The sequence below is a fragment of the Crinia signifera genome, chromosome 9 (assembly GCF_055691185.1).
Source record: "Crinia signifera chromosome 9, ASM5569118v1, whole genome shotgun sequence".
NCBI classification, from domain to species: domain Eukaryota; kingdom Metazoa; phylum Chordata; class Amphibia; order Anura; family Myobatrachidae; genus Crinia; species Crinia signifera.
Window position 1 is genome coordinate 119,612,632 of NC_139225.1, and position 288,358 is coordinate 119,900,989.

General features: G+C 44.8%; 2 protein-coding genes across 8 annotated transcripts; one reads left to right on the plus strand and one right to left on the minus strand.

Annotated features, from left to right (window-relative positions):
• Nucleotides 1-43,892: 43,892 nt before the first annotated feature.
• On the minus strand, nucleotides 43,893-75,121 carry LOC146035898 (UAP56-interacting factor-like). Of its 2 annotated transcripts, XM_083159597.1 has the most exons (10): nucleotides 74,811-75,121; nucleotides 65,092-65,165; nucleotides 55,981-56,118; nucleotides 54,884-55,026; nucleotides 51,310-51,407; nucleotides 50,844-50,922; nucleotides 48,186-48,235; nucleotides 47,876-47,950; nucleotides 47,608-47,728; nucleotides 43,893-44,564 (listed from the first exon to the last, which is right to left on the minus strand). In XM_083159597.1, exons 2-10 carry the CDS (start codon nucleotides 65,144-65,146, stop codon nucleotides 44,466-44,468), a joined length of 858 nt encoding a protein of 285 aa, XP_083015723.1. In that variant the 5' UTR covers nucleotides 65,147-65,165; nucleotides 74,811-75,121; the 3' UTR covers nucleotides 43,893-44,465. The 2 variants fall into 2 exon arrangements, with proteins under 2 accessions (XP_083015723.1, XP_083015722.1); XM_083159596.1 differs by lacking the exon at nucleotides 65,092-65,165 and having other exon boundaries at nucleotides 74,811-75,120.
• A 17,956-nt stretch (nucleotides 75,122-93,077) lies between these two features.
• LRCH2 (leucine rich repeats and calponin homology domain containing 2) lies at nucleotides 93,078-233,442 on the plus strand. 6 transcript variants are annotated; one of them, XM_083159598.1, is made up of 22 exons: nucleotides 93,078-93,474; nucleotides 129,014-129,158; nucleotides 131,951-132,077; nucleotides 132,185-132,290; nucleotides 133,861-133,997; nucleotides 135,778-135,911; nucleotides 140,381-140,468; nucleotides 142,659-142,767; nucleotides 143,684-143,787; nucleotides 143,886-143,953; nucleotides 145,976-146,086; nucleotides 147,490-147,567; nucleotides 158,740-158,808; nucleotides 161,199-161,244; nucleotides 164,036-164,146; nucleotides 182,048-182,092; nucleotides 185,821-185,871; nucleotides 199,159-199,216; nucleotides 200,482-200,594; nucleotides 202,206-202,343; nucleotides 226,616-226,693; nucleotides 227,194-233,441. In XM_083159598.1, exons 1-22 carry the CDS (start codon nucleotides 93,147-93,149, stop codon nucleotides 227,311-227,313), a joined length of 2,364 nt encoding a protein of 787 aa, XP_083015724.1. In that variant the 5' UTR covers nucleotides 93,078-93,146; the 3' UTR covers nucleotides 227,314-233,441. The 6 variants fall into 6 exon arrangements, with proteins under 6 accessions (XP_083015724.1, XP_083015726.1, XP_083015727.1 ...); XM_083159600.1 differs by lacking the exon at nucleotides 158,740-158,808 and having other exon boundaries at nucleotides 227,194-233,442; XM_083159601.1 differs by lacking the exon at nucleotides 147,490-147,567.
• Nucleotides 233,443-288,358: the final 54,916 nt, after the last annotated feature.

Sequence of the window (288,358 nt, forward strand, 5' to 3'; positions counted from 1 at the left end):
TTGATGTGCCATTTTTTACATGGGATAAATCGCATGCGATTTATCCCATGTAAAAAAAAAAACCCGGGGAGCTGCGGGGCAGTGAGGAGTAGTGGGGGCGGGCAGCGGCGGCGGGGGCGGGCAGCGGCGGCCAGCGGTGGTGGGGGCAGGCGGCGGGTGCGGTGAGCGCTGCTGACCTGGCCGGGCAGTGTACTTACACATAGCAGCAGCGGGGACGGGACGCGTAGTGGTGGCTATTAGATTTTTAAAATATTTGTCAAATGACCGGCCGCTCTCTGATTGGCCGGAGAGCTCTCAGCCAATCAGAGAGCGGCCGGTCATTTGACAAGTATTTTAAAAATATAATAGCCGCCACTGCGCTGCCCGTCCCCGCTGCTGCTATGTATGAATGGGCAGCCTGTGATTGGCTGAGCGCTCTCTCAGCCAATTGCTGACTGGCTGAGAGAGCGCTCAGCCAATCACAGGCCGCCCATTCATTGTATGGGCTTTTTTTTTTATTCCGTACTGACAGCTCCCGCCGGCTCCCCCTGCCCTGCTCTATGCCGCCTGTGTCCCCCGCAGCGCCCCCAGCCCCCCCTGCTCCCTCTACCTCCGCGCCGCCCCACTAGGTCCCAAGTCGGGTGGTCGGACGTGCAGCAGGTTCGACCACCCGACGCAGATCCGATGCGCACGGGACCGCGCATCGGATCTGAGGGGACATCAAAACTAGCCGATTTTGGTCCGATTTCGGACAGATCCGACTGATCTGGCTGAAATCTGACCAAAATCGGCTAGTGTATGGGGGCCTTAAAGCACATGCAATCTGCTCCCAATCCCAATCGATCTGATGTGCAGCACATCAGATCAGAGGACCAATCCTCCAATCTCCTGGGGCTGGGAGATTGTGTGATTGTATGATTGTGTACACACGATTGTACATACAATCCAATCTTACAATGAATTGAGATTGTATGATTGGGTACAATATCTTTCTGATGTATGGCCACCTTAAGTTGTACAGGTTGATACAAGCAATAGGTCGACATGTAAAAAGTAGACATGAAAAAGATCGACATAAGTTTTACATTTTGTTTTTGTTTGTTTTTTTGTTTTTTCAAAGGTGTTTTTTCATACTTAACCATCTGAGCGGATATAGAGTTAGATTAAAATAGTGTGCCGAGTGCGGCGAGGCCCCGTGCCGGAAGCAAGGTGAGTAAAGCGAGTCATTCGAGGGAATGCGGTACACTTATACGGTGTTCATGCCGAAATATACACTAAAACCGTAAAAAATGCATGTCGACCTTTTTCACGTCAACCTTTTGCATGTCAACCTATTGCTTGTGTTGATCTTTTGACCATGTTGACCTAAGGTATGTTGACCTTTAGCATGTGTCGACCTATGGCTTATCAACCAATAGTGGTCAACCTATTGACTATCAAAATTATTAGTGTTGACCCTATGACCCATACCAAGCAACATCACCCACAGAAAGGATTTATTTTATAGACAATCAGGGCCGGTTTAGGGGAGTGGCGGCACAACTACACGCATGTTATGGCCGGTTTTGAAGCATGTTTCTCATGCAGTAATCGCCGCACAGGTACCTCCCCCTCCTTTCATGATCACCTCACAGCAGAACCCACTTAATTAATCACCTCTCAGCACTCTATCCCCTCTCCCTTTTCGATAAACACCTGACTGCAAACATTGCTCACTGCCAACAAAATGACCTTATCAGACGTTTCCTTGTCCTAGACCAGTGGTAGCCAACCCTAGCCTACGAGAGCTACCAACAGTTCACATTTTCCAGACAACCTAGCTGCTGCACAGCTGCACTCATTAATCACTGACACATTTTAAAATATACACAGATGGAGCTAATTAGCTCACTTGTGATTCTGTGAGGAGACCTGCATTACATGCACTGTTGGTAGCTCTCGAGGACTAGGGTTGGCTACCCCAGTCCTAGACTCCTCACCTTTCATTGCTCTCAGAATCCTTCCTAGGATGGGCCTGCTCAGCCTCCGTGATTCCTGGGAATGTCACAAAAAGTTCTGCAGGTTGTTGGGAATTGTAGTCTAAAACACATACACATATTATGCTGTTTACACAGCGCCATTCACAGAGCTAAACTACAACTCCCAGCAGCTCCTGTGGTACTATTTTTGAAGGATTCTGGAGTGAGGGCCTCTTGATCTGTGCAGGGAAGCAAGTTCCATAGTGTCATAGCCGCATGGTTAAAGCTTGACCCCTAGATGAATTAACTGAGATTCTAGGTACTGCTAAAAGTCCTTCATCCATTTAAAATAATTGAGTTGGACAGTATGGACACAGAAACTGCTGCCAGGTACCTTGGGCCCTGGTCATGAAGGGCTTTAAAATTCAGTAAGCCAATCTTGAAGACGACTCACCATCTTACAGGCAGCTAGTGGAGGGAGTAAAGAATGGGTGGCTTCATTTGACAAGATCTGTAAGCAGTGCAACTTTCTTGCTGGGAGACAAAGGTAGAGGGCATTGCATTAGGCTAATTGAGATGATACAAATACATGTATGACTTTTGGCAGTTCTGCAGAGGGAATTAAATCATACTTTGCCTACTTTTGAAAACTAGTTTCAGGGAGATTATAGTTGGTAATAGAATTTTGCAAAGCGCCCCATTGAGGGGATGTGTCATGCTCCACCCAAAGGGCGTGTCTAGTTCCATTTATGGAGAGATTGTGAAAAGAGAATGTGAATGTGGTACCTAGAAGTGTGGGTGTGTACTGCAACATCTGAGAGGAATCTTTTAAAATGGCTTATATCCAAATGTAGATGAGCCCCAGTTAGTAAGAGCCATTGTACTCGCTTGGAATTGGCACTGATGATTCAATGTAATTGTATCTGTCTCTCATTACTTTTTTCCCAACAGTGTAACAGTGTAATGTGGGCTAGGTGGAATGAGGGAGATTGCTGGACTAATGAGGGAGAGAGGGAGATTGCTGCTATTTCAGGGAGTCTCCTGCAGAATGCAGAAGGGTATGCAACTATGCATTAAATACTTGATTCTGGCTATGTTCCTTAGATGAAAGGACTTTATTTTGGCTGTTATCTGTTTAAGTATATATGCCTACCCTTTAAAAAGCTGTGGGAGACTCAGGTTTTTGGGGTAATCCCCCACAGCCCTAGAAACTAGACGCTCCGTTGAAGGGCCAACATATTGCAACCTGGGTAGTCACCGGGAGCAGAGGCGTAACTAATATTGTGGCGCCCCCCCGCCAAAAAATTACCTTACTCCTCCGCATGCCGCCGGCCCCGCATTCAGTCCGGCACCGCAGATAGCCTCCGGGCTCCGTCTCCTGCAGTAATGAAAAATGACACTACAAAATGGCTGCCCCCGTACAGCAGACAGTTTTTTTAGGGATGTTAGAGGAGGAGGCGGCCTCCTCTAGCATCCTTAAAAACTGTCTGCTATTAGGGGGCAGCCATTTTGTTGTGTCATTTTTCATTACTGCAGGAGACGGAGCCCGGAGGCTATCTGCGGTGCCGGACTGAATGCGGGGCCGGCAGCATGCGGAGGGGTAAGGGGGGGTCTGACCAGGGTGCTCGGGCACTGGGGGCGCCCCGCTGGCGCTTGCTCCCCCAAGCAGCCGCGGTGGCTGCCTTACGGTAGCTACGCCTCTGACCGGGAGATGTTAATAAAGGATGGAATGATCATTGTTGTGTCCACCATTAGCATACATGATGTTGCTAGTTATAGCGTTAGCACATCAAAGCTGAACACCTTGCCAGCGACCATGGGCACCCCAATATTCGACATTCGCTGATGTGAGCAATATGTTGGTCTGATTCACCGGATTGGGCCACACATTGCTCAGTGTGTAGTTTAACATCATCTGCTGATGGCATTATAAGGGAAGGGCAATGGATGATAGAGATGATTATCTTCTTATCCCCCACTGTGGCTATGCCGTTATTCCTTCAAGTAACAGTATGTATGGTCAGGCCAAAAAATAAAAACAGAGCATAGTGAAAGCTATTTATCTAGGGGCGGATTGGCCCACCGGGAAACCGTGTCCAGATACGGCCGCTCGGAGTTACAGAGTTGCATCTCTGTGTCAGGATTATCTTTCAATAGTCATTTCACGGACGTGCACAGAGCTGGTAACAAAGACTGATTCTTCCTGCACTTACTGCACATGTCTGAACTTGAGATTCTGTGCGTGCCCACATTCTGCCAGTACTGAAAGACTGATGCGCTTCGTCTGGCCCCAGAAGATGTTTTGGCAAGGGCTTAATATTTTTTAGATGGCAAAAAGCCTTCATATACAGTATAATAGGCTCAGTTACTCAAGATATCAGATTGGATTGACATGCAGATCAACGGCCTAATTCAGACTGGATAGCAAAGCACATTTTTTTTTTCTAATGGACAAAAACCATGTTGCACAGCAGGTGGGGCAGATGTAACAAGTGATGAGGGAGTTTTTCTTTGCACTCCCACTAAAGGTTCAGTTTCCACCCCCAGGCACCTACTTCCTGTCAATCACGTTGCGAATGGCATGCGTATGGAAATAGGATTTCATTGCAGGATGGACTTGAGCATGTGTACTGCAAACCGCATGCATGCGCAGTGTATTGATAATCATCCGCATTGCGAAATCGCAGCTGTGTGAACAGGTCAGAATCAGGGCCCTGAATCACAAGTGAAATAAATAGCTCCACCTGTGATTTTTCAAAATGTGTAAGTGAGTAATGAGTGCACCTGAGGACTGAGGGGGTTATTCTTATTGCTTTGCTCCCCCGCTTGTTCGCATGGGGGAACACTGTTTAGCGCCTGTGCATGTGCAGACACTTAGTGCGAGCGGGAAGGCGAACTGCTTGTTCACAGTCCCATTCGCACTGTCCAGTGCGGGCGGGGGGCTTCAGGCGGCGGCGTCGGGCTTCGCCCATGGGAACAGAAAATAATTTTATGATACTCTGCACTGCTGAGAATAAATTCTTACATAGGTCTGCTTATTAAGAAAGATTCCGGACACACTGTTTAACTTTGTAACAATTTTATAATATTATTAAAAATGTATCACACAAATGCAATTAAATACACATAAAGATGGAGCCGGGCTCCCTCTTGCTGGCGAATCACCAGACTGTCACCGCTGGTGATCCGCCAGCAGCCCGGCTCTCCATCTGACTGAGGCGCGCGTGCCTCTCACGCACACGTGCGTCTCAGTTTCCGTGCGGCGGCGCGAGGGGAACCTGTCCGTCTCCGCTTCACCTTTATGTACTCACAGTGAGCGTTCTAGTTCTTAGATTGCTGCAGGCGGTATCCAGTCGCTGTTTGTATAGATTTCACCGCGGCTGTTTGAAGTTGTGACGGAAAGCCGGTAATTCTATACGCCGGGTAGATCCGGAGTGCACAGCCGCACTCTACGGGCAAATGTACCGTCTGTGCTGCTTTCTACCTTGGATGGATAATTGTCAGGCACATTCAGCGTGACTTGTAGAAGCCGAATAGGATAGTCTAGAGACTACAATACCCTCTACGCCCATGGGAACGCCCAGCATTTCATGGGTGTTCCCATGCTAATGCATCCATGACGCACATGCGGGGGCGGGCAGCTGAAGACAGTGGTTGTCAGCTGCCCGTCCGCTTCCCGCACAGGGTGCTCGCAGATGTAAGGCGCTAGAGAGGTGTCTTACATCTGTGAGCGCTGTAGAAATCACTTGACGGTTGGCGACTATCAAATGATTTACTCCCCGCACACAAGCTGGGAAGGGATGTTTATGCTAAACATCCATTCACATGTGTGAGGGGGGTGGGCGTACGTGCAGGCAGTTGGCGGCCTTTGGTGGACTCGCAAAGTTTGAGAACCTATGCTCTAGAACTTTGTAGGTTGAACGGGTTGTGTCATCAGCTTCTAATTGACTATCCCTCGTGGACTATTAGAAGCCATAGATCCCCACGCGACCAGTGCTGCTTGGATAATGCTACCTTAACTCCCAACACAAGGAAATAAGCCAATAATGTACAGAAAGCTTGGTTCATGTTGGCAATTGGACACGACTGCATTCTGAATCTTTTGTAGTTCGTGTGGAAAAGTGTGTAAAGGGGTGTACACATGGACACAGACAATTTTGACTAAGCAGATTTTGACTAGACGATTTAGCCATAGGCCAATTACATAGCTTAGACCAAATTGCCATGCCTGCACTGCATATCCTGCCGGGCACTAGCGATGCCACGAGGATGCACATTGCTATATCCCACAAGGGAAAAGCCCTGTACACACGAGGCGATTCTGGCTTACCTAATAGGCGATTAATCTCACCGTGTGTCCATGGTTTAAGTCTCCTGGAGGCCATCTTCGGCTGCTTACAGCTATCCACTACAAACAATGGGGCAGGTGTAGTAAGCCTGATGAAGTGATGATAAAGTGGAAGCTGATAACACACCAGCCTATTAGCTACTAACTGTCATTTTCAAATCCAGTTTATGACATGACAGTAAGAGGCTGATTGGCTGATGCATTATCACCTTCCACTTTATCACTTCTGTACGCTTAATCCATCTGCCCCATTATATTGCATAGTATGTACCATGACAGAGGATTTGTCATGCTTTGTAGTGCACCAGCGCCTAGCCGCTACCAATATCAATAATTAAGAACTACTAATAAAGCTTGTGAGGTACCAAAGAACTGCAGTCAGTGCTGGCTCCTGATGTGGGGCTGAAGCCAGTGCCCGGGGCACTTTAGACAGGGGGGCCCCCTTGCACTTGTCATTACTGGCTGCAAACTTCATGGGGAATATTACACTGTCAAAACACAGAGTAAAGGCAGTATAAACTTGGTCAATGGGTAACTTCAGGGGATATGGATATATATATTTATATATATATATATATATATATATATACACATACATACATACATGCCACATGAAAAGCCTGTGTTTGTCCCTCTGCACCTTACTCTGTAGGAGACCTCACAGTCCCAGTGCTGCTTCTGATTAAAAAAGCCCTCCCATGACTAGGCTGCTGCTGTTATCCATGGGCCTGAGAAGCATGCAATGAGCTCCACCAATCAGAGCTCAGCACAAAGCTCTCAGCCTCTGCCCTCTGGTGCAAAGTGTCATGGGACTTAGTCAACTCCCAGTAATGCACTGCACACTTGGCTCCCAATGCTCAGCACCATTAATCATTGTCCCATTGGCAGATAGGTGAAGCTGCAGCACTACCCCACTCCCATGCACAAAACCTTTAGCTAAAAAAAAAATATATATATATATTTTTTTTAAAAAATACATGCCAACCACAGGGGGCCCCTAGCTAGAGGGGGGCCCAGGGGCACTGACCCCTTGTGCCCCCATTATAATCCGGCCCTGGCTGAAGCACAGTCCAAAGTAAAAGTGTGTCACACCAACTGCCACAGAGTCCCGGACGGTGATATTTGGCAGTGTTTGGGGAGGCAGCTGGTGTGGCTCCCCTGTTTGTATTTTGGACTGTGCTGCAGACCCACATCAGGAACTGCCACTGATTGCAACCATGATGACTAGGAAACCGGACATGGACTTCAGTCTGGAGAATGTCTGGTCGGCATTCCACTACCTTCTCTATGAAACTGTTGATGCAGTGTACATTGATGGAGGAGGTTGTATATAAGTATATAAGTACTTGTATAGTACACATGGGTGTGGATCATTTGGTCGACACTGTCTTGGTCAATATTCAAAAGGTCCTCCACTATTGGTCAACAGGGAGAAAGTCAACACAGGAAAAAGGTGTATGTATGTGCATACGTGCATTAGGTCAAATGGTGAAACATGCTCACCCACACAAGCAAAAGGACATCATGCGAAAGGTTTGCTTGGGATAAGGTCTACATGCTTTTTGGTGTCTATGTCAACATAGGTCACCATGGACACCGTTTTAGTGTACCAATGGCATGTCTTGCTTTGGACACGTTGCCTCCAGGGGTGGATTTAGGGGTCAGGCCGACCCTAGGCACAATATTTTTGGCCGCCCCCTATTAGGCGTGTGGTGTGATGACGTCACACCAATTAGTCTGGAATAGACCTGGAGGGTGGAACAACACACTGGGCTCCAGCGTGGTGCTCAGCAGCTCAGCTGTCCCCACTCATGCACGCCCATTCTATCCACAGTAGCCAATAGGCTGTGTGCATACTACTGTATATCCAATAGGCAGCAGTGATCCAGTAAGCCTCGGGGACGCGGAACCGTGATTCATGTGACTCATGTGTTTTATTATGTCAGCGGCAGCGCTGCTCTTCCCTCGCCACTGCCCACTCAGCCATCAAACTGACAGCTGCCGCCCTTAATAGGTGATGCCTCATCATCATGAAAAACTCATGGCGATCTCTTCTTTATGTTGACTTTTCGACCACGTGTACCTTTTTTTATGTGTCGACCAATAGTAGCTGACCAAGACACTGTCTACCTAATGACTGCATACCAGTACCCATGCACGTGTTCCAACCATTAATATAACAAACACCCTTAGCTTTCATCCTATTGTAATGTCAGTGAGAAAAGTCATGTTCTAGAGTTGATCTTATTTCAAAGTCAGCAAGTAGGAAATGAAATTGACTATAACCTGATATCATGGAAACCACTGTTGTTAAATAACAGTAAATGCTGCAAAGAACAAGATAGATGTTTGTGTGGCTGTTGAATTATTTGTGTTGTGGCTTTGTAATTACTTTTCTGCAGCAAAATCTGTATCTGAGTCACACGGAATGAGAAAAGTCATCAACAAGTCACCAAAGAGATAAATGGATTTAGCTAAACTTGCAACTATTATTAAAAATAAAAGACATGATTCACCATGAATAGAAAAATAATTTTAGAGGACATCAGAGAGACATTTTCACTTACTACTTTTAGTTCTGTGCTAGATTTATCTTGTGGGCTATGTACAGTTACAGTATCTGCAATAAGGATAGAAAGGGCTTGACCACGGGTGTATTGGGGATGCACTTATAATCACGGTGGTCGGGATGCCGGCTGAAGGATAGGTATGCCAGGGCGGGTTAGACCAGGGGAGGGGGCTGGTCTTAGGTTTAGGCACTAGGGTGGAAATTATGGTTAGGCTGTGGTTAGCGAGGGTTAGGTTGTTCTGTGGTGTGTACGGGGGTTAGGATTAGACACAATTGGGGATGGATAGGGTCAGACTGCGGGGGTAGGGTTAGTTTTTTAAGGTGGGAAGGAGGGTTAGGATTAAGCACAAGTGGGGACGGTTAGGCAGGGCCGGATTAAGCCTTCGGGGGCCCGGGTCACTTTAGACAGGGGGCCCCCCTCCCACTTGTCATTATTGGCTGCAAACTGCATGGGAGAATATTACACTGTCAAAAGACAGAGTAAAGGCAGTATAAACTTGGTCAATGGGTAAATGCAGGGGGGGGTAATATAAACATATATATATATATATATATATATATATATATATATATATATATATATATATATATATATATATAATACGACATGAAAAGCCTGTGTTTGTTCCTCTGTACCTTTCTCTGTAGGAGCCCTGACAGGTTCAGCGCTGCATCTAATTAAAAACCCTCCCATGATGATGTTGCTGCTTTGCTCCATGGTCCTGAGAAGCATATGATGAGCTCCACCAAGCAGAGCTCACTCAGCCTCTGACCGCTTGTGCAGTCTCATGGGACTTCGTCAACTCCCAGTAATGCACTGCACACTTGTGCACCCGATGCTCAGCACCATTAATCATTGTCACATTGGCAAATAGGCGAAGCTGCAGCACTACCCCACTCCCATGCACAAAACCTTTAGATAAAAAAAAAATAATAATTTAAAATACTTGCCAACCACATGGGGCCCCTAGATAGAGGAATCAAATGATGTTGGCCCACACTCTACCCTGCAAATGGATGTTTATGCAAAACATCCATTCACTGTGCGCCGGGATATTCACAAGGCGTGGGGGATCGGGCATTTGAACACCCGGTGGGCAGCATTAGAAGGCTCGCTAAGCAGCAAAATACCGCTGTTTAGCGAGCCAATCAGAATAACCCCCCATGTCTTTACCCATTTACATGCTTTGTTGTTTTGCTAAAAAAAGCTGAATCAGGCCATTGCAATTGTCATAATTTGAGCCACCTGTCAAAAAGAGGGAGTTTTCTGGACAACCAGACCCCCCCCCCCCCCCTGCATTCACCTATGCACCGATGGAGACTTAAAAAATGTATAACTAGCGGAAATGGGGTGGGGTGTGGAAGGAGCACTAACAGTGTGGCTGTGGAGCCCACCAAGTGCTAGTTATGCCCTGGATACCAATATCTTGTTGATGACTGTCTTGATGACGGTTTTCATTGTTCTATCTTCAGCTTGTGCAACGGCAATTACTTCTAACCGAAAGTGTACGTGTCATGTGCCAGGCTGGAGTTTGTACAATTGATTACAGTGAGATGAGAACATACTTTGGTGCCAATAAAAATATGCTTTGCAAGACTGATGGTTTTTCTGCTGATAAAATGGGGAAGAATGCCTGAAAAACAAAACTGCAGGTCAGTGTGATCCATTATCACCAACACCCCACATTGTAACTAACTAAGCTTGACAGTGTTTATTGTCATTTCAGTGTGAGTTATTTTTATTTCTACAGTATATAAACAGAGAAAATATATTTAGAATATAAAAAAGAATATAAAACTTCCTTAGCAATTACTCTTAATTTAGAGATGTGTGGTTAAGTTAAAATGAAATAAGAACACACTCACACTTATGGGTTCAAAGAGGAACTGAGTTCCGCCTCAGGCATGTTGTCAGTTTGGAAGTCCAAATTACATGATTTGAGCGGTTTTGATACATTTTTATAAAAAATTTTTAATCAGTTGTTTATAAATTTTTATTTCTTTTAAAGGAATCCAAAACGTAACCAAATCTGACCCAAAATGGTGTTCTACGCACATTTAGACTTTTTCTGAAATGTTCCGTTGATACAAATACACAGAGCATTTCTTATATATTTAGCCAGATCTGTCACTCATCCCCTGTGTATATAACGTTCCCGCCCAGTGGGATACACAAACCCGCCCCCCCTAAGGAAAAGACCCCACCCCCTTGACATCACCTCCCCCCGCCCAGCCAGGGCTACAGTACACGCCCACCATTTCTCCACAGCCACCATACACCATTACTCCCGCACCCCCTGCCAGCACCCTCCCCCCAGACACCCGCGCCCCCCCCCCCCCTCCCGCGATTCGTGGGCCCCCCGCGACTCCCCCTCCCGCGATTAGCGGGCCCCCCCGCAACTCCCCCCCCTCCTGCGATTCGTGGGACCCCCCTCCCGCGATACTATCGATGGCAGGGTGCAAAATTACCATCAATGCCAACCATAAATGGCATTTGCCAATGCCCATTCCTACTCTGCAACAGCCAAAAACCTCATGCCGACACACCTCTATCACTGCCCTGCCTCCTGTTCTCCTGCCCCGTAACTTCCGCCAGTGGGGACCCGCTCACCCTGTGTTGCCCACATTCCCTATCATGCTTTACCACCCAGCCTCCTGCTCTCATGCACCCTAACTCCCACCCAGTAGGAAGAGACACTGACTCTGGGCCACTGGCCTGTACTCCTGTGCTGCCACGCTGGAACCTCACCCACTGGCAGAAGCTGCACAGTGTCCAGCACCCCCCTCTTTAGTCCCCCGTATGCCCACACACCCCTATCACTACCCAGCTTCCTGCTCTCCTGAACCGTAACTTCCACCACTGGGGAATCACTGACGCTGTGTTCCCCCCTTACCCCTATCATGCCTCATAGCCCAGCCTCCTGCTCTCATGCACCCTAACTCCCACCCAGTAGGAGGAGACACTGACTCATGGTCACCATCCTGTACTCCTATGCTGCCACGCTGGACCCTCACCCACTGGCAGAAGCTGCACAGTGTCCCCCACCCTCCTCTTTAGTCCCCCTTATGCCCACACACCCCTATTACTACCCAGCCTCCTGTTTTCCTGTGTCATGACCTCCGCCAGTGGGGAGCCGCTGACCCCAAAACACCATAATATACTATTGCACACACACACACACACACACACACCTAAACAACCGCTTTTTAATAAAAAAAAAAAAATACACACCCCCTTCCAAATCATATGCTCTCTATTTAACACATTTCACCTATAACTCAAGTTGCCATACAGGGCATATTTCATACAATTCTAACCATCTTTCTCACAATACAAATATTCACAAATTAAGGGGGCGCAGGCTTTTACGACAGTGTGAAGAGCGCCCGTAGGGCACCATGAATCACCTAGTATATAGTAAAATACATGTGTCCCAATTATATTGCAAAAATAATTATTTTTGTTTTTTAATTGTACCTGGCTGATTATTAAATTCCTACAGTAGCATGTCTCATTAAACCGATGACACTGTTTTAAATTTAGAAGCACTTGCCTGATATTTCACTGACTTTGCGACTCCAATTCTTGTTCTTTGTTTAAAGACTTCTTTGTTTGAAGAACTTTCTTGTACTGTAGCTACATATGAACATTCTCTGTGCTGATCTCATCCCACCAATCCTTATCAACTGAAGTCTCCTATTGCCACTATTTCTTGCCATCACCAACAAAATGACTGTAACAATTGTATTCTGATAAATTGTCATGATAATCATCCCCACTCTGAATGACTGCTTTTGTACTTTATAAAACTCTACCCATTACTCGTGCTCCATTCTATTGCTCTGTGTTCGTCTTTGAACTATCACTAATATCTTCAGAAGCAGAGCTGTGCATTATACTTCAATATCAGGTAACTGTACACCTTTGGCGACTAATGTGTTCTCAAATACAGACTATTCTCAAATAGGGAATTTATTCTCATACAGTTGAAAGAGTAACAGTTTTGCTTCATGATGGTTCAATGCACAAAAACTTGGTTTAGGTGCACAAAATGATTAAAAATGATGTATGACGTACAAGCTAATGTATATATATAAGGTGTCTAGAATGCATAAATGCATTCTGTGTTTAGACTTGTTTCCATCCCCAAGATATCCCATTATGGGTGGGATATACTAAGAAAAAAATGCGGTAAAAACCCCTGTTTTCTGTGTTTCTGCCTCATTTTCAAATTCACTAAAGCCCCTCACAGGGGAAAACACTGCTGCCACAACCCCATAGAAGCCTATGGGCAGGGCCGGTGCAATAACATTGGGCACCCTAGGCATATAAAGCCAAATTCGCCCCCCTCCCTTGGCGCCCAGGAGGGGGGGAGGGTTGGGCAGGCAGCGGGCAACGCGCTCCCAGGGGGTGGAGGTGCGGGCGCTACCCGCAAATTGCTGCTGTGGCTGACCAGCGGGGGGGGGGGCTAGGGTTCGCCAGCCGCCTTTTACCGCTGGCCAGGGGGGGCAGGCAGCGAGCACCGCACTCCATGGGGGGTGCGAACGCAGATTGCCGCTGTCCGGGGAGGGGGGGCCAGCGGCTGCGGCAACCAAGCAGGGTAGGGGCAGTGGCGGGTGCCACCCGCAGATTAACTCCAGGGGCCTCCCGCCGAACAGGAGCTGCCGCTGACCAGGGGAAGGGGGGGGGAGCGGCAACCAAGCAGGGTGGGGGGCATCTGAGCAGATTAATTCCAGGAGGGGGCGGGGTACGCTCACCTGCTCCTTCCTGGCCTGGTACTTTCCTTCCGGGAGGCGCTGCTGCTGCTCGCATTTTGGAAGGCTGCAGGCAGCTCACTACCGCCCTCCAGTGGCTGGCGCCCTAGGAAAATGCCTAAAGCTGCCTAGTGGTGGCGCCAGCCCTGCCTATGGGCTTCTCTTTGCAGCGCTGCTGTGTGGGGGATCCAGCCAACTTCTCTGTGCAGGCGCAGTTGAACTTCCCCGTTAGAAACGAAGAAATCCAGGCAGCTGTGGGAATCGCAAAGGGCAGCTCTTATTAGGAGAGCTGCCCTTTGTGTTGCTCATTGCATATGTTAGTAGTAGTACATACACGATAAGCATCGGCCTGATGGGCGGCGGCATGTACCGCCGCTGCTTGGTACATCTTGCCCTATGGCACTGTATGCAAATATTCAACAATACAAAAATATCAGATATTCAAAGTACTTCTGGTCCCAATCATTTTAAATATGTGAGACTCAAAATTGTATATCTAGTGTGTAGGCCTTTGTTTTTGTTTTTTACTATTGTGTATTTCTTTGTTAATACAGTAATTGTGTTTTCATATTTATGTCTATGTTATTGTGTCCAGCTATCAATAGTACAGTTTGTTTCATTTTCTTTGTGTTCATTAGTCCAAAGTAATTAGTTAAAGCAGTGATTCCAAAAATGTGTGCCTTGGCATTCTGGGATGCCTAACGTCTCTTGCTGCAGTTCCTCAGCTTGGTGGCCCAGGACCAAAGCAAATCAAAACCAAATAATTTAGAATAGATCCAATCTGTGGCCGCAATGGTAACAGGCCGCTGGTTAGCTGAGAATGGCTTTTCCTCTTACTTTCCAAATGGCCGCTTGATGTCATATGACGTCAGCCGCCTGCACCAAGCAGGCAGGGGCGTGCCTGCGTTCCCATCGGGCTCGCCCAGCGTTTCTATGGATTTCTTTTTGTCGGCACGCCCATGAAACTCTCGGCGGGCCTGTCGGAATGCCCCCTGCTTGTCACTCAGGCAGCGAGCGCAACGGTGAATGAAAAATTTACATGAGACTTATCACATGTAAAAGAACTCCTGGGGCAGAACAGTGGCAGTGATTGTATACTTGGCCCCTGCCAGGCGCATCCATCTGGTAAAGAGTAACCGCTCCATCCTCCTCGTCCCAACTACATGGGGTTACAAAATTTCATGAGGTGCTTCTTCCGTTACAGAACAAACCAAAGTTTTTAGAACACTGCACATCAATGAATAAAAATAATGATGGTTTAATACAATAATATAGAAGTGCATGTCCCAAAAATACAGTATGGGTTCATTGTCATATCCCTTTAAGAACAAATTGCAGAATTACTTCATCCTTCTTATGTCTTATTATGACACCTGAATAAATGAAATGAAAATTATAATATGAAAGACTCTGTCTAAGCATTCCAATGAAAGGAATTGATTCCTCTGGCACCTCCGCTTGCTCTGAATGTCTATATCCTTCATATGAATTATTTATGGCACTCTAGATGTCTACTGTAATCTTTAAGACTTTGAAAAAGTCACCGAAACCTTATGCAGAGATCAAACATTAACAGAACTTTACAGACCTGACTTCTTAATGATCCTGATTACTCAAGCAATTGATGTGAAACAATCAGTAAAAGAGCAATTAATAAATTGATTAAATGTCAATTATGAAACGTATACATATTTGCTATCTGTTATTTGCCTGTTTGTTTGCCCACTATCCATTCGGGCACTGTTGGACAGATTTGGACTATACCAAGGCAAGGTGGCTTGATTGGGTCCAGATTAGGTTCACGGCCACTAAGACCCCCAATCCCGACCCTGTGGGCCCAAAAGGGGAAATATTGAGGAAACATACCTGACATTGTATTGATGATTTACCTGGGCCAGCTGATGAGTCCTTCCAGTGGAACCAGTGGTGCTTCCAGGGGTAAATATTGCGAACCTCCCCTCCAAAACCTAACCCTCTCATTAGTGCCAAACCTTACCTTTCCCCCTATTGCTTAACCTTAATCTCTTCCAACAACCTAACCCTAACATTCCGGATCTAGACATTTTGACTGCCTCTCCAGGTCGCAATAGTTTGCCCACATCTTTATATAAGATGGGTCCAAGTGCTGAATTGTTCCTTTGCTCTGTAGTTACTCTGCTTATTATGGTGGTGTTATCTCAGCCTTGTTTGATTTATCATTTGGGTTATAGAAAAGATATTTAGACTGTATCTAATTGTTCCGCCCTACTCTAGTATTGGGAATATGATAGGGTGCCAGTTTACCAAACTAGGATGAGTTAATCTTATCACAGTATCTCAGGATGGTGTCATAATAACAGAGCAGCCATCCAAGAGGAAAAACATTTGAGAATACTTGCCTCTTCCTGCTTCCGTCCCTGCAGGCTGATGATCTACGTCCCCCGGACTCTCTCATGATAAAGAGACACTGCACCATGAAAGTGCCATTGATTAGTGCTGCATAAAAAAACCTATCTTTATAATCATGGGTGGTGGTTGGTCATTGGCTTCCACCAAGCTTCTCAGATGTATGCCACCAATAAGACGGCCTCCCCCGTCTCAGCGACTATTTGTGTACTATGTAGAGTAAGGACAAGAAGCCTTAAGGTGCCCATACACGGTGCGATTGCACTGTGCGATGTGATGCGCGCTCCCGTAGGCATCTCATCGCACAGTACAAAAATTATGTGCGGAAAATACTTTTTGTACTGTCTTCTGATCGCATCGCACGCAAATCGCATGCGATCCGATGTAATGCAATAAAGTTCAAAATGCACTGGAAAAATCTCACCGTGTATGGGCACCTTTAGACAGAGCATTACGCTTTATGTGAGGGCTGATCAGAACATTGCACGGGGACCAGGTTCATGACACACATTGTGAGGGACAGCATGTGCAGAATGATAAGTTGCAGCGGTTCTTACTACTGTAGAACTTTGGAGAAGTGCCGCACATGGAAACCAAAACATTCTTAATCAAGCACTTAATATAGGGAGTCTTAGGTGGGCATGCATGTGCCCACCTATGATACCCCACAATAGAAAATGAGTAGAAAGAAAACTGAGAGGAAGAAGGGTACAATTAAGGAAGGGTATAAACTATTTTCTGCATATCGCCAGGCTGCACTTGCTTAATTATTTTCCAGCAGAATCACTGACAGATTGAGCCAGACGTAATAAACCTTGAAATGTGATCAAGTGTAGAGTGATAAAATACCAGCCAATCAGCACCTATCTGCCATGCTATAGGCTGTGTTTGAAAAACATCAGTTAGGAGCTGGTTGGTACTTCATCTCTTGACTTGGTCAGTTTTTAAGTCTTAGTACGGGAGTCTGGGTGTGAGAAGCTTCGATAGTAAATAAAATAAAATAGATGGAGCGCTTATTACTAATAAATATAGCCAATGGGACTGTATGCCAGCTGCTATTGAGTGGAGAACTAACTTTTACTCATTAAGGTCTCCCTACATACAAAAGAAATGTAAAATATTTCAGAAATATACAAATATTTGTTATATATATATATATATATATATATATATATATATATATATATATATATATATATATATATATATATATATATATAGAAGAGCATAGGCGGCACTTGGGCGTCTTGGAGAAGAAAAAGACCACACACAGGTTCAAGATCTTTCGAGATTTAATCTCGTCATCCTGATGACGAGATTAAATCTCGAAAGATCTTGAACCTGTGTGTGGTCTTTTTCTTCTCCAAGACGCCCAAGTGCCGCCTATGCTCTTCTATATACATGCCAGCCTGGAAACAGCCTGTTGCTGAGGAAGGCACGGGGTGCTATTGCTGTCTATTAAAGCAGTGGAGTGCCGGCTTTCTCTTCTGTATATATATATATATATATATATATATATATATATATATAACTATGTCAGACCTTGTGTAAATTAATCATGTATTATTTTTATGATCTGACAAGCAGTTGTTTACTTTTCAGATTGTGCTAATTACATGTAAATGACCATGGACAGAATCATGAGGAATATATTTTATTGCAAATAGGTTTATAAGCAGCTCGAATAGTACTTACCGGTATATGGTATTTTGAGTAAGAAACACGTAGGGGGGTATTTAATTAGCTGTGCTCATTTTTGTCCAAATAAATATAGCTTGATTTTTGACCAAGAACTATCCAATTAAAGACTGTTTTTATTGGCCATAAAGGGTCTATCATTGTGCAATAACACATGAGACCCAGGGAAAATTCCCTATCCATGTGTTATTGTGAGTCTCAGGGATGCTCATCCTGGCTTATGCTTTGCATGCCCGAGGCATCCGAAGCATAATCCCTAATAAGTGTCCGTTATCGGGGCTGATTGGATAGTGGTAAATTCCTGCTGCTAACAGGATACTAATGCTTGCATCAGCAGATAAACTTCTTAGTTTGATAATGAGACAAAAATGAGTGTAAAAATGTAATAACATATTGCAAATACTAATCAGAAAGGTTGTGTAATGCCCCTTAAGCGGAGCACCATATTGTGAGTTCCAGGAAATAGTTTAGCTAATAGATAGTACCTCTTTGGGGGTAGGGGAAATAAGTTAGTGGTGGTTTAAGTGGAATGAAATAGGGCCCTGATGATTTCTGGGAAAACAACTGAGCTGCAGGAAGTAGGCTAGGTACAGGGTTTGTATAAAAAGTATTGAGACCAAATTCGGGAAAAAAATATTTATTGAAGATATCGCTACAAACAATTAAAATTCTTCAAAATAAGACCCTTGTGCTTCGGCGCACTTCTGCCAATGAGTTGTCCAGGCTTGGAAGGCGCCCTGGAAGTCCTTTTCCTTTTCAAAGCAGCTTTGACCTCTGCTACAGTCCCATCGCGGTGTCCTTTGAGGGCTGTCTTCACTGAGGGGAACCGGAAGAAGTCCGCCGGGGCCAGATCGGGACTGTAGGGGGGCTGGGGAAGTGTTCCGATGCCGTTCTGGGACAGATAGTCATTGAATATGAAGCAGATGTGCTTTGTGCATTTTCATGATGCATCTTCCAATTGGTGGCAATACTCTTTCATGATCTTGGCCAACGTCTCCATAGCCGATTTTCCGAGCCCCATACAGAATTTAATGGCGTATCGTTGTTCGATAGAACATTGTATTTTTAAGCTTAAGCCGAGCCTAGGGACAGAGGTCCACTTAAACCATGATACTACCACACAGAAGCTTGTAGGAGACTAACGCTCGGTGCGTATTGAAGCGGACAACCCCCTCCATCAAATCCACCTGGAGCATGCGCGCTGTGACGTACAGTCACGTCAGATTAAAAAGGTCTAATTTATATTTATACAAACCCTGTAATACTGTATGTGTGCTTGGTATAATGAGAGACTATGGGCCTTATTCTAGTTCACGCTTTCTGACAAAATCCTTCTTAGATGGACAAAACCATGTGCACCGCAGGGGGGCAGATGTTACTTGTGCAGAGAGAGTTAGATTTGGGTGAGTTATTTTGTTTCTGTGCAGGGTAAATATTAGCTGCTCTATTTTTACACTGCAATATAAATCTCACTTTGAAGTAAAATCCCACCCAAATCTAATTCTCTCTGCACAAGTTACATCTGCCCCCCTGCAGTGCACATGGTTTTGTCCATCTAAGAAGGATTTTGTCAGAAAGAGTGAACTAGAATAAGGCCATATGTGACCAACCCAGGTGGCCATGGATACACCCTATGAACAAAGTCTGATCAAGCATGAATACTATATGGACCGAGTTCAAGCCTATTGAAGGCTTGAACTAACTATGTCAAATGAATGGAGATTCAGCCCTTGCACAACATTAATGAGGCACTGTCATCTTTTTACTGCCACTACTAAGCTTGTGCTGATGATGTGTCTTATAAATCAGTGGACTGTATAAAGAGTCTGGCACTCGTTTGTTCCAATAGCTACAATGGAACTGTGATGGTACATTCCACATTCTTACCCATAGAGGGCTCCACTAGCTTGGTGGTGCCCTGTGTAGGCAATAGGTGCAATGGCAATGGGCTCTTACCTACAGTACACTTGTTGAAAGGAGGCAACAGTTATATGTATAATAAGAATTAAAGGGCAGTGTTTTCTGTTGAGCACTTTCTGATCATTATACTGATTTACATAACCTTTAGCACAGGGGTGGAACTTGTGGTCCAGGTGCAAAAATTTAATTTGGGCAGGGAGAGGCAGAGGGTGGCAGGGGAAAAGAGTGGGTGACAGTAATAGGGTGACAGGATCAGCAATGGGCCCTTTAATCCTCAGGGGCCCCAGTGCACTGCACCTGCTGCACCAATGGTAGTTCCTCCTTCGCTTTAGCGTACTGTGGGCCTGATTCAGACCTGTTCACTAGGCTGCGTATACAACACTGGGTGTTCTCCTGCCGTATCCCTGGCCGGCGCCCACTTCCCCCTTCCCGGAGCAAAGGGCTTGGTGAGAGTAAAACGTACCGAAGCAGTTTGCTCCCGGGGGTTGAACAGGCACATAATCGCGCATGCGCAAATACCGTACATCGGGGATGACTACGAATTCGGACCAAAGCAGTTCTAAATGGGTTAAATGCGTCATGTGATGGAAGCTTGGCCAGGCGGATTTATATTTTGCATTTTTGGGATCATGGTTATACACTTGATTTTCTTTGCCCTTATAAAGCCGTAACTGTTTCAGTTGTAGGAATTATTTTTAACTTTCGAGACCTCAGCTAAAATCCCTTTTGGTACGCAGGATATGATTGTGGGTGTATTTCTGTATGAGGTTGCTCTGTTCTTGTTTTTCAATGATATCAGCATAATTCTAAAATGTTTCTGTTATCACTTCACAATCCTGTCTTTCTGTCAGTGCCAGTGAAAACACAGCTATCCCCGGCCATTAGAGTAGAGGATAAACATAACAGGGCTTTCCATACGGGAGGCTGCAGGTTTAAAGCTAGAGCTCTCCGTGAAGCTTGCATAGGTGGCTTGCGAAGTGTGCTTGCTCCAGTGCTCATCACTGCTACCTGACTGTATTCCTGGTTGGAGACATAAGGGGTGATTCAGGTTTACTCGCTAGCTAGCTATTTAGCGAGTTCGGTCTGGGGACCGATGTTGCGGGTCCGCGCATGCATATGGCCATCAATACGCATGTGAAGACCTGCTGTGCGAAAGCCTTCAGCGAGTTTCACACTGGACCGTATTTTGATTGACTCGCAAGGCTTGCGAGTCCATCAGACGCTGACCTCCACCCGCAGTGCCGGCCGCCCCCACCTTGCACGCAGCACCCCCCCCCCCCCCCCCCGCACGGCTGCAAATTAATGATTTACATAATCATCCATATATATAGACGCTCTAAACTGCAGGCTCTCTGTGCAAGGACAGGGCGGGCAGCTGAGATCCCGTGATGTCAGCTACCCGCCCCTCGCATGTCCGTCATGGCCTCATTAGCCTGAGAACGCCCAGCGTTCTCATGGTAACGCCCATGAAATGCTAGGTGTTCCCATATGCTAATGAGGCTGCCCGGCATCCCCCGCCGTTCTCTGCCCCCTGCTTGGTGTGTAGGGTGCGTGCACCCAGCAAACTGAAAGTTTGCCGTGGGTGCATGCATCCTGTGTCTGCAGATGCAAAACATCGGTCCTCTGTGCGAATGCACGGAGGACCGGAGGGATCTGAATAAGGTGTGATTAACAGACAGCCAATCAGCTCCTACCTGCCATGTCACAGACTTTGTTCGAAAAATGTCAGGCCGGAGCTGATTGGCTGGCTGTTTATTGCTCTCCAGTCACTTTTGAAGCTTAGTGCATCTGGCCCTCACTGAGGTGTTCACACAGAGTGGGGTGGGCAGGAGGCTGTCACATAGGAATGCCCACAAAATGATGCATGTCAACATGAGAGACTGATCAAGAGGTACGGGACAAAAAAAGGTTGGAAATTACGTGTCCTGTTGACACTAGGGGGGAATTTTAATAAGAGCGAATGGGCACAAATGGTCATTTTCATACCCATTTGATGTGTATTTCAATTTTTCAATTTACTAAACCACAAATGTATACAAATCATATTTTTACCGTTCATATTTTTTTGAATTTCTAAAAAATATGAACGAATACACCATTGATAGAATACGGCTGTAAGGTCCAATTCATTTCAATGGTATCGACAAATGTACAGTACTAATGATTTGTACTGGTGAATATGAATCACTAGTAAATACGAATGTCAAATACTGTAGAACATCTTTTCCATTCGTATTTCAGTGAAGCCTGCATGGATCAGTCAGATCCGTGCAGGCTTCTCAATATACAAAAAAGAATAAATAAAAAAATAACCAGCTATAACCACGCTCAAAGAACCAGTCCTGGTTTTAGAAATTCAGGGGCCAAAAAAGTTGGGCTTCCCTGGTATTTCTAAAACCAGCACAAGGCTCAAGGGCTGTTCCTGGTTCCCAAAATAAGGGGGACAAAATTAATAGGGGTCCCCCGTATTTTTACAACTAGCACCAGGCCCAAATAGCCAGCAGGGTAATGCCATTAAAGGGCTGCTGGTACTGGTGCCTAACACACCTGAGACTGCGCCCAAGAGAGCCATGAGTTGCCGAGGAATGCAAGTTCAGGATGCAGCCGCCAACACTAGCTGCTCTGCAGGGTATGCAAAGCAGGGAGGCGCTGTGCTGAAGAGACACTTTCCCTGCTCTGCATCCCTCCTGGTGTAGCGTGTTACTGCCAGCAGCTGCATGACAGGCAGCAATGCCCGCAACATGGTCTGTGTTAGGGCCCTTCCCTCTTTTTCTCCTCCCTGCTTCTCTGCAGCTTTGCCCACCCTTGTTCCCTCTCCTACCCTCCCCCTCCTTTATACTAGCAGCAGCATGGGAGCCTAGACAATTCCAATGCTCTTCTGCTGAGCATGGTGCACATGTGCACTGGAGGAGCCAGCAGGCATGAGCAGAGAAGCAGCCCTTCAGCTAGCCACACCAACACAGTGTCACTGTTAGGTATGTGATGTGTGCTGGGGAAGGGGGGTGGGGTGGTTGTGACATGTATATGTGTGCTGGGGAGGAGGGGTGACATCTAAATGTGTGCTGGGAAGGGTGGGGTGACATTTAAAAGTGTGCTGGGGAGGTGGGTGACATGTAAATTGTGTGCTGGGGGGTGATATGTAAATGTGTGCTGGGGAGGGTGACATGTTAATTTGTACTGGAGCAAGTGACATATTAATGCGTGCTGGGGAGGTACACGTTAATATGTCCTGGATGGGTCGAAATGACATGTTTATGTGTGCTGGGATGAGAGGGTTAGTACCATATCAGAAATAGTGTTCACGTTTTGCTGTTTTAGCCTGATTTTAAAAGGGCAAAATATGCTCTTTCCCTCTAGCAGCACTGTGCTAGAACAGCCTTCCCGCCCATCCCCGGGCGCTGTGAATAGATGGCGCGCACATCTCAGGATGCCAGTGTTCAGTTTACCAGTGCCAGCATCCCGACTTCGACAAGTACCCTGATGCCGCAACACTGACAGCCTGATCGCTGAGTATATGGGAATCGGTGAATCTGTGGAAGGGGTGGGGGTTAGGTTTAGCCACTATCTGGGAGGGTTACTGTAAGGCAACGGGGTGGGGGGTTAGGGTTAGGCTGCTGGAAAGGATGAGTAGGCTTACAGGGGTAGGGGGAAAGAGTTAGGTTACTCACGGAGTTCCTGCCAGGATTCTGGGGTCAGTCCTCTGACAACCGGAAAAATCGTATATATATTCTCTCTCTCTCTATGTATATATTTTTCTTAAAAAACAAAAAAACATTTGGAAATTGCCCTTTGTTATTTTGGTAGAATATCCACAGATCCTCCATAGCCATTGCAGCCACAGGCCACACAAAGGCCCTTATTCTAGTTGACTCGGACGGATGTGTATTTTGGACGGCCAGCGAGTGTTCTTAGCCCCGCCTACCGTACGGATCGCTCACACCGTCCGAATGCGGTAAGACGCCGTGCGAATGAACCGCGAGTGGATATTTCATGATGGACCGAGCGGTCAGGCAGCCCCGAGTGCTCCAGACCACTCGGACATTTTTCCGTGTGAAAGCAGGGATATGGGCGGGCAGCTGACATCCGGCTATGTCAGCTGTTCACCCCCCACACGTGCGCCACGGCCAGATTACCATACGTACGCCCAACGTTTTCATGGGAACGCCCATGAAACGCGGGACATACGCATATGGTAATGAGCCCAAACATCCCTTCACGCCCCTCTCCACCCCCTGCTCGGATGGTTCCGACCGATCCTTTTCTGTACTGAATTCACGTTGTGTTAGGAAGTGCGAGGCGTTCGCAAATGCGCAGAAACGCCTCTGCACATGCGCAAACACAATACAATGGCTGTCCGAACGAACGCGCAGCTGTCCGACTCAATCAGAATATGGGCCAAGATGTAGTAAAATGAGGTACGATTTGTACTGATCACATTTAACTGTTCTAAAAAGATCCCATAATACTATACTCTTATTTCTTAATATTTGATCATTTCAGGAATTTTGTCCATGATATTGACAAAAGGAACACAACCTCACTATTTTCTGTACATTATGACTAACATAGCCACATCTACTAAAAGGGGCAATGATCAGTGATTTATTACATCTGTAGTAATGTACGCGTCGTAATGTCTGTGTGGTTCCTGTGAGTGCTAACATGCTTGCAATGTCCCTATAGGTCCCTACTATGCATTGAAGTCAGATGTTGTCAGCAGTTGTGCCAGCGGAGTGCACTATGTAAGTGATACCCTAACAGGTGCGGCATACAGTGTGCAGTATACAATGGTTCATTGTTCCACACCTGTTACTGAAGTATGTACCGCTTGCCCCACAGAACCTAATATCTTGTACTTCTACCACATAATAACTGAGCATGTTCTGCTGGAGGCGTTTAATGATGACACTCAGCCAAATATAGATTTTTCTTTTTAACTTTAAAAAAATTATGAGCCTGCTGAATTTCTCCTGACTGCCAGGAAAGCATTGCAGCCTACCCCCTTACCCTGAACATCTGTATTAGTATAGTGTGTATTATGAAAATATTATTACTTCATTCAGCACAGTGTTATAGTCAGTGAATAAGCAAGCTCATGGCCACATGCACATAGGTATAGTTAGGAACAGTTAGGAACAGGCAGGAGAGATCATAACAGACAGCACAGTGGGATTCAGGAGCAGGTCCATGTCACAGGCCCAAGGTGGGATTCAGGTGACATGGAGGCGTCAGAAGCTCAAGGTGGGACTTCAGCATCAGGTAATTGTCAAAGATCCTAGGTGTGATTTGGGCAGCAGTAAGTGCAATCCCACCTTGGGGCTGTGGCACTTACCTGCCACCCCAAACCCACTTTTGACATCTACAGATGGAGCCATCCTCCTCCAGCTGTCTCTGGATAGCCATGGTGAGCCATGGCAATCCAAGGCCTATTGTAATTAGCTGCAATACAACACATAGAACAATACAGTAGGGGATTAGCAGTCATTTTATTACTTACTTAATCCTATTAAAGGGCTAGATGAAGATGACTTAATCTGTAACATCTACTTGCCGCCCGAAACCTACCTTGTCCCTGTGGCACCTACCTGCCACCCAAATCCAATAATTGGGACTTTTGTACCTACCTTCTGCCAAAAACAAAACAAAAAACTTGAGCCTTTGACACATCTGTCACCCGAATCACATGTTGGGCCTTTGATACCTACCTGCAACCTCAATCCCACCTTGGATAGTGGCACCTACCTGCCACATGAATCCCACATTGGGCTTTTGATACCTATCTGCCACCTGAATCCCAGCTTGGGCCTGTGGCACCTACCTCTTGCATAAAACACACATTGGGCCTTTGACACTTATTTGCTGTCCAAATCCCACTTTGGGGTTTTGACACCCTCCTGTCATCTGAATAAGACCATGGACCTTTGATACCTACTGTATCTGCTGCCCAAATTGCAACATGAGCCTTTAACATCTACCTGCCACACAAATCTCCACTTGATTTTGGCGACAGGAAGGGTGTTGAAGAAACAAGGTGGGATTTGGAACTTTGAAACCTTTTACTCCAACCTTGAGCTTTTGACGCCTACATCCTACCCAAATATCAACTTAGACCTTTTGAACCTACCTGCTGCCCAAATCCCACCATAAACCTATGGTACCTATCTGCCACCTGAATCTCATCTTAGTCCTTTGACAGCTACCCCTGACAGGTTGAGATTTCGGTTGGCAGGTGGGTGTCATAGACCCAAGGTGGGATTCAGGCAGACGTCAAAGGCCCAAATTCCACCTTGGACCATTGATACATATCTGCCACAAATCCCACCTTGTGATACACACACAAATGCTGCCCATGAACACACGAGGCCTTCACCATAGACCAGTGGTCTCCAACCTTTTTTGGGTCGGGAGCTACTCGCGACAAAATAAACCGCCCGAAGAGCTACTAAAGTAAAAAAAATTAAAAAATCTGCATAATATCCCAAAAAATGCCCTTTACACATAATGCCACAAACTGTAATGACCCTGACACATCATGCCACACACTGCAATGCCCCAAAACATACCTCCCAACACTGGAGGTAGAGGAGAAGAGTCATCTGCGCGTGCCGAAGGCACGCGCCAAAAATTAGAAGGTTCAGCTACTACCGTGGAACTCCTGCGAGGCTACATCCCCCATTTATTCCACACACACACACACGATGCCCATTATACATATGCCCAACAACGTGATACTCCGTTATACAAATGCCCCGCACCGTGATGCACCATTATACATATGCCACACCGTGATACTCCATTATATATATGCCACACACCGTGATGCACCATTATACATATGCCACACCATGATACTCCATTATACATATGCCACACACCGTGATGCACCATTATACATATGCCACACACCGTGATACTCCATTATACATATGCCACACACCGTGATGCCGATTATGCCTATGACCCACAATGTGAAGCTCCTTTATACATATGCCACACACCTTGATGCTCATTAAACATGTGCCACACAAATGATGCCCATTACACATATTGCACACAATGTCCCACAGTAAGGCTTCTAATAAGAAAATGTAAATTACCTGCTTGCTGTCAGGGGTTCATTTTTGTTGCCAGGGGTTAATGCTCATTGACAAGGGGGTCACTGCTTGCCCCCTCCACTATGCCCGTCTTCACATGGGCATAATAAATTAGTCATTGCTGCTGGCTGCTGGTGCGTTCGGAGCTCAGCTCCATCATCACCCTGCTGGCTTATGGAGTCCGTCCGTTCTTCCTCCCACACCATGCTAGAAGTCATATTTGACTTCTAGCCTATGACTGGGAACACAGAGCTGCGCTGCTGCAGCGTTACCCAGAAGTGCCGGGAGCGCTTAGCGCGGTGCTCCCTGTCAGACGCTAGAGGTCAAATATGACTTCTAGCGCCTGCTGTCTCCTCTGGTCCCCGTAACAAGGAGGACTACAGCGGGGGAAGGTGACGGTGGCTGTAGCGGGGCAAGGCGGCGGCTATAGCGGCGGCTATAGCGGCGGCTATAGCGGCGGCTATAGCGGCGGCTATAGCGCCGCAAGCCAGCGGCAACAGCGGACGGGCGGACCGGGCAGGCAGCAGTGGTCGAGCCACCCGTTTCGCTCAGGCGAGCTACCGGTAGCTCGCGAGCGACGGGTTGGCGACCACTGCCATAGACCCTCAGAATACAGGCAAAAATAGAAAGTTGGTTACACAACAGGGCTTAAGGGTTAATACAAAGGAGAGTATATAAGAACACTTTCCGTTCCTGATAACTCTGCAGTGGCAGGAAAATCATATATAGAGCTTTGTTCTGTCACTGAGTGGAGGTTCATCCAGTCCCAGTCATAGCCATTATTTAGTTTACTTGTGTGGAGCCAGGAATCTTTGCCATGCAGTCCCCCTGGCAGGGCAGGGAGGTGTCAAAGGCCCAAAGTGGGATTCAGGTGGCAGATAGGTGTCAATGGCCCAAATCCCACCTTTTGAATGAGGCACTTCCTTTCCACCTGAATCCCACCTTGAGCCTATGACACCTACCCGCTGTCCAAAACCCACCTTTGGCCTGTCGCACCTGTCTGCCACCCAAGTCCCACCTTGGGCCTTTGATGCCTACCTACCTGGACTCCATCAACAAGTATATGTCAAAGTGGCAGATAAGATTTGCACAGCAGGTAGATTCCACCGGCCTAAGGTGGGATACAGGTGGCAGGTAGACCTTTAACACCTATCTGCCTCATGAATCCCACCTTGGGCTTGTGTCACCTATTTGCCATACCAATCCAACCTTTGGCCTGTGACACTTACCTTCCGCCTATATCCTACCTTGAACATTTGACACCTGACTGCCGGCTTCGCTCCTTACAACTTTGAAGCCTGCCCACCAACTGAATCCAATGGTTGGTGGTTAACAGCTACCTTCTGCTTGATTCTCAAATTGAGCCTGTGATACCTACCTATGACCTGCCTTTCACCCTGGGCAATGACACCTGCCTGTCGCCCACCGTGTACCATGTGCTAACGACAACTTCCTGCCACCCGCTTCTCACCATGGGCTTATGACACCTGCCAGCCGCCCGCCTCTCATTTTAGGCCAACACCACCTTATTTCCACCCACCTTTCACCATGGGCCAAGGATATTTGCCTGCTATCCACCTCTTACCTTATGACTGTGACACCTGTCTGCTGCCTGAACCCCACATTGGGCCTGTGACACTTGCCCTTCACATGAATACTACCTTCCACCCAAATCCCACCTTAGGTCCAGGGCCGGACTGGCCATCTGGCACTTCTGGCAAATGCCAGAAGGGCCGATGGCCAGGTGGGTCGAATTTGTCCTGCGCGAGTGGGCACTTAATTAGCATAATTGCATCATGACGCGGCTGAGCGGTGCGGGAGGGGGTAGTGTTGAGCCGCGCTGCTCCGGTGTCGCCGACTCAGAGGGAGGAGGAGGCAGGGCTTGTCGCAGTGTCAGGCAATGCCCCCCCCCCTCCTGACAGTCCGGCATCCCGTCCAGCTCTCCACTTCCCCCAGCCCTCTGTGTCCTTCTGACTGGACTGAGGTCTCAGGTGAGAGGGTGTCAGTTCCAGTGTTTGGGACAGTGTATACTGTGTGTGCATATATGAGGCTATGTTTGTGTGCATACTGTATGGGGCTTTTTTGCATATTTGGACTCCCTGAAGCGGAGATGGGCAGGGATCTGCAGCGCAGCTGTCCAGAGACTGGGACTCGCGTGCGTGTGAGACGCACGTGCATCTCAGTTCAGTATAGCCCCATCCGCCGGCGCTCGCCAGAGGGGAGACTCTGGCGAGCCCCGGCCAAGGATGACTGGCGCTCCATCTGTATGCCTTGCTAATACTTGACATCTGATGCCTATGAATTTGAGTCAATTTCCAGCCTCTAATCACAACTGAATACATAACAAGCATTTTATGTTATATGTTGTACGTCTTGTTATGTCTATATTAATGCATTGTAAATGAAGTGCACTTCTTATGCTATGCTTATGAAATTTTCTTTTTTTAAATACATTTTATATTATTAGAAAAATTGTACATATTAATTATTGTGCTGAGCACAGCTGCGCGCCTTGACAGTGCATGCAAGCTTGGCGGCATGCTCTGTAGTTTTTTCTTTTTGGTTTGAGATTGAGGTACACAACCTCTGACAAGGGGCGGCAACGGTGCTCAGATATTGGGTATCTTTTAAATTACATAGAACCGGTGCTCCTAGTAACCTTGGGGTTACAGATTTTCAGTTTATTGATAAAGTATTGGTAATGCATCACCTTAAAAATGCATCTTGAATACATTTACTAATCTTTTATTTATTTAACAGCTGCGTATTTTACTTTCTGAATGTTGGCTACTGACTTTAATCTGCCCCTGTCTCAGCTGGCACATTGTGATTGAACTCATCTAAGAAATGATCAATGGGCTTTCTTCAGCGTTCCACAGATAACATATTCCAATAGTGTCATAAGACTGCCACCTGGTGGCAATAATGTAGAATGGTAAGACAAAACGTAGATGGTTTCAACACAACACATTGATTTTTTTAAAAATCATATTAAAAATAAATGTGAGTTTTTGAAGACTTTTTTGATTGCACTTGTATTAATATATCAAACATGTGTTGCAGATTATGAGGAGCTGTATTATACATAGACAATAATGTTGTGTACAAATAAGGGATTACATAGGGCATTGCTATTAAGTAAGCGCTATACTGTACAGAGAAGCTCTCACACATCACCAGTAGCCCACTGGCTGTGCAGCCTAGATGCAAAACCAGACACAGGACCACCATCTTTTGTGTTGCAGCAGCTGCGTGACGTCGCACAACCGTGGGTCATATGGGTCCGAATTCTGGTTCACTTGCAAAAGCAAATTCTCTCTCTCTAATGGACAAAACCATGTGCACTGCAGGTGGGGCAGATGTAACCTGTGCAGAGAGTGTTTCATTTGGGTGGGGTGTGTACTTCAAACTGATATATATAAACTGATATCTATAAAGCAGCCAGTATTTACTCTGCACAGAAACAAAATAACTCTCTCTGCACATGTTACATCTGCTCCACCTGCAGTGTACATGGTTCTGTCCCTTAAGAGAGAGAATTGATTTTGCAAGTGAACCAGAATCAGTCCCATGGTCTGGACATTCAGCTGCCTTATATTTTTCACAATGCACACACGCATGCTCTGGCTTTCACGTATGTTCTGGTATTTGGCCACCCAGGAGTTAAACTTATAATTGTTATAAATTATTATCTAGTAATGTACATGACTTAGGATACTGGTAACAATAACAGATAGACCTGTAGGCAGGGCTGGATTTAGGGGTCGGGTCGCCCCTAGACACAACATTTTTGGCCTCTCGGGTACACACTACACCGCAATAGATGCCACTCCTAGCACAGTATAGTATCAGATTAAAGACAGAAGGAACTCAGCAGGCACTACATAAGGTACTGATCCCTGAGAACGGGTGTGGTATGGGACTCAGACAGTCGGGATCCCGACAGTCATTATCCCGATGTCGGGATCCCGACTGGCCAGAGTCAGACAGCGTGGCGAGTGCAAAAAAGCCCCTTGCGGGCTCGCTGCGCTCGCCACGCTGCGGGCACGGTGGCTCGCTACGCTATTCTACGCTATTCTATTCTATTCTCCCTCTATGGGGGTCGTGGACCCCCACGAGGGAAAATAGCGGGTGGCCGTCGGGCACCCGGCTGTCAGCGTTTTTACAGTCGGGATCCCGACGTCGGGTAAATGATTGTCGGGATCCCGACTGTCGGGAACCCGTCCGGCACCCCTGAGAACAGTCTGACACCTGCAGATAGTATAAACTAGATTTATGGTACAGTTAGTGGTACTTGCTCACCGTGGTCTGAGCTACAGTCCCTAGGGAGTAAATCATCTGTACAGAAAATGATGGCTATTTCGGATGGATTGCTTGCACCCAGCCATAGGTGCCGATTTATGTTTTTGCTGGTGGGTGCTCAAGCCAAAAATATAGGGGAGTGGCTTCAAGGGGAAGGGGTGTGGCCACAAAATAATACCAATACGCAGCAAGTTACGGCAACAGAGTTCCCCTTTTTACACATAACTTGTGGACCTGCAGCTGTTCCTCTATGATAACGTACCCCCATGCACAGGAATGCCGGGGAGATGCTTCTGTCAGCTCAGTTAATGGCGCTGTGCAGCATCTTTTATGCGGCAGCCACCGGGTCACTAAAGAGTGGACAGAATACACTCTTCCCGGCATACTGTTTGCCAGGCGGCAGTGCCGGCGATACGGGTGCTGTAGCTGCAAATTAGCAAGTTAATATGGCGGCCTAGCACCGTGACGCGGGCCCGTGGGTGCTCATCAATTTCTGTGGGTGCTCGGGCCCTTGAGCACCCACAGAATCGGCACCTATGCCCAGCATGCAATTGGTGTAAGTGCAGATAATGAATGTGATTGGTGGCATAGGATTCCGCTTACACATGCACAATCCCCAACATTTTATTTATTTACAGTTTCTTATATAGCGCAGCAGATTCCGTTGCACTTTACAAATGTTGACAACACAGAAAAAACAAACTGGGTAAAACAGACAGACATAGAGGTTGGAGGGCCCTGCTGCAAGCTTACAATCTATAGGAAGTTCCTTGCAGTAGTATAAAGCAGTATATCATCTGCAGCTGCCTGCCACTATAGCCACTTTGCATGTAATTATAGGATTGGGAACACGGGCAAGCAAGGAATATGGCTGAGTTGACCTTGCAGCCACACTGTAATACTATGGATGGTAAGGTTTCTTAAAGCTTTGCATGCATAACATTCCCTTTTGTTTCTGCTGTTCCCTTTGCACCTTTTGGAATAATGTTTGTGTCAGGCCCTGCGGGTTTTGTGAGTCTATCTGCAGATCCGGAGATAGCGGGCTAGCTGGTGGAGGGAAGGAAGCAGGCCGTATGCAAGTCCTTCGCATAAACGGCTTGGCTGAGGATCTGGGGTGACGAGGCTAGGCCGAGGGCAGTTAAAGAAGACTGAAGGCCCAGTGGTGGAAAAGCAAATATAATTCAGCTGGAACAGCGGAAGGCCAGGCGCTGGAAGCACAGAGTAGATGCACCCAGGAGCACAGGTGCCGGAAGCACAGAGTGGATGCAGCAGGAGCACAGGTGCCGGAAGAACGGAGTGGATGCAGCAGGAGCACAGGTGCCGGAAGCACGGAGTGGATACAGCAGGAGCACAGGTACCGGAAGCACGGAGTGGATGCAGCAGGAACACAGGTGCCGGAAGCACGGAGTTCATGCAGCAGGAGCACACGTGCCGGAAGCACGGCGTGGATATAGCAGTAGTGTGGATGCAGCAGGAGCACAAGTGCAGGTGACTGAAGATCAGCGGTGCAGGTGGTCACAGGTAGCTGGAGCACACAGGTGCAGTTGACTGAAGCCCAGCGGTGCAGGTGGCTGGAACACACAGTTACAAGTGACTGAAGCCCAGCGGTGCAGGTGGTCACAGGTGCAGATGGTTGGAGCACACAGGTGCAGGTGACTGAAGCACAGCAGAGCAGGTGCAGGTGGTCACAGGTGCAGGTGGCTGGAGCACACAGGTGCAAGTGACTGAAGCACAGCAGAGCAGGTGACTGGAGCACACTGGTGCAGGTGACTGAAGCACACAGAATCAGAAGTTTCTAAAGCACAGGGGTCACTGAAAGTGGCTGAGAATGCTCTGGAACTTCTGGAGCACAGGTCGCAGGATACTCCCTAGGGAACAGGTGGCGAAGCACTGGCGCCAGCCTGTTCCCAGGTGAGGGGCTTTATCCCCTGGCCTTGCTCCTGATTGGAAGAGCAGTTAAATCCAATTCAGTCATTGGATGGCTACAACAAGATGGCGGCGCCCAACGGGGGACAGGAACTACTCCTGTATGGTGGCCGGGAACACAAGCTGGGAGCCGCAGAGCAGGAAGGGACAGACGCGCCCAGCCGGACGGGGCAGCAGCACCCCCCTGGCTAGTGATGGGCAAAACGGGTCACTAACGAGAGCTGGGATCCAGCAGATCAGTCAGTGAAAAGATCCATATCTTTTAAACGGATCAATGGTTCGCTTTGAAAGAAGGGGTAATTGATAATAACGAAGCATAATTTGTTTTACAATTATTTATTGCCATTTTTTTTTACTTTTTTTTTAAAAACAGTGAGCTGAACAAATAAGAACATCCATAACAGAGTAAAACACTGATCGCCATCGATGGCGTCTGCACCGATGGCCATCCCTAGCAGCAGCAGCCGTGTTATTCTTTCTTTTACTTGCAGTAGCAGCACTGAACTCAGTCTCCTGAGTTAGTACATCTCAGCTGCCACAGGTGGCAGTGCTGAGCTCAGGCAAATGCATTGTAATGAAAGTAAAAGAACGACGGGTTCACCTTTTTGGGATCGGCGGCTCCCTCAGTCTTTTATGGGATCCGTTGAAAAGACCCGCTTCGTTCGCGAACGACCCATCTCTACCCCCGGCCGTTACCAGTGTGGAGGGAGCAGAGACCCTGCTGCCGGACCCGGACTGGTAAGCACCGCCGCCATCCGGCGGCCGTGACAGTTTGCTCATTGTAACTTAAGGACAATATCTAGTATAGTTACAGTATAGTTTCCACAGGCCAGCTACTCCACATCAGTGGTTTTATAGACTGCACAACAGGTACAGTATATGTAAACATTTTATGGCCAACAAGACTGAAGCTGTGAAATGTCTGTATTGAATCAGTAATGCCACCCATTGATCTCCCAGCCAGGCTCTGCACAGTCCATAAGACGGTTTCCACAAATGTACAGCGCCATCAGTTCCTGTGATTACATTCTGCCATGCATATAAAAGGTCAGGTATATGAGCAATTCAATTCTCAAAGAAAGTTGGTGAACTAAACACAACATGCTGGTAATGACAGAAGTAAATAATGACAATTTTGTCGGTGAGCAAGTAGATACAATTGTAATATTGTCATCATCATTTAATGAACATACAGTATAATGGTATTCTCACCTACAGTATGTGTAGTTCACAGGATGCAATACCAAGCTGGAACTATTCTCATTCTATGTCATTTGAGGTACTTGAAGTAAAAATGGTCTTTATCAATGCCAAGTTTGGGAAACCAAGGGTCTTCGTATGTGTCCATCTCAACCCTACCAACCAGCTGCATAGATATTTTACATGTGGAAACATCAATTTTAGCAATATAAAAAGAGACCATAAGACACATTTTGAGTTTGTATTGGGAACAAAATGTGATCAAAGGTCTTTAAAATAGTCTGCAGCAACTCAGACAGTGCCACATATTTGGCTCTTGTGGTGGTGTCTGGGTGGCTGACTACGAGGGCAGTTACGGTGATTGAGAGGCGTAAGGTTTTCCTTTTGAAGAAGCCCATAGTGAGATATTAGTTACTTTGCTGTTGATTAAAAATAGCTTGCTGTTAGGAGCTACAGGTGACAGTATGTGTCTTGTTTTTGACTTGACCCTATTGTGGGTGCTGACATCCCTAGTGTTACCATTTGAGGCCTGCTTCTGTAGTCACATGCTTTCAAGTCATCTGAGAACCAGACTTGGCATAGATTCTCATTGGTGCCAGCTGCCTTACATGCCCATCTCTCTCAGGTATACATTGCTGCAAGTGTTTTAACGCTCATGCTAGTATTCAGATCTCATGCTTGTGACCCCCAACTTTCCCTTGTCTGCCATGTGGAATGGCCTTCTGCTTGGGACATCTCATTGGCCTTTATGCAGCTGCGATTGACCATCTGTGAGTGCACATTTGTACTTCCTTTCCTACCATGTAGTTCTTCAGCATGTCCACCTCTGCTGGCATTGAGCTTGACTGTTCTACAAATGGCACCTGTTCTGAACCTGTTACCAAGTGTACCCTGCGTGTCCAATTGCCATTGCTACTACCAACATTCTCCTCTTGCTCTAAATGTTAGGATGGACTTTCTGCTTTGCACAGATTACCTTTATTGCTGGCTATGCCAAGGACACAACTTCAGAACAGGGGAAATTCTGCGCTGAATTTTTCAGTTAACCTTTGGCTGAATTCACAATACACAGATCCAATAATATTTAAAAGTATAATACTTTTATTTTTGATATTTAACAAAAGAAAAAACACAATAAAATATATATATATAAATGAAATACACAGTTAGGTGGCCACCTTATTTCAAATGTAATACACTTAATAACACATGAATATTGCTAAAAAAATTATATATAAATAATCATATAACCATACAGTATGTATTATTTTATAGATGTTCAATTTGTTAAAATAATATATATATATATTATATTAGTAGACTGCTTTTGGGTATGGCATAAAACCTGTAATGAGAATATCTCGTGCGCTTTTCAATATATTGTGGTCCCAGAAAGGAGAATATCACAATCTGGATTTCTTGTAATATATTTTATAGAATGGTTGGTCCGGACTCCACTGGCCATTTGTATTGTAGAATGATGTCCACAGCAGTGTCCTGTCGTTATGCTGTTTGCTTGGGAGTACACTGGGCGAAGTAAGGGTATTGGGGAGGCACCACGTCTCCCACCCGTGGTGTACTCACTCTCCCTTCAGTCGGATCCGATATGTAATGCCGGCGGTCGGAATCCCGGCGGTCGAAATCCCGACATGGGGGGGACATGGAGCGCCCCCCCCTTGCGGGCTCGCCACGCAGCGGGCCCGGTGCCTCACTACGCTCGGCACGCTATTTTATTCTCCCTCTATGGGTGTCGTGGATACCCACGGAGGGATAAAGTTTCGGGATTTCGGCGGTCGGGATTCCAGTGTCGGGATTCCGACCGCCGGGATCCCGACCGCCGGCAAATTGACTGCATCCCCTTCAGTCGAATGGCGGTGGATTTGTCCGCAGCTGTGGATGAGCAGGGTCTGTGGTGTGTCTGACGGCAGTTGAATTTTGCGCCTCTCACTCGGATGTCTCCGACCAAGTACCTCCCACTCGTGCGGTGCTCTAATCGACAGCTGAGGGTGGACACAATGATGGATGGAAGTGGCGGCAGATGGAATCAGCGGCTCTCACGCGCAGTGCCGCTATACTCGATAGTCTCAAGCCTGTAAGGTGGACGCTGATGTCTCCTGGGTCTCTCACCTGTGTGTAGGTGACCTTTCTCAGGGTTATTGAACAGGTGTGTCCGATCTCCTTGCTGGATCTAACCAAGTGACGGGGCTATTTGGAATATGTCTGACAAAAGTGGTATATGCCCTTTGGTCCTTGGGTGTATGGCAGCAGTTTACCAATAGCAGTGGATGGTGCTGGATAGGTCCTCTCTAGAGAACGCTAGTGTCCTTGGCTATGCCAAGGAGCAGCTACTGAGGTACCGATCTGAGGTACCGTACTAGGCCCAGCATGCAACAGAATGTTGGAGTGTTACTGCTGCATTATGTTCTCTCCTGCATCACAACTACATAGTCAGCTGAGATCCTTCTGTGCCACTTTTCTACTGTGGTACCTGCAGTTCAACCTGTTATTGTTACCAGTATTCTAATCCATGTACATTTATATATACTGTAACCAATTTAAGTGTAACACATGGATGGCCAAACAGGGCCGGCTTTTCGTATGGGCTTAATGGGCACTTGCCCAAGGGCCCCAGGTGTATAAGGGCCCTAGGCTGATAGCTGAGGATCCCCTATTTCCAGGGATACCAGAATTTTGAAAATCGGCCCTGGGGAACTGGAGATATCCAACTTCAAAGCAGCAGTCCACATCCGACCTGTTAATTGCAATTCCCAGTCATATTTCTCAGGTTTTCTCTGACTTAGAGTTTTTCTGAGAGTATATTCCAAAAGCTGGGACTCTCCCCTTCCTGTCGACACTAGCGGCTTGTCTTTATCATGCCCAGAAACAGAGATATCAGCCTTCCAGCAGCCGGTCCCTGCTCCAGCTCCAACTGTCTGGTGTACAGTTTTATATTTTTGTCAGTGGATTGCTCTGGCTCCTGATCTCTGATCCCCAAGTTCCCAGCACCTCCTGTAAATTGGGACTTTTTGGGGGTTTTTTTATACTATTGAAGGCTAAGAAATCTATTTCCAGATAATGGCGATATCTGCAGTCAAACAAGCTGCCCTTCCACTGGAAAATTACGAATATTCACTCCATTATCCAGCCCTCCCCTATGTACAAAACACCCCCTACCTCCCTGGAAGTCATTTACAAGGGACCCTTCATTGAGCTCAGTGCCCCCTTCCACACGTTAGTGTTCTCCCTCCCACCACTTGTGCAGTAAAGGAGTAATTAGCAGAAGTTACTGCTCCAGGTTCTACATGTTGAGTGGAAGATAGAGCACCCCCTGCCACTCGTGGGACATCAAAGCTGCTGCTGATAGTACCCCCACCCCTAGGAGGGGAGAATGGGTAAGGGCCCCAGTGCATTGCTTTGCCCAGGGGCCCACACTGCTGTTAAGATGGCCCTGTGGCCAAATACCAGCAAATCCAGAACATTTGTACGGGAAAGTGGGTTGATATAGGTCAAACTTTGTACATTCAGATGGTTGGTGAGGGAAGCGGCATGTGATTGGCAGGATGAGCACTGTGGGGGGAGTGGCTGTTCGGGTGGTGCTGCCAGTTTGTGAACCACCGGCTCACATAGGAATTTTTCATGGTAGCCAGTGCCTGCAGCTCAGCCCGGAAATATTCCGGGTATACCACTGAAGGGGTTAAGGGTCACATGGGCCTGGTGCTAAAAATATTCAAGGGCCTATACTGAGGAGGAGAGGAGCTGTGGCCAGTACTATGTGGGCATATACATCCTCTACACTCCAATGTCTCCTTAAAGACATAAAAATGGTAATATATATATATATATATATATATATATATATTTTTTTTTTTTACAAAACTAGAAATACAACTTTAAATACTAATGAATTATGGCTGACATTGTGTCCAGATAGGCAGCCATAATAATGGGCCTAATTTTTATTTGGAAGCCTGGAGCTGTAACTGCATATGCCCCATTGTTAAGCTGGCCCTTATGCCCACGCCTCCAACCTTCCTAAAAGTGTGGTCGGCCTACACTAGTGATACCAGTAAATACATTTTTGGTTTCTAGACCAGATTGCGCGGTTGTCAGAGCCTGTTATGTGTCCGATACATAATGGGATTATATCGCTCTGATCTCTACTCATGGTGATGAGACGAAGGAAGCGGCTCTATAAGCTGCTAATGCTAATAATGTGCAAGTGGCCGATTTCAGCACCATTATTTTCCTCCTCATTTACCTCATCACCGCTAACTGGATTTCCTCCATGACTCCAGAAAATACCAAAAGCAGAAGTTAAAACCCTCTTAAGCTGGATTGCTTGAATTTTTGTCAATGACCCTTCTTAACAGTCGTGTTTTGGAACTGTAGCGTTACCAAACTACTTTTCTGTTTCAGCATTATTTCATTACTATTTACATGTTTATGTGAGTCCACAAAATATATATTTTTTTTTTAATAAAAAGTATTGAAACTGAACAAGTGATCATTATGAAATGTTGACGAATAACAGATTAATCATCATATTTACCCTTTGAGTGCCAACATTGCTGTGATCGATCCTCAAAATATCAGCTAAAAATGCCCAAATTGCCCACAGCGACTGTTCATGCAGCATAAATACAAACACAGCCCATTCATTGAAGTTTATTTAAATATTGCACCCAATATGTAAACTGCTTGCAGCAGCTTATCATGTGCCGTTCTTCAGTGATACACAGGCAGAAGGATGTCCGACCACTCACGGAAAACATATGCAACGGACCTATATTCCCGAAAACGCCTGTCACCCTCGGCCCGCCCCTGTTAACGCCCTGCCTATCAATTAGGCAAAGACGTTCGTTGTTCTACCCTCTGATGGCATATTCCATGCAGATGGCTAGACCGCATTGAATCTGCAGAAACCATGCGTCCTAAAGTACATTGTGTAGATATACTATTGCATGCAATGTGGGTCACACAAGATATTGATTTAATTTACATTTGTCTTCTGTTTGTGCTTTTTCTTAATTGATCAAAATAAATTATTAACACTTGTATTCTTGAAAGCATTGTTATTTTGCAGCATTTTTTACACACCACTCTAAATCTTTTGCAATGTATAGTTATATAGAGTGGGCAGTGTACTGTAAGTTGCGCATGACACAAGTATGTATGCAATCAAATGCTTGAGGTCTCCTTGGTAATAGTGTGTCCCTGACAAATCAGCCACTCTGTAGGATCGTACTGCATAGTCAGGGCCGGCGCTACCCACTCAGCAGCTCCTGCAAAGCAGGGAGGCGCCATGCTGAAAAGGCGCTGTCTCCCTGCCTGCTCTGCTAAAGCTGCCTCAGCCCTCACTGTCACTGCCTCCTGCACGCTGGCCGTGGGCGGGTGGCAGTATAAAGATTTGCTCCTTGCACCTCGAGTGCACACAGCCTGCATGCCAACCACAGTGCCTGTCTGACAGCGGGCAGCAGTATGGAGAAGCTGAGCAGCTCCCTGCACCGCGCACACACTGTCCTCCTCCTGCGACCTGCCCCCTCTTCCTCACGGACACTTGCGTGACATGTCATGTCCGGATCCGCCCCCTACGCCTGTCAGCTGTCAATCAATGACGAACAGGCAGCAGCGCCGCCTCCCCTTCTTTCCCTCTTCTCAGTGTTCTGTGCCAGTGCCACTGCCAGTCCTCAACACTCCGCCCCCTCTATCTCCTCCCCTCTTCTTCCATCTGCTCCTTTTCTCCCCTCCTTTCCCCCTCGGTCATGAGAGGGGTGTATTGGCGTCCTCAGCGTCCTGCCTATGCAGATAGAAGAGGAGGGACTGCACAAGAGTTAAACAGAAAAATAATGGTGAGTCTTTTATTATACATGTTTATAACAAATTTTTTAATAATTGTAGAATTTGTTTTTATATTAATTTAGACACTTTTTATATAATGGGCTGGGTTATGTGCCCAAAGGTGTCCATACATGCTGCAATAGCACCGTGCGATGCGCGCACATACTTTTTGTACTGCTTTCGGATCGCATCGCACACACATTGCATGCATGCCGTGCGATGCGATCTAGCCCATAACGTATGCGATTCTCGCAGCATGTATGGGCACCTTTAGTGCCTGCAACATTTTGCAGACACAGTACTGAGATGGTGTATGCATACATGTACATGCAACTGAGATCCTCCATAGGTTTGCATGTTGCATACGCTCCCACAATCGGACTGCAGCTTGTTGCAATGGCAATGTGAAAAGGCGCAAAATTTATGGTTTGCAGGAGGGCGCCGGACACCCTAGCACCGGCCCTGTGCATAGTGTGCACCCAGCCTATGTTAAGATATATGCATGAAGCAGTGATCAGGATGGAGAAGTGAGCCAGTGGAGATCTTGCCCATGGCAACCAATCAGCTGGTCTGTATAATATTATATTATGCAAAATATAGCTGTAACTTCATTGACGATTGGTTGCCATGGGCAACTTCTCCTCTGGATCACTGTCCTCCCTTATCACTGCTTCATACATTTATCTCAAAGTATTTGCATGTACCAAATAGATGTAGTAACTGGGTCTTAATTAGCATGCATCTGTAGTTCAAGCAAATTCGTAACAAATGTCTCAGATGAATAGTTTGGTAAATTAAATAATCCACATTTACAATTCACAGAACATAATTAGCAGGATCCCCCCAGCTGTAAATAAATGCATGAGATATTCCCACAGTGCGGCTTATGCCAGTGGCCACATGGAACCTGATCACTGATCTCAGCTGTTATGCAAAACAAAAATGTGTCTGACACAAGACTATCGGTATGAAACTAATCCAGGCCCCGCACACAGCAGCAGAGCAGACATTGCATTCTATTACTGTTCTATGTAGAAATGTGACTCAGGTAAGACTGATCTCACTATGCATGCTAACGGACTCATTTCATGGTTACCGTTACATTACTTGGGGGGAGAGAAGTTCTGCCTTTCCTTCATAGGCCTGTATTTGGCATAACAACATCTGTGTCAGACTCACCCCTGTCTGCCCCGCCCCTTCAGAATGTAAGCTCTCACAAGCAGGGCCCTCTCTCCTCGTGTGCTCACTCTCACTTACACCATTTTCTATTCCATATTCATTACAACAGCACCTAGTGTAGCTCTCCCTTTCTGCCACCCTGATGATTTCAGTGTCCTGTATCCTGATGCAGTAATGATTATATACCATGCATTTGTTCTACATTATCTTGTATTGTAAGTCATTGACATCCATAGCTGAATCAGTCTATGTTCCTCTACCTGTCATAAAAATAGCCTGCCATAGATGAATTACTGTACAAGCACTGACAATGATTTAGGGACAGATCTAATAAGTTTTAAAAACCGATAAAACGGAGAGTGATAAACAACCAGCCAATCAGATCCTAACTGTTATATTTCAAATCAAGCCTGTAGCATGACAGGTAGGAGCTGATTGGCTGGTTGTTAATCACTCTCCATTTTATCACTTTTCAAGCTTAGTACATCTGGCTCTCAATGCCCATACACACTAAAATAATCCCGCCGATGCTAATATTGGCACCGTCTGGGGGGGGGGGGGCGGCATCAGCATGCACACGCTTGTCAATGCTGCTCACAAGGGAGTGGCCGTGGCGGGGGAGCGACGGCCATACTGCCGCTGCAGCATGGCCTTCATTAACGATGACCTCCCTCATTCGGACATGCTGGACGAGGGAGGGGGCATTAACGATGTTTACAATATCGTTCATAAAGCCCTATGTGAACGATGTTGTGACCAATATCTTTAAGTAAGTATGGGCCTTTAGAGTGATGGAACCTATAAAATCTGCCAAATGCAACACAGTGGGGTAGATATATTCTCTGTACGCTTTGCTACTGTATTTTTCGAGTCCCTCTTCTCCTGCAAAAACATGGAGAAGCGGACTGCCATATAATCCAAGTGTATGAAGCCAGTAGCTGTGTATCGGTCACCGTTAAATTACTTGGGTGGAGATAAGTTCCTTTATTCCATTATCAGCGCTGATGCCACGGTTCTGCACAAAACTCTGCACACCACACCACACCCCCCCCCAACCCCACCCCCCATATCCCCAGCCAGCTGTGCTGGGCATGCACGAGATCTCCTGGGCAACCCGGAGATGGCAGCAGCGTTCCTGTTGTGGCGAACAACTTTTACTAGCGATAGTGCAGGAAATGCACTTAGCACAATTTCATAAATCTACCTCATTGTTTCATAGCATGCAAAAGTATGATTATTATTGGACACTATTATTCTACTATATACCATCCTCCATCTTCTGTGGAACCACAGGTAGGGTAAAACTAAGCGCCTGATTTAGAGAGGTTTGTAGTTTTGCAAATCCTCACAAAACTACAACCCCTTGTGGTCGGCTGCGGGGGAGGGCCGCTAAGCACAGGGCCAGGCTGCCCCACACGCCGGGTTCTTCCCCGTAACATTTAGCAGGCACATCGCTAAATTGAGAGAGCGAGTTCCAGAGAATGAGGGCACCTTTCAAAAGATCCACAGGTGGTTTGGAAAACATGAAGTGCTAGGGGTCCTCAAGAATGGAGTTCACCTCCACATATGTACAAGGAGATAAGCCATTTCCTTGTGACATGTGCGCCTGTCTCTCCCAGCCTGTGGGCTCCACCCTTTGAGTTGGAGGAGCTCAGCGAGCAGTACTGTGTTACAGATAATAACTAAGCATATGCGCAGTTGCTGATAGTACTGTAGCACATAGAGGCTTTTGAATTTTTGATGTATAAAAATGTCAAATTGTTTAACTATGTCTGTACTCAGCCTTTCATTGGTAAAATAAGAATTAATATTCAATTAGTATTAAAGTTACATAATTTACATAAAGTTTATAATACAAAATGCTGTAATAACCCTTCATATTGCAAACCCGGGTCCGACCCTGTCCGGCGTTTTTTATATTAAACCCAAGTCGCCCATCTTACAGAGGGTGACCGGGTTTAACTCTTCTTATAACCCAGGTCGAATTGGAGGATTTCCCGACCAGAGTTATAAGATGAATTCACACCTCACCTCGACTCGGGTTGGTGACATAATGCCATGGCAATAACCCGGGTTGAGATGTGAAAGTTGTTTTTTTCTAGCTCTCACATCTGTCCTATGTAAAACGGGTGGCAACCAATACCCCTTTCACATTGCAAATGCAGGGTCGGACCTGGGAAGTGGACACTGTTCCGTCCCAAGAGCGACCCAGCATTTGCGAGGTGAAGCTCCCACAGCAACCTGGCAATAAGCCAGGTCGTTGACGACATTGGGAGGGCGGAGCATCCCCGGGGGCGGGGAGGAGGCAGCACTTTGAGTTGATGTTGCCTCCTCCCTATAGTGTGAATGGGACCCGGGTTACCTGTTCACACTGCCCAGCAACCCGGGTCTGACCCGGTTAAACCCCTTTTTTTGAACCCAGGTCGGGTTGCAGGGTCGGGGATTTTTCAAAAGGCCCTTTCACACCGCACAGTGACCTGGGTCGACCTGGCAACAACCTGGGGTTATTTGTGCGGTGTGAAAGGGGTATAATTGAAATCCAGGTAGTACGGGAATTATTTTGGCTCATTACCCCTGCCCATTGCTAATAGCCCTGGATACATCCCTTTCACGTCCTTTCCCAAGTTCTACAATACTATAACACTTTATTATGAGGCCCAAACAGGTTTTATTTTTGATACAGTTTGCTGGGCAGCTGTACGTCTTTATCTCACAGTGGTGACTGCGCACAAGTACAACAGTGAGTATGTATATTGTATATTCATATAACCACTTCTTGGATACATTTAATAGAACTTTTTGCATACAGTGACGCTTAACAAACACAGCGCACCAAAGAACTGCAAATCCAACTGCAGTAACAATTAACCCCTCTTTGTACTATAAAGTTTCCATATTAAATTTGTAACTATGCATATCCCACCAGTATCATTGACATCACCATTTAAAGACAACAGACACCTTTTCCATTTGTCCTCCATCTAATAGAATTCTAAATTGTATAAGACATAGTAAAGCTGCTTGCAAAGCTTAATCGATTCACGAAAGGAGCCATTTTTTTCTTTTCTGCACCCATAATTCCTTTAAGGGATGGAGCAGTTACAAAAACTCCAATGATGTCCTTTGTGTTTGGTTGATGAGCCCATGAATAGCAGTAATAACAAAACGAAATCTGAACGAATTGTTCCTATAATTATATCGGAGTTTGAACCCACAATGCATTGCACTGAAAAGTGACATATTTTTTATCCGACATAAGACTGTCCAGCTTCAACGTTGCTGCATTCCTGTCTTCCTTGCAAACGTAGCTGACATTAAGACAGCATGACGGTCCGACCCCGGCCTCTTGCTGGTGCGTACTGTTGTCCTTTAATGTTGATGGAAGAAAATCTCTCGTTCAGTGTGACATTAGTCTGCAAAACACATCAGCAATGTGTTACTAAGGTTTTACAGCAATGCGATGTGAAGGCTCCCATTATTAGAACACAACCAACTTGTCACATAATGTAAGCATCTAAAAGGCCCCCATACACTAGCGAGATTTGGTCCGATTGACCAGATTCTGATGGATTGGGGCGATAAATCGGACCAAATCTCATGTTTTGACATCTCGTCCGACCCAATGCGTGATCCCGTGCACATCAGATCAAGGTCGGACGGGCCGCACATAAGATAAATACTGTATGTCGTTTTTTTTTCACCAGCCATAGTGGGGGTTAATGCTTGTCACTACTGCATTAACACACACACACAGAAACCTGGAATTTTGTCACAGTTTCGGGGGGTATTCAATCGGGGATTCCAATCGTCGGAACGTTCCGGAAGTTGTAATCCTGGTCCGTTTTCCTTAGATCCAACAGTAACTCAACAGTCAGAATTCGATGTTCCAACTGTCTGAAAGTCTGTGGATCGGCGAAAATGGGCGTGGATTGTCGAAAAACATCCGTGAATTGGACAATCCCCGTTTCTGACAAAACAGATCAGACTTAAAAGACAGTTGAATCGGAAACCCTTCAAAGCTGTCAATAACAGCAGCATTGAAGAGGCGACGGGTGATATTTACCCTGTCGGGATATATCGGCACAGACTGAATACCCCTCAAGCCGATTGTGACAAATCGGGAGTCTAAATGAATACTGTAGCTTCAGGCATTAAAGTCCAAGGCTACTTCTAAATTCCACTCAAAGTACTTGGGTAATTGCATCACCCCTTTCGATTGCAAAAAAAAAAAAAAAAGAATACTAATAATATTATTATGTTGCTGTCAACATATGGACACATTCTGTTATGCTGGGTGACTGGATCAATTTCAAATGTAGCCACATGTGTGTGGTGAAAATGGACAGATATGGTGCCCAGCCTAGCAGATTTGAATGGGGGAGGGATGCTGAAAATTGTCTGAATAATGCCCCTTTCACATTGCACCTAATTACCGGGTTTATGCCGGTTTGACCTGGTAATTGGTGCGATGTGAAAAGGGTTACCCGTTACAGCAAACTGGGAGCGACACGGCAACAGGAAGGGTTCTTATCGGTTCATTGCCGTGCTGCTTTGGGGTGTGAATGGGTTAATCGGGTCGAGTGACCCGTTAACACTATGGAGGAGGCAGTGCTTGAAACAGCGCCAGCTCTAAGCGCTGCCTCCTCCCCCGATGACGCAAAGACGATCTGTCGCGCCCCCGGATGACGTTCAGAGAACCGGCAATATTGCCGGTTCGTTGATGCAATGTGAACAGACCGCACATGCAGGGTCGCTCCGGGACTGAACCATTTCAAAGTCCCGGTGCGACCCTGCATTTGCGGTCTGAGGGCGGGAGGTTGTAACATCCGCAGCCCTGTTTGCCCCCTTCTCTGGCCACCGCATTATTAATAAAGGCATATGCTGTAACATATGCGGTTATTAACACAAGGGACAGCTCTTGCGATAAGAGCTGTCCCTTGCGATGCAGCGCCGGTGCTGGACTTCCGGGTCTGTGACCCGGGAGTCCATCTGCGCATGTTCAGAGTGACACGCCGGCCGCTGGGCATGCTGGGAGGGATCCGTGACGGATCCCTCAAACAGCGCTGCGGTAAGAAGCCCATAGGCTTCTGCAGGGGGGTTAGAGCATCCAGAAATGCGGTAAAAACCCAGATAACGGGTTTTTTACCGCATTTCTGTCTTAGAGAATCGCCCACTCAAAGCGCTATGAAGGTAGTCACACCAGGTATATATCCGTAGACCAGATTTTCAGGTACATTTGAATATTGTATCAGGACCGTTTGCAGTCCAATATTTTTTTTAATTTTTTATATTGAAACAGTCAGGTTTAAGTGTTTAAATGAATTGTCATTTCTTTTTATTCAAAAATAATCTACATTGAATGCTGAACGATGTTAATGTTCCTATTTTAAAGTGGCTCACCATTGGATCTGCTACTAGCGCTAGGGATGTTGAGCCTGACTAGATGTTGGACCTGAAAGGGTTAAGGGTATTCAGGGACAGGCATCAATATTACTATAGATTGCCATTATCTGCATTACAAACGCTACAGTTTGATAACTAGGGTCAGTAAGATTCTTTTAGGAAACACTATTAAAATGACAGAACGTTTTACTAAGTTAATCGCAAAATAACTTGTTTATAGTAGCACTTTGTAGAGCCACCTAGTGCAGTGAAACAGAACATCGCTCACACATACATATCCAAGGTTTCATCTTCTAAACTACTGTATGATTTCAGGTTTGTTCTAGTGGAACCAATCCCATAGCGCAAACCGGTTCCATTTGTACATGTAATGTAAGATGCATCTTTTGCTGAATGAGGGCCCTGCTTGTGGTATTACCATTCTGGTACTTCCCACCGCCAATGTAGCACAATGGTGGGACGCCGGGACACTTCTCCGTGGCTCATAGGGATTATACGCTGGGGTGAGGACATGGACATCAGACCACAAGCACTGTACAAGCCGAGGAGAGGAACTACATTTCTGTTGGATGGTTCAGTATCTTACAAACAGTATAGGTCATAGGGTTGACTATAACAAGGTCGACTCTCGCTTTGCTCGCCATGCTTTGGACACGGTGCCTTGCTACGCCTATTGTATGTGTTGACCTTGTCGATCTAAGATATGTCAACCTTTTTCATGTGTCAACTTATGGTCCATTGACCTATTGACCATCGACCTATTTATGGTCGACCTGCCGACTACATCCCCTTACAAACTTGGGCAACTATATTATAATGACTATAACATAAATATATGAATGCAGAAATGTTTAGACTCCAAATAGATTTCTGGGAAGACTGGTTAGATTACCCGTCTCATCAACATATTCAGCCAAGTCCTATACCCTTACAGAAAATGACAGTAACAGTCCATTAGGGAGCAATGCAGTGTACAGTATCTGTGTATACAAATAAGGAACCAACGGAAGATACAGGATTAGGAACGCCCTTGGTAAACGGTTAATGACTCACATGGTTGGCCATAGCTCGGAAGTTGAATCTCAGAGGTACGCCTTTAGGAGGAGGATCTGTGGGCTGCCCTGCTGGTTTCCTCGGCCTTCCTACTGGTCGCTTCATTCTTGTTTTAGGGGCTCTGTCATATGGGAACCAGAATATTAACCAATAAGGAAAGCCAGAGAACATGCAACAACAGCCATGAGCACCCATGCAGCAAGCGCAAGACTACAGAATGGAGAAGTACAGTATGACTAGCAAGCAAAAGCAATGCAATTACACTCACTGTGAGACAGGACTTGCTTTGGGGTTAGGAACAGAAACAGTTAAAGTCGATCCAAAACCTTCATTGTTTTGCCACCTGTTAATGAAAGATAGAGGTGAATACAGATTCCAAACTTTACATCAGGCATGTCCAACCTGCGGCCCTCCAAGTGTTGTGAAACTACAAATACCAGCATGCCTTGCCACAGTCTTCCTATTAGGGAATGCTAAAACTATGACAAGGCATGCTGGGATGTGTAGTTTCACAACAGCTGGAGGGCCGAAGGTTGGACATGCCTGGTTTACACAAACTACTGACACAAACTACTGACCTTGCATTTAGCGGTCTTTTCCCACGATTCAATGTGACCTGCGTTGTTAACTGGCAGCAGAAAAGAAATATGGTTAATGTTTATATAGCAGGATGTCTCGTATCACTGTATCGCTAGCAGACCCTACCCATTTTACTATGTAGCCGTTATCCTTTGCTTTCCCTATTATGATATAGGTTCTGTAAGCCTTACTCACTCCAGTGAGTGGAAAAGTTACTGCCTTCCATAAGAGCCCGAAACTCATCTCCCAGCATACGCGTACGCTGTGCTGCTCATGTTCCAATTGGATATTCATGCTCACTCCAATAATGGGGCCAAGCAGACACGTGGAGGAGAGGAATAGCAGCAAAAAGTGCACTGACTCAATTCCAACATGCACCTATTAGAACAGTATTCAATGATGTCGACAATGTTATATATAAAAAAAAAAAACACAATCTTGTACACTAAAAAGGAGACTTCTATCTACAGTATAGTGTGTTAAGCACATTCTCAGCACAGGATACTTACGGATGATCGGCAGTCAGGATGTTGGCATCCTAGAGGAGGTAATACTTATCCTTCCCCTGCCCCCCCCCCCCCTCCGCAGCCTGACCTTATCCCCGCTAATGCTAACCCCTGCATTCCGCCTCCTAAACGCCCCTTCTCTGCAGCCTGACCCTGCCCCCCTGTCAGGGCCGTATTTGTCACTAGGCCCGTGAGGCAGGTGCCTAGGGGTGGCACCCTTTTAGTGGGGGGTAGCTGTCAAGCCTCTGCCAGTGACAATCCTCTGCAGTCTGCACCATTTGAAGTTTTTTTTTTTAAATATAGTGCTGCGGACGCCAGATAGTCCCGTGCTCTCCCCTTCAACACAACTGAAGCGAACAGTCCCACTATCCCATGCTCCCCTCGCGGGGGCTGGTGAGAGAAAGACCCTCAGCTCTGCCACTATATGGAGACCAGCCCCCCCTCCAGTGCTGCCGCAGTCCCACGCTCACCCTGCTGCAGTTCTATCCCCGTCAATGGCACCTACTCAGTCCCGCGATCCTCCCCTCCAGCAGAGCTGTTGCAGTCAAGCTTCCGCTGCCACCGCTACATGCTCCCCTCCCCAGCGCTGGTGAGGGGGAGCTACCAGAGCCAGTGAGCCGCGGTCGAGTTGTACTACCGCCGGCGGCACAACCTCCGTCCCATGCTCCTTACCGCACTGATGAGAGCCTGAGGCTGAGCTTGCCAATGAAGACCGAGCGGACCCTGTGTTAGCCAAGACACCTGCTGCCATGGCTTTCAGGTACTCAGTGCCACAGTGGGGAAGTGAGGGGAGGCACAGTGCAGCCTGTACTGGTGGTGGGTGGGGGGAGTGGTGGACATTAGGAGGAATAAGGTGTTGTCCGAAGCCTTTCATAACCCTGCCCTCTTTATCCTTCCTCCTCTCTGTCTCCCCCAGCCCCCCCTCTTTCCCTCTACGTCCCCCCTCCCCCCATCTCTCTCTCTCTCTCTCCCCCAGCCCCCCTCATGTCTAATAGGTGGCGGCAAAAATGTTTGTGCCTATGGGCGGCCAGACCCCTAAATCCGCCCCTGTAAGTGCCTAAACCTAACCGCTCCATCCCCACAGCTAACCCTAAGTTCCCACACTAGTGCCTAAACCTAAATCCCCCTTCCCTGGCCAGACCCTAACCCGCCCCACATATGCACCAATTTGGATGCCAGCTGTCAGTATTACAGTGTCAGCATCCTGAATCTTTCAAAATTCCAGGGCCAGTCTTCTGAAGGTAGTTGGGATGCCAGCGTCGGTATACTGAATACCGGGATGCTGGCTGCACCCCCCGCAGCACAGTCATATAGATTATTCACCTCCATAATAAAAATGGTCCTCTGTATACGCTTAAGCAGGCCTGGTCAACCAGCATGCATTGCCACCGTTTGGCTATTATGGAATGCTAGAACTGTGGCAAAGCATGTTGGGATGTGTAGTATCACAACAAACGGAGAGCCATAGGTTGACCTTGCCTGCATTAAGCATCAAACACAATATGGATAAAATGTGTGCGCTCTAGGGGTGTCCATTGTTTTACTGTGTATGGACCATGTAAGGATGCAATGAATAAAACTAAGGGGGTTAATCTGGTTGACTCGCTCAGATGCAAATTTGCACCCTTGTTTTACATAAACATCCATTCGCAGGCCGGGGGCAAACTCCCACATCTTTCGATAGTTGGCAACCATCGAAAGCTGTGGTGCATGCATGCATACATAAAGTGACTCTCAGCTCGCATACCTATGCGTGCATTCGGGAGGAACTGGGCGGGCAGCTGACACCCGGTGATGTCAGCTGCATGTCCTAACCATACAGCAGGTAGAGCGCCGATATTAAGACGGTGCTAAGGAGAACTCACATGAGAGATCGCCCATTATTCTGTGCTCTGAAGAAGATATCCATGTGGATGTGTATGTGGTATATTTAACAGTTTTAAAGGAGGCTGATCTTATGGAACACGAGCACTGTGAACACATTGGTTTCAACTATTGCGTTTTAGGTCTTGCGGATTCCTATAATATCAAACAGTACCTACTAATCCTGAATTTGTTGGTATGGTCAATATTCTTGGTCCCTGAATGTGGTGTGGTATATCATTAAGTGGGAGCTGCAACACATTCCATTAACGATCAACTCAAACTTACTTTTCGGTTACGATTGAGTGCATCTGTTCCTCGCTGTCCAACATTTGACTGTTGTTTTCTGTTCCGTATGTTATTCCTGCTGTAACAGTATTAATAAGTTATAGTTAGTAATGTAGATCACAAAGCATTGCTTGCAGAAGGAAAACATGGTTTAAAAAAGGATATCTGGCTGCAGTGCAAATACATCCACAGCCCCCACCCCAAATTTAGTACACCCCCCCCCCCCTATGTACTGTATCCCTCTACATATACTGTACCTCTGCATCCATTCCATTTATACCTCCACAGCCCCTCCCATGTAGTGCATTCCTCCATATATACCTCCACAGCCCCGATGTAGTGCATTGCTCCATGTACGTACACTGTTACACACATGCTCAGACTATTTATCAGTCCCATGGTGTTAAATACTGACCAATATGTAGAATGGGTTCTTTTATATACAGAATACATCATTTGCGTTTACCTCTTTGTTAATACATGCACCGGAATAGTTCTTGTCCTGTAATTTTTTGTGTTCTGTTGGCCTCTCGGAGACTGTTGTTGCCTCCTTTTCTCAGAATTCTGTAAAAAGATGAAATGTTGGGCAGCAAAGTAGTATTTAGGCCAGGGAACGCAGTTATTTTCCATAGTTGTAGACAATGCACACTGATTCATTATTGGAACAATCGTTATACAGTAGGTACTATAGGTTTATTGTAAATACAACTGAGAATGCCATATCCAACACAGAGATTATAGGAGGGGATGGGGGGGGGGGGGGGGGGGTGGAGTAATAACTATGATAAGAAGTGTCCAGAAGTGATTTACCAGGACCATTAAAGATGGCGGTGCACAAGCCCAAATGTATAGAAGCGGTCTTCAGTCAATCTTAAATGCCAAGTCAGTCTCGCTGTGAGATATCCTTGCAAGTTACCCTACATGTCAGTCAGAGCAATAGTCACTGGTGAGAACCCAGCCCAGTGAGGCAAGTGTTGAGTTACAGTAGCAACATGTATGATAATAATTCCATCGCCTACACTCCAGAACTAAAAATATCAGTCATTGAGATGTTCAGTGTGCAGCTTGGTGGGGGTCTCAATAGCAGCACACAGAGAGAGAGAGTCCGTAAGTCAATAGCAGCACACAGCTAATCCCTTATCCAAAATAGGGAACAATGTATTTCTTACTTACCTAGTACTAACCCCTACCATTACCTGAATGGGATTACTAAACTAATTGAGCATCTACCACTATATTATTTTAGAAACGTTAAGCTAAAGCAAACTCTGCTTCTGTGTGATTATTATCCGTGAGTGCCGCTACTATAGTGAATTTCTATGCTGTTGATCTAAGAAGGCACCGGAGCCATTACCCACGTGGAGGGAGTGCCGATATTGCTGGAGAACAGTTTCACATAGTAAACATTATAGGTTTATATATTGTTAATAGGTGCTACAAAGGGGTTTGTGTACCAGGGTGCAGTTGTAAAGGTTTAGTAATAAACAAATAAAGGTCTGAACACACTGGGCGATTACGGCCAGTGTGTATGGACAGCGATGACCACGGTGGGGTGGGGGGGGGGGGGAGCCTCTTAGTACATACACACTGAGTGGCTTTCCCCCTAGAGCTATGTAAAGCCATCCTCAAAGCCACTCATCTGCTGGTAATAGCGGTGATGTTGCGGGGGCGCGCACTCATGCTCACCGCTCATCGCCGGGACATACACACTGGGCGGCTTTGAGCTGAAAGCCACTCAAACTTGCTGTTTTGAGTGGCTTTCAGCTCAAACTCGCCCAGTGTGTACGGGCTGCCGATGAGTGGTGAGCATGAGTGCGCCACAAATCTCCCCTGCATCTGGTGAGTATTGGAGTATTTATTTATTTTCTTCTCGGGGGTGGTTGATGGTGGTGGCGGCGTCGGGAGGGAGGGGGTTGGATGTTGGCGGCGGCCGGTCCGGGCTGGGGTTTTGGTGCGGTGGTGGCAGTGCCTCTCCATGCACAGCCACCACCACATGTCACTGCTGTGTTCTACAAACCTATTAGATAAATATCCTCATTACTAATGGTGCAATTAAATAAAAACTAAAATAAATTGAAATTGAATTCTCTAACACTGTATCTTGAAAAATGTATTTTGTAGGGTTAGATGTAGGAAATGCCAAAATGGGGGAGTAGGGGTATCAGCGACTATGGCCCTTATTCAGATCTGATTGCAGTACAAATGTGTTTGAAAAATGGGCAAAACCATGTGATAATTGCGGCCATAACACATCTACCCCCACATTCCTAATGCACCGGGTCTATTCGGGAGGAATTTAATTAACCGCAGCAAATTTCCAATTAGAAGAGAGAAAATTAGTTTTCTATAAAAATTACAGCATCTTTTTCCTCACACCACCTGAGCAAGTCTGATTTTTTTTTTCTCAAAATCCTTTTTTTTAGGAAAAATTACCAGCAATTCCTCTGGCACTCAGATGAAAACCCCACCCTCCCCTCAAGTACTAACTAAGCAATTTGAAATTTACAATTAGCTGAATAAAGCTGTGTACACACGGGGGCGATAGGGGCTGAAATCGCTGGAAATATGGTCGCAGGCGACCATATTGCCAGTGATGGGAGTGTGCCCCAGCGATAAATCGCCGGGTGCGCGCTCCCGTTTTCAGCCCCCTTCTAATCGCTGGTTGCAGGAGCTTGCTCCTGATACCAGCTGATTACCTCTGCGGCACCGCCGGCAGAGGCTCCCTTTCATCAATGACCATCTCTGGTCGCTGATGAAAAGGAGAAACTGAGCAATATATTGCTCAGCCATATATTGCTCAGCAATATATGGCTGAGCAATATATCTCCCCCGTGTGTACGGGGCTTTAGTTTGCAATTATTCACCTTTCAAAGCAGTGTCTAAAGCCCCGTACACACAGGGGAGATATATTGCTCAGCCATATATGGCTGAGCAATATATTGCTCTGTGCCTCCTGTTCAGGAGCATGTTCATGCGACCAGCGATCACTACAGGGGTAAAAATGTGAGCGCGCACCCGACGATATATCGCCTGTGCACACTCCCATCGCGGGCAATATGGTCGCTCAGTGACCATATTTCCCGCAATATTACACAAAATCGCCCCCGTGTGTATGCACCTTAAAGGTGCGTACACACGGGGGAGATATATTGCTCATTGTCTCCTTTTCATCAGCGACCAGAGATGGTCGCTGATGAAAGGGGACCTCTGCTGGAGGTGCCGCAGAGGTAATAAGCTGGTCACGATTAGAATGGGGCTGAAAATGGGAGCACGCACCCGGCGATTTATCCCATCACTGGCAATATGATCACCAGCGATTTCAGCAAACAGCGCTGCCGTGTGTACATGGCTTTATTCATTGTCAAGAGCCAAAACATCTGCAGCAGAAGTGAGTATTTAGTGGGTGGGTGAGTGTGTGTAAATGCCTGTGAGAGTCTGTGTGTGTGTGTCCCTCGCCATTATCACCACTAGAGGAAGCAGCTGGGAGAAATATATTCCAAGCGTTCCTCTGGACTCCCAGCAGCCCACCTCCCCAGTGGGAAGTTGGAGGGGAGACCACAGGGAGTCAGAGATCACCTCAGAGCAGAAAAACCTGTAACCATTTTTTAACCCTTTGAGTGCCAACAGCTCTCTGGGAGATGTGCAAGATGTCCGCTAAAAATGCCAGCGTCGCTCACATTTGTTATATAAAGTCAAATATAAAATGATTATATTTCCTACATAAGGTAAATATCACAAGTGATAATGGTGAACAAAAACGTTTGGTTGCGGTATGTGTGCACATGTATGTATATATGCGTATGTATGCAGGATTAAAAAAATAATAATTTGGTTGCCAATATTCACATGGATACCATGGGTATTGGGAGCACGCATGAGGTTTTTTACCTCGATAAACTTTACTTCCACTCAAATTCTACGACCCCAGTGGCTGCAATTGTTACTGCATTGAACCCAGGGCACGTCATTTATAGATTAAATGATTTATGAATCATGTTGAAACATATAGTATGTGTGTTGAAAACAAGTGGAAGTCTTACCAATGTTCTTACACTTAGCCGATTGAGGGGACCATTCAGCGATGCAGCAGCTCTCCGGCGCGTGACTGGTCCAATAGAATTGTTTCTGGCACCAACACCAGGAAATCTTTGCTGTTTAAAACTAGGATTAGGCCTCCCAGGTCCTAGAAAATAGAGCATATAATTTCTATTGTAAAATAATATAGAATGGTTATAAATTAATATCCTCATAGGAGATGGTAAGGAATATTGGCAGTGGCGTAACTATAGTCCCGCAGCCCCCACGATGGCGGGGAGGCGCTAGGCAGGTGTGGGCGCCTGGGGGGTCTGCGGGACTATAGTTACCACCTGGTCCCGGCTCCTGCCCTCCCCCTCCTTACCCCATTGCCGCCGGCGCCGCTGCCTCTAACCCGTCACGCAGATCTGTGTCGGGTGATGGGCGGTCCCCGGCTCCGGCTGCAGTGCTAATATAATAAGAGACACTCGGAAAATGGCTTCCCCCATAATGCTGTATGTCATTTTCCGAGAGATCTGCGTGTCGGGTTAGAGGCAGAAGCGCCGGAGGCAATGGGGACGGGTAAGGAGGGGGTTAATATTTCGGGGGGCGGGGGTGCCCGAAATGTCCGGCGGGGGGGCGCAAAAAAAGTAGTTACGCCTCTGAATATTGGGGCAGATGTATTAAGCCTTAACAAGAGATAAACGCAAGGGTGATAAAGAAAACGTCCAGCCAATCACCTCCTAACTGCCATGTTACAGGCTGTGTTTGAAAAAAGTCAGTAAGGAGCTGATTGGCTGGACATTTATCTCTCTATTACCCTTGCATTTACCTCTTGTTAAGGCTTAATACATCTGCCCCATTTCTTGGAAGGTTCTGTTAATTTCATACACTGCCCTATTTGGGCATAGAATATTAGATATTATGCCCAAACAAAATACAGCATGTACGACATTCTAATTATCAACATTTGTCATGTCAACAGTAATATTTACCTTGTTCCTATTATAGTCCTGAATAATGTCACTGTGAACATGATGAAATTCTAACCAGAAATATCAGCATTCTGGGCCATTTAACACTACTTACCTAAGTACATGCCGAGAGAATGTTTGAGACTAACCTTGTTGATTTCTTGGTGGACCTCTAAAAAATGTCTTCTTATTTCGGAAATTGGTGCTCCAGGTTCTGCCAGTTGGTCCTCTTTGGGCCAGTGAGGATTGAAGATCTGAATCTTCCTTTTGAAGCTTTATGATATCATCTGAAGGATAGAATGGAACTGTAACCATGTGGCATAGGAACAATTACCATGCACAGAAGGAATACATTTCTGCACCCACTGGGATCTGCCAGGATGGTTCTAGGCAGTTCAAGCTACATGACATTGTAAAACCAAGCTCCAATAATGCAATAGTACCAAAGACAGTGAGAACACGATGGCCACAGTCAGGCTATGTCTGTTTGCATTGCGAATATTTACAGTAAAATTAGAAATGTTGGGCTTGGTTCCGGTTCATAGGTCAATAGTTTCTAGGACGACAACAATAGTCCAGCCACTAGTTGACATGCAATAAGTCAATATGGACCAAAGGTCATCCATGTTGTCATAAAGGGAGAATATAACAGTGTGAAGAGTGTAGCACTGCACTGAGCCTGAAGCAATCCTAGCGCAGTGCGCCATGTGAGGGGACGCAGTACCCTAATTGGGGGTCCATGTCGATATATGTCAAAACCCACCCAAAAAACTTAAAATTTGTGTCAACCTATTGTCTCTTGACCAATATTGGTCGACCTATTGACCTAATGATCCATACCTGATGGGCTATAGTATTCTATGGTGTTGTGTGCTGCGCATTATAGAGCATTATGGCAGCACAGTGCAAAGAATTGAACCATTTCCAGTTTGCACAGGTATTTCTGTGGGTGAAATGAAGGCATACGCCTCAATGTGTGTAGGGTAGATTAAATGGGCACAAGTTCTAAATGAGTTCTTTGCCATGCATCATAAATTAAGTCCAGTTTATTTAGTAATCTCTGTACATAAGCATGTCCACAACTATACACTATAGTATGCAAAATGTGGACATCCCTTTAAGCACAGTGACTATTAAATCTATGTATTATATATTTCTGTGCGACAACATACAATGTATTTAAAGTAGGGATGTGCACCGGCCACTTTTCGGGTTTTGGGTTTTGGGTTCTGAGTACATTGAGGTTTTGGGTTCTAATGGGTTTTGGCAAAACACCTCCTAACTGTTTTGTGTTTGGATTTTTTGGGTTTTGGGTTCTGATTTTTTGTTAAAAAAAGCATAAAAACTGCTAAAATCGCAGAATTTTGTTTTTTATTGTTTGCTCCTACGCTATATTAACCTCAATAACATTCATTTCCACTCATTTCCAGTCTATTCTGAACAGCTCACACCTTTTTTAGGGCAAAAGGTTGCACCGAGGTAGCTGGATAACTATGATAAGCCACACAAGTGTGTGGCACAAACACTAGACTGATATGGCACACTTAGCATCCCCTCTATGCTGATACTGCACACCTAGCATCACCCCTGGACTGATATGGCACAGGTAGCATCACCCCTGGACTGATATGGCACAGGTAGCATCACCCCTGGACTGATACGGCACATTTAGCATCACCCCTGGACTGATATGGCACACTTAGCATCCCCCCTAGTCTGATACGGCACACCTAGCATCACCCCTGGACTGATATGGCACGCTTAGCATCACCCCTGGACTAATACAGCACACTTGGCAGCACCCCATGAATTATACGGCAGACTTGGCTCACCCCAGGAATTATTTGGGAGACTTGGCTCGCCCCTGGACTGATATGGCACACTTAGCATCACCCCTGGACTGATACGGCACACATGGCGGCAGGCATGGAATTATACGGCAGACAAATTCCTGCAGTAAAAATAAAAATTTGTATTCTTTTAATTATAAAAAAGAGCAGCATACCTTATTTAGCAACACCCCATGAATTATACAGCACTCTTGGCTTACCCCTGGACTACAGCACATTTAACAGCCCTTGCAGTAAACAAAACAAAAAAAACTTATTTTTATTTTCATTAAAAAAAGGGCAGCTTCCCTGGTCTGATATGGGACACATGGGGCACCCCTGGAATTATACGGCACATATCCGGGCACCCCAGGACTGATACAGGACACATGGGGGCACCCATGGAATTATATGGCACACATGCGGGCACCCCTGGACTGATACAGGACACAAGGGGGCACCCATAGAATTATACGGCACACATGTGGGCACCCCTGGACAAATACAGCACACATGTGGGCACCCCTGGATGGATACAGTACACATGCGGGCACCCCTGGACTGATACAGCACAAATGTGGGCACCCCTGGACAAATACAGCACACATGTGGGCACCCCTGGATGGATACAGTACACATGCGGGCACCCCTGGACTGACACAGCACAAATGTGGGCACCCCTGGACAAATACAGCACACATGTGGGCACCCCTGGACTTATACTGTGCACTGGCAGCAGTCATTTAAAACATTTTTTTTTTGCTTAATTAAAATAATGTAGCCCCCTCTGTAGCACTAGCAGCAGCCCCCTATGCATAAATCATCTCCCCCCCCCAACATTTCATCCCCCCAGCATGTTTCCCCAGCAGCTCAGCTCAGCAGACACCACGAACACATCCGTGCTGTCTGAAATCACCAGCCTGTTTGAAAATGGCGCCGACCGCCGGGAACTATATATCCCCAGGTCTCGCGAGAATCCGACAGCGGGAAGATGACGTCCGGCCTCGTTTTGAACTCAGAAAAATGGCGGCGACCATCGAACTCCCGGGATCCGGCCTCGGATCAGGTAAGTCCGTGGAGGTTCGGATCGCTAGGATCCGAACCCGCTCATCTCTAATTTAAAGGAAATGCATACTTACTAATTAACAATAGTACTTGATTACATGTGAAGCTGTCCATCCACAGCTTCTAGTCCCAGGAATGGGTGATGCCACCGCCAGAGTCGGCCTTAGGCATAGGCAAACTAAGCCAATGCCTGGGGCATTTAGAAAACCTATGGGCACACAGCTCATACACCTGACCTAGCAGGTGTGCCAGTGTGGGCAGCGTAGACTTTGGGGGCAGCTGCAGGCACTAACAAATATGACCACCTGCCCTGGAGGAGGTTTGCTGTACATTTCCAGCCCCAGCAGCTCCTCTTCCCATGGGCTTTTGCAGAGTCCAGCAGAATGAGGTTGCACCGACTGACTTCCTGCAGCCAGCCCAGGCTTCAATATCTTTAGACTTCAGGCTGGGTGAGCGCTGTGCAGGTGTGGGGGGTGTTTGGGTTATAATAATGTGCAGCATTTGTGTAAACAGCATTACCTTGGGCCATTATATGTTATAGGGTATTAGTAATGTGTGGAACAATATCTAAGATGCATTAATGTGTGGCATTATGTGTTTAAGTGTCACTATTAATGTGTGTCATGTATATAAAGGGCACTACTGTGTGGTGTAACATGTATAAAGTGCAATACTGTGTGGTGCAGTGTGGTCAAATGTGAATGGGAAGAATGCAATGTGAATAAGGAGCAATACGGTGTAGTGTGGTGTAATGTGAATAAGAGCAATGGGTCAGGGGTGGAACTAGCTACAGTGCTAGGGAGCACCAATCAAAAATCTTGTCTAGGGCATTAACTTAGCTAGAACTGGCTCTGGCCACCACCATCCTGCTATGCTAAGCAGCAAGGGCAGGATGTACAAGAGGAGAGCAGGGGACCCACTTAAGGCACTGCACATCCCTACTTTTCCTAAATTATCAAAATATGACTATTTGCTATTTTATTAGTGACATATGTCAGAATAAATTTGCCGTAAAAAAAGGGATATTTTACAGTGAATCAAGCTACAAACACTCAGGTACCAGAGAATTATATTAATATTTTTGATTTTAACATTTCAGAAGGTAAAAATCAAATTACTTCAGCGAAACGCCCAGAAAAGTGCATCTATTCAATGTGCATGGATGGGACGAACATTCAATACACTTTGATTTATACTGTCATTCTTAATAATGTTGTGGGAGTGGTAGTAGTGTGAAGGCAGCGAGTGCATAATGAATAGGTGTCCTTGTTATTTCCCCCATCATGATGACAGTAGTGCAATTATCTGCATACTGGAAGCTGACAGGTTTCTTTTCAAAATGACCATTAGCCAGTGAAAGCCAATGCAGATTCTCCTTACAGCAACTGCTCCTGTCGCACAAGCCCTGTGACATGAGGGAGGGCTGCTGAACAGAGAGACATACATGCACAGTCTTGCAAAAGTATTCAACCCCCCTAAAGAGTCAACAGGTTTGTCTGCATTACAAATGACTGGAAAAAAACAAAACATGTCAGTGAAGGGCCGTACACACTGGTCAATTTTTTAGCTAAAAGCAGCTCAGTTTCGTCATTAGAGCTGCTCTTAGCTCAAAGTCCGCCCAGTGTGTACAGGGCAGTGCTGATGAACCATCCCGCATCATCGACTCTCATTTGCTGGTATTACAAGCAGATGAGCGAAGGGGTGAACGGCTTTCCATAGTGTCCTGCTATGCAAAGCCATTCACCCCCTGTGAAAAAAAATCGCCGGCTAGGGGGGAAATCACTCAGTATCTATGCACCAAAAGATTTTCAGGCCAGTGATTTTCACATCACTGTTGTCCATACATGCTGGGCAAAAATCGCCCAGTCTGTATGGACCTTTAATACTTTTATTGTAACCTGTAAACTCTTAAAGTAAACATTCAGCCACATAAATAATTTTTCTGCCGATTTTGTTTGTGTAATCATCTAACTGCATACTAGCACACAGTAGAGACACACTGGGCCTAATTCAGACCTGATCACAGGACAGATTTGTTCTAAAAATGGGCAAAACCATGCTGCAATGTAGGGGGGCAGATGTAACATGTGCAGAGAGTTAGATTTGGGTGAGTTATTTTGTTTCTGTACAGGGAAAATGCTGCCTGTTTTATTCTTAAGGTCCGCACACACTGAAGGATATGTGGCACTGCCGATGTTGTTAACGAAATCAGTGGTTCCGCAAAAATGGAGGAACCACGGGTGAACGCTGAACAATATTGTTAACGACAAGCATGTAGTCACTGACGATATTGCCAGATTGGACTCCATGTTCAAATGATCGGTCATATCGTTCAGAAAAATCATATAGTGTGTACCCAGCTTTACACTGCAATTTAGATTTCAGTTTGAACACATCATACTTCAATCTAACTCTCTCTGCACATGTTACATCTGCCCGACCTGCAGTGCAGCACATTTGTCCTGCAATCAGGTCTGAATTAGGCCCGCTGTTCTTTGATAACAGCTTTAAAACTCTGCCGCTGTAATGCCCCATACACACCATACAATATGCCACACTGCTGGTAACGATATCGGCCATTCTATCAACATTTGGGAAGAAGAAAAAAAACCATGCCCGTGTACTCTGAGCCTCTTCGTGTCACTGGGTCCTAGGCAAGCTCATAGGTTGGCCGATGGACTATCCGGCTATGTTCCCTAAGGGCTATTTCACACTATCCGGCTCAGCCTGGACCTCAAAATGACGGACAGACAAAAGCCTTGGTGGACTCCATAATCATTAGTGAGAGATTACAGGTCCTTTCACACGGCCCGTCCGCCAGGGTAGCAGCCGGATCTATCCACTGAAAAGGACGTAGCCATCCCGTCCTAACATGTCTGTGTGTGCAAAAGGAGATGGGTTCTTTCAAACACACCGGTTTTCAGTATGCAGGTTCAGCAACCCCAGCCTTCAATTTGACATCATATATAAAACCCGGTAATATGTGCGGTCTGAAAGGTACAGAGTGAATTTACCGTTTCCAAAAATCCAGTATTTGGAAATGGTAAAAAAAAGCAGGGTCCTACCCATTTCAGACCAGTTTTTTTGGTGTCTGAAACGGTACCCAGGCAGCAGTGAGCACTATTGGTCCCGCTCTGTGCATACAGTATCGAATGAGCTGGACCCAGCGCAGTGCATTATTAATGAGTGGGTCGGGGACCCGCTTATTAAATATGCGCTGTGCTCATATGCACGGAGGCAGTGCCAGACGGAGGCATTTCCAAACCCACCCCCTCCCCACACTGAGGCATCCTCTCTCCGCTACCACCCCAACTGAGGCATCCTATCACCCGCCCACCTGGGCAGCGCAGGGTAGGTATCTGGTGTATGTGAGATCAGCGGCGGGGTCCCTGCGGCGGATGGGAGCTACTGGTTCAGAAACGTTTTTAGAAACGTTTAAAAATACCGGGTCCATGCCTTTTTTTTGCAGACTGAAAGCAGCATTAATGTGACCACCATGGCAGAAACAGATGATATATTTAAATATTTTAGGTACTTGTGTAGTTTCACGGCACAAGCATGGAGCCGTGCTACTTCCAGTTTGTATGCTCGGCAAACTATCAAAAATAAACTAAGTTAACTCAATGCCAACATGGATAGTTCATACCCCCACTATCCGTGTTGGCATGGAGTTGATTTTAGATAGCTCGGCGAGCGTAGCGAGCCACCGAGCCCGCAGCGTGGGCGAGCAAAGCGAGCCCCGCAAGGGGACTCAGACGCACGGCGCCATGAAACTACACAAGTACCATATTTTTTATTGTTTTTTTTATTATTTCATTTTATACTTTTTTTTTTTATAAACACACCATCAAATCCAGCTAATAAATGGTGCACGTGAAAGGCACTACTGTCCGGCTTTTTGCCGTCAGGTCAAAATCAGAGTGTTCGAAATAGCATTAACAGTGAGAGGCAGCCAGACTGCACAATGCACATCACTGCGACCTTTATTTATTTATTTACAGTTTCTTATATAGCGCAGCATATTCCGTTGCGCTTTACAATTGGAAACAACAGTGATTAAACAAACTGGGTAGATACAAACCGACATGGAGGTAGGAGGGCCCTGCTCGCAAGTTTACAATCTATAGGGATTTTCCTTATTCTAATGAATTAAGGGCCAAATGTACAGTTATAGCGTGTGAGAATCAGAAAGTGAGAGATTTTGGGAGAGTTTTCCCATTTTTTTAAAGCGGCAATCAGTTACATGGCAAAATCAACCTGGTTTTGCTGTGTAAATGATTGCCGCTTTAAAAAAATGGGAAAACTCTTCAAAAATCTCTCACTTTCTAAAACTCTCACCCTATTACAATTGGCCCTAAATGTCACTTCTTTCTATCCCCTAAGGACCTAATGATGATTTACACAAAGGAATTTGGAGTTCTGCGTTATACTGTATGTACTGCAACAACAATAATAATGATGATAGTCTCTTGAATGACAGATGGACTAGAAATTCATTCCACAAGATAAAAGCTTTTACAGAGTGTGGAACAATGTATCCAGCATTTCCTTTGGAAAATAATACTACACTTAGTGCATATTATATTGCTGAGAACTGATAAGAGGACGGGAGGCTGGGCCCTTACAATGAGTGCCTGTCACAGACATAGCCATGGCTGCTTTACTCATCAGCCGCTATCCTGATTGTCTTTGTTAAAGAATTGTGCTTCCCGTTCCCCCCTCACTCTCTAGCCCCCCCTCTTCTTTGGAACTAAATCGCTGCCTCAAGGGTGAATATAATCGGAGTCCTCTTATGAAGTACAGAGACGACCTAGATGCGGTCACTGGTTCTGGACAAGTTGCAATGCTAAGTGACATCAGAAACAATGCAGATCAACAATGCACCCAATACCCACATGCATCACTGTACTCTACATCTATCAGTAGTCAGAGCATACATCTGGGCTTCACAGGTACTGTATAACATACTGTAGCAGCCATATACTGTAGAGCAGATATCACAGTGGGGATTATACCGCCACTTATTTGGGGTCTGCACAGTTCGGCTGTTCCGTACCTAATCCTGTCATCTTTGCTGATGTCATTTCATGAGATTTCTTTGAGTCTTTGATGGGTTTAGATTAAAGGGACACTCTGCCCACACACATTTGTTGTATCAGTTGAATGTACCATACACTGGAAGCAGCAGCTCTACTTGATTATACCACTTTCACATCGCCGACACGTTTTAAAAACCGGTATTTTAAAACGGTAATTAAAACGGGTCAGAGCCTTAACATTGCCGCAGATTACCGTTTTAAATACCGGTTTATACCCCTTTCACATCGCACTTTTAAAATGGTAAATTGCCGTTTTTTTTCCCTTTTTAAAACGTTTAAGCCTGCACTGTGAATGCATAGCATTGTACACATTCACATTGCACAAAAAACGGCAAGGAACCGTGTAGGACTCTGCTTTTTACACGGTTCGAAATGCCAGTTAACTTTAAACGGTAAATCGGCTGTGGTGCATTCACAGTGCAGGCTTAAACGTTTTAAAAAGGGAAAAAAACGTCAATTTACCGTTTTAAAAGTGCGATGTGAAAGGGGTATGTTAGATTTTCACAGAATGACATGTAACAGCTGTCACTGATTCCATAATTAGCAAAGGAAGGATTGAACATACCAGGCCATGAAATGTAGACATTGGAAGGATTGAAGGTACCAGGCCATGAAATATAGACATTGCCATACAACCAGGCTGAGAGTGTAACTGTGCACACAGAACCCCTAACAATAATGCTACAAGTGCAGTGTGGCGTTGTATTCCCCTACACACACTGTAACTACAGATATAAAGCTTAGCAGTGGCAGAACTAGTTACCATGCTCTGGTACAAAGGATCAGCGATCAAGTCTGAATCAGGCCCCATGTATGGATGAACTGCCCGTGTGCAAATCAGTGTGCAAAAAGGTGGACAATGGGCCTTATTCTAGTTCACTCTTTCTGACAAAATCCTTCTTAGATGGACAAAACCATGCGCACTGCAGGTGGGGCAGATGTAACTTGTGCAGAGAGAATTCGATTTGGGTGGGGTTTTACTTCAAAGTGAGATCTATATTGCAGTGTAAAAATAAAGCAGCCAGTATTTACCCTGCACAGAAACAAAATAACCAACCCAAATGTAATTCTCTCTGCACATTTTACATCTGCCCCCCTGCAGTGCACATGGTTTTGTCCATCTAAGAAGGAATTTATCAGAAAGAGTGAACTAGAATAAGACCCAATATCTCCCTGGCAATGTAGAAAATTATGAACTTTACATAAAATTCAGGCTCGGAGTCCCTCTGCACGGCAAGGGAAGCTCATTTACATACGCACACTCCACCTTTTATTCCAATGATCTTGCTGCTTTGCGATTTCATCTCTACAGAATGAGGCATACCAGTGTACCATTGTATACTAAAAATAAAGCAAAAACAGGCATTTATAAATAATAAAAGATATGTTTATGGAAAACTATTCCAAAAATGTACATTGAAAGTGCATCTATTTCCAGGAGTAAGAAGACCTCCCAAAACACAAATAAATAAATCAATAAATCAATAAAATGGGTTTGCAATAAGTTTCTCAATGCACAAAAAGTATTATATTTACAAACAAAGTGAACATTATATTTTCACCAGAGGAGTCCATGCAAAGTTGCACGTGCTATTACCACTTGGGCCTTTATTCTGGTTCAGTCGCAGAGGCAAATTCCTTCTCAAATGGACAAAACCATGCACACTCCAGGGGGGGGGGGTTAGATTTCGGTGGGGTTTACTTCAAAGGGAGATCTATATTGCAGTGTAAAAATAAAGGAGTCAGTATTTTTCCTGCACAGAAACAAAATCGTATGTGCCTGATGTGTAGGACCCAATGCACAATCCCGGTTTGGTTGATGCTGTGGCTTGCAGCCAATCACATGAGAGCAAGGGGGATATCAGCAAGGCTCCCAGAATCCCAAATTGCCTTGAACAACTTGTCTATTCCCCATGATACACTCCAGAGTCAGCGGCCAAGGCTCCTAGGCTCAAGCTAATCCTTATTCCAGCGTTACCTGTGTCCATCTGCTGCTGTTACCTGCTACCTGGTTAACTCTCCACCTGCCAGTTTCTCTTCAAGCTATTACCATCTCCAGCATTCCACCTGAAGAAGTCTGTGCTCAGTCCAGGATATCCTTAGCAGAGGTCACCATTGGCTTCCAGGCCAAAGTGTACCATCGGTTCCCAGACATATTGTTTTCCCATCGAATCTAGTCAGTCAAATACAGCATAGGTTTCCAGACCGCTAACATCACTCCTGGCTCCAGGCCGAAGAACTCCATTATCAGTTCCCAGACCAATAGTCATTATCATTGGTTCCTTAACAGACAGTGCTCCCCATTGGCTCCCAGGCCAACATACCTCCCTGGCTCCCAGGCCAGATCCCTTCCTTGGATGCCAGACTGACCCCTGTTAAACACCAGTACTCAAGCTACCTGTCACCATTGGTTCCCAGTGCACAGCACAAAAAGTGTAGCCCGTTCTTCTTGTACTAGATCACATCACATCTAGTACAAAAAGTACGCTGCTTGCTTGCAGCAGCATTGGGTGTTGTATCAGTCGCCAGTGACGATGCACTGCTGCATGACTGGTACGGAAGTTGCATAACCAGTCTTAGCCACAAAAACAGCCATCATCTGCTTGGTCATGCTGCACTTATGTTTGAACTCTGTGTTGACAGATCTCAAAATGGAGTCCATTGGGTCGACTGTTTAGTCTTGCGGTTGAAACTGTAGTTTCAGGATTCATTGCCATGGATGATCTCCCAGACAGAGTTTGAGCAACCACTGTCAAACCTGGCCAGCATGTTGTGGCACCATGCCACCCGAGCCTCTTTTGGATCTCATGTGAGCTGGTGGCAACTGACATACAGAAATAGGAATAAAAGAACAGAGTTTTTGAAGGGGACCCTTGCGCCTGCCGCTGCCTATGATAAATAATCAGTAGTATGGCACACCACTCATACAAAGGTAAAGTTACAAGAACAAAGTTACTGACAATTCCTGGGCGCTGGCAGATTCTCTTTTTCCAAATTTTCTCAATTTACCCAAAAGAGAAATAGAAAACACAATAGTGTAGATCATTGAGGATTTCCTAGCCCTTGGCACAGTCAAGCATTATAGCAGGTCAGTGAGGATTTACTTAGCCAATCATTACAGGTCAGTGAGGATTTTCTAGACCGTGGCACATTCAAGCATTATAGTAGGTCAGTAAGGATTTTCCTAGCCCTTGGCACAGTCAAGCATTATAGCAGGTCAGTGAGGATTTACTTAGCGCAGGCACAGTCCACAATTATAGCACATACGGAAGAATTTCTTTGGCCCATCATTGCAACAGGTCAGTGAGAATCTCCTTAACCCTTGCACAGAGTCCAGCATTATGCAGCGGTAGTGGTTTAGTAAGGATTTCTGTAGACCTGCCAAAGTCCATCTCAGGGTTGGTTTCCTCAGAACGGACACAACACAGCCCTTTTACATAACAGCTGAATAAGCAATTGGGAGAAGAAAAAAAAAGATTGAAATTGCAACCGCAGCAGAATACCGTAATATGAATAAGGACTCTGGGGCAAATTCAGTTGTTTATTGTGCCCATAGTTCTGGTGTATAGTGACTGGGAGCAATTCCACTATATAATAACATGATAACATAGTTATTTAGGTTGGAAAAAAAAGACGTTAGTACATCGAGTTTAACCTATCTAATTGTCTATTAGACTAGCGAATAACTATGGCCCTTATTCTGATCGGTGCGGCCGGATCCAAATATGCGGCCAGGACCGTGCGTGCGAAACCCCGCCTTCCATACGGATCGGCAACTCTGTCCGTACGCGGTAAGAAGCTGGCCGAACGGACCGCACGTGTATTTTTCATGGAATACGCCTCCTCCATCTCAGGGAACCTCCCCCATCATTCGATGGTCGCAGACCATCGAATGCAGGACCGAGTGGTCCACCAGCTCCCACAACCTCAGACCACACGGACATTTTTCCGTGCAAAAGCAGAGATCTGGGCGGGCAGCTGACATCCGGCGATGTCATATGTCCGCCCCCTACACGTGCGTCACGGCCGCATTACCATACGTACGCCCAGCGTTTGCATGGGAACGCCCATGAAACGCGGGGCGTATGCATATGGTAATGAGCCCAAATAGCCCTTCACGCCCCTCTCCACCCCCTGTTCGGAGTGTTCACATTTCATGCGAAATTTGGCCGTACGCCCCGTTTGCACATGCGCAGAGACGCCTCTGCACATGCGCAGACACAAAACATCGGCGGTACGAACGCACGCGGATATTACCGCACCAACCAGAATAAGGGCCTATATCATTCCCTTTGTGTCCATAAATGCATCCAGTTTTATTTTAAACTCCTTTACTGTGTTTGCGGTTACCACATTTTCCGGCAAAGAGTTCCAGTACTTAACCGCTCTCACGGTGAAGATATCTCTTCTCAATTCCATATGGAATTTTGTCTCTTTAATTCTTAGTGCATGCCCACATGTACTAAGTACATTCTTGTTACTGAATAAGTAATCTCCAAGCTCCTTATGATCTCCCTCCTGTATTTGAACATACTAACCATATCACCTCTCTGTCTTCGTTTTTCAAGTGAATACATCAGGGTTGCCGACTTTATAATTCTCCTCTACGGGAGAAGCCCGGAGAGGAGAGATCCAGCAGCCGCTCAGGGGGTGGGGCCTAAGTGTGACATCACTAAGCCCCGCCCCCATGATGGCAAACTGCCGAATTCATGGATCTCCGTAGAGGGGGCGGGGCTAAAATGACATGTTTGTGTCATTTTAGCTCCGCCCCCTCCTCTGAGACCCGAGGATTGCAGCATTTTAATGACGCAATCCGGGGCGCAGGGGGGGGGGTCCCCCTGAATCCAGGAGGGTTTCCCACCCTTCCGGGGGGCCGGGAGGGGGTCCCGATTTTCGGGAGACTCCCGGCCATTCCGAGAGAGTCGGCAACCCTGGAATACATATTCAGCCTGGTTAGCCTATCTTTATATTCTATTCACTCAAGACCCCTTATTAATTTAGTTGCCCTTCTCTGATCCATTTCCAGTTCATTTATATCTTTTTTAGAGTGAGGCGCCCAGAACTGGACACAGTACTCTAAATGAGGCATTTGATACATTATTTTGTATTTTTATTTCCATTCTCAATGTTACAATGTTAATAAATAATGATGTCATTGCTCCCACTCCCCCTACTTGTTATTTTTGTTATTTATTTTATCTCTATTATGCCCCTTTCCCACTGCAGCCTTGAAACGGTATTTTGCCGATTTTTGAGGGCAAAATACCGTTTAAGGCTGCAGTGGGAAAGCGCCAGAGTTGAAATACCGTTTAAAGTTAAACGGTATTTCAACCCGTTTTCAGAGCAGGGTTTTAGCCGGTAATCTACCGTTTAAGAGGCAATGGGAATGCCTCTTAAACGGTTTTACCAGCAGATGCAGCGAGGATGGCTCATATTTGAGCCATCATCGCTGAATCTGTATACAGCAGCCGGGCTGAAAGATGCGCGGCTTTCAGTCCAGCTGTCTGCTCCCTCCCTTGCCACCCCCCCTCCCCGCCCGCAGCGTCATATACTCACCGCTGCTCACCGGCGCCGTCCCGCTGTCGCTCACCGGCGCCGTCCCGCTGTCGCTCACCGGCGCCGTCCCGCTGTCAATCACCGCCCGGCAGTCCTGCTCCACCCCTCCCGGCCTGCTCACCACGCCCCCCGCCACGGAGACCTGCTCGCCCCCCCCCCCCCCCCCCCCCGCGCTGAACACGGAGCCACTGGCACAGGCCAGCAATGTATATATTATTGGTACCACTGCACACCAATGATTATTTATCAGCCAGTAATATATACATTGCTGGCACAGGCCAGCAATGTATATATTATTGGTACCACTGCACACCAATGATTATTTATCAGCCAGTAATATATACATTGCTGGCACAGGCCAGCAATGTATATATTACTAGCACCACTGCACACCAATGCTGTAAAAACGTTTTGAAGAGCTAAAACGTTTTACCTGCAATGGGAATGGGACTTAAATGGCATTTCAAACTGTAATCTGCTGCAGTGGGAATGCTAAATACCATTTAAGATTACCTGTAACTTAAAACGGTTCTGCAGTGGACAAGCAGCATTATTGGTTTGTATCTTTTTTCGAAAATCAATAAACATAACAAGGTACACACACACACACATACCCACGGTAAAACCAAGTACACACTGGTAGATATACAGCATCTGCAGACGGGCAGCATGTTCTCCATACACACTAACCAATCTGTCGCGACTGACATCACAACTGGGTGGACACATTTGCATTGTACTGTCAATCACCGCCGGCTCCTATCGCGGCTGTATGGGCGGTCGATAGATCACACACAGACCGATGCACTGATATTAGATCAGAGGTATATAGATATAGATCTTTAGATTAGAGGTATATATCTGTGAACAACACCTAGCGAACAGGTCTGCGCCACCCCGCTGAACGCACGGCACATCCCCCGTTGCCAGCGCTGCCTACAGACGAGGGGATGTGTCAGAGAACAAATCCCCTTGTATGCGGCCGAATGGAAGAGAAATCGTTCGATGGTTGCCGACCATCGAATGATTTCTCTCCTCTTCGGAAATAAGTCAGTGAGAACTGACTTATTTCGGCTGGAGATGGCCGAAAGGGGACGGGTGTTAACATCTTGTGATGCCAACTGCCCGCCCCAAACAGGCATCAGTCAGCATTCGTTCCCAGGGGAACGTGCAGTGAGAACAAGGCCCCTGACACTGGCAATTATAGATTTATCCAGCCTGCTGGCTATTAATTGCTGGGGTGGTATCGATGCTCAGGGCCGGACATCGCTATGCCCCCACACACACAGTAATGTAGGGGAATATTCTAATACCTATTTTCGCAAGTGGGTCGCTCCCAGGATTTTGTACCCTGGTGCGACCCAGCTTACAAATGCTTTCCCATTAGAAGCCCGACCCAGCATAAAGCCAGGTGGGTGATGTCCACGGGAGGCGGGGCCGGGTGGCTATGGGAGATGAGAGCATCTCCCAGCTGCTGCTTTGTATTGCAGTGAACGGGGCCCAGGTCACATGGGCCTGGATTACCAGTTTCCACTGCCCCTGCTCCTGGGTCCAACCCCGGCATCTACAGGGGTTGGAGTCCATATTTTGCCTGGGGACTCGTTTCCAAGCGCATCAACCCGGGTTATTTCTGCTAATGGAAAAGGGGTATGAGCGATCTGCCTGGGGATTGCTACGTGTATAGGCTCCTTCAGCACCTGAAATGCTGATTCACTCATTGTCATCCCAATGTGACACATTGTATGTAGCAAGCCCAATATTTTAGAACTAAACACATGTATCTGTAAATAATATATCAGAGCTTTTCATCTCCCTGAAGATGACTTAATATATGCTCTAGTTACATGGAAACCTCATTAAACAGTAACACAATGAATACAAAATACCCCAGTGCAGACATGACATTACTTTCCCAGGGATTGCTTTGATCAGAAATGAAGGCATTCAATACAAGCATCGCCTTCGCTCGCACATAAGACAGGAAATAGTTCTGCATATTACTGATAACAGAGACACAACCTGAAGGAATGGACAATAACAATTATCTATTTGCTTTTTTTTTTTTTTTTTCAAATATGTATATTCTAAAAGTCGACACACAAAAAAGGTCAAAACGCTCTAGATCAACATGAGTTTTATGATCTTTTTGGTGTCTGTTAACAAATGTCAACATGAAAATTGTATAAGTGCTTTCAGGCTTTCTGAGCGATATTGTGGACAATATTGCCTAGTGTGTACACTCCTTGTCGTTAACGACCCCCTCCCTTGTCCAGTATGTCCGGACAAGGAAGGTGACCAGGACCTTTAGGTACCCATACCCTTATCTGATTTGGGACTATTTCACCCTGTCCCGAAAGATCGAGCCGAGAAATCAGACTATCGGATGTATTTGACATCCCCTCCATCATGTACATACAGTACCAGATTTATATGGATGAAAGTTGGTCTTGTGCAGGAGTGTCCAAACCGGTGCTTGCGATCTACCAACGGTCCACGTTTTCCAAATCACCTAGCTGGTGCACAGCTGTAGTCATTACCAACTGTCACATTTTCATACATGCTGCATTCATTCCTACTATAGATCCACAGGTTGCCTGAGGTACATGAACTGTTGATGGACCTTGAGGACAGGTTTGGCGGGTATGCAGTCATTAGATCTACAGTCTTAAGGTCGACGGTAAAAAAAAGTCGACATGATGTTTATTAAACTGAGCCGACATGTTCCGACAAGTGGTGTTTCATACCCTACCATCCACTACGATGTGGTGGTAGTGTATAATAGTGTGCCGAGTGCAGCAAGGAACTGTGCCCAAAGCATGGTGAGTGTAGCGAGCCATACGAGGGGACGCAGTACACTTAGACGGTGTACATATCAACCTATGTCGACATAGACACCAAAAAAACTCATGTGGACATTTTCCATGTCGACCTAGACATCTAATATACCATGGGGGTTATTCATATTCACCTGGAGGACCGATGCCGCACGTCTGCGCAGACAAAGGGTGGGTGCACCCGCTGCGAACATTCTGCTCGCTGGGGTGAGCGGGAGGCAGAGAAGAGCGGGGGGGCCCGGGCAGCCCCATCACCATATGCGTTCTCATGATAATGAGGCGGTGACGTGGGTGCGGGGGGCAGGCAGCTGACATCTCCGGATGCCAGCTACCTGCCCATATCCGTCCCAGCGTACACGCATATGGAATTGACTTGAAAGTCAGTACCTTCCACATCTTTCAGTGGTCGGCGACCATCGAAAGATATGGGAGGTTACCCACATCATACGAATGGATGTTTATACTAAACATCCATTCACAGCCTGTGCGGGCAAACATGCGCTGCGAGGGGTAGGCTGCCGGACATTCACCGGGTGGGGTTTGGTGGACTCACAAGGCTGCGAATTCGCAGCCTTGCGAATCACCCAGAATAACCCCCTATAACAGTTTGACCACCCTTTGTCTAGTGTATGACCAGTATTACCATACTATCCCACCTGTACAGTGCAATGGAATATGCTGCACTATATAAGAAACTGGAAATAAATGAATACCAGATCACTCATGAAATACACAGGTTCTGTGGTTGATTAAAACCAGATGAAATACAGACATCCAGCCACAGAACCTGTATAATTCATGAGTTTCCCGATTTAAAGGAGTAGTATGGTAAGCCTAGGTCTGAGCATCTCATCATTACAATTACGCAGAAGACCACGTGCAAGCCCATGGAGAGTTACCAGCCCTGGATAGTCTGGGATGACTCATATCTTGCTAAAAATAATGTCCCTCATTGTGACTGGGCACTGCCAAGAAGCGATCCTCATACTACTCATATAGTGACTGGCTGCACTATATATATAACCCCAGATATCAATAACATAGATTATGTCCAGGTGCTATGCTGCGGCTGTGAGTTACTTACCCTTTATTAATAGAACACCTACATAGTATGCAGCACTTACAGCGAATACTCAGTCATTTGCATTACTCTTTGTTTATTGGAGCTTACAGCCTAATTCTCTACCTCATGAAGAATAACACTGACATTAAACTTGTCAAAAGACAAAAAAACAGATCAGTATTTTGGGAACACCTGGGGGAAATCCTCACACAGAACATACAAACTCAACACACTGCCATGGTCAGAATCAAATTCATGGCTTCTAGCAACAATGTAACTATCTGAAGCTAAGTAAAGAACTGAAAATTCTGCAATTTGGTACCGCTGAGCATCTGGACAGCTGCTATATGGCATAAAGGACAAGCCGGTCCGACCTTCCCTGAATTACCCCACTGCTTAGATCTGGGTCCATTTACAATGCTGCTATGGGGGCATATTATGGATAGCTACGCTCTAGGCTCCAAGCACTGTGAGGCATCAATTATTTATTTATTATTAACAGTTTCTTATATATCGCATACAGATTCCGCATCGCTTTACAAAGCATAGTTATGGGCAAAAACACATAACGAATAGGGATGGCCATCAACGATTCGAAATCATCAATGGTTCATGGCCGATGTCGAATACTTTAGCCATCGATGGGGGAGAACCAGATGGTTTCCCTCCATCGATGTAACAGCAAAACGAAGTTTTGCTTTTTTTTTTTTAAGTGCCGGGACACGGAGCATAGCTCCACCCCCCGACACCCGCAAAGTCCCGCCCTCGTGTTTTGATTGGCCCACAGGTCAATCAAACAAACACAATGGATGACCATCGATATGTAAAAATATCGATGGTCATTCATAGCATAGTTTAGCACTATCGATGGCCAGTTGCAGAATTGCCATCGATGACAACCATCGATGGCCATCCCTAATAACGAATTACAGCACAAGGCAGTTTAGGACAAGTACATTGTTAATACGGATAGTTGCATCAGGGAAAAGGACACTAAAGTAATCATCAGGGTGGCAGAGGTTTATATATTCTAAAGGTGCCCATACACGTACCAATTACCCGGTACTTTTTGTGCTAAAATAGTATCGCATCGCATGCACAACAATGCTATTTTAGCAGAAAAAGTACCGGGTAATCAGTATGTGTATGGGCACCTTTAGAAATAATATACTTGCCTACCTGACCCTCTCCATGTGGGACACAATGCTCTGTTTCTAGACTTCCCTGGTTATGTATGAATGATTGCCATCACCTGTTTTAAACAGGTTAATTGATAAGAAAGGTGTGTCACCACAGGTGCTGACAATCATAAATTAAGAGGAAAGTCCAGGAAGAGAGCATTTTGTCCCTCCTGGAGAGGGTCATGTTGGGAGGTATGCACTTGTACCCTCCCCAACATGCCCCTTCCCCAGACCACAACTGTATAAGAGGCGCTGCCACCATGGGGATCGGAGGCTTTCGATTATGGCATGACAGTGACTGATCATAACCGTCCTGCACAGCATGGGGACAGAGTGCACGGCGCTGACCTACCCAAGGACATGTCAATCTTCTTACTGGCCGGCTGCTGGAGCTCTGCGTTCGCCTGGTCCACGTCCATGGCCTCTGTGAGCTCCGGGGGAGGAGAGGAAGCTCTGCAGCCGAAGCCCGAGCTCTGTCCGCCCTCTCCTGGCTGGCGTGTCAGGCGCATGTCCCCGGCCACAGCCATGTACGGAGGCTGCCTGCCATATAGGGACATGGCCCGGGCAGAGCACGGGCTGAGAGCTGGCCGCCTGCTGTGAGCAGAGGACACCCACATACACTCACTGGGTCTGGGCCACTTACAACTTGCTGACCTGTCCTACGGGGTTACAGTTACTCAGGGTGCTATCAACGGCCGCTAGAGGGCGCAATAAAACATTTCACTTTGAAAACTGTATTTTTTGTTTTGAGCCCGACAACCTGGGTGGGGTAAATCAGTTGTCGAGCTACAAGTACCACTGGGATATCTTGTCAGTGACACTCGATATTGGGTTATAAAGCTGAAGACACGCTTGACAATATTTTACATTATTTTGCCAATTCTGGCGTCAAAATCTAATGATGTCTGGCAAGTATGCTCATATCGCAGGCGATGGTATGCGTGCTCCCGCTCGTCATCAGCGACATCCTCCATCGCCCATACATGCTGGACAATGAAGGAAATCGCTGCGGAATGCCAGGCCCCGGTAATATAAGGGGCATGACCACACACCCTAAAAAAAATTTGAAAAATACTAGTGTAACCGCCTTGGGGTGTGATCAATGTGATTGTATTGATTTATTCTTGCAGACAGAGGAGAGGAAGCCCAAGTATGTGCTAGCTGCTGGGGAGACCCTGGCTTCTACATGGCCCCAGTGGGCCTAGGTAATGCTGCTTTCAGACCGCATCTCTGGCTTTGACCCTGTATTTGGAAACGTTTCCAAAAACGGGTCTGCCAGATAAAACCCCTTTCACACCGCAGCACTTAAACGGTATATTACCGTTTAAGTGCCGATTTTTTGACACTGGCAGACCCGTTTTTGGAAACTTTCCAAATACAGGGTCAAAGCCAGTGCAGCCTTCAGCCCTCCCCTCCGTGCAGCTCCCCCCCCCCTCGCGCGTGTCGGCCGAGAGCGTGTCGACGCCCCCCGCGCATGTCGACGCCCCCCCGCGCATGTCGATGCCCCCCCGCGCATGTCGACGCCCCCCGCGCGTGTCGACCCCCCCCCCCCCGCGCGTGTCGGCGCCCCCCCCCCCCCCGTGTCGACTTACCCCGTGCCGGTATCTCCGTTGTGGATCCCGGCACTGCAGCTCAGTATGCTCGGAAAGCACTTATGAAAAAAGTGTCTTCCAGAAAATGGCTGCCCCATAGGAAACCCAGTTTAAAAAAACTGTCTTTCGTATGGGGGCAGCCATTTTCTGAAAGACACTTTTTTCATAAGTGCTTTCCGAGCATACTGAGCTGCAGTGCCGGGAACCACAACGGAGATACCGGCACGGGGTAAGTCGACACGGGGGGGCGCCGACACGCCGGGGGGCGTCGACACGCGCGGGGGGTGTCGACACGCGCGCGGGGGGCTCCAGTGCTGTGAATACTTAATGAGCGCTCATTAAGTATTCACTGTGCTGAATTTAGGACCCAGCTCATTGGCTGGGTCCTAAATACCGTTTCAGAACCGATTTTGAGCCTAAAATACCGGTTCTGAAACGGGTAGGACCCTGCATTTTAACCGGTTAGATAAAACGTTTTTTTCTAACCGGTTAAGTGGTCCTGCACCTTTCAGACCGCACACATTACCGTTTTAAAACGGTAAAAAAACGGCAATATACCGTTTTTAAAGTGCGGTCTGAAAGGGGCATAATTAGAAACCCCCCTCTTGGTGGCACTACAGCCAGCCCAGCCCACTAGTGATATGCCTACTTTTGAAAACTGTTTTCAGGGAGATTTTAGCTGGCAGTAGAATGTGCCGCCGCGCTGAGAGTGCTTGACATGACCCCCCCAAAAAAAAGGTGTCTTAAGGGCCCCTTACACTTGTGAGATTTTGTGAGATTTCATCCAATTTGAGTCAATTTATCTGACGAGATCTGATGTGCCGTCTGACAAAATCTTATGTGCCTGATGTGTAGGACACAATCCACAATCCTGTGCCATTGAGTATAACCAAGAGATTGGAAGAGATTGAACCTCCTGCACATAGGATAAATCTCGAGTCAATCAGGTTCAATTTGTTGAGACAATAAGTTGACAAGTGTAAGGGGGCCTTTACTCCCCACCTATAGGTGTACCTATTGCACTAAGGGTTGTGTCCTTCACAGGCAGGTGAACACTCTGGGTTACTCTGGGCCTGATTCAGAGATGGATGTTGCTTTACCTCCTGTTGCTGGAATCACAGTTCGGATAATATTTTCTGCCTTCCCATTGTGAACTAGTATTAAGAATAATGTGTAATATGTGAGAAACTCCCACTTTCTGCACCCCCCTACATGCTGACACCCCACTCAGTGGTTCTAGGCAGTCCACCGACACTGACCCATAGTGTACACCTATGGCAGCCACAGTGTGAACATGGGACCAGGAGAAGCAGCTTGTGTATGTGTCTGATACCAGTGGTCGCTTGCAGAAGCATGCCCACAATGCTCCCATAAGGGGGTGGATTCATTTCAGGCCACCTGCTACCATAGCTGTTCTTCTAGAGTTCTGATTCTCAAGAGGGATGGGAAAAAGAGAGAGAGGGAGAGAGAGGATGGAGAAAGACAGAGAGAGAGGAGGGAGACAGAGGGCCTTATTTTGGTTCATTCTTTCTGACAAAATCCTTCTTAGATGGGCAAAACCATGTGCACTGCAGGTGGGGCAGATGTAACATGTGCAGAGAGAATTAGATTTGGGTGGGGTTTTACTTCAAAGTGAGATCTATATTGCAGTGTAAAAATAAAGCAGTCAGTATTTTCCCTGCACAGAAACAAAATTACTCACCCAAATCTAATTCTCTCTGCACATGTTACATCTGCCCCCCTGCAGTGCACATGGTTTTGTCCATCTAAGAAGGATTTTGTCAGAAAGAATTAACCAAAATAAGGCCCAGAGTGTGGAGGGCAGAAGGAGGTAGAGAGAGGGAAGGGGAAGAGAGAGAGAGAGAGAGAAAGCGAGTGAAAGGGGAAGAAAAAAGAGAGAGGAGGAGAGAAAGAGGGGAGAAAAAGACTGGAGAGAGAGAGAGACAGCGCACATGTCAGGGAGAAAGAGAGACAGTGCGCCAGGGACACAGAGATAAAGAGCGTGTTTATGTCCGAGACAGAGTGCCAGAGAGAGAGACAGCGCACCAGGGACAGAGAGAGAGACAGGGCGTCAGGGACAGAGAGAGAGAGACAGGGCATCAGGGACAGAAAGAGAGAGACAGCGCGCCAGGGACAGAGAGAAAGACAGGGCACCAGGGACAGAGAGCGAGACAGCGCGCCAGGGAAAGTCAGCTCACCAGGGACAGAGAGAGAGACAGTGTGCCAGCGACAGAGTCAGTGCACCAGGGACAACGAGAGAGACAGCGCACTAGGGACAACGAGAGAGAGACAGTGTGCCAGGGATAGAGAGAGAGACTGCACACCGGGGACAGGGAGAGAGAGACTGTGCACTATGGACACAGAGAGAGAGACAGCATGCCAGGGACAGAGAAAGAGACGCCAAGGACACAGAGACAGAGAAAGCATGTGCGTGCCAGAGAGAGAGACACCCACACAGAGAGACAGCGTGCTAGGGACTGAGGGGTAGATTTATTAAGCTTGGTGAAGTGAATAAGTATCTGGTTTTTATCACCGGCCAATCAGCTCCTACCTGTCATTTTTCAAACCAAGCCTGTAACTTTACAGTTAGGAGCTAATTGGCCGGTGATAAAAAAAAACAGACAATTTATCACTTCACCGAGCTTAATAAATTTGCCCTTGTGAGAGAGATAGACAGGGTGCCAGGGACAGAGAGAGAGACAGCACACAAGGGACAGAGAGAGCGTAAGCTTGTCAGTGAGATAGACAGCATGCCAGCAAGGCCCTAATACGGTACAGGCACCCTTTTATACCTTTGTGACCTGTATTTTTTTCATTTACGGAAAATCTGCACCATGAGATTTTTTCTGTCTTATATTTGAGGTGTAAATTCGAAGTAAAGACTTCAAAGGAGGAAAAGGATTTTTCACCATAAACAAGACTTTACCTGTTTTGTTCATCCACCCCAATAGGAAGCGTGGGTTCCTACTTTCTTAATTCTTGTTTGGCCTATTCTGTAGTAGGTGATACTACAAGGTATCCAGCAGCATCTAAGTGGAAGCGCAGATTTTTATTTCCTTTTTTTTACAGCATGCCAGGGATAGTGAGAGAGAGACAGTGTGCCAGTGAGATAGACAGTGTGCCAGTGAGATAGACAGCATGCCAGGGATAGAGAGATAGAGAGACAGTGTGCCAGTGAGATAGACTGTGCCAGGGAGAGAGACAGTGTGTCAGGGATAAAGAGAGACAGTCTGCCATGGATAGAGAGAGAAAGAGAGATAGACAGTGTGCCAGGGATAAAGAGAAACAGTGTGCCAGGGATAGAGAGAGAAAGAGAGAGACAGTGTGCCAGGGAGAGAGAGACAGTGTGCCAGGGATAAAGAGAGACAGAGACAGTGTGCCAGGGATAAAGAGAGACAGAGTGCTAGGGATAGACAGAGACAGTGTGCCAGGGATAGGGAGAGAGACTGCACACCGGAGGGAGAGGTGGTAGAGAAAGAGTGGGATGTACAGAGCAACATATTGAAGATAATGTGACAAGAAGCAGAGCCGGCCCTAGCCTAAATGACGCCCTAGGCAAGATTTTGGCTGGTGCCCCCTAGCACCGCCACTAGTTCCGTCTCTGACATAGCAGTCATCATTTTGAGCTCCTACCCGCAATATTTTAAATAGAAACAGTGCACACATTTGGTGCGCAGCCCAAACAGGGGTGTGATCTTGCTGGGAAGGGGCATGGCCACACAATTTTACCCCCAATTCAAATTATGCCACACAGTAGTGCAACTTTATTCACATTATATCATGCGATGGTGTCCCTTATTCACGTTACATCACACTGTAGTACCACTTTACCTGATATACATTACTCACACTATTCACATTATACCCTTAGAAAAAAATCCTGAGAAAATATTGTATTTTAACCACCTCCATGGCCACACTGCAACCCAGCACAAAGCAATGTGTGCTGGGCAGAGGAGAAGAGCTGCAACTGCTGCTGTCACTTAAGAGGAGGGGGCCCGGGGCCCCCACTGGGCCATCCCATCAGATTTTGACCTGGGTAATTTGTACCCCCTACCCCTTTCTCTCGGCACCCCTGATAATACCACACAGTAATGCCCCTTACACATGACACACATTATTAATGTCCTTCTAACCATAATGCCCCTTACACATTATGCCAACCTTTATTAATGCCCTTCATACACATAATGACACACATAATGCCCCTTACACATATGTTGCACATTATTAATGCCCTTATACACATGACACACATAATGCCTGTTACACATATGTCGCACATTATTAATGCATTTATACATGACACACATAATGCCCCTTACACATATGCCGAACACTATTGCACAACCAACCCACCCGCAGACAGCACTCGTACAGCCGCTAACACTGTGACCTCTGCCTCTGCTTGGATACAGATGTTTCCTCATACATCTTGTCTCAATAGGCCATGCAGCTCCTGGCCAGTTCTGCTAACGTTGGGTGCCTTTTTTGCTGAAAATTTGTCTTTTTTGCATTGTTATGACCAGCACCCACAAGGAGCTTCCGATGATTAAAATGATATGCGGCATGCCTATATTCTGTGTGCGACTGTGGCTGTACCTGCATACGGAATGCTATGTTACAGTGATTTCCATGAATACACTATTTCTTATGCAGATACAGCCTCACTCACACACAGAATATAGGCATGCTGCATATCATTTTAATCAGCAGAAGCTACTGATGCCCCTAGGCATTCCAAATGCCCTAGGCAATTGCCTAGTTTGCCTATGCCTAAGGCCGGCCCTGACAAGAAGAGTGTTTCAAACCTCCACCTGCGCGTACCTTATATTATATTAGATCCTTTAAATCAATAAGATTCCCTTCAATATAGCTTAGTATATCATAGATCCATATGTAAAAGAAAAGTTGCAATAATAGTGTAACACAGTTTTAATTGATTCAAAACAACATACAATGGAAAAAATGCCTATTACATAAAAAAAACTGTTTGACAGATAAGAAGATTTTGGCACACAGGCACAAAAGTCCCCCCCTTTGAGGTAATATTGAAGATAATGTACTTACTTGTACACCACTACTGTGCTGGCTATACTGGTGAGACCCACCTACCTGCCACTGCAGACGCTGCCACCGGCTGTTCCACGCGTCTCACTGCCACTGGCCCCCTCCACATCCCTGCTGCTGCCAGTATTGCCACCGGCTGGTCCGTCCGTCTCACTGCCGTTGACCCCCACTGCATCACAGCTACTGCCTACTGCTGCCAATACTGCCACCGGCTGGACTGCCCATGGCGTCTCTGCCGCTCTGCACTACCAAACCACTCCTATATGCCGAGGCTACCCCTCTCATAAATCTGCGGTTGTTAGCATCAGTGTCAAACGCAGGATTTTCAGAAGGGGGTTTCCAGAGGGGCGGAGCAAAGCATGGAGATGGACCCTTAGGTGACCCAGTATATGCCGGGTCAGTTAAAGTATATATATATATAATATATACATACATACATACAGGGGCGTCAACAGCAGAGTAGAGCCCTGAGCATAGCAATGTATTGGGGTACCTACCGATCCTCCAGCGGTAGGGGTGGGGGAAGCTTTGATGTCCCCCCGGGTGGCAGGGGGTATTGTATCAACCGCTCAGCATGTAGGGCCTGCAATTACCCCTTTACTGCACAGATGGTGGGAGAAGGGAGCATTGGGCTGAATAAAGGGGTCCTGATACATAACTTCTAGGGTGGTAGAGGATGTTTAATACACAGAGGAGGGGTGTATAGTGGAGTGGGCTTATTATTCATAATTTTTTGGTGGGAGGACAGCTTGCTTGACTGCAGATATCTTTCTGGGGGGAAAAGGGGGTTTGGCTTGCACTGACTGATGTTATTGTATGATTTTAATGCCAGCTATTATTTAAATACAGGTATAAATACCTACTTCATTTCTATGCTGGTGGTGCTCCCCGGAGTTATGGGTGACCATAAATTTTGTGGGAAGAAAAAAGATAACTCTTTTTTTGGGGGCACTGCTTTTAATGTTGATAAAAAAAGATTAATTATGCGTATACTGATAAGATGGGTGGGGGGGTACTTCAAATGGCCGGACAGCAATTTTGGGTGAGGCCCTAGACTGATAGATCTGTGGGGGGACACTAGGTTGGACGTAGGAGAGAGGAAACTAGATGTATATAGTGTGTAGTATTAAGAGATTAATTTGACCATGTGGTGGATTCGCGCATACCTGGGTTTATTGGCCCAAGTTTGCCTAATGACTCCTGGTATATATATGTCATAACTAGAGACAGGATTATATGCATTTGCATATTTGCATATGCATTTGCATATTTTGCCCATTCTCACTGGTTATTGCATATTTTACCTAAAATCTAGTGATGGTGCATATTTTAGGCCCTGCCCCCTTTCCACCCGCGAGTCACAGCACTGCTTTGCCCTGCTGCTGCTGGCCAGGTAGTGGTAGAGTGTGCAGGCTGGGGCAATATGTGCGCTGTGTGGGGAACCTTGGATGTACGATATGTCTGACACTGCTCTAGGCTGCCAATCCATGTTGCTAAAAGTCAGTCGGGGCGGATGCCATTACGAAGCTCCTGAACCTATGCCTGCTCCTGGCCTGGGACTTTACACCAAGAGACAGACTTCTGCAGCAGAGGAGGTGGGCGGAAGGGTTGTGACATCAAGCATTGCGGAGGAAATGCCGTGTCACAGTGAGTATGTGGCGCAGGGAGGAAGCCTTCCACTGCGCCGCCCTCACACGCTATGCTGACATTTGATCCATCAGCACTGGAGATGAGGGTCCGTGTAGTTGATGCAACAAGAGCTTTGGACGCTGCAATCTGCTGTAGCAGCCAGGAAGAAAAAAAATCCTGTGTATAGCGCTAGACATTTGCAGATGCTGTGGGCCTATTTTTGAGGTTTATTTGCAATTAATTTTATGCTGATTTTTAAATAAATAAGTTAAAAATTACTTTTTTTATTGTTTAATGTAGCATATTTTAACACTTTTCATGCATATTTTAAGTATTTTTCATGCATATTTGCATGCATATTTCAAGCTTTTTATGTTGCATATAATCCTGTCTCTAGTCATAACACTCTGGCCATGTACTGCCACTATATGCACAATAGTAAAAATAAGAATGAAAATCAAAATTGAAAATGAAAATGAGAATGAAAATGAAAATGAATATTTGTATCAGCTGTTAATTGGTCAATTTATCCATGTACTGTGTTTCATAGAACCACAGGGGCAGTTGACCGTTTGTGCTGAGTTTTTCTGATTTTTTTATATATTTTAAATATGCTCAGTGATACATGTGCTATGTGCACCAAAGAAGGTTTGCGTGAAAATTGCAAAAAAGAGTACAAAAAAAGGTTACTAAAAAACTCTGGTGAACAAGCCCACAGACAGGCGAAACGCGCGTCCAGCTAGGTGGACTGACGGCCACTGAGGAGACCCCTGTGCTATATAGCACTGAATATTCATATAAAGGACGGATAAGTACTTGGGAGGTTGGGATTATATGTATAGACAATTGTGTCAGTAGCTTCCCATTTAATTCAAAGGAAGCACTACCCACCATTCCCTTAACCCATATCCATTTATAGGTATGTATAGCTATGTGCATATACTGCTGCATGTGAATTACACAGATGAGATACATCGTTATTGCTATTGAGATCATAAGAATATAACCGTATCTGTGATGGACATTTGGAAACATCTGTTACTTATAGTGCATTTATTAAGAGAGAATTGAGGATAATTTAATGTGTATGCGTACATATCTGAGAAGAGTTATACAATTTGACAGGAATAGAGAGAGTCACTTATTTTGAGGAGCCACAAAAGGGCTCTTAATGCATGCATAGCGAATAATTAACTGCGGCAATACAGCGGATTGAGTGCTAAATATCTGCAGTAAATGTGTCTATGTGCAGCTTTGAGCCCGATATTGCTGCATAAAAATATATACTCAAGAGTGCAATAGGTGTGGCTCATCAACTCTGTGATACCTGTCACTATAACCTATCACTATAACTTACCTACTCTCATTAAGGGACTCTCATTGCGACCTGCCAGTGAGTGACCTCCTGCACTGGTTTTCCAACAGGGGCGATCCAAGGGCTAGGCCCCAAAAGCAGATCCCGGTATCTTTCTTCAATTGCCCCGTCAATTAGTGGCCCCTCAACCTGTACACCGCTTAACCCGTTCACTGCCAGTTGGCACACGGGCAAGCAAGGAACAGGTGGGACCCTAAGGGAGCATACTATCCTCACTATTCTTCCTCGCTATACAGCACCTAATTAACTACGCAGTACATGCAATATCTAACCTAAGATTAATGGGGTTCTCTGTCAGTGGTCTAAACCACCAAATATTAACATCATCGCCATTGTTTTAAGAGTTTTTTAGTAACCTTTTTTTGTACTCTTTTTTGCAATTTTCACGCAAACCTTCTTTGGTGCACATAGCACATGTATCACTGAGCATATTTAAAATATATAAAAAAATCAGAAAAACTCAGCACAAACGGTCAACTGCCCCTGTGGTTCTATGAAACACAGTACATGGATAAATTGACCAATTAACAGCTGATACAAATATTCATTTTCATTTTCATTCTCATTTTCATTTTCAATTTTGATTTTCATTCTTATTTTTACTATTGTGCATATAGTGGCAGTACATGGCCAGAGTGTTATGACATATATATACCAGGAGTCATTAGGCAAACTTGGGCCAATAAACCCAGGTATGCGCGAATCCACCACATGGTCAAATTAATCTCTTAATACTACACACTATATACATCTAGTTTCCTCTCTCCTACGTCCAACCTAGTGTCCCCCCACAGATCTATCAGTCTAGGGCCTCACCCAAAATTGCTGTCCGGCCATTTGAAGTACCCCCCCACCCATCTTATCAGTATACGCATAATTAATCTTTTTTTATCAACATTAAAAGCAGTGCCCCCAAAAAAAGAGTTATCTTTTTTCTTCCCACAAAATTGACTGCAGATATCTGCAGTTCTCAGAAATAGATTTCTAAGATTTTAATGGAATTAAAAACTAGAGAATCCCACCTACCAAGTGGTATTGGGGACTAGGTGATCAGAGTTCAGGAGGCAGAGCAATCTGCCAACGAGTATATAAAACTACATACCAGGTGTGTGGAGCTGGAGCAGTAACCAGCTGCTGGAAGGCTGATATCTCTGGTTCTGGGAACAGTAGATACAAGTTCTAGTGTCCATCAAAGGGGGAGAGTCCCAGATTTTGGAATATACCCTCAGAAAAACTCTACGTCTGACAGAACCTGAAATATCTGACTGGGAAGAGCAATTGACAGGCTTGGATGGGGACCGCTGCTTTGAAGTCAGATATCTCCGGTTCCCAAGGGCCGATTTTAAAAATTCTTGTACCCATGGAAAGAGGGGACCCTCAGCTTTCAGCCTTGGGCCCTTAGACTCCTGGGGGGGTTTCTGGGTACTCAGAAACTCCCCCTGCGTGCGCTACTGCGCATAGCTTGATGGCAATGTCCTGACAATTCGAGTTCAGGCACCGCCCCCCCCGGCATTCCGGAATTGCACATGCGCAGTGCACATTTTTGGAGAGCCGTGCAGTAAAACCGTTAGAACCCGGAGCATTTACGGGGCAGCAGGAGGCTCTTTCAAAAACCGCGAGGCTCCTGCTGAATGCGGGAGGGTAGGCAACCCTGGATCAACATCAGTCTGCTGCAGCATTACACCACACTTGAGTAGGGTCATTTTGAGATGTGTTCCAAACCCACTACTTGTAAACTAGATGGAAACATTGTGATCACTATGTGTAGGTAATTTAATAACATTATGGCGATGTACCATAAAGCATCTTTATAATGGGCTTGTGGTATGGCTGATGTAATGTAGGCTTCACCCACATGTCATTAAGTAAATTATGTTTAAATGATATTTATGTCTATAGACCTAAAGCTATGTATCACCTTCAATATATATTTAATGAAATAATCCACATCTGTAAATGCATGATGCTTGCTTAGCCAGGTGCTTGCTTAGTTTAAGTGAGTGGTCTTGAACCGACACTTTAATGATTTGGTCTACCTATCTTGGCTGATTGTTTGACAAAAAAATTGTCTGGGGAACATGTCGTGCAAAGATGCATTAATTGTCCCTCGGGAATGTTAGCTCTCCGTGGTTTTGTTGTGCAGGTGTAACACTTATTGTGTGTCAATTTAGTGTAATTCTATTTAGTGTAATTGGAGGTCACAGTCTGTGAAACTAACCGTGTCCAAAAAACGTATATGTGCATGGTCATAGTGGCCGGCTGACAGGAAGACCAAATGAATTGTGATCAAAGATTGTGCGGATAGCGAGTCCCCATTCCAATAGAAATGACCCAGCAACATCTCCATGTCACCGGCTGCCTCTACCCATCAACCTCTACCTCTCCATCACACCTGCCCTGGCATCGATTGCCTCTCCCCATCACCCTCTACATCACACTTGCCCTTTTATCCACTTCCTCTACCCATCACCCTCCACCTCACACTTCCCTTCTATTTGCCTCTCCCCCATACTTCTTTCCTCTCTATCTCACCATTTCCCTTTCACCTTCTGCCTCTCTCTATCACCCTTGTCCTGTCATCCACTGCCTCTCGCCATCTCATCCATTGCCTCTCCCCTTACCTCTGTGTCACCCTTTTCCTCTCACCTCCTGGGCGAAATTTATAGGGTGCGATTTTTAGGCATGTTTAAAAATCGCACCAAATCGCACTTTTTAATATCGCACTATTTGGCAGATTTTTGAATATTTAATGAGATGCGAATTTGTGGCAAAATAGCGCGATAAAGTGCGATATAGTGCGATTTTCAGTCATGAAAATCAGCACATTTTCAGAAATGTGCGATTTTGGTTAAAAAAAAAAAGTAAAAAAAAACTTTGTGGGGTCCCCCCTCCAGTGCAAAGAGCCGGTCCTGGTTTCATAAAATCATGGGGCAGAACAAATAGAGGTCCCCTGGATTTTAGAAAACCAGCACCAGGCTCAAGGGCCGGTCCTGGTTCCCAAAATATGGGGAACAAAATTACTAGGGGTCCCCCGTATTTCAAGAATCAGCACCGGGCCCAACCAGCCAGCAGGGTAATGCCACGAGGGGGGGGGGGACTTTTTATACAAGTCCCCCCGGCCAAAGCATTCATCCCCCTGACCGGTCAGCATGGGCAGAGGTCCTGGGGACCCCCCCAAAGAAGGGGTCCCCCCCTCCAGAACTTACCTGCCCATGCTGAAGCCCAGGGCTGTCCTCGATGCCCCTGGGCTGTGGGCATCGAGCTGATTCTGTGTAAAAAATAGAAGAAAAACTATTCTCTTATACCGTGGAACTATGAGTCCCAGCAAGCCTCCCCCACATGCTGGGACTTGGAGAACCACAAGTCCCAGCATGCGGGGCATTAAAGGGCCCACTGGCACTTGTAGTTCCACAGTAAAAGAAATAAGAGTATGGCCTATCAAATACAGAGTATGGCCTATCAAATACATAGGAACACAATAATGAATCAAGTGTGACAGCTTTAAAGAGTAGGCAACTCATACTTGCCGACTTTTCATCTCCCCTTTGTGGGAGACCAGGGAGAGGACAGCTAATTAGGGGGCGTGGGAGCTCTCAAATGTCATTTGGATAGCTCCACCCATGGCCCGCCCCATTTACAGCACAAAATGGGGCGTGACCATGGGCGGAGCTATATAAATTACATTTTGAGATAGTACTGTAGAACTTTTTAAAGGAACCCTATTATAGAAAAAATAGTGGGGAGCAGAGGGAGAGAAGCAGGAGGGAGGCACGAAGCAGCTAGCCGATATCTTACCATCTCATCTGCGGCGCTCCCTCTGCTGATCCTGCTCCCATAGCTACCCCCTGCTGCGCTGCCGCTGTAGCCACTGCCGACAGATCGTGCGACGTCTGCTGCGGCACTTCGTGACTTGCGCAGGGATCTCACACATTCCCAGGAGGAAAGAAAAAACAGGATACTCCCGCTAAATGCGGGAGGGTCGGCAACCCTGAGGCAACTTTATGTCTAGACATACAGTAAAGTTGCCTACACATGCACTGCAGCTGCTGCACATGCTCACTGATTCCCTTACTGAATGAGGGCCATTGGTAGTGTATTGTAAAACATGAATGTACTCTGAGTAGGAGTCTGGGGGAGTGGTAACAGCAGAAAATTAGACCTTTTATACACTGGATACAGTATGGAATACAGTATTAATATTTAACAGTACAGATAGTCTATAGTGTAGGCTGTTTCAAACATTTAAATAAGATAAGTGGTGAGGAAAAGGTTAAACATACCATAATAAGTAAATAAATACATAGACATGCTAGAACCAGTAGTGCACTTTCTAAGCTCACATTCTCCCACCTCATGTTAAGGCTCCTGTCTCTTCCTCCTGGCAGCTGCTCTCTTGTCCAGAGCAATGTTTGAGGGCTCAGATCCACACATACTGTACAGTAAATGCAGTAAAAGTGGTAGAAGCAGCTTGTACACTGGGCATGTGCAGCAGCTCTGCTCTGTCCCTTACACTGATGTGGTGGCAGCTCTATTGATCATATTCTGTATATACCAGTGCTATTGTTGTCATAATTTAAGGCACTTGCCAAGAGGAGGGGGGTTTCTGTGCAAGCAGAAACCCCCCTACATTTACCTATGCTGCCTTATTATGGCTTTGGGGTTTCTATGTTGCCTATAATCTTCTAATGTGCACAATAATGTGTTACCTTGTTCAAAATATTTACACAAAAACAAAGAACATAATCTGCATCACTAGTCATAGCAAGAAATATATATATATTCGGATTGATTCAGAGGCAGACCCAGTTGCATTTCCAATTGCATTTTTTCATGCAGCAGATCTGCAAAATATGGTAATGAGGCTGTTATTTGTACAGAAATGCTCATTTCTGTAGAAATACTGCTACTTGCATACAAATGGACACAATATCAGACCTCTGAAGCCAGCAACTATGGTACACAGTTGCTAGCTAAGATACAGTTGCACGATTTTACCTTCCACAAATCCTTACTGTCAATTAAAATGCATCCAAGTTACCACAGTGACCACGTCACAAGACCATTAGCAATAACATGAACACTGAGACTATTTTTTGCACAGGTGTCTAAATGTGACAAATAGTGAGTGATACTATATAGAGGAGAGGTATATAGCAGGGTTGCCGACTTTAAAAAAATCCTCTCCGGGAGAAGCCCGGAGAGGAATCTTGCATTACGCGTTTTGGGGGCGGGGCTTAACTGTGACGTCATTAAGCCCCGCCCCCATTATGACAAATAGCCGAAATAACTGTTATCCATGGAGGGGGCGGGGCTAAAACGTCACGATTGTGCCGTTTTAGCTCCGCCCCCTCCCCTGAGACCCGCGGATTGCGGCATATAAATGCCGCGATCGGGGGGCTCAGTGGGGGTCCCCTTGATTCCGGGAGGGTTGCCCACCCTTCCGGGGGCCGAGAGGAAGGACCCGATTTTCGGGAGACTCCCGCAAATTCCGGGAGGGTCGGCAACCCTGGTATATACTGTAGGTGTGACAGAGAGAGAGGGATGATATATAGTGGAGAGGAGTATATGTGTCAGTGGCGCACGCAGGGGGGGGGATTCTGGGTACCCAGAACCCCCCCATACAGACCAAAAAGTGTTTTAAAGGCCTTTAAAACCACTGCCGTGGCCCGCGATTAAGCCCCGCCCCTGGGATTTAGCCCCATACCTTTTCAAACACCCGCGAATAGCATATATAGTTACATAGTTACATAGTAGGTAAGGCTGATAAAAGACTTGCGGCCATCTAGTTCAACCTGGTATAGATATCCATTGCTGATTTGGTAGGTTCTGGTATTTTACAGACAAATTATATTTCTTATTTGTACCCATGGATGTTTTTCTCCAGTAAATGTTTGTCCAACTTTGCCTTGAACGCATTTAATGAGCCAGCCGTTACCACCTCTCTGGGAAGAGAGTTCCAGAGTTTGACTGTTCTGACAGGTTGTGAAGAAAATAGATAACCTGCCAAAAGAACACAGAGCTACTGCTGTGATTCCTGCATGCCTCTGTCCTGTCCTCCACTCCAAGTACTGGACGCTGCTGCTGCTGCCCACTATATATTAGTGCTGGGAAGAATAACATGCTATTATCACACCAACGGTGCAGCACTATAACGGCGATAAAAAAATGTTTTATGTGTTAACTAGCTGGGGTGGAGCGGCGCCGCTGAGGAGCAGAGTCTCTAACATAGAAGACATGCTAGAGGTACTCCTGCAACTCTAGTGTCTGTCACACTGACAGACTCTAGAGGCGCTGGAGGACCTCTAGCGGCAGTCTCCTTTGCGGCAGGGGACATTTTTGGAGGGGCACAGGGTCTCTAATGCCGTCAGAGACTCTGCGTCTCACAGTGCTGCTCCTCCCCACAATAAAAAAATTGAACTCCACCTGGGCAACGAGCATTTACCTCCCCCTGGCAATGAGCATTTACCTCCCACTGGACAATGAGCATGAAAACTCCCTATGGCAATACGCATGGCACCCCTGGCAAAGAGAATGTAATCCCCTTGGCAACATGATGTAATCCCCCCTGGCAACAACAATGGAATCCCCTATGGCAAGGAGCATGTAATCCCCCTAGGCAACAAGCATGTAATCCCTTCTGGCAACAAGCATGCAACGAGCATGTAGGTAAGAGGAACCAACAATGCAATTAATCGCAGAAATATCATGTGATTAATCGTGTTTAAAAATTGGATTCGGTGCCCAGCACTATGTATATAATTTTTGTATCTATTTACACTTGTTTAATGGACCAGGTATATACCGATTCACCTCAGTCTCAACCCCATGCATCTCTCCACCTCTCTCTGAAACCCCCCCTTGCAAATCCTGCGTTTTCCCCTGCGGTGTGAGAAATATTACAATGTATAGAGTAGAGGTGTATCTTTAGAATGTAAGCTCTCAGGAGCAGGGCCCTTTCTCTTCATGTTCTTTTCTGAGAATATACATATATATCTCTGCAACCCTAATAATTGCTAGAGTCCTGTCCCTTGAATGCAACTGTCTTTATTTACCATGTACTTGTCCTAATTGTTTTTGCTCATTTATGAGTACCCTTTCGGCATCATATATATAAACGATAATAATAATATACAGTAGGTGTAACAGAGTGAGATGCTATATAGTAAACAGGTGTACCATAGGGAGAATCATTGACCATTGATGATTTTAAATCATCAATGGTTTGTGGCCGATGTCAAATGCTTTTGCCATTGATGTGGGAGTACCAGATAGTTTCCCTACATCAATGGCAAAGGAGAAACGATGTTTCCTATTTTTTTCTCAAGGTGCCAGGATCACAGAGTATAGCTCCGCCCCGACACCGGAAGCCCCACCCCTGAGTTCTGATTGGCCCACGGGCGATTCAGTCAAATATAATGGATGACCATCGATAGTTAAAACTATCGATGGTTATCCATCAAATAGTTTGCCACTATCGATGACTGGGTGCAGAATCGGAACAGGGAGTGAGCGATGTTATATACTGTATAAGGATCGTGGGTACTTGTTTCCTAGCACGGCCACAATCGCATTGATCTTGTGCCCTTAATAAAGGTATGCGATGGCCCCCGACGCGATGGACCCGATTTCCCATTGAAATGCATTGAAAAGTTAAAAAATCGCGTCGGTCGTGTCGCATGCGGCTAAATAAGCATTAAATGGTCCCGACGCGATGGCCCCGATTTCCCATAGGGAACAATGTTAAATGTCTCAATTTACCCAAATCAACAGGGAACAATGTGAAATGGTCCAGAAACCCCCCAAAACACCCCAGAACAGTGAAATGTCCCCCCAAAATTAGTTAACGCCACCCCACGATCAACGTGAACCCGAAGCGTGGCGAGCGCAGCGAGCCCGCGAGGGGCGGCGGTACGCGTCCTCCGACCTTTTCATACCCCCACTATCCACGTTGGCGTGGAGTTGAGAATAGAATAGTGTGGCGAGCGCAGCGAGCCACCGAGCCCGAAGCGTGGCGAGCGCAGCGAGCCCCGCGAGGGGACGCGGATACCTTCACAAGTAAACGCGTCCCCTCGCGGGCTTCACAGGTGTCCGCGTCGCCTGTGAAGCCTGCGAGGGGACGCGTATAACTGTCGCGTACCGCCGCCCCTCGCGGCCTCGCTGCGCTCGCCACGCTTCGGGTTCACGTTGATCGTGGGGTGGCGTTAACTAATTTTGGGGGGCCATTTCACTGTTCTGGGGTGTTTTTGGACCATTTCACATTGTTCCCTGTTCATTTGTGTAAATTGAGGCATTTAACATTGTTCCCTATGGGAAGTCGGGGGCATCGCGTCGGGACCATCGCATGCGATTTTTTAGCACGCATGCGATGCGACCGGTGAAATTTTTTACCTGCGATGCCCCCGATTAGAATCGGTGTGGCCGTGCTAGGAAACAAGTACCGGATCGTGTACAAGATTGTGCGTGGGAACTGATGTTACAGCAAAAGGTGTAGCTACCATACATGCAGGGAGTGCAGCTGCTATGGGGCCCAGAGCAGAGATGGGCCCACCCACCTTGTCAAAGTGTGTAATACATTGTTCACCACTGGCCCTTATAAACTTTTGCAATGGGGTCTACAATATATCTAATTACACAACTGTTTACACTTACAGTATATAATGGGAAGTGTACAGGTGAGTGTGACACAGAGTGAGTGAAGTTATATAATGTATAAGGATTCTGTATCAGAGTATGATGTAACAGTATGTAGTGGGCAGAGGTGTACAGGTTTGTAAGTGTGACTGATGATGTGTACTATAGTGTAAGTGGATAGGGCTGTATGGGTGACAAACTGATCAGTGCAGTGTTCAGCACAGACAGCAGTGCCCCTCCCTCCGTCCCGAGTGTTGGTACACCCCCCCCCCCCTTGCTTCGCTCATGGTACAGCCCCTGTAGCAGCGGTAGCGGAGATTGCGCATGCGCACTGAGCCGAGCACTTGCTGCTATAACGGTGTCACTGGCACTGGGCTATTCCTGGGCAGCAATGGCGGCGAGTCAGACGGCGGCGGCCGTGGTGGGGGGCACCGGTGGGCAGGGTGGAGGCGGTACCGGGCAGGCAGGAGGTGGTCTCGGCGGAGGAGCAGGAGGCGTCCTCAGCACGGTGCCCGGTCTGTTTCCCGGCTCGGTGTCCGTGTTCCCCAGCTTCCCCAATGGACCGCACTGGAGCACAGGAACCCTGCACCAGCACACCGTGCGCAGCCTGGACCGGGCCCTGGAGGAGGCGGTGTGCTCCGGCATCCTGAACCTGAGCGGCCGCAGGCTGAGGGACTTCCCGGGCAGCGGCTATGATCTGACGGACACCACACAAGCAGGTGGGGCCATTGTCAGCGATCTGCTCTGCAGGAGGTGCTCAGTCCCGGGCATGTCATTGTCATAAACCATCACCACCAGCATCCCGGGGCATGCCACTGTCAAACGTCAACACCGCCAGCACCCGAGGCATGCACCTTTCATACACTACCATCACCATCATCATACCGGGACATACCACTGTCATATGCCACCACTATCAGCATACCGGGGCATGCCACTGTCCTACATCAACACCAATACCATCCCCGGGCATGCCACTGTCCTACATCAACACCACCAGCATCCCGGGGCATGCCATTGTCAAACGTCAACACCGCCAGCACCCGGGGCATGCACCTGTCATACTCTACCATCACCATCATCATCCCGGGACATACCACTGTCAAATGCCACCACTACCAGCATACCGGGGAATGCCACTGTCCTACATCAACACCAATAGCATCCCCGGGCATGCCACTGTCCTACATCAACACCACCAGCATCCCAGGGCATGCCATTGTCAAACGTCAACACCGCCAGCACCCGGGGCATGCCCCTGTCATACACTACCATCACCATCATCATCCTGGGACATGCCACAATCATACACCACCACTACCACCATGCCGGGACATGTTCCTGTCATACACCACCAGCATTCAGGGGCATGCCACTGTAATACACTACCACCACCACCTCCTTCATCCTGGGACATGCTATGGTCATACACCACCATCCTGGGGCATGCCACTGTCATACACCACCACCATCCTGGGCATGCCACTGTTACATAGTTGTGTATATCCTCTAACATATGCCAGTGGTACTAAGCAACATTCACCTCTGTTGTGACTCCCCTCTCATGGGTAGCAATGTCAAGCATTGTAACCCGATTCCCCATCAATCCTTATCCAGCAGTGTCTGACCCCCATCTCCTCTCGTAGGGAACTCCATCCAGCACTTGGTGACCCTATTCATCGCTCAGTAAGCCGCATCTCATGTGCAGCTCCCTTTAGTTGGCTGTGTTCCATTATCATGCATAGGTTTCCTCAGCCAGCGTTCAGAGACCTTCCTCATGGGGAACCCCATCCAGCACTTTTAATCCTCCCACTAGCAAGCAACCCCATCCAGCTGTTGGTAAGGTAACTTCGCTTTCCTTGAGAATCCATTTATGCTACGCTACGGTCCATATTTTTAGTACTCTTTCTCAAGAACCCCATCCAGGTGCAGTCAGTGTTATTGGGTACCCGTATTTCTCCGAACTCGTTGATAGGTGTTTCTTCACCCAGAAAGCTTTTCAGCTACAATAGTCCTCTTGCTGTAGGTGAACCTTATGCAGTATTCTTCTAGAAACCTTGTGCATTATAATAATTTGTAGCCTTGCAACACAACCCAAGGTAGCAGTGTAACATTCACCTTCGCCCAGTGTATTGATGTGTCAGTGGCCTATTCATTTCAGGTTTCTTGGATGAGTACAGTTGAGTGCTTATAGTATTCAAGAAAAACTATTTGGAACGTAAGACCCTGAAAGAGTTACACATTAGGAACTACTTTATTACTCTGGTTTGTTTCACCATTTTCTCTAGTCTTGGCTACAGTATACATCTGATTTACTAGTGCTATGTTCTTGTTGTGTATAAGTATGTGTCTAATAAGCAGAACGTTTCTGTGACAGTCATGTTTGTATAAAGAGCAATCATTAGTGACCACTTACACCCTATAGTAGCTAGACGAAGCTGCTGTTTCATGTGACCCTTTTATGCCATAACCATTCCAGTGCATGGAGCTCTCCTATTGCTGAAATCATTGCATTCACTGGACGTGTAGTGATATCTTCAGTCTCGGGAAACAGTTATTATGTAAAGATTTTTTTTAACAGAGGGTACATACTGCGGTTTCTTGTTCCAGGGATGCCCCTGCGTATACTGCACGTACAGGTATCCTGTCCCAGGGATGCCCCTGCGTATACTGCACGTACAGGTATCCTGTCCCAGGGATGCCCCTGCGTATACTGCACGTACAGGTAGCCTGTCCCAGGGAAGCCCCTGCGTATACTGCACGTACAGGTAGCCTGTCCCATGGAAGCCCCTGCGTGTATACTGCACGTACAGGTAGCCTGTCCCAGGGATGCCCCTGCGTATACTGCACGTACAGGTATCCTGTCCCAGGGATGCCCCTGCGTATACTGCACGTACAGGTAGCCTGTCCCAGGGAAGCCCCTGCGTGTATACTGCACGTACAGGTAACCTGTCCCAGGGATGCCCCTGCGTATACTGCACGTACAGGTAGCCTGTCCCAGTGATGCCCCTGCGTATACTGCACGTACAGGTAGCCTGTCCCAGGGAAGCCCCTGCGTGTATACTGCACGTACAGGTAGCCTGTCCCAGGGAAGCCCCTGCGTGTATACTGCACGTACAGGTAGCCTGTCCCAGGGAAGCCCCTGCGTGTATACTGCACGTACAGGTAGCCTGTCCCAGGGAAGCCCCTGCGTGTATACTGCACGTACAGGTAGCCTGTCCCAGGGAAGCCCCTGCGTGTATACTGCACGTACAGGTAGCCTGTCCCAGGGATGCCCCTGCGTATACTGTACGTACAGGTAGCCTGTCCCAGGGATGCCCCTGCGTATACTGCACGTACAGGTAGCCTGTCCCAGGGAAGCCCCTGCCTTTATACTGCACGTACAGGTAGTGTGTCCCAGGGAAGCCCCTGCCTGTATCCTGCACGTACAGGTAGCGTGTCCCAGGGAAGCCCCTGCATGTATCCTGCACGTACAGGTAGCGTGTCCCAGGGAAGCCCTGCATGTATACTGCACGTACATGTAGCCTGTCCCAGGGAAGCCCCTGCGTGTATACTGCACGTACAGGTAGTCTGTCCCAGGGAAGCCCCTGCGTGTATACTGCACGTACAGGTAGCCTGTCCCAGGGATGCCCCTACGTATACTGCACGTACAGGTAGCCTGTCCCAGGGAAGCCCCTGCGTGTATACTGCACGTACAGGTAGCCTGTCCCAGGGAAGCCCCTGCGTGTATACTGCACGTACAGGTAGCCTGTCTCAGGGAAGCCCCTGCGTGTATACTGCACGTACAGGTAGCCTGTCCCAGGGAAGCCCCTGCGTGTATACTGCACGTACAGGTAGCCTGTCCCAGGGAAGCCCCTGCGTGTATACTGCACGTACAGGTATCCTGTCCCAGGGAAGCCCCTGCGTGTATACTGCACGTACAGGTAGCCTGTCTCAGGGAAGCCCCTGCGTGTATACTGCACGTACAGGTAGCCTGTCCCAGGGAAGCCCCTGCGTGTATACTGCACGTACAGGTATCCTGTCCCAGGGATGCCCCTACATATACTGCACGTACAGGTAGTCTGTCCCAGGCATGCCCCTGCGTGTATAATGCACGTACAGGTAGTGTGTCCCAGGGAAGCCCCTGCGTGTATACTGCACGTACAGGTAGCCTGTCCCAGGGAAGTACCTGCACTTACGGCATGTACAAAAAGTCTGTACTAAGGAAGTCCCTGTGTGTATATGGTGTAATGTTTAGCAGGTGTCACAGAGAAGCCCTGCATGTGTGCACATTGGGCCTGATTTTGGTTCATTTGCATAAGCAAATTCTCTCTAATGGACAAAACCGGTAATTAGTACAATGTGAAAGGGGTTATCGGTTACAGCTAAACGGTAGCAACACTGCAATCCAAACCGGGTAAAAAGCAGAGTTTTTACCGGTTCGTTGCTGTGCAGTGTGAACGGGTTAATCAGGTCGAGCGACCCGTTTTCCGTTCACACTATGGAAGAGGCAGCGCTTGGAGCAGCGCCATCTCTAAAGGTGCCCACAGACGCATCAATGTTACTGTGCTATGCGTTTTTGACTGTACAATGGTTCTATACAATTTTTCTTCCAGCTTGCAATGTGCACTTGGATGCATGCGATGCGATGCAATGAACCCATGTTTGTACTGTTAATTTTCAGATGTAGTCTAAAAAGTATGTGCAGCACGTACTTTTTTGGACATACAATATCGGGCTCCCGGGAACGCGCATCGCGTCGCACAAGCCCATAAACACCACCCGATAATTGTACATAAGATGCGTTTTGTACTTAAAAAGTACAAAACGCATTCGATAATTGATGCGTCTGTGGGCACCTTAAGTGTTGCCTCCTCCCCACGATGACGCTCTGCCACACCCCCACATGATGTTAGTGAACTGTCAATATTGCTGGTTCGCTGCTGCAATCTGAACAAACCCCACATGCAGGGACGCATCGGGACTGAACCGTTTAAAAGTCCCGGTGCGACCCTGGATTTGCAGTCTGTATGATACAATCAGTCGTTTATACTTGGTGCGTTTTAACCTAGAAAAAAGCCATTGAAGTAAAGTGCGTGTGACTAGTAATATTATATATTTGCAGTACAATGTTGTTACATAGATCACATGTATGTGCCTGTTACTTACAGTAGGATTGTATAGTGCATTACTACCAGTAATACATTGCAGGAATATACATATATTGTCTGTAATAGTGTAGATTATTAGCACCACCTGTGTCCCTCTTCCACCTGCTAGACACATTTTCTCAGACTTTGTAATCCCAACACTTTACATCAATGTAATCTGCTTTTCTGGAGTGTTTTCTTAAGCATTAGCTAATCAGCATCTCCATGTGTGATCTGCTACATCCACCATAGGACATCACCAAGTGATCGCTGTATCCAGGGTACATGTGCTTCTGTTGTCCTGTACTTTTACTCCCCTTCTTAAAATTAAATCTGTATCTGGCTGTGCATCTGCACTCTGTTCCACGCTTGGTGTGTAGGTAGGTGGTGTGTTATTGCACTATCATCTGCCCCTATAATTCACTTTCAGCATTCAGGGTCAGAAAAGAAAGGGCCATTAGATTTCCTGCTGCTCAGGATAGTGATTGTCCTCTACACCTCAACTCTAGTGTATGTATGTATGATGTATTGGAGGATCCATATTTCAGCACACTTGTTTTTTATCTGTGTTCTCATTGGATCACTAGAAATGTGTGATCATAAATGCTGAGGACAAAGTCATTGTAAATGTTGACCTCCATATAGTATTTGTGATTTAGATGCTGAACAAAAATCAGACTTCCCTTACCTTTTAGTCATACATGTAACAATAATATTGCATTAAAAACTATAGCTTGGTTCTATTTCTGAATGTTGTTTCTGAATATAATATATGCAGTTCTGGGCAATTAAAACTATTCTTCCAATGAAAATAGTTTTTTTTTTTTGTAATCTGCTGTTATGGGTGGACTGGTGCACCGTATTGTTTGCGTGGGGAGTGATTGTTAGCTATTGGTATAATGCCGTCTTTCTTGTGTCCTGGCCTGTGAGCGGTGCTTTGTTGCTTGAGGCATGAACACATTTATGGGCTTTGTGATCACTTAGATGGAATCCCAATGAGGAGCATAATTCTCTAGCACTGCGTTCTGGGTTTTCACATACAGAATTTTTCCGTTTGTGGAAGAAACCTTTAAATGTTGTGTTTTTTTTTTTATTTATTTTTTAATCTATAGATTTTTTTTTTAAAATAAGAGATGTTAAGTATAGTTGTAATTTGCACACTTTCACATATTTTCATCTTGTAAGAAATTTAAAGGTACTTGTTTCCTAGCACGGCGCCAGCGACTTTAATTGCATCCATCGGGACCCAAATAATCGCGTTGATCGCATCACAACGTGATTTTTTACATTGGAACCAGTGTAAAATGGTCCCTGAGACCCGATTTTACATTGGCCCCAATGTAAAATGCCCCCCAGACCCCAATTTTCATTGTATACCCACCCTCATGGGTGAAATGCCCCCCCATTGTTAACGCCACCCCACGATCAACGCCAACCCGAAGCGTGGCGAGGGTGGCGGTACGCGTCTTCCGACCTTTTCATACCCCCACTATCCACGTCGGCGTGGAGTTTATTTTATATAGTGTGGCGAACCACTAAGCCCAAAGCGTGGCGAGCGGACGCGCATTACTTCACCGGGGCTCGCTGCGCTCGCCACACTATATAAAATCAACTCCATGCCGACGTGGATAGTGGGGGTATGAAAAGGTTGGAGGACGCGTACCGCCGCCCCTCGCGGGCTTGCTACGCTCGCCACGCTTCGGGTTGCCGTTAACAATGTGGGGGGGCAATCGGGCCGATTTAACATTGTTCCCTATGTAAAATCGCATCGGTCGCATCGCATGCCATTATAATGGCATGTGATGGACGCGATCAATGTGATTTTTTTTTTTTAATAGCCGGCTAATTTAACATTGCTCCCTATGTAATATCGCGTTGATCGCATCGCGTGCCATTATAATGGCATGCGATGGATGCGATCAACGCGATTTTTTCATTGCCACCAATAAAGGCTATAAATAGTCAAATATAGCGTCGGTCGCGTTCATCGCATACCTTAAGTTACCTTAACTTAAGGTATGCGATCACCCACGACGGGCGCCGCGCTAGGAAACAAGTACCATTTTAAATAATGGTTTTAGTTTTGGAGTGATCAATATGCAAGCATTTATCATATCATTTCTTTATTGAAGCCCCCATGAAAACCAAACCTTTTATATCCTATATGGATTTGTTAGCTTTAAAATGTGTAAAGACCCATAAACACTAGACAGGGTTCGCAAATACGCGCTATAGCGCGTATTTTACCCTAAAACGGCAACCGGGGACTCAGTTCTTCAAACTAAAGGAGTCCCCGAGGACGCGCTGAGCTGCGCCTGTGAGCCGCCGTTAGCCAATCACAGCAGCGGCAGCGCCGGGACCCAATCATTACACAGTGGCCGTCCGGGCCGGCAGCCAATCATTGCAAGTGCGCGCCATTCATTTACTAAAGCCGCGCGCCCTGCCATTTGTGAGAGCAGGACAGGTTCATGGTCAGTGTCTTTGCGGCTCTGCATCCTTCTGCCGCCCCCCCGTCCATTCTGCTGCTGAGAGCGGGGGACGGGATGCGATATGGCTGTAACAACTGACAGCCACTCTCGGCATAAGAGGTGAGCGGGCTGTCAGTGGGACTGGATGTGGCTGGAAGAGCTGACACGCTGCTCAACTCAAAGCAGCGTTTCAGCTCTTCCAGCCACATCCAGTCCCCCCGCCTCGCAGACAGCCCGCTCACCTACTCTTTCATCGTCTTGTATCAGCTTTACCAGCCCCCCCGGGGCAGCGAGCAACAAATGCGCCCCCACCCTTGTGGCAACCAGAATAACCCCCACAACCCTTGGCAACCAGAACAACCCCCCCCCCTGGCAACCAGAATAACACCCCCCCCCCCCCTGCGCCAACCAGAATGTAACCTTTACAAGCAGCATGTAACCCCTGCAAGGAGCATGTAACCCCTGGCAACAAGCATGTAGGTAAGCAGCACTTATTTGCTATAATACATACTGGGCATTACATTGTGTGCTATAATACATACTGGTCATATCGGTGTGTTCTATAATGTGTACTGGGGCATAACTGTGTGTGCTGTAATGTGTACTGGGCATAACTGTGTGTGCTATAATGTGTACTGGGCATTACGGTGTGTGCTATAATGTGTACTGGGCATAACTGTGTGTTCTATAATGTGTACTGGGCATTACGGTGTGTGCTATAATGTGTACTACTATGTGACCACACCACTTTCCCCAAAAAAACATGCCCTAAATTTTTAGCGCCTTCGGCGCGCACTGTCCATGTTTTCAGGTTTATATAGTTTCTAGTATACATGTATCTTTATGCGAGTGGGCCAACGGTGTGTGCTATAATGTGTACTGGGCATTATGGTGTGTGCTATAATGTGTACTGGGCATTATGGTGTGTGCTATAATGTGTACTGGGCATTACGGTGTGTGCTATAATGTGTACTGGGCATTACGGTGTGTGCTATAATGTGTACTACTATGTGACCACACCACTTTCCCCCCAAAAAAAACATGCCCTAAATTTTTAGCGCGCGCCTTCGGCGCGCACTGTCCATGTTTTCAGGTTTATATAGTTTCTAGTATACATGTACCTTTATGCGAGTGGGCCAACGGTGTGTGCTATAATGTGTACTGGGCATTACGGTGTGTGCTATAATGTGTACTGGGCATTACGGTGTGTGCTATAATGTGTACTACTATGTGATCACACCACTTCCCCCAAAAAAACATGCCCTAAATTTTTTGCGCGCGCCTTTGGCGCGCACTGTCCTTGTTTTCAGGTTTATATAGTTTCTAGTATACATGTACCTTTATGCAAGTGGGCCAATTGATACTTACCCCCCCAAACCACATGTGCCATGCTGCGGAGAAGGGGAGAGGAGGCTTTATTCCGTTAGGACCCAGAAAAGGTCCGGTAGGACCCCAATTTTTAGAAGTGAAGGGTCCCGGGACCCACTTTTTTGGGTGGTTTTCGCGAACACTGACTAGAGCAGGCATGTCCAAACTGTTTGCCCTCCAGCTGTGGTGAAACTATACATCCCAGAATGCCTTGCCATAATTTTAGCATTCCCCGATAACAAAACTGTGGCAGGGCATGATGGGACTTGTAGTTTCACAACAGCTGGAGGGCCATAGTTTGGACATACCTGGTCTAGAGGATATTGGGAAAGTTATTGCAAAAATAGGGACTTCTGAGTGATAGTGTTCACAATGTCTAGTTTGTGCACTCAGTATCTTTATCAATTAGTGCCCCCGTGCATCGTTAACAATGATTGATGTCTGCAGAACATGCAAGTTAATTTGGCTATATATAGCCAAACGTTATGCATGTTCAGCAGGACCTGGTGACCTCTCTGAACGATATAATTTACCGATACCGTTCAGTGTGTATGCATGATATCGGGGCCCTGCGGACGATAGTGTTAATTATTTCGACCCTAGCCCCTATCTTCTAGTGTGTATGCGGCTTAAAACACTGTGGCTCTAGTCCAGCGTTCGCCAACCCGTCGCTCGCGAGCGACGGGTAGCTCGCCGGGTGTTTTACAGTAGCTCGGGGCTCAGTGACCTCCTGCCGCGCAGCGCGTCCTTGCTTGGCGGCAGGAGGTCAGAAAGTGAGTTACTGTAATGCCGCGTTTCTGGACCTGGCGGCGGCAGTGACCTCCTGCCGCGTAGCGCTTCTTTGCTTGGTGGCAGTGTGCCCTCCTGTCCAGACGTCCCCAACATGCCGCACTTATCGACGCCACAGCCTCTGCTGAACTCCTGCGCCCCAGCCTCTGCTTAACTCCTGCGCCACAGCCTCTGCTGAACTCCGTTACGTAATTATTATTTTTTAAACCGTGTGTGCGCAACTGTTTACTGCTTGAGGAATAATGGGCATCATGTGTATGGCATATGTTTAGTGAGTCATTAAACATATGCCACACAAATAATGGCCATTACACATATGCCCCACACATTGATACTCATTAATTAATAATCATCAAGGTGTGTGGGGCATATGCCACACACATGATGCCACACACTTGATGCTCATTAATAATGAGCTTCATGCTGTGGGGCATTTGTATAATGGGCATCATGTGTGTGGCATCATGTGTGGGCATCATGTGTGTGGCATATGCCCCAGATACCTTGATGATTATTAATTAATGAGCATCACGGTGTGTGGCATATGTATAATGGGCATCACGGTGTGTGGCATATGTATAATGGGCATCACAGTGGGGCATATGTATAATGGGCATCACGGTGTGTGACATATGTATAATGGGCATCACGGTGTGGGGCATATGTGTATTGGGCATCACGGTGTGGGGCATATGTATAATGGGCATCACAGTGGGGCATATGTATAATGGAGCTTCACGGTGTGTGGCATTTGTATAACAGAGTATCACGTTGTTGGGCATATGCATAATGGGCATTGTGTGTGTGGCATATGCATAATGGAGCATCACGGTGTGGGGCATTTGTATAATGGAGAATCACGGTGTGTGGTATATGTATAATGAGCATCACGGTGTGTGGCATATGTATAATGAGCATCACGTGTGTGGCATATGTATAATGAGCATCACGGTGTGTGGCATATGTATAATGAGCATCACGGTGTGTGGCATATGTATAATGAGCATCACAGTGTGGGGCATTTGTATAATGGAGCATCACGGTGCGGGGCATATTTATAATGGGTATCACGGACTGCACTATTGGGGTCATGTGTATCTGGCACTGCACTATTGAGGGCATTTGTGTATCACACCCCCATTTTCCATGGCCGCACCCCATGTGGCTACAGCTCTTAGAGAGCTGACCATGCCCCCATAGCGCAAAAAATGGGGGATGTAGCCTCGCAGGAGTTCCACGGTAGTAGCTGAACCCTCTAATTTTTGGCGCGTGCCTTTGGCACGCGCGGATGTCTCTTCTCCTCTACCTACAGTGTTGGGAGGTATGTTTGTGACATATTGGACATTGCAGTGTGTGCCATATTATGTCTGGGGCATTGCAGTGTGTGGCCTAATGTGTCAGGGGCATTACGGTTTGTGGCATTATGTGTAAAGGGCATTTTTTTGATATTATGCAGATTTTTAAACATTTTTTACTTTAGTAGCTCTTCGGGCGGTTTATTTTGTCGCGAGTAGCTCCCGACCCAAAAAAGGTTGGAGACCACTGCTCTAGTCAATACATTTTCCCCTGTTTCTTTTTTTTGTGCTTAGTATTTGGTAGCTTGGGGGAGTAAGAAGCTGGTCATTTATTGTGTAAAGCTGTCTGTACACGGTGCAATCTGGTCGCTGAGCAATTTTGGCTTAAAATCGCTCAGCAATATATTGCTCCGTGTACCATTTTGATCATTGACCAGCGGTTTTGGCAGAAAATTGCAAGCTATTCTGTCTCTACCTCATTTTAAGTAAAAATTACTGATCGCTGGTGCACAGTGCATTGTACACCAGCGAACAGCAATTTTTTGCCATAATCAGAGACCATGAAGGGCTGGCAGTGGGAGCGCGCTCCCGGCGATTTATCTCCCACAGCACATGAAATCACTGGCAATATGGTCGCTCAGCGATATGTGCTGAAATCGCCCCCATGTGTACACGGATAAAGAACTTCTGGTTGGTTTAACGGAGAAGTCTAGCAAAGCGGGAAGCAAATGATTGATGTCCAAAGCTGCCATTCTGTCCAAACAGCACCACTGGTTGCTAAGTGTGTATGCACATGGACAATATTTTTGTTACGGAAATGCATCAAAGTCAGAAAATAATTTTACATGTATTTCAGTTTAAAGGTTAATTAACCAAATGCTACATTTTATTAAACGTAAAATAAAAAAAATATATAACTGGAAGTTTTGTAGAATTTTTTTTGTTTCTACTGTTTGTATGACTACTAAATAAACAAATGTATATTAACCCCTTCCTGACAGAGCCAGTTTTTGCGTTCCTGACAGAGCCCTTTTTTTCAAATCTGACATGTCTCACTTAAGTGGGGATAACTTTTTTTTGCTTTTACTTATCCCAGTGATTTTGAGATTGTTTTTTCGTGACACATTGTACTTCAAGTTAGTGGTAAATTTTCGTCGATACGGTCTGTGTTTTTTTGTGAAAAATACCAAAATATCGTGAAAAAATGGAAAATTTAGCGATTTGCAAAATGTTAAATTTTCTGCTTGTGAGACAAATAATCTTACCACTCAAAATAGTGAATAACTAACATAGACCATATGTCTACTTTATGTTGACATCATTATTTCAACTTCCTTTTAATTTTTTTGGACACTAGGAGGCTTACAATATGAATAGCAAATTCTCAATTTTTCAAGAAAATTTCAAACACTGATTTTTTTAGGGACCAGTTCAGTTCTGATGTGACTTTGAGGGACTTGTATGTGAGACACCCCCATAAATGATGCCATTTCAAAAACTGCACCCCTCACAGTATTCAAAACAGCATTTTGGAAGTTTGTTAACCCTTTAGGTGTTTCACAGGAATTAAAACAAAGTGTAGGTGAAATTTCAAAATTTCTTTTTTTTTGCAGATTTGCAATTTTAATACATTTTTCTAAGGAACACAGTACATTTTACTAGAGAAATGTGACTAAAAATTGATTCCCCCAATTCTTTTGTTTTCATAAATATCCTATATGTGGCCCTAGTGTGCACGGTGACCAAACCACAGGCTTCATAATAGAAGGAGCACCTACTTGATTTTGGAGCCTCCTTTTTATGAGATTATTTTTTAGGCACCATGTAGGTTTCTAGGCACCATAACATGCTAAAAGTTAGGAACCCCCCCACAAGTGACCCCATTTTGCAAACTACACCCCTCAGGGAATTCATCTAGGGGTATAGTGTACATTTCAAACCCGCAGGGGTTTCACCAATTGTGGTACAACTGGGCAGTGAAAATGAAAAATTATTTTTTTTACACAAAAATGCAGTTCTGGCTCCAAATTTGTCATTTTCAGAAGGTATGAAGGAGACAAAGCACCCCAAAATCTGTGCCCCAATTTCTCCCGAGTACGGCAATGCCTCACATGTGACCAAAAAATACCAGTTGGGTGCATGGCAGGACTCAAAAGGGAAGGAGTGATTTTTGGATTTTGCAGCTCAGATTCTGGTGGAATTTTGGTGGGTGCTATGTCGCATTAGCAAGACCCCCCAAGCACCAATACAGTGGAACCCCCCCACAAGTCACCCCATTTTGAAAACTACACCCCTCAGGGAATTCATCTAGGGGTATAGTGTACATTTCAAACCCCCAGGGGTTTCACCAATTTTGATACAAGTGGGCAGTGAAAATGAAAAATTACATTTTTTTACACAAAAATGCAGTTCTGGCTCAAAATTTTTCATTTTCAGAAGGTATGAAGGAGAAAAAGCACCCCAAAATCTGTGCCCCAATTTCTCCCGAGTACGGCAATGCCTCACATGTGACCAAAAAATACCAGTTGGGTGCATGGCAGGACTCAGAAGGGAAGGAGTGATTTTTGGATTTTGCAGCACAGATTCTGGTGGAATGAATGGTGGGTGCTATGTTGCACCAATACAGTGGAACCCCCCCACAAGTCACCCCATTTTGCAAACTACACCCCTCAGGGAATTCATCTAGGGGTATAGTGTACATTTCAAACCCCCAGGGGTTTCACCAATTTTGATACAAGTGGGCAGTGAAAATGAAAAATTACATTTTTTTACACAAAAATGCAGTTCTGGCTCACAATTTTTCATTTTCAGAAGGTATGAAGGAGAAAAAGCACCCCAAAATATGTGCCCCAATTTCTTCCGAGTACGGCAATGCCTCACATGTGACCAAAAAATACCAGTTGGGTGCATGGCAGGACTCAGAACGGAAGGAGTGATTTTTGGATTTTGCGGCTCAGATTCTGGTGGAATTTTGGTGGGTGCTATGTCGCATTAGCAAGACCCCCCAAGCACCAATACAGTGGAACCCCCCCACAAGTCACCCCATTTTGCAAACTACACCCCTCAGGGAATTCATCTAGGGGTATAGTGTACATTTAAAACCCCCAGGGGTTTCACCAATTTTGATACAAGTGGGCAGTGAAAAAGAAAAATTACATTTTTTACACAAAAATGCAGTTCTGGCTCAAAATTTTTCATTTTCAGAAGGTATGAAGGAGAAAAAGCACCCCAAAATCTGTGCCCCAATTTCTCCCGAGTACGGCAATGCCTCACATGTGACCAAAAAATACCAGTTGGGTGCATGGCAGGACTCAGAAGGGAAGGAGTGATTTTTGGATTTTGCAGCTCAGATTCTGGTGGAATTTTGGTGGGTGCTATGTCGCATTAGCAAGACCCCCCAAGCACCAATACAGTGGAACCCCCCCACAAGTCACCCCATTTTGCAAACTACACCCCTCAGGGAATTCATCTAGGGGTATAGTGTACATTTCAAACCCCCAGGGGTTTCACCAATTTTGATACAACTGGGCAGTGAAAATGAAAAATTACATTTTTTTACACAAAAATGCAGTTCTGGCTCAAAATTTTTCATTTTCAGAAGGTATGAAGGAGAAAAAGCACCCCAAAATCTGTGCCCCAATTTCTCCCGAGTACGGCAATGCCTCACATGTGACCAAAAAATACCAGTTGGGTGCATGGCAGGACTCAGAACGGAAGGAGTGATTTTTGGATTTTGCAGCACACATTCTGGTGGAATGAATGGTGGGTGCTATGTTGCACCAATACAGTGGAACCCCCCCACAAGTCACCCCATTTTGCAAAGTACACCCCTCAGGGAATTCATCTAGGGGTATAGTGTACATTTCAAACCCCCAGGGGTTTCACCAATTTTGATACAAGTGGGCAGTGAAAATGAAAAATTACATTTTTTTACACAAAAATGCAGTTCTGGCTCACAATTTTTCATTTTCAGAAGGTATGAAGGAGAAAAAGCACCCCAAAATATGTGCCCCAATTTCTTCCGAGTACGGCAATGCCTCACATGTGACCAAAAAATACCAGTTGGGTGCATGGCAGGACTCAGAACGGAAGGAGTGATTTTTGGATTTTGCGGCTCAGATTCTGGTGGAATTTTGGTGGGTGCTATGTCGCATTAGCAAGACCCCCCAAGCACCAATACAGTGGAACCCCCCCACAAGTCACCCCATTTTGCAAACTACACCCCTCAGGGAATTCATCTAGGGGTATAGTGTACATTTAAAACCCCCAGGGGTTTCACCAATTTTGATACAAGTGGGCAGTGAACATGAAAAATTACATTTTTTACACAAAAATGCAGTTCTGGCTCAAAATTTTTCATTTTCAGAAGATATGAAGGAGAAAAAGCACCCCAAAATCTGTGCCCCAATTTCTCCCGAGTACGGCAATGCCTCACATGTGACCAAAAAATACCAGTTGGGTGCATGGCAGGACTCAAAAGGGAAGGAGTGATTTTTGGATTTTGCAGCTCAGATTCTGGTGGAATTTTGGTGGGTGCTATGTCGCATTAGCAAGACCCCCCAAGCACCAATACAGTAGAACCCCCCCACAAGTGACCCCATTTTGCAAACTACACCCCTCAGGGAATTCATCTAGGGGTATAGTGTACATTTCAAACCCCCAGGGGTTTCACCAATTTTGATACAAGTGGGCAGTGAAAAAGAAAAATTACATTTTTTACACAAAAATGCAGTTCTGGCTCAAAATTTTTCATTTTCAGAAGGTATGAAGGAGAAAAAGCACCCCAAAATCTGTGCCCCAATTTCTCCCGAGTACGGCAATGCCTCACATGTGACCAAAAAATACCAGTTGGGTGCATGGCAGGACTCAGAAGGGAAGGAGTGATTTTTGGATTTTGCAGCACAGATTCTGGTGGAATGAATGGTGGGTGCTATGTTGCACCAATACAGTGGAACCCCCCCACAAGTCACCCCATTTTGCAAACTACACCCCTCAGGGAATTCATCTAGGGGTATAGTGTACATTTCAAACCCCCAGGGGTTTCACCAATTTTGATACAAGTGGGCAGTGAAAATGAAAAATTACATTTTTTTACACAAAAATGCAGTTCTGGCTCAAAATATTTCATTTTCAGAAGGTATGAAGGAGAAAAAGCACCCCAAAATCTGTGCCCCAATTTCTCCCGAGTACGGCAATGCCTCATGTGTGACCAAAAAGTGGCAGGACTCAGAAGGGAAGGAGTGATATTTGGAGTTTGCAGCACAAATTCTGGTGGAATGATGGTGGGTGCTATGTCGCATTAGCAAGACCCCCCAAGCACCAATACAGTGGACCCCCCCCACAAGTGACCCCATTTTGCAAACTACACCCCTCAGGGAATTCATCTAGGGGTATAGTGTACATTTCAAACCCCCAGGGGTTTCACCAATTTTGATAAAACTGGGCAGTGAACATGAAAAATTACATTTTTTTACACAAAAATGCAGTTCTGGCTCAAAATTTTTCATTTTCACAAGGAATGAAGGAGAAAAAGCACCCCAAAATCTGTGCCCCAATATCTCCCGAGTACGGCAATGCCTCACATGTGACCAAAAAATACCAGTTGGGTGCATGGCAGGACTCAGAAGGGAAGGAGTGATTTTTGGATTTTGCGGCTCAGATTCTGGTGGAATGAATGGTGGGTGCTATGTGGCATTAGCAAGACCCCCGAAGCACGGTGAAATGATGAACCTAATATTCCATAGATGTGTGGTATATTTTAAAACACTCCTTTATACATAGGCCGGGTTTGTCGGGGCAAGTGTCACACTGGAAAATAGTTTGCTTTCTTATTCCCTTTTTATAGCAAACTTTGCACCTTTTTTGTGTCCTGCCCTTTTTTCCAGTGGAGGGGATTTCATCAGGAAAATGCTGCCCTGGTACAATACGGGGGCCAGTACTAGAAGTACTGGGGCCCTCTGCCTGCTGGTTCCCAAATATTAGGCCCTTTATGACTTCCTCTTGAAAGTGCATAAATGTCCCCCTCTGGCCGGTAGAACGGAATAGCACGTAAGCGTTATACAGTGCCATCTGGATGATATACACGGCCACCTTCTTGTACCAGATTTTTGTTTTCCGCAGGGCACTGTACGGCTTCAGTACCTGATCAGAAAGATCCACTCCGCCCATGTACCTATTGTAATCCAGGATACAATTAGGTTTGGAGGTGTGGGTACTGGTACCTCGTACAGGGACGGAGGTGGTACTGTCTCCGTGAATTGTTGTCAGTATAAGGACATCCCTCTTGTCCTTATATTTGACCAACAACATATTTTCGGTGCATATTCCCCTGCTTTCACCCCTTCTCATTATTTGGGCAATGTGCGTTTTTGGGAGGCCTCTTTGGTTCTTGCGCACAGTACCGCAAGCTGCTGTACCTCTTGAACCAAGGGCCTTAAACAGGGGGATGCTAGTGTAAAAGTTATCCACATAGAGGTGATAACCTTTATCCAGGAAGGGGTGCACTAAATCCCAGACAATTTTCCCACTAACACCTACGAGGGAGGGGGGGCATTCTGGCGGTTGAATTCTTGAATCCTTCCCTTCATAAACCCTAAACCTGTGGGTGTACCCTGAGGTGCTTTCACACAGCTTATACATTTTTATGCCATACCTTGCCCTCTTACTGGGAAGGTACTGGCGGAATCTAACCCTTCCTTTAAAATGTATAAGGGACTCGTCGATACAAATAAATTTTTCAGGGATGTACACCTCTTCAAATTTGGCACTGAAATGATCAATGACCGGCCTGACTTTGAATAGCCGGTCAAAGGTGGGATCATCTCTGGGTGGGCACTGTGCATTATCGGTGTAATGTATAAATTTAAGAATTGTCTCAAATCGAGTCCGGGGCATGGCCATACGGTAAAATGGAGTACTGTACAGAACATCTGTACTCCAATATTGCCTAATTTCTGGCTTTTTTACTATGCCCATATGAAACACCAGACCCCAAAACGTCATCATCTCTACTGCATCTACAGGGGTCCACCTAGCAAATGATGACGTGGGGTTTTGAGCAATAAACTGCTGGGCATATAAATTAGTTTGGTCCACCATTAAATTTATAAAATCATCAGAGAAAAATAATTTGAAAAAGTCAATTTCTCTGAGACCTGTGGAATCAAATTGGATTCCTGGCATGGCCAAAAACTCAGGAACCTGGGGCTCAAAATTGTCTGGTGGTGGGGTCCATACTAGATCAATTATTGGGGGGGGAATCTCAGCTGATCTACGGGGGCGTCTTTGAGGGGGTCCCTCATCAGCAGAGGAGGAAGAGGAGCTTAAGGCAAATCCTTCAAATTCCCCGCTTGCATCACTGCCTGTGTCAGAGTCAGAAGCAAGCATGGCATATGCCTCCTCCACTGAATACATTCTCCTGGATGATTGGGAGGACATTTGGGAGGACATTTGGGAGGACATTTGGGATGCCATTTTTATTTTTGTGTTACCGGTAGTGAAATGTTTCAACACGTGTATAGTGTAGGGGGGGGCACAAACTTTATTTCAATCCGGGGGGTATGTAGTGTGTAGTGTGTATGTGGTGCAGAAAAAAAAAAAATGAAGGGGTTAAAAAAAAAAAAAAATGAAGGGGTTAAAAAAAAAAAAAAAAGGAAGGGGTTAAAAAAAAAAAAGGTCCTGCGCCAAAAATTGAGCACAGATGTTGGTCAGTAACGTCTGTCACTGAACAGCGCTCAAAGGCAACAGGAATTTGATCAAAAAAAAAAAAAAAATAGATCAACCCTGTGCCGAAAAAGATGATCAGTGATGTACGTCACTGATCAGCGCACAGCGGCCACAGGACACCCACAAAATCACAGTGTGTGTAAAAAAAAAAATTAAAAAAATACCCCACAGCACACACACAAAAAAAAAAGGTGATCAGTGATGCGACACTGATTACCAGTGAGGTGCAGCAGGTGCACAACCTTTGGTGCAACTGACAGGTATATATAAAAAAAAAAAAACCTCTGTACCCCCAAAAAAGTTGCTGATCACCTCAGATATAGTGATCAGCACAAAAGGCGGGGACAGCAGACACAAAATTTAGCACTCTCTATCACTATCTCTCTCTATCTCTCTATCTCTCACTATCTAACACTATCTAACACTCTATGACACTGCAGCAGCAGCACTCACAGGTATATCTATATATAAAAAAAAAACCTGCGCCCCCAAAAAGTTACTGATCAGTTAATTTATACTGATCAGCACAAAAGGAGGGGGCAGCAGTCAGTTATATAAAAAATATATAGCACAATCTGTCACTATCTCTCTCTATCTCTCTCTCTCTCTCTATCTCTATAACTATCACACTGCAGCAGCACAAAATATAGCACTCTGTCAGTAGGCCTCTCTCTCTATCTCTCTCTCTCTATCTCTCTCTCTCTCTATCTCTCTCTCTCTATCTATAACTATATCACACTGCAGCAGCACAAAATATAGCACTCTCTGACACTATCTCTCTCTCTATCTCTCTCTATCTCTCTCTATCTCTCTCTATCTCTCTCTATCTCTCTCTTTCTATCTCTCTCTATCTCTCTCTATCTATCTCTATCTATCTCTCTATCTATCTAGCTAATACTAATACAGTGCAGCAGCAGCACAATATCACAGTATGGCACAATTATTGCACAGGATCCAGGAAGCAATCAGCAGCGATCAGGTAAGTATTGCAGCAAGTATTTCTGGTCAGTATGGCGGCAGGGGGGTACGGTGACCGCACTGCACGCTTTCCAGACCGGAATGGCGTCTGCAGTGCAGTCACCGTTAGTTTAAATCTCCCTCCTTGGCTGTGATTGGTCCGTCGGTCCGACGGACCAATCACGGCCTTTGGGGGCGGGCGGGGTGAGGTGGGGTGACACCAGTGTCACCCTTACACCCCGCGGTGATTGGTGCTGTACTTTACAGCACCAATCACCTCTGATCCCGTGTCACCGGCGAACGTTATTCGCCGGTGACACAGGAAAACGCTGTGAATGGCTGTTCACACTGAACAGCCAATCACAGCGATCGCCGACGGGGGGGCGGCATCGCAGCCCCCCCGGGGCATGCACGGACATGTCTGCTGTCAGGGACAGCAGACATGTTGAAACTGTCACCGCGTCTATAGACGCGGTGACAGTTTAAATCCATGACGTACATTTACGCCATGTGTCGGGAAGTGCTTCCCGACCATGACGTAAATGTACGTCAAATGTCGGGAAGGGGTTAATGCTTGAATGAGAACAGACCAAAATGTGTTCAGCTAGGCATAGCATGGGACTGAGAAAAGCTGAAGTGTCTTGTGAAACTTTGGAAAATGTGGAAGTAAACTCCTCTCTCAAAAGGGCATTTTCAGCATTTGGCTACTTAAAAAAAAAAAAAAAAAAAAAAAAAAAAAAATAAAAAAAATGTAAATTTTTTTTTTTTTTTTTTTTAGTCCAGGTTAAGCATGTCAAGATGTGGCTCCCCTGTGACTGGTTTTTATTTGCTGATTCTAGGAGTCTTCCCCTCTCAGTGTGACTAATGAAGCTAATGCTTGGTTCTATGTTCTGTAACGTCTGTAACGGACAGATATAATTTTATGGTAAAATGTTAATTTTTATTGAATCCATTCCTACAAACCGGTAAATATTTCTTTTAGTCTGATCTTTATGAATGGAGCTTTCTTTAGGATTATAATTTGCTTAATTGGGCATAATGCGTGGTCATAGCTGCTTCTATAATTGACTTGCTAAGGAACAGCATAAAAATGTAAGCTTTCACTGTAATCCTTTTTGTACTTGATGTGGGTGATCGAGTACAAAGGTTTCCATTTTTAGAATCGCTCCAGTTCTACCAAAAATGGGATTATATTCACTGCAAAGAGCAAATGTTATGTTGCTGCCCATTCCTCACCATCTTAATATTCGCTGCCACAGGGCTCATTACATGGGGTAGATATAAGGTTATAAAGGGCAATCTTGCCTAGTGCCATTACCCACCTCAAGCAAGTAGGAACTCCAACTGTTTGTCGGGACTTTGTATTAAAAGAGGAGCAGCCATTTGTCCCCCCTATAAATATTATCCCAAAATGTTTTTTGTCCATTTAATGCTAAAATAACAGGGAGACTTTTTCATTTTCTTTAGACCAGTCTCTGCACCTGAGCTTTCCGCATTTGGAAAAAAAAGCAGTCATAGCTGAAGTAGACATCTGTCAGAAATGTTTGAGGACAACTGTATTTGCCTCTAAAATTCTTTACTGTGATTTTTTTTTCTCCTGCAGGGAAGCCCCCACACACCAGTAATAGATTGGGCCAATGGAGGTCAAGTTTGGGGAATTGGGAGTTTGTAATATGTTTCATTTACCCTGTTCTCCTGGAGTGCCAATCATCCATGGTCGGCTGTTTTAGTCAGGGGTTTATGCTGCCTGATGTATCTGCTCCATACAATACTTAAATATGAGAAACTAATCTTTACCATGTTTACCTCCCAAGTTGAGAATCAGAAGTTGATAAGAGTACCATGCTCCATTCCGCTTCTCCTCCTGATCAGAGCAAAAGATCAGTTGGAGTCTCCAGCGGGGCTTCAGATTCCTACTAGTTGAGTGAGCAGTGGCGCAACTATGGAGGGTGCAGGGGATGCAGCTGCTATGGGGCCCGGGCCCTTGGGGGCCCCATAGCACAGCAGGCATCCCCTGCACCCTTTTTCCTTATTAGTGCCGTTCGCTTGGGAGTGTCAGTGGTGCCTCTGCCCCCTCCCCCGCTAGCGACGATGCGCTACATATGAAGGTGAATGTGGTGGTCCGTCTGTTGCAGCCTTCCCCCCTCTCCCTTCTTTGATGCTGCCGGGGACTGACGTCACTATCTAGTGACCAGCCCCGGCGTGACACACGCTGTCTGTGCCTGGCCCTGGGAAACAGGAGACACGGAGCTGTCAGTGCAGGAAGACTCGGCACTGACAGCATGAATTATACTGGTAAGGGGGGGACAGGGTTAACTAGGGGTCGGAGGGGAGAGGATGTGAATAGGAGAAACACTGTGTGTGTGTGTGTGTGTGTGTGTCTCTCTGTATGTCTGTCTGTATGTATGTCTCTGTCTGTCTGTCTCTCTCTGTATGCCTCTCTGTCTGTCTGTCTCTCTCTCTGTATGTCTCTCTCTCTCTGTCTCTCTCTCTCTGTCTGTATGTCTCTCTCTGTCTCTCTGTCTGTGTATGTCTCTCTCTGTCTGTCTGTATGTCTCTCTCTGTATGTCTCTCTCTCTCTGTATGTCTCTCTGTCTGTATGTGTCTGTCTCTCTCTCTGTTTGTATGTCTCTCTCTGTCTGTCTGTCTGTATCTCTCTCTCTGTCTGTCTCTGTCTGTCTCTCTGTCTGTCTGTCTCTCTCTCTGTCTGTCTCTCTCTGTATCTGTCTCTCTCTGTGTCTCTCTCTGTGTCTCTCTCTCTCTCTCTCTCTGTCTCTCTCTCTTTCTCTCTCTCTCTGTATGTCTTTCTCTCTCTGTCTCTGTCTCTCTCTCTCTGTATGCAACACCCCCCCCCCCCCTTTACACCTCGGCCCCTTCCATATAATCTCTCTCTATCTCCCCCCCCCCCCCAAACACACACACCTGTCACCCTCTCCACCTGTGGTGGGGGGCCCTTTCAAAATTTTGCTATGGGGCCCAGAAGGTAGTAGTTACGCCTCTGGGTGGGAGCCTGATGCCTCACATGGGTTTTGTACTATAGTTGTTGATTAGGAGGGAGAGAGTAAAGTGCTGTAAGGTTGTATATCTGGGGTCACCTAAGAAGGGGCTCCAGCTTCAAGTTCAATACTGTGAACATTTCTACAGAAATCCACATTTCTCAGCTGGAGAAAACAACCACTGATCTTTGTGGGGCGGGTTTTGGACTAGCTGGTAGTGAGGTCATTAAACTTTTGAATAAGCGTTAACAATACAGTTGGACATATTGGAACTCGTTTTTCCAATAAGCAACCATATGCATTACCATATAAAATTGTGTACCTCATTGCCAAAAGTGTATGCACATCAGAACATCACTTAAGTATTTATTCCAACCATTTGCTTCATTAACTGCCTCCACACATCCGGAAAGGCTTTCCACTAAATTGTGGACCCTTACTTTTACAATTTGCATCCATTCTTCCATAAGAGAATTTATGAGATTGGAAACTGATGTTTAATTGATATGACTGACTTGCAGTCTGTATTCCAATTAATCCCAAAAGTGTTTAATAGAGTTGAGGACTTCTCAATCGTTGAGTTCTTCCTTACCTTTGATGGTGACAATCATTGGGAGGTGACTGATTCCGAGTAGTACAGCCTGATTGACACACTGTGGCAGTTTGAGAGCAGGACAAGAACGAACACTGCTCTTAAAAATTGGGGCCACCATTTTCTGGGAGTGCCACTGCCAGGTTCTGCATACTTCCTGGCATTGGTTATAAAGCTGTAATGGCCAATCTGAGTAAGGTTCTATCAGATGGGTGATGGTTCCAATGCTCTTCTGATCCTGAATGTTATGACTCAGCAGTGTATTACACATAAGTCAGCAGAAACAGTCACCTCCTGCTGGGTATCTGGACTTTAGGTAGGCCACTATTAAAAAACACGCATGGTCAACATTTTTACTAATTGAATATTTCATACTTTTACCATCCACGTGGACTATGATTGGTAAAAGTAAAGCATGCCGAGATAAAGAAGCGAAGCACCTTACCTGAAGCATGTTGTAAGAAGCAGAATACTAATAGAGGCTTTTGACCAAATAAACCATACACCACCTGCTTTATCCTCATTGTGCCGTGAGCTGCATCCATCCCTGAATCCTGGCTATGGTGATAAGAAAGCATCTTCCCAAATACCTAGTGGCCAAATTGGAAGCGCACTGTAATTGATATGTCAATGTATACAGTAGCAGTAAGATTTCTCTGTACCGTAAATAAGGCAACCCAAGCCAAACAATGAAAAACGGCCCCAGTGTCTTCTCCAGCAAACAACATTTACAGCATGCATTCAGACGGGAGTCTTAGGACACCGCCAAACCCTGATTAATCTGTCAGAGTGTAAAGTGGAGTTTATCCACTCCAGGTATACATTTTAAGGCTTGTTTCGTGAATATGTTCTGTCGGCTACAAAATTAAAATTAAAAGTTGCAATTCTTATGACCGTTTTACCATATACAATATACTTTTCACAACCGCAACCGATGTTACTTGGTGATCTGAGCACCATGTACTGGTACTTGGGAATAGAAACCCATTCCCAAAGGATTCTTGTGTGGACGTTGCTTTCAGAGTCGGTGTGGAACTGTGCAGCGATTGCCGCAGTTGGGGGACATTTGATTTTCACGCTGTAGCACTTGCTGGTCCGGTTCTATGTGTTTCTGTGCCATACTGTTTCTCTTAGACATTTCCACTCCACATTAACAGCTTATACTAATGTTAATAGGAAGGTAACTGCAACCTGGAGTAATAAATGGTTGATTGGGGAAATACAGCTCATATACAAGGTTTACTGCCTCGTATACTAGCTGGCCAGTGGCTTGCACAGAGTTAACACCAGCTTGTTGTTTCCCCAAGAACATGACTCCACCACCACCGAGCATTTACCCAATTTTTTGGGATGTACCTCTGGCCAGTATGGCAGTAGAGAGGCATCGATCCAGAGCCCCTGATGTCATACAACAGCCCTCCTCCAGTCCCCTCGCTAGATAAGGAATGCACACAAGTTTAGAAAATGTACAAATCCCACTTTTTTGTGTTTGTGTAAATATTCGGTACGCCTTATACTAATTTTTGGCATATTTGTTGTAGTTAATGCACCTAGGCATTATTATCAATGGAAGGCAGTGATCACACTTTCCACCTTATGGCAGCGAGGGACAGAGTCCTGCAGCACATCACCAATTGTATATTGGTCCCAGTTTGCATGCAGTAGGTCTTGCTACATTCTAGTAGACTGGGATACATGCAAATGTGAAATGCTGGTCTGCTGGTAAGCTCCCCCCATTATACCCTAGCATAGGTTTCTTTACAGTGTGCTGACTTCTGTAAGAAACCATTTGTCTAGAATACTAATGTATGACTTGTGGTTGGTTAATCTGCCATAATGATCTAATATTTTATTTTAAAGAATAAGAATTAAAGTGGAAACGGTTGAGCCTCCGGTTTGGAAAGTAAGGGCCCGTACACACTGGTTTTGAGCTGAAAGATGCTCAAAACACAAAGTTTGAACAGCTTGTACAGCCCAGCGATGAGTGGTGATGCGCGCTCCTGCATCACCACCGGGAAAGCCATTCATCTGCTTGTGTTACCAGTAGATGAGCGGCTTTGCATAGTCCCGCTCTATGCAAAGCCATCCGCCCCCTGCTGAAAGCGCTGGTCATGGGGAAAGCTGCTCAGGGTGTGTGCACTGAGCAGCTTCCCCCCTCCATACACGCTGGTCATAATTGCCGTGTGTATGACCTTAAGCGGCTACATCTCTTAATGAAAATCTCTTTGGTTTCCCGAGTAGTGAGTACGTTCAGTAGATGGAGCCTAGAATGCTAGCATTTACCATCCCGGGATGTTCTGTATACAGCCATTCCATATTTCCGGATACCCTAAGTCTGTCTACTCCTTAATGAATGAGTGTGAATAATACGCAAAGTTCAAGCTACGTTACAGCACTTAAGGAGCTTTAGATATTGACTGTGAATGCCAACATTTATAGCTGGAGCTCCTTCCTAACTGATTTATGATTTGGTACCAATATCTAGAGGGCCACAGGATGACCAGGGCTGCACTATATTGACAGAAGCATTTGGCCACTCCTGTTATAGAACCCGGGTGTTTCAATCAGACCTATTGCGACAGCTGTTTTAAGATAAAGCACCTAACTATTCAGTTTCCATTTGCAAACATTTGTGATACCAAATGGGTAATTGGGAAGAGCTCAGTGACTTTAAGCTTGGTACGGTGATAGGATGCCATCTTTGCAATAAGACCGTCTATTGCAAGTGATATTATTAGAAATTGGAAGTGTTTAGGAACAACAGCAATTCAGCCACAAAGAGGAAGACCACAACAAATTACGGGAGCGGGATGATCAGTGCAAGCCATACCACTGGCACAAAAACTGTGTGGCTAGAGCTTAACAGAACGCGCTTCCGTGGCCGAAGAGCTGCATGCAAGCCTCGCTTCACGAAGTCAAGTGCCAAAATAGGATGGAGTGGTGTAAAGCACACCATTACTGGATATGGGGTAGTGGAAACACATTATGTGAAGTGATAAATAAAGCTCGTCTGTTTGGCAGCCAAATGGGCACCTTTGGATTACTACATTATGCCAACTGAGAGTTTTGTAAACCATTATACACAGGGCGACCCGGGTTTAGTGTAAAAGCGCCAGACACGGAACGCAATACTTGGTCAACCCCGGCTTTGCGATGTGAAAGGGGTAATATAGGGCTTATTCAGACCTGATTGCTGATCTGCAAAGTTGCAGATGACTGCGAGTAGATAGCCGTCGCCCACACAAAGAAAACCTGCCCAGTGTAAATTTGTGAGACCGTTGTGAATGGATCGCTGATTGCAATCTATACGCAGTTCATGAAGCATCAAATGATTTTCCAGTCTGTGCAAAGGGGTGTAAAGCTGCATACACCCTATGTGATTTTGAGCTCAAAGTAGCTTCTTTTTCCCATTTTTGAGCTACTTTGAGTTCAAAATCAAGTAGTGTATGTATAGCTGGGTGATGAGCACTGATGCGCTCTCCTGTTAGATCTGGGGCTTTGCCTATAAACAATAGGCAAAGCCCTGCTCTGCTCAGATCCCTCAGCACACATTGCTGTGTGCATCGCGGGTGTACCGCGAAGTGTGCTGAGAGATTGTGCTTTTGCCCGTTGCTTAGCACAGGCTCCCACATTGTTCCGTGTGTACGGGGCTTAAGACGTTGCCTTCTCCTCATGCATATGCATTGGAGGAAACTTTCAAAGCTGATTGATGAAACTTCAGAAGACTCATTCCAATTTTGTTCTGAAATGTTAATTCTAATCTCGTCCTTCCCTTTTTTGGGGGGAAAATGATTTGTGTGTTGTGCTCCCTCCGAATCTCTACCATGTTGTGAAGCTTCTGGTTATTCTGTCTACTAATAAGACACAATTTACTCATAATAATCACAACTTATACATACAGTAATAGCCGGGTGCGGATTTATTAGATAGACCGTGTTTAGATACAGTCAGTAGGTCTACCCCCAAAAGGTCGACATTGGAAAAATGTTGGGTTAAAATGTCGATGTTGGAAAGGTCAATGACGACAGGGTGAAAAGGTAGGCATTCTTTTTTTTTGTTGTCAATGTCAACAACTGTCGACATAAACCACAAGTAATTTAACGCATACCTTCACATGGCTCATTGCGTTCGCCATGCCTTGGGCTCAGTGCCTTGCTGTGCATAGCAAACTCTATTATATTCTCGCTTTATGCTGACCTGGATGGTACATTAAGAACCAGATGGTTTAAGAAAAACAAATCTTGAAAAACTCATGCTGCTCAGCCATCTACCTCTTTTTTTTTTTAAAGTCGACATTTTGACCCTGTCCTAATAATACTTTAATATCTTAATGGAGGACAGGAGTGTATATGTTGCTTGCAATGCAGGTAATCCTGAATTTGAAGGAACACCACCGGCACATACGGATTCTGTCGCTGCTTTCAATACTTAAGGCCCATACACACTGGGCGACTTTGAGCTGAAAGTCGCTTCAAAACACCCGGTTTGAGCGGCTTTCAGCTCAAAGCCTCCCAGTGTGTATGGCCCGGCGATGAGCGCTGCTGCGCGCTCCCACAACAGCGCCGGGAAAGCTGTTCATCTGCTGGTTATACCAGCAGATGAGCGGCTTTCAGGACGGCTTTGCATAGCGCTGCGCTATGCAACGCCATCCCCCCCTCCATCGGCGCCAGGCAGGGGGAAAGCCGCTCAGTGTGTATGCACTGAGCGGCCTTCCCCGCAGCGATGACAGCAGTCACCGCTGTCCATATACGCTGGGCATAGTCGCCCAGTGTGTATGGGCCTTAAATCAGCAGCTGCTGTACTTGACTAATTAATTGTATACATAATAATTACAATTTTTTTTTGTGCTTTCCTCCTAAAGGATTCAAGGCCATTTGCAAAAAACTATGAACATTCAGTATTACAAAGGTTTAGATATACAGAAATCCAGAACATAATAGAGAAGTGGCAGCCATTTTCAGTTGTCAACGGCAGCAGTGATTTTTTTTTTTTTTTTTTTTTCTTCATTGTACCCACAAAGGTACCAGGCGAGAACATCGGAATAGGTCATTACAGGACACTGGACCTAATTCATACGTGATCGCAGGGCATATTTGTTTGTAATTGGACAAAACCATGTGTACTGCAAGTGGGTATGGGTCATAGGGTTGACCGTAATTGGGTCAATAGGTCCTCTATTGGTTGACACATGCAGTAAGTCGACATTTTTTTGGTGTCTGTCAACTTAAGTTGGGCATTGTGTAATTGTACCGCGTCCCCTGGCACGGCTCGTTTCAAGCACGGTGCATCTCTACGCACGGCACTCTATTATAATCTAACTCTATGCCCACTTGGATAGTAAAGTATGACAAACAACCTTTAAAAAAAAAAAAAAAGTGAAAAACACATGTTGACCTAATGCATGTCGGCCTTCTCGTGTGTCGCCTTTTGTTTCTGTGCAGGGAAAATACCAGCTGCTTTATTTTTAACACTGCAATTTAGATTTCAGTTTAAGCGTACATGGGTAATGCGAATGCCCCGCACATGCAGTCATTCAATAACCAACCAGATTGCGTTTTCCCAATTTAGGGATTCATGCTAAATTACGCCCATTGTTCGGTTTTTGCTGTTCATCAATTCCCCTCTTATCCTCGGGTGTTTGATTTTCTTTTAAATTTGAGAAAAACATTTTAAAATGTAATTTGTACGTGTCACATGTCCTTTTTTTTCAGTATTCTTAATATCTGGCCTGGCAGACATTATGGTGATTGAGCATATGCAAAAACACAGAGCAGCCGTGAAAGTACAGAGACGCAGAGCCGTCAGACACAGCAACTGTGAACTCCTTCCCAGTGCACAGGCACATCATTCCGTAATCATCAGCAGCATGGCCAGAACAGAAGCACGCTGCTCGAGTGCGGATTCACAGTCACAGCTAGCGACATGCCCCAAACACGGGCACAATGTGCGATTTTTGCCTAGACTTCTCCATAGACGCTCACAAACGTTGCCTGACTGTAAATCCCTACAATACAGAACAACAAAGGTTTGCAGCGCTGAAAATTCAAAATTCATAAAAAACCAGTTGGCAGTTGGATTGACTTCACAGTTTTATATAAGAAAAATGATCATAACAATTTAATAGGCCACATGGCCACACATATACATAAAATGTTGATAAAAAGCATGGGTATGGTAGCAGAATGGGGATGGACTGGGGTAACTGTCCGTTCCTATATTGCCTAGATTGGTGTTATTGGGACCGCCTTTAATGACCAGAGCAATAAATATAATTACCGTCCACTTTGCTCACTTGAGGGGGGGAATGGATCCTGATGGAATGGAATTTCCCTTGGTATGTCCAAAGTCCCTTCTGAATCGAGCGTGGAGTGGGGCTTGCCACTTGGTGTTGAAGAAATGCTGGTAATCGGGTCCTTTTTAGGCTGGTTCGGGCAGTTGATTTGGCAGAAAAATGGGGAATAGGTAGAGCCAGTGCTCCTGCTTCTGCATCCAAGAATAAGTGTCCACCTGACGCGTTTCGCTTGAAACAAGCTTTATCAAAGGTATAATGGTTATTGACTGTAAATCCCTCCATGCAAAGGCGAGCTGTGTGGCGCGTGTGTAGTGCAAGACAATAGACATGTCCCATTTACCAATAGTCCCTCCATTGCAAAAACATTGGCATGGCATCCGTCATCTCTACTTTTATAGGCTTCATAATGAAGGCTTGACGAATAGATTGTTGTCTAGAAGTAACCTTCAATTTTCCCATCCATTTGTTAGTAAATCAGGGGATCATATATCTGTCTTGGTAAAAGTACCGATGTCTTGCCAATATTGGATATTCTTTATTTTATTTTTGTGTGCAGATTAGTAGGGGCTGCGCTTTGTTGGCTGCTGAATTGTGAGTTATCAATGGAGTAAAAAGCTCCGCTCTGAAGTATAGTTCAGCATGCTAGCTTGTGATGTCGCAGGTCTGCGGTTCTTTACTGCTAAGGAATAAGCATCCTCCTTTCTGTCACATTGCCTGTTTGTGTTATACAAAAACAAACAACATTAATTGTAGCACTCTGGCACAAAGCTGTCATTTTACCAACTGTTTAGCGCACGGATATTACAGAGGATGTTTACCTCAGAAAATCATGTTTGTTTTCTCATAGCTTATGCACGTAACCTAGTTTCATCTGCGCTCCCTCTGTCCCATCCCAAAATGGATTATGGGAAAGGGCTTGTGTGTGTACCTGGGTAAACCATATATAAATAATATGAAATTATTTATTTATTAACCGTTTCTTATATAGCGCAGCATATTTCGTTGCGCTTTACAAATGAGACGGTGATACAACAAACTGGGTATTTACAGACAGTCAAAGGTATGAGGTATGAAATGCCCTCACACACATGGCTTAAAATGCATGTTTACAATATTTAGCAATCAAACCAATTTTATAATTGCATCATTTATTTATTTTTATCTATAAGGTTAATTGTCGTCATCTGTACGCAAAAGAGATTGGGGGAAATTTACTAAGATGTGTATTCTACTTCACATGTGATGTTGCTATGCGCAACCAATCAGCGGCTGCCCGGTCTTTTTCAATGGGATTTTTGAATATCCGCCGTACACCGGCCCTGCACCCAAACATTCTTCCCAAGAAAATGGACACTATGAGGGTTATTCTAGTTCACTCGCAAAGGCACAATCACTCTCTAATGGATAAAACCATGTGCACTGCAGGTGGGGCAGATGTAACATGTGCAGAGAGAATTAGATTTGGGTGAGTAATTGTGTCTGTGCAGGGTAAATACTGTCTTTATTTTTACACCGCAAAATAGATCTGTTTGAAGTACAAACCCCACCCAAATCTAATTCTCTCTGCACATGTTACATCTGCCCCACCGGCAGTGCACACGGTTTTGCCCATTAGAGAGTGATTGTGCCTTTCCGAGTGAAACAGAATAATCCCCTATGAGTATGCTAGGTCTTACTATGGATTATGCCTGATACAGGAATATAGACTATATAAAGGAAAAGGGCTCCAGACTTCTTGTAACTACCTTGCTGAGCTTTTATAGTTACATGAAAAATAGAAGGGATCTTCCAAATATATGCTAACAACCTCTGTTCTGATTAAATATAACAAATAATGTATTTATTATGTTTGCAGTAATGATTGCGTAGTGTACCTGCATGCAGCTATAAATCTCAGCACAACAAGAAGCTAAGGTGTGCGGTATAGAGCCTTGTTCCTGACGTAATACCAGAAAACTCTGCTCAATGCAGTGATCCACTGGTAATTCTCATTGTGTAACCAAGGCCGCTGTAACAGGGCTTTATTAATGTGTGCATCAGCCAGTGTGGGAGGCAGCTATATGGTGACATCCAATACAAGCACATTTGCCCTTCTTACATTGAAGTCTGTGTTTTGGACAGAAAGTAAATGTACTTTTGAAAGAACCGAACTTGGCTAGAAAATGTGTTCTAGCCAGATAATGATCACAGCAAGCACATGACAAGGAGATGTTTTGAGGAATGCCGTCCTCCGTGCACAGCACTCAGTAATGTCTTTACAGTCATCACCCCCCCCCCCCCCCCAGTTCCCATATCAAATTAGTCCAATGTTATTTAGGCAATTGGGCATTTTCCTTTGAATATATATGATGGGATTTTCATCCAGATGGATTATTCCCACACACTTCAGTTGCTCAGACTGACCAGCAGAATGTCTGTCTGTGTTTAAAATGCCTTTGTACTGGTCTCTCAGATTTAGATATAGGGCCAGGGTATACTCTGGGAACCCGGTACCCTGAGCTAATCATTTGGTACAGATGCCTAAATTGTGTTATTTTACACCGGTATATGGCCAATAGGTTGACATGGCTATCTTTGACACATGAAGTAGGTCGACGGAGTTGGAAGTGCGACACAAGCAAGGTCTACACTGTTTTTTCATGGTGGTTTTTGAAAAGACATGTACCGACACTGGGCATTTCATGCCCTACCACCCACTAGGGCGTGGAGGGAGAATAGAATGGTGTGCACCGAAGCAAGGCCAAGGCAGAAGTACACTTTGACACTTTTCATGTCGACTTTCAACATTCTGGGCAAAAAAAGTGTACAACTTTATGATGACCTTTTTGACTGTTGACCTTATTCTGTGGTTGGCCCAATGCATGTTGACTTAATATGGATCGACCCAATGACCCATACCCTTTACAAGGACCTAGAAACCTCAAAATATAGTATGTGACTGTAGATGAGAACCAGTCGCCCCATTTGATATTTTTCTTCTGAAATTCTCAGTAACAACTTTTGACCTAGGGGTGCAGTGAAAAATATTCTCATACTCTGCGGTGCCATGATTCAAAAAGTTGGGGAACCACTGTTCTATATGTGTTCAAGTCAGTGGTAGGTAACTTGTGTTTTTCTAGTCTCTCTCTCTCTCTCTCTCTCTCTCTCTCTCTCTCTCTCTCTCTCTCTCTCTCTCTCTCTCTCTCTCTCTCTCTCTCTCTCTCTCTCTCTCTCTCTCTCTCTCTCTCTCTCTCTCTCTCTCTCTCTCGTATAGCTCTGTCTCAGACTCTACAGACTGTGCATGTAGTTGCACTGGTACTGTTTATATTTATGCATGTAAAATTATCATAATTGCTGTAGTTTGGAAGTGTTGCTTTCTCACTCTACTGTAATGAATACTGATTTTACATTTATGAACTTTGTTCTAGATTCTCCCAGGTTGGTTGATACCTACCTTGTTATTGTCATGCAGTAAGTCAGTGATGCACTGTTGATGCTACTATTTTATTGACTAGAATTTGCAGACTGTATGCACTGATCAGCCTAACACTGGGTCACACCATGTTTACAGGGATCCCTTTTACTCTTACACATTCACATCTAATTAGCGCCCTATGAAGCTGCTCAGTAACTTCACTAATTGGTTCTTCCCTGTGTCCTCAAGGCATTCACACTTTCAGAAACATTGATCAAGCATTGTGTATGAATTGTTAAAGAGCCACTGCTGTTTCCGCTCAGTCTTCCCCTTTGTTCATCTCCGAGGTTTCATTCATGACTGTGGTCACTTTTGAGATCTCCAGACTTGTAGATTGTTTGTACATATGCCTATGGGGGTGCCTGGCTGTACCATAAGTGACCCCCCCCCCCCCAGAACCAATGTTAATATATTTTCAATTAACTGGAATCACTAGTATTCATTCTAACACCCATTGTCTTTTAAAACCCATACAGTTCCTATTCCATGCCAGGGGTGTCACTTTCTGCTGTGGTGCTTATAGTACAGGTCAGGTCTGCATATCGGTGCTGAAATACAGACCACATTGTGCTAGAAGCACCACAACCGAGAGTAACACTCCAGGCCAGGCAAGAGAAACCGCACAGGTTTTAAAAGATGCAAGTGCTAGAATGAACACTAATTAGCGTAAGGTTTGTGGGCACCAATTGGCATCTGGTAAATAAGGGTAATGGTAAATAAAAAAAGCATATAGTTGACATTCTTATTTATCTCTGTTGGAACACTTTTTAATTTTACTAGGTGGCGATGCTTCATATTGGGAGAGCAGTGCATCATGGTATTAAGAAGCAATCTATTAAAATTGCTGCTTATCAAGTGCTGGAACACCGCTCTGCTGAATGCCGCCCCCCCCCCCCCCTTCCGCCGTCTTATCCTCTTGGTATCATGCGATGGGATGTGTTCTCTAACAGAGCCCCACTTTTAGCGGGCGCATGACCAAAAATCACTTGATGGTCGCCAACCATCGAATGGTTTCTCCTGCCTTCGGAAATAGTATGGCGAGCCACCGAGCCCGAAGTGTGGCGAGCGGACGCGGATACCTTCACAGGTATCCGCGTCCCTTCGCGGGCTTCACAGGTATCCGCGTCCCCTCGCGGGGCTCGCTGCGCTCGCCACGCTTCGGGCTCGGTGGCTCGCTGCGCTCGCCACGCTATTCTATTCTCAACTCCACGCCGACGTGGATAGTGGGGGTATGAAAAGGTCGTAGGACGCGTACCGCCGCCCCTCGCGGGCTCGCTGCGCTCGCCACGCTTCGGGTTCACGTTGATCGTGGGGTGGCGTTAACAATTGTGGGGGCCATTTCACACTTCAGGGTGGCTATTTGGCCTCTGTGGGCCATTTAACATTGTTTCCTATGGAAAAATCGTGTCAATTAAAGCATTGAACAGTAAAATCGGGTCAATTGAGAAATTTAACATTGTTCCCTATGGGAAATCGCGGGCATCGCGTCGGTCGCGTCGCACCCGATTTTTTTTTAGTGCATTCAATGCCCGCGATGACTGCGATGGGCGCCGTGCTAGGTGGTAAAGAGTACCGTTTTTTTTGTACAGGTTTGCAAGAGCTGGTGTTCAGCTGGTTATACATCAGAACAACCAACTTGCGATCCGGATTGTGTCACGATTTCCCCGGCAGCTTCCCAGATATACGATAGATCTTATGTGTGTGTATTTCACATAAGATCTATCATAAGATCTGCAACTCCCAGCATACTGGTCGTTAGCAGCATCTTCAGATCTTACGTGTAGCACATAAGATCTGAGGATTGACGTCACGACCGGCGGTACAACGTATCATACCTACTCACAATGTGCACACAAAGAACACCCAATGCGTCACACGACCCTTCAAAATCGTGCGTTCCGGCCTGAAATCGTTCTGATGTGTGGCCTGCTTCACACATTCATCATTGCCCAAATACAATGGGAACAAGTTTAGAAATATCGATCAGTTTTGTGTTAAGACAACACTTAATGTGAGCTGTATAAAATCCTGGCTTTTTTATGTGATTGTTTCCGCTCAGTGATTCCTTGATCTGTCCCAGGATAGAAGGTTTTTCTGTTCTTGTAAGAACACGTCGCATTACATGACTGTTTGTTGTGCACCGCGTTACTGACACTGCTGTCCTAGTAGATTAGGGTTACACGTTCTCAGAATCCTTAAATAAACCCAGTCACCATGTATGTATACTCTGGATGAATAAGAACTAATTAGCGCATTATAAGAAAAGGAACTATAGACTAACCCAGATAAAGCCTGGCCAATAATTTCAGAAAATGCTTTGTTAGGAGAGTTTTTCTAGTCTTGCCTTTCCAGGGAGTGAAATAGAAGAGCTATGTTTTTATTAATAGTTATGTTATTTTGAATAAAGGAAGACTTACAGGCAAAAGCTATAAGTATAAAACTTCCCCTTGTCACCTTGATGTAAAATGACATGTTTTAGAAGGAAACGCCCAATAAAGAATGACCCAGTGGCAGCTCCAGAGAGAGAGAGATATCTATTCAATACTAGCGTTTTTTTATTTCCCCGCAGATGAAAATGTTTCGACCTGCTGAAAACCAGGTGGATTGACGGAATAGCTGCTGATCTACCTGCTTTCGACGTAAACACAGCCAAAACGGAAAGGTTTTGGCTGTGTTTCCATCAATCTCAATCCAACATAAAAAGATGCTGGATTGAGGCAGGGAGGATGGCGCCGGGTGAGAAGTAGCAGCTTACAGGGCACCGTCCTCCTGTCCACTGCTACCCGCACCCTCCCGTACCCACCCGCCGACTCCAGTACCCACCCTGCTCCATCCTGGCTCCCGCCACCAAGCTCACCCAGTCCCCGCGCAGGCTGGTTGAGCATCATTCAGACGTCAGATTTGGCCACTGCATTGAATAATTGATGCTGGATCCATTCCGGCAAAATAATTTTGTAACTGTTCCGTCATCAATTGAATGCATACCTGTATCTGACTTGTGTACTTCTGTTACTGCTTTATATCACCGTATTGTTTACTCTGCGACACCCTGCCTTGCCTCTTCAAAAAAGGGGTGTCTGAATTCACTATATTCTTTCAAATTTCTTAATTAATAAATGTACACACAATCTTCTACAAAGCTGTTTTCAAGTTATGTGAATTTAATGTGTATTTTTTTCTTTATTTTTTTTAGACCTGTCCAAAAACAGATTTACAGAGATCCCACACGATGTTTGCCTGTTTGCACCACTTGAAACCTTAAATTTATATCACAACTGCATAAAGTGCATTCCTGAGACAATTAAGCATCTTCAAATGTTAACCTATTTAAATATAAGGTATGTTTGAACTTTGTTTAGATCCCTTTTTGCGTGTGTATTAAAAAAAGATACTAGCAAGTCATTCATCTAAACAGAAATGTTTTTGTTTTTTTTTGCATATTTAGAACGATTTAATCAATGTTGGTCAGCATGTGACCTTTACCAAGAACAACAATCTTACACCAGGGCCATCAAATAGCAGCACCTGATGCATTGTGTGATAAGTGTATTGTAGTCTTTGCTGTGCCGTCCTTGTAGACCTACAGTAGTTTTTCAATGCTTTGACCTGTATTGTGTTTGCTGCCAGCAACAGCTGTACAATTATTTTAACATCCTGTCCCAAATAAGTGGAGAAGTTTGTTTGAGTCATGTCTTTTTAGAATGGAGTAGATTTGGTGAGGACAAAGCTATGGAGTATGATTTGAGGCATCCGATTCCCTGTACAAATGGTGCGATTTTGACTATATAGTCAAAATCACACAGCAAATAGAATCACACTGTGTTTAGTCGCACCCATCCGCGATTCAGTGCTGATGCGCAGCCCTGCAGCATCAGAATTAAAAGTAGAGAGAAACTGCAACACAGTCTCTTTCTAACATCTCTGAATGAGGACCATGCTGCTCAATGCAGCAGGCCACACTGTCCCTCCCTTCCTGTCAGCCTATGCCAGCACCCCACCAGGGTCGAATTGATATCCGAGGCCACAGAATCGGCCCATGTGTACACACCATCAGGCTGTTCTTGTTTTGACAAAACACACCTAAAAACATAAACCTGACAATGTAGTATCGATAGCAATGTAGAAAAAATACAAAAACACCATAGTAATATGTTTATACATTTGCTCTTACTGTATGTAATTGGTACTATATATAGGGTACTTGTGGAGTATCACGGCTCCCATCGTATGGCATCGTATGCCATATGTAGTGGCATACGATGGCATACGATGCGATGCGATGTTTTACCGATTTTTGAGCATTTTTGCGCAAAAATCGTATGCCATCGCATGGCATCGTATGCCATATGTAGTGGCATACGATGTCATACGATGCGATACGATGTTTTACCGATTTTTGAGCATTTTTGCTTAAAAATCGTATGCCATCGTATGCCATATGTAGTGGCATACGATGTCATACGATGCAATACGATGTTTTACCGATTTTTGAGCAAAAATGGTCAAAAATCGGTAAAACATCGGATAACATCGTATGCCATATGTAGTGGCATACGATGTCATACGATGCGATACGATGTTTTACCGATTTTTTGAGCAAAAATGGTGAAAAATCGGTAAAACATCGCATGGCATTGTATGCCATCGATGCGATACGATGTTTTACCGATTTTTGAGCCATTTTAGCTCAAAAATCGTATGCGATCGCATCGGATGCCATACAATGGCATCCGATGCGATGCGATGGCACCCGATTTTGCACTGAAATGCATCAGAATGCATTGAAATGTGTATTAAAGTAGTGAAATGCCCCCAAATGCCATTTTTCATAGTGCACCACCCCCACTATCAACGTCAACCCGAAGCGTGGCGAGCGCAGCGAGCCCGCGAGGGGCGGCGGTACGCGTCCTACGACCTTTTCATACCCCCACTATCCACGTCGGCGTGGAGCTGAGAATAGAATAGTGTGGCGAGCGCAGCGAGCCACCGAGCCCGAAGCGTGGCGAGCGCAGCGAGCCCCGCGATACCTGTAAAGCCCGCGAGGAGACGCGTATAGCTGTGAAGGTATCCGCGTCCCCTCGCGGGGCTCGCTGCGCTCGCCACGCTTCGGGCTCGGTGGCTCGCTGCGCTCGCCACACTATTCTATTCTCAACTCCACGCCGACGTGGATAGTGGGGGTATGAAAAGGTCGTAGGACGCGTACCGCCGCCCCTCGCGGGCTCGCTGCGCTCGCCACGCTTCAGGTTGACGTTGATAGTGGGGGTGGTGCACTATGAAAAATGGCATTTGGGGGCATTTCACTACTTTAATACACATTTCAATGCATTCTGATGCATTTCAGTGCAAAATCGGGTGCCATCGCATCGCATCGGATGCCATCGTATGGCATCCGATGCGATCGCATACGATGTTTGAGCTAAAATGGCTCAAAAATCGGTAAAACATCGTATTGCATCGATGGCATACGATGCCATGCGAGGTTTTACCGATTTTTCACCATTTTTGCTCAAAAATCGGTAAAACATCGTATCGCATCATATGACATCGTATGCCACTACATATGGCATACGATGTTATCCGATGTTTTACCGATTTTTCACCATTTTTGCTCAAAAATCAGTAAAACATCGTATCGCATCGTATGACATCGTATGCCACTACATATGGCATACGATGTTATCCGATGTTTTACCGATTTTTGACCATTTTTGCTCAAAAATCGGTAAAACATCGTATCGCATCGTATGATATCGTATGCCACTACATATGGCATACGATGTTATGCGATGGCATACGATTTTTGAGCTAAAATAGTCAAAAATCGGTAAAACATCGCATCGCATCGTATGCCATCGTATGCCACATGCGATGCGATGCGATGCGATTTTTAGCATACGATCTGCATACGATGCAGGTCGTGGGAGCCGTGATACTCCACAAGTACCATATATAGGGTTCTAGTTTTCTTTCAAATATAATGTAATTGATTTTAACAGTTTGACTGACTAGAGATTACTTCGTGTATGTGTGCTGGGGCATCTAGAACCACAGAACAGGAGCTGGCGTTGACTCTGTCTGATAATTAAATGTTCTTCATAACAACACTTGTTTCCTACTTCCTTTTTATCAGTCGAAATCTTCTTTCAACGTTGCCAAAATATCTCTTTGACTTGCCACTGAAAGTGTTGGTCGTTAGTAATAATAAACTGTTGTCAATTCCAGAGGAGGTTGGAAAATTAAGAGATTTAATGGAACTGGTAGGTAGATTTATTTTGCTATTTTTTGTTTTGGCATGAAACGGTTTTATTGGTATTTGTTGTGCCTTATGTTTCTTTCTTCATTTTTTTTTCTTTTCCATTTTTAGGATGTTAGCTGTAATGAAATACAAGTTCTTCCTTCACAAGTAGGAAAACTCCATTCACTAAGAGAAATTAATTTGAGAAGGAACAATCTCCATGTCTTGCCAGATGGTAAGTTTGCATATGTAGTAGGAGCGTTTGCCTCTGCACAGTGCAATTTTTAGTGGGTCAAAAATTATGAATGGGTTTGCAGCAATACATAAAGCATCAGAACCTAATTCAGACTTGATTGCAGGAAAAAAATGTTCTACAAATGTGAGTAATGCTGGCCATACATCAGAAAGATCGATCTTAAGATCGATTGCGCTCATGATTGTGTCCAATTTCCCTTAATTCCTCGGCAGACCTTGGTGATTTTTGGACATACAATGTGCACACAATCTGCATACAATCCCTCTTACAATCAATTGAGATTGTATGATTGGGTACAATATCTTTCTGATGTATGGCCACCTTAAGTTAGTTTAATTTATATAGCGCACTTTCTCCAACAGGACTCAAGGCGCTTTACAGACATTAAAAAACAATGCACATAATACAAATGGACAAAACCATGTGCACTGTAGGTGGGACAAATGTTCTATGTGCACTGTAGGTGGGACAAATGTTCTATGTGCAGAGAGAGTAATGGTGTGTACACACGGTCAATGGCCGTGCTATTCGTTCCCAAATCGCACAGCAAGCCATGAGATATGCATGCGATTTTGACTATGTAGTACAGATCTGTACTATATAGTCAATGCAGCCCTGTCTCTCTGGCTTCGATTTGTGCTGTGCGGGAGGTTAACAAACCCGTGCGATCTGCATGCGATCCCGATGCGATTTTGACTATATAGTCAAAATTGTATACTGAATTGTACCGTGTGTACACACCATTTGATTTGGGTGAGGAGTGTTCAAACTGAAATCAAACTTGCATTGAAAAAAAAAAAGCAGCCAGTATTTACACTGCACAGAAACATAATAACTCACCCAAATGTAACTCTCTCTGCACATGTTACATCTACCCCCATGCAGTGCAGCATAGTTTTGCCCAGTCTGAGAACAAGTTTGCCCTGTGATTAAGCCCGAAATGTCTCCATGTTGTCCTCCAATACTTGCTTGGGCCCCCATATCCTTCCTGCATTCTAGTCAGGTTTGTTTCTCCTATGTTGTAACACTTCTGTAATAATACAGTACCTGCTTATATTTGATGGATCTAACTTACTACTAATATAAAGGTTAATGTGCGGCCCTCCTATAGGATTGCGCAAGCGGCACCTGAAAGGTTTTAGGTTTAGACAAGTGGTGGGTTAGGGCTAGGGGAAAACATACTTAATGCAATGTGTCAGAATTATGGCTGTTGGTTTCCCGCTGACAGACTGATTCTTGAGATCCCTACTGTTCGCATCTGATACACCATACCCTAGAAGAGTGGTTTTTCAGGTCTTCACACAGAATCACAGGTGAAATAATTAGCTTCACCTGTGATCTTTTAAAATGTGTCGGTGAATAATGAGTGCACCTGGTGGTTGACCTGGAAAACGTGCACTTTTGGCGGTCCTTGAGGATCGAGGTTGAGAATCACTGCCCCAGAACATGTGTACTGTACATCATTAACCTTCATTTTACTACTTTAGCCATCAAAGCTCCTGTATAGTGCTTCCTAAAATACTTCCACCTTTTGCTTTTTCCCCTGTAGAGTTGTCGTTGCTTCCTTTGGTAAAACTGGATTTTTCATGTAACAAGATTACTGAGATTCCTATAAGTTATCGGAAGCTGCGTAACCTTGAAGCACTGGTACTGGATAACAATCCTATGCAGTTACCTCCAGCACAGGTAGGTGAGCAGGCGGAAATTGATTGTTTATAGAAGTCACTCCTTTACACACCAAAATGTGATTATTGTTATTCTACCTGCACATGTACAGAAACCAATGTTATTTTTATAAATGGGATCCTGCTACGTGCATATGAAACCTGTTGCACATTTAGTATACCACCAATGAAATACCTCTGCTGAACGATTCTGTTAAATCCAGGCATTTCCAAACTACTGTATGGCCTTCCAGCTGTTGTAAAACTACACATCCCAGCATGCCTTGCCCTAGTTTTAGCATTCCCTAATAGCAAAACTGTGGCAAGGCATGATGGGACCTGTCGTTTCACAACAGCTGGAGGGCCATAGTTTGGACTTGCCTGCGTTTCATTAATTGACTGGGGTCATCTGATGACTTTCTCCGCCTCTTCCACAAAAATAAGTAATTAACTTTATATTTTTTACATGTTGTTTTTTTTTTTTTCTGCCCGTACATTTTTGGTTTGAGTTTTTTATTTATCTGAAAATCCAACACATTGAAAATAATGTATTCCTAAAATAGCTTCCTATTTAAATGACACAATATCTTATTTATTTGTACATTATGAAATGGCGTATCTGTTCTTGAGCTGTATGGTCACACACATCCATTGTCATATTGGCCCTAACTGTACCACTGAACTAGTGTCTGCGTGTGGGGGCATTGATTCTGTCTGGTTTTGGTCCCTTTGTCAGGTTTTGTCAGGGGTAACTTTGGGGGAAAAGTCATTTTTATGAGACTTTTTATTGTGCTTTCATCTTATGCTTTGGTGAATAAATCTTTTACACGTACAAACAATTTTTAGTGTTCAAAGGTTCCTTTTAACCTAAGAAACTTTTACTCCATTTAAACCCACAAATATTCGATTCAGACTTTCAGGCCTGGGCTGCGCAGTAATCGAACGACCGCATGTACGAACTGTCCACCCAAAGGCAGCGAAGGCTAGCCTTTTGGGGGCTAGCAAGCAATTCGGGGGGGGGGGGGTGCCGCCGGAATTTTCTGACCATTCTTAAGATATCGCAGACCTCCCCCAGGCTGCTGGGAGGAGGGAGGGCCTCTGATGTCATCAATGGCCTCTGTCTTCTCACGACCTTCCCAGCGATGAGTGAGTCCTCCACTCAGCGCTGCAAGCAGGGGAAAAATCATTAGATGGTTAATGATTCTCCTCCTGTGTGCGCGGCTGTGTAGGCATTCGTGGCCGTGCACAGGGGAGTTGGGGGTGGCGGGTGTGGCCATGCATTCAGCATGACGGCGGCTACTTGTAGGCTGGGCTTTGAGCACTCTCAGCCCAGTGAGCAGGTCTGAATTTAGCCCAATAAGTAGTAAGCATTAGAGGTTTTAGTGGGTCGTTTGGTGTATGTGGGTATAGATCATTGGATAGACAACTAGGTTGACATGACTGAAGGTCAACATGGGGTTAGGTCGACAGGGTTATGTCGACACAAGCATTAGGTTGATGGGTTTTTTAATATTCATACTTTTTAAGTACGAATGTTTGTTACGTCTCACTACTTGATTCTGCTTGCAGCCTATAGAGGTGCGCTCAGAAATCTGCTGCTGCCATGGGAAGTGGGAGATGCCACTGGCACAGGCTCTTTGTGACCTTGGGAAGGTCATCCGGAACCTGCATCTCAGGCACCAAAGTTAAACTATTTTTGAATGCACAGGGAAGCAATACCTGTATTTGTATATAGAATGTGCGTATGCATTGATGCCTTCATTTACTAGTGTGTGTATCCCACATCCCTTTATTTGCTACAGATTTGCCTGAAGGGGAAGGTGCACATATTTAAGTTTCTGAATATCCATGCTTGCTGCAGGACAGAGAAGAAACCAGATTCTCTCGACTTGCCTTCATTAGTGAAAAGAATCCCTTCTCAGCCTCTCACAGACAGGTACTGTACGTCATCGTGTTTGCTGCTGTCATGTGCTCTTACATCACTGATACAGATCATGCTACATTTAGGGTGTTGGTATGTAATCAGCCCTTACATGTGGTTTTATATAGAGACTCTATGGATGCTTCTGTTTATAGTGCTTGTACACGCTTCTGCTATTCTAGTGTTCTTTAAAATACTTTTGGTGTTCATAAACCTCCTCTGCAGAAAATATGGCTTCTGGGACGGGCTGGCTGGTAACTTTTGGCCTGGGGGGCACACACAGGCAAGTGTGCCCCCCAAAATGTAAAATGGGCATCAAAATGTTGGAGGCATGGTTTGCTTAACGTGAGTATGGAGCAGCAACAAGGGGAAAGCAGCAACCTCTACACACACACGGCAGGAGAGAAGCTGCCCGTGAAAGTAGGAGGACTGAGGAGAGAGGAAGTGGATGATGAGGAGGTGAGGTCGTGACACAGGAGGGGAGGGGTCACCCGGGAGTGCAGTTACATTGGTGGCTGGTCCAAGGGGAGGGGGTGGCCACAACAATCCTGGTCGGCAGCTGTTTAAGCTCCTGGCTACTACAGACAGTACGCTAGGTCTGTGTTCCGACTGCTCACTGCAGCTGCTTCAGTCCTGAGCTGGTCAAGTGTCACTGATCTCAGAGAGGAGCCAGGTGCACATGTTTCACTGCCTCCTAGCCGCAAGTAAACACAAGCACCGCGCTCCTGCTTCGTCGGCAGCCCCATATGGTTACATTGTATTGGCCTGGGGGGGCAACTGGCACCCTGCCCCCCTGCCCAGCCCGCCACTGATTTGGGAAGTTCTTGAATAGGGGGAACCTGTAGGAGCGTGTTGGAAATTTGTGAAGTCGGGGGATTCGGTTAATCGTGGAATTTTTGTTTGAAATTTTATGACGATGTCTTTTTTAAGGGCAATTTGATTTTAAAGCACATTTTATTCCCCCCCGTATAATCTGCCTGCTATCGTGTGAAAACACAGAGGATCCGGGATATGTTCCCAGATATGTGCGATAGCTGCACTTAAGGTGACTGGATGACTGAATTACCCCAGGTATATATTAGATGTGGAATTTTCTCTGTCTAATTAAACTCCTCTCATAGGGGTTGATCCATCTTGTCCAATACTACACCAAAAACCTTTCCCATTCAAGAGTGCCACAACCATAGAAAACTATCTTTTTCCACATAGTCCACAAGATTAAAGTCCTCTTGTCATTTTCTAAAAAAATATGTTGGAGAGTCACCTAGGCACACATGGGTTAGATGTACCACTTAATTCCTACAAAGGTATGTTCATTTCTACATCGGAACTGCTTTACTCCGGTAGACCCTTCTATCATTACATTGGTTGGTACTTATGTAGTATCTGGGCTGCCGATTTCTAAATCGGGTCGAATCGGGCACATCGCATCGCATCGCATGCGACCATCGATGCGATGCGATGCGATGACCCGATTTTTCCATAGGAATCAATGTTAAAATGGACTGAGTCCATTTTAACATGGAATTCAATGGGAAAAAGGGGTCCTTTTCATACCCCTACTATCCAAGTGGGCATGGAGTTGGATATAAACCTGTGGCGAGCGTAGCGAGCCACCGAGCCCGAAGCGTGGCGAGCGTAGCGAGCCCCGCGAGGGGACACAGAATACCGGCCCCTCGCGGGGCTCGCTTCGCTCGCCACGCTTCGGGCTCGGTGGCTCGCTACGCTCGCCACAGGTTTATATCCAACTCCATGCCCACTTGGATAGTAGGGGTATGAAAAGGACCCCTTTTTCCCATTGAATTCCATGTTAAAATGGACTCAGTCCATTTTAACATTGATTCCTATGGAAAAATCGGGTCATCGCATCCGATGGTCGCATGCGATGCGATGCGATGCGATATCGCATCGCATCGCATCTGATTGTATGCCTTAACTTAAGGCATACAATCAAAAAATCGGCAGCCCAGATACTACATAAGTACCCATTGGTTATCTTTGGGGGTGATTCAGAGCTTGATGCAAAGTGTTTGACGCTACACCCAAAATGTAATTTCTCCTCGCGCATCCTAAGTGCACTACATGCATAAGTCCCAGTATTAACTGCCTGGGGACATAGATGGATATTGCATGGCATAAGAAGATGCCGCATCGGAATAGGATGCCCATCAGCTGCAGCATTAGCGACTTCGACTTTGTGGCAACTGAATCTACCTCTGAATAACCTCTATGTCTTTCCTCCTGTCATTTCCTAATATTCCTTTACATATGAATGGATATGTTGTTACCTCTCCGATCAATGCTAGCACTTGTATAACTATATAGGAATACTTAATACGAGTATTACAGAGCTAGAGTTGTGGGTTTTTTTTCGGTGTGCAAACTATAGACGTAATAGTCAGCAACTGATTAGTAGGGTGATCTGTACATCCCAATAAAAAAACACTCTAAACAAGAACCCCCATAGAGGGACAATAGAATAGGTGGCGAGCGCACTGGGGCTTAGAATAAAACTACCAGCTCATGTTCTCAGAGTTCACATATCTTCCAGATTGTATGAAACCATCTGCCTGGATCAGTATCTCCAAAGCATAGTTGTCTAAATAAGATGATGTAAGAGTATAAAGATGCTGATAAAATCGGATAACCGCAGAACTTCAAATAAGTCCAGACATGTTAGTCCCACAGCTGAGTGATGAGGTACTTGTGTAGATGTTCTGCGGAAAGCATGGAACATTCTGAAACATGTCCAGCAAAAATCCAGAATATATCATGAGCATCGGACACCTCAGCTGCACCGCAGTCTTATCTTTACTTATTTGGAAATGTGTTTTATTAGAACTGGTTCTCTAAGTTTTGTGGTGTGTGTGTGTGTGTGTGTGTGTGTGTGTGTTTGTGTAACTGATGTGTTGCATAACAATCTGTATTCCTACAATGCAACATAGTGTTTCAGGAAAATGATTGTGCAGGTCTTGTGGATATAGGCCATTATTCAGATCTGATCGCAGTACAAATTGTTCTCAAAATGGGCAAAACGCAAACCATTTGTGTGAGTTATTTTGTTTCTGTGCAGGGTAAATACTGACTGCATTATTTTTACGCTGCAATTTAGATTTCAGTTTCAACACACCCCACCCAAATGTAACTCTCTGCACATGTTACATCTGCCCCACCTGCAGTGCACATGGTTTGCCCATTTTAAGAGCACATTTGTACTGCGATCAGATCTGAATAAGGTTCATAGCCTCCTGTTCCCTTGTATAATTGTGTTAGTAAATTCTCCAATTATGCTGGCCACACATCAGACCAACTTTCCTCCAACCATCCAACTAGTTGGTTGGTTGGACCGAAAATCTGGTACTGTATTAGGGCAAATACCAATAAGCAATTTGCTCACAAACTCAGGAAAATGGACAAAAACATTCAGTGAAATAGTTTAAATAAAATAGGTCCAACTACAGTACATTGTCTGAGTGACAATTGTTGTCCATTTTCAGATTTGAGAAACAAATGACTTGATTACAAATTACATTTGCTCCTATCCAGTTCCAGGTTTTTATTCCATTCAACCAACTGATTGGTTGGTTGGAGGAAAGTTGGTCTGATGTGTGGCCAGCATTAGTGTATAGCAGGCTTTCCCAACCACGGTCCTCAAGGCACACCAACAGTGCAGGTTTTGTAGATATCCAGGCTTGAGCACAGGTGTATTAATTAGTACCTGAGTGATTCTGATTAAACCATCTGTGCTGAAGCCTGGATATCACTAAAACCTGCACTGTTGGTGTGCCTTGAGGACCGTGGTTGGGAAAGCCTGGTCTATAGCTTTCCTCACTAAGTTGAGAGTTCTTCTACTTGGGCTTTTGCTATGGGCAACCAATCAGAATCTACTTTAACAGCTTTTCCAAGCTGATTGGTTTCTCATTGCAACATCCCACCTGAAATAGAACTCCCATCTTAGTAAATTTTCCCCTAAGTGTGCTGATTGGTGGGGCTCCTGTCACTCATAGCGGTGTGTCAGACTGGCATTAGATGACAAATGTAATTTGCAAAAGGTGAGAATTGAAAAGAAGAAACCTTTTTTTGATCCTATGTTGTGCCTGTTGTTGGATGAAGAAGTGTTGCTGGATACACTCTAGAGTGTGCAGTTATATTGTGGGCAGAACCAAATTGTGCCATGTTCCAGGTCTGGGTGTAAGTCAATGGTAAATACCCTCCTTTAACTCTCATGGAGCTATAATTTAGGAAGATGGGATTTCTATTGAAGATGGGATATTGCCCATAGCAACTAATCAGATTCCAGTTCTAATTTGACACCTTCTAGAAGATAATAAATATAATTTGATTTGGTTGTTTGGGCAACATCCTGCCTTCAGTAGAACGCCTTTAGTAAATTTTGCCCCGTAGACGTTTCCAGAGAGTGGGATCTGTATTTCGGATTCACCCATACTACTATGTGATTCAATGCCATGTGGGTTTTGTTGCAGCATTGAAGATTTCTATCCAAGTAAAAACCATGGCCCTGACTCTGGGATCGGCAGCGACAATGGAGATAAACGTCTGTCAACGACTGAAGTGAGTTTCTAATATTCACTACATCAAGGACCACTAAATGTCATTGCATTATAATCTTATATAATACACAAATGTGGGTTTGGCTTCCTATACTGTTGCTGCAAACACTCCAACATCCCTACTCTGTGCTTCCGATCCCTTGTGACTCAGCATGTGCTGTGAGTCTGTGTGTGTGTGTGTGTGTGTGTGTGATTGTGCGTCTTATTCACAATTGTGTATCTGTATGAATCTATATACAAATCAGCAATGATACAGTAGCCAGGCTTCTTTTCATGCCAAGTTCCATTGTGCTTTGTATATGGGCTCCTACAGAGAAAAGTGTCGCTTATTTTTAATGAAGGATTGCAATAATTGGTATGCATGTCATTATTGTAATATTTTATTGGCAATGGTGCTACAGGAGACAGCGGGCCCTGGCATTCTGGCACTTGTAGTTATAGAACTGCCGGCATTTTGGGGCAGACTTGTTACTACTTTTACACAATGAACCCGACACTCACCGGCACCGGGGGTGTGGGGCGTAGCCCTGGCCTTTTCAGACCAGAACATGGGAGGAGGAACAGACCTATATGGGAAGGTTCCCCTCTTCCTGAAAAATTTAAGGCTTGGGCCTTAATTTGGGAGTAATTCACATGATGGCAATGTGACCAATGATGTGTCTTCCAGTTTTGGCATAATCCTTATAATATTATTAATAATAATCTTTATTTTTTTTTTTTTTTAACCCTAAGAAGTGCTACATAGATCATAATGATCTGTGAAGTGCTTCTTTTTGGATGGGTTTGCTGTCTGTTTAAACTGAAAGATCAAAACAGACACCATTTACACCGGCAAAAACTTCTGACATTAAAGTTAAAACCCGACTGATGATAAATACTTGGATTTTGCGGTCGGAAATGCAGTGGATGTAAATATAAATGTATACTGACACGTGATAATCCGGTGGTGGGTATACCAGCAGGTAAAAAAAGGGACTCCTGGCATCCCGATTTGGAGAATCCAGACAGGGGCTTTGTTAAGAAACCCTTAGTACCTACCCCCCCCCCCCCCTCCCCTTACCCTGCAGCCCTAACCCTATGCTTTACCCATTGGGGTTCAAGTTGTCTGTATTCTGGCATCGTCATCCTGATCCTTTTTGAGGTTCCGATACCGGTCTCCTGATGGAAGTCTGACTCTTTCCTGTACTTTGGTAGAAGTACATTTGCTAGATATTTTATGTACAATTACTGTGAAGCCACTTAAAAGCTATTTTACAACGGCAATGTTGCAGCAGCAACATGGCTGTCGCTCCCCCTGCCGTCGCTCACCTCGGAGGCAACATCTACAAGTGTGTATGTTTCTGAAGAATGGATCAACTTGGTGAATGTGATTATACACTTTTTTTTTTTCGGAATCTGTGTACAGATGTGGTCACATTTGTTTGTGTCCTTCCACTACCCCCAGCCCCACCCCATGTTTTTCTCTGAACTAATTTGTATTTGACAAAAGTAATACCCCTTTCACACTGCAGCTCTAAAATGGTACATTGGCAATTTTTTAGCCTTTTAAAACGGTTAGAGCTGCAGTGTGAAAGCACCAGTTTTAAATTACCGGTTCAAGAAAACCGGTAATTCAAAACTGGTAAAAAGAAGGAACCTACACGGTTCAGACCAGTTATGTGTGCAGTGTGAACGAGTCTGAACCGGTATATTGGATCCCACACTGGTGTCTCACCCCCTGGTACTAGGCAGCGGGTACCCCGCTCCCCCCTCCCCTGGTACTAAGCAGCGCACCCCCCGCTTCTTCCCCCTCCCCTGATACTTGGCAGCGTGCAGGGATCTGACAGTGGGGTCCAAGATGGGGAGGCAGCAGGATCCGTTAGGTGACTGGGCAGTGTGCGGCGGGTCCACTTTATGGGTATAAAAGTGTATATGCTTTTTTTTTTTTTTTTTAGGGGTGTTATCAGAATTTTACATCTTATTATAGTTGATTAGCAGCCCCATTGGTATTGTTCAGATTGAGCAGACAAATGATTTTGTGTCAGTGCTGCCATACTACTCACTTTGGCCAGTAAACTAGTAAGCCATTACTCACATGGGCAAACAATGAAATATTCGTCCTTTATGACATGAGTGTGCTCAGTATCCATCTTCATGTTAACGTGGATCTCCAGAAAGCTGTCAGTGACCCAGACTTCTGTCTTATCCACAGCCATCAGACGATGACACAATCAGCCTTCACTCTCAGGTATCTGAGTCAAGAGACCAAGCACTGAAAAATGACAATCACTTAGTAGGAAGTAAGCTGGACTCACACAAAGGTAACCGGTTACTCACTCCTGGGGATGATCGTTCTTCTGCTGACTTAATAATACTTCCTATAGATGCGTCCTGTCACACTATAGCGCAACTATGTGTGCTGGTGGTTTTATCACCTGTAAGAGGAAATGGCTACTGTAAGTGCTGCATTCATTCTCATTTTTAAAGGTTCATGTTTAGTAAAACACATGAGCACACATCATATTTGATGGTACGTTTGCAATAGGGACTGCACACACAGAAACGTAATGCTGCTATCATTCTATGATGCTGCACTTATTGTGACTGTCTCATTGGAATGAATTGTGCACATTATGAACGAGGCAATGTATTTTCTGCTAATGCATGAGAATAGGGCTATTTTTGTTTAATTCACTGAGTTTAATTTGAAGTTTGGTATATTGCTATGGCAGGGACAGCATTACCTCCACATGTGTCCAGGTGTTAGAACAGGAGTAGCAGCAGGAAAAGTGATGTGATCATGGTTGGGCTGATAAGCAGCACCTGTGCTCTCCTGATACAAGTGTTTCCATGCAGAGGGTCAATGTTCCTGATGGTGGAAAAGCCACCCAGGTGATAGGCTGGGGGTTTGGGCTATGGTAGGGACAACTGGAACACTGGAGTTTGAACTACAAAGTGACACTTCTATGCTGCAATGCTGTAACTGTGCTTGCCTATGCTGTTTACCTGGTATGCTGTCCACCTGCCACAAAATGAATTCACTGGATAAGATGCCGTCTTGGTATGTGATTCCTTGTCGCATATCTCTTGCAAGCACTAGAATACTTCTATCCTCCCCGACACATTGTTGTCAGTTGATATAGAACTAATAGTTAAAACTTTGCTGAGAGTGGCGTGTGACTTATTTTATGTGACAGCCTTGTGGATAATCCATTTCTTTTATTTCTTAACAAACAGGACATGATCAGGACATTTATGACTATGACCCCACTGCTGATGACACTGTCCTCTCTGATCACGGTGATGTCCAGCTTACTGGGCCCTTTGTTTCTTATATTAAGGTAACAGCCATACAAAAATATATATCAATGCTATATACATTGCAAATTGCATATGTGCAAACTCTGTATGTAAGTTCTGTGCCACCTGCTTCTTTAAGGAACGAGGAAAACTAAGCGATAAATCAGCGAAGGTGGAAGAGAATGAAGAATGGGAGGAAGAGCAAAGGTATTGCTGTTAGTTGTTCTTGGTTTCTTAAGGGCTTATTCACATCAAGAGGTAGCAAATGATGGTACTCGTTGATTGTAAAATCCATGTGTTTTTGAGACTAAAACACACGCACAGATGTAGCCGTGTTCATCATTTCTGTGATACGGCTGTTTCTGCACGTTTGGAGCACCAAAATCACACCAGCGGCGCAGAATCGCCACCCCGTGACATCGATGCTTAATGCTGCCCTATGAGCCACAGAAGCGAATTAGACGCACGCGACAACTGATTCACGCCAATGTCCACGTTTGTCTCACGTTGCGATTGGCGGGGAAGTCATGGGCATGGCAATATCTGTACTAAGATTTAATAATCAGTATAGGAAAACCCATCTTTTTATACATGTGCATGTATTGGGTGTGGTATGATTCACCAACAGTCGGGATCCCGACAATCATTATCCTGACGTCGGGATCCCGACTGCCTGGTCTCAGACAGCGTGGCCAGCGCAACAAAGCCCCTTGCGGGCTCGCTGCGCTCGCCACGCTGCAGGAACGGTGGCGAGCGTAGCTTGCCACCTATTCTATTCTCCCTCTATGGGGGTTCGTGGACCCCCACGAGCGAAAATAGCCGACGGCCGTCGGGAACCCGGCCGTCTGTGTTTTAACAGTCGGGATCCCGACATCGGGTTAATGACTGTCGGGATCCCGACTGTCGGGACCCCGTCCGGCACCCCATGCATTAGCCCTGAAACTCCATATTGATTTAGATATATAAAAAAAAAATAAGAAAAACAATTGACCTTACAAGCGTTATCACTACATCTCCCTAATTCTGAAGTCTAATGCTGGGTACACACCAAAACTATTTGGATTGGATGCAAATCGTGCAATCCGATCCCATCTGTATTCAGATGAATGGATCTTATACAGAACCTACCTGCAGCAGGTAGAATCGGATCCAACCAAACGATTTTGACCCAATTTGCATCAAATTGGTCTAAATTGGATCCAGATTGATGGGATTGTGCCCAAATTGTTTTGGTGTGTACCCAGCATTAAACGACAAGAGAAATATTAACCAATAGGAATAGGGTGGCCAATCCCGGGATCGGGATCGGCCGGATCCCGGGGTTTGGCCCCCAAAACGCCGGGATTTCAATCCCGGGATTGGAGTTTCCAATCCCGGGATTTCGGGATTAGACTGCGCATGCGCAATCTAATGCTGGGCAGCGTCTGAACTGGTGCTCAGCAGCTGCCCGGATTCTCCCATCCCTGGCAGCACGGCTCTGCGCAGCATGACCACGTCAGAGGTCACGCTGCACAGGCTGCCGGGCACCAAAAGACCAGACCGCCCGCCCTGCTGCTGCTGAGTGGACCAGGCAGAAGACCGCGGACCAGCCTGTTTGCCCGACTGGCGACCAGCCCAGTCTGCATCAACCCAGGTCGTCCCTCCCACCCTGGCTCCATCTCCCCGTCTTGACCACCTACTCCACGCATCTGTAATTAAATATGCGGGGTGGCCGAGGGAATCCCGGAATTCTGCATTTTTCAATCCCGAATTCCGGGATTGAAAAAATGTCCCGGGATTGGCATTCCTAAATAGTAATAAACAACCGAACTGAAAAAACAACCTATGAAATAAATGGTTGGAATAAGGCTGCTGTGATGTGTTAGTTTGGCATATGGTTATTCACTTGTATTGTTTTAAGATTAGCGTTCTCTGATATTAGTTTAGTTACCCTATTTGTAAGGAGATTCCCATTAAAAAATAACCAAGGTGGAAAGCATTGGCCATTCTGTACCTGTCTGCCCTGCATCCCACTTTATTTGCTGTAAGTGTTCTTCCCTTATCAGCAGGGCTGGTGTTACAGCATGTTCTCTATTGCAAAGAAGGCTTAACCCACCAGCAGAACATGTCCTAATTCGATTAAAACCAGTTTAAAGCAAATGCACTGCCTTCCCTTTCATGTACCTATGTTTGGCAGGACTGAAATACACTGTTTTCAATGCACTGACTGAGCTGTGCTTCTCACATCAGGCTACAGAAAGAGCAGCTGTTGGTGGAAGAGGAAGAAGATGACGAAATAAAGGAAGTGACAGATCTGCGGAAAATAGCAGCACAATTATTACAGCAGGAAAAGCACAACAGGTACAGTAATTGTGTGAGCGTCAGACCTAATAGCCACTTACCTCTATACAATCATTAAACATAGCATTTTGTTAGTAATTTGGCTTACAGTATAAATTGTGGGTATGGGATGCTGGCAGTAAGAATACCCTCGTACTGCGCTGAGTATGCGGTCAATTGTATCGACAGTCAAAAGGTTGACTACTATTGGTTGACAGTCAACGCAGGAAAAAGGTCGATATGGAAAAAGATCAACATGCGTTTTTTGTGGACTTGTACATACTTTACCATCCGATTGGGCACAGAGGGACAATATAGTGTGCCTGACCATTTCCCATGTCTACATTTTGTTTGTGTCCACCTTTTGACCATGTCGACCTAGTTCATTCCTACCTATTTCATGTGTCAACCTTTTGACATTCAACCAATAGTGGTCAATTTTTTTTTGACTGTCGACCTAGACCCTGTCCACTATATGACCCCCTCTGCACAGAAAGCCACCATCAAGTATAAGAAAGTAATTGTCCAATTTCTGTTTGTTGGGGCTAATTCAGGTCCGATTTGCCTAAAAGCACTCCAACCCGAATTAGCCCAAACACATGGAAATTCAACAGTAAATATCTCAGTCCTACACTGCTGACACTGTTCTAATGCTGCATAATGCAGTTTATCCATGAGGCTGTTCTAACATTAATCATGCCCCTTTACCAGCTTTATTATAAGTTGTAGTGCCTGCATGGTAATAATATAACGGTCATCTCACTGGCACCTGCATTCTTAAGGTGCCCATACACTAGTAAGATTTATCTGCAGATCTGGCCGGTTGGAACAAAAACATGGTTATGGATGAGTGACAGTTTGGCAGTTTTCCAGCATTTCCAAGCAAATGGTCAACTGTCATTTGCTCTCATCCATTACCAGGTTTTTGTTCCAAACAGACAGATCTGCAGATAAATCTGCGTGTGTATGGCCACCTTCAGTTAAGCATAGTCCGTATTGACAAAGGGACTACGTACCCCTGTATTAAATGTGTTGATGGCAGTTTACTGTAGCTAGGTTTCTTTGAACCGTTTCCATATTGATTTGAGCATTTGTCTCGCACACCTGTCACACGGATCTATATTAGCTTTGAGGAAAAAGCTGTTGGCTGTTATATACTTATTCTCTTATCTCGCTAACTGCAGATTACTGATACACGTCTGCCTTCTGTACTCTGTATTATCACCAGCATGTGTCTGTTGCATTATGCATGGAGTGCAATAACTCTGTATATAGGATTAACTCCTTAACGTGTCTGTTTTATTTATATCCTGTCTCTTCTCTTTCCTCTCTCACCGAACTAACAACTCTCCACTTTCCGGTCTATCTGTCATCTCTTTCTTCCATCTTTGGGTTTGGTTGGTTATCTTGATTCACGTCTACAGACGGAGACCTTTAAATTATAGAACGTCATTCAGTGAAAAGCTCTTCCAGAGGACGAGAGCCGCTGGGCGGGCTTCAAGGTATCCAGTTTCAGACCTTTATTCAGGATGTGTGGCCAGAATAAATAATCCTCATAGATACTACAGATGATGTTGCTGATGGTCTTCCCTTGAGAACATTTTTTGATTGGTCCATCGTGCTTGTATTACTAATATGCGTCACTGTGTCTCAGTCATCGTCCTACATCATTCAGTCCTTCCCGTCGTAGCATAAGCGTTTGGCTAGGGACAAGACCGGATATAAGGAGTTATCTGTCTCTTATGCATTAGAGTGCAGGAAAATACAGATGTTAGCACACATCTTGGCAATTTTGTTTATTCCATGGTTGCTGTTCTCTTAGGTGCCCACTAAACTCTTTTGTAATGAACAATTACACACTCTGCTTTATAAGGGGAAGAAATTCTGCACAGACAAACCATTTCGCCAAGTTTGGCTGCTCATTAAACGAAACATTTAGTTTTTATGAGTAACCTCATTTTGCAACGTTTCTTGTAAATTTAAATGAATAATCCCTTCACTTCACTTTTTCCTGTTTCTTTTTTTTCCTCTTTACTGTAAATGAGCGGAAAAGCTTCTAGTCCATTGGGGTTTGACCTTTTTCAGCCTGGAGCCCACATTGGGGCATAATTCAATTGTTTTATCACTATATATATCCTGTATACAGTGATAGGAGATTGGGGGTGATCGTTAATTGTTATTTCGATCACACACTTTGTCCCAAACAGTCCGGGTTTATTTGTGTAAGTGTAAACCCAAAATAAACGATTAAACAATTAACTTCCGCCTTATTTGCAGTGGTTATGAGATACACCCCCCCCCCCTTATTTTATTTATTTATTACCAGTTATTAATATAGCGCACACATATTCCACAGCGCTTTTACAGAGAATATTTGAACATTCACATCAGTCCCTGCCCCAGTACAATCTATATTCCCTACAACATGTACACTCACACACAGACATTATAGATTCATTTTTGTTAGGAGCTAATTAGTACAGGAAGGATATACAAACTCCGCACAGTTAGGGCCATGGTGGTAATCGAATTCAAGATCTCAGTGCTGTGAGGCAGTAATGCTAACCATTACACCGTCCATGCTGCCCTTAGTTATGCACGGTCTTAAATGGACTGTTTTTTTTCTTTAAACATATGTACATAAATAAGGTTAGTTTTAGTATGCAGAGCTCTTGATTGTAATTAGTATTGGGTACCCTGAAGGGTTCCATCACATCAGCGATTTTCATTGGTCATAGTGGGCCTTATTTTGGTTCATTCTTTCTGACAAAATCCTTCTTAGATGGACAAAACCATGTTCACTGCAGGGGGGGCAGATGTAACATGTGCAGAGAGAATTAGATTTGGGTGAGTAATTTTGTTTCTGTGCAGGGAAAATACTGGCTGCTTTATTTTTACACTGCAATATAGATCTCACTTTGAAGTAAAACCCCACCCAAATCTAATTCTCTCTGCATAAGTAACACCTGCCCCACCTGCAGTGCACATGGTTTTGCCCATCTAAGAAGGATTTTGTCAGAAAGAATGAACCAAAATAAGGCCCAGTATGCAGTGTGGTCTAAATCTATGGAGCATTTCTGCTCATTCTGTAAGACACAATCTCACAACATGCATTGGGATGCACATGGCATAGGGGTGACCAGTCTCGTGGGGTTTTTTGTGATGTGTGGTCAAACCACACCTCCTCCAAATGTGCTTTGCATCATTTGAATATTAACACTAGTAATCTTGCACCTATCTCACTGTTCAGTTTAGCAAATCTCCAATGAATCTGATTTAATACATACATTGTGGAATCTGCTTCCTGTCTGCTGACCACTGTGTGATTGCACATGCAGAGTGCATGGCACAGACATGACCATTTACCAGCCCGGGGTGCACCTGGTGGTATCCTTATCAATACTGGCATCTGTTAATAAACTCCCATGGATCAAACCCATACTGGCACAGAATATTCATTTAGTCAAAATGCTCTTTAAATAAATAAATATCCTTAAGCCCCGTACACACACGGGGAGAGATATTGCTCAGTTTCTCCTTTTCATCAGCGACCAGAGATGGTCGCCGATGAAAGGGAACCTCTGCCGGGGGAGCAGCAGCGGTAATCAGCTGGTCCTGCGACCAGCGATCATAAGGGGGCTAAAAACAGGAGTGCGCACCCGGCGATTTATCGCTGGGGCACACTCCCATCACTGGCAATTTCAGCCCCTATCGCCCCCGTGTGTACACAGCTTTAGTTATGTTGCTGAAGACTGAGATTGAAGTCCTTTTAAAAATGGAACTTTAGTAATCTATCATAGATACATAATGTGCTACCCCTACTGCGACACTACCCATTATTGTTGGTACAGTATTTGTATTAGTATGGTAAGTGAAATTACTGTAGCGTGTAATGCCTCCTGCTGCGGCGGATGCATTCATGCGCACAGTTGCATTCATCTGGTGTTAATTATGAACACAGACTCTTTCCAAAGAGAAATGGTTTCAATACAAACTCCTTTTACAGCAGTGTTCTGAAGCTCATTACATGTAAATACATTTTATGTTTAATTCTAAACATTTGATCCCGGTATTAAGTTCTGCTATCATTATGGATACATTTATTTTCACACGTTTAGGAGCATGCTCTCAGCCAGCTTAGGTAGCATAAATAAGAGCATGTCCTATCTTTTTCCATTCAGTAGCTATAAAAAGATTTTCGGAAGCCCCTGTATGCAGGCTCGCTGGAAGCCAGTCGGATTCTGTGATCAGTGTCAGTGTCTGGGCACAGCCTATCGGATCTTTTACCAGTCACATGGGTGGAGCGACAGCTTACTGTGGACATGTTATTGGTTACATTTATACCACTTTCAGGCAGGCAACTCGCAGATTGCCCTGCATTTTGAGTGCCACCTGCAGCGCACATGGTTTTGCCCATTTTGAGATAAAATTTGTACTGTGATCAGATCTGAATAAGGGCCTATGCTCCCAAATATAGCCCACACCCAGGCCTATCACCTGGGCAGCTATTCCACCATCAGGAACATTGACCCCCTGCCCTGGAAACACTTCTATCTGGAAAGCACAGGTGCTGCCAATCAGCCCAACCACAATGACATCAGTTTTCCAGCTGCTACTGTAAAACCTGGAACGGATCCTCCACGTTACCTTCATGTGGATGTATGCTGTCCCTGCCACAATATTAATTAACTCTAACTGTTATCCTGCATCATACTTTGACAGTCTATTGAGCTTTTTCCATACTAACATAAATGTATATTCGGGAATGAAAGCTCCGGGCACTTGATTTGCTAAAGGATTCTGTTTATTAGTTTTACATTGGAGAATCCCCACATCCTCCTGCTACCAGCTTTCGAGAACTAGAACATTTTCAGAGCTGATCTATTAAAACAGATTGCTGGCATTGAACAGTGAGTGTTATAAATACACAGCGGCTTGGTTCTGATCATTAGAATTTTGTTACTGGCTTATTACTGAAGCAATAGGAAATTATGTAACCATGGAGGGACTGCGGATTTAATCACTTTATTTTCGGGATTTGGACTCCTACTGCTCATGCTGTTCTTGGATAAATGGTAGACAATGGCCCTTATTCTGGTTCACTCGCAAAGGCAAATTCCTTCTCAAATGGACAAAACCATGTGCACTGCAGGTGGGGCAGATGTAACATGTGCAGAGAGAGTTAGATTTGGGTGAGTTATTTTGTTCTGTGCAGGGAAAATACTGACTGCTTTATTTTTACACTGTAATATAGATCTCACTTTGAAGTAAATCCCCACCCAAATCTAATTCTCTGCACATGTTACATCTGCCCCATCTGCAGTGCACATGGTTTTGTCCATTTGAGAAGGAATTTGCCTTTGCGAATGAACCAGCATAAGGGCCAATGTGTAGGTCGATCACTAATGGACGACTGAGTAGGTCAACACCTAAAAATGGTCGACATTTACAGGTAGACATGAACATGTTTGACATATGTAAAGGTCGAAAGTTTTTTTTTTCCGGTGCCTATGTCGACATGGACACCCTATAAGTGTACTGCGTCCCCTCGGGCATCATGGCTCGCTGCGCTTGGCACACTATTATATTCCCCCTCCATGTCCACAAGTATGGGTACAAAAAAAAAACCACGAAAAACTAATTTTGACCTTTTTCATTTGTCGACCATGTCAACCTTTGCTTGTGTCGACCTCTCATTGTGCACCAAGAGCATGTCAACCATTTTTAGGCGTCCACCTGTCAACCGGATACCGCTAATGCATGGTTATCACGCTATACACAATCTCACAGACCGTACTGGAAGAGGTCCTTTTGGATCCATCTCCTGGAATGTGTGCAAAATGTAGCCCATAGGTTACAATGGGTAATGCAGTCTAAAGTTTGGCATTTCAGAGCTTTGTAAATGTAGTCTCTGAAAGCCCCATAAAATCCTACTCTGGCTGCTTTTGTGATAGAAAACCAGGGACTGCAGAAGGTGTCCGATCCATACAAGAGGTTCTTAATATTTTTGAGTAACCCCAAAAACTGCTATTTTCTCCTTCATACTTCATGGCAGCCATTACATTGGGTTCATCCCTCTCTCCTCTCCAATTAGACAGGTAGTTTTTTCCCCAGGATCCAGCCCCTCCTCTTCCTTCTCTTATATAATCTGACACCTCCCCATTGACCATAGTCTTTTTCCTGTCTCCTTCTGTCTGTGACAGGTAGTTAGTTAGTTTTATTTCTTTATTTTCCAAAAAACGCCCGGTAGGCTGGTGATGCTGCCGGGGGCCTGGGTGGTCAGGCTGGCGGTGCCTTAAGCCTATATGTGTGTCCGGGGCCGGTGGCAAGGACTTTGAGCCTGCGGCTGGTTCTCAGCCATACGGCGATTCTCCCCCCCCCCCCCCCTCGGCAGGGTGAGTAGTGTTGTTGGACTAGGTATTGTTACCTGTGGTCCTCGGCGCCATTCCGGCAAACATGCTCCCCGGCGGCTCCGGTGCTCTGCTCGCGGTGAGTACGCTGGCATCACTTCTGTCGGATGCACGCGGCGTGCGGGTCACGGGCGCGTGCGTTCCAAATACCGGAAGTACGCGTCCGTCAATAGGAGACGCGAGGCTTCCGGCAGGGGGGAGGAGACGCCGTGACTGCTCGTGCAGCAGCCAGCTAAAGCGCCTGATCGGTGTTACAGGCGCTGGATTGCTTACCTGTTGGTCGGGCTTGCAGGTGAATTTGAGCATGGAGGATGCCTCTCCAGAACCGCTGCCCAGGTAAGTCCTCTTTTTGAGGACAGTTGTATTTATTTTGTTAGTCAGATAGTTAGTATACTTTCTTTTCTTTATAGTGTGCCTCCAGTACCCCAAAAAAAAAAAAAAAAAAAAAGGAAAGGTTGCTAAAACGAAGAGTACTAAAGTCTGTCCAGGCTGTGATAAAACCTTTGTTGGGGAATGAATATATCAGCATAGTTATAAGAATTTTGTTTCTAGGATGAATATACTGGGAATAAGAGGTCCAGTACACAGATTAGTCTGGATAGAGATGATGGTTATGAATCTATGCATGATTATATGGATAAGGATATGTCTGACGGATCGTCAGCAGAGTCAGGCGAAGTGCTGGAGGATGAACGCCTTTATAGAACGTCAATTATAAGCAACCTGTGAAGTCTGAATTGATTCTTTATTTGAACACAGATCAAAAAAGGGAAGGTCCTTCCCGGTGTATAAAGTTGTGAAAGACTTTTTAACTAAGGAATGGCTTAGTGTGGATAAAGAGTAGGCTCAATAAAGAGAATACAGAAAATGTTTCCTATTGAAGACAAGGAATTTATTAAATGGTGTAACATTCCTAAAATTGATACAGCGGTGTCAGAACTGACTACCCGTACTACTATTCCCCTTCAGGATGGGGCATCACTTAAGGACGCGATGGATAAGAGGGTGGAAAGTGCATTTAAGAGGTTGCATATTCCTCCTCGGTCTCGCTAAAGTCGGGAGTAGCCATGCCTCACTCTCCCGGGCACTCAGGATCTGGTGTTCGGCCTTGCAAAAAGATCTGCAAGAGAGTCTCCCGTGATCAAATCATGAGTCTAACCCAGATACAGCTTGCGGTGGACTATATGTGTGAAGCCTCTTTAGATAGTTAGACTTTGCGGCAAAGTCTCTATCCTCAGGGGTTGTGGCTCGTAGGGCCTTATGGCTTAAATCATGGGCGGCAGATTCCCATTCAAAAATACAAACTGGCAACGCTGCCTTATGAAGGTGCCTTTCTTTTCGGCAGTCGCTTGGATCAGATGATTCAAAGGATGTCAGGCGGTAAATCGGTGAGATTACCACAAGACAGAAGAGGGCGTTTTTCCTCATTTTCTACAGGACAAGCCTATAGACAAGCCAGGTCATACAGACCGGGTGGATCGGTCAGAGACAGATACGCTCTAGGGACATCCAGGGCGTTTTTTCGCCAATAAAAAAAAAAAAAAAAAAGGTGAAAATTCTGGAGCCGTGCAGAAACGGTGACGGTGGTCCCGTGGTGGAGCAGGTGCCGGTAGCAGGGAGGCTATTGGCATTTGCTCACATCTGGGAACAGACCGTTCGAGACAGATGGGTTCTGGAGGTGGTCAAGACTGGCTATCATCTAGAATTCATGTCAAAACCAAGAGTAGCAAAGTTTTGTGTTTCAGAGCTCCCAGTTTCGAAGTTAGAAAGGGAAGCTCTAACATTAAGTTTAAAAGGGCTCATCACTTCGGGAGCAGTGGTGAAGGTGCCAGACGGAGAGAAAGGGTCCAGTTTTTATTCCCGTCTGTTCATTGTCAGCAAAAGTTCTGGAGGTTACAGAACTATATTAGATTTAAGAAGGTTAAATTGGCGCATAAAAAAAGAGAAAATTTCATATGGAGACCTCAAGGTCTATTCTGATGGGTATAAGAAAGAACGACTATATGGTCTCCATCGACTTAAGAGACGCCTATTTCCATATTCCCATTTTCCCAGACGACAGGAAATATCTAAGATTCTGCGTGGGTCACGGTCATTACCAATTCACTTGTCTGCCCTTCGGCCTCACCTCATCGCCTCGAGTCTTTACCAAGGTGTTAGTGGTATTGATAGAAGTGCTGAGAAAAAAGAAGATCATGATATGGGCATATCTCGACGATCTTTTTGATTGTGGCACAATCAGAGGAAGAGGTAATGGCAGCAAGAGATTCACCATTCAGTTTCTTCAAGAACACGGGTGGCTAGTAGACTGAGAGGAAAGCTGTTTAAAACCAACGCAAAATCTTCAGTTTTTAGGAGTACTAATAGACACCGCTTGGTTTCAGATGTCCCTTTCCGAAAAGAGGTGCGAGAAAATCCAACGATTGATTTCTATGATATACGAAGAAAATCGCATACCGCTAAGGTCAGCAATGAGCCTTTTGGGTATGATGGCCTCTACGGTGGACATAGTCTCATGGGCGAGATGGAGGATGAGGCCTCTACAGTGGTTCCTTCTAGATTATACAAGAAGGCAAGTACCTCTGGAAAGAAGAATAAGAATTTCAGATTCAGTAAAAAAAAAAAAAAAAAAAAAAAGAATTCACTGGTATGGTGGGAAGCCGATCAACTAAAGCCAAGAAAGTCTTCACTAGCAAGTCCCCAATACAAGGTGATTACCACAGACGCCAGTGCCGTGGGTTGGGGTGCTCACGGTCTGGGCAAAACATGTCAAGGTCGGTGGTCTCCCCGCGAGTCAGCTCCAATCACAAAGAATTAAGAGCCGTATGGAAGGCGATGAGGTTCTTCAACGAAGATATTAAGGGTGCACACCTACGTATTTTTTCGGACAACGCTACAACCGTCTCTTACGTCAATAGACAAGGAGGTACACGGAGTCATGTGCTGTTGGGAGAAGTGCAAAGCATCATGTGTTGGGCCGAAGAAAATCTGCAGTCAGTGTCAGCGTTGCATATGCCAGGGGAAAGCAATCAGCTTGCGGATTATCTAAGCCGCACAAGTATAGTCCCAGGCGAGTGGGAACTGAAGGAATCCGTTTTCCAAAAGATAGTGGAGCAGTTCGGCCAGCCAGAGGTGGATCTCATGGCTTCAGCAGTCAACAAGAAGCTTCCACAGTTTTACTCTCGGTACCCGACTTGGGAGTCAAGTGGAGTGGACGCCCTGTCTCAGAGATGGGAATTCCGCCTGGGGTACGTTTTCCTCCAATTTTCCCTCATTCACAGGACATTGTGGAAGATCAGAACGGAGGGGGCCCAAGTCATAGTCGTATTACCCTGCTGGCCAAGGAGGGCTTGGTTCCCCATGTTGGAAAGAATGGCGATTGCAGATCCAGTATTCCTTCCAGTGACACAGGATTTGCTCAGGTAGGGCCCAGTCAATTGTCAAGAGCCTCACAAGTTGAATTTAGCGGCCTGGAAAGTGAGAGGCAACAGTTGAGAAGCAAAAATTTATCCTCAGAAGTAATCGAAGTATTTCTCCAAGCAAGGAAGAAGGTATCATCAAAGGTTTACTACAGAGTATGGCGAGTATTTGCGAGCCGGTCGGAAGGCAAATTCGATTTCCCTAAAGCAAGTATACCCCAAGTTTTACAGTTTCTCTGTGATGGTCTTAATAAAGGGCTTTCGGTTGCTACACTCAAGGTTCAGATCTCTGCGTTGAGTGTGCTACTAGACAAGAAACTTGCAGAGCATAGTTTGATAAGAAGATTTTGACAAGCTATTAAGAGGATGCGGCCTAGGGTTAGGTCAATAGCCCCCAGTGGGATCTTAATTTAGTTCTAAATGGACTTATGGAGGCTCCGTTTGAGCCATTGGACAGAGTTAATTTGAGATTCCTGACGTAGAAAATGTTATTTTTGGTAGCGATAACGTCAGCAAAGAGAGTATTTGGAAATTTTTCCGGATCGGGTGGTACTGAGGACCAGACCATCCTTCCTACCCAAGGTGGTTTTCCTCATTTAATTTGAGTCAAGAGATTATTTTGGCCTTGTTTTTTCCAAAATCCTCTGAAAAAAAAAAAAAAAAAAGAGGAAAAATTACATACGTTAGATGTCTTGAGGGCTATCAAGATATATCTGCACAGAACGGCTGGGTTCAGGAAGTCAGAAGCATTGTTCGCGATTCCCCAGGGGGCGAAGAAAGGATTAGCTCCATCGAAGCAATCAATTTCAAGGTGGCTGAGAGAAGTAATTGCATTTACCTACAAGAAAGTGGATCGTGTGGTACCGGAAAGCATTAAGGCTCACTCAACAAGGGCAATGGCGGTTTCATGGGCGAGAGAGGCCTAAGTTTCAGCCAAGGAGATTTGTCAAGCAGCCACTTGGTCTTCTTTACATACCTTCTCCAGGCATTATGCGTTGGATGTCTCAAGTCCTAATTTCGTATGCGAGATTCTTAAACAAGTTTTGGCTTGAGGTATAATATAAGCCCACCCTACTGCTTTGGTACATCCCAATGTAATGGCTGCCATGAAGTATGAAGGAGAAAGCAAGGATTATACTCACGATAATACCTTTTCTTCGGAATACTTCATGGCAGCCCAAAAATTTTTTGGCCCTCCCTATTTGTGTTTTTTCCCTAGGATCAGGACGGAGACAGTCAAAGACTATGGTCAATGGGGAGGTGTCAGATTATATAAGAGAAGGAAGAGGAGGGGCTGGATCCTGGGGAAAAAACTACCTGTCTAATTGGAGAGGAGAGAGGGATGAACCCAATGTAATGGCTGCCATGAAGTATTCCGAAGAAAAGGTATTATCGTGAGTATAATCCTTGCTTTCCTTTTCCATATACCACTTTTTTTTTTTTGTACTATATATATAGTATGTGATTTAAAGATGCTGTCTGGAATAATAGTCCTAACTTAATTGGAAAATAAATTTTTCTCCTCCGAAACCTACTTTCGGGTTTGTACTTGGATATGACAGATCTGCCTCTGTCTCTGATGCATTTTTATTTACAAAGCAGGGTACTTGTGTATTTTGGCGGCGCCCCCGATGTCCGTCGTACGACGAACAGATCGCATCGCATCGCATGCCATGCACCCGATGGCATACGATGCGACGCGATTTTGACCCCCTATACGACCAAAAATCGTATAAGCACCCTAAAGGGTGCTTTTGAGCACCCAAATGGGTGCTTACAATGTTAAATGCACCCCCACGCCACCCCCCCCCCCACTATAAACATTAACCCGAAGCGTGGCGAGCGCAGGGAGCCCGCGAGGGGCGGCGGTACGCGTCCTACGACCTTTTCATACCCCCACTATCCACGTCGGCGTGGAGTTGAGAATAGAATAGTGTGGCGAGCCACCGAGCCCGAAGCGTGGCGAGGGCACGCGGATACCTTCACAGGTAAACGCGTCCCTTCGCGGGCTTCACAGGTATCCGCGTCCCCTCGCGGGGCTCGCTGCGCTCGCCACGCTTCGGGCTCGGTGGCACGCTGCGCTCGCCACACTATTCTATTCTCAACTCCACGCCGACGTGGATAGTGGGGGTATGAAAAGGTCGTAGGACGCGTACCGCCGCCCCTCGCGGGCGCGCTGCGCTCGCCACGCTTCGGGTTCACGTTTATAGTGGGGGGGCATTTAACATTGTAAGCACCCATTTGGGTGCTTAACATTGTATAAGCACCCATTAGGGTGCTTATACAATGTTGCATCGTATGGTATTGTATGCCATGTACAATGGCATACAATTTCAAAATTGTATGCCATCGTGCACTATCGTACGATATCGCGTCGCATCGCATACCATCGTATGCGTTATGGTAGGCGATGCGATGGGCGCCGCCAAAATACACAAGTACCCAAAGCAGTAATGGGTGATGTCTACCTGTGAGCCAGAAGAACATACCACTGTAGGTAGTAAGTCAGTCAGTAGTAAAAGTTGCAGTCAGTATTTACAATTCATGTAATTCTTCCAAATTAAAAAAACCTTTTAAATCTCCCTGCTGTCATTTAGTGTGATGTTATCGGTCACCCTTATTTGTATCTGAAAACTGTGTACATTTTCCTGTTCCATTAATTATTATTGTTTGAACTGAATTAAACACCCATTTTATATACCGGGGCCTGATTATACATATTGGCATCCATTTATGGAAGCTGTTCGAACGTATACTCCTACACACTCTGTTCCCTTCTGAAATAACACATCACAGATGGGGTTCCCGGGTGAATTTTCAAGCAGGCTTCTTGATTTGTTTACAGATTTCTTAACCACGCCACTTCAGGAAGCACAAAAGACCGACCAAAGCAGAGCAAGGGATCGGAGAAATGGTACTTTATGGCTTTTATTCTCCCATCGAATGTAGATATTCTAATGACATTGTACACCTTGTTGGTTTTCATTGGGAAAACCTTTGTTTTGGCTTATTCGAACAGTTATTAGGAGTATAATTATTACTGCACTTACTGTATGAGACTTCTCTAGTAACTATTTAATCCTTTTAGATTCTTAACCTATACTTGAAAGTTTGTAGCGGGGCAAGGTATCATTTGCCCTTTGAGCCTTCATTCCAGTACCTTTTTTGGGTGAACCTATTTTGTGCTTAGGCCCCGTACACAAGGGCTGATATTGCACATACACACGTAGCGATGTGTGTATGGGCGATCTGCGCTAACCAGTGTTCTCTAGTTAGAACCCTAGCATTCTTTCTGTCCAGATCTTGACGGCATGTCAGGCGATGATGACGCACGGGGACCCCTCAACGCCATCGCTCGGGCGCATACACACAAAGTGATCTGTATTTAATTTCTAAGCAATCTAGACGGATCGCTTAGGAATAGGGCTAAAATAGCCCTGTGTGTATGCCCCCTTAGTCTTTAAGTGAAGTAATAGGGCTGCTGGATATAGAAAATGCAAGCACTGTAATAGGTACTTTGGTATCATACATTCTCTTGCTGCAATTGTGTGGGGACCATTCTTTAACTACTGGAATGCCCATTGGTCTGCTCTCCATCCTCTCATTTGCATTCATTGCCATTGGCATATAAAATGAATGTAATGGGATTTATCATTCATGTCCCGGTTCATTTGTCTGTTATTAATGACGTCACTTGTGTTACCCTGTATGTGTGTGCACCAATTGCCACCCAATGTTACACTGGAATCCTAAAGCTTTAGATTTGTGAGTCTGCAGTAAATGTCTATTTAAGAGAAAATATCCGATGATGTTGGGATTTTTGTATGGGGTGTATGTTTTCCTTGATGTCAAAGGACATATGGTTTTCTCGGTAGCAGTAAGTAAAAGTCTAATTCAATGATCTTTCTTGCATGAGTCGTTCTTTGAGGGATGCGGTGGCATCTGTTGTATTGTTCTGCTTTGACAGTTATTGTTATGTTCACATTAGTTGAGTGCCTTAAGCCAGTGGTTCCCAAACTGTGTGCCGTGGCACTCTGGGGTGCCTCGGAACCCCTGCAGTGGTGCCCTGGCTTGGTGGTCCAGGACTAATTCAGAATTATTATGGTCAATGTAAATAGGCAAAACCAGTGCTGGTAGCTGCCAATCATAAAATATGTGGCATACCCTTTCACTCACCACACAACTGACCCTAAGGATGACATATAAACACCATTAACTTAATTTAATATATTTTTCTAAATTACTCCATAACCTTTTTTTGGCCTAGGGATGCACAACAACATTTCTGATACTATAGGGAGCCGTGATTCAAAAAAGTTTGGGAACCACTGCCTTAAGTTTTACGTGAGAATACTACGGCTTATCGGCCTGTACTCACATTTCAGCTGCTTACTGTTTTTTGTTCCCAGTATTACATGTTATATGCTGGATAGGCTAGACCTGGCAGCTTCATTGCCTAAGCAGGTTGTTTTAGACACTAGAGGGGGGACTACTAAAGCTCAATTTTGGCCAATTTTCAGATAGATCTTGGCTAACTGAAACTCCTTATTTACTAATGTGTTTTTTTTTTATTCATCTAATTTTTATAATTTGTTTAAAATATTAATAAATAGGATATCAAATCGATGAAAAATGTATCAAAATGAACATTTTAGTAAATTCCCCCAGATATTAAAACGAAGGGGCAGATATCTGAACTAGCGTTAAGCGCATACAGTATACTGCACTTAACACTAGTTAACTGGGGGAATAATGTTTTTTTTTTTTTTATGTATTATGAGCGCACCTAACATGCGCTTGGGACAATCCGCCGATTTAATGATCAGAGCGGCTATCTTCTTCATTCCCCCTAGCAATTACGGCGCCAGGCAGTCTATTAACAGCCTCCTAGGCTCCCGCTTCTCCAGCCCAGGGCTAGCATTGTCCTACTCTCACTGCTGGGACAGCGCTAGCCCTGCTGCTGGCTCCAGGGTGCGCACAAGATTGCACGATAACAGCGAGATCTCACGCATGCCCAGCGAGCCAGGCAAGCAGAGACAGCGCGTCAAACTGAACTGATGCGTTGTCTCCAGGAGGGGGAGATCGCCAGAGGGGGGAGTTTGCGCTCCCCGGGTTCAGTGTCCCTACCTGCTTCGCCTAGTTAATGAGGCAAAGCAGGAAGTATTCTAGCTATTATAGTTCTGCCACATTGTTAGTTTTGTGTGTCCACACATAGGCAAGCTCAGCAACACAACAGATATTACACCGCAACATAGAAAAGACTGTCCATGTTTAATAGGTAATGTGTATGTGTTCTCTTTTCAGCGGGCCTCCAGGAGATCACTCACAATTGTCGACATGTAATTGGCAGGTATGGTATATTACATTTATGTTGAATTAGGTGGCAAACACTATATGCTTATAGCTAGAAGTTAGATTGCTTAAGAGGCTTTTTGCTGCTTTGTTCTGACAGCTGACATGTTTATGATGTGCTGATTTGTGTTCTCTCAGGGGTGAATTGCCCTGCCCGCCCTGCGGAGTATCCACCACATGGTGGCTGAGCTGTTCTTACAACATTTCTATGACCCAAGCAACAATGCCAGCCAGTGTGCTGCTTTTTGTGATGAACACTCCAAAATCCATAGAAAATATTATACATCACAATGTGTCACGCTGCGTTTTAAAACATACATGTTACATGCAGTGGTGGTGGTGGGGTTTTTTTTGTGTAAGAGGGTGGATTAATAAATAAGTTGACAAGATCTTCCCCTTGCTTAATTGTATTAAACTCTAACATATATGTATAATCAATAGTCTATCAGGTACTTGTTTCCTAGCACGGCGCCCATCGCATACCGTATTTAGTGGGATGCGATGCGATATTCCCGTTAAATTAACAGGAGTTCTTGTACAATGAAATGGCATGCGGTGTGATTTTTAAATGTACAAGCACCCCGATGGGTGCTTACAATGTTAAATGCTCCCCCATTGTCAACGACACCTCAACTATCAACGCCAACCCGAAGTGTAGCGAGCGCAGCGGTGCGCTTCCTCCGACCTTTTCATACCCCCACTATCCACGTCGGCGTGGAGTTGATATTAGATAGTTGGCAAGCGCAGCAAGCCACCGAGCCCGAAGCGTGGCGAGCGGACGCGGAATACGAGCCCAAAGCGTGGCGAGCGGACACGGAATACATGTAAAGTAATCAGTGTCCACTCGCGGGGCTCGTATTCTGCGTCCGCTCGCCACGCTTCGGGCCCGGTGGCTTGCTGCGCTCGCCACACTATCTAAAATCAACTCCATGCCAATGTGGATAGTGGGGGTATGAAAAGGTCGGAGGACGCGTACCACCGCCCCTCGCGGCCTCGCTGCGCTCGCCACGCTTTGGGGTGGCTTTGACAATGGGGGTGCATTTAACATTGTAAGCACCCATTAGGGTGCTTGTACAATTAAAAATCGCATCGCATGCCGCTATATTGCATGTGATGCAATGCTATATGCACAAAATCGGGGGCGCCGTGCTAGGAAACAGGTACCGTCTATCCTTAGTGCAGATTATTTCCCACTTAGTCCACATACTCTAAGGCAGGGATGGGGAATCTTCGGCCCTCCAGCTGTTGAACTACACATCCCAGCATGCCCTTCAACAGTTTTAGAATGGCCAAATAGCAAAACTGTAGCAAGGCATGCTGGGATGTTTAGTTCAATAACATCTGGAGGGCCGACGGTTCCCCATCCCTGCTCTAAAGTCTATTTGTTTCAACGGTACACCAAGGCATCTATCCTGGCATAGAAGAGATTAGTACCAAGCACCTGGCGGCTTGCTGAACTTCAGTCAGTTGCCAATCACCTTCCACCTAGTTGCTTCAGTGGTTCAAAGAGACTCTGTGCCAAGTCAGGACTGTAGGGAGGGTGGTCCAGTACTTCCCAAGGGGAGTGCTGTAGATCCCATGTGGTTGGATGAGTGGCTTTACTATAAGGTGCAGCAATCCAGGTAATTTTCGATTAATTGTCATCCACAACCATCTCAATGAGAACTTCTGTGAGTTGTTTCGGCCCCCAGTGTGAACACTTTTCTTGTATCCCAGTTGCTCATCAGTGGTATTGTGCACACTACCCACTGAGCTGTTAAGTTAAGGTGGCCATACATCTACAGATCGATTGTCAGATTTGGCTGGTTGGAACAACAACCTGGTAATATCTGAATGACCGTTTTTGGCAGTTTTCAAGCAATTCAAAGCAAATGGTCAACCGTCATTTGCTCTCATCGATTACCAGGATTTTGTTCCAACCCGCCCAATCTGACAATCGATCTGTAGATGTATGGCCACCTTAAGTCAACGATATCACTAATTGGTCCTCCTGAATCAGAACTTTTAATGCGGCACATATTGTTATCTGTGTTCAACATGCTTGGCTCCTCTTGGACGTCTGTAGTGCTGTTCTTAAAGACCGTGCACCAAACCCGTTTCTGTGACATTACGTTACCACTGTACACCTAGACAAGTTGGCGATGGACTTGAGCTGCTGATGTGCCCTTTAAACACTGACATCTGATCACACCACGCACCTCAGTGTTGACCATGTTTCCGTCACTCCTGCCATCGTACGCCTGATGTTGGGACAGTATGACTGATATGAGGCGCAGGCGAATGGCCTTGTGGGGTAGCGGTGGGCTACCTGCTCTGGTCTGATGGAGAAATTAGAAGGATATAGAGAACATTAAACATATTGGGATGCAGTTTAAATCCCGGCGGTCGGGATCCCGGCGTCCAGAATCCCGACCGCCGAAATCCCGACAGTTTCTCCCTCCGTGGGTGTCCACGACACCCCTGGAGGGAGAATAAATTAGCGCACCGAGCGTAGCGAGGCACTGGGCCTGCTGTGTGGCGAGCGCAGCGAGCCCGCAAGGGGGGGCGATCCACGCCCCCCCCCCCCCCCTTGTCGGGATTTCGGCGGTCGGGATTCTGGCGTCTGCATTTTGAATGCCGTGATCCCGACCGCCGGGATTTCATACTGAATCCCACATATTGGAGGTCTTGTTACCTTGCTTATTGAATCACCCTTCAGATCTGAAAACTGCGAAAGTGTAAATAAGCCCTAAGACTGGATATGACTTTGTCTTACATATTCGTATAATGTTGTCTAATTCTACATACAGGAGGGTGACAAAGATCGGATTAGTGAGCATGGATGGTCAGCAGCAGAGTACGCGGTTTGGCAAACAGAGGAGAGGCGGAGATCCAAGCAGACGAGGAAAGAGTATTTCAAGGTAACAAGACTTTCATATGGTCCGTAAGCGCTGTGTGAGAGGTCTGGGCACAATTCGAAAGCTAGTTACCATTTACAAAGTTATGAACCAGGAAGTTTGTAACAAAGTCATTTGCATTGTTCTGTGTAGATTTATTATAAAGATCCAAATAGGCATATTGTATTCTATAGCCCACATTTCCTGCATACTCCTCCACACTGATGTCTGACATCTCTCTGCGGGGCTATCTTTCCCCACCCAGTCGTCAAATCCATGTGATTGTATCACTGAATCTCTGTTCTAGTGACTCCACATTCCGGCTTGTGCAATCACCGTGTCTCCATTCTCTGTAGTTTAACAATATAAGTTGACCAAGCCTGTGTGGAGTTTGTATATACTCCCTGTGCTTGTGTGGGTTTACTCCGGGCACTCTGATTATACTGGTAGGTTAATTGGCTCACAACAAAATTAACCATAGAATGAATGCCTGTGTGTACATGTAGTAGAGAATATAGACTATGCTCCACTGGGGCAGGAACTGATGTGAGTGTTCCAATATTCTCTGTAAAGTGCTGCGGAATATGTGTGCTATATAAATAACTGGTAATAAATAAATAATGCTGCACAGGCGTGAATTAAGATTTAACAGGTATAAGTCACACACTTACAGCAGTAGGTGGTAGCATTGCCCAAATAATGAATATACAAAATATCTCCATTATTCCAAAAAACAATAGTTATGTCAGTGACCTGTGGCCACATGTAATAGGTTGTGAAAATCAGAAAGTGAGAGATTTTGGGAGAGTTTTCCCATTTATTTTTTAAAAGCAGCAATCAATTACATGGTAAAATCAACCTGGTTTTTCAGTGTCAATGATTGCCGCTTTCAAAAAATGGGAATTAAAAAAAACAAACAAAAAAAAAACCTTTCTGATTCTCACACCCTATTACATTTGTCCCCTAGAGTTTATAGTGTAACGTCTACAAAGATATTCACTGGCTTTTAGTAAGATAACTTTGTATCACAATAGCCGTCTGTGGGATATAATTGGTCTACACATTTTTACCACCTCTGTGGTAAAGTAAATAATGCTGAATATAATTGCTCTACACACTTCAGTATATATTTCCAGTGTGAATGAATCATTCTGAGCTCTCAAAATTTTTTTAACGGAAAGCTAACCTTTTATGTAACCACCTTCTCACAAGCTTCTTGTAACTTTTTAGCAATTGAACACCATAGTCATGCTCGTTAAAACATGGCCCCCCAACTCTATCAATGTCTACACAGCAGTGTCAATAGTTATGATGTTGATATTGTTAAATTGTCATCTGTAACGATATAATTTGACTATACATGATTGCCGCAAAAAAAGGATTTTTGTCTTTTACGTGAGTGGAGAGAGCCTTGCTCGTGAGAGCTTATAAAACACCTTCTGGTATTCTGTATAGTTTTTCAATTGTTGAGTCATCTGTTTACGGTCATTATACTGCTAGTATGTTTTTATTGTCTGCCTTATTATTTTTAGCATTGAAAACGTTTATGAATATTTGTTTTGTAAGCGGAAAAAAGTCTCTTCCTCATAAAGACAGTAGATGGCAGTGTTGGCACATTACTTATTTATATTTTGTTGAATATTTTTTAGACTGTACTACATAATATACAACAGAAAATAGACTTTAGTTTATTAGGTACTTGTTTCCTAGCACGGCCACACCGATTTGCATCGGGGTGATCGTGTCGGAAAAATCGCGTCGGTCGCATCGCATGCAATGCGACCGACGCGATCGACACGATTTTTACATTGAATCAAATGTGAATAGGGCCCCTGGGACCCTATTTTACATTGGATTAAATGCAAAGTATTCCCCAGACCCCCAATTTTACCCCCTCAACGCCACCCCACGATTGACGCCAACCCGAAGCGTGGCGAGCGCAGCGAGCGGCGGTGCGCGTCCTCCGACCTTTTCATACCCCTACTATCCACGTCGGCGTGGTGTTGAGAATATAAAGTGTGGTGAGCGCACGCGTATAACTTCACAGGTATACGCGTCCCCTCGCGGGGTTCGCTGCGCTCGCCACACTTTATATTCTCAACTCCACGCCGACGTGGATATTAGGGGTATGAAAAGGTCGGAGGACGCACAACGCTGCGCTCGCCACGCTTCGGGTTGGCGTTAATCGTGGGGTGACGCTCACAATGGGGTTGCGTAACCCATGACGGGGCCATATACAATGTGAAATGGGTCATATTGGCCCATTTAACATTGTTTCCTATGTAAAATGGACTTAATCAAGTCCATCTCATCTTGTGCCATTATAATGGCACAAGACCGACGCGATGCTCCCGATTTCAATGTTAAAAATATTTTTTCATTCATGCCAATGGTGGTCACTGGGACAGTGGGGTGTGGGTGGAGCTTCAGCTACAGGCACCAAGTAGAATAGAGTTCTTCAAGTGCAGCCCAGGCTCCTCCTCCTCCACGCCCCTACAGGCTTCAGTTGTTTCTTGGTGCCTCAAGGCACAGGTACCATGGGACAGGGCTCCGTGCCCTGTCTGATATCTTCATTTTTTTTTTTTTTTTTCTATTTTTACACGGAGACAGCGTTACGCTGCTCCCCTGTGGCTGGCAGCGGCGCGCTGACTTCCATAGCCAGACCCGCCGCTCTCCTCATGACACGGAGGACGCCGCGCTCCACCACAGGTAAGCGGGCCCTCCATGTGAGGTGACGCGCGCACCTTTTAAGTGCGCACCGCTAGCGGTCGAGTCACCGGGCGGGGTGCAGCCCGGGTGACCCTGGCAGTGGCACCCAGTCCTTTCTGCGCGGCCACTAGACCACCAGGGAGCCGTACTGTGGAGCGCCATTTTTGTTAATGGCGCAGGGCACTGATGGTTCCAGGGGAGGCGGGACCTTGATCCACAGCTCCCCGCCTCCACGCTCAGAGCGGCATAACGCTGGTTTCCCGCCTGAGCTTAGCTTCCCCACGCCCCAGCAGCGTACTGAAGATGCCATTACGCGGGACTACACGGTGGGAGAAGTGCACCAGAATCCCTGCTCCTCTACACGCTACAGGAACAGGTTTTTCAGCAGCCCTCTGTACCTCAGTATTTAGCTGAGAGTCAGAGAGTATAGTGTCTTTTCTACTGTCATCCAACTGTATACCTTTATAGTTTCAGAGGGTGTTACTGTCCACTGTATTATTGTTACTCAGTGCACACAGGGCCTGTCTGTGTTAACATGTCACAGAAAAACCCCAAAGCAAAGCCAGCTACGGATACACCTAAACTGCATGCTTATACATGCGCTAACTGTAAGGAGAATTATTCCTCCATACAGGAGCAAGCTGGTTTGTGTGTGAACGCTGTTCTGCACAGGACTCCCTGGGGGGCCCCTCAGTCCCAACACATGGGGAACCCAGTTGGGCTTCCACTCTCTCAGCAGCCATGAAGGAGTTAGCAACTCAGTTAGCTGCAAACAGAGAGTCTGCTGCGCAGCCATTGCCAGCTCAGCCTGCTGTTGCTGCATCAGAGCCATCCTGGGTACAGGGTTTATCCTCTGTTCAGGATTTAGTCCAAGTGTCTGCTTCTCTGCAGTCTGCATTGAGGGCTCCACCTAAACGCAAAGCACAGGCCCCTTTAGCTTCTAATCAATCAGATGCTGGGGATGACTTGGACGACCAGGTGGGGGTCGACACAGACGATGATCCTGACATAGATGATGTCGACATAGATGAACCTGACAAGGAGGAAAGGATGACCCAGTCCAGAGTAGACTCCTTAGTTAAGGCTGTTAGGATGTCTCTCAATATTCAGGACACCCAGGCCACAACACCTGACACACTTCTTTTTAAAAAGAAAAAGAAGGAGTTGGCTCTTTTTCCCTCAAATTCAGACTTAAATGAGGTTTTATCTGAAGCGTGGCAACACCCTAACAAAAAGTTTTTAGTGTCCAAACGCCTGATTTCCTTCTTTCCGTTCGCGCCAGCGGACCGTAAGAAATGGGAGGAGCCTCCACAGGTTGATGCTCACGTGGCCCGCCTAGTTAAGGCTACTACCCTTCCCATTCCTACAGTGGTTAAAGATCCTACTGATAGGAAGATTGAGCACTGCCTAAAGTCTGTGTTTTCCAATGCTGGCGTGTCAGCAAGACCGGCTATGGCTTCAGCCTGGGTGGCAAAGGCGATTGCAGCTTGGGCTGACTCCCTACAGGAGCAGATATCCTCAGGTACACGTCGCTCTGAATTGTTATCAACGGTGGACCTCATTAGGGAAGGGGCCACATACCTGGAAGAGGCAGCGATAGATGCAGCGGCCCTCTCCTCAAAAATTTCTGCCTCTTCAATTGCTGCCCGACGTGCACTGTGGCTGCGCACTTGGAACGCAGATTCTGATTCCAAAAAGGCATTAGAGGCCCTTCCATTTTCAGGGGAGGTACTGTTCGGCTCTGAGCTGGATAAGATTGTAGCCACCATTGCAACGTCCAAGACAGCTTTTCTGCCTTCGACACCAGCTAGGCCTAGATCTCAGTCCTTTCGGACCTTCCGTCCACAGGGGAGACCCAGGGGTCAGCCTTCATCAAGGGCGCAGCCCGCCACAAGGCGTCCATCCGCTCCCAAGACCAAACAGTCCTGGGCGGGTCGCCGTCAGGCCCCAAAACAGGCCGACAAGCCCTCAGCATGAGGATCAGGCGGCCCACCAACCACATCAGGTGGGCGGTCGCCTGTTGTCATTTGCCGGGGTTTGGCAGGCCACTACCACCGACAGGTGGGTAAACACCATAGTGACCCAGGGTTACTCCCTCTCCTTTCAGGGGCGTCCGCCATCTCGGTTTTTCACAACAAGCATGCCCCGGGAGAAGGACAGAGCGGCTGCTCTGACCAGCTCCATTCACTCCCTGCTGGCAGCAGGGGTCATAGTGCCTGTCCCGCTTTCTCAGCGAGGAGCAGGTTTCTACTCAAGCCTGTTCCTGGTGACAAAGCCGGACGGGTCATTCCGGCCCATCCTCAACTTGAAAGGCCTGAACAAACACCTCTGCATTCCCAAGTTCAGGATGGAGTCCCTCAGGTCTATCCTGCAAGCTCTGGAGCCGGGGGACTTCATGGCATCCCTGGACATCCAGGATGCCTACCTCCATGTGCCAATTCGGACGGACAGCCAGTGCTACCTCAGGTTTGCGGTCAAGAGCAACCACTACCAGTTTATAGCCCTCCCCTTCGGGCTGTCAACCGCGCCACAAATCTTTACAAAGATTATGGCCACCATGGCAGCGGCCCTGAGGGCCCAGGGCGTTCGTCTACTACCATATCTGGACGACCTCTTGATACTAGCTCAATCCGCACAGACACTCCAGGGGCATCTGGAGCTAACGGTTTCCCTCCTGCAGACCCACGGCTGGCTCATAAATTGGAAAAAGTCCTCAACAACCCCATCACAGCGGATGGTGCATCTCGGAGCCGTGATAGACACCAAAACCCTCAGGGTTTACCTGCCGGAGGACAAGTGGATACTTCTCAGAGACCTCATCAAGCTCTTCCTGAAGCAGCACAGAGTCTCGGTGCACTTGTGCATGAAAGTCCTAGGCAAGATGGTCTCTTGTTACGACATGGCGGAATTTGCGCAGTTCCATTCCAGGCCACTGCAGAGGGAAATGCTGCGTCACTGGAACCGTTCCCAACCAGGCCTAAAGTCACAGACCTTTGTCCTGTCCAGGCAGACACGTCTGTCGCTCACATGGTGGCTCAGTCCTCTAAACCTTCAAAAAGGGCGCCAGTTTATCATTCCTCAGTGGGTGATGTTAACGACGGACGCCAGCCTCCGAGGGTGGGGAGCTGTTCTGGCAGAACACTCCTTCCAAGGCCGTTGGTCAAGGGAGGAGGCGCTGCTCCCAATAAACATACTGGAGCTAAGAGCCATCCTGCTAGCCCTCAAGTCGGCAGGCCCTCTGATTCACTCCAAACCGGTGAAAATACAATCGGACAATGCCACTGCGGTGGCATACGTCAACCACCAGGGGGGGACCAGGAGCCTAGCTGCCATGAGGGAGGTAACATCCATTCTGCAGTGGGCAGAACATCACCTGTTAGCTTTGTCAGCGGTACACATCCCAGGGGTTCAGAACTGGGAGGCCGACTTTCTGAGCCGCCAGGAGGTACAGTCAGGCGAATGGGGGCTCCACGAGGACGTGTTCCAGGAACTAGTCAACAAATGGGGTCTCCCGCAAATAGACCTAATGGCCTCAAGCGTCAACAAAAAGTTACCCCGCTACGGGGCTCGCTCAAGGGACCCACAGGCATATCTGGTGGACGCCCTGTCGGCTCCATGGCCATTCTCCCTGGTCTACATCTTTCCCCCAGTAGCACTGCTTCCAAGAGTCCTCAGGCGCCTCAAACAAGAAGGGACCACAGCAATCCTTCTAGCCCCAGACTGGCCCCGCAGAGCCTGGTACTCGGACCTTCGGGAGATGTCTCTGCAGCCACCTTGGAGGCTGCCAGCTCGTCCGGACTTGCTAGTACAAGGACCATGCCTTCATCCGAATCTAGGCAGGCTAGCTTTGACGGCGTGGCTCTTGAAACGGAAGTTTTAAGAGAGAAAGGTTTTTCTTTACCGGTCATAAAAACCATGATAGCAGCAAGGAAACCGGCTTCTTCCCGGATCTACTATAGAATCTGGAATGCCTTTTTCACCTGGTGTGCAAAGAAAAACCTTCCGCCTAGGGAGTTTCGTCTTTCCAGGATCCTGGCCTTCTTGCAGGCGGGCCTGGATTTGGGCCTTAGGTTGTCCTCCTTAAAGGTCCAAGTTTCCGCTCTCTCTATTTTGTTTCAGCGGAAATTAGCAAAGAGGATGGCTATACAGACCTTTTTACAAGGCGTCCTTCACATACAACCTCCCTTTGTGCCCCCAATCCAGCCTTGGGACCTCAAAGTGGTACTCTCAGCACTGCAAAAACCACCGTTTGAGCCCCTAGAATCTGCAGAGCTCAGGTGGCTAACATGGAAAACGGTGTTCCTACTGGCTATTTCTTCAGCCAGAAGAGTTTCCGACCTGTCAGCATTATCCAGTGCATCTCCGTATCTGGTGTTCCACCCGGACAGGGCAGTCTTAAGAACTAAAAAGGAGTTCCTGCCCAAAGTTATTTCCAGTTTTCACATAAACCAGGATATTGTTGTCCCTGCCTTCTCCCAGTTGGAGGACTCCCCAGAGTTACGCTCTTTGGATGTTACAAGAGCTTTAAAAGTTTACGTTAATAGGACTCAATCCTTACGCAAGACAGAGGCCCTGTTCGTGCTCTATGATGCAAACAAGAGAGGTTGGCCGGCAACGAAGCAGACATTGGCTCGATGGTTGCGGCTAACTATAAAACAGACTTATGTATCTTCTAATAAGCCAGTTCCATCCTCTGTCAGAGCCCACTCCACGCGTTCGGTAGCAGCCTCTTGGGCGGCTCATCAGGGAGCCTCAGCAGAACAGTTGTGTCGCGCGGCCACTTGGTCCTCTCCACACACCTTTTTAAAATTTTACCATTTTGACACGTTCGCCAGGGCAGATTCTGCTTTTGGGCAACGCGTCATCAGTGCAGCTCAGGTGCGTTCCCTCCCGTAAAAGGGACAGCTTTGGGACGTCCCACTGTCCCAGTGACCACCATTGGCATGAATGAAAAAAGGGGATTTTGGTCCTACCTGTAAAATCCTTTTTTCTGAATCCATGGTGGACACTGGGCGCCCGCCCTCGCACACTGATCTACAGTAATGGGGGTCGGCTTACACCTTCCTGAAACTTATTCTTCCTTTGGGTTGCTGGTTTCTTTCTTATTTCTCTTCCTTTTCCTGTACCTTGCGGGTAAGCTGTTGAACAAACTGAAGCCTGTAGGGGCGTGGAGGAGGAGGAGCCTGGGCTGCACTTGAAGAACTCTATTCTACTTGGTGCCTGTAGCTGAAGCTCCACCCACACCCCACTGTCCCAGTGTCCACCATGGATTCAGAAAAAAGGATTTTACAGGTAGGACCAAAATCCCCTTTTAACATTGAAGCCTATGGCAAAATCGCGGGCATCGCGTCGGTCGCGTCAGGGGCCATGTTAATGCACGCGACCGACGCGATGCCCCCGATTTTGCCTTTGCCGGCAAAATGGACCTGATTTCAAAGGAAATCGGGTCCATCGCATCCATCGTGTACCTTATCTTTAAGGTACACGATGCCCGCGATTGTGGCCGTGCTAGGAAACAAGTACCGTTTATTTTGTTTTTGTTTTTTCGGCTGCAGTTACTCTGCAGTAAAGTACGGTACACACCAGAACAACATGATCGTGCGACTATCATGAAACTATTTCCTTGAAATCGTACGATGGGCACATGATGGATTAAAACGCACGATCTGTGCCCAATCCAATGTAGATGACAGTACAGCAGGTAAAATCTCCAAAGCGACCCAACGACCAGCGAGGACGCACATCGGATAGGAATCTCATTGAAAAATGCACATTTCTCCTCTGTTTACATACAATCAGTTGTTAGACACATTAAAATTGCTGGAATTGAGCCCAAGTCGTTCTGGTGTGTACCCAGCATTACTTTATGTGTGTGCTGTTTTTTTTTTTTTTTTTTTTTTTAAGTCTACACTTTCAGGAGAGAAATGATTCCTTAACGGTAGTGGGATACGGTCATTTGGTCGACAGTCATTAGGTCGACATGGGAAAAGGTCGACAGGTCGTTAGTTCGAAAATGTCTAGGTGGCGGTTTTCACGTTTCTTTGTGCCGGCAGGCGGTAATTCATGCCCTACCATCCACTAGGTTGTGGTGGGAGAATAAAATAGTGTGCCGAGCGCAGCGATGCACCGTGCCTGACGCATAACGAGCGATACGAGGGGATGCGGTGCACTTGAAACTATGTCCATGTCGACTGTGTTAACATTCAGGTAAAAAAGCAGTGAAAAACCCCATGTCGACCTTTTGACTAAGAGGATATGTGCCAGCGCTTGCTGTCTCAGTAATTAGCTACATGGTTTTCTTAATAGAATTTTTTAATACAAAATATATATATAAAATACATACAATTACACATATAAAGAAATGAAATAAAAATTAATGTAAAAATATCTCTTATTGTGTGAATCAATTTTGCTATATCTCTCGCTTTGAGGTGCATGTATCAACAGTCCCGTGTTTGGGGGGGGTGTGATGTAGCTGACATATATATTACCATCCAATGTCTCTGGTCGATTGGTAGCCAGAAGTATTGTGACGATTGTTGTTCTGATTGCCTTATAATTGCAAAGGTTTAAGGGTCCCAGATGAACAGTCCTCCTTTCCTTGGATAAATTAGGGATAGTGCTGTAACCCAAAATGAGTGTCCAAGTGCTTTCTAAGGGGACGTCTCGGGATGATGATAAACCAAGTCACTCAAATAACTGCTGACTGCATCCATCATTTAAAGGAGTGACTGGTAATATATATGTCAGCTGCATCACAGCCCCCCAAACACGGGACTGTTGATACATGCACCTCAAAGCGAGAGATATAGCAAAATTGATTCACACAATATAGTTCGGTAGAATGACCGCACTTGTAAACTGGAGTATCAATGGGGTGCGCATAGAAGGTACAAACAGAAGTCCGTGCCATCAAATGTAGAAGTGTTCTCCCAGCTGGGAATGTGCACTCGCCAACATATCGAAGAGACTTGCTCTGATAAAATTCAAGGTAGTCTTTATTTCTTATGGAGATATCCACAGCTTATGCCAAAATATTAGAGCCCCGATGTTTCGGTTCTACATCTGGACCTTTATCAAGGAGCCTGAAATTTACATAACATAAAGCACATCACTAACATGTGAATGCTTAATGTGTTCTAAGGATAGAGCACAAAACCAAATGAGGGTGACATAAAAAATGAAAGCCATGTACTTACATAGGCAGAAGTAATCAAAAGTATACATCAGTACAACAGTAGCAGATCAGCATGGTTCAGGAACGCCAACCATGTCTGAGAACTGCCCAGGCCCGGACTTATAAACCTGAAACCCGGAAGTCACATGCACGTCGTTTTCCCGCCATTGCGCGGGTATTGCCGTTTTTCCGGAAGTCCGTCACCGGATATCCGGTGTATGACACGCATGCTTAGAGAGCTGGCCGGATGTACAGGTGACACACAGCGGTGACCCGCAGCGTCATACGTATCGCGTAGCCGGAAGTCCGGTCTACCTATCACTATGTTAATGGCACAGCTATTTCTACTCGTATGTAGGCGCATGCGCCTTGTGTGCAATATCAACTTAGCTAGAAAAACTAGAAAATAAAGGGTTGAGAGTGACCTAGTGTTTCAGGTAACGCCGGGGACCTGCTGTTACGACATCCTCAGAGTGTCATTTGTTTACAAATGTACAATCATAAACAATTAAAGGTTTATATAAAGTAAGAGGTCAAAAAGAGATGTATAGAACATTCATAATGCACATATAATGACAATGTACCTCTGAGGATGTCATGCAGGACAATTATACATGGGATGAGCGATAAGAAATTATACATTAACATAACAAAATTTGACATGAAAAAAATTAAATTTAGGAAAAAATGTAAAAATAAGTGAATATATACAAAACAGATTGTCATATATCGGAAGACTTCTGTGTGCACAAAAGGTGAGGGAAACCCTTATAGACCATTTATAGACACACAAAAAGTACACCACCATCCCATGTTTTTTGTGTGTGTCTATAAATGTAAATATATATATATATTTTATTAAAAAATTCTATTAAGAGAACCGTGTAGCTAATTACTGAGACAGCAAGCGCTGACACATATCCTCTTCTTCTTGCTATTAGTATTTTTGGGTTCTTGACAAAACCCTGTTCCAGCTGCTAATAATTGCGCAACTCACACCACTTGTCCTTTTGACTGTTGACATAGACATTGTTGAACTAATGACCTGTCGAACTAACGACCTTTCGACCTAGAACCATGTCAACCTTTTCCCATGCGGACCTAATGACTATCGACCATCATGCTGTAGACCAGGCATGTCCAACGTTGGCCCTCCAGATGTTTTGAAACTACACATCCCAGCATGCTTTGCAATAGTTTTAGCATTCTCGAATAGCAAAACTGTGGCAAAGCATGCTGGGATGTGTAATTTCAAAACATCTGGAGGGCCAACGTTGGACATGCCTGCTGTAGACCAAATGATCCCAACCCACGTTAGTGCAGACAAATTAGCCAAATACTGTAGTTTGCAGCTACACTGATGTTCGCATGCCATGCTTATGCCAGTAATATAGATGTTTTATGATCTACAAAGACACATGTACTCCTACAGCAGTGAAAGCCCAACTAACTGTATAACCAGCTGTATAATTATGGCTGCTCTGCCCTTTCTGTACTGTTCCAACTCTATTACCTGGGTCTTGACATGTAACATTTATCATCAAACTGCTGTACCATGTATCATCAAATATGCTGTGGCATATTGCTTATGTAATTTCTCATAGACCGCAGAACGTCTGGCTGTCTGTACAGTTGTGTTAACAGTAATATTCAGAAAATCACTTTTGCTTTTTAAGGTTTGGCTTTTTGTTTTACCCGATATTCTCTGCAACTGTATCATGTTAGCTTATCGGCAGTGGTAATAGGAATGTCAGCCTCTCGTCAGACTGGCTCTGGGATCCTGACATCGTTTACGATGCTGGCATCAGTATCCTGACTGTTGGCATCCTGTTCGGGTGTGGTATATTTCACCGACAGTCGGGTTTCCGACAGTCATTACTCAGACGTCGGAATCCCGACTGCACAGTGGGGGGGAGCGCAATGAATGCCCCTTGCGGGCTCGCTGAGCTCACCATGCTGCGGGCACTGCAGCGAGCTATTTTATTCTTCCTCTATAGGGGTCGTGGACCCCAACGAGGGAGCAGTCTGGATTCCGATGTCGGAGTAATGACTGTCGGAATCCCGCCTGTCAGGGAGCCGTCCGGCACCCTCCTGTTCCTAAAGGCCCCCTTACACTAGAAAGATATATCTGATGCTGAAATTGGATGCAATTTCCCATGAAATCCCCCTGGACCTTCCCAGGAGTGATTCCAGCCAAATTAGTACTTTTGTGTCATTATTTGCATAATATATATCTCATGCGATTGATCAAGCCTAGGTAAATTGCATGAGATATATCTTATGCAAAAAATGACACCAAAGTACCAATTTGGCTGGAATCACTCCTGGGAAGGTCCAGGGGGAGTTCAAGGGAAATTGCATCCAATTTCAGCATCAGATATATCGTTCTAGTGTAAAGGGGCCTTTAGGAACAGGATGCCAACAATTGTACCAAAATATATATCTGATGTGATGGGTTAGAGCAGGGGTGGGGAACCTTTTTTGTGCCAAGGGCCGTTTGTATGGGAAAAAAAATCCTTCGGGGGCCATATTTAAAAAGTTCTCTTACAAATTGTCCTGCTGCAATCGTCCCACGCTCCCGCGGCTGCCAATGACTAGGACTGACAGTCTCCGGCTGCTGTTGATTAAGAGGAACTACCGACCTATCACGAGAATTCCCCTGTACTTGACTACCGGCAAAGCTGCCAGGTGGGTGGGAGGGCCACCCAGACTGGCTATGGGGGCCGCATATGGCCCCCGGGCCTGAGGTTCCCCACCCCTGGGTTAGAGGGACTGGAAATGTCAGTCAAACCTCCTGCAATATATTGCATGCGCAAAAAGCACTCCATTTTCCATCCAATTCTATATCCGATAAATCACAGGTGCAGTTCAACCAACCTAGAGGCTACTATCTGACTCTCACGGGACCGCACATCGCATTGTATCATATGGAAAACACAAACGATGTGGCACTTTTCAGACGATCTATCGACCCAAATGGTCGAATCTGCTGAAATCATGCAAAATCGTTCTAGTATAAGGGGCCTTAAGATTCCCAGTGGATGTTTAGGGTTGGTCTCCCGGTTAGTTGGGGGTATTAGGTTAGGCACGAACAAGGGACCGCTAGGGTTAGCTACTAAGGGAGAATGGTTAGGGTTAGGCTGCAGGTAGGGTAGGAGGGTTATCATACTTGCCTAAAAGCTGTCCGTATCCTGGCCATAGAGATGCCGGTACTTGTTTCTTAGCACGGCGCCCATCGCATCGTATACCATAAGCCATGCGATGTTACGCGATGGCAGCCGATGTTATACAATTTTAAATCGTATAACATCGCATTGTATGCTATATACAATGGTATACGATTTAAAATTGTATAACCACCCAAATGCGTGTTTTCAATGTTAAATGAGCCCCCTATAAGATTAATTGTATAAGCACCGTAATGGGTGCTTACAATGTTAAAAGCACCCCCACTATCAACGCCAACCCGAAGCGTGGTGGGCACAGCGGTACGCGTCCTCCGACCTTTTCATACCCGCACCATCGAGGGAGCCACCAAGCCCGAAGCGTGGCGAGCGGACGCAAATTACATGTAAAGTAATACGCGTCCCCTCGCCGTGCTTCGGGCTCGGTGGCTCCCTCGATGGTGCGGGTATGAAAAGGTCGGAGGACGCGTACCGCTGCGCTCGCGGGCTCGTTGCCCTCACCATGCTTCGGGATGGCGTTGTTAGTGGGGGTGCTTTTAACATTGTAGGGGTGCATTTAACATTATACAATTAAGAATCGTATAGGGGCGGCCATTTAACATTGAAAAAACCCATTACGGTGCTTTTACAATTTAAAATCGCATCGCATGTGGGTATATGGCATGCAATGCGATACAATGCATAGAATGCCATACGACTGAATATCGTGGGTGCCGTGCTAGGAAACAAGTACCGAGATGCCACTACTGATCTTCTGACTGCCAGCGTCCCGCTACCATCCCTCTGCAACAGAGTTCACACTGACCTAACGTGCTGCATGAGAACCTCTGCCTACTTCTATCCTGCTGTCTCTGATGCTCTGTATTCACAAGCTACTGGGCGAAAACATGTTGCACTACAGGTGGGGCTGGTATAATATGCAAGGAGATTTAGATTTGGGTGGTTTAGATATTTTTAATATGTAGGGCACATGTCTTCAACCTGTGGCCCTCCAGATGTTGCAGAACTACATGTCCCAGCATGCCCTGACAGTTTTGGCATGCTCTCATAGGAAAAAACGGGGCAATGCATGCTGGGACATGTAGTTTCACAACATCTGGAGGGCCACAGGTTGAAGACCCATGATGTAGGGTATATACTGGCTGCTTTTTGCATGTAGCACACAGATGTTGGATCATTTTATTTTTGCACTGCAGTTTAGATTTCCGTTAAAACACACAAAAGGGGAAAGGTTGTTTAGCCTGTGTTTTTCATTATTTAAAGTAAAGTTTAAATAAATAAAAAAAAGAATGTGCTTTTGAGCAGAAGATTTTACAAACTTCTAAACGCTGTCCTCTAAACCTAGGTACACTCTATACTATATGTACAATGTTTGTTCCAATTTGCTAGTAATCAGGTACTGGGGGGGGGGGGGGGCAGATTTATTAAGCTCGGTAAGGTGATAAAGTGTCTGGTTTTTATCACCGGCCAATCAGCTCCTGACGGGTTTCAGTTTGAATTTGCAAAGGCCTAGAACTGCATTTTATTGTGTACAGTTTATTTGGTTGACCTGATTTGCACTGTATTTGCTAGATAGTATAGTTTATTGCACCATATTTTATAGAAACACAATTTGATCATTTGTGTGAATTTATAGGTTCATTTTTAACCTCTCCTTAGGAGTTGCAGCTCCAGTAATAAAATCACCAGAAAATGCAATTAAGTCTTTAATAGTTCTCTATTGTCTTGTTTTATAAGGATCTACTGGGAACTCGCCAACTGTTTTAAGGTGTCCTGCACATTATTTTGTGGAAAATAATATAAACTAGCTGATATGCTTAGTTTTAACCTGCAAAGGTTTTCTGGCCAGAACATTTGACCCGTTTTCACCCCCTCAGGAGTCATAGAAACATAGAATTTGACGGCAGATAAGAACCACTTGGCCCATCAAGTCTGCCCCTTTTTTAAACCTGTTACCTCAAACCATATTTGATCCTTATTTTTTTGTAAGGATATCAATATGCCTATCCCAAGCATGTTTAAATTGTACTACTGTATTTGCGTCTACCACCTCTGTTGGGAGGCTATTACACTTATCTACTACTCTTTCTGTGAAGTAATTCTTCCTCACATTTCCCCTGAATCTTCCTCCCTCTAGTTTCAGTGCATGTCCTCGTGTTCTGTTGCTCCTTCCTGTGAATAATGTCTCCCACCTGTACCTTGTTAAAACCCTTGATATATTTGAAAGTTTCTATCATGACCCCCCTTTCCCTTCTCTGCTCTAAAGTATACATATAAGATCTTTTAGTCTTTCCTGGTACGTTTTGTGATGTAGGCCATGCACCATTTTAGTTGCCCTTCTTTGTACAGTCTCTAATGTATTTATATCCTTCTGGAGATATGGCCTCCAGAACTGAACACAATACTCTAGGTGAGGTCGTACCAATGACCTATACAGTGGCATTATTACTTCTTTCTACTGCTGATACCTCTCCCTATGCAACCAAGCATCTGACTTGCCTTCTTCATTGCTTTGTTACATTGAGTCTAATTTTTAAATCCCTGCTTAGTGGATGGCTACAAATATCTGTCACAGTTTCCAGCCCACCCAACAGGTCACATGTTCCAGCTCACACAGCTGGTGCACCAATTCACATTTTTACAATGGTTATGCATTGTAAATGGCAGGCGGAAGTTTTGCAACTTAACTCCAAAATAAAGCAACCAATTACAAAAGAGCTTCAATGGAAGGTCTGTACACGCATGACTAACCCTGCAGCCGCCAATATCAGCAAGTGCATACATACTTGCCGATGCTAGCAACAAACAACAAAATGGCCCTTGTTAACAATCTGTACTGTTGTCTATACATGCACTAATAGTGTGTACACACGGGGCGATATGGCTTCCGATGTTGCTGATATAGTGAACATCGGAAGCCATATTGCATGCAGATCACATGCTTTTTTAGGGCTTGCGAGCCCGATGCGCTGCCGATGCGCGCTCCCCTGTGAGTGAAAATCGTCAGTCAGATAGAGAGGGCAGGCAAGACTATATAGTGCAGATCTGCACTATATAGTCTAAATTGTGCCACTGACTGCATGCCGTGCGATGCGAGTCCCGATGCGATTTTATCACATCGGGACTCGCATAGCATGGCATCTCGACCATGTGTACACACCATTAGAGCACACAGAACTTCAAGTCAGGTGGTCATTTTGTAACTTCAGGGGTGTTCGCACGGTGCGATTTTGCTTGTGATTCAATCGGGATCCAATCGAACAGCAAGCAAAATGCATTTGACTGGACAGTCTTGACTGGACAGTCTATTTTTTTTGTTTGATTTTGTTGCCAAGGGACCACGCTTTCGGATCGAATCAGCATCGAATGCTGCTGAAAACTGTTAGATGTCCATTCAATTAGATTGTGCTTATGTAAGCAACAATCGAATAGCAAGATAGACCATTCAAATTGTGTGTACGGGATCTAGAATGTCGTAATTCGAATATATTGTTACTAAAGATGTATATAGTACATACCAGGTTTTTCTTCTAGTGCTCAGCGATTTTGTTATTCTACCCTGTTGTACCACTCTGCGTCAGTTTTGTTTCCTAGTGCCCAATGGTGAAATTACCTTCAATCTGTTTTTCTGCCACCAGATGGCATTTTGGTGGAGTTATGCCACCCATGTCTGTGCCTTTGTGATGAAGAGAACAAGTCAGTTACTTGAATTTTTTTCTGTTACTCAGCTAATGAAAAAATGATACAAATCTACCTCATTAACAGAGAAGTGGGGTCATAGCCTTTTGCTGCAGCTTTGCCAAAAAGGCCTTCTCATTGTGCTAGATTCCAAGTGACTCAGCATTTTTTTACTGGAAAATCTGTGGTAACTCACTCAGACGACAAACTGCTTCACATTGATTAATTTGCTGTGCGACACATGTATATCTGCTTGTGACTGATATTTCCATACAGGGGAAATATTGTCACTCACCTGTTCAGTTCTGCCGTTACCGACAGCATTGAAGGCTGTCAGATCCTAATCTGTTTTATCGGAAACTGCCGCGGATTGTCCAATGACGCAGCAGCTTTTTGTCAGGCCAAGTTCCATACACCAATATATGTTTCACATTACGACTAATATTAATATTCATGCAAAGAAGATGGGACCTGGCAGCTCATTCATGCCAGGTGTCTCGTGCCACTTGTTATACTGCTGCTAGGCGTATAAGGACACATCTGTATATATCAAAGTGAAATATATAGATATAGTCACCTCCCCCAACCTATCATCCATCCTAAAGTCATTGGCACCCTAAAGGCCCATACACACTGGGCGACTCCCGCGTCATTGCCGTTAAAGCCTTTCACCTGCTGGTAATACCAGCAGATGAGCGGCTTTGAAGATGGCTTTGCATAGTTCTGTATAGTACAGCGTCGGGCAGGGGGAAATTGGCTCAGTGTGTATGCACTGAGCGGCTCCCCCCCCCCCCCCCCCCCCCGCCACCCTACCTCCCCCCCCCCTGTAGCTGAACGCGATCATCGCTGTCCATACACGCTGGGCATAGTCGCCCAGTGTGTATGGACCTTTAGATTTATTCCACTTGAAACACTAAAGTTTTTATATATATATATATTTTTTAGTTGCCTGCGAGCGTTTGGGCTACCCGCTGAAATACATACTAGTCAGGGACTCTCCTTTCCTAGGGCTACCACGCTGATGTTCTTCCCAATCACCGCTCCATGTACTGGAAGCTGCTTCCATGTAAAGTTTCCATAAATAAGCTCACTAAATGTGCATAATTCACTAGAAGAAAACATTTTCTTTAACCTTCATATGACATTTCTTTCATCGCTATTTGTTTATTTTTACAGAACAAATCTTCTCGGAAGTGCTCAACCGGAAATGAAAATGATGAGGTGAGACACTCGGAAAGGTCTTCTGTATTTGTCAAAGTGCTAGGAGCTTTACACCTAGTCCAGATCATATGTACAGCTAGGTTACTAAGGTTACGTCCGTTACCATTGCTAACCCACATGACTTGTTGATTCTCTGTAATTATGAGTTTGACATAGTAATGACATGGGCGCGTATCCTGTGGCAGGAATAAAAATGAAGGTTGAAGCTGTCCTCCTCTTAAGCTGGGTGACTGGTGTGGCGTTCTTGAGACACCCAGTACAGTGTAACGTTATACAGCGCCTGAGTAGTGTGATCCATTGTACAACAGCACTTCATATACAGGATTGATGTTGGGGAACCGTGCAGCACATCAGATCAGAAAATGGGACCGCTTGATTCATCAGTCTATGAATTGGGTGTACACAATACACAATAGTCATTGCATTCTAAGGCATAGGGCAAGCCATGGTCAACCTATTCTTCAGCTACTACTTTTCCCAGCATGCCCTTACAGTTTGCTTTAGGGTTTGATAAAATTGTGGCAGGACTTGCTGGGCTGAGACCCACAAGTTGGCCAGGCTCATTATAGTGTTTACCCAGCTTTAGTCTGAGCAGAGGTCTATCAAGCTTAGGTCTCTTACCTCAAACAAAACAGATGAGGTTAAAAAAAAAATAACAAAAACATTGGCAGCCGCCACTTTTTCCCAGATCCCCAACCAGCCTGGTTTGGCTTTCACTAGAACAGGGAAGACCACAAGCATATGCTGTCAATGTTCTAGTGAAAGCCAACTTTCCCATTGGGCTGGGACACACACACAATCAGGCCTTGTCCGATTAATTTGTGCACCTGCATTCTTTCTCTTTGTATGTAATTACCCCACCTCTCAGTACAGTCAGGGTAAGTGCCAGGCCAGCAGCCAGTAGTTTGTGGCTCTTTACTCCATAGGTGCCAGAGGCCCTCTACTGACCACCCTGGACATCTGACTCTTTGGGCGGTGAGGTGCTGGTGTACCTGTGGCTGCATGAGTTTATTTGTACCATGTTGAATGTTACTTCAATACAGGTAGAACACTCATGATCTGGCACCCTGGGTTCCAGCAGTGTGACAAATTACCTGTTTTGCCAGATTATCCGTGCTGTCCCTGCATTGCATCTGGCCCCCTGCACCGCACCTGGTCGTCACGTCTCCCCCTTTTAATCACAAAACATTTCAATTAACTAAAATATCGGGTAGTAACGTGCACAGAAAATCATTACACAGGTGGCCAGTGCTATTTTACAAGCTGCTCGTCTATGGCTAAATTAGCACATAAGGTAGGATAATAGCCGATGGTCTTGGACAATCAACATGTAATCTCACTTGGACAGAACGGATTAGTTCGCCAGGAGGATTGCTGTGATGCACACAAGGAGAGTGAGGTATGCATGAATCCGTGTAAGGAATGGCAAATGCATATTGTAGTTGCAATGGGACACATTGCTCATTACGCAATTTGATACGGCTGTTACCTAATTTTCTCCCTTTGTTATTGCGCAGTCACTGGCCACGTCAATTTATTAACCATGTACAGTACGTCTCCCGGGTTCAGAATCCCTGTTAGAGACATACATAAAAAGACCCATTCAAGCTGAAATGACAGCATACGAGACCAAAGCAACTGATTATCATGATCGACCTCATTGCAATCACCGACTGAAAATGTTTTCTGATGAACCCCGTGCCAGCTTGCAGCCACCATCTGCCCACACTGATTGGGCCCTGCAGCACTTGCCCAACCGTATAAAATTTGGACACAGGTGTTGGCAAACTAGACATTACTCAGTTTAGGAAGTAGAATAGGAGTATATACAGCCTTAAAGGCAAAGCAAGTGTTAAACTCTATGCAGGGAATTCTATATACTTTAATAAGAGGCGATCGCCGCTCCTCACCTCTATTGGGGAATTGAAGTTCCGTCATGACAGTTGGTAACTAACTTTACATAAATGGGATGATACAATTTTCATAAGCACCACATCCTATCAACATTTGATGAACCAGTCCGATATCTGGTTCCCAGTGAGTGACTAGGCTGTACGCTTATGAATATTACATCTGTTTTCCCCACTGTTGATGGGTTTGTTTGACTGTAATAGAGGATATTAAGAAATAAAAAAAAGGGGTGCTGCGCTGTATTCGTAGAAGTTTTAATTTAGTTTTTAGTTTAAGGACTGCATTTAAGGATTTGTTATGTTTAAGTCTGATTGTTTTATCCTATTTTTTATTTTATGCCCCGTATCTTTTTTCATGTTAATTTCCTAGGAACTTGAATTAGTCATCAGGTGATGTCACCTATACTGGAAAATTGTATTCTGTGTTTTTAGTTTCACCCACAAATTGAATCCCTGCATTGTGTGTAGTGAGACTTTATATAAACAGTATTTCACGTCTTCTCTTTGATGGGACATGATTATATGCCCTTTATAGCTGTGGGCTAACTTTGCGGTAGAAGATGTGTTCATAAACTTGGTTCGATAATCATTGTAGCAATTACAAATGACTATAAGATTATGTATAAAGCAATGTATCCGTTGTGCTTGTTCCTATTACTTGCTAAGGATATGTGCACATAAATGGCATGGTTAAAGAGTAATGTCAGCTGAAATGTATTTTCCAGTCCCCACAAGTAATTTTCTTGCCAACTAGAACAGTTATGAATTCTAAGAGCCCTTACAGTTCTGGAGAACTTTCCCACTACCAATGCTCAAGCCTACTTGACGTACAATGCTAAAGGCCCCCATACGTCAAAATGACCTGCATACGACCTGTACGATCCGCTTACTCCTGCAATGAGAGCCGACTGATCACACGTGCAATGCAATCTGTGGGACGACCTCATAATGCACGGTCCCGCACATCGTGCACGCGATCTGTCACGCAGCCCTTCAACATTGTGCAGATCTCTCAGGTGTATGGCTAGATTAAAACATGGCTCTGTACAATTATCACCAATGTAAGAGTCATTGGGTCAGCCCTTGAGTGGTGAGATTTTCTGGGGCAGTACAAGCCTACCAGGGAAGGTTTGTTCTGCCCCAGAAATACCCACCACAGAACTTAGAGGTAGCCACTCTGTCGCGCCCTCCCCCTGTTGCTCACCGCCATCCAGTCCCGACACTTCCCACCGGGGTTCCCCTGCCGCTGCTGCCATTCACAGCAGTGACCAGACTGCAAACTTGGTGATTTTCGAGTGGGACTTCCCTGTGTGGGGCCCTGCTACCTGCCCACTGCTGCGAATGGTGGGGGCAGCGGCAGGCAAACCCAAGCATACGACCGCCGGAGTGAGGAGTCGGACTGGCCAGAGGGAGCACCTGTGGGGAAGCGACAGGGGGGGGGGGTGCACTAGTGGTGCGCAGCTGGAGGCACCACTGGCGCACACCTATTAATCAGTGGCATGCTGGGTTTGAAAAATGATAGATACAGCTGCTGCTTTATTACCTTCCACTTTATCAATTCACCAGGCTTAATACATCTGCCCCATGGTTCTTCTAGAACATGGTTCTGCTGTTGTGGTTAATGTAGATTTAATATTACGTGTTATCTGGAGTTGCTCTTTAAGATGTTTCTTTGTAAATGTTAATGTAATTGGCCACTTGCATGTAGCTACCGTAATAGGGCTTAAGGTTTACAATGTCCTATGAGCTCTATACATAAGGTGTTTGTAAATTTTACTATATTTTGGTAACTGTGTTTTTGTCTAATTTCATTTTTAGCAAAACAGTGATAGTGCAAATGTGTCACCCTCATCTCCTGTGTCATCTGAGGTACATCTTGTGTTTTTTATTTTGCTTTTATTTCTGTTTAATGTATGATATGATCCATAGTTTATTTTCATTTTCAAAACTTTAAGCATTTAGGAATAGATTGTAAGGTAATTAGTGGTAGTCTTTTCAAAATGAATGAAGCCACTGCATGAGACCGGTTACTTGTTTATGGCAAATACATTCGATCAATTGCATCTATTCATCTCATAAGGTGGCCATACACTACCGCGAGGTATCGCTGCAGTGTATGGCCATCCGATCCCCCTGCAAGCCAATCGCATTCAGTCCTTTTAACGTGCTGTGTAGCCAAATCGATGTAGTATACGCGGAGCTTTATTTTCTTGAAACCGGCATGTTGTAATAAGGCAGCATGATAAAGTTCAAGGTAGCGCCACTGGCAGACAGCGGATGAACGCTGCAGTAAATAAACTAATACTAAACACAGTGGTTCCCAAAATCTGTGGTCAATGCACACTAGCATTCCAGGTATTAAGGCTACCCTTAATTGAGGACATATGAATTAGTATCTCTGTCATTTTGAATTACCCATTTGTGTTGGGTAACTATATAATCTGGACATAATCTGGACATTTTCTAAAGCTTCTAAAAGGTTATGTTGCCCATAGCGGTTTCTATCTATAATTTTGTAGGATCCAATGAGAAATGGATTGGCAGAATCTGGTTGCTATAGGCAACATCACCTCTTCATTTTTAGAAGCTTTAGTAAATTTACCGCTAAGGGCAGTATTCAATGTTCCCGATTCACCATTTTTTTCCCCGGCGAATCGGGCTGTTTTCACACTCTGCGGTGAATCTTTTCACTGAAAATCTGCCTCACCCTATTCAATGTTCACTGTTTCCCGAAGGCGAACAGTGAATGTCGGCCAGTTCTCCGTTTCATGCTCGCTGCAATTCGCTGGTGTATTTTAACGGGGTTTTCACTGGGATTCACCAAGAGTGTATGCAATGCTAGGATAGAGAACTGCTTTCAGCATGATTTTCGCCATGATCATCGTTTTGCATTCAACATCTTTTCAAGGTGAACTGAAAAGTGATCTTTTAAAATAAGTGTTTATTTCTCTTTCAATGGTCCTGGTGACACAGCTCAACACTGGGATGTAGGAGGGTCCGAAGGAGCCAGGCACCTATCCTAAAGTTTTAGAGGGTAGGCTCCTCCCCTACTGCATCCCTGGACTCTTCAGTTCGTGTTAGGTGCCCACTGGAGTGGGTGCTATTCTAAAGGGCTGCAGGAGCAGCCGAAGAATTAGAGTAGTTAGGGGATTTTTATTATTTTATTAACTTTTACCCTAGCTAGGTAGGCACAGTGTGAGGATTCTCATAGTGAATCCTCACACTGCTTGCGCAGCAGGAGCTGACAGAAGCGCGTCCTGTCAGCTCACTGTGCACAGGGGAGACACTGTCTGGTCTCCCTGTGCAGCGCTTATAGCCTTTTCTAAAAGGCTGCCTGGGCTCCGGAGTACCCTGAAACCGGCTCCACGTTTAGGTGGGGATCATGGGGGACAGGCGCTCCGTGATGGCGGCGGCCATTTTATGCGGAGCTTACACGCTGAGCTCCTAGATGAGAGGACAGCAGCGTTGTGATAGGCATGTTCCAAGTGATCCCCATTTGAGGGGGAGACACTGGAACTAGGAAATCCTACCTAAGGAGCGGCTTGCTGGGGGTGGTTGGCGCCAAAAGGTCACGGACCCCGCAGCAGCAGGGACCTGTGGTCTCTTCCTTCACTCTGACTTTGGCGCCTTTCAGAACGCTTGCAGCGGAGCTGAGCTGGCTTACTGATCCTGGCAGAGTGACTTGGATTTCCTGGGCATCGCTTCCCCGCAGTTGAAACCAACAGACAGATAAGTGACTGGGTGCATTGCTCTGTATAAACGCTTGTACATTGTTTGCACTGTGTATACTATAGATATACATTTATCACTTGCATCATGTCTGAGCATCAGGCTGTGGTTTTGGGGGAGGGAGCCCTTAATGCACTGAGCGCGTGCAATGTTTGCACACAAAAGTTTGTCCCTGAGCAGATGGCCAAGGGGGGCTTATGTATTACTTGCGCTGATGTGAGACCCATGGGCAGTGATCCCCATAGGGCAGAGCATATGGAACCTGCGTGGGCCAGGGCCCTAGGCAGGTCAGTAAACGCTTTGGTGCAGCTTTTGGACAGGCAGAGTGATGGGCTGGTAGAATCACAGAGACCTATGCCATCATCTCAGCAGTCGTCTGGCTCCTTGCCTCTTACCCAGGCAGATCCTGCACTTATCCAGGTGATGCAGGATACTGCAAAAGGGATTAACAGGTTCAGTGAAATGCTGGACAAAATGGATGATGTGGCAGGGACTCCTAGAAGGTCTTATGCTTTAACTACTGTGGTAGATGAAGAGGAAGGAGAGTATACTGACATCCCCTGGGATCAGGGTGATGATTTGGAAGAGAACTCTGCTGCTGGTATAGAGGATCTCATTGTAGCTGTGAAGCAGGCTTTAAAGCTGACTGTGGAGGATAAGACTCCTGTTAAAGGTGTTTTTAAGCGACAGCGGAAGGAGGCTGTTACTTTTCCTTCAGATGAGGGGTTACAGGAATTGTTAGAAGGGGCTTGGAAAACTCCTGATAAGAGGCTTCAGATGCCAAAACGATTCCTTAATCTGTACCCCATGCCAGAGTCTCATGCGGAGCTCTGGGAAAGGGTCCCAGTTGTGGACGCTTCAGTGGCACGTTTGTCCAAGGCTACTGTATTACCAGTACAAGGCGGTGCAGCTTTTAAAGATTCTGTGAATAAAAAGCTGGAGGGCAACCTCAAGGCTATCTTTGAAGGGGTGGGGTTTACCTTACGACCCCTTATTGCTTCAGCCTGGGTTTCTAAGGCCATGATAGAGTGGGCTGGTGAATTATGCACCATGCTGCAGGCTGACCCGGGTGCATTACTGCTTGCAGAAAAGATTAAGGCAGCAGCAGAATATGCAGTTGAAGCAGAGGAGGAAGCTATTAAAATGGCAACCAGAGTGTCCACAGTCTCCATTAATGCCAGGAGAGTGCTTTGGCTTAAAGCCTGGGAAGCAGACAATGAGTCCAAGAAGGCTCTGGAAACATTAGCCTTTAAAGGAAAGGTACTCTTTGGTACCGAATTAGAGGAGATTATAAAACAGGCCACGGGTGGCAAAAGTACATTCCTGCCGGCCTCCTCAGCAAAGCAGACGTCCAGATTTTCTGCTTTTAAGCCGTCCTTTCGGCCCTCCCCTAGAGGTGGTGCGTCCTTTCGAGGACAGTCTTTCAGGGGAAGGTTTCAGCCCTCTAGAGGCAAGACACAAAAGTCAAAATTTGGCTCTTTTCACAAGAAGCCTGCCAATAAAGGAGAGGATAAACCCTCTGCATGACTGTCAGGGGCTTTGCCCGACAGTGACAAAAGTGGGCGGGCGTCTCACACTCTTCAGGGACGCTTGGGCTTCTCTAGACCAGGATGCCTGGGTGCTAGACATCATAACACAGGGTTACAAAATCCCTTTCAGAGGGCCACCTCCGAAGAGGTTCATTCCCACATCCTTACCAAAGGAGGCACGGCTGCGTACAGCTCTTGTGAGAGCAGCGCACTCCCTTTTGAAAAAAGGGGTGGTGACACTAGTCCCCAAGACAAAGTGGAAGAAAGGCTTTTACTCCACGCTGTTCCTGGTGCCCAAACCAGACGGGTCTTTCAGACCAATACTAAATTTGAAGTCTCTAAATGTTCATTTATGGGTAGACCATTTCAAAATGGAGTCTCTACGGTCAGTACTCCTGAGTCTGGACCAGGGAGAATTTTTGGCGTCCATGGATGTCCAGGACGCATATTTGCACGTTCCTATACACCCGGAGCATCAGACCTTGTTGAGGTTTGCCATAGGAGACCTGCATTTACAATTCCGGGCGTTACCCTTTGGGCTAGCAACCGCGCCAAGGGTATTCACAAAGATAATGTCAGTAATGGCGGCGGTGCTGAGGCTCAGGGGAATCACAGTAATACCCTATTTGGACGATCTCCTGTTCAAAGCAGAATCAGCAGCCATGCTGCAGAGTCACTTGGCAGAGGCCATCAGTTTTTTGCAGGCTCACGGCTGGATTTTAAATTTGCAAAAATCTCAGTTGGTACCGTCACAAAGGCTCCAATTCTTGGGAGTCATACTGGACACCCATCTTCATCGGGTATTCCTCCCGGAGGTAAAGGCCAGGGATCTGGTCACCCTAGTCCAGGAGATTCTCAGGGCTCAGAGCATTTTAGTATGGAGGTGCCTCAAGCTCCTGGGGAAGATGGTGGCGTCATTCGAGACGCTTCAATTTGCCAGGTTCCACTCTCGGAGGTTCCAATGGAACATTTTGTCAGCTTGGTCAGGAAACACTTTGACCATGAAATCCGAGATGATAGTGCTGTCTTCGGACACCCGAGAATCCTTGAAATGGTGGACAGAAGTAGATTCCCTTCAGTGGGGTCGGTCATTACAGACCTGGGACTGGTTGATAGTAACTACCGACGCCAGTCTCAGGGGCTGGGGGGCAATAGTCCTGGATCTCAGGCTTCAGGGCCTGTGGACGGCAGAGGAATCAGCGTTACCAATCAACATCTTGGAGCTGAGAGCTGTCTGGAAAGTCATTTCCTTGGCGGGAGACAGGTTACAGAACCTCCCTTTGAGGATTCAGACCGACAATGCCACAGCTGTGGCGTATCTGAATCACCAGGGAGGTACACGCAGCAGATTGGCCATGTGGGAGGTATCCAGAATCTTCCTATGGGCGGAACAGAATGTTCCAGCTGTATCGGCTATATTCATCCCAAGAATAGAGAATATAGAAGCCGACTTCCTGAGCAGGGAGGAGCTCAAGGAAGGGGAATGGAGCTTACACCCTCAGGTGTTTCACCAAATCACTTCGATGTGGGGAACTCCGGATGTGGACCTGATGGCATCCAGGATCAACCGTCAAGTGCCCAGGTTCTATGCCAGAACAAGGGATCCACTAGCGGAGGCAGTGGATGCCATGACTATTCACTGGCAGGGAGATCTCCTTTATGCATTCCCACCAGTACCAATGTTACCGAGACTTCTGAAGAAAATACAGGGGCAGAAGGTTCCAGTGATCTTAGTGGCCCCGGATTGGCCAAGGAGATCCTGGTACTCGAGGCTTCAGAGGTTGTCTGTGGACTCATGGCGTCTACCTCTGAGACTAGACCTTCTAAGACAAGGCCCATTCAACCACCTGGATTCAGATCGATTGATTTTGACGGCCTGGCTATTGAAACCACCATTTTGAAAAGAAAAGGGTTTTCTGAGGCAGTAGTACAGACTATGATAAAAGCCAGAAAAGCTGTATCTTCGGCAAATTATTATAGAGTCTGGAAGACTTACATTCGATGGTGTGAGAGAAGAAAGGCTCATACATCTCATTTTAAGCTATCAAGAATGATGGAATTCTTACAAGATGGTTTTTCATCGGGCCTAAGCCTTCAGTCACTGAAGGTGCAGATTTCGGCCTTGTCCATATATTTCCAGAAAAAGATAGCCATTTTGCCGGAAATTCAAACCTTTTTACAAGGAGTATCCAGGTTGAAACCTCCATACAAGCAACCAGTAGCACCTTGGGATTTATCACTGGTTTTGGAATGCCTTCAAAAGGCACCTTTTGAACCTTTAAGGTCGGCTGACTTTAAGTTTCTCACGTGGAAGCTAGTGTTTTTGTTAGCAGTAGCATCTGCTAAAAGAGTTTCAGAATTGGGAGCTTTGTCATGTAAATCTCCCTTCTTAATTTTTCATGATGACAGGGCTGTTTTAAGAACAGTGCCTCAGTTTTTACCGAAGGTGGTATCTACCTTCCATTTAAATCAGGAGATAGTTCTACCTGTGTTTCAACCCCCAGAGGGTTCTAAGAAAAGGGACAAGTTGAGAACTTTGGATGTTGTGCGTGCCTTACGCATATATGTGGACAGAGTGAAGAGTGTCAGGAAGACTGACACATTGTTGGTATTGTATGACGTACACAAAATTGGTTGGCCTGCATCTAAGCAGACTATTGCTAGGTGGTTGCGGTCTATGATAGCCTTTGCATACACCAAAGTGGGTAGACCAGTACCGGCCAAAATAAATGCGCATACCACCAGGTCAGTTGCCACCTCTTGGGCGGTTCGACATGGGGCCACAGCTGAGCAGGTTTGCAGAGCTGCCACTTGGTCATCTGTTCACACATTTGCCAAATTCTATAGATTCCATGAGTTCGCGTCGGAGGACGCATCATTCGGGCGAGCAGTGCTGAGAGCTGCAGACCTGAGCGTACCCTCCCAAAGGACCGGCTCTGGAACGTCCCAGTGTTGAGCTGTGTCACCAGGACCATTGAAAGAGAAAAAGGGATTTTTGTAAGAACTTACCGTTCGAATCCCTTTCTCTGATATGGTCCTGGTGACACAGCGATCCCTCCCTTACGCTCAGTAAGTATGCCAGAAGTTTCATGATGTTCATGTTAAAATGGTTAAAAGTTAACAGTTTTCTGTTATAAAATGTGCATATAATATGTGCAGGCGTTTGTACTGAGTTAATGTATTCCAGTGGCTTTGAAAGATGAACTGAAGAGTCCAGGGATGCAGTAGGGGAGGAGCCTACCCTCTAAAACTTTAGGATAGGTGCCTGGCTCCTTCGGACCCTCCTACATCCCAGTGTTGAGCTGTGTCACCAGGACCATATCAGAGAGAGGGATTCGAACGGTAAGTTCTTACAAAAATCCCTTTTTTATTTATTTTTTGTGTAAAAAAAATAAAAAATTTTATGTGAAGGGGCACGCTATTTTTATTAATGAATATGCAGCACATGAATAAATTTCATTTTTTTTATTTTTTTATATTTTACATATGCATGAGCTGGACCAGTGAAGCGGAGCCTACCCGCGTCCCCTGCCAGCTCTCCCGTGCTGCCTGTGTCCCCGAAAGCCCTCCTTCTCCCCCACAAATTCTGGGGCAGGCAGGGAGGCTAGCATCTCCCTGCCAAATTCACTGTCAGGGGCAGCGAGCCCCTGCGGCGTTGAATAGGGTGACAGGGTGGGCTGGCAGCGAATGCTGCAGCCCTCCGGAATCCTGCGAATGTGCAGCAAATCCTGTTTAGTGAAAAAATGCATTGAATGCTCCCCTTAGAGTGCCCTGAGGACCATTTTTGAAAACCACTGGAGTAACATTTGGTGCTTGTGTAGTTTCGCGTATCGTATGCAAATCGCATGCGATTTTTACATACGATTCGAGTGTGGAGTTGATTTTATAAAGTGTGTCGAGCAGACGCGGTAAACATATCGCATGTGATTTACATACAATGCGATCTGCAGGGAAGTGCCGCCGTAAAACTACACAAGTACCTAACATTTAATATACATGTAAAAGTAAACCTTAATTTGTGAATGGAACTCTTCAGAGGGTGTTTTTGTTTGAGTCTGAGCACAGATGCTGTAATCTTCATCGCCTGCACATCTGCTTATGCCTAGTCTTTAGGTAAACAATTCTCAATATGCAACTCACCAGATCAGCACCTCAGAGTGCTCGTAGGAAAATGTGTTGAGCTTGTGTGAAATTGGCAGCATGATTATTCACTAGGCTGTGTGTGATGGACACGGTCATGATGTGAGGGCAAGAATGGAGGGAGGCATACCAAAAGCTATTGACTGAGCAGAAGGAATGGACAGCTAAACCCTAAAAGCACAGAGTAGTGATATGCAGATCTTGTAATGCTAACGTGGGGAGATTGTGGAGTCAAACACAAGTCTAAAGCTGTGTACACATGGTGCAATATATTGCTCAGTGTCTCCTTTTCATCAGCGACCAGAGATGGTCGCTGATGACCAGGAGACTCTGCCGAGGGAGCTACAAAGAGCAAGTATCCTGCGACCATTAGGAGGCTGAACACGGGAGTGTGGACTCTGCGATTTATCGCTGCAGCCCAAACAAATCGCTGGCAATATGGTCGCTCAGCGACCATATTGCCAGCAATATTGCGCCGTGTGTACACAGTTTTAGAAGGAGTTAATTTCCCTCAGCTTGTTTCAATAATGATCAGCCTTATAGCATTGACTTATTACTATAGGTGCGTTTTGACCACTTGCTCTGCACTTCTGCCAGGATTGGAATATAAGCAGCTCTACCTGTTTGGCGTTCCTGAACGGGCTTTTCAGATACATTTTGGTAATCTGCTAAACGGTTCTGGGCTATTACAGGATTCCACTACAGCAGGGGTCAAAAAGGAATGGAGTTCCACCACCACTAGTGGTAGGGGGAACCTCCACCACAGTCCTGCACCATAATTCCAACGGAAAACCCAGCTCAGCTGCTTCCTTATCTGTGGGCATTAGGTGTATAAGCGGCACTTCTACTGTTGGAATTATGCGTAAGGGGCACTACTACCGTGGACATTGTGTATAAGTGACACTGTTTGGCATACATGTAAAAAGAGTACTTCTGTGTAGCGTAACATGAATAAAGGGCACTAATGAGTGATATAATGTGAATAAGGGGCACTACTATGTGTCTGAGTGAATAAGGAGAAACCACTCTGTGGTGTTCTATAAATCACGCTCACTGTATGCATTCTAATGGTCTAATGTGAATAGTAATTTTGCTACTGGGGATGGGGGGGGGAGGGGTGGTTACAGTCAGAATTTTGAAAACTCTGAAAAGCAATTCTGGTGTAATGCTAAAAATATATTTCCTAAAAATGTGTATTGATTAGCGATATTCTTAAGTGGACATTGGGTTAGAGTTAAGCTGTGCACACACGGGTATAAATCGCTGGCAATATGGTCGCTGAGCGACCATACTGCCAGCGATTTGGAGTGTGCACGGGCGATAACTCGCTGGGTGCGTGCTCCTGTTTTCACCCCCCTAATGGTCGCTGGTCGGAGGTGCATGCTCCTCCGACCAGCGAATTCCCCTGCCTCTCCTTCCGGCAGTGTGACATTTTCATCAGCAACCATCTCTGGTCGCTGATGGAAACAGGACACCTAGCAATATGATTGCTGAGCAATATATTGCTAGCAATCATATTGCTCCGTGTGTACACCGCTTAACATGTTTGTTCAGGAATATGTTTATTAACATGAAGTATTTCTGTGGAACTTCCTAGAATTCCTGTTGTTATTGTGGTAATATTTGGCTGACCAAAGGATAGAACAGCCAAGTAGATAAAAGCACAGCTGTTACTGCTGCACAGTTGTATTGTACAGTGTTAATAAGAATGATACAGTTTTTGTTTCAGCAAAACCTTCAGAGGTTAGTTAGGCCACTGAGTTCTTGAAGTAATTGAATACAGATGGATTTAATCCTTATATGGATGCAATAATGTTCACAATTTTAGATATTTGAAGCTCACTAACATTAAAAGTGACTCTTCCTTACCAACCATTTAAGATATATGTGCAAATGTTTCATATTAATACAAACATATCTTCCATGTGCACTCATCCTGCAAATACAGTGTAGATTATGAATCATTCAGATGTAAACTACGCTTAAAAGCCTTAAGTGGATGATTCAATTGTTTTCAAAATATCACTAATGGGGCCTACACATGCAGCAATTTTAGGGGCATTTTCTAATGCTGCTTTCAGACCGCAAAACTGGCTTTGACCCTGTATTTGAAAACGTTTCCAAAAACGTGTCTGCCAGGTAAAACCCCTTTCACACCGCATCTCTTAAACGGTATATCACTGTTTAAGTGCGATTTATTTTTTGACACTGGCAGACCCGTTTTTGGAAACTTTCCAAATACAGGGTCAAAGCCGGTCTTCAGCACCCCCCTCCCGCAGCCGGTACCTCCGTAATTGCGGATCCCGGCACTGCAGTATGTCTTTCAGAAAATAGCTGCCCCATAGGAAAACTTGTTTTAAAAAAAACTGTCTTTCCTATGGGGCAGCTATTTACTAAAAGACACTTTTTTTCATGAGTGCTACCGACCATGCTGAACTGCCGGGATCCGCAATTACGGAGGTACCGGCTGCACGGGGGGGGGGGGGGGGGGGGGAGTCGACCCACGAGGGGGGGGGCGGGAGGTGGCTCATGTGCTGTGAATATTTAATGAGCACTCATTAAATATTCACTGCGCTGAATTTAGGAGCCAGCTCATTGGCTTGTTATTTATTCAATGTTATGCCAAGTTTTGTCTCCCTGTATTGTTCCTTTGTACGGCGCTGCGAAACACTTGTGGCGCCTTATAAATAAAATTATAATAATAATAATAATTGGCTGGGTCCTAAACACCGTTTCAGACACGGATTTTGATGCCAAAATACCCTCCATTTTAACTGTTTTACAATATCGGCTTTTGTAAAACGGTAAAGTGGTCCTGCACCTTTCAGACCACACAGATTACCGTTTTAAAACTGTTAAAAATCGGCAATATACCAGTTTTTAAGTGCGGTCTGAAAGGGGCATAAGTGATCTAAGCCCCATCCCCCGCTATCTCCCAGTGTTTATTACCCATCATGCTGGATGTTAATCTTTTAATTGCTGGTTAGGGCCAGTGTTCTTACCGGATAACACTGGCCTTGACATTGCTCAGCACACATCGCTGTGTGCTGAGCGATCTTGCTGAGCATTCTGGGTGATTTGAATAGCCCCCACAAGGGTACATTTTTCTCAAACACCGCCAATTGGATACACCTATACAGAATGAGTATCCCTTATCCAAAATGCTCGGGACCAAAAGAATTTTGGATAATGGATTATTCCGTATTTCGGAATATTTTTATATTTCAATGATGTATCTTGCATCTATGTTGTACAAACACATCAAGCACATGAAATACACACAAATATATTTTGTGTATAAAACAAGGTTCCAAAACATGAATCAAAGTTTGTGTACTATCTTTCCCCCCTATATCCCTATAGATTGTAAGCTTGCAGCAGGGCCCTCCTACCTCCAAGTCTGTCTGTTGTTGCCCAGTTTGTCTTATCACTGTTTACTATTGTAAAGCGCAACGGAATCTGCTGCGCTATATAAGAGACTGTAAATAAATACTATCTGAGATAATGATTGCTTGGCATTTAAATTCAGTATCTTGCACATATTTAGTGCCAGTTGCATTACATGTTCCCAGTAGTGCCAGTTACATATCATTTTCTTAGTAGTGCTGTTATAGATGTCCCCAGTAATAATTTTAGTAAGAACATCTTTGTTTGTTGTTCACTTTCTGGATTGTATGGTTCTCTGAATAATTTGGATAAGGGATACTCAACCTGTATTAGAAATTGCATTGTAAAAGTGTACTGTTCCTTCATAGTTTTGTGTCTGTGTATATATTTATTTGTCCTGGATTCCCTTTTTATAGCTATCTCACCATCTAGCAGCAACAACGTGAAGAGATAGCTATATATTATATATTGTATATTATATATTGAGTGGCCAAATTATTATGACCACTTGATACTTATAGGCAGAATGGCCATAACTTCAAGTTGTTGCTGCCAGAGGGCGAGATAGCTATAAAAAGGGAATGCAGGACAAGTGAAGCATCAATTGCATTGTGTTGCTTGCGAAGAAATGGGCAAAAATCGTGATTTAACGGAGTTTGAGCGTGGGATGATTGTAGGCGCTCGAACCGTCGGAACCAGTATCGGCAAAACAGCTGCACTTGTGAAGTGTTCGAGAGCAGCAGTTATTAATGTTTACAGAGAGTGGACTACCAAGCAGCCGTGTCTCAACGTCAGGCTATTGGTCGTCACAGGCTACTGAATGCTCAATCTGAAAGGAGACTTGTCCAGTCCAACAGAAGAGCAACAGTATGTCAAATTGCGGGGAATATTAATCAAGGAGCAACTGCTAAGGACTCTGAACAAACTGTTCACCAAACATTACACCATATAGCAGGCATGTCCAAACTGTGGCCCTCCAGTTGTTGTGAAACTACACATCCCAGCATCCGTTGCCATAGTTTTAGCATTCCCTAATAGCAAAACTGTGGCAAGGCATGATGGGACTTGTAGTTTCAGAACAGCTGGAGGGCCATAGTTTGGACATGCCTGCCGTATAGGCTATGGAAGCCGATGACCTGTTCGAAAGCCTCTACTGTCTGCCTTGAACAAGAGCAGACGTCTCCGTGTTCTCAAAGGAGCACAAGGATTGGACAGTAGTTGGCTAAAAAAGGGTCATGTGATCCGATGAATCATGTTTGCAATTACACCATTCAGATGGCAGGGTGCAAATATGGAGAAAACCGCACAAAAGTATAGACCCCAACTGCATTCCCTCAAAACGTCAAGCTGGTGGAGGCAATATTATGGTTTGGGGGATGTTTTCTTGGTGTTGTATCTGTCCTTTGATTCCTGCCAAGGGTATTTGAGTGTTATCGCAGATCAAGTACATACTTTTGTGTTAATGGTGTACCCTGCTGGGCATGGATACTTCCAGCAGGACAATTCTCCCTGCCATAAAGCTGGCATTGTCTGCAGATGTTTCGAAGAGCATGACAGTGACTTTACCTTGCTTAGTTGGCTGCACGGATCCCGGCGTTGAAAATCCCGACGCCGAAATCCCGACAAGGGGGGGACGTGGATCGCCCCCCCTTGCAGGCTCGCCACGCAGCGGGCCCGGTGCTTTGCTACGCTCGGCACACTAATTTATTCTCCCTCCGAGGGTGTCGTGGACACCCACGGGGGGAGAAAGTGTTGGGATTCCGGCATCGGGATTTTGAACGCCGGGATCCCGACCGCCGGGATTTAAACTGCATCCCAGCTGCACAATCACCAGATCTCAATCCAATTGAGAATCTGTGGGATGAGAGCGGATGGGCCATCAGGCAGCTGGATCCAGTACCATCAAATCTTAAGGAATTCGAAAGTGCAGTTCATCGGATATGGTCTCAAATTCCTCATACCACCTACCAACATCTCATAGAGTCCATGCAGTATTAAGGGCAAAAGGTGGTCCAACATTGTATTGAGGGGGTGGTCATAATAATTTGGCTACTCAGTGTGTGTGCCTGTCCGTGTGTGTATATATATATCTATCTTTATCATATCGGGGTCTGGCACTCCCAATGAAATTGCTAATGCATCTGGTGCCCTCACAGAGTAAATAGCATATTGTACGAGGCGACGGCACTCACGGCTTCATGATAGGAATAAGTCACAGACACAGTGGTATCAATCAACATTTCAATTTATTTTTGGAAATTGTCATCAGGACCTGATGTGTGTGTGTGTGTGTGTGTGTGTGTGTGTGTGTTTTTAATATGACATTTAATTTTCAAATGTTAAATAGTGTACTTTTTCTCTTGAATATTAGGACTGTGAAAGGTCACATAGTAATTCTCCAACCCCGTTTGGATTGAAGCCAAGGTCAGGTAAGCAGTTACACAAATAAACTGATAATGACTTCATCATTTGGCAATGCTAACTGTTTCCGAACAAGTAGAGATCTTGGACAATACAGTTCGAACCTAAGTTTTCCTATTCCTTTGAAACACCATTGGTGACTTCATACACAGATTAGAATGATGACCGTTATTTACGTTTGTTCAGCTAATTCTTCAAGTTTGTTTGTTCAACTTATTCTTCAAGAATAATAAAACCGTGTGAAACATTATATCCATTTCTTTCTGTACCATACAGATTAACACACTACATTTCCATTTCTTACTACAATTTGTGTAGTTGAATATCTCATTGTAGGCTGAACTCAAAGCATGGAACAGATAAACAATTGGAGATTAAAGAAAAACTAAACCATAAAATAGCTTTGGTTTACATAATTGAATGTAAAGTTTGGACTACTTACAGTAGCCATAATTTGTGTATATATAACCCCTGAACATGGTTGTTACATTCCTTCATTCTATAATTGAAATCAAGTATTTATTTTTTTAGTACTTCCCAACCTGGTTTGCACTATAGGTTGCTTTTTGCTTTCATCCATCTGTCCAGTTCCTCTTGAGGCAGCTTGATGGGGTTTAAGTCTGGAGACTGTGCTGGTCATTTCCATGATTTGAAGCCCACTGCCCACTTTTTCTTGTACATGAAGGTAGTTCTGTCCTAGCCTGAATATATATTTTTGGCATGTTCTTGCGTTGGGATAAATACTTATCTAAACAGGTGTAGACTAGAGAGTATTTTGTTCAGGGTGCCATTGACTCTTCAAGTCCTTGACTTGAGATCCACCAAAGAGCCCCAGACAATCAGCAGTTCTTCATGTTTGAGAGTCGAGTTTGTTTAATAGACGTCTTTTCCAAGCATATTTAAGCCTAAAATGTAAACCGTTAGTACTTATCATAGCATTTGGTATTAAAATCATTGCCTAGGGTTAAATACGCTTGGAAGGGATGGTTTGTAAACAAAGGGCCCACACTCTTTTTATTTTTCCCTTCTAAAAGGAGAACAAAATACCTGTGGGGAAACCAAAGATTTAAAATTTTGTTACATCAGTCCATAAGACTTTCTTCCAGTCATTGCCACACCCAAATCCACAAGCTTATTTGTCAACCGTACCTAAACATTTTCTGTAGAAAAGAAAGATGTTTGTTTTTAAAATGTGCCCTTTTGTGAGGGTAAGTCTAGAAGAGGTGCAGTTTTTCCTCGATGATCTGGGTGCTAACTGGCATTTTCATTGCAGCTTTTAGCCGCTCCTCTCGGCAAGACTTCGCATCCTTAGACCCAGGGTTCACAATGAGAAGAAAAATGGAGCATCTAAGAGAGGAAAGAGAGCAAATAAAACTGCTACGTAATGTATGTGGGAATAGCCTTGAATTGCTAACTGGGGATGTGTGATAACCTACTGTACTTTATCTTTGCTCTCAAAATTGTAATTGTGCACTAGTGTATTTACTGATGAATAGAATATTATAATCATATGGCTGTGACCTCATATTATAGCTGGATCTAGAATATGACATTCTTTTAGGTAGTTGAAGTTCACGTGAATGCTATGCGTCAGTCATATACACACTGGAGTAATCAAAGGCCATATTTCCTACAGCAGTGAAAAATATTAGCGTTTACCAATGTACTCTGCACCTGACCTATTACCAGTCCCTCCCTCATTATAGAATAAATGTGCCAGGAAGCTGCCCCTAGGAAGTCAACTAGATCTTGGAGAAGGTTCAGTCCGCTCTCCCTTCACAGTTCTCATAGCCCGACCACCAGCCATGGGCCCCTACATCTTCCTCCCCCCTGGTGGTGGCTGGACAAACTTTTTTTTGTGTCACTATATTAACAACTGCTGTACCTCCTTGTCTTGTTCTGCTCCCTTGCATTGCCCAACAAGCAGGCATGTGTTTTAGAGAAAACAAATCAAAATATATATTTATGTAGATATATAAAAATACAACTTTTTTTGATATGCAAATTTCACCATAGCTCTTGAATGTCAAGTAGTTTCACCCTAATCTCTTTCCTCCCGTCTCTCCTCCCTTCCTCTTCTTTCCTCCCCCCCCCCCTCTCTATCCTCCATCCCCTATTTCCTCCCTCCCCCCTCTCTCTATCCTCCCTCCCTTCCACCCTGTCTATCCTCCCTCCCCCCTCTCTCTATCCTCCCTCCCCCCTCTCTCTCTCCTCCCTCCCTTCCACCCTGTCTATCCTCCCTCCCCCCTCTCTCTCCTCCCTCCCTTCCACCCTGTCTATCCTCCCCCCTCTCTCTCTCCTCCCTCCCACCCTGTCTATCCTCCCTCTCTCTCTCCTCCCTCCCTCCCTCCCTCCCTTCTCTTTCTCTCTCTCCCCTCCCTCCCCCTGTCTCTCTCTCCTTTCACCCTGTCTATCCTCCCACCCCCTCTCTCTCCTCCCTCCCTCCCTCCCCCCCCCTCTCTCTCTATCCTCCCTTCCCCCCCTCTCTCTCCTCCCTCCCTTCCACCCTGCCTCTCTATCCTCCCTCCCCGACCATGAATAGAGAGGCTTTTGTTTGCACTTACTTATATTAGGACTGTGTCTTATAGTGCATACACATGGTTCAATTCCATTTTCGATTCAATTAGATTGGTCTATTTGCTATTCGATTTCCCATTCAATCTCAGTGTACCTGATCCTTCAAGCAAGGGGATTGAAATTGAATCCTAATCGAATGCAGCAGTGAACACATTAGATTTGCACTATCTACTATTAGATTTCCACTCTATAGTCTTGCCTGCCAAGACTTCTTTTCTAATCGATTTTTGCTACACGGGAGAGCGCACTTGAATCGAATGCTAATAAAAGCATTCGATTTTGCTTCTGTTAACAAAATCAAATAGAAATAGTGCATGTCCCACAGTGTGTACCCACTATTAGAGTATGTCCTATGTCTAAACTATTATTAACTGATGATGTGATTTACTGTGCAATAAAATGATTACATTATTTTTACAGAATTTGGAGTCCAGACTGAAGGTCATTTTGCCGGATGATATTGGGGCAGCATTAATGGATGGAGTAGTTTTGTGCCATTTAGCCAATCATATCCGACCCCGTTCAGTTGCCAGCATTCACGTTCCCTCACCAGCAGTGGTAAGACTTTGTCATTTTGTGGTCTTGTGCCATGATAGTATGTACACGGATTCATATCCACTGATAGATTGAAGCCTGTAGTTATGATAATTCCTTTACAATGTACTCTTCGTACATGTTCTGTTCCTTGCAATAGTGGATGTCCAAAAGTGACATGACAGTGAGTCTATAGGAGCCTGAAATGATGCTTGAAGATGGTCATGTACATCATGTCAAATAGTGTCAGAGGACATTGCACCAGTCCTATTACAACAACTTGTAAATGTTATGCAGGCATTTTTATGCTAATTGATTTGCAGTATAGATGACCCTTGTAGTGAGCTAGATGGTCACAGATGGAGCAGACCGTGTTGCAGTATTCTTTCCATTGACAATTCACGTCGCTCCAATGGGGCTCTTGTTCAGATTAGTGGTGAGAATCCATAGTGAGCAATTGTATTCACTTGTTTGGTTGTGTAAAGTTGGCCATACATCTAAAGATTTTGGGCCAAATGTAATAGTGTGTGAGAATCAGAAAATGTGAAATTTTGTAAGTCGAACCCCCCCCTTTTTAAGCGGCAATCATGTCACTGCAAAACCAGGGTGATTTTGCCGTGTAATGTATTAAAAGTTTTGCCGTTTAAAAAAGAAAAAAGTGGGAAAACTCTCCCAAAATCTCTCGCTTTCTGAATCTTGCACCCCATTACATTTGGCCCTTGATGTCCACTCTGGCTAATTGGAACAAAAATCTGTTAATACCTGAATGACCGTTTTTGTCAGTTTTCCAGCATTTGTCCCGTCAATTACCAGATTTTTGTTCCAGCCAGCCAGATTGCACAATAAATCTTTAGGTGAGTGTCCAGCTTTAGATTACAAATTATTTTATTATGTGCTAAAAAGCATTTATCGCATCCGATCTTCTTTGAACTCCCCTGGCAGCTTCCAGGATTACATCTCATGCAATAAGCATGTAAGAAAAATGGTACGTCAAGTGCCAAGTAGGATGTAGGACTCCCAGGGAGCTGCCACGTGGTTATCTTCCCTTCACACATATTTACACAAGTTATTAGTTACATCAGTGGTTCTCAACCTCAGTCCTCAGGGACCCCCCAACAGTTCCCGTTTTCCAGATCTCCACATAGAATCGCAAGTGAAGTAATTCGCACCACCTGTGGATCTTTTAAAATGTGTCGGTAAATAATGAGTACAGCTGTGCACCTGCAGGTTGACCTGGCAAACATGAACTGTTGGCGGTTCTAAAAGAGGTAAAAGACTGAGAACTGGTATAACATTGTTCTTAATCTGAGACTTCATACCAGTTAATTAGTAAAATCCTGATCCTGAAAGTGACTAGGACACTGGAAGTGACCTTGTATGTGTCTACATTGCGAAAAAGTGACTCATTTTAAGTTAATGCAAGAAAGTATAAGGTTGCGTACAAAAATCCACTGCTGCAATGGGAGATGAGGCAACATGGGGGGGGGGGGGGGTGTTATTTCAGCTGGAGTTTGTGGTGTCGTAACAGCAGCTTGCCCGCTCATGACTGAGACTGTACAAGTCACCTTCAATTAATAGTTAGCTACGGTAGCCTTACATTCAATTATGTACCAAAATCCCATTCTGTCAACTAAATTGTTTGGTTACGACAGGTTTGTAATCCTTTTAGTGCCAACATTTCTGAGATGTGCAAAATATCCGCTAAAAATACCTGCGTCGCTCACATTTGTTATATAAATTCAACTAAAATGTTATGCAAAGGGTTAAATTAAGTAGATTTGGTGACTTTAATCCATGTGTGGCTATTACAGTCCAGTAGCAGTAGAAAACCCTCTGATGATGATATTTCTTGTCACCTATATATCCTGTTATCAGCCACATCATTGGCCTCCTTGGCCATCATTCAGAATAATGAGGCTGGATAGGGAGAGGTACATATACCCATACTTATCATTATGTGGCTAACGCAAATTCTGTTCGGTACACATAGATTTGGTACTACTACATGCAGGACCTGTGCTAGGGTGTACAACGCCACCCTGCTAATTTTGGGCCCTCCTATTCTTTACATATGGACAGGACCTGCCATAGAAAAAAAAGGTTTTGTCTCACAAGAAATGGACGTGGTCATACAATATTATCCCCATTCCAAATTATACCAAACCGTACCACAATCTAATTCACGTAAAACCACATAGTAGTGGCCCTGATTCCTTTTGCACCACATTGTAGGGCCAGTATAAATATTGCATTATGCAGTAAATTACACCTTTGTAATGGGGGTGATTCATGTTGGCAAATATTGCTGCTGATGCTGAATGCCCCCCCCATCGCCGAATCCCTTCGGTCCACGTGAGGATAAGTTCATCACTAATACATCCACTCGCATGAGAAATCATCTGATAGTTGCCAACCATCAAATGATTTGCCCTTCTGCTCCACGGGAGGTTTCTGTCCTCCATGAGCTCTGCTTTCGGAAATAAGTCAGTGTGAACTGACTTTAATTTCCTCCGCCTCCTGTGACGTCAGTCCCTGGCAGGCATAGACACACCTGTGTTCCCATAGGAATGCCCAGAGTTTTAATGGGGATGCCTATAAAAAACTGGGCATTTCCACGATTCAGCGCTGTTTCTGCCCCCCTCCCTCCAGGCAACGAACAGCCCGGCAAGTGTAACTTCCCGAAACTGTTTGCGTAAAATTAATGAATGTGTTCTCTACTGTCGCTTGCTGAATACAATAATACACCCGTTTTAAATATAGGGGGATCCTCTTCTCCGATTTTTCAGGGTGAAAAGATCGTATGAAGTTTTGTAAATACCACACATCCCTCTTGTGGGGTAAAGGATCATCTTCTCCGCCTTAATAGTTGACAAGGTATAAAACCTCTTATGCACTCCTCCAAAAGAAGGGGTGAGGTGGATATACTCCAACGTTGTATGTGGCCCCAAAAGACAAGGATAGTATTTTATGGTGTAGTACCGTTTTAATAAAAATGACAATTCATACAGATTCATATAAAACAATGGGTGGAATATATGAATAAAATGGACCGTTATCATAGGTGATGGAGAACTGGATTGGAGACAGTTCTCAAGTTCGCATTAAAAGACCGGGAATCCCAGGAATCACAGGCAAGTAAGGATAACAGGTACAGGTCCAGATCTCCACATATTCCCTCAATCCAAGGTGAGTAGCTCCGAACACGTGTTCGGCCACTGCCTGTGGCCTTTGTCAAGGAGAAAGTAATTCAGTCCTATCGGTGGGGGATTATATACCAGTCCCCACCAATCAAAGTCCTCCAAATAATGATTGATTTATCTCAGTAGCCAATAGTGACGGCGTAATGCTCAGATGATATCGCCATCTATTACCAGTGACGACTTCTGCAAATACCGGCATCTAGTTTCCGGTCATGACGACTTCTGGTATCGGGACCCTGCTTCCGGTGTTATCTATCTCGGATGCCTTCTACTTCCGCCCTGCTTTCCCGGACGCTTTCAGTAGAGGTGAAATGAGAAGCTACCATACAATGTAGCTTCCATTCTTGTCGGAGATAACAAATAAATAGAATCTATTTATTTGTTATGTATTTATATGTGTATCGTCTTCTAAAACTGTTCTATGTAGAAGATACATATGTTATGGAATGGTGACTAGGACATTCAACATGTCCGAACGGTGTAGCCGGAAGTGGGGCATTTACACTTATCTCCGACAAGAATGGAAGCTACATTGTATGGTAGCTTCTGATTGCACGTTCTATTGAAAGCATCCGGGAAAGCAGGGCAGAAGTAGAAGGTCCGGCATCCGAGATAGTTATCATCGGAAGCCGGGTCATGATACCGGAAGTAGTCATAACCAGAATCTAGATGCCGGTATTTGCGGAAGTTGTCACTGGTAATAGGTGGCGATATCATCTAAGGAATATGCCGCCACTATTGGCTACTGAGATACATGAAGCATTATTTGGAGGACTTTGATTGGTGGGGACTGGTATATATTCCCCCACCGATAGGACTGAATTACTTTCTCCTTGACAAAGGCCACAGGCAGTGGCCGAAAATGCGTTCGGAGCTACTACCTTTGGGTTGGGTGAGATCTGGACCTGTACCTGTTATCCTTACTTGACTGTGATCCCTGGGATTCACAGTCTATTAATCCGAACTTAAACCCCCTCTTTTGGAGGAGTGCATAAGAGGTTTTATACCTTGTCAACTATGAAGGCGGAGAAGATGATCCTTAACCCCACAAGAGGGATGAGTGGTATTTACAAGACTTCATACGATCTTTCATCCTGAAAAGATCGGAGAAGAGGATCCCCTATAAATAAAAGGGGTGTATTATTGTATTCAGCAAGCGCCAGTAGAGAACATTCATTCATTTTATGCATTTCTGTTAATGTGGTTTAAGGCTCACCACTTTTGAAAGTGTTCACTACAAGTCGGCTTTAGCGCATTTGTATCTAGATTCTCATATTTTTGCTGTCGGTATCTGCACACAGACATGCGCATGCGCAAATCAACCACCATCTGAATGGGGACAAATTCTGCCCCTTCCAATCGGTAGTGAGTTAGGCCCAATGCTCACAGTAGTATTGCTGCTTACACACATAATGCCCTCAGTAGTATCTCTGATTATACACATAATGCCCCCAGTAGTAGAACACCTTATACACATAATAATGCTTCCACTGGTAGTGCTGCTGATACACATAATGCCCACAGTAGTAGAACACCTTATACACATTAATTCTTCCACTGGTAGTGCTGCTGACACACATAATGCCCACAGTAGTAGCACCCTTTATATACATATAATTTCTGCAGTAGTAGCACCATTTAAACTTCATGCCTGCAATAGCAGCGCTGCTGCACATGATGCCCACAGGAGTAGTACCTCTTATACACATAGTGCCCATAGTAATATTACCTCTTATGCACATCATGCCCATAGTAGTAGTGTCACTTATACACTGTGATCATAACAGTAGTGTTGCTAATACAAAATGCCCACAGTGGTAGCGCCGCTTATATATAATGCCCCCAGGAGTACTAGTTCTACATCTCGCACACGTTTTCTCTCGCTCGCTCACGTTTTCTCTTCCTCTTACATAGCAAAGTATGGATCTCTTCTTCCTCTGACATACAACAGCCCTAGACCTGTGTAGCCCTGCCCCTTTTCCGAACCTGCTCTGCTGCTGTCACGGGGTTCGAGGGTGCTGCTGCTGCCTGTCAGACCGTGTAGCAGCCGTCGCCAGGGTTGTGGATCAGGGAGAGCGCTATCCTTTGCTGAGTAATAATCAGACGGTGTAGGTTAGACAGTCCTGGGGCCAGATTCTCTAAGCTTCAAAAGTGATAAAATGGAGAGAGATAATCAGCCAGCCAATCAGCTCCTGTCTGACATTTTTCAAACACAGTCTGTGACATGGCAGGTAGGAGCTGATTGGCTGGCTGTTTATCACTCTCCATTTTATCACTTTTGAAGCTTAGAGAATCTAGCCCCTGGCCTGCTAAGTGTTCCTGGGAAGTCATTCGCAAATTCATTGCAAATTATTAAGACGCTAAGGAATAAGGAGCAAGGGTACTTATGTAGTATCTGGGCTGCCGATTTCTAAATCGGGTACATCGCATCGCATCGCATGCGACCATCGGATGCGATGCGATGCGATGACCCGATTTTTCCATAGGAATCAATGTTAAAATGGACTGAGTCCATTTTAACATGGAATTCAATGGGAAAAAGGGGTCCTTTTCATACCCCTACTATCCAAGTGGGCATGGAGTTGGATATAAACCTGTGGCGAGCGTAGCGAGCCACCGAGCCCGAAGCGTGGCGAGCGTAGCGAGCCCCGCGAGGGGACACAGAATACCGTCCCCTCGCGGGGCTCGCTTCGCTCGCCACGCTTCGGGCTCGGTGGCTCGCTGCGCTCGCCACAGGTTTATATCCAACTCCATGCCCACTTGGATAGTAGGGGTATGAAAAGGACCCCTTTTTCCCATTGAATTCCATGTTAAAATGGACTCAGTCCATTTTAACATTGATTCCTATGGAAAAATCGGGTCATCGCATCCGATGGTCGCATGCGATGCGATGCGATGCGATATCGCATCGCATCGCATCTGATTGTATGCCTTAACTTAAGGCATACAATCAAAAAATCGGCAGCCCAGATACTACATAAGTACCGGAGCAAGTGTCCTATTTGTTAATGGTTCGGGTTGGTGTAACACATGGACCCTTCTTGTTTTTTTTTCCTTGTCCTTTAATCGAACATAATGTTTTTGTTTCCAATGACAATGGCCTTGAGTGTGATTTCCCATGTAAGATGACCTAGCACTTAAACTGAATTCTATCCGGCTTCCTTGGAAATCCTGGTAATGATGCACATTCACATACTGCAGCTCTTGACCTCTGAGGTCTTCCAGGGTTTTTTTTTTTTATATATTTTTGTTGTAAACCACTAAATTAAAAGAAAGCACATAACATTCCCTGGATTCATTCAGCGACATTTCTGTTTATGTTGGCTATAGACTTGACTCCTCAAATATACAGCAGAGCAAAGTGCTGTGCCGGTTGTATGCGGAGATGTGGATCCTTTTTTTTTTTTTTTTTTTTAATTTTTTTTTTCATCATGTTCGTTATTTTAAATGGCAGGACCTGTACCTTAGGCAACGCTGATAGAGGGCGTCTTCACCCTTTGAGTGCCAACATTTCTGTGAGGTTTAAAATATCCAGGAAAAATGCCAGCGTCGCTCACATCCTGTTATATAAATTCAAATAAACTATTTTGTCTAAAAAAAAATATATTTGCTAGATAAGGTAAACACTGCAGGTCATTATGATGGGGGGGGGAGATTGCTTGGCAATTTTCACAAATTCACTTGACACTCAAAGGGTAATCTAAAACCTACAGGAAAAAGGATTTGCATAATAGTGCTGTGATTTTACTACTTGGACAACCAGTTTAATCCAGTCACCGCTCCAATGGAAAGGGCAGGTATCCGAGGCACTAGGAGCAACTGATGTCCAATTTAGGAGAGGAGAAAGTTCGGCCATGTTGTAAAGATTCTGACCGTTGCACAAGAAAAACACGGAGGCCGTTCTAAATGGCCACCACTAAATTTTGTATTGTTTATTTATTCTGTACATTTTTTTTTAATACCTTAAACCACACATAGCCTTGCCTTTTACCCCTGATCAAACCTATGTAGTATTGAATATGGTTATGATATTTTATATATACAATGTCTAGGTCTACAGTCATATGGTTGACCACTATAGGTCGACAGGGTCAAAAGGTCAACATGAGTTTTTCATGTTATTTTGTTGTCTAGGTCGACATAGGTTGGTATGGACACCATCTAAGTGTACCGCATGGCTCGGGAACACTATTATATTCTCCCGTCATGCTGTAGTGGATGGTAGGGCACGAAATACTGCCTGTCGGCTCTTTTTTTTTTTTTTTTTTCAACTCCTGTCGACCTTTTGGCCAATAGTGGTCGACCTTTTGACCCTGTCGACCTAGAGTCAGTCTATCCTGAGTCTGTATACCATTGTGGACCATATTTTGGGCTAGATGCATTAAGTTTCAAAAGTGATAACATGGAGAGTGATAAACAACCAACCAATCAGCCCCTGCCTGACCTTTTTAAAAAAACTGTCTGTGGCATGGCAGGTAGGAGCTGATTGGCTGGCTCCATTTTATCACTTCTGAAGCTTAGGGCATGTGGCCCTTTATCATTCAACATGATTTCGCCAAAACCATTGTATCCTAATGTAACCATTTTAGCCTAAGTTTAAAACAAGTTCTAGCTCTACATACAGAAATAATCATTAGTAGTCAATAATGTGTCCAGAGCGCAAGAAGGAACATTATGGTTATTTAAATTAATGTTTATTTGGAACCGTGCTAAAGGAGATTTTGCATAGGGAAAGCAACAGCTATTATTGCACTCAGAGATGAAGGCTCATTAGATGTTGGAATTAAATATTATACCCTTTATGTACCAGCATTGGAGTGGTTATATTTGAGTAAAAAAAAAAAAAAAATTGTATACGCTACTCTTAACAATAAATCATATTTGCTAATATGGTATAATCCCGCATTCAAAATTTTGCTGTTATGTACATTTGGTTTGTAACAAAGAGATATATATATTCATTTAGTTCAAATGGCAGGAACAATAAAAAGGACATAAATCTAAAGGCTCTTTAATCTCCAATGTTCTTTTCTGAAATGTGCTCAGCGCAGATGAATAGACATAGATTAGGCAGCACTTCGATGCAGGCTGTCAGCAAATTTAAATGGGTGCAGACGGTACTGTATTAAAGACTTTAACCCCTTCATGACAGAGCCAGTTTGTGCCTTCATGACAGAGCCCTTTTTTTCAAATCTGACATGTCTCACTTAAGTGGGGATAACTTTTTTTTGCTTTTACTTATCCCAGTGATTTTGAGATTGTTTTCTCGTGACACATTGTACTTCAAGTTAGTGGTAAATTTTGGTCGATACAGTCTGTGTTTTTTTGTGAAAAATACCAAAATATCGTGAAAAAATGGAAAATTTAGCAATATGCAAAATGTCACATTTTCTGCTTGTGAGACAAATAATCATACCACTCAAAATAGTTAATAACTAACAAAGACCATATGTCTACTTTATGTTGCAATCATTATTTCAACCTCATTTTCATTTTTTTGGACACTAGGAGGCTTCAAATATGACTAGCAAATTCTCAAATTTTCAAGAAAATTTCAAACACTGATTTTTTTAGGGACCAGTTCAGTTCTGATGTGACTTTGAGGGACTTCTATGTGAGACACCCCCATAAATGATGCCATTTCAAAAACTGCACCCCTCACAGTATTCAAAACAGCATTTTGGAAGTTTGTTAACCCTTTAGGTGTTTCACAGGAATTAAAACAAAGTGTAGGTGAAATTTCAAAATTTCTTTTTTTTTGCAGAGTTTCAATTTTAATACATTTTTCTAACGAATACAGTAGATTTTACTAGAGAAATGTGACTAAAAATTGATTCCCCCAATTCTTTTGTTTTCAAAAATATCCTATATGTGGCCCTAGTGTGCACGTTGACCAAACCACAGGCTTCATAATAGAAGGAGCACCTACTTGATTTTGGAGCCTCCTTTTTATGAGATTTTTTTTTAGGCACCATGTAGGTTTCTAGGCACCATAAGTGCTAAAAGTTAGGAACCTCCCCCACAAGTCACCCCATTTTGCAATCTACACCCCTCAGGGAATTCATCTAGGGGTATAGTGTACATTTCAAACCCCCAGGGGTTTCACCAATTTTGGTACAACTGGGATGTGAAAATGGAAAATTACATTTTTTTACACAAACATGCAGTTCTGGCTCAAAATTTTTCATTTTCACAAGGAATGAAGGAGACAAAGCACCCCAAAGTCTGTGCCCCAATTTCTCCAGAGTACGGCAATGCCTCACATGTGACCAAAAAATACCAGTTGGGCGCATGGCAGGACTCAAAAGGGAAGGAGTGATTTTTGGATTTGGCAGCACAGATTTTGGTGGAATGAATGGTGGGTGCCATGTTGCATTAGCAATACTCCCAAAGCACCAATACAGTGGAACCCCCCCACAAGTCACCCCATTTTGCAAAGTACACCCCTCAGGGAATTCATCTAGGGGTATAGTGTACATTTCAAACCCCCAGGGGTTTCACCAATTTTGATACAACTGGGCAGTGAAAATGAAAAATTACATTTTTTTTACACAAAAATGCAGTTCTGGCTCAAAATTTTTCATTTTCACAAGGAATGAAGGAGACAAAGCACCCCAAAATCTGTGCCCCAATTTCTCCCGAGTACGGCAATGCCTCACATGTGACCAAAAAATACCAGTTGGGTGCATGGCAGGACTCAGAAGGGAAGGAGTGATTTTTGGATTTTGCAGCACAGATTTTGGTGGAATGAATGGTGGGTGCTATGTTGCACCAATACAGTGGAACCCCCCCACAAGTCACCCCATTTTGCAAAGTACACCCCTCAGGGAATTCATCTAGGGGTATAGTGTACATTTCAAACCCCCAGGGGTTTCACCAATTTTGATACAACTGGGCAGTGAAAATGAAAAATTTAATTTTTTTACACAAAAATGCAGTTCTGGCTCAAAATTTTTCATTTTCACAAGGAATGAAGGAGACAAAGCACCCCAAAATCTGTGCCCCAATTTCTCCCGAGTACGGCAATGCCTCACATGTGACCAAAAAATACCAGTTGGGTGCATGGCAGGACTCAGAAGGGAAGGAGTGATTTTTGGATTTGGCAGCACAGATTTTGGTGGAATGAATGGTGGGTGCCATGTTGCATTAGCAAGACTCCCAAAGCACCAATACAGTGGAACCCCCCCACAAGTCACCCCATTTTGCAAAGTACACCCCTCAGGGAATTCATCTAGGGGTATAGTGTACATTTCAAACCCCCAGGGGTTTCACCAATTTTGATACAACTGGGCAGTGAAAATGAAAAATTACATTTTTTTACACAAAAATGGAGTTCTGGCTCAAAATTTTTCATTTTCACAAGGAATGAAGGAGACAAAGCACCCCAAAATATGTGCCCCAATTTCTCCCGAGTACGGCAATGCCTCACATGTGACCAAAAAATACCAGTTGGGTGCATGGCAGGACTCAGAAGGGAAGGAGTGATTTTTGGATTTTGCAGCTCAGATTCTGGTGGAATGTTGGTGGGTGCTATGTCGCATTAGCAAGACCCCCGAAGCACCAATACAGTGGAACCCCCCCACAAGTGACCCCATTTTGCAAACTACACCCCTCAGGGAATTCATCTATGGGTATAGTGAGTACTTTGACCCCACTGGTGTTTTGTCAAATTGTTAGGCATCGATACGTGAAAATGAAAAGTCATTTTTTCCATTAATTTGTAGATTCACCCCATAATGTTATACTTCCACAAAGGGCAATAGTAGAAAAAGCACCCCAAAATTTGTTACACAATTTCTCCTGAGTATGGCAATACCCCATATATGGTTGTAAAACGCTATTTGGGCAGACAGCAGGCTTCAGAAGGGAAGGTGCACCATTTGGCGTTTTTGGCGCAGATTTTGCTGGAATGGTTTTCATGCGCCATGTTGCATTTGCAGAACCCCTGTTGTATCAGAGCAGTCAAAAACCCCAACAAGTGATACCATTTTGTAAACTACACCCCTCAAGGAACTCATCTATGGGTATAGTGAGTACTTTGACCCCACTGGTGTTTTGTCAAATTGTTAGGCATCGATACTTGAAAATGAAAAATGTCATTTTTTCCATTAATTTGTAGATTCACCCCATAATTTTATACTTCCACAAAGGGCAATAGTAGAAAAAACACCCCAAAATTTGTTACACAATTTCTCCTGAGTATGGCAATACCCCATATATGGTTGTAAAACGCTATTTGGGCAGACAGCAGGCTTCAGAAGGGAAGGAGTGCCATTTTATCACAGAGTTTGCTGGAATGGTTTTCGGGCGCCATCTTGCATTTGCAGAGCCCATATTGTACCTGTGCAGTGGAAATCCCAAGCAAGTGATACCTTTTTGTTACTAGCCCCCCTCATGGAACTCGCTTACGGCCGTAGTGAGCATTTTGACCCCACTGGTGTTTTGTCAAATTGTTATGGGCTGTGAAAATAAAAAAAAAAACTAATTTTTTACATTAATATGTAACTTTAGATCAAAATGTGCCATTTTCACAAGGGTTAATAGGAGAAATTGTGTAACATATTATGGGGTGCTTTTTCTCCTGAGTATGGCAATAGCATATATGTGTTTGTAAATTTCTGTTTGGACACATGGCAAGACTCAGAAGGGAAGGTAATGGCATGCGGCTCTTTGTACAAGCTGTGTGGAGTACATTAAAATTCAAGGGAAGTGTGATATATCTTAAAACAATCTTTGATACACAAGCCTGGTTGTGTGGGGCAGGTTTCACAATGGTAAGTTGTGTCCTTTCTTATCCCCTTTTTGTAGCATACTCTACATCGTTTCTGGGACCTTCCTTTCTTTCCAGTGTGGGGGACTTCACTCGGAAAATGTTGCCCTGGTACAATTCGCGAGGCCTCGCTTCCAGAAGTACTAGGGCCCCCCTGTTCCTGGTTGCCAAAAATAAGGGCCTTTATTACTGCCTCTTGGTACTCCAGGAATGTCCCCCTTTGGCCTGCACATCGATGTAGTACAAATGCGTTGTACAGTGCCATTTGTACTATGTGTACAGCTAATTTTTTATACCAGAACCTTGTTTTTCTCATAGCACTGTAAGGCTTCAGCACTTGATCTGACAGGTCGACCCCCCCCATGTACCTATTATAATCCAAAATGCAGTTGGGTTTTGTAGTTTCGGTACTTGTGCCCCGCACTGGGACAGGGGTGCTGCTATGGCCATGAACTGTTGTCAAGATAAGGACATCTCTCTTGTCCCTATACTTGACACACAGTACATTGTCACTGCATAATGCCCTGCTCTCGCCCCTTCTAAGTGTTTGCCCAAGCAGCGACCTAGGGAGGCTTCTATTATTTTTACGTGCAGTGCCGCATGCCACAGTACTTCTGGAAGCGAGGCTTTTGAACAGTGGGACGCTGGTATAGAAATTATCCAGGTACAGGTGGTATCCCTGGTCCAGCAGTGGGTGCACCAAATCCCACACTATCTTCCCACTAATTCCGAGTAAGGGGGGGCATTGTGGGGGGTCTATTTTTGTGTCTCTACCTTCATATATCCTAAATTTGTGTGTGTACCCTGATGTACTCTCACACAGCTTGTACATCTTCATGCCATACCTTGCCCTCTTACTTGGCAGGTACTGGCGGAATTGGAGCCTCCCTTTGAAATGTACCAGGGACTCATCTATTGAAATGTGCTTCTCGGGGATGTATGCCTGGGCAAACTTGGTACTAAAATGGTCTATTAGGGGTCTAAGTTTATATAACCGGTCATAATTGGGGTCATCCCGGGGTGGGCACTGTGCATTATCCCTATAATGGAGAAACCTAAGGATCGCTTCGAAGCGGGTCCTTGACATAGCCACACGGAACATTGGTGTATTGTATAAGATGTCTGTGCTCCAGTAGGACCTAATCGTGGGCTTCTTCACTAGCCCCATGCACAGTACAAGGCCCCAAAATATAACCATTTCATTTTTATGTACAGGGGTCCACTTGCGGGGCTGGGCATAATTAGAGGTGGGGTTTTGCTCAATAAATTGTTGGGCATAAACATTAGTCTGGGTGACCATTAGATCAACTAAATCATCACTAAAAAAAAATTTAAAAAAGTCCAGCTCTCTGAACCCTGCTGAATTAAATTGTATTCCTGGATTCCCTGTGAACTCAGGGACCTGGGGTACGTAGTTTTCAGGGGTTGTCCATGTGGGGTCAGAGGACTCGACTACTGCAGTGGGAGTCCTGCGTTGCCTCCTCGGGGGTTCATCAGAGTCACTAGATGATGAAGAGGATGACAAACGGAAATTTGTCTCATCCTCGCTAGCAGACTCAGTTTCAGAGGCCAGAAACGCGTATGCCTCCTCGGCAGTATATGTTCGTTGGGCCATAGTTTTATTGGTGTATTTATGAGGTGCTTCAACACGTGTGGGGTTTTGTAGCACTGACAATGTGCAAATGCACTGCAAAAATTATGGTGTGCGAATGCACTGAAAAATTATGGGGTACAAATGCACTGAAAAATTATGGTGTACAAGTAACGCACAGAAAAAATTATGGGGTACAAATGCACCGAAAAATTATGGGGTACGAATAACGCACAGAAAAAATTATGGGGTACAAATGCACCGAAAAATTATGGGGTACGAGTAACGCACAGAAAAAATTATGGGGTACAAATGCACAGAAAAATTATGGGGTACGAGTAACGCACAGAAAAAATTATGGGGTACAAATGCACCGAAAAATTATGGGGTACGAATAACGCACAGAAAAATTATGGTGTACGGATAAGGTACAGAAAAATTATACGGATCACAACACACAAAATTAGGTGGTGACTACAGGGAGGGTGATCCCAGCACAGATGACTACAGGGAGGGTGATATAGGCAGGGGTTACCACAGGGAGGGTGATCCCTGCACAGATGACCACAGGGAGGGTGATATAGGCAGGGGTGACCACAGGGAGGGTGATCCCTGCACAGATGACCACAGGGAGGGTGATATAGGCAGGGGTATTGTGGTGATCAGCGCAATTTTACACAGCCTAAACTCTGCCACAGCTCTGACACAGCTTCTCCTTCCAAGGCTCTAACACAGTGAGAGGGTTAGAGCCCGGGAAGAGAAGCAAAACACCCCTTTTACAATAGAAAGGCTGTGATTGGTGTAATCAGGACTGACTGACCAATCACAGCGATCGGCGGGGCGGGACCACTCTGATTGGTCCGCGGGCGCACTGACACGATCGGCTGCTGTTGATGACAGCAGCCATCTATACTATGTCGCCTTGTCACTTGACAAGGCGACATGACACAGCGGGGACGTACCTGTACGGCAAGGTGCGCGAACTACCCCGCTGCCGTGACGTACAGGTACGTCCGCGGGCGGGAAGGGGTTAAGCTTCCTTATTATTTAGATGTAATGGTACTATTCGTGTATCTGTTGTACCCAAGAACAATCACATGTGTCATGGTCTCTATTTCATGTGTAATTTCTCTATCATCCATAAGGGATACTGAGGATTCACTTAGTACTATGGGGTATAGATGGGGTCCAAAGACCTAAATGACTACAGCCCAACTGCTCTGACATCAGTGGCCATGAAGTACTCAGAAGACTGGTACTGAGGCGCCTGAGAGAAGTGACCAACCCCCATCTAGACCCTTTAGAGTTTGCCTACCGTGCGAACAGAAGTGTTGAGGACACAGTAAATCAAGGGCTACACTACATCCTGCAGCACCTAGATCGCCCTGGCACCTACACGAGAGTCCTATTCATCGACTTCAACTTGGCGTTCAACACAATCTCCCCCTGTATCCTGCAGCCCAAACTTCTTGCCCTAGGAGTCCCAGAACCAACATGCTTTTGGATTGTGAACTTCCTAACAGCTAGGGAACAGATGGTGAAAGCAGGAGCCTGCACGTACTCCTCACTCATGATCAGCACTGGTGCACCCCAGTGATGTGTCCTCTGTCCTCTGCTCTTCTCCCTCTACACCAGGCATGTCCAACCTGTGGCCCTCCAGATGTGCTAAAACTACACATCCCAGCATGCATTGCCATCATTCTAGCATTCCCTAATAGCCAAATTGTGGCAAGGCATGCTGGGATGTGTAGTTTTAGCACATCTGGAGGGCCGCAGGTTGGACATGCCTGCTCTACACCAATGACTGCTCCTTGGCTGAGCAGCCAGTAAAAATCATAACATTTGCAGACGACACCACAGTCATTGGCCTAATTGAGGAATGGGATGAGACCGCATACAGAAGGGAGGTGGAGAGGCTAACCAAATTGTATGCCACAAGCAACCTTGACCTGAACCCCACCAAGACAGTTGAAATGGTGGTAGACTTCATAAGGAAACTGAACACACTGGCCCCATTATTCATCTCCAACAGCTTGGTGCCACAGGTCGAGAGCTTCAAATTCCTAGGGACAAAAATAGCCCTCAACCTCAAATGGGGCCCCAACATAAACACTACCATCAAGAAGGCCCAGCAGGGGCTATTCTCCCTGAGACAACTCAGGAAATTCGACATCCCACAAGAACTCATGCGTATCTTCTACATGACAATTGTGTAATCATCCTATGCTCCTCAATCACAATTTGGTACGGAGGGGCACACAAGTCCGACAAACGCAAACTGCAAAGGGTGGTGAGGACAGCAGAGAAGATCATTGGCACCAGCAATGAATGCCTCCGTCTCACGCCTGTCATAAAGTCAGGGCTGCTGGATGACTCACACCATTCGCTCATGGGCGGGTAAAGTTCAGGAAGGCTTGGCGGGTAGAAAGACCCTGGTTAAACACATTCAGGATACCACGTGTGTCCTTTATGATACCCTTTTTAAGGAGGTCAACGTCATTAATTCCAGGAACTCCACTATGGCGGTCTCAGCATGCAGATCCTTATGGCTGCATATGTGGATGGCCATTACCTTTGTAAACACTGTTGCTGAATCCAAAAAGTGCATAGAGGCACTTCCTTTTTACGGGGGGAGTGGTAATTTGGAGGGCAATTGGACATTTGGATTTCTAAAGCCACGGCTGGAAAATTCACCTTCCTCCACTCAGGAACTCCGCCTGTCAGGCCGTCCTTTCAGAACCCCCCTCTTCCAGTCCTTTCGTGGGGGCAGGTTTTGGAGTAAGCCCAGGGGTGCTTCCAATGCCGCCAGGGGCGGTAGGGGGATAACAGCGTAGATCCACCGTGGCCAGCTCTCAGGAGCAAAGTACTTGCTCTGCCTCCTCCAAATACGCCATACCTCAGTCCCTGGGGGAACTAGAGGTGGGGGCACGGTTGGGTTCCTCTGTCATGTCTGGCGTCTTTCCTGACAGGATTCATGGATACGGAATGTCGTTTCCCTGGGATACAAACTGGAGTTCAGCACTGGTCTGCCTCACAGATTTTCAAGTCATGTCTGTCAATCAGGCGATTCAGGTGCAGTCCGACAATGCTGTGGCTGCAGCGTATGTCAATCGCCAAGGAGGGACAAAAAGCAGAGCCTGCATGCAGGAGGTCTCCACAATGCTCCTCTGGGCAGAAAAGCATGCAAGGGCCATATCAGCCATTTTTATTCCAGGCGCGGATAACTGGGAGACAGACTTTCTCAGTCGCCACGACCTACACCCGGGAGAGTGTAGTCTCCACCCACAGGTGTTCAAGCTAATCTCAGACCGGGGGGTTGTCCGGACATAGATCTGATGTTGTCCCGGGTCAACAAGAAGCTGCAGCTTTACTGTGCCAGGACCAGGGACCCTGAGGCAGCGGTGGACACACTTTCAACGCCTTGGTCATACCAGCTGGTATACTTATTCCCTCCAATTCCGTTGCTGTTCCTAGTACTGCGGGATCAGGAGGGAGAGGGTGCAAGCAATTCTGATTGCCCGGACTGGCCTCAAATGGCGTGGTACGCTGATCTTCTGGGCATGTTGGTGGACGAACCTTGGCCTCTTCTGCTGAGAACGGACTTCAGCAAGGGCCATTTATTTATCCGGACTTACGATGGCTTCTTTTGTCAGATTGGAGGTTGAGCGACTGATCTTAGCCAAGATGGGTATTCTGGGAAACTTTAATCCCTACCATGATTCCGCCTAGAAAGCCAGTTACATCCAGACACGATCATCGTATGTAGGAGATATTTGTCATGGTATGAAGGGAGACTTTGTTTTCCTCCGGTTTCTGCAGGCTGGAGTTGAAATGGGGCTCCATAAAGGTGCAGATATCAGCCTTGTCCATATTCTTTCAGAAGAAGTTGGCCCTGATTCCGGAGTTAAGACTATTTTACAAGTTGTTCTGCACATACTGTACAGCCTCCTTTTGTAACGGCCACGGCACCATGGGACCTGTCTGTTGTATTGACCTTTTTGCAGTCCACCTGATTTGAGCCATTGGACTCCGTTGAGGATAAATTAATTACGTGGAAAGTGGTCATGCTTGTGACCTTGGCTAGACGGGTATCCAAATTGGGGGCTTTGTCATGTAAGTTCCCCTGTCTGAAGTTTTTCGAGGACAGAGCAGATTTCAGAACTCGACTCGCAGTTTTTGACAAAGATGGTTTTCAGATATTGTCCGTGCTTTTAAGGATTTTTCTTAAAAGGACGGCTGGGACTAGGAAGTCTGACTCTGACTTGTATGACACACTCACAAAAGGGGTTGTCCTGCTTCGAAGCAGTCTATTGCTTGCTGGATACGATTGACTATTCAGCAAGCTTATTCTTTGGCAGCTTTGCCTGAATTCTGTTAAGGTCCACTCGACTAGATCTGTGGGCTCCTCCTGGATAGCTGCCCATGGAGTCTCGGCCATTCAACTCTGCCAAGCTGCTACTTGGTCTGGGAAGAACACATTTGTTAAGTTCTGTAGGTTTCATACCCTGGCCAAAGAGGATACTCAGTTTGGCAGGTGGTGTCTCACAACTTTCTGGTCCATTCTGAAGCATTGGGACATACCCATATTACTAAGTGAATCCCCAGTATCCCTTATGGATGATAGAGAAAATTGGATTTTATATACCTACCTGTAAATCCTTTTCTCTCAGTCAATAAGGGACAACCCTTTATTGTTTTCAGTTATGAATGGTGTGTTGGTTCGTTTGTCTCACCTCTTGTGTCTTTTAGATTCCTTCTCTCAAGTATGCCTTCCTCCTTTGGGCACAGTTTTACCTAGACTGAGCTGTGGGAGGGGGCACAGAAGGGAGGAGCTAGCACACCCTGTTTTTGAAGTTTTATGTTCACAGGCTCCTTTTGGACTCCATCTATACCCCATAGTTCTAAGTGAATCCTCAGTATCCCTTATGGACTCTGAGAAACACTAGGTTAGTGCAGGTAGGCCCCTGCTTCCTGTAGCTGCCATTAGACTGCGCCTCATATCTGTGCAGACCCACAGGGGTACAGGACCCACCCCCTTTTCTAGGAATCTTGTGCCCCTGAAATATACATTGCTTAAATTATACTGCACAGGACTGTACTGTATTTTCTTTAGGGCTTTGCTGTTCATCTGGTACATTATCATGCATTCATTAGTAGTATTTACTAAATACATATATTTACAAAGGTTCCCAGACAAGGAGTACTCTAAGTTGTAAGATGGCATTTAAAAGGTCAAACATTTAAGGTGTAGTGATCAGATTTCTGTGTCTTAGTGGTACATCAGTACATGAAATTCCTTGCTGACTTGTTGAAGCGTCTGGTGATCTTTTCATGGAAACGGGATGAATTTGGTGCATTTGCCTCTGCTTTCTGTTATATTATCTTACCTCTAGTTACATTATTAGCATCCAGTATTGTCATAAATTCCTTTTTGTGTTGTGCGTGCCCCCCCCTCCAATGTGAAAGATGCAGGCAGTCACAACTAACATACTTCTAAATAAAAATGGGTTTTCACGATATCTGTGTAGACTACTCCTGGCCTGTAAATTGTCTGTACAGTACAATTGTCTGTACATATAGTATGTGCAGGTCATTCTTAATTTGCTTTGTGTAATTCTAAAACATAGACTATTTTATGGTGGAACATGAAACGGTTAATGCTTATATTCTTGCTACACAATGTTAAATTTGAAGTTCCAGAAAGTTCCGGAACGCGGCGAATGTACAACGAATCCTGAACAGGATTCTCTGCACATGCCGAAAAAAGAAATTTAATTACTGCCCTTTGTCTGATTTCAGGTTAAGTGAATGCTTGTGAATTGGCTTTAGCGTCTTCACAGAACCTCAAAGTTTACTTGTGTGGGTTTTATTTTTGTAGCCTTCTCAATGCTTTCGGATCCTCCATTATTACAATTTCCAGACAAGTGTATGTTTTAGTAAACCTCCTCCGCTCTCCTCCTGATTTTGAGTTTTATGGCCGTTATCATTTTCTTTCCGTTTTTTTTTTTTCATCCTTTTCTTTTCTTTTTTTTTAAAGATCGCCTCTGCTATATTTGCATTCTTTTCATCCTATTGAGTTTTTAGAGACTAGAAATAAAATATGAGCATCATCATTTGTGATTCTCTTCCTCTTTGTAGATCTTTTGCTGTGTCCAGTGGCATGATCTCATTAAAAAAGCAATTTAAACTGTAGTATATGATGTGCATAATTTATACACTACAATACACTGTGGTGCTTTCATATTACTTGCATTGTCAGTTTGCAAAATAAATACTTTAGCCTTCCTATATTCTGTAGTACCTCACATATTTATGGCTAATATCCATTATAACGAGACTCCTTTTTTCTGTGATTTTGTAAAAGGCTGGTTGAGGTGTCATCAGCGTTTAATTCTCCCACTGCACAGATTTGTTTATCGATCTCTGGTGTTTTGTTTCAATCCAGTACCTTGAGTATATTACACAGAGACAGACTGCGGCATTTTAAAAAGCTAAGATGCAAAGACAAAAGGTGGCACTGTATACATAGCCTGTAGCTGTTGCTGTTCTCCAAAACACGTCATCTTACTTCCGGTCAATCTGCAGCATCATTGGGATCACCTTATTCTTTTGCCCAACCAGCAATCCCCTGGGAGCTACCCATGCTGCCCTCAGACGGATAAACGACGAAAGGCCTCCTAACAGTGGAAGCAGACTATCACGGCAGCTAAATCAAAGCCTTGCTGACCCTGCACTTTGCAACAGCTGACACATAAGCATTCATCTAACCCATGCTATATGATATGGGTGGAGGAAGCAGCGACATTAATACTACATGCATTAGTCAGAGCCCCGGAGACATTACACAACCCAAAGACGCTCTGCATTCCTGTCCGCACACTACTCCTCCGCTACTCCTTACTATAAGGACATGCATACTACTCACTTCCACCCCACTCATAAGTACTGTGGATATTTTAAATAACGGTGCTGCTGCTATGAATACTCTTCTCATCCTTGGGGGGGGGGGTATTTATGAGTGGAGGGGATACTCCTAAATAAAAAAAGCCTAATCAAGGAGTATGGGAGAGAATAAAGGGTACTTGTTTCCTAGCACGGCCACACCGATTTACATCGGGGTGGTTGTGTCGGAAAAATCGGGTCGATCGCATCGCATGCGATTTGGTCGCATGCGATGCGACCGACCGATTTTGGACCCGATTTTTTTTTTTTTTTTAATGAAATGTAAATCGGGTCCCTGGGACCCGTTTTTACATTGAATTCAATGTAAAAATATTCCCAACCCCCCCAAATTTAACGGCGTACACCGCACCCCACGATAGACGCCAACCCGAAGCGTGGCGAGCGCAGCAAGCCTGCGAGGGGCGGCGGTGCGCGTCCTCCGACCTTTTCATTCCCCTACTATCCACGTCGGCGTGGAGTTGAGAATAGAATAGTGTGGCGAGCGCAGCGAGCCACCGAGCCCGAAGCGTGGCGAGCGCAGCGAGCCCCGCGAGGGGTTGCGGATACCTTCACAGGTAAACGCGTCCCTTCGCGGACTTCACAGGTGTCCGCGTCGCCACGGACACCTGTGAAGCCCGCGAGGGGACGCGTATAACTGTGAAGGTATCCGCGTCCCCTCGCGGGGCTCGCTGCGCTCGCCACGCTTCGGGCTCGGTGGCTCGCTGCGCTCGCCACACTATTCTATTCTCAACTCCACGCCGACGTGGATAGTAGGGGAATGAAAAGGTCGGAGGACGCGCACCGCCGCCCCTCGCGGGCTCGCTGCGCTCGCCACGCTTCGGGTTGGTGTCTATCGTGGGGTGACGACGGGGACATCTATAATGTGAAATGGGTCATATTGGCCCATTTCACATTTTTCACATTTTTTCACTATTTCAATGTCAAAAAATATTTTAACATTGAACCCGATGGAAAAATCGGGGGCATCGCGTCGTGACCATTGTTAATGGTCCCGACCGACGCGATGCCCCCGATATTTTACCTTTCCCGACACGATTTCAATGTTAAAATATTTTTTAACATTGAAGCCTATGGGGAAATCGCGGGCATCGCGTTGGTCGCATCGGGACCATTGTTAACGGTCCCGACCGACGCGATGCCCCCGATATTTTATCCTAGCCGGCCAAATGGACCTGATTTCAAAGGAAATCGGGTCCATCGGGGGTAATCGTGTACCTTAAGTTAAGGTACACGATTACTCCCGATTGTGGCCGTGCTAGGAAACAAGTACCGAATAAAGGTTGGTAACTGCTGATTTAGATGACTAAATATACTTCTGTTTTCATCATTGGGATCTCCCTTAACCGTAAAAAGAATGTATAAACATCCTAGAAACTTTGAGCGCTTGCATTGTCGACATGCTAGTAGCTGTGCTTACCATTTTGCAGAGGTTAAAAAAAATACAATTTAATGACTCTCTTGTATACACAAAAACTCCACAGCGTTGTGTAGAGGGAGTAAAAATAGCTATGGTCAGAGTGGACTGTAGTGGATAGGTGGGTTTTGGATATGTTTTTTTGGATATGTTTAAGGATTGGTGATGGGAGAAGACTGTCCATGCCTGGAAGCAAGTTCTGGGAGTGGAAATCAGCATGGAACTTTCCTTTTTTAAGTTGTGAGAGATTTGTGGTTACCAGAGAGAGAGCGTGAGGGAGAGGAGTTGGCGAAGGCGCTCCCCACTGGGCGTGTTTTTTATGGAGAGCGCTCCCTTTAAAAAAAAACACCACTTGCTCCTTGGGTCCGGGCAGCGCTGCTGCACTGCCAATCAGCGGCTGCCCGGACCTGCGCCTGCCGCCTCCCTGTCCCCGGCAGCCGGCTTGTCATAAGCCGGCGCCGGGGACTTCACACACAACCCGGAGGGAAGGAGGAGGGAGCCGGAGCCGCCGCAGAGGGGAGGGAGCCGGGCAGCGCTGAAGCTGCCTGAGTTCAGTGATTGAACTCAGCAGTGCTGCCCGGCTGTAAACCGTGGCAATCCTGAGAATTTTCCGGGCTTGCCAGACTGGGCACTGAGGCACAGCCCGGAAAATTCTCGGGATTGCCACTGGTGGGGTTAATAAAGACCTGAAGCTTGCGTTGAATTGTGGAGGGAAAGCACTAGTTCAGTGGTAGCCAACTCCAATCCTCGAGAGCTACAGTTCACATTTTCTAGATCACCTAGCTGGGGCACAGGTGCACTCATTACTGACTGACACATTATAAATGATCCACAGGTGGAGCTAATTACTTCACTTATGATTCTGTGAGGAGACCTGGAAAATGTGAACTGTTGATAGCTCTCGAGGACTGGATTTGGCTATCCCTGCTCTAGTTAGTGTAGCGCTTTGCATAGTAGCGGGGCAGGGAGCAGACCATTGGCTTTGCCATGGCATTTAGGACCGTGTTTAGAGCAGAGATATATAGGTGAGGGCAAAACCACGTACTATGAGATTGCAATAGTCAAGGTGGGAGAGGAGTTTGAGAAAAAGATAAGTAAGGGAAAGATGATGAGCTTATTGTTGTACAGTACATACAACACACATACATGCCACATGGGTGTCTGATGGGTTTTAAATGCACCCCTGCCTTATTGATTTGAATCTGTGTGTCCAGTTCTCCATCTACGTACAGTGTCCGTTGTTCTCATCCCTTTGTAGCAACGTGTACATATAGAGATTTTAATATATTAACATTTTAGGGGTTTGTTTCTATAGAGAATATCATTGTTAATGTCTATTCGTATGTAAAAATGAAGTTCTACAGAGAACTAATGTATTCCCTCAATCAGAATTTTGAATAAATGTTCAAATAAATTAAATCAACATTACAATATGTTTAATTGGCATCCAGTTGTAGTACTGCAGGTGTTGTTTTTTGTGCTGATTAGCTATTGTTTCCTATATGGGTGGTTAGGGTTTTAACTCTGCACCACATCCATGTCAATGGGAATCCTGTTTTTCTTATCCAGTGCTGACTAAATAAGTTATGACTTGGCACTGCACATGCTATTAGTTTTGTACATTATAGTGTTCTAGGGCAGGGTGCTGACCACCAGGCAGGGCACTTTTTTCAATCAGGAGGGCACATTTTATATTCAAAATTAACATTAGAAAGATTAGGCCCGTTAAACATTGTCATACTCTGCTATGCCCTGATGGCATACCCCATTACACAAGATGGCACACACTGAAAGTTCTCAGCAGCATGTCAGCGGGGTGGGGAACAGGGTGAATTTTGAGGTTCAGCACCCTGCTAAATAATCTTAGAGGGAACTGAGGATGAGTTCAGTTAAACCTGGTAATTAACCAGGTTTGATAAAAGTTGGTAGCCTCAAGGTTTAAAGCCCAGGGCTATTTAATTTGAGCCCTTTTTAACTCACCAGGTAAATTACCTTGTTATCAGACTTTAACACACAGAACGCGTGATAAGTTCCTGGACTTATGTGTTACCGCTGACAACAAGCTATTTATTGGATATTTCCTTTCAGACACGAGAATAAATTCCTGTTAGGTGGCTGCCTGTGGTCTGCCACCGGGGACTAACTGAATAGCATTGGCGGATCAGTTAGGCCATGCTTCTGTAGATTACCATGGCTGAATTTCCCCCTATACAGTATCTTCTGTTGTCTGAAAAGAACAACTGGTGTACATGGTTAACCTTGGTGATCACCTTATCGTGCTCACTATTTTCTGGAATGTTATTAATGTTATAAGTATATATCCAGCACATTTCATATGGTCAACTTATTGTTTTCCAGCCTAAACTCAGCATGGCAAAGTGCAGGCGCAATGTTGAAAACTTCCTTGAGGCATGCAAGAAGCTTGGCGTTCCACATGTGAGTATTAATATTCATAGTATTTTTGCTCTTATTTCCTCCACCACAGGAATACAGTGCCACATGTGTGTTTAATGCCGCTTTTAGACTTAAGAGCCGGGTCTAGCAGTTGGCAAATTCCTGGGTCTCATCCCTGTGACCCTGGTCGGGAACAGTGTTAAGCCTCGAGTTGTTTTCCTTTCCACACATGCAGAAATCTTGTGTTGATTCTTGTGCTATTGTGAAAAGGGGGGAATATTATCAAGGGGAGAACTTGTTGGGTTTCATGCAGTGTGATAACCTTCTAGAATACTTGTTATTAAACGATAAGTGTTGCATCATTGGTTAGTTGTGTACCATAACGTTAGATCTTTTTGGTACGATTTACCATCATCCACATTCTGTAGTACAGTATTGCATTTTTATTGTATCCTTCTACTTAGGGGGTCTGTTTATTTGTATGTTTTTGTCTTCTCGCTATTAAATGTTACACTGACGAATATGTTTGTTTTGTCTTCCAGGACCGACTCTGTTTGCCGCATCACATCTTAGAAGAAAGGGGTTTGGTGAAAGTTGGCGTCACAATACAGGCACTGTTAGAACTACCCTTACTGAGGGCATCACAGCTTTCTTCAGTGTAAACCACCATGAAAGCCTGCAGCAACCACGGACGTTCTTGCGACTTAATGTCCCATTTGTGGACTCGCCACTGAGACTTCTTTCTCTAAACTCTTGTTAGCCCTAAAAGGGAACTGTGCACAGATACTGTTTTCACACATTTTAGAGAATTACAGTACTACTCCCCCATTTTTTTCCCCCAACATCTCATTTTTAGAACTGTTGAAACTGTAAATTACCACTGACCGCATATGTATATTTTTGATTTCTGCCTGTGCGTTTGGGAATATTGCAGAATTCATAAACGTACTGTTTTAGAAAGATATATAGCTGTTCTTTTTATTTGTTTTATTAGTTACATTTATCATGTAACAGAATATTGGAACCGTGTATAATCCATGCTTAGTGCTTGTAGTTTATTTTTAACCAGTGAAATCAGTTTTAATAACGATCCGTTTGAGGTCTTTGATTATTTATTGCACTTATGATAATTTATATACTTTTTGGCATCTTCAGTATTTTAATTTTGTTTTCAGTGACTGCTACAAAATGAAACTGACCTTATTTCTCTGGATTTTATATATGTATATATTTGTAATTTTTTTAAGTATTATTTTTATAGTCTGAGTTGGTGCCAAAATACCTTTTTTCAGTTTTTAGACTGTTTACATGTGAAGTGCCTGTGTAACTGACCTTTATAGAATCAGAATTTCTGCGACGTGAATTGAGGCTTTGATGTCCGTTTTGTAATGTCAAGAAATTAACAGGGTTTCACATATTTGGAATTTTCCTTTTGTATTATGTTACTTTTTGTTGTGGTTATGTTGCTTACTGAGCACTGGATTTCAACTGTAAATAATATTTGAGTTTTGAGGGGGGGTTTACATAGGAAATTGAGGTTAGCTAGGGAAAACCAACTATACTTTAATACAGATGTAATCACTGGAAAAGAGATTGTTTTGCAATGGGTAGCTAGAATGATTTTATGCATTCATTGTTTCAGATTGTTTCAGATTGTGTCAGTTGTATGTTTTCAAAATGGGGCCTGCACCCTTGTATGACATCCCTGAATCTGAAAAAGTTTACTATATCATTGACTTGTTTGAATAACTTTTTGTTTTTCAACAGTTCATATAAAATTACTCGTAGCTATAACAGCATTTTATATTGGTGAACATTTTTGATTACCACTTTAAAATTGCTTCAGAGCAGGAGCATGAGAAGCGATTGTGACTTCTTATTGGCCCATTTGCTCACTCCTCAAAACACGTCGCCTAGTTTTCAGACAAATGGCTGTTTGGATCGAGCTTCCTGGGCTCTGGGGTGGAGGTGGAACTACAGTATAATGCAGTGGTCAACTTCCATTGTTTATGCGTATCAGTGTTGCCAAGTATGTTGTAGAACAGATCTATCTACATTTGTGTACCAAGCTAAAGATCTACTTGGTTACTATTTTGGGTAATGACTGTTGAACTTTAATACACATCATGATCATATTAGCTATTTTATATGTGTTTTACATTTAAATTGACCACACTGAACATGTTACTGAGCCTTCACTTATATGAGCCTTTTGCACTTTAAAGTAGAAATTTTCATGCAGATTAGTGGAAGTGTTTTGCAGCTGTTCCTTGCGCCGCTTTCTGGCTTCATGTCAGGGTTAGAGGGTGGTTTTCAGTATCTGCGGAATGTTAAGTAATGTTTTAAATAGCAAAAATGTCAATTGTACCAGTGGCCTGAAAAGTGTTCACTTTTGTGACTGATTCAGATGTGTAAGATGTTACACAAAAGCCTCCAATTTGCATAGGAATTATTTTAAAGGTGTATGACCTTGCAATCTAGTAACAAATGTGATCTACTGCTAATTGGTGATTAGTGTTTATAGTAACACTTAATTTTTTGCCTGGACTGTGTTATGAAGCTGGATTAGAACGCTGAAATTTTTTATTTTTTTTAATATAAATCAAACTTGATTAATGCCTCCTGCGGTTACATTATTACTGGCTACATATCACACTTCCATGTCCAGTTACTTATGCTGGACACACACCTAATTACTATTATTATTTCCGGACAACTATTTGGCTGGTTTGAATGAACATATGGCAATGTATTGGAGAAAACACCGGAAAACTATCATGCAGAATAGTTGAATACATTCGTGTGATTGAACCAGTTTGGCTGAGTGACTTTTTGTCTGTCTGTTTTCTGGAATTCGGATTTAATAGCTGATTTTTAGGTGTGTGGCCAGCTGTAGCCACTCAGGCCCCTGACAACAGCTTTCCTCTCTTCCTTCCAATCAGTGGTTATAGTCCAACAAATACAAAGTGCATAACCCTTTCCTCCCCACCTACTCTTCAAAGTGTTTAATTATGCTTCAAGTGCTGTTTTTATGTGATTGCAGCGATCAATCGCATGAAAAGCGTCCACATCGCCTGTGATTGACAGCAGGTCTGATGCGATGCACAGTACCGTGCACATCGCATTGGAGCCTGCAAGTCACACTGGCTGCAGAAGTGATCTGTTGGATCGTATCTGAGCCGGGCAGGCTTGGCTGGGATTGCTTATGATATACATTATCATATGCAATCCTGACGTCCAGGAAGGTTCCAGGCGGCTTAAAAGGGGATTGTGGGTGACTTTTCTGTTTAGGGAAGTCCCCCAGTGTGTGGGGGCCTAATGTATTCACAAATTGAGTAATTGCCTCCTCACTCCTACACTAGCCTTTAAATTCCTCGACAAGCCCTCTGATCACGTATGTGCTCAAAAACTATCCTATACGGACATATTCTCTGTGTGCCACCCCTTAAAGGCTGGCCCCTGCATGCCACTCAGACCTGACATTCTCAACCGCGCATTCCCCCATGCTCCAACTTATAGCAGAATATATGTAGGGCCCACCTGTTGCTTATGACTGATAAAGTTCAGACTTCTATCTGTGACCGCACATCCGGAGAACAATGTATCTTTTGTGTAAATACTTTAATGGTATTGATGCAACGTAACCAACTGAGACGTAAATTGGACTGTTAACTTGTCATGGGGCATTACACTAGCAGAAGAACCCCAATAGGGCACCTGGAGCAAATATATACTGTATTTAGGGTGTAACAATGCTAATGAGACTAGGCACGTGTTCATGCATACGCCGCACTGTTTTTAGTTCACAAGCCCAGCCATAACCACTGGTATGGCCACTTACACCTACTCTACCAGTGTAAGAGGTCCCTTTTCAACTAGGACTCAGGACATGGCCACAAATCCTTTAACTCCCATGAAACTCTCATGGGCTACGCGCCCATGAGACTCCTGATACTACCATGAGACAAATGAGATACGTCTGACCCCCGAATCACCTGGAGATACTCCGATGCATCTCAGTGGTACAGCTCATGTGCAGTTTGTTAAAGGTTACAAGATGCGGAACTGCATGTAACTCTGAATCAGACTTCCAACTAACAATATGCATGTTCATTGAAAGCATGTCCTGCAGATTATATCCCTGCTCTGTGCCAGAAACCCTGAAAGCAGTAGGGCAGCAATGACGGACCTGTGTAAATAATTGTAACAAGCCTTTCTACAGTATATACCGCAAGTTATATATTTCAAATCTGTCTAACCACTGATACCGGAAGGTGGAGGCTCTCGTAGAAAAATAAGCGCATCCAGATCTTTAACACTTCATCATGGGCTGGATAAGTGCAGAGTAATAAACTACTACCAACCAGCTCCTGTTATTTCTCACACACATCCTGTATACTGGTAAGGAGCTGATTGGCTGCTTCTTTATCACGAATATTTGTTATATAGTATATATTTTTGAGAAGAATAAATACAATAGTATTGAGACATGTTTGGTATTTTGACAGCTCATTAATACATTAGTGTTCTGTGCTTAAATGACAATATTTCTAAAGCCATATTGAGAATTTCATTGCCAATGTTGACGTTTTTTTCCTACTACCTCTTAACAAACTGATGCTACACAGTATTCAGCCAATCGTTAGGTGATCAATTGTTTCTGTTATTATTATTATTATTATTATTACTACTTCTCCTTAGTAACTGGACCATATGATTTTATTGGTGTTTTGTGATAGACTTTGCAGTCTATTGCTCTTAATATTAAATACTGAGGCAGATGTATTAAGCCTAGTGAAGTGATAAAGTGGAAGGTGGTAACACAGAAGCCAATCAGCTCCTGACATTTCTCAAACCCTGCCTCTTACCTTGCCAGTCAGGAGCTGATTGGCCGGTTTGTAACCACCTTTATGACTTCACCAGGCTTATAATACATCTGCCCGGGTGCTCTTTAGCACCGAAGGCAATATGTATGGTTCTAGACAAGGTTATTTATTTTACATATTATTGACCTAGGAAAACTGGAACAGATAAACCTTATTAGTAGTCTGCCTACATTGTAAAGGAATGTGCAGCTTCGGACAATTCAAAATAACCTGTGCTGAGATCTAGTGTAAAAGATCCTATTCAGCATACTTTGTCATCTCAGCAGAATTAATTTGTGATTGCTACTATGTAATTCTCATTACGCTAATCAGTGGCAAAACTATTTCGTGCTTCAATGGGTAAAGTTGATTCTGACACACAAGTGCTGTGAATTCTGTTTTATTTCTTCCTTAGCCAATGCATTTTGAACCAGTCTCCTACTTGCTCCATTAACTTGTAGCAATACCGCACTATTTGTTTTTTTAAATAAATAGTTTTCTTGATGTGAATATAAAAAGTGCAAATGCAATGTTTTCAGCCTGCTCACAAGGAACCATTTTTCTGGATGATTCACAATTTAACTTAATAGAAAAGCACAACAAATAGGAGCCAGACAGTGTTGAGAATATTGTGACTTATTTTCCATGCGGAAAACATTCACTTTCATCGTGTTAGATTTTATTTGGTAGAACTGCAATGCATGAAAATCCCAGTGTAAAAGAACACCTGTGGCACCATGCATTGTCTTGTATAATATCTGTACACTCCACTATGGCCAATAATCTGCCAACCTGTTTACTTAAGAAAATAACTTTATCCGTATCCATGTGTTCTAGTACAAAGGGGTGAAAGCGCAGAGCACGTATTTGGTTAAGCATATTATTATTTGAATCTGTAATACCGCCTTTGATTAAAACACATGGTGGTTTTACTCCTTATTTTTCTTGAAGCGGGAATCGCACACTAACTCCTTTTCAAAATATCTCCATTCTCAGCATTTCCTGTGATGGCATGGGGAAAGAATTTACGTTCAGGCCTTCTCAAACCCCTCCACTCGCTACACAGCAATTACAGGATTGCTGCTTTAACAAGTAGAGCTGTTTGCGTGAAATATGTACATTTTATTTTATATAGAGAAAAACAGCATAAGTTGTAAAAAAAAATAGCACTGCAAGTTATGGAGAAAAATATACATTGACATTTCGGAAAGCCCAATGCTCTTTCTGAAGCAGCTTGAGATGGGGCAGTTGGTTTTTCTGAAAATATTTTCAAATACTGGTGTACACTTTGGTTTATTGATCACTATTTGGAGGGCCGTTTCCATAACTTTTACAGCATCAACTATATCCTGGCATCCTTGTGAATTGTTGGACACTGCGGTGCCCATTTACTCTATATATTGTTCAACTTTGAGAGTGAAACCAAATAAAGTGTTTTTTTTTTTTTTTTTTTTTTGTGTGTGTGTAATTGGCACAGATGTGATCGAAAATAAATGCAGCGTGATGTCATCATGCCCTTAACAATGAATTGTACACATTAAGAACTGCATATCAAGCCAGATGATGCTTCTAGAGTAGCAGACAGACCTGTTGCATTACAGTCTCAGATTGTGTCTGCAAAAAAACATATTTTCTTCCTTTGTTCTATCATTCTTTTTTGTGTTTCCTGAATTTGCCTATGGGTCATTTTGATTATTTCTTTGTATGTAAATATTTGTAATACTACTGGCAATGAGTATGTAAGTAAATTTTGAACTATGTTTTCATTTCTGGAAAATACTTTTTCGTGAATGCTTCCAAATTTTCTATGTTGTTAACGGATTTTGTTTTTTCTCAAGTGTAAATAGCTCCATTTTTAATTGATTTTGCATGGATGACTTGACTAAAAAATAAGATTGTATATATTAATAAAATGCAAACCATTTCATTTTACAACGTTTTGGTATTTTTTTCATCTTTAATAATGAAATCACTGTGGGGCAGATGTATTAAAGCTTTCAAAAGAGATAACGAGAGGGTGATAAAGAGTGGTAAATGCCCAGCCAATCATTACCTAGCTGTCATTCTTCAAACAGAGCCTATAGCATGACAGTTGGGGGCTGATTTTCTGGACTTTTATCACCCTCTTGTTTATTTCTTATTAAGGCTTAATACTTCTGCCCCAGTATTTGGTAATACTCAAACATTTTTGAATACTTTTTTAGAGAAATACAAAGCTTTCCAGTGAAATATTTGCTTCATTCTGTACATTACTACACTTATGTTGTGAAATCTTCTGGATACATTTTGCAATTACATTAGTACATAGTAGAATGAATGACACCTTTTTATTGCTGTAATGAGAAGGGCCCTTTGTAACCTCCCTCCTCTTCTTTTTTTACCTACTTCCATCCACCTTATTTTCTCACGTTTATCACACACTGCAGTCTTAAGCTGGGTACACACTAACTCTCATTTTTGCGTATTATATGCATGATCACTATATAAGTAATGATATTATTGAGCATGTCGGCTTGTTAAATCTGCCTGTATCAGCCACGGCTGCGTGTTCAGGTGACGTCACTGAGTGATATAACATTTTCTTTACGTGTTTTCTCTCTAAATTGTTCATCTGGCGAGATAAATCGTATAGTGGGGTGATTTCTGATTCATTCAGACAGGACCGAATTCGGCTCCGTTCCGATGTTTTGGGCTCTGCGGATGAGCAGTTTCACTTTGTGAATGGCTTTTGTGACTTGCATAGTCGCCAAGCCGTTTGCAAGTGGCGGGCTGGGGACAGGTGGTGAGGAAGGAGGTCGCCCATGGGAATCCCCATGCAAATGCTGGCCATTCCCATAGGTACGGGGCATGGCAATGTGTGCCGGGGCTGGGCAGCTGACATCACAGGACGTCAACCGCCCAACCCGTCTTCGTCCCGGCAATCACAAATCAAGTCAGTTCCCACTGGCTTCTATTTGCGAAGCCAGGAGAAATCATTTGACGGTTGCTGATCATTGAATCATTTCTTCTGCAGTGGAGACATTGCGAACGAATGTGTCTGTCTGTTACGCATCCCCTTGCATGTAAACGAGGGATTCGGTGGCGGCAGGGTGGAGGACATTCGGACGGGCTGTGGGTGGTGTATCTAGTGCTCGGTAAACTGCGATCTTCGCAGGTTACGGAGCCAACCAGAATCACCTCAAGTGTGTACCCAGCTTTAGGATTTTAAGTTGTAAAAAAAAAAAAATTGTTTTATAAAGTAGACAACGTCCGGTTAAGAATTGCATCATTATTTTCATATGTAACCTTTTAAGAACAGAAAATAGTGCAAATACAAACTATACAAAAAAAAAATAATTATAAATTATTGTGTCGCCACAGTTAGGTTGGCCAATACTGGGGCATTTTTTCATAATGACTGATTTGGGGATTGAAAAATGCTCTCCCATCTCCAAGTCAGCCGCATCGCAGTTTTAATTACACAGGGCTGGCCGGTGGTGGCAGGCAGCAGCAGGATCCAGAGTATTGCAGTAGGGGGAGAGGAGCGGGCTGCGCTGACGTCGCGTCACGCTGTGCAGAGCCACACAGCCAGGAGCAGGGTGCTCAGAGCTGCCAGGCATTCAGCGATTTTGGGCCCAATTCTCAGGATTTTTGCCAATCCCAATCCCTGGGTTGGCCACCCAATCCGAAATATGCCATGCTAGATCTTCAATTTCAAGTCTTTCTGTGAGTCTACAGTAACATAGCTCCTATATTCTATGTCATCAGGACTCATCTGTAGATCCAATGGAAAGTAACCTTGGCAATGCATGAAGGCCTATGCACGTATTTTACTTATCTTGGGTTATTTCCCCCAAGATACCTTGATGGTGACCATATAAATTTATAACTTCCTAAATTTCTATAAGCCATTTAAAAAAAAAAAAAAATTTAATGAGCACTTACATTGTTTTTATATTTTTCATTTCTCAATCGCTGTTCTTTAATTAAAGATCTTTACCTTAATATTTACATGGTGTTAATATATCTTCATTTATACATTAGGGCGCTAGGGGGTCTAGTTTAAGTATCTAGTTTATAAATTGTCACCTTAAGATCAATGGCGTTGTACCTGGGTTTTATATCTTCAAAGGATATTATTTGTGAATTGACTCATAGAATTTGATGGCGGATCAGAACCATTTGGCCCATCTAGTCTGCCCCTTTTTTTTATCCTCTTCTCTCCTGAACCGGTAAATCTATTCAGATCACAATTGCAGACTATCAGCAGCTGTTTGCAATGACCTATTGGTAGGTCATTTCAATCTACTATGGTCATTGGATTTAAGTAATGTGTGTTTTTATATCTTATCAGTGATTTATTGCATAGTCAAAACTTTAAAAAATGGTTATTGTGGTTTTATATCTTTGTCAAGAACTTCTAGTGAACTGATTTGTTAGATTTAATTAATACATTTTTGCTGGAATTGGAATGTTGTTGGGTAAACATGTGTTTCTCTAGCAAAATGTGTATTCAATGCATTCAGTGTAGGTTAGGACACCAGGGTTTCTAGTGTATAAATTGTCAGATTAAAATTAATTGAAGAGTTACAGTATATGGGCATTAAACTGAAGGCAACAAACCAGGCAACAAACCAACATTACTACTGAAGCACTGCAATACAAGCACAAATCTCTCTCCTCACCTCTGCCATGAGCACACGAGCACCAGGCCCACCACCCCTCCGGCTGAGAACATCATTTAATATATTAGAATGCACTTACAATAAAAAAGATATAAACAGCATGAAATTTAAATTCTGTGGCAAACAGCTGACAGGCTCCCACTGTCCTCAGAGGAAGGATCTATATGATTTGAACCGTGTTAAGTATGGTTCTGTTTTAAACTTTAAACCCATGCTTGATTAAGTCCTGCAATAACGGTTGCAGAGTGGCAGCAGACTCAGTGATTTTTAGTCTGCTGCCATGTAGTGGGTGGAAGGGGTGGCGACCATCTACATTTGTATAAAAAGAGGTGTTTCATCTCTGTCTAGGGGGAGGGAAGATTTTGTTACCACCGTAAGGACAATTTCTGTCCAGTGTGAGCTATTCCTTGCCCAATGGTAGGAGAGCGATCCAATTACTATAAGCAATATCTTATAGAAATATAGTGCATATCTCACCGTATGTACTCACTTTAAGTCTTGACTATCCACAGACAGGACTGGACTGACCATCTGGTCTCTCAGGTAATGCCAGAGGGGGCGATGACCTGGTGGGCTAGTCCGGACACAGATTGTGCGGATAGTCATGCAAAGCTTCCAGGGTCTCTAACTGGGAGATAGACGTTTTTTGGGTCCACACTGGCCTGGTCACCCCTGTGGACAGCTTAATTGGTCGGTTTTGGGATGAAAATTGTGATATTATTAGATGGTCAAAAATGACATTCCCTTAACTGTATGGTGGTGTTCAGAGATATAAACTACTTTTGAGGTAAGAAGACTCTCTTGTTGGGGCACACTTAGATTGCTTTCAGGGTTTGTAACTACTGTACATTGTGATATCATGCTCCCGTAAACAAAATTTTAAATCCAACTTTATGAGAAAGGTAACAATGATGTGATGTTTGCATACTGCTAAGAAATACTGTTATAGTGGGTACACACGGTGCGATTTTGCTTGCGATTCGTTCTGGGATGGTACTCAAAATGCATCCGATTTGACTACAGAGTACAGATCTGTACTATATAGTCTTGCCTGCTAAGACTATTTTGCTATTTAATTTACATTGGGATCGAATGGAGAAAAATGATTCGATGCCCATTCGATTTTCTATTTGATTTTCTATTCGATTTTGCTTCTATAAGGAAAATCGAATAGAAAAATTATGCATATCTCACCGTGTGTACCCTCTTTTACAAAGGAGTAAATTGGTCTCAAATTCTTTTGCTAGACTGGCAGCAGAGAAATATGATATTTACTCTGTCTAATGAGTTTTGAGAAACATGACTGAAATTTGTACCAAAGATAAATGACCTGTGATGGTATATAAGGTATTAAAAGTTCAACCATAAACAATTTAATCTCAATCCGGATCTGAGGATCTTGCGCAATCCCAGCCATAAACGAACCTAAACAATTTAACACACTTTTTAAATCAGGATAAGATTGGGATCATTACAGCTGTGCCACTGGTTGGCGGCCTGTTTCTTGTCCTCTATCTGTTTGTCTGAATGTCTTTATGTTAATTTACTTGTTTAGTGTTTAATGGAAACAATTAAAAGTTATATTTTACATTTTGTTACGGGAGCATGATATCACAATGTAGTTACAAACCCTGAAAGTGCCCAGACAGAGAGAAGCTGGCCACATGGTCAGCTGTAAATCATGGAATTTCTATTTTACAAATGTATGCAATATTTGTACTTTTATATATACATGAAGATATTGTCACGTATAGTGTTTTGGTCCTACGTGTCTGCATGACATTAGCCTCACCTCCTCCACTTCTCATAAAGGCCCTTGAACATTTTCAGCTCCAGGCCCATGAGGCATTTAATTGGACCCTGATACTGCAAACAGCATGGGGGATAGTATAGATCACGGGTCTTCAAACTGTGGCCCTCCAGATGTTGTGAAACTACAAATCCCAGCATGCCTTGCCACAGTTTTAACACTCCCTTATAGCAAAACTGTGGCAAGGCATGCTGGGATTTGTAGTTTCACAACATCTGGAGGGCCACAGTTTGAAGACCCATGGTATAGATCTTGGCAGTGGCACTGGTGATAATGAGTATACTCTGAAAGATGCTCTGTGACCTGCGGATGAGAAATTATTTGAAAGACCGGGCTAGACAAACAGTTTTCACACAAAAAATACCAGTTCTTCTTATGACCGTACAATCACAAATAAGTACTGTATTTGATTATATACATACAGCAAAATCACATCTATTTATATAAAAGACTAAATACTCCTCACCTCGGAGGTGAAGTACCGCCACCACTAGGGGCCACTCAGACCAAATTACACCTTCACAGAAAATGAGAGCAAAATGATCTGTTTCAAACTTGCTGGTTTTGTACAGAAGAAACTGTGAAGACAGAGATTGGAGGTAGGAACAGATAGGGACTAAGCTGTTATTTTTTATGGGTTTTAACTATATTATAAATCAGTGTTGCATAATCTTAAAAGAAACCCCCTCATGGACATTCCATCCTTCTCCAACATTCCCACCAATTAATGTGAAACGAAGGTCCTTTAGGACATATATCAATCTGGAATGCTGCCATACAATAGTGTCAGGATGCAGAGATTAGTAGTACAATGGATTTATTTATGTAGCAGAACATTTGGATGTCATTACAGTTCTTTGGAAATGTTTTGTCTGTGAGTAGTGTAACATTTGATAAATCCATTATTCCTGAGTTGTAAGGTTGGCAGAGGAATTTTAGTGGGGCTTGTTAAGATATGTTTAAGATGAACTAGACTTTGTATTATACTTTTGATAGTAAATACTATTTTGTTAAAATAGTTGGTTTTAATATCTATACTTCTTCTGCAGAATTAATATACATTCTTTTTAACCTTAGCAGAGTTTCAGATTACTACCCCTCTTTCCAGCAACATATAACTTCACTAAGAGACTGGGCAAAGAGGTGGATGGGTACCACTGCCACACCCTTACTTGCTGCTGCCATACCAGGGGTTTCAGTGGCACTCCTTGTCACACCGGACAGACAGGCAGGGTGAACGATGGTGGGGATTGCCTATACGATCTGTATCAGCTGAGCCCATGTCCTGGAGCCCTAGGCAGCTGCCAACTAGTTGTCAGCCCTAAATGTCCCTCCTACATAAACACTCTGGACTTGGGTATTATCACAGCGCCCATCGCATCGCATACCACTAATTAAGGTATGCGATGGACCCGATTTCAGCCTTTTCCCGGGCTGAGTATACAATTTTAAAATCGGGTCACATCGCATGTCATTACAATGGCATGCGACGCGATTTCCCATTGAGTCCCATGTTAAATGGCACCCCCAGACCCGATTTTTAATTTTATACCCACCCTGATGGGTAATAAATATGTAAAATGCCACGCTTCGGGCTCGGTGGCTCTCTGCGCTCGCCACACTTTATAAAATAATCTCCACGCCAACGTGGATAGTGGAGGTATGAAAAGGTCGGAGGACGCGTACCGCCGCCCCTTGCGGGCTCGCTGTGCTCGCCACGCTTTGGGTTGGCGTTCATAGTGGGGTGGCGTTAACAATGGGGGGCATTTCATATACTCATGACCCATGAGGGTGGGTATACAATTAAAAATCGGGTCTGGGGGGGGCATTTAACATGATAATAAGGCATCTGGGTGCCTGTACAATTAGAAATCGGGTAAAATCGCGTCGCATCGCATGCGATGCGATTTTTCATCGTACAATGCCCTGCGATGGAAATCGGGGGCGCCTTGATAATACACAAGCACCACACTCTGAAATTAAATTCTGCCCTGTCAGTGGAATGTACTTCACTGCTCAACCAAAGAAGTGCATAGGGCCTTATTCTAGTTCACTCTTTCTGACAGAATCCTTCCTTAGATGGACAAAACCATGTGCACTGCAGGTGGGGCAGGTGTAACTTGTGCAGAGAGAATTAGATTTGGGTGGGGTTTTACTTCAAAGTGAGATCTATATTGCAGTGTAAAAATAAAGCAGCCAGTATTTAGCCAGCACAGAAACAAAATAACTCACCAAAATCTAATTCTCTCTGCACATTTTACATCTGCCCCCCTGCAGTGCACATGGTTTTGTGTCCATCTAAGACGGATTTTGTCAGAAAGAGTGAACTAGAATAAGTCCCATAGTGTGTTCACAGTGCAAGTATCTTAATGTCTCTGCACATGTTATATCAGCCCCACCTGCAGTGCAGCATGGTTTTGCCCAGTTGCAGGCTTTAGTGCTTTTTTAACAAAGCTGAATCAGGCCCATTGTACATTTTCTATAAAGCTGATGCAGCCCTGGCGATTATGGGTCCACAGCGTACATGTGTGAGCCTTCCGTGACCAGTACGAGCAGTACGTATGGTGTAATGGTTACTGCCTCACACCATGGCCCTAACTGTGCGGAGTTTGTATATTCTCCCCGTACCGCCTCAGACCATGGGCATAACGATGAGGTTTGAATATTTGTTTGTAGTTTGTATATTCTCCCCGTATTCGAAGGCCGGCATTTTTTGGTGGCACTCCAGCATTTACTAGGAGTGCCACACAAAAAAGTAGGCGGACCAGGCTGTTGGGAGAGAGGGCTGCTGATGTCAACAGTGGCCCCCTGTTCTCCGCCATCATAGCACTGAGTAAGTCTTAACTTACACTGCGCTGCACAGGACGGGGGGATTCCTTTCAATGGTGAGTGATTATGAAAGGAATTCCCCCTCTGCACGGCTGCGATGCCTTGTCCTATATTTACAGGGCCTGATTAATATTTCTACGTAAACTAATGGTTTGAGCACAAACACCATATCTGGGGTCTGCGTGGGAGCAAGAACCATTGTGGTGTTGCTATTTTGGCAATAGGAAGAATTACTTTTACAAGTGAAAAACACCCACCTATTGTTTGGTGTCGATTTTTAAAACCAGCTGCGGGGACTAACATTGGGACCAGCAGCAGCCCCGGTCCTACAATCAGTTATGGTCATTTGTTTTATTTATTAACAGTTTCTTATATAGTGCATACATATTCCACAGCGCTTTACAGAGAGAATATTTGATCATTCACATAAGTCCCTGGCCCAGTGGAGCTTACAATCTATATTCCCTACCACACACAGACATTCTAGGGTTAATTTTGCTAGGAGCCAAACAACCTACCAGTATATTTTTGGAATGTGGGGTTTCCTACCGGGTACTCCGGAGGAAACCCACGCAAGTACGGGGAGAGTATACAAACTCCTCACAGTTCGGACCATGGTGGGAATCAAACCCATGACCTCAGTGCTGTGAGGCAGTAATGCTAACCATTTCACCGTCTGTACTGACCTTACTGGTCATAAGGCTATGTAGTTATTATTTAACCTATATAGGACCTTTAAAGCTTTTCCTGTGTATCGTGTGGGATGTGTACGGTTTATAGCTTTAGCAGCATTATTTGAAGTTGCCGTGATATGTTATTTTTGGACAATGTGACTTCCCTTCTAAAGAATTTTCTGTCTGTGATGTTTCTGATGCATTCCTTCAAGAAATCCATTTACCAGCTGATTCAAAGATACAGCTCATTTACTCAAATATTGCTTTCTAAAGTACGTATTATTAAACCCAAGTTATTTTATGACCCATTTACTTTGCATCCTATCTAAAGTACCCATTCTCTCCCTTACTGAAACTAATGAGAAGTGTATGCTTTTTAAATGCTAGTTGCTGTCCTAATAGTTTTTGGTGTTTTTTTTTTTTGTAAAGAAAAATATTTCAGAATGCTTGGCTTTGTAATTTATTATTTCAGAACCACAATTGTATACAAGTTTAGGATATGGCAGTCAAAAAATGCTCATCATGCCTCATGCCCCTCAGATCCAGACAAAATTTGTATAGGACTTTAAGAAAATTTAGCATATTTGTAATAACACGGATAAAAAGAATATTTGTAATAAGCCAATAGTGGGAACTAAAATAAAATTAAGATCATTTATAAGCATGAGATGGTAGGAAAACTTTATTCAATGCGTTAATATCTAAACAATAATGATAAGAATCTCTTCCACACACAAAACAAATAAGTTGTCATTAACCCAAGGTGAGACGCAGATGGCAGGGAGAAGTCATTGAGAGGTGGGCAGCATGAAGACCAATGGCCCAAAATGGAACTTCAAAGGACAGTAGATGTCAAAGGCTCAACGTGTACTGTAGCTGCCAATTCCCAAAATGGGATTTGGGAGGTACTGTAGGTGTCACAGTGGGCCTTTGATACCTGCATGATGTCTGATCATTCCTTGCAACTGTGGCACCTACCTGCTACCCAAGTCATACCTTATTCCATGATGCCTGCTTGCCTCCCAAATCCCACCTTGGGCCTGTTACACACTTAACTGCTGCCTGAATGCCACCTTCATCCGAACCATTCCTTGGTCCTGTGGCACAAGCCTGCCACCCAAATCCCACCTTAGGCCTGTCACACATACCTGCAACCCAAATACCACTGCCGCCCTGTGGCACAAACCTCCGAATCCCACCTTGGCCCTTTCTAGCTATCCGAGTCACACCATGGCCTTAAGACACCTCCCTGATGCCCAAATCATGTCTTGGGCTTTTGACACCTACATGCCACCTGAATTAAACTTTAGACTTTTTTGCACATACCTGCAACCCACATCTTGGGCTTTTGACACCTGGCTGTCATTTGAATCATACCTTGGGCCTGTGGCATCTACCTTCCACTGAAATCCCACCTAAGGCCTATGGCACCTAGTGTCTAGGTCGACAGTCAGGTCATTAGGTCGGCACAAGCATTAGGTCTACAGTGTCTAGGTCGACATGGGCTTTATCACGGTTTATTGAGCCAACATGTGCCGACAGACTGTATATATACATATATTGGCATGTGTCTATCAATCTATTTATTCTGTCATTACTATTGAACAATTTTGGGCTGGGGCGTTCGCATGATGGACAGGCAGGGGGGGTCCACCCAGAGTTTTATGGGCGTGCCTACAAAATGGCGGGTGCACCCATGGAAATGCTGGGCATACACCTGCGAATGCAGGAGTGGTCCTGCCTGTTTGGAGCAGGCGGGTGATGTCACATGACGTCAGCGTCTGCCCCAGATTCAGACATGAGCGGCCATCATAGAAGTAAGTCTGGCCCTACTTTTATGTGCAACAAGAGAAAAAACATTTGATGGTGAGTAACCATTGACAGATTCTTCCTCTAAGCGGGTCCATATGCGAGTGAATGTGTAAGAGAACACATCCGCTCACATCATGCCGCAGGGATTTGTTAAGCAGGGGGCGCGTGTTCTGCGGGAAGGCATTTACCCTATTGCTGGGCAGCGAATATATGCAGCCTAGCAAGCAGGTCTGAATTACCCCCAGAATTGGTTTGAATATGGCTTGTCATAGGGGGTGGGGACATCGTTTTTTCAACTGCTGGGATTCCGACCGCTGGCATATTGATCGCATCCCCAATAAAGAGGTCATCTATATATAGTGACAAAAAAAGCAAGATATTGCATCACTTCAGGGTTACTGTAAAATAGCTTTTCTTCAGTGGCATACAGTACGATATTTGCATACTGTAACTTGGAGCTGCGCTACAACCTATCGCGCAGCCCCGAGTTTGCAGGTAGAATTGTCTGCAAACTCAGGGAGAAAAAAAAATTGTTAGTCAGTTCCAATTCAAATAAATTTACAATAGACTCTATTTGCTCTGCAGAGAAGATACTCTTTTTGATCACAAAATGCCTGACTGCGTTTAGACCACAGCTGTGCAGAATTGAAGTATTTAGGTTGATAACATCCAGCCCCATAAGCCAACATGAGTCAGGTAAATTCTCCAGCTGTTGAAGTTTAACCAAAAATGTACCTGGGTCCGCTTCCTTGTGATAATCCGACAGGTGTTACAGCACTATCCCACCTCCTTCCTCCATAGTGTGGATAACCAAAATGGGATTTTGGGATATCGATCAAAATCACATTCTGCAATCTCAGCGTTGAGATAATGTTATCAGCAGCTGCCATTGTTGGGCGGGGATGCTGTCCTCCCACCACTAAGCACATTTGTATAAAGGTATGTTATATGTCTGTATGTACTTCATAACTTGAAAACAGTTGCCTAATACAAATGAAAAGTTGTTAAGCACTTTGGAGTGTTTTTCATCTTTTCATGTACAGTAGTTTTAGTGCCGCACCCTGGACCTCTGCATTGCTGTCACAGTAAGGGCATGAAACAGAGTTGTCGTTTGTCATTGGGAGTGCTGGACATATGCCAAATATATATATATATATATATATATATATATATATATATATATTTTAGAAGAACCGCACTCAGTCCATGAGAGAGGGATACAAGGCGGTGCTCCACTTTAGAGGATTTTTGGATCCCAAGCATAGAATTTGTAGAGAGGCAGGCACTCACCAACATTGAGAGTTTTGTGCAAAAGCAAAGTAGTCTTTATTCGTCACATCATAGGGACATCAAATAGGCATCGACGTTTCGACCCACAACAGGGGTCTTTGTCAAGATCATCAGCATGGGTACACCAGACAAGATATACAGCTAACCTGCTGACCGGCTATTTATGGCTTGCACCCTCATTAGCTGTCACCACCCACTCACCTGTGGCAGTCTAATGAGAAGCACTGAGATCACTAGTATATAATAAAGCCACACTTACCATTCTAGCAGGGCAGGAGGATACACCAGCGTTAAGCACCATATTAAATTATCATAGTACAAAAAGGCAAAGAAAGGCCGTATGTGATCTACATCTTAATCTGTCCTTGTGGACTCTATTACGTTGGTTTAACCACGAGATCGTTTAGAGACAGAATGGCAAACCACCGTTTATCGATACGACAAGCACTGGAGAATAAAAAATCTGACAAACCAGTTGCGAGGCACTTTTGTCAGATTGGACATTCCGTAGCAAGTCTTAAATGCATGTTGATAGATCATGTGCCACCACTAAAACGTGGTGGAGATCGGGAGAAGGTGCTACAAAGAAAGGAGGCGAGATTGATCTTTGAATTGGGGACACTTGTCCCAAGGGGTCTAAATGAGCATAATGCGTACAATGTATTTCTGTAGAGGGCTTCATGAGCGTGAGAAGCAATGGACTATGGGGTAGTGCAATAAATGTTTTGTTTTGTATTCCTTATTTTTCTTTTCTTTTTTCCTCTATATGTATTTGATTATGCGGATTTTTTCATTTTTTCATTTTTTCACATTATTGTTCTTTTTCTACATTAGTGGTTTTAATAAATAATTTGTAAATGCAAGTGACCTGCTGACCTGCGCTATATACGGCTTGAGATTGATGATTAGAAATTATGGTTTAATGGTATAGCGGTTGTCTCCGATTGATACTTCCTGCTTGCGTTCCAGCTGGGTGGAACGCACTCCATTTCCTGGTTCTGCGGCAGCTGTGAATGCGCTACACAGCCTGGGGGCGTTTAGACGCTGAGGATGACCACTTCCGGTCGGGAGGTGCGTTCCAAAGCCATGGAACGCACGCTACTTCCGTTTTTAGCGCACTTCACTTAATTAAGTAACTACAGGCTTTTCTTTGCCTTTTTGTACTATGATAATTTAATATGGTGCTTAACGCTGGTGTATCCTCCTGCCCTGCTAGAATGGTAAGTGTGGCTTTATTATATACTAGTGATCTCAGTGCTTCTCATTAGACTGCCACAGGTGAGTGGGTGGTGACAGCTAATGAGGGTGCAAGCCATAAATAGCCGGTCAGCAGGTTAGCTGTATATCTTGTCTGGTGTACCCATGCTGATGATCTTGACAAAGACCCCTGTTGTGGGTCAAAACGTCGATGCCTATTTGATGTCCCTATGATGTGACGAATAAAGACTACTTTGCTTTTGCACAAAACTCTCAGTGTTGGTGAGTGCCTGCCTCTCTACAAATTCTATATATATATATATATATATATATATATATTTATATAGACTTCTGGGGGGATCAAAGCGGCACTCCAGACTTCGTTATTCTTCAAACGATTTTATTGAGACATACAGCAACGTTTCAATGCATAGGCATTATCATCAGGCTCCTATGCATTGAAACGTTGCCTGTATGTCTCAATAAAATCGTTTGAAAAATAACGAAGTTTGGAGTGCCGCGTTCATCCCCCAAGAAGTCTACATTAACCTCAGACGCAGGCACCTGACAAGTAACTTATATCGGAGGTTGTGCCCGGCCTTGCTACAAGTGTGTGTATATATATATATATATATATATATATATATATATATATATATATATATATACATACATATATATACAGGGCTATTTTTCAGCAGGCTCCAGCAGGAACTGAGGCTCTTATTCTAGTTCACTCTTTCTGACAAAATATTTCTTAGATGGACAAAACCATGTGCACTGCAGGTGAGGCAGGTGTTACTTGTGCAGAGATAATTAGATTTGGGTGGGGTTTTACACCTGCCTCACCTGCAGTGCACATAGTTTTGTCCATCTAAGAAATATTTTGTCAGAAAGAGTGAACTTGAATAAGGGCCTCAGTTCCTGCTGGAGCCTGTTGAAAAATAGCCCTGCATATATATATATATATATATATATATATATATATATATATATATATATATATATATATATATATATATATATACAGTATATATATATATATATTCCCCAGTAGTGGTACAGACTCTACAACTTATAATAAAAGTCCATACAGTATATGTCCATTCAAGATAAAGTAGAAATTCTTCCAAGATAAAAGTTTATTGAATTCTTCAATGAGTAGTCATGGATGTTATAGCATTACAGTTATGTTCCAGCGTGTTTTGTCTAGATAGACTTCATCAGGGGAACAGTTAACATCTTTTATTGTGCTTTTATTTCCTAGGCGGATACAACTTAGTGGAAATCCTTTTTCTTTGGAGGAGGTGAAAGATTCTCCTATTTCTAACCACTAACTGGGGGTAGCATTTCTTTGGGGGGGCCGCACAGCCCTCCATGTGCTCGCCAGAGGTAGCCTGACTGCCACTAGGTACCGAGATGAGATCCTCAGATCACTTGGGAGACCATATGCTGGTGTGGTTGGCCCTGCCCAATGCTAGACCTCATGTGGCTGGAGTGTGTCAGCAGTTCCTGCAAGACGAAGGCATTGATGTTATGGACTGGCCCGCCCGTTCCCCAGACCTGAATCCAATTGAGCACATATGGGACATCATGACTCCACCACAGACTGTCCAGGAGTTGGCGGATGCTTTAGTCCAGGTCTGGGAGGAGATCCCTCAGGAGACCATCTGCCACCTCATCAGGAGCATGCCCAGGCATTTTAGGGAGGTCATACAGGCACATGGAGGCCACACACACTACTGAGCCTCATTTTTACTTGTTTTAAGGATATTACATCAAAGTTGGATCAGCCTGTAGTGAGTTTTTCCACTTAATTTTGAGGGGGACTCCAAATCCAGACCTCCATGGGTTAATACATTTGATTTCCATTGATAATTGATGTGTGATTTTGTTGTCAGCACATTCATCTATGTAAAGAACAAAGTATTTAATAAGAATATTTCATTCATTCAGATCTAGGATGTCTTATGTTAGTGTTCCCTTTTATTTTTGAGCATTGTATAAATAAACAAAGTTTGGTTTATTACTGTGGATTGTGGCTGATTTTAACTTCTGAACAAAATTGACCTTTGATAGATCTCGAAGCATTAATGATTAAAGCTTAAGAATATGTGTAGGATTTAAAAAAGAAAAAGAAAAAAACTTTCTTATTTAGTATAGCAAAGAATAAAAGTGAAATGAAAGACGTGAATAAATTCACATTTGCAGCGTTAGATGTTTTGACTGGTGAAGAAACTTCTATTAGATTTGAAAACTGAAATGCTAAAGAATAAGTATTTTAGATAACACAGTATTGTCCTGAACTCTTCCTCACCCTCTATTAAACCGCAGTGCTTTATCACCATTTCCAAACCAGTTACCATAATAACTCAGAAATGCTGGAAGCTAAATTTGGCAGTTACATCCTAAAAAGCTTCACTAAAGAAATAACTGTTCCCATGAAAGTACCAATATCATGTACTTTCCTCTATCGCCAAGTAGTGAACTCTGAGCCTTTCATTCAGGACTAGGGGTTTCCTCTGCTCTGTGGAGTGTTTAGAAAGAGCTATAGCTTCCCAAAATGTGCTACTGTATATACAATATGTCTTTCTTTGTATAATTAAACATTCCCTTACCCACAGTGGTGAAACTAGAAGGCTGGTAATGGGTGATCCCAGTCCTGAATTTCAGATTTTTGAAAGAGATAAATTGAGCACGCTGAAGATGTATGAACGGAGGGGGCATGGCCTCAGGGCATGGTCTTGAAGGAAAAGATTACCTTATACACCATACACTGTATGGCTCACTGGTCCAGGCAGTCATTTTAAAAAACTGTGTATTTGGGAAATGGGTGGTTCTGTGCACTTCCGGACTACACCCCAGACGAAACGCGTTGGTTTCAATAAAAATAACTTTTTATCCTGAACGGCGTTCACGTTTCTTTCTGGAAGACGTCAAAGAATTGTCATTTACTGTGTGATTGCTATACTGTTTAGTAATGGTGATAACTGTCTAATCAGACTGGGTGGTACGAAGTTTAGCGCTCTCCGATAACCCCTCTTTGTTCTTGCATCTTTGTTACTAGATTCTCACTAACAGGAGAATCTTATTGGAGTAGCAGCTTATAAAGTTCCATAGCGCAAGACGAAGGCCATACTTTGTTTTGATATATATATATATATATATATCAACCAGAGGTGCGGCACTCATAACTTATTTATAAAAAAAAGGGGATCCGGGAGCCGGTACAGTATCTCAACATTTCAAATATTTATTTATTTGTCATCAGGATAAACAATAAATGTACACTGACCTCTATAAATACCCCTTCCGTCGTCTGTGACTGACGTCATCAAGACGATCAGTAAGAAAAGCTTCCCATCACCATAATAACCACAAGCTGAGTAGTAATAAAAAAGCAGTCTGAAAAAAAGGGAACAGGAGGCATCAAAAATACATATGTTTACAATAATACATAAAAACATCCAAAACATATTCAAAGAATCCTATCTGAAGACCGAAAATGACAACTGCTCATTTAAGCCAGGAGGTGACATACCATCGAGCCGGTGAATCCACTGTGCTTCTTTTTGTAATAGCAGGCGGGATCTGTCACCTCCTCTTTTAGTTAAAGGAACACAGTCGATCATTCTATATTTCAGTCTAGAAAGGGGATGTTTATTCTCCGCAAAGTGACGGGCAACGGGCTGGTCACTCTTGCCACTGTCAATCGCCTGTCTGATGGAATAGCGGTGTCGGGTCATCCGCTCTTTAAATTTGCACTTGGTTTTACCGATATAGCTTAAACTGCAAGGACAGATGATCTGATAAATTACATGAGTTGACTTGCAGGTAAATTTATATTCAATCTTATACACTTTACCAGTATGCGGATGTGAAAATGAGTCACCCGTCAAAAGAAATTGACAGGTGACGCATGTGCATCTAAAGCAGCCCACTCTTTAGGTTTGGCAGCCCTAAAAAAATAGTACATAGCAATTTTCCCCCTAACAAAAATGAGTTTATTATGTTATTAATGGATTTGATTTCACATAATAATGCTTTTCTGTATAATAATGATTTTCATTTACAGTTACAGGATGTTCAATGGGGTCCTCAGTGGCCCCGTCATACGCTAATATTTTCATGTTTTCCATTGAGTTTGATGCCTTCTTTTCTAAACCTTCTTTTTCAACAAATGCATTATTATTTAAAAGATATATCGATGACCTGTTTGTGTTATGGCAGGGGGATCATCTGGATGTAAAAAATCTTTTTATCATACAATGCCACCGACAGTCCCATCATATTTACCTTTGAGATTGATTATATCAGTGTCCACTTCTTGGATGTGCTGATTAATCGTCAGAATGGGGAATTAGTAACCAGTGTATTTATTAACCCCTTCCCGACAATTGACGTACATTTACGTCATGGTCGGGAAGCACTTCCCGACACATGGCGTAAATGTACGTCATGGCATTTAACTGTCACCGCATCTATAGACGCGGTGACAGTTTCAACATGTCTGCTGTCCCTGACAGCAGACATGTCCGTGCATGCCCAGGGGGGGCTGCGATGCCGCCCCCCCGTCGGCGATCGCTGTGATTGGCTGTTCAGTGTGAACAGCCAATTACAGCGTTTTCCTGTGTCACCGGCGAATAACGTTCGCCGGTGACACGGGATCAGAGGTGATTGGTGCTGTAAAGTACAGCACCAATCACCGCGGGGTGTAAGGGTGACACTGGTGTCACCCCACCGCACCCCGCCCGCCCCCAAAGGCCGTGATTGGTTCGTCGGACCGACGGACCAATCACAGCCAAGGAGGGGGATTTAAACTAACGGTGACTGCACTGCAGACGCCATTCCGGTCTGGAATAGCGTGCAGTGCGGTCACCGTACCTCCCTGCCGCCATACTGACCAGAACTTTGCTCCATAGCTTGCTCCATACTTACCTGATCGCTGCTTCATCACTGCTTCCTGGATCCTGTTACTACTACTTGTGCCTTCCTGTGAAATTGTGCTGCTGCAGTGTACTAGCTAGATAGAGAGAGAGAGAGATAGAGAGAGAGATAGATAGAGAGATAGAGAGAGATAGAGAGAGATAGAGAGAGATAGAGAGAGAGATAGTGTCAGAGAGTGCTATATTTTGTGCTGCTGCAGTGTGATAGTTATAGAGAGAGATAGAGAGAGATAGTGTCAGAGAGTGCTATATTTTGTGCTGCTGCAGTGTGATATAGTTATAGATAGAGAGAGATAGAGAGAGAGAGATAGATAGATAGAGAGGCCTAGTGACAGAGTGCTATATTTTGTGCTGCTGCAGTGTGATAGTTATAGAGAGATAGAGAGAGATAGAGAGAGAGAGATAGAGAGAGATAGTGACAGATTGTGCTATATATTTTTGATATAACTGACTGCTGCCCCCTCCTTTTGTGCTGATCAGTATAAATTAACTGATCAGCAACTTTTTGGGGGCGCAGGTTTTTTTTTATATATAGATATACCTGTCACTGCTGCTGCTGCAGTGTCATAGAGTGATAAATAGTGAGAGATAGAGAGATAGAGAGAGATAGTGACAGAGAGTGATAGAGTGCTAAATTTTGTGTCTGCTGCCCCCGCCTTTTGTGCTGATCACTATATCTGAGGTGATCAGCAACTTTTTTGGGGGTACAGAGGTTTTTTTTTTTTTATATATACCTGTCAGTTGCACCAAAGGTTGTGCACCTGCTGCACCTCACTGGTAATCAGTGTCGCATCACTGATCACCTTTTTTTTTTTTGTGTGTGTGCTGTGGGGTCTTTTTTTAATTTTTTTTTTACACACACTGTGATTTTGTGGGTGTCCTGTGGCCGCTGTGCGCTGATCAGTGACGTACATCACTGATCATCTTTTTCGGCACAGGGTTGATCTATATTTTTTTTTTTTTGATCAAATTCCTGTTGCCTTTGAGCGCTGTTCAGTGACAGACGTTACTGACCAACATCTGTGCTCAATTTTTGGCGCAGGACCTTTTTTTTTTTTTAACCCCTTAAATTTTTTATTTTTAACCCCTTCATTTTTTTTTTTTTTATTGGTATAAAGTATTTTTTTTTTCTGCACCACATACACACTACACACTACATACCCCCCGGATTGAAATAAAGTTTGTACCCCCCCCTACACTATACACGTGTTGAAACATTTCACTACCAGTAACACAAAAATAAAAATGGCATCCCAAATGTCCTCCCAAATGTCCTCCCAAATGTCCTCCCAGTCATCCAGGAGAATGTATTCAGCGGAGGAGGCATATGCCCTGCTTGCTTCTGACTCTGACACAGCCAGTGATGCAAGCGGGGAATTTGAAGGATTCGCCTTAAGCTCCTCTTCCTCCTCTGGTGATGAGGGACCCCCTCAAAGACGCCCCCGTAGAGCAGCTGAGACCCCCCCCCCAATAATTGATCTCGTATGGACCCCACCACCAGACAATTTTGAGCCCCAGGTTCCTGAGTTTTTGGCCATGCCAGGAATCCAATTTGATTCCACAGGTCTCAGAGAAATTGACTTTTTCAAATTATTTTTCTCTGATGATTTTATAAATTTAATGGTGGACCAAACTAATTTATATGCCCAGCAGTTTATTGCTCAAAACCCCACGTCATCATTTGCTAGGTGGACCCCTGTAGATGCAGTAGAGATGATGACGTTTTGGGGTCTGGTGTTTCATATGGGCATAGTAAAAAAGCCAGAAATTAGGCAATATTGGAGTACAGATGTTCTGTACAGTACTCCATTTTACCGTATGGCCATGCCCCGGGCTCGATTTGAGACGATCCTTAAATTTATACATTACACCGATAATGCACAGTGCCCACCCAGAGATGATCCCACCTTTGACCGGCTATTCAAAGTCAGGCCGGTCATTGATCATTTCAGTGCCAAATTTGAAGAGGTGTACATCCCTGAAAAATTTATTTGTATCGACGAGTCCCTTATACATTTTAAAGGAAGGGTTAAATTCCGCCAGTACCTTCCCAGTAAGAGGGCAAGGTATGGCATAAAAATGTACAAACTGTGTGAAAGCACCTCAGGGTACACCCACAGGTTTAGGGTTTATGAAGGGAAGGATTCAAGAATTGAACCGCCAGAATGCCCCCCCTCCCTCATAGGTGTTAGTGGGAAAATTGTCTGGGATTTAGTGCACCCCTTCCTGGATAAAGGTTATCACCTCTATGTGGATAACTTTTACACCAGCATCCCCCTGTTTAAGGCCCTTGGTTCAAGAGGTACAGCAGCTTGCGGTACTGTGCGCAAGAACCAAAGAGGCCTCCCAAAAACGCACATTGCCCAAGTAATGAGAAGGGGTGAAAGCAGGGGAATATGCACCGAAAATATGTTGTTGGTCAAATATAAGGACAAGAGGGATGTCCTTATACTGACAACAATTCACGGAGACAGTACCACCTCCGTCCCTGTACGAGGTACCAGTACCCACACCTCAAAACCTAATTGTATCCTGGATTACAATAGGTACATGGGCGGAGTGGATCTTTCAGATCAGGTACTGAAGCCGTACAGTGCCCTGCGGAAAACAAAAATCTGGTACAAGAAGGTGGCCGTGTATATCATCCAGATGGCACTGTATAACGCTTACGTGCTATTCCGTTCTACCGGCCAGAGGGGGACATTTATGCACTTTCAAGAGGAAGTCATAAAGGGCCTAATATTTGGGAACCAGCAGGCAGAGGGCCCCAGTACTTCTAGTACTGGCCCCCGTATTGTACCAGGGCAGCATTTTCCTGATGAAATCCCCTCCACTGGAAAAAAGGGCAGGACACAAAAAAGGTGCAAAGTTTGCTATAAAAAGGGAATAAGAAAGCAAACTATTTTCCAGTGTGACACTTGCCCCGACAAACCCGGCCTATGTATAAAGGAGTGTTTTAAAATATACCACACATCTATGGAATATTAGGTTCATAATTTCACCGTGCTTCAGGGGTCTTGCTAATGCCACATAGCACCCACCATTCATTCCACCAGAATCTGAGCCGCAAAATCCAAAAATCACTCCTTCCCTTCTGAGTCCTGCCATGCACCCAACTGGTATTTTTTGGTCACATGTGAGGCATTGCCGTACTCGGGAGAAATTGGGGCACATATTTTGGGGTGCTTTGTCTCCTTCATTCCTTGTGAAAATGAAAAATTTTGAGCCAGAACTGCATTTTTGTGTAAAAAAATGTAATTTTTCATGTTCACTGCCCACTTGTATCAAAATTGGTGAAACCCCTGGGGGTTTGAAATGTACACTATACCCCTAGATGAATTCCCTGAGGGGTGTAGTTTGCAAAATGGGGTCACTTGTGGGGGGGTTCCACTGTATTGGTGCTTTGGGGGTCTTGCTAATGCGACATAGCACCCACCATCATTCCACCAGAATTTGTGCTGCAAAATCCAAATATCACTCCTTCCCTTCTGAGTCCTGCCACTTTTTGGTCACACATGAGGCATTGCCGTACTCGGGAGAAATTGGGGCACAGATTTTGGGGTGCTTTGTCTCCTTCATTCCTTCTGAAAATGAAAAATTTTGAGCCAGAACTGCATTTTTGTGTAAAAAAATGTAATTTTTCATTTTCACTGCCCACTTGTATCAAAATTGGTGAAACCCCTGGGGGTTTGAAACGTACACTATACCCCTAGATGAATTCCCTGAGGGGTGTAGTTTTCAAAATGGGGTGACTTGTGGGGGGGTTCCACTGTATTGGTGCTTGGGGGGTCTTGCTAATGCGACATAGCACCCACCAAAATTCCACCAGAATCTGAGCTGCAAAATCCAAAAATCACTCCTTCCGTTCTGAGTCCTGCCATGCACCCAACTGGTATTTTTTGGTCACATGTGAGGCATTGCCGTACTCGGGAGAAATTGGGGCACAGATTTTGGGGTGCTTTTTCTCCTTCATACCTTCTGAAAATGAAAAATTTCGAGCCAGAACTGCATTTTTGTGTAAAAAATGTAATTTTTCAATTTCACTGCCCACTTGTATCAAAATTGGTGAAACCCCTGGGGGTTTGAAACGTACACTATACCCCTAGATGAATTCCCTGAGGGGTGTAGTTTTCAAAATGGGGTGACTTGTGGGGGGGTTCCACTGTATTGGTGCTTGGGGGGTCTTGCTAATGCGACATAGCACCCACCAAAATTCCACCAGAATCTGAGCCGCAAAATCCAAAAATCACTCCTTCCGTTCTGAGTCCTGCCATGCACCCAACTGGTATTTTTTGGTCACATGTGAGGCATTTCCGTACTCGGGAGAAATTGGGGCACATATTTTGGGGTGCTTTTTCTCCTTCATACCTTCTGAAAATGAAAAATTTTGAGCCAGAACTGCATTTTTGTGTAAAAAAATGTAATTTTTCATTTTCACTGCCCACTTGTATCAAAATTGGTGAAACCCCTGGGGGTTTGAAATGTACACTATACCCCTAGATGAATTCCCTGAGGGGTGTACTTTGCAAAATGGGGTGACTTGTGGGGGGGTTCCACTGTATTGGTGCAACATAGCACCCACCATTCATTCCACCAGAATCTGTGCTGCAAAATCCAAAAATCACTCCTTCCCTTCTGAGTCCTGCCATGCACCCAACTGGTATTTTTTGGTCACATGTGAGGCATTGCCGTACTCGGGAGAAATTGGGGCACAGATTTTGGGGTGCTTTTTCTCCTTCATACCTTCTGAAAATGAAAAATTTTGAGCCAGAACTGCATTTTTGTGTAAAAAAATGTAATTTTTCATTTTCACTGCCCACTTGTATCAAAATTGGTGAAACCCCTGGGGGTTTGAAACGTACACTATACCCCTAGATGAATTCCCTGAGGGGTGTAGTTTTCAAAATGGGGTGACTTGTGGGGGGGTTCCACTGTATTGGTGCTTGGGGGGTCTTGCTAATGCGACATAGCACCCACCAAAATTCCACCAGAATCTGAGCTGCAAAATCCAAAAATCACTCCTTCCGTTCTGAGTCCTGCCATGCACCCAACTGGTATTTTTTGGTCACATGTGAGGCATTGCCGTACTCGGGAGAAATTGGGGCACAGATTTTGGGGTGCTTTTTCTCCTTCATACCTTCTGAAAATGAAAAATTTCGAGCCAGAACTGCATTTTTGTGTAAAAAATGTAATTTTTCAATTTCACTGCCCACTTGTATCAAAATTGGTGAAACCCCTGGGGGTTTGAAACGTACACTATACCCCTAGATGAATTCCCTGAGGGGTGTAGTTTTCAAAATGGGGTGACTTGTGGGGGGGTTCCACTGTATTGGTGCTTGGGGGGTCTTGCTAATGCGACATAGCACCCACCAAAATTCCACCAGAATCTGAGCCGCAAAATCCAAAAATCACTCCTTCCGTTCTGAGTCCTGCCATGCACCCAACTGGTATTTTTTGGTCACATGTGAGGCATTTCCGTACTCGGGAGAAATTGGGGCACATATTTTGGGGTGCTTTTTCTCCTTCATACCTTCTGAAAATGAAAAATTTTGAGCCAGAACTGCATTTTTGTGTAAAAAAATGTAATTTTTCATTTTCACTGCCCACTTGTATCAAAATTGGTGAAACCCCTGGGGGTTTGAAATGTACACTATACCCCTAGATGAATTCCCTGAGGGGTGTACTTTGCAAAATGGGGTGACTTGTGGGGGGGTTCCACTGTATTGGTGCAACATAGCACCCACCATTCATTCCACCAGAATCTGTGCTGCAAAATCCAAAAATCACTCCTTCCCTTCTGAGTCCTGCCATGCACCCAACTGGTATTTTTTGGTCACATGTGAGGCATTGCCGTACTCGGGAGAAATTGGGGCACAGATTTTGGGGTGCTTTTTCTCCTTCATACCTTCTGAAAATGAAAAATTTTGAGCCAGAACTGCATTTTTGTGTAAAAAAATGTAATTTTTCATTTTCACTGCCCACTTGTATCAAAATTGGTGAAACCCCTGGGGGTTTGAAATGTACACTATACCCCTAGATGAATTCCCTGAGGGGTGTAGTTTGCAAAATGGGGTGACTTGTGGGGGGGTTCCACTGTATTGGTGCTTGGGGGGTCTTGCTAATGCGACATAGCACCCACCAAAATTCCACCAGAATCTGAGCTGCAAAATCCAAAAATCACTCCTTCCGTTCTGAGTCCTGCCATGCACCCAACTGGTATTTTTTGGTCACATGTGAGGCATTGCCGTACTCGGGAGAAATTGGGGCACAGATTTTGGGGTGCTTTGTCTCCTTCATACCTTCTGAAAATGACAAATTTGGAGCCAGAACTGCATTTTTGTGTAAAAAAAATAATTTTTCATTTTCACTGCCCAGTTGTACCACAATTGGTGAAACCCCTGGGGGTTTGAAATGTACACTATACCCCTAGATGAATTCCCTGAGGGGTGTAGTTTGCAAAATGGGGTCACTTGTGGGGGGGTTCCTAACTTTTAGCATCTTATGGTGCCTTGAAACCTACATGGTGCCTAAAAAATAATCTCATAAAAAGGAGGCTCCAAAATCAAGTAGGTGCTCCTTCTATTATGAAGCCTGTGGTTTGGTCACCGTGCACACTAGGGCCACATATAGGATATTTATGAAAACAAAAGAATTGGGGGAATCAATTTTTAGTCACATTTCTCTAGTAAAATGTACTGTGTTCCTTATAAAAATGTATTAAAATTGCAAATCTGCAAAAAAAAAGAAATTTTGAAATTTCACCTACACTTTGTTTTAATTCCTGTGAAACACCTAAAGGGTTAACAAACTTCCAAAATGCTGTTTTGAATACTGTGAGGGGTGCAGTTTTTGAAATGGCATCATTTATGGGGGTGTCTCACATACAAGTCCCTCAAAGTTACATCAGAACTGAACTGGTCCCTAAAAAAATCAGTGTTTGAAATTTTCTTGAAAATTTGAGAATTTGCTATTCATATTGTAAGCCTCCTAGTGTCCCAAAAAATTAAAAGGAAGTTGAAATAATGATGTCAACATAAAGTAGACATATGGTCTATGTTAGTTATTCACTATTTTGAGTGGTAAGATTATTTGTCTCACAAGCAGAAAATTTAACATTTTGCAAATCGCTAAATTTTCCATTTTTTCACGATATTTTGGTATTTTTCACAAAAAAACACAGACTGTATCGACCCAAATTTACCACTAATTTGAAGTACAATGTGTCACGAAAAAACAATCTCAAAATCACTGGGATAAGTAAAAGCAAAAAAAAGTTATCCCCACTTAAGTGAGACATGTCAGATTTGAAAAAAAGGGCTCTGTCAGGAACGCAAAAACTGGCTCTGTCAGGAAGGGGTTAAAGAGACAGATCGTAACACTATGTTACAACTCCAAAGTTTCCATCCCAAGAAACTTATCAACAGTCTACCATATTCTCAAATGATAAGATACAGATGTATTAACAGTAATGAGACTATTTGCAACTGACAATTGGATGAATTTATTGACACTTTATTATTGACAGGTTACAACAAAAAGGAACTCATAAGATGTAAAGATCGGGTCTTAAAAGTAGACAGAAATCTGTTACATTAGACTGAAAGGAGACTTATAGAAGGCACATCTAGGGTAATCAAGATGGTAATGGGTAATGGATTTATAACCTGCAGTCACTTGTCCCCTCGGGCCTCAACGAGGAACTAAATATGTCTGTGTTTATTTAGATGTGTGGTGTAGAACTATATAATGGAGCCTGTTATGATTGATTATGACCACTGGCCCTAAAAAATGTAAATATTGCATTATTGGATCTCTTGATTACCCTAGATGTTCCTTCTATAAGTTTCCTTACAGTTTTTATTATATCCGATATTGCATGCCCAGTGTGTTTGTGTTCACAGTAAGGTGATGAGAGATTTAATCAGATGACACTTACAGATGGGGCAGGACCCATCTTGGCCGCCAGGCCGCCATGGCGGAGGTTCTGGCGCTCCGATATTTTTCTTGCGCCGGCGTCCGCCAAGGGGCGTGGGTTCACGCCATGCAATACAATCCGCCACCACTGGGTGGCTAATGCTCCATCAAGCTAGAGTCGGAGTGCTATACTGCAATGTGCCAATGGAAACCCGCCATTCGCCGTACGGAGCGCGCTTACAGTATGAGACGCTCGTGCGTGATGAGCTGCTCATAGGAAATGAGACGCTCGTGCAAATGAGTCGCTCGTGAACATCGAAGCGCGCAAAAGGGCCGTGTATTGTAGTGTCATGATCCTACAGTATACAAGCATTTACCTTCACGTTCACGTAGCCGATGCTGAATATTTTGAACTGTTGGTACTGTGCATAATGTGTATGTCAATCGCCTCCTCCCTTTCCAGGGGAGGAGGGGGTTGACTTGACCTTAAATACAGTACAGTACATTACAGCGCTAATTCTTTAAAGGACCGTCTCAGACACTGTCGGGACTCGGGTTTCGCCAATGGGGCTGCAGACGCCACAGATTATTATATCAGCACTCTACAGACCATACACATCACTGTGTCGCGTGGCGTAGTGGGTAGCTGCGCCCGTCTTCATGCAGGAGACCCGTGTTCGATCACGGTGTCAATTTTTTCTTTTATTCAAATATTTTGTAGAGTGATATTTCTTAAAGCTAGACCATGAAATGTAACAGTTTTAACAAAACTAGACAAATAAAACAGTTAATGTTTTACAGGTCTCCTCACAGAATCATACTGTAAGTGAAGTAATTAGCTCCACCTGTGGATCATTTATAATGTGTCAGTCAGTAATGAGTACACCTGTGCCCCAGCTACTGTAGGTGTTCATGAAGTGTTGGTACTGTAGAGTAAGAGGACTTGATTTGGCTACAGTACAGTACCATTGCACTACTGTCTCTTCCACGGAGTAATGTGTACTACAGTATACTGTATGCAGCTGAGGTCAACCGCCTCCTCCCCTCCCCCCCTCCCCCCAGGGGCGGAGGGGGGGGGGTTGAACTGACCTGAAATACATTCCAGGACATTACACTACACCATCTCCTGCAGCGGTAATCCACGAAGGGGCGGGCCGTCTCAGACGCTGGTCTGTCTCAGACGCTGCTGGGACTCGGGTTTCGACACTGGGCTGCGGATGCACCGCCATTTTTAGCCTACTGCACTGTATGCTGTACAATGGCGCAGCGCAGCAGAGAAGAGCCATACAGCACCCGGGAGCTTAGGCACCTGGTGCGCTGTAGAGACCTCACTCTCTCCAGCAACAGGGAGAAGGTGCGGGCGTATAGAAATGCCCGTAGGGCAATTCTGGCTGACACTGGTCGTGAGCTGTCTGTCCGCTCCCTAGAGCGCCGGTGGAGCGACCTGGTCAGGAGAGATCCTGACAGACTTCAGGCCATCAGACGCTGTAAGTACAGGAATGTGAGGATACTGTACAGTGTACCAGAATAAAGTTTTAATAAAGTGGTGACTGCAGTACAAGTGTATACAGTAGTAACGCCAAGTGTACCCTTTAATTCCTGTGTTCACTCAAAGTTTACTGTACACAGTGTACAGTGGAGATGGGGGGGAGTGCTCGCGCTGAATACCTTTTGTGTCGAGGGGGCTGCTGGGCTGGAGTGGTCCAGGCTCCTAAACGTAAGTTTTATAGCGGGTGGTTAACCTAGCGCTCAACCTCTTATGTATCACAATGGTGTAAAGTGGGTATAATGAGATAGTGACACTTGAATTTCCTTTAAGGGATTTATTGTGCTGTACAAATTTACTAAGTATCAGAACAAATGAAAAATAAGTAAAAATAAAAATAATAATAAAATGCAGTGAAAAGCAATATATAATGAGTCTGTCTGGCCAAATCAATGGATGCTGCACGGTGGTAAGTATTGCACCCTGGAGGGCAGATGGGCTATGATATTGCAGTGCGGGTGGAGGGGTGTGAAGGGGTAAAACCTCTGTGATAATTCTCACAGAGTGAACGGTGAGGGGAGGGTGGAATGCAGAAAGCCAGCCGTGTATGCACACACAGTGCTTGGAGATGGAATAATAACAGTGGTGAGTGCGGGCTGGCAATGATGGTCTCTGAATATTGGAGTTCCTGTGTTTAAACACAGAGTATATGTCCGGTGGGAAGATGAAAAGCGACAGTCTGTGGGGGAGGTCAAGGTGAGAGGGTGAGTGTCGCCGGGGGCTGGCGTCCCTAACCACCCGGTGATACACTCAGCTCTTACCCGATACCTGTAGTTCTCCGATGTTGTAGTCCCTCGACGCAGTTCTGTCAGATGTTCACCGGTGCGTGCTGGTGCAGCCGGCAGCAGTTACACACTGCTCAACGGCGTATTCCTTCACTTCCGGGTTCAGCTGGGGAGCGTGCGCCTGGAGTTCAGGTGTCCGCCGGAGCTGTGTGTGCTCAACTCCTTAGGTGGAGGAGACTTGGATCAGGGTGTGTGGATCGTAGTGGAGCTGTGTCCAACGCGTTTCGGCCGCCTTTGGCCTTTTTCAAGGATAAATGTCTGTAATGATCGAGTGGGCTAAATAGGGCGTTAGATCACGCCTCCCTTGATTTGATAGGTAGAAGTCTATTAGTCACGCAGGTTTCATCGACAATGGGTGTGTCTGTGACTCACTACGTGGAGTGATGGATCGTCTGTGCAGTGTATTCCATGCTGTGCATGGTACATGCTGTAGATGATTTAGCTAACAATGAGTATCAGGGCAGCTTTCATCCTAGATGCCCATTGTGGAAGTCAATGTTAAGGCCATTGGGTTGTAGGGTTTTCAAAGTAAAAATCCAATATAACTCCCTCCTATTAAGAACCTCTACATGATCCCCACCCCTCCAGTTAACATTAGGTGACTCTATAGCTTGGAATGTCAGTCCTTTAGGGTTGGATCCGTGTGATTCAAGAAAGTGAATGGAGACGCTGTGTTTCCTGTAACCAATTTTGATATTTCGGATATGTTCATAAATCCTATTCTTGAGGGGTCTGACCGTCCTCCCCACATATTCTAACCCACAGGGGCATCTTAATAAATAGATCACCCCTTTGGTTTCACATGAAAGATGTTGCGTGAGGACACATATAAACTCACGCAACATCTTTCATGTGAAACCAAAGGGGTGATCTATTTATTAAGATGCCCCTGTGGGTTAGAATATGTGGGGAGGACGGTCAGACCTCTCAAGAATAGGATTTATGAACATATCCGAAATATCAAAATTGGTTACAGGAAACACAGCGTCTCCATTCACTTTCTTGAATCACACGGATCCAACCCTAAAGGACTGACATTCCAAGCTATAGAGTCACCTAATGTTAACTGGAGGGGTGGGGATCATGTAGAGGTTCTTAATAGGAGGGAGTTATATTGGATTTTTACTTTGAAAACCCTACAACCCAATGGCCTTAACATTGACTTCCACAATGGGCATCTAGGATGAAAGCTGCCCTGATACTCATTGTTAGCTAAATCATCTACAGCATGTACCATGCACAGCATGGAATACACTGCACAGACGATCCATCACTCCACGTAGTGAGTCACAGACACACCCATTGTTGATGAAACCTGCGTGACTAATAGACTTCTACCTATCAAATCAAGGGAGGCGTGATCTAACGCCCTATTTAGCCCACTCGATCATTACAGACATTTATCCTTGAAAAAGGCCAAAGGCGGCCGAAACGCGTTGGATACAGCTCCACTACGATCCACACACCCTGACACAAGTCTCCTCCACCTAAGGAGTTGAGCACACACAGCTCCGGCGGACACCTGAACTCCGGGCGCACGCTCCCCAGCTGAACCCGGAAGTGAAGGAATACGCCGTTGAGCAGTGTGTAACTGCTGCCGGCTGCACCAGCACGCACCGGTGAACATCTGACAGAACTGCGTCGAGGGACTACAACATCGGAGAACTACAGGTATCGGGTAAGAGCTGAGTGTATCACCGGGTGGTTAGGGACGCCAGCCCCCGGCGACACTCACCCTCTCACCTTGACCTCCCCCACAGACTGTCGCTTTTCATCTTCCCACCGGACATATACTCTGTGTTTAAACACAGGAACTCCAATATTCAGAGACCATCATTGCCAGCCCGCACTCACCACTGTTATTATTCCATCTCCAAGCACTGTGTGTGCATACACGGCTGGCTTTCTGCATTCCACCCTCCCCTCACCGTTCACTCTGTGAGAATTATCACAGAGGTTTTACCCCTTCACACCCCTCCACCCGCACTGCAATATCATAGCCCATCTGCCCTCCAGGGTGCAATACTTACCACCGTGCAGCATCCATTGATTTGGCCAGACGGACTCATTATATATTGCTTTTCACTGCATTTTATTATTATTTTTATTTTTACTTATTTTTCATTTGTTCTGATACTTAGTGAATTTGTACAGCACAATAAATCCCTTAAAGGAAATTCAAGTGTCACTATCTCATTATACCCACTTTACACCATTGGGATACATAAGAGGTTGAGCGCTAGGTTAACCACCCGCTATAACACAGTGTACAGTACCTGGGTGCCCGCCATGTGTATCCTACTATATAATAATACAGTACTTGGTGTCCCCCATACCTCCCAACATGACCCTCACCAGCAGGGACACAATGCTCTGCTTCTGGACTTTCCTCTAAATTTAGGATTACCATCACCTGTGGAGAAACACCTTTCTTATTAGTTAACCTGTTCAAAAACTGGTGATTGGCAATCATACTGTACTGTACATTAAGAGGAAAGTCCAGAAGCAGAGCATTTTGTCCCTCCTGGCATGGGTCATGTTGGGAGGTATGTAATACCGGTGGGGCCCACCATGTGTATCCTATAATTATACAGTACTTGGGATCCCGCATAATACCGGTGTGTTCCCACCATGTGGATCCTATAATAATACAGCATTTGGGGTCCCCCATACTGTAATACAAGTGTGGTTCCACCATGTGTATCCTACTGTATAATAATACAGTATTTGGGGTCCCACATAATACCAGTGTGGCCCTCCATGTGTATCGTACTGTATACAGTACTGCAATAATACTGTACCTGGCGTTACAATATTTGTCACAATGGTTTTTATATAGACCTGTCGCGCCAACATCGGAGGGAGGAGCGGCGCTGCCCCCCCCCCCTTACCACAGAGGCAGAGGAGGAGGATGATGAGGAGCAGCCGGGCACCAGCTCAACTGGTAAGTACTTTACAGTATAACACCAGGGGTCCAACCATTTCATTTACTGTACAGTATGTTTACAGTTTTTTTTTGCATTTGTAGCATCAGTAAGCCACACCCCCACCCAGGGAGAAGAGGTGGTGGTGGTGGAGGAGGAGGAAGAAGAGGAGGAGCAGGAGGAGGAAGAGGAGGAGCAGAAGGAGGAGCTAGTTAGTAAGTACAGTGGTACAGTACTGTACATACAGTATAAAAAATTGGGGTTGCGTGTGAATAGTGATCAACAATGCTGTGTAATTACAAAAACAAGGTTTACAGTATTTATTAAAACAATACACGATCTTGCATACAGTAAATTATACTGTACAATGCAGGGGGTACAGTACTGTGCAATATTATTGCCAACCATTACGAGAGAAGTTAGAGATCTTACAGTATCTCTGCTACTGTACAAAGAATGGGGTACACTACAGTACAGTCCTGTTATTGGGTGTGTGGTGGGGGGGTGGCCAGTACACCTTGTCTGACTGTTGCATCTCGCCAGATGCATGTGTCCGGTGGAGGGGGTGCTTTGTGGGATGCGGAGGTGGGGGTTGGTTGCTGAAGAGGGTGGAAGTGCAGGTGGTTCTGGAGGACCTGACGATGCTATTTGGTTTAGGCATTCACTTTGGGGGGCTCTGCGGTGGGTGTCACGCAGCATTTGGGCCTTGGCTGGTTGTACAGTAGGTGGCTGGTGCCCGCTTGGAGATGGTGTGTAGGCATTTCAATCTACAGCATTAGGGCCTTCTTCTACGGAGTTGTACAGTAGTAGGCAATTTACTGTACAGTATGTTGACAGTGTTTTTTTTTTTACATTTGCAGCATCAATAAGGCACACCTCCACCCAGGGAGATGAGGTGGTGGAGGAGGAAGAGGGGGAGGAGCAGGAGGAGGCGGCGCCATTCAGTAAGTACAGTGGTACAGTACATACTGTACACTATGAACAATTGGGGTTGTGTGTGAATAGCGATCAACAATGCGGTGTACATTGCTAAGCAAGGTTTACAGTATTTAATAAAACAATACAGTACACGATCTTGCATACAGTAAATTACACTGTACAATGCAGGGGGTACTGTGCAATGGTATTGCCAACTATTACGACAGAAGTGAGACATCTCACAGGATCTCTGCTACTGCACAAACAATGGGTTAAACTACAGTACAGTGCAGTCCGGTTGTTATTGGGTGTATGGTGGGGGGGGGGTGGCCAGTACACCTTGTCTGACTGTGGCTTCTCGCTAGTCTGGACCTATAGTACAGTACTCTGCTAAGGGCAGCCAGATGCCTCTGTCCGGTGGAGGGGGTGCTTTGTGGGATGCGGAGGTGAGGGTTGGTTGCTGAAGAGGGTGGAAGTGCAGGTGGTTCTGGAGGACCTGACGATGCCATTTGGTTTAGGCATTCACTTTGGGGGGCTCTGCGGTGGGTGTCTGCTGCTGCTGCTGCTGCGGCACCTCCCGGGCGTCCAGGGCGGTGGGGACAGTTTCAGACACTGCAACAGAAAAAAAAGACAAAATACAGTAAAGATACTGTACCGTACAGTAAATGGTATAAGGTACACCAGGTGTTATACCGCATGGCACACATGTGGGTCCCACAAGTGTTATAGGGTTCACATGGTGGTCCCACAGGTGTTACGCAGTACACATGTCGGGCCCACAAGTATGATATTATTCAGCACACATGGCGGGAACACTGGTGTTCTACAGTACAATACTTACCATCCGCGCTGGTTCCCGGCTGCTGCTGCTGCTGCTGCGGCACCTCCCGGGCGTCCAGGGCGGTGGGGACAGTTTCAGACACTGCAACAGAAAAAAAAGACAAAATACAGTAAAGATACTGTACCGTACAGTAAATGGTATAAGGTACACCAGGTGTTATACCGCATGGCACACATGTGGGTCCCACAAGTGTTATAGGGTTCACATGGTGGTCCCACAGGTGTTACGCAGTACACATGTCGGGCCCACAAGTATGATACTATTCAGCACACATGGCGGGAACACTGGTGTTCTACAGTACAATACTTACCATCCGCGCTGGTTCCCGGCGTCTCCCGCTCCTCCGCTTCCTCCTCCTCTGTCTCAATGACCAGGCGTCCTGTGTGTAAAAGAGACAGTATCAAGTAGTGTCAAATAAGCAAATACTGTAATACAGTAACAGTAATACAGTATTACTGTATACTGTAGGAAAATAGTGAGCGTAACAATGATTACCACTATCTGAGCTGTCGCTGCTCTGCTGCTGCTCCTGGGTGGTGGGGCAGCTTTCAGCTGGCGCAACTGAAAGAAAAAGACAAAATACAGTAAACATATAGTAATGTACTGTACTGGACCATACAGTACTGTAGATACTGTACTGTATGTTTTACTTAAGTCAACCAACTGAACTGTAGTGGACAGTATCTACAGTAACTTGTAACTAATGAGTTACAAGTTACTGTAGATACTGTCCCGTACAGTTCAGTTGGTTGAACTTGATGGACTACAGTAACTTATTTTTTTCAGCCTGAATTACTGCACAACAGTACAGGTAGAGTACTACTGTATGTTACAGGGTGGACCTACACGTACAGTACTTTCCGGTACACGTGGCGGGAGCCCTGGTGTTATACAGTCCAATACTTACAATCCGCGCTGGTTCCCGGCGGCTGCTGCTGCTGCTGCGGCACCTCCCGGGCGTCCAGGGCGGTGGGGACAGTTTCAGACACTGCAACAGAAAAAAAAGACAAAATACAGTAAAGATACTGTACCGTACAGTAAATGGTTGAACCCCAGATGGTATAAGGTACACCAGGTGTTATACCGCATGGCACACATGTGGGTCCCACAAGTGTTATAGGGTTCACATGGTGGTCCCACAGGTGTTACGCAGTACACATGTCGGGCCCACAAGTATTATATTATTCGGCACACATGGCGGGAACATGGGAACACTGGTGTTATACAGTCCAATACAGTACTTACCATCTGCGCTGTGTCCTGCCTCCTCCTCCGGGGTGGTGCTGCTCTCCTCCTCGGAAGTGGGGGCGCGCGTACGCCGCCGCGGGCTCCGTTGACTTGGTGGGACTGTGGAAAAGCAAACCAAAAATAGGAAATTTTGTAACACACCTGTATTGTATGTGTTACAGTATGACACCACATGCATACATTACTGTACCTCCCAACATGACCCATTTCAAGAGGGAAAAAATGCTCTGTTGCTTGACTTCCATGCCAGTGGCAGTTGCAGGACTGCAGCAGAGTCCAAAAATCAGATAGGGTAGACCCACCAACTGCCACCCCAAACACCACAGTCCAGGACTCACTGTGTGGCTCCCCTATTTGAACTTTGGACAATGGTGCAGTTCCACCTCTGCAACTGGCACTGGCAAGGAAGTCCAGGAGCAGTATGCCACATGTTTTAAAGTCAAAATCCATCTTTGTGTATACAGCAGGCTACAGTACTGTATACAGTATGCACTGCAATGTACAGTACAGTACTGTACTTACAATGGTGTTGGTGCCTCTCCAGCGGCGTCATCCTGCTGATACCTGTAAAAATACAGTATACAGTTACAGTATACAGTCCCCATGAAAAAATGCACGCAAATACTGTACAACATGGCAATGAGAATGTAAGGACATGTAATGACCCATGGCAACAGGCATGTGTACTGTACTGTAATGACCACATTGAAACAAATATCGTAGGCAATCCCTCGTGCCAACCAACTACTGTAGCATGTAATCAGCCCATGGCAACAGGCATGTAAAGACCACATTGAAAACAAATACTGTAGGCAATCCCTCGTGCCAACCAACTAGCATGACAACATTGCAAACAAATACTGTTGGAAATCCTGTGTGCCAACTACAGAATCATGTAATCACCCCATGGCAACAGGCATGTAATGACCACCATGAAAACAAAATGCTGTAGGAAATCTCTGGTGCCAACTAGCATGTAATCACCCCATGGCAACAGGCATGTAATGAACACATTGAAAACAAATACTGTAGGAAACTAGCATGTGGCAATAGGCATGTAACGACCACATTGAAAACAAATGCCGGCCCTAGGCATAGGTAAATTAGGCAAATTTCTAGGGTGTTTGGAATGCCTAGGGGCACCAGCAGCTAGGCATAAAATGATATGCAGCATGCCTATAATCTGTATGTGACTGAGGCTGTATCTGCATACAGTATGAAATAGTGTACTCATGGAAATCACTGTAACATACTGTACTGTACTGTAGCATTCCATATGCAGGTACAGCCACAGCCGTACACAGAATATGGCCAGGAGCTGCATGGCCTATTGAGGTAGAACTACTGTATTAGGGACAGCTCTGGACCAGCTTCTGGACCACATTGAAAACAAATGCTGTAGGAAATCACCCATGGCAACAAGCATGTACTGTACAGCATAGTTGCCTACCCTCCTGCAATCTGCAGGAAACTCCCTGAAATACTGTAGCAGCAATCTCCCTCATTAGTCTAGCAATCTCCCTCATTTCACCTAACCCCCGCAAGGGGACTCAGACGCACGGCGCCATATTGGCGTACTGTAAAATACTTACATTCCCTTAGGGAGTCCAGCAGTTGGGGGTCCCGACGGACCAGGTCGCTCCATCTGCGCTGGAGGGCCCTCACTGGTCTCTCCCTCCTGAAGCGCACCCTGATGGCTTGGCTAGCCTCCTGGTATGCCTCCACCACCTCTCTGTTGGACACCAGGGGCCTGTCCCGCCAAGCCACCAGGATGAGGAGCTCTCCGCGCCTGAAGGGCCTCGCTCTCCTCGCTCTGCGTGGTGCAGCCATCTTTTATTATCTTGATAATAAAAATGGCGCCCTGATCACGTGCGTCCTGTGCGGAACAAGCGTCGCATTCTGCCAGTGAGTAGTTTATCACATGGCAATCAGCTCCTACAGTAACTGTGAATTTACTGTACTGTACATGCTTGTCTTAAAAAAATGACAGGTACTGTACAGCACAGCAATGTACTGTACTACAGTATACAGTAGCAGCTGAATGACCACTGATAAAAACCAGAGGTACTGTACAGTACTTCTGTAGTTTCATGGCGCCACTATGGCACCGTGCGTCTGAGTCCCCTTGCGGGGCTCGGTGGCTCGCTACGCTCGCCACGCTATTTAAAATCAACTCCATGCCAACATGGATAGTGGGGGTATTAACTATCCATGTTTCATGTAGTTAAGTTACTTTTTTTGACATATTTCGTGGCGAGTGTAGAACCTGTGAAACTACAGACATTGTATCACTTCAACGAGCTTACTAAATCTACAGTTCCACTGTATACTGTACATGACTGTAACCGTACTGTGTGCAAAAGTAAAATGATCCCTATACGAATCAGTAACTTACTGTGAATGTCATAACACCAAAATGTGGCCACCGTTAGAACATATACTGAGACGCATTAGCGACCCGTGCAGACGCTCAAGCGCCCATGCAAATTTAGACGCCAAGAAAGCCTTATTGGTAACCGAAATTTTTTATGTGTGTTAAAACTACAATACTGTACTAACCAAAGGCCAGCACCTGTCAAAAAAACCCAATGAGACGTACAATACAGTACAGTATAATTTAATGTAATGATTCTGTACGCAATGCAATGTAATTTTATGGTACTCTTTACTTAGAAGGGCGCCCACGATTTTGATCGTGGGCATCGTTAGTAAAAAATCTCGGGCATCTCGGGCATTGAATGCACTAAAAAATCGGGTGCGATCAACCGACGAGATGCCCGAGATTTCCCATAGGGAACAATGTTAAATGTCTCAATTGACCCAATTTTCCTGTTCAATGCCTCAATTGACCCGATTTTTCCATAGGAAACAATGTTAAATGGGCCACAGAGGCCAAATAGGCACCCTGAAGTGTATAATGGCCACCCGAATTGTTAACGCCACCCCACGATCAACGTCAACCCGATGCGTGGCGAGCGCCGGCGGTACGCGTCCTACGACCTTTTCATACCCCCACTATCCACGTCGGCGTGGAGTTGAGAATAGAAAGTGTGGCGAGCGCAGCGAGCCACCGAGCCCGAAGCGTGGCGAGCGCACGCGGACAGCTGTGAAGCCCGCGAGGGGACGCGGATACCTGTGAAGGTATCCGCGTCCCCTCGCGGGGCTCGCTGCGCTCGCCACGCTTCGGGCTCGGTGGCTCGCTGCGCTCGCCACACTTTCTATTCTCAACTCCACGCCGACGTGGATAGTGGGGGTATGAAAAGGTCGTAGGACGCGTACCGCCGCCCCTCGCGGGCTCGCTGCGCTCGCCACGCTTCGGGTTGATGTTGATCGTGGGGTGGCGTTAACAATTCGGGTGGCCATTATTCACTTCAGGGTGCCTATTTGGCCTCTGTGGCCCATTTAACATTGTTTCCTATGGAAAAATTGGGTCAATTGAGGCATTGAACAGGAAAATCGGGTCAATTGAGACATTTAACATTGTTCCCTATGGGAAATCTCGGGCATCTCGTCTGTCGCATCGCACCTGATTTTTTAGTGCATTCAATGCCCGAGATGGCCGAGATGGGCGCCCTTCTAAGTAAAGAGTACCAATTTTATTTATTAGTGTGTACACTATCTATAGAACAGTACAGCTTGCTGGACACAGCACAATAGTAGTAAAGTACTTTACTGTAGTACCCTGCCATAATAACAACTCATAGAATAGGGAAAGTGAGTATACAGTCAATAAAGCGCTCTCCAATATCACCATGTGAAAAACACACATAAATAAAAGAACAATGATACTGTCCCTTTAAGAAGTCCCCTCAATTTTCAGGTCGACATATGTAATCTGTATAAAGAAACTTGGCTTTTATGCAGCCATTGGAGCAAGCATTTGGCCAAGGAAAAAAACCACAATGTAAGTGCAGACTGTAGATACAGATTGTTGAGTAGGAATGAAATACAGATGGGCACTCACAAGCAGGCTGTTAGTTTAAAGCATTCGAGATATCCCTCTGGCAAAACAGCAGCTCTTCTTTCAGAAGTATAGGGAGATCAGAAGGAAAACAAACAATAGTGCAGATCAATTTGATAACAAGCACCTTTTAATCTAAGATAAAACTCACATAAGAAGACAAAGTTAAAACATAGAGTGGCATCCCCGAGGCAAAGCTGGAACCAGGAGCCGTTGATCTGTCCCTGAATGTGATGGTATTCACTGACCCTCCGGAAGGGTCAGGCTCAGGAAACAGAAAGGAGCATCCAGGTAGTTCAGCAATGAGGGTCCACAAGTCCTAGTTAGCGCCAAACGCGTTTCGGTATTCACCTTTTTCAATGGCATAACTAGGATGCGTCCACATGCACATATTTATGCGCCATGTAATTTCAGTTCATCTGCGGCACCTGCCGCCGTTCGCGCATGCGCATTCCGTTTTCCAAGATGGCGGTGCGTTCCAAATACCCGGATGTTCCGGGTTTTTGCGTTCCACCCATTCAAAAGTGCTTGATATAGTGCACTGAGCCATCTAGGTATAGAATGTGAAGGATCAGAAGCATGCAAAATGTAACTACATCAAATAGCAATACAAATCTGTGGATCTTGGTACTAATAATTTAGGATTAATCACCTAAAAATTAATAATATAAAAATCAATTTATATTAAAAACATAATAAAATTCTTAATAAAAAGAACTTTATTTTTTTATTTTTATATATTAAAATATTAAAAATATGTATATTAAAAGAGTAGGTACTTGTTTCCTAACTGGGCGCCCACGATTTTAATCGCGGGCATCGGGGGTAAAATCGGGGCCATCGCGGGCATCGCGGCCGATAAAAAATCGGGTGCGATGGGCCAGACGCGATGCCCGCGATTTTCCCATAGAGAACAATGTTAAATGCCTCAATTTACCCGCGATGACCACGATTTACCATAGGAAACAATGTTAAATGGATCAATTTACCCAAATCAGCATAGGAACAATAGTAAAAGGGCCAAAAACACCCCTGAACATTGAAATGTCCCCCCAAAAGTAGTTGACGCCACCCCGCCATCAACGTGAACCCGAAGCGTGGCGAGCGGCGGCGGTACGCTTCCTCCGACCTTTTCATTCCCTACTATCCACTAGGGAGTGGAGTGAGAAAAGAATAGTGTGGCGAGCGTAGCGAGCCACCGAGCCCGAAGCGTGGCGAGCACAGCGAGCCCCGCGAGGGGACGCGGATACCTTCACAGGTAAACGCGTCCCTTCGCGGGCTTCCCAGGTGTCCGCGTCGCCATGGACACCTGGGAAGCCCGCGAGGGGACGCGTATAACTGTGAAGGTATCCGCGTCCCCTCGCTGCGCTCGCCACGCTTCGGGCTCGGTGGCTCGCTGCGCTCGCCACACTATTCTATTCTCACTCCACGCCCTAGTGGATAGTAGGGCATGAAAAGGTCGGAGGACGCGTACCGCCGCCCCTCGCGGGCTCGCTACGCTTCGGGTTCACGTTGATGGCGGGGTGGCGTCAACTACTTTTGGGGGGACATTTCTATGTTCAGGGGTGTTTTTGCCCCATTTCCCATTGTTCCCTATGATAATTTGGGGAAATTGATCCATTTAACATTGTTTCCTATGGTAAATCGCGTTCATCGCGGGTCAATTGGGACATTTAACATTGGTCACTATGTAAAATCGCGGTAATCGCGTTGGTCGCATCGCATGTCATTATAATGACATGCGATGTACCCGCGATGCCCGCGCAGATAGGAAACAAGTACCAAAGAGTATACAAGAACCACAAAAATGTTTACAGGGATATTCATAGTAGGTCATATGCATCTCTGGGAGCACCAATGTTTATATAGCATCCCTGCTACCCAGGTCACACATGCCCATCTTCCATAGCATATATCAGAAGAAGTGCAAAACAAAGAAAGAACAAGAAAGGGAAGAATACAACAAGTGACATTTTATATATAAAACCAATAAAATCAGAGGACCCCCCTGGTAGACCAATAATTGCAGGATGCAACAGTATTACCAGCAATTTATCTGCAGTAATTGACTCCTATCTACAGCCAATCGTTAAACAGACTAAGGCCTATATCAAAGATACAGGAGATGTGCTACGCAAATTGGAAAGCTACCAATGGAAAGAAAATTACTTTTTATGTAGTGCAGATGTTAGCACCTTGTACACAATTATAACTAAAGAAAAGGGCATAGAAGCAGTGTCCTTCTTTTTAAATAAAAGCACCTTAAATGAAAATGTTAAATCTTTTATTTTAGAGAGTATACTATTCATTTTAACCAACAATTATTTTTATCATGAGGGATGTTTTTATGTACAGTGCATTGGTACTGCTATGGGCACCAGGTTTGCCCCCAGTTACGCCAATCTTTTTATGGCGTACTGGGAGGAGTCAACCATCTGGCCTTCTGGTGGGCTGGTGGCAAACCTGGTGTCCTGGCATCGTTTTATCGATGATGTGCTATTTATATGGAGAGGGGAACATGACGTTTTAAAAATTTTTTGTGAAATGTTAAATGTCAATCAATTTGCCATCAAATTAACTTTTACGACTAGTCAAGCATCAGTCACTTTTCTTGATCTAAATTTATATATAGATGAAGGTAAATTAAAAACCAAAACTTACCGTAAGGAAACAGACTCGAATAGTTATATCGAGAGGTCTAGCCAACATCATAAAAATTGGCTGGATTCTATTCCCTTTAGCCAATTCTCAAGAATAAAAAGGAATTGCACAGATAGTACTGTTTACAGTCAACAAATCAAAGAAGTATCTGACAGACTATCTGCAAGAGGATATAGTGACATCACACTGGACAAAGCTAAAGAGAGGATTGAAAATATTGATAGGCAAAGCCTCTTATGCGAAAACGTAAAATCCAATGTTGGTAACAGTAAGCATCAACTATTTTTTATCTCCCAATTCACGGGGATGCATAAACAGATAGAACAAGTTTTTAGAAGCAATTGGAAACTTTTGAGGCAAGATCCAATTTTAACAGAGATTATACCCCCACAACCATCTTTTATTTATCGTAGAGCACCTTCTCTAAAAAACCATCTTGTACGCAGTAATACAGAAGTTGAAATCAGACATAGTGAGCGCACAAACGGATTTCACCGCTGTGGCTCATGTCTAATGTGCAAGACGGTAAAAAGTAAAGAGAGAAAACTTACGCATTTTAATGTTAATGGGAAGGACTATAAGATTTGCAATTTTATAACATGTCACTCTAAAAACATTATATATGTGTTGCAATGTGCATGTGGGATGTTCTATGTGGGGAGAACATCTAGACAACTAAAAGTACGTATGGCGGAACACGTCTATAATATAAGGAAGGGGTTATTGACCCATACAGTACCAGCGCACTTTAAAACCCACCACGAGTCCAAAGAAATCAATATTATCAACTTCTGGGGTATCCAGCAGATCACACCAAAGTGGAAAACCAGAGATATTGAAAAAAGGCTCGCGCAAAATGAAATGAGGTGGATTCACCGTTTGGGCACCCTTGTTCCAAAGGGGCTCAATGGTGATTTCGAGCTTAAGCACTTCCTTACGTGATCCTCTGATTTTATTGGTTTTATATATAAAATGTCACTTGTTGTATTCTTCCCTTTCTTGTTCTTTCTTTGTTTTGCACTTCTTCTGATATATGCTATGGAAGATGGGCATGTGTGACCTGGGTAGCAGGGATGCTATATAAACATTGGTGCTCCCAGAGATGCATATGCCCTACTATGAATATCCCTGTAAACATTTTTGTGGTTCTTGTATACTCTTTTAATATACATATTTTTAATATTTTAATATATTAAAATAAAAAAATAAAGTTCTTTTTATTAAGAATTTTATTATGTTTTTAATATAAATTGATTTTTATATTATTAATTTTTAGGTGATTAATCCTAAATTATTAGTACCAAGATCCACAGATTTGTATTGTTATTTGATGTAGTTACGTTTTGCATGCTTCTGATCCTTCACATTCTATACCTAGATGGCTCAGTGCACTATATCAAGCACTTTTGAATGGGTGGAACGCAAAAACCCGGAACTTCCGGATATTTGGAATGCACCGCCATCTTGGAAAACGGAATGCGCATGCGCGAACGGCGGCAGGTGCCGCAGATGAACTGAAATTACATGGCGCATAAATATGCGCATGTGGACGCATCCTAGTTATGCCATTGAAAAAGGTGAATACCGAAACGCGTTTGGCACTAACTAGGACTTGTGGACCCTCATTGCTGAACTACCTGGATGCTCCTTTCTGTTTCCTGAGCCTGACCCTTCCGGAGGGTCAGTGAATACCATCACATTCAGGGACAGATCAACGGCTCCTGGTTCCAGCTTTGCCTCGGGGATGCCACTCTATGTTTTAACTTTGTCTTCTTATGTGAGTTTTATCTTAGATTAAAAGGTGCTTGTTATCAAATTGATCTGCACTATTGTTTGTTTTCCTTCTGATCTCCCTATACTTCTGAAAGAAGAGCTGCTGTTTTGCCAGAGGGATATCTCGAATGCTTTAAACTAACAGCCTGCTTGTGAGTGCCCATCTGTATTTCATTCCTACTCAACAATCTGTATCTACAGTCTGCACTTACATTGTGGTTTTTTTCCTTGGCTAAATGCTTGCTCCAATGGCTGCATAAAAGCCAAGTTTCTTTATACAGATTACATATGTCGACCTGAAAATTGAGGGGACTTCTTAAAGGGACAGTATCATTGTTCTTTTATTTATGTGTGTTTTTCACATGGTGATATTGGAGAGCGCTTTATTGACTGTATACTCACTTTCCCTATTCTATGCATTGTAAAGTGGTTTGGATGTCACTTTTTTGTATACAGTCTTAAGCTGCACCTCAATTCTTGTGCGCACTTATTGCTATTTCTTTCTATAATAACAACTCAGACGCAAAAGCATCTCATTACTGGAACGTCTGTGCAACTGGGTCGCAAGAGCGTCCGTCAGAGACGCTCCTTCGTGTCAAACAAATGCAGCGCCTCTTCGCCCGCATCAGCATGATCCTCTCCTTCAAAGAGATGGGATCATGCTCGTGCCGGTGGTGTGAGAGAGGCGCTGACTAGGCTTGCCAGGGACAATAAATTATTTACTGTAGTTCCTGCGCTTCATGCACGCGCTGCAGCATAAATTTTACGCATGCGCAAAGAGGTTTTCAAAAGTGACATCTGGTGGATGATCACTGGTATTGCACTCATCCGGAGACGCCACGGCGAATCGCCAAGCATTTAAAATGTATTGCGATGGCGGGCGCCGTGGCCAGCCATGGCCAGCTGGCGAAACTCTCGCCATAGGTAGCCAAGATGGGACCTGCCCCATCTGTATGATTGAGTAGTGTAATTCATCCACCCATTCAAGACCTGACCGCTAGTACACGCTGGGCAATGCATATCTGTTTATTTTGTTTCTGTCTTTTCTTGTTTTTTGATGTATTATGATGGAAATTGTGTTTCCTGAATGGAAACGCCGGGTCTCCATGGTAATGGATGCGTCACAATGGCAACATCCGGTGCTGTGCAGCTGCCTAAACAGCCCCCTGCACGCTGTGCACCCGCCTATATGGTTCCGATCCCTGTAACTTGGTTCCGGGTATTGGTGCATGACGCTGGGCAGAAGTAGGGAGGCGGACTGATGACACCGCAGCGGGAAGGCATCTGCGGCACACCTGGCATGGGAGTATGGTCTAATTCACTACTATTTAAGGTTCATTTGGGCATGTACCTGTTGGATACCCTTTGAGAAAGGCACTGCAGCGCCGAAACGGCCCATCAGGGTACTGGTTTGTCCCACGGCTGCTGCCATGCTGCTAAAGATCCATCCATTCATGTAGATCTACTGCTGTCTGTGATAAGTATTATGGCCTTATACATTTTTCTTCAATAAATGTGTGCTTTTTTTTATAGTCTTACAACGTGGATGTGCTGGTCCTATCATTGGCAGCTTGCTATTGGTATAAGACTATATATATATATATATATATATATATATATATATATATATATATATATATACACATCTCTGGAAGGAGATTAGTTTTTGTCAGCCATGTTGCTCAATGCTGAGAATTCGCCTAGTTATCATCTGGAGTGGTCCTTCCTTTCCCTTAGTAATCACCTGGAGTGGTATCTCCGCCTTTTTCATATACACCTTTATCAATTTATTATTTGTAATACAATAGCAGCAAATCAATTACAATGAAATGACATGTATCAAATACAAATAGCTTTCCAAATACTGTAATTGAGACATAGAGAGCCAGTCCCTTATGGTGGATGCCGCTTCTGTTGTTTCCCATCTTACGCAATGGCAGCGGGCGAGGAATTAGGGAGTGGTAGCCCCAGGGTTTGGGGTGAAGAGACAGTTAGAGGGTTGAGGATATGGAGCCGGTCTCCACCCTGGTTGGCCTTGATGCTACTTGGCAGTGCAAGGCTCAATTACTGGGCTGGGCCTGCACCTACCTACACCCTGAAGGAGAAGATAAATCATTTTGTATTTCTTATATCATATATCAAATATGTATTTATAAGCATGCAGTACTTAAATTGTGCATGAATATAGCAAGCAGGTGCTTATCTACTGATTTAGCAATATTCTTGGCTCCCACATATCAAATCAGAAATATAATACATTGTTTATTCTTATTCTACTGTCTACTGCACTTATCCGCCTGGAATCACCAAATGCCTATAATGTTGTTACGGTTGCTCTTCACTGGTTTTTGTGGCTATCTGATAGAAATTTGCAACAATGTTGCAGTTATACTGTGCACACGGTACAATTTGCCATTCGAATTTAACTACTGTATATAGTTAAAATCAAATTGGAATTGCATAGGCATCGTATTGAGATAGAACATGTTTTTAAACTTTCTATCCCGATTCGTTGCCGATGCGCGCTCCTGTTCAGCTGAAATAGAAAATCCAAATAGACAGTGAAGCAATGACTAAATAGTTCACATTGAATGTAGATATGAATTGAATGTAAATAGTACAGAGTTAGCAAAAATTGCATAGCAATCAAATCTTAATCAAATAGCAAGGGAATCATACCCTGTGTATACACCATTACTCTATGAAACAAAATATCAGACAAGTTGATGTGTAACTACTGCACTGGTATTCGTATAACGGGGTATTATGCAGCCTGTCCTCCCGCATGTTACCAGCCCTACTTTAACCGGTAATTCCGGTCTTTAAATATTTGCATGAAATAGTATAGTTATTGCAATAAAGAAAGGTAATAATAAGATAACTAGAGTAAACATACTGTATTAACATATTTTCTTCTTGTGTTCAGCAACATTTGGGCAGTCAATACAGTACATCCTACATAAAATACGAAGATACTTAAAGAACGGTTAAAACCCAGAAATCTCAAATTGAAACATACTGTATTAAGCATTAAATATATGAAAATCCTATTCAATTGCATTTTTGTTTTGCTATATTTTTTCAAAAACTATTTTGTACAGTAGTTTGCTAATCAATACTATGTGGTAACTGGTTTCTAGACAACACTCTTTAATGTGATATCACCAGGCCATTTTTTTTTTCAAATATAAAGTGTCAAAAATTGGAGAATTCAATATGTCTCCTTTTTCTACTCACCTTTTCTAATCACCTTTTTATTATTTGTGTATGGTGACCAGTGCTGCAAGTAAGGGGATACGGCGTGGTACGGTGTACCTGTAATAAAAGTTGCAGGTATGCCGTACCATGAACTCCCCGACCTGCCGTCATTTTCATTTAATTTTTTTCAGTTTTTTAAAGTCCCTGCCGCAAGGCGCAAGGATAAAGCCTCCATCATGATTGGCAGCTCCTGCATGTCAGCAGCGGGACAGGGCAGAAATGGCAGAACATGCTCTGTCTGCACTAGTGGCAGTAGCGGTGGTGATGGCGGAGGGGGGGTTGGCACAGTGACCAGATGAACACTGGGGCTGTGGCTGCTCCCTGGCCATTCTCCCTGTGCTGCCGTTCTGATCCCTTGCAAGGCAGCCACTTACAGCGAGCAGACGCACGCACAGTGTGCCTGTAACTCCCTAGGAAATCAGCATGTAACCTCCCCTGGGCAAAAAAGCATGTAATCCCTCCCCCCTGGGACAATGAGCATGTAACCCTGGGCATTGAGCATGTAATCCCCCACCCCCGGGGCAACAACCATGTAATCCCTCCCTGGGCAATAAATGTCATAAGACCACGCCCCCTCATTACATGTGGCCAAGCCACTTTTGGCTATTGGTCCACTAAGAAAATAATTTGTACTTGCGCCACTGATGATGACAACTGGTCAGCTGTTTAGGAAGCTGGTTATTATGATAAGTCATGCGTCAGTGAGTTCTGCTCATGGATGGCCTATCCCCGCTGACCACAGCATGTAGGTGAATGACTAATATTGAGCATCAGATGTACACTGGATCATGCAGTGTGAACGGCAATGTCATGTAGATCAGCTGTGCCTTTGGCTGGAAGAGGCATCATCCTATTGCCAACTGGTTGGATGATTGGAAAGTCAATCTGAAGATGTATGGCCAGTTTAAGAAACATGAACACATTTGTTAAGATGGAATAAAGTGATTTATCAGAGAACTGACAAACTGCTGTGAGATTGGTTGCTCTGTGAACACAAGGGGGGAACTTTAATAGGATGAGAGATTCAGAAAGTGAGAGATTTGGTAAGAAATCTCCAGTTTTTTTAAAACTTCAATTAGTTACACTGCAAATCCAGTTTGATTTTGCAGTGTGAATGATTGCTGCTTTAAAAAAGCTCACTTTCTGAATCTCTCATTCTAGATTCTAAATTTCACCCAAGATATTTATTAAATCTGACCTTTCCAAATCCAGTAAGGAGCACAGGTCAGCATGTCCCTGCTTCTGTAGCAACAGCAATTTGGATCCCCCCCGCCACACACACATCTGTTTATGGTCACTCACTGGGCGGTATTCAATGTGAATACCGGCGGCGTGCAGCGAATCCTGTTTAGGATTCGCTGCACATTCGCCACTGCTTGCTGCGTTCCGGAGCCTCGCCGGCTCCGGTATTCAATGAGTCAGGGGCTCGCTCCCCTGACTGGCGAATTTGAGTTCCTGCGGCAGACGCCGCAGGGAGCCTGAGGACGGTGGCAGGCAGGGAGATGGAAGTCTCCCTGCCTGCCCCAGAACGTTTTTTGGGGGGGGAGTTGGGCTCCCCGGGTGCCAGGCAGCACAGGCTGCCCCCCGGGGGTTCCAGCAGGGGACCGGGCATATTCACTACACCCGATCATGAATATGTTCATGGTCTGTGTAAAAAAAAAATATATATATATATTTTTTTATTAAATATATATTCATGTGCTTACAGCACATGAATAAAAATAGCATGCCCCTCCTCAGAATAAAATTCCTGATTTTTGACACCAATTGTAAAAAACAAAACACTTTATTTTAACCCCTTCCCGACATTTGACGTACATTTACGTCATGGTCGGGAAGTACTTCCCGACACATGGCGTAAATGTACGTCATGGCTTGTAACTGTCACCGCGTCTATAGACGCGGTGACAGTTTCAACATGTCTGCTGTCCCTGACAGCAGACATGTCCCTGCATGCCCAGGGGGGGCTGCGATGCCGCCCCCCGTCGGCGATCGCTGTGATTGGCTGTTCAGTGTGAACAGCCATTCACAGCGTTTTCTGTGTCACCGGCGAATAACGTTCGCCGGTGACACGCGATCGGAGGTGATTGGTGCTGTAAAGTACAGCACCAATCACCGCGGGGTGTAAGGGTGACACTGGTGTCACCCCACCTCACCCCGCCCGCCCCCAAAGGCCGTGATTGGTTCGTCGGACCGACGGACCAATCACAGCCAAGGAGGGGGATTTAAACTAACGGTGACTGCACTGCAGACGCCATTCCGGTCTGGAATTGCGTGCAGTGCGGTCACCGTGCCCAGCTGCCGCCATTTACTGACCTGAACTGAGCAAAATACTTACCTGATCGCTGCTTCATCACTGCTTGTAGTGTGCTGGATGCTTCCTGGATCCTGTTACTACTTGTGACTTCCTGTGTTGTGAACTTGTGCTGCTGCTGCAGTGTAATAGCGTTAGATAGAGAGAGATAGATAGAGAGAGATAGAGAGATAGAGAGAGATAGTGTCAGAGAGTGCTATATTTTGTGCTGCTGCAGTGTGATATAGTTATAGATAGAGAGATAGAGAGAGATAGAGAGAGAGAGATAGAGAGATAGTGACAGATTGTGCTATATATTTTTTTATATAACTGACTGCTGCCCCCCCCTTTTGAGCTGATCAGTATAAATTAACTGATCAGCAACTTTTTGGGGGCGCAGGTTTTTTTTTTATATATATATATACCTGTCAGTGCTGCTGCTGCAGTGTCATAGAGTGATCGATAGTGAGAGATAGTGAGATAGAGAGATAGAGAGAGATAGTGACAGAGAGTGATAGAGACTGCTATATTTTGTGTCTGCTGCCCCCCTTTTGTGCACCCCCAGCAACTTTTTGGGGGTGCAGGGGTTATTTTTCCTATATATAACTGTCAGTGCTGCTGCTGCAGTGTCATAGAGTGATAGATAGTGAGAGATAGAGAGAGATAGTGACAGAGAGTGATAGAGAGTGCTAAATTTTGTGTCTGCTGCCCCCGCCTTTTGTGCTGATCACTATATCTGAGGTGATCAGCAACTTTTTGGGGGTGCAGAGGTTTTTTTTTTTTATATATACCTGTCAGTTGCTGCCAGTTGCACTGTCAGTTGCACCAAAGGTTGTGCACCTGCTGCCCCTCACTGGTAATCAGTGTCGCATCACTGATCACCTTTTTTTTTTTTGTGGGTGCTGTGGGGTCTTTTTTTATTTATTTTTTTACACACACTGTGATTTTGTGGGTGTCCTGTGGCCACTGTGCGCTGATCAGTGACGTACATCACTGATCATCTTTTTCGGCACAGGGTTGATCTATTTTTTTTTTTTTTGATCAAATTCCTGTTGCCTTTGAGCGCTGTTCAGTGACGGACGTTACTGACCAACATCTGTGCTCAATTTTTGGCGCAGGACCTTTTTTTTTTTTTTTTAACCCCTTCAAATTTTTTTTTTAACCCCTTCAATTTTTTTTTTTTTAACCCCTTCAATTTTTTTTTTTTGTATAAAGTATTTTTTTTTCTGCACTACATACACACTACACACTACATACCCCCCCGGGTTGAAATAAAGTTTGTACCCCCCCCTACACTATACACGTGTTGAAACATTTCACTACCAGTAACACAAAAATAAAAATGGCATCCCAAATGTCATCCCAAATGTCATCCCAGTCATCCAGAAGAATGTATTCAGCGGAGGAGGCATATGCCATGCTTGCCTCTGACTCTGACACAGCCAGTGAGGCAAGCGGGGAATTTGAAGGATTCGTCTTAAGCTCCTCTTCCTCCTCTGGTGATGAGGGACCCCCTCAAAGACGCCCCCGTAGAGCAGCTGAGACCCCCCCCCCAATAATTGATCTCGTATGGACCCCACCACCAGACAATTTTGAGCCCCAGGTTCCTGAGTTTTTGGCCATGCCAGGAATCCAATTTGATTCCACAGGTCTCAGAGAAATTGACTTTTTCAAATTATTTTTCTCTGATGATTTTATAAATTTAATGGTGGACCAAACTAATTTATATGCCCAGCAGTTTATTGCTCAAAACCCCACGTCATAATTTGCTAGGTGGACCCCTGTAGATGCAGTAGAGATGATGACGTTTTGGGGTCTGGTGTTTCATATGGGCATAGTAAAAAAGCCAGAAATTAGGCAATATTGGAGTACAGATGTTCTGTACAGCACCCCATTTTACCGTATGGCCATGACCCGGGCTCGATTTGAGATGATCCTTAAATTTTTGCATTACAACGATAATGCACAGTGCCCACCCAGAGATGATCCCACCTTTGACCGGCTATTCAAAGTCAGGCCGGTCATTGATCATTTCAGTGCCAAATTTGAAGAGATGTACATCCCAGATAAATTCATTTGCATAGACGAGTCCCTTATACATTTTAAAGGAAGGGTTAAATTCCGCCAGTACCTTCCCAATAAGAGGGCAAGGTATGGCATAAAAATGTATAAGCTGTGTGAAAGCACCTCAGGGTACACTCACAGGTTTAGGATATATGAAGGGAAGGACACAAGAATTGAACCGCCAGAATGCCCCCCCTCCCTCGTAGGTGTTAGTGGAAAAATTGTCTGGGATTTAGTGCACCCCTTCCTGGATAAAGGTTATCACCTCTATGTGGATAACTTTTACACTAGCATCCCCCTGTTTAAGGCCCTTGGTTCAAGAGGTACAGCAGCTTGCGGTACTGTGCGCAAGAACCAAAGAGGCCTCCCAAAAACGCACATTGCCCAAGTAATGAGAAGGGGTGAAAGCAGGGGAATATGCACCGAAAATATGTTGTTGGTCAAATATAAGGACAAGAGGGATGTCCTTATACTGACAACAATTCACGGAGACAGTACCACCTCCGTCCCTGTACGAGGTACCAGTACCCACACCTCAAAACCTAATTGTATCCTGGATTACAATAGGTACATGGGCGGAGTGGATCTTTCAGATCAGGTACTGAAGCCGTACAGTGCCCTGCGGAAAACAAAAATCTGGTACAAGAAGCTGGCCGTGTATATCATCCAGATGGCACTGTATAACGCTTACGTGCTATTCCGTTCTACCGGCCAGAGGGGGACATTTATGCACTTTCAAGAGGAAGTCATAAAGGGCCTAATATTTGGGAACCAGCAGGCAGAGGGCCCCAGTACTTCTAGTACTGGCCCCCGTATTGTACCAGGGCAGCATTTTCCTGATGAAATCCCCTCCACTGGAAAAAAGGGCAGGACACAAAAAAGGTGCAAAGTTTGCTATAAAAAGGGAATAAGAAAGCAAACTATTTTCCAGTGTGACACTTGCCCCGACAAACCCGGCCTATGTATAAAGGAGTGTTTTAAATTATACCACACATCTATGGATTATTAGGTTCATAATTTCACCGTGCTTCGGGGGTCTTGCTAATGCCACATAGCACCCACCATTCATTTCACCAGAATCAGAGCCGCAAAATCCAAAAATCACTCCTTCCCTTCTGAGTCCTGCCATGCACCCAACTGGTATTTTTTGGTCACATGTGAGGCATTGCCGTACTCGGGAGAAATTGGGGCACAGATTTTGGGGTGCTTTTTCTCCTTCATACCTTCTGAAAATAAAAAATTTTGAGCCAGAACTGCATTTTTGTGTAAAAAAATGTAATTTTTCATTTTCACTGCCCAGTTGTACCACAATTGGTGAAACCCCTGGGGGTTTGAAATGTACACTATACCCCTAGATGAATTCCCTGAGGGGTGTAGTTTGCAAAATGGGGTCACTTGTGGGGGGTTCCACTGTATTGGTGCTTTGGGGGTCTTGCTAATGCGACATAGCACCCACCAACATTCCACCAGAATTTGTGCTGCAAAATCCAAATATCACTCCTTCCCTTCTGAGTCCTGCCACTTTTTGGTCACACATGAGGCATTGCCGTACTCGGGAGAAATTGGGGCACAGATTTTGGGGTGCTTTTTCTCCTTCATACCTTCTGAAAATGAAAAATTTTGAGCCAGAACTGCATTTTTGTGTAAAAAAATGTAATTTTTCATTTTCACTGCCCAGTTGTATCAAAATTGGTGAAACCCCTGGGGGTTTGAAATGTACACTATACCCCTAGATGAATTCCCTGAGGGGTGTAGTTTGCAAAATGGGGTCACTTGTGGGGGGGTTCCACTGTATTGGTGCTTTGGGGGTCTTGCTAATGCGACATAGCACCCACCAACATTCCACCACCAAAAATCACTCCTTCCCTTCTGAGTCCTGCCATGCACCCAACTGGTATTTTTTGGTCACATATGAGGCATTGCCATACTCGGGAGAAATTGGGGCACAGATTTTGGGGTGCTTTTTCTCCTTCATACCTTATGAAAATGAAAAATTTTGAGCCAGAACTGCATTTTTGTGTAAAAAAATGTAATTTTTCATTTTCACTGCCCAGTTGTATCAAAATTGGTGAAACCCCTGGGGGTTTGAAATGTACACTATACCCCTAGATGAATTCCCTGAGGGGTGTAGTTTGCAAAATGGGGTCACTTGTGGGGGGGGTTCCACTGTATTGGTGCTTGGGGGGTCTTGCTAATGCAACATAGCACCCACCAAAATTCCACCAGAATCTGAGCTGCAAAATCCAAAAATCACTCCTTCCTTTCTGAGTCCTGCCATGCACCCAAATGGTATTTTTTGGTCACATGTGAGGCATTGCCGTACTCGGGAGAAATTGGGGCACAGATTTTGGGGTGCTTTGTCTCCTTCATTCCTTGTGAAAATGAAAAATTTTGAGCCAGAACTGCATTTTTGTGTAAAAAATGTAATTTTGCATTTGCACAGCCCAGTTGTATCAAAATTGGTGAAACCCCTGGGGGTTTGAAATGTACACTATACCCCTAGATGAATTCCCTGAGGGGTGTAGTTTGCAAAATGGGGTCACTTGTGGGGGGGTTCCACTGTATTGGTGCTTGGGGGGTCTTGCTAATGCGACATAGCACCCACCAAAATTCCACCAGAATCTGAGCTGCAAAATCCAAAAATCACTCCTTCCCTTCTGAGTCCTGCCATGCACCCAAATGGTATTTTTTGGTCACACGTGAGGCATTGCCGTACTCGGGAGAAATTGGGGCACAGATTTTGGGGTGCTTTTTCTCCTTCATACCTTCTGAAAATGAAAAATTTTGAGCCAGAACTGCATTTTTGTGTAAAAAAATGTAATTTTTCATTTTCACTGCCCAGTTGTATCAAAATTGGTGAAACCCCTGGGGGTTTGAAATGTACACTATACCCCTAGATGAATTCCCTGAGGGGTGTAGTTTGCAAAATGGGGTCACTTGTGGGGGGGTTCCACTGTATTGGTGCTTGGGGGGTCTTGCTAATGCAACATAGCACCCACCAAAATTCCACCAGAATCTGAGCTGCAAAATCCAAAAATCACTCCTTCCTTTCTGAGTCCTGCCATGCACCCAAATGGTATTTTTTGGTCACATGTGAGGCATTGCCGTACTCGGGAGAAATTGGGGCACAGATTTTGAGGTGCTTTGTCTCCTTCATTCCTTGTGAAAATGAAAAATTTTGAGCCAGAACTGCATTTTTGTGTTAAAAATTTAATTTTGCATTTGCACAGCCTAGTTGTATCAAAATTGGTGAAACCCCTGGGGGTTTGAAATGTACACTATACCCCTAGATGAATTCCCTGAGGGGTGTAGTTTGCAAAATGGGGTCACTTGTGGGGGGGTTCCACTGTATTGGTGCTTGGGGGGTCTTGCTAATGCGACATAGCACCCACCAAAATTCCACCAGAATCTGAGCTGCAAAATCCAAAAATCACTCCTTCCCTTCTGAGTCCTGCCATGCACCCAAATGGTATTTTCTGGTCACATGTGAGGCATTGCCGTACTCGGGAGAAATTGGGGCACAGAGTTTGAGGTGCTTTGTCTCCTTCATTCCTTGTGAAAATGAAAAATTTTGAGCCAGAACTGCATTTTTGTGTAAAAAATGTAATTTTGCATTTGCACAGCCCAGTTGTATCAAAATTGGTGAAACCCCTGGGGGTTTGAAATGTACACTATACCCCTAGATGAATTCCCTGAGGGGTGTAGTTTGCAAAATGGGGTCACTTGTGGGGGGGGTTCCACTGTATTGGTGCTTGGGGGGTCTTGCTAATGCAACATAGCACCCACCAAAATTCCACCAGAATCTGAGCTGCAAAATCCAAAAATCACTCCTTCCTTTCTGAGTCCTGCCATGCACCCAAATGGTATTTTTTGGTCACATGTGAGGCATTGCCGTACTCGGGAGAAATTGGGGCACAGATTTTGGGGTGCTTTGTCTCCTTCATTCCTTGTGAAAATGAAAAATTTTGAGCCAGAACTGCATTTTTGTGTAAAAAATGTAATTTTGCATTTGCACAGCCCAGTTGTATCAAAATTGGTGAAACCCCTGGGGGTTTGAAATGTACACTATACCCCTAGATGAATTCCCTGAGGGGTGTAGTTTGCAAAATGGGGTCACTTGTGGGGGGGTTCCACTGTATTGGTGCTTGGGGGGTCTTGCTAATGCGACATAGCACCCACCAAAATTCCACCAGAATCTGAGCTGCAAAATCCAAAAATCACTCCTTCCCTTCTGAGTCCTGCCATGCACCCAAATGGTATTTTTTGGTCACACGTGAGGCATTGCCGTACTCGGGAGAAATTGGGGCACAGATTTTGGGGTGCTTTTTCTCCTTCATACCTTCTGAAAATGAAAAATTTTGAGCCAGAACTGCATTTTTGTGTAAAAAAATGTAATTTTTCATTTTCACTGCCCAGTTGTATCAAAATTGGTGAAACCCCTGGGGGTTTGAAATGTACACTATACCCCTAGATGAATTCCCTGAGGGGTGTAGTTTGCAAAATGGGGTCACTTGTGGGGGGGTTCCACTGTATTGGTGCTTGGGGGGTCTTGCTAATGCAACATAGCACCCACCAAAATTCCACCAGAATCTGAGCTGCAAAATCCAAAAATCACTCCTTCCTTTCTGAGTCCTGCCATGCACCCAAATGGTATTTTTTGGTCACATGTGAGGCATTGCCGTACTCGGGAGAAATTGGGGCACAGATTTTGAGGTGCTTTGTCTCCTTCATTCCTTGTGAAAATGAAAAATTTTGAGCCAGAACTGCATTTTTGTGTTAAAAATTTAATTTTGCATTTGCACAGCCTAGTTGTATCAAAATTGGTGAAACCCCTGGGGGTTTGAAATGTACACTATACCCCTAGATGAATTCCCTGAGGGGTGTAGTTTGCAAAATGGGGTCACTTGTGGGGGGGTTCCACTGTATTGGTGCTTGGGGGGTCTTGCTAATGCGACATAGCACCCACCAAAATTCCACCAGAATCTGAGCTGCAAAATCCAAAAATCACTCCTTCCCTTCTGAGTCCTGCCATGCACCCAAATGGTATTTTCTGGTCACATGTGAGGCATTGCCGTACTCGGGAGAAATTGGGGCACAGAGTTTGAGGTGCTTTGTCTCCTTCATTCCTTGTGAAAATGAAAAATTTTGAGCCAGAACTGCATTTTTGTGTAAAAAATGTAATTTTGCATTTGCACAGCCCAGTTGTATCAAAATTGGTGAAACCCCTGGGGGTTTGAAATGTACACTATACCCCTAGATGAATTCCCTGAGGGGTGTAGTTTGCAAAATGGGGTCACTTGTGGGGGGGTTCCACTGTATTGGTGCTTGGGGGGTCTTGCTAATGCGACATAGCACCCACCAAAATTCCACCAGAATCTGAGCTGCAAAATCCAAAAATCACTCCTTCCCTTCTGAGTCCTGCCATGCACCCAAA

Coding starts and splice junctions, on each gene's coding strand:
- LOC146035898 (XM_083159596.1), bottom strand. CDS start 75,075: ATGTGGGTGTCCTCTGCTCACAGCAGGCGGCCAGCTCTCAGCCCGTGC. Junction 51,408..54,883: donor GGCTAAGTGTAAGAACATTG/GTAAGACTTCCA, acceptor ATCTTTTTACAG/AATTCTGAGAAAAGGAGGCA. Junction 44,565..47,607: donor TCCGAGCTATGGCCAACCAT/GTGAGTCATTAA, acceptor TGTGTTTTGCAG/ACTAATGTCACACTGAACGA.
- LRCH2 (XM_083159598.1), top strand. CDS start 93,147: ATGGCGGCGAGTCAGACGGCGGCGGCCGTGGTGGGGGGCACCGGTGGG. Junction 132,291..133,860: donor TCTCCATGTCTTGCCAGATG/GTAAGTTTGCAT, acceptor TTTCCCCTGTAG/AGTTGTCGTTGCTTCCTTTG. Junction 199,217..200,481: donor TGGATTGAAGCCAAGGTCAG/GTAAGCAGTTAC, acceptor TTTTCATTGCAG/CTTTTAGCCGCTCCTCTCGG.